At 33.6% G+C, this 239,863-nt stretch overlaps 2 protein-coding genes across 7 annotated transcripts; both read right to left on the reverse strand.

Moving 5' to 3' along the window:
- Window positions 1-9,502: 9,502 nt before the first annotated feature.
- On the reverse strand, window positions 9,503-119,962 carry LOC126881707 (annexin B9-like). 5 transcript variants are annotated; one of them, XM_050646122.1, is made up of 8 exons: window positions 119,810-119,962; window positions 119,557-119,602; window positions 77,591-78,016; window positions 60,090-60,266; window positions 54,294-54,498; window positions 14,319-14,576; window positions 13,398-13,648; window positions 9,503-12,190 (listed from the first exon to the last, which is right to left on the reverse strand). In XM_050646122.1, the coding sequence occupies exons 2-8, from the start codon at window positions 119,587-119,589 to the stop codon at window positions 12,134-12,136; spliced, it is 1,407 nt and encodes a 468-aa protein (XP_050502079.1). In that variant the 5' UTR covers window positions 119,590-119,602; window positions 119,810-119,962; the 3' UTR covers window positions 9,503-12,133. The 5 variants fall into 5 exon arrangements, with proteins under 5 accessions (XP_050502079.1, XP_050502080.1, XP_050502081.1 ...); XM_050646123.1 differs by having other exon boundaries at window positions 119,724-119,904; XM_050646124.1 differs by lacking the exon at window positions 77,591-78,016.
- Window positions 119,963-140,925: 20,963 nt separating this feature from the next.
- LOC126881709 (annexin B9-like) lies at window positions 140,926-208,088 on the reverse strand. Of its 2 annotated transcripts, none has more exons than XM_050646127.1 (7): window positions 207,884-208,088; window positions 180,534-180,704; window positions 156,964-157,168; window positions 154,873-154,952; window positions 148,371-148,590; window positions 143,828-144,039; window positions 140,926-141,083 (listed from the first exon to the last, which is right to left on the reverse strand). In XM_050646127.1, the coding sequence occupies exons 1-7, from the start codon at window positions 207,887-207,889 to the stop codon at window positions 141,033-141,035; spliced, it is 945 nt and encodes a 314-aa protein (XP_050502084.1). In that variant the 5' UTR covers window positions 207,890-208,088; the 3' UTR covers window positions 140,926-141,032. The 2 variants fall into 2 exon arrangements, with proteins under 2 accessions (XP_050502084.1, XP_050502083.1); XM_050646126.1 differs by having other exon boundaries at window positions 140,926-141,321.
- Window positions 208,089-239,863: the final 31,775 nt, after the last annotated feature.

The raw sequence follows: 239,863 nt of genomic DNA on the forward strand, positions 1-239,863 counted from the left end.
ATTGTTGTGATCGAATTTTTTTAATTTATAATTAGAATTATTAGTAAGTGTATAATAAGATTATATAAAGTTAGTAGTTGGTCATATTTTCGAATATTAATTGTATTACATATTACATTGTTTTATTTACACGGATTAGAATCTGGGAACAATTTATTATAAAATCTGGACACCGTTAAAAAGAAAAATATAATCGTTGAACATAAAATGTCCATCCGTTTCGCATGTAGGTATAAACATTGGCAAGGTACAAAATAAAAATTCTTAACAAAACAGCAACAGCAGGTGCAGAGCAGTATTTTTAGATTGAATAAATTTCATGTTATATTTCATTTGTATGTGGGATATGCCAGAGATAATTTGAAAAGAGATGCTTTTGTAAATTATTAGTCGACCGTAGACGAAGGCCAATTAGTCCGGGCTGTATGCTCGCTCCCGTTAGTGAAATTATTCCGATTCTTTTTTTTTTGCATAAACTTACTCAAAAAGAGATCCTTATAACAAATTCACAAGTACTCTGGGCTAATTAGCAAAATTCATGGAAAAGTTATTTACCAGCAATTTTATGGCTGGAATCGAATTATAAGATCCTATATATTAATAATATAGGTATGCAAAGTCCGCAGATAGTGTGCTACTTTTTTTATAAACAAAATGGCGCCGACAAATCGTATTTTTTTCAATTATTGCTCTATAACTCTGAAGATTTTAACTTTACAACTAAAACACCTTAATAAAAATTCACCGCAATTAAATTCTGCATAGGCATATGTTTTTCACGATTTGCTCCGACGAAAATTTTCCTCGGAAAATGCGGGTTTTTCTAACAAAAACTCTAATTTTCAAATAAAGTTTTAGGTAATTATTAATCAATAATTAAATAACTTAGTGACATCAAAGCTTTCTTGGTATAGATTGTAATTCCAGAAGCCGGTGAAAATTAAACGAATATTTTAGCAATAATTTAATTGTTAATTAACAAATTACGATCGCAATAATAACCAAAATAATCATGATACATTGATCAAACTTATAAATATTATAAAGATGAGATGCTTATTTAATATTTTATCGACAAAATATAAATTTTTCTTTTTTTTGCATAATCATTAAATTTTGAAAAAAAATAGTTATAATACGCTGGTCTAATTAGTAAAGTACAAAGAAAGGTTATTTACCAGCAATTTTATTGCTCGAATCGAATTATAAGATCCTATATATTATTAATATAGGTATGTAAAGTCCGCATATAGTGTGCTACTTTTTTATAAACAAAATGGCGCCGACAAATCGTATTTTTTTCAATTATTGCTCTATAACTCCGAAGATTATTTTAACTTTACACCAAAAACACTCAAATAAAAATTCACCCCAATTTAATTCTGCATAGAGGCATGTTTTTCCTGATTTGCTCCGACGAAAATTTTCCTCGGAAAATGTGGGTTTTCCCAACAAAATCTCGAATTTTCAAATAAATTTTTTGGGCCAGTAATTATTTATCAATAATTAAATAGCTTGGTGAAATAAAAGCTTTCTTGTTATAGATTATAAATTCAGAGGCCGGTGAAAATGAAACGAATATTTTAGCAACAATTCAATTATTAATTAACAATTAGTATGGTATAGTTAGACCCAAACCCAGACATCCAAAGTGAAAGTTATCCTCCAACACCAAATTGTTCTATATGGTCCACATTCTTCCTCTCCTTCAGGTGCCGTCCTCGTTCCGAATTTTGGCTATCATCAAGGCTATGCGTATTTTTGATACCGTAGATCTAAATAATTGGCAGCTGCTGCACTTGTACCAATCTCTTAAATTCTTCAACCATGAATGTTTTCTTCTGCCAATGGATCTTTTACCTATTATTTTTCCCTGAATAATTAATTGTAGTAGCTGGTACTTTTGTCCCCTCATTATATGTCCCAAGTATTGCAGTTTGCGCTTTTTAATAGTAAGCGCAAGTTCTTTTTCTTTCTGCATCCTTCGCAACACTTCCATGTTTGTCACTCTCTCTGTCCACGATATTCTCAGTATCCTGCGGTACATCCACATCTCGAATGCTTCTATTTTCCTTGTATCGATCTTTTTCAGTGTCCAAGCTTCCATTCCATAGAAAAGAACTGACAGCACGTAACATCTCATGAGGCGAATTTTAAGATTTAAACTTAGCTCTCTTCCGCATAAAACTGTTTTCATTTTGGTAAAAGTAGCTCTAGCTTTTTCTATTCTGATCTTGATTTCTTCAGAGTTGTCGTTGTTTTCATTAATAACAGTTCCCAGGTAATTATATTTTCTAACACGCTCAATTCTTTGATCATGTACGGTTATGTCAGAAAAATTTTGTGGAGATTTCGACACCATCATTATTTTTGTTTTTTTGATGTTAAGTGATAAACCGAACTTTTCGCTGCACTCTACTATTCTGTTTATCAGTGTTTGGAGATCTTCCGGGGTGTCTGCTATTAATACTGTGTCATCAGCGTATCTCAAATTGTTTATTAAAGTGCCATTTATTTTAACCCCTATATCTTGGTCAGCAAGGTCTTGGTCCACATAATGTTCAGAAAAAAGTCACACCGTTTTGAGCGTCCGGTTTGGGGGGGAGAGGGGGGAGAAATCTGCGAATTCGTAGTTTTTTAGGTTTTTCGTCAATATTTCTAAAACTAAGCGGTTTAGCATGAACAACCCTCTACACAAAATTGTTCTACATTAAATTTGAAATAAAAAAGGCCCTAATGCATAACCCTTCTAAAATGAACGGTTCCAAAGTTACGGAGGTAGTATAGTATAATTGGTCCAAAAAAAGGCCTAACCCAGACATCTAAAGTAAAAGTTTTCCTTCAACACCAAATTGTTCTATATGGTCCACATATTTTTCAGTAAAAAGTTACACCATTTTGAGCGTCCGGTTTGGGGGGGAGATGGGGGAGAAGTCGGTAAATTAGTAGTTTTTTTACGTTTTTCGTCAATATTTCTAAAACTCTGCTTTAGCGTAAGGAATGTTCTATAGAAAAATATTCTACATAAAATTCAAAACAAAAAAGGTTCATACATAATTGTTATAAAATCAACGGTTTCAGAGTTACGGAGGGTGAAAAGTGGAGTTTTTCGATACTTTTTATATTTACCGATTTCTCCCCCCTCTCCCTCCCAAAAGCCCGACGCTCAAAATGGTGTAACTTTTTTCTAAACATTATGTGGACCATAGAGAACAATTTGGTGTTGGAGGATAACTTTCACTTTGGATGTCTGGGTTTTTGGTATAGTTATATCATAAATATTACCCAAAAAATATAAAAAGTATCGAAAACCTCGACTTTTCACCCTCCGTAACTCTGGAACCGTTGATTTTATAACAATTATGTATAGAACATTTTTTCTTTTAAATTTCATGTAGAATATTTTTGTATATAATATTGTTTACGCTAAAGCATAGTTTTAGAAATATTGACGAAAAACCTAAAAAAACTACTAATTTACCGGCTTCTCTCCCATCTCCCTCCCAAACCGGGCGCTCAAAATGGTGTAACTTTTTACTGAACAATATGTGGACCATATAGAACATTTTGGTGTTGGAGGAAAGCTTTTACTTTGGATGTTTGGGTTAGGCCTTTTTTTGGACCAGTTATACTATACTGCCTCCGTAACTTTGGAACCATTCATTTTAGAAAGATTATGCATAGGGCCTTTTTTATTTCAAATTTAATGTAGAACAATTTTGTATAGAGGGTTGTTCATGCTAAACCGCATAGCTTTAGAAATATTGGCGAAAAACTTAAAAAACTACGAATTTACCGATTTCTCCCCCCTCTCCGCCCCAAACCCGACGCTCAAAATGGTGTGACTTTTTTCTGGACATTGTGTGGACCATATAGAACAATTTGGTGTTGAAGGATAACTTTCACTTTGTATGTCTGGGTTATGCCATCTTTTGGATCAACTATACTATACTAAATTTACAGTGGCAATAACAACCAAAATAATCATGAGACATTGATCAAACCTAGAAAGATTATAAAGGTGTGATGCCTATTAATTATTTTGTCGACAAAATATAAATTTTTCATTTTTTGCATAATCTTTAAATGTTTAAAAAAATTGTTATAAACAAATTAACATTTCTCAGAAATTGTTTATTATATTCTAATTTAAAAAAAAATACTTAAAATGCGTATTTCATAGGTCTTGAAAATGAATGCTTTAAAAAAATTTTCCAACCATTTGCAAAAAAGTTATGAAGCAGCAAAGTAAATATACGAAAGCTTCGTTGTTTATAATTTGTTTTAATTGTTTCAAAGCTTAAAAGTGAGTCTATGGTACAACCTAATTACTCACAAAGAATGTCAAAAATTAGTGCAATGGTTATATTTTAATCAAAGATTAAAAATACTTTTTTTTGTAATTTTTAGCGCAAACGGAGGCCTGATACAGAGTCGGAGCTAAAATGTTCACTCGAAGCGACTGACACGCAGCATGCATTATTTATTAAAAGTGTACATCACGCGGCCGGTCGTCGCTCAGAGTGAAAATTTTAGCTACCGTACTGTGTTACTCTACTTTCGCGCGTGTAAATTACAAAAAAATATATTTATAATCTTTAATTAAAATATAACCATTAAACTGATAATCGATTTTTTTTTGTAAATAATTAGCTTGTACTTTAAACTCACTTCTACGCTTTGAAAGAATTACAAAAAATTATAAACACAGTAGTAATCGTATGTTTACTTTGCTGTTTCATAACTTTTTTAAAAATGGTTGCAAAAAAGTTTTAAAGCATTCATTTTAAAGATATTTAAAATGCTCATTTTAGCTATCTTTTAAAATTATAATATAATAAAAACTTTCTGAGAAACGTTAATTTGTTTATAACTATTTTTTTTAAAACATTTAAAGATTGAATTATTATTATATAAAAAGAATTATTCAAAAAAAATAAAAAATTCATATTTTGTCAACAAAATATTAAATAGGCATCTCATCTTTATAAGATTTCAAAGCTTGATCAGTGTATCATAATTATTTTGGTTATTATTGCGACCGTAAGTTATTAATTAACAATTGAATTGTTGCTAAAATATTCGTTTAATTTTCATAAGCTTCTGGAACTATAATCTAAACCAAAAAGGCTTTTAAGTCACCAAATTATTTAATTATTGGTAGATAATTACTTATCTAAAACTTTATTTGAAAATTAAAGATTTTGTTGGGAAAACCCGCATTTTCCGAGGAAAATTTTCGTCGGAGCAGATCGGGAAAAACGCGTCTCTATGCAGAATTTAATCACGGTGAATTTTTATTTGAGTGTTTTTGTTGTAAAGTTAAAATCTTCGGAGTTATAGAGCAATAATTGAAAAAACACGATTTTCGTGCGCCATTTTGTTTATAAAAAAAGTAGCACACTATCTGAGGACTTTGCATACCTATATTATTAATATATAGGATCTTATAATTCGATTCCAGCAATAAAATTGCTGGTAAATAACTTTTCCCAAAAATGGCCTATTCTCCGATAATCAGCCCAGACTAAGGGTGCCAGGCGCTATCGCGGTCGGAAAATTAAACAATTTTTTTAAAAGAAAGTCACAAAAATAATTTTTTCACTTCAGACAAATTTTTTTTTTTTTGATTACTTGGGTCATTCTGAGCAAAAAAGGTCTCTTGTGATTTTTCTCTAGAATTGATTGTTGTCGGGTTATATGCGATTTAAAATTTGAAAAACGCGAAAATAACCATTTTTAAGCTTAAGAGGATCGGTACGTATTTTCGGCTGCAATGCTATTCAAATGGGGATTCATTTTTTCGAATCCTGAGAAAACTAATAAGTATTTTTGAAAAATTTAAACGCAGAATGAAAGATTACGTTATTAGCGAGGGCCGAAAGTCCCTGAGAACTTCTATAATGTTTATTTTAATAAGTTACAGGGGTGAAAAACTAAGAGAAAATTTAGTGTGATTTTTAATTTCAAATATATCATTCAAAATAAACTTTTTATTTATTCTAAGGGACTTTCGGCCCTCACAGCCTGTGGATTTGAAAAACTTTTGAGTAAGTTTGTGAAAAAAAAAACGTATCGGAATAATTTACCTAACGGGGGCGACCATACAGCCTGGACTAAATCCATTTTTGCAGTTTTGTAGATTTCGGGTTTAATGAGACCTAATCAAACAAATATATGGGGGGTTAACTGTATATTTTGCACTTCGGTTGTTAAGATGAAACCAAAGATATGAACGAATCTGCTGTTTTTAAACCATTAGTCTAGTAAATATTGTGTTTGCCAAAATAAACTGACGTTTTGACTAATTTGTGTAATGCATACGTATACAGGGTGTTTCATTAACAATTGGAAATATTTTAACTGTAGATTCCTGGGCTCAAAATATTAAAATTTAACCCAATTCACCTAGTGCAAAAATGCTTCCTAAGGGAGCTAGAGCTCTTTGAAGATGGCGTCTTGTAATTAGTTTGTTTTAAATGCCTTCAGAACGATGCTATTTAGAAAAACGAAAACTGGTACGTCTATTTATCTTTCAGAGATAAATGAATTCCATAAATTGGGAATTTATAGTACCGGTCATAGGCATCTGTTTTGGGTAGGGCAATGGTTATTTTATCGTTTAACTTTTTTGACTTGAACTTTTAAGCATTTTTGACACTAGATTATTAAATTTTGAGGTATATTAGTATTAAAAGGTATTCTTTCTTTAAGTCGGTAGAATACTCCGTTTTCTAGAAAAATCGATTTGAAAATTTGTAGTTTTTTGAGTTTGAAAAAAATTAAAACAAAACTATTTAGAAAAACGAAAACTGGTACGTTTATTTACCTTCCAGAGATGAATCTATTTCATCAATTGCTAATTTCTAGTACCGGTCAGATCCGTCCTTTTTGGGTAGGTCAATGGTTATTTTATCGCATTATTTTTTGTCTTTAATTTTTAAGCATTTTTGAAGATGCACTAAGATGATTATACAGAATACAGAGTGAGTTTTATGTATGGAAACCCTCAATTATCTCGAAAACGGCTTGCACGATTTTTATAGATTTTGGTGAGTAGGGGTTTTCTAACGAGGCCGATATTATAGTGATAATTACATTATTGTCAGATCTTTCGTTTTTCTGGAAATCTAATGAACTTTCTTATTTCAAATGGAACACCCTGTATATTTTTTGCGTTTTGGAGTCCTTAAGAAATACTTATTATTTTTCATGTTATACTCTATACCTAAATGCTATAGTTTCGGAGTTATTGCTACATTTATTAAAAAAAAAATTAGAAAATTATAAAAATCAATTTTTTCGGCCCGTGTAGACATTATTTTACGTTCTTTGGATCATTGGGAACAACAAAGGTCTTTTGTAATTTTTCTCTAAAGTTAACCGTTTTCGAGTTATAAACAATTTAAAGCTGAAAAAATCGAATAATGACGATTTGCAAGGTTCAAAAACACAAATAAAAAACATTATATTTGAAACTGCGGAGTACCCAAATTTAAGCTAAAGCCTTCTTCTAGGAGCTCGCTATAAAAAATTTTGGCACGTTTTATTCTAAAACATTGCTTTTTAATTGTTAATGAAGTGCATATATGAGAGGACGGGCGATAACAACTAAAAAAGTAAAAAATAATATTTTAGAATGAAACGAGCTCAAATTATTGGTAATTGATAAAATAAGGCTTGAACTTGAATTTGTGTACTTCGCAGTTTCAAAAATACTATTTTTGATTTGTGTTTTTGAACCTTGAAAATCGTCATTATTCGATTTTTTTCAGTTTTTAATTGTTTATAACTTCAAAACGATTAATTTTAGAGAAAAATTACAGAAAAACTTTTTTGTTCCCAATGGTCCAAAGAATGTAAAATAATGTCTACTCACTTTTTTATATAAATGTAGCAATAACTCCGAAATTATGGCCTTTAGGTATAGGTAATATAACATTAATAATAATCAGTATTTCTTAAGGACTTCAAAACGCAAAAAATATACAGTCCATTTGAAATAAGAAAGTTACTTAGATTTTCAAAAAACTAAAGATCTGACAACAATGTAATTATCACTTATAGTATCGCCCGCATTAGAAAACCCCTACCCACCAAAATCTATAAAAATCGAGCAAGCCGTTTCCGAGATAATTTAGGGTTTCCATACATAAAACTCACTCTGTATGTATGTACATTGGAGAAACGCGCCGAGCCAAAATGGATGCAAAATGTCCAAGATAAAGAGGCATTTAAGAAGGAAGAGGAGACCTATGTCCAAGGATGGATGTTTAGGGCTGATTAGATAGATAGTTCTTTCTATGGTATTCTCCTGTTAATATGTATACCATCACTATTTTATGCTTGTAAATTGTGAAATCTTAATATTGTTTAAGTGATGTTTTGGACGGCCTTGGTTTCGCTGATTTTTGTTCTCTATCAGTAGAACCATGTTTGAAGATTTTTTAGGCGATCAACTAATGATATCGTATGGCATTTTTGCCGGGGAGATCCTTTCGGACAGGTTCCGGCGCCATTTACATCTTTAACCCTGTTTCAAGTAACTAGTGTCGATGTACACACTAGCCCAGGGGGACCGACGCGACGGCTTAACGTACTCTCCGAGGCACGGTGAACAGCTCGGTATCATTTTTAGAAATGAAAATGAATTGTCTGTGCCGGGGCTCGAACCCGGGCGCTCTGGCTTATGAGACCAGTTGTCATGCCGCTGCCCTACGGCTATTCACATTTCAAGCCATAGGCATGTGACTCGTAGAGCTGTATTGTACCTATAATATACGAATAAGTGGTCCAAAGACAATTCCTTGTGACACAGAAGCTGTTATGGGGAAGAAATGAAAATGAATTGTCTGTGCCGGGGCTCGAACCCGGGCGCTCTGGCTTATGAGACCAGTTGTCATGCCGCTGCGCTACGGCTGTTCACATTTCAAGCCATAGGCATGTGACTCGTAGAGCTGTATTGTACCTATAATATACGAATAAGTGCTCCAAAGACAATTCCTTGTGACACAGAAGCTGTTATGGGGAAGCTTGTCGATCTGGACAGGCGAAATGTGAGATGCAACTTTTAGATCTCCCTCAGCCTTCTTTGCTGCAGCATTCGTTTGTTTGCAAATTTTAGAAACCACGAAGGTGTTACCAGAGGCTTAGTCACAATAAAGTTTTATTTTTAATATTATTTTAATCTTATTAAAGTAAAACTTTCGCTTGTTTTTCGCCACGACACCCGTATCACGTCTTTCTTTGTGAATCGATACTAGCAGCCCGATTTGTTTCAGTTTGTTCAAAGATAGTCATATATGCGCTCTCTGATGAGAACCTAACAAGGTTCGAAACCGGTTAAAGTGCTTATGGCACTCTCTGAACGAACTGAAATATAAAACGCTCTTGTATCGCTTCACAACGAAATGAATATTTATTTCTTGTCGATGTTGTTTCATTTAGTCTTATTCTGAAATCTTAATCTTACGTTGATTTTTATAACGACAAAAACTACAAATCATGCAATAATAATATATTTATTTTAAAAATGAGTAACAGAATATTCCATACATGGATTTTAAAATTTAAATGGTTAAAAATTTAAATGGCGTAAATTCAACATTAATTGCAAAATTTAAATGATAAAATAGTACACAGAAACAAAAAGACAATACTTAGTTTTTATGAGTAATATTAACACATGGTTAAATTAATATCTATTAGTAATTATCAATTCAAAAAAATCTCAAATCAGAAATAATACTTGTTTAGTCAATGTACTCAATTAGAAATCTCATAAAATTTAATACGAAATGTTTTCCTACCATCGTCTTAAAAGTATATATTAAAAGAATTACATATTTTTAGTGTGTAAACATGAAAGAACAAACACATATTTAAGCAAAAATCCCTCTAGGTTTTTTATATATAGGTATTCAGAAAGTAATAAAAAATGCTCATCCATAAGACCTCCCTTTCAATCACCTTCAAGAAGTTCTGTTTTTTCAATAACTGTAAAATCGTCGAAGTTTGATTCCGTAAGAACTCCAAAATATTAATTTACCGTTGGTATAAACATTTTGGCTCAAAAGTAACTGCACCTTTTTGAAGAATAAGGGTTAAGTTAAGTCAGATGGAACCAAAGTACCAAAGATTAAAGTTCGGGGCAATCTCTCACCCAAAAACCACTTCATAATCTTCTTCTTCTTTTCGTGTAGTCATGACTGTCTGTTTTTCAATGTGCCTCCAGTAAGTTGTCATTCCATCGTTTTCTTGGTCTTCCCACTGATCGTCTTCCTATTGGGGAACCGTCTCTCGCCGTCCTATTTGTTGTCTTTCGGCTTATGTGGTCATTCCGTTCTACTCTTCTGTTTTTTACCCAGTTATTAATGTTGTCTACCTTGCATCTCCGTCGTATATCTGCACTTCTATACTAAATTTACAATCAAGATGCAGTAGAAATAAACAAACCAAGACACGTTAAATGCTACTAGTTACTAGGAGCACTCCCGAATCATAATTTACAATGTATATACAGTGTAAATCCCAAATCATAACTTCCAAAGTTTATACATTGTAAATTATGATTTGGGAGTGCTCCTAGTAGCATTGAACGTGTCTTGGTTTATTTATTTCTGCTGCATCTTGATTGTAAATTTAGTATAGCTCTATCCCATAGTGTCTTACCATCGATTTTTCAAAGGGTTTTCATCTCTGCTGTTTCTATCATTCTTTTTGTACTTTCTGTATCAGGTCGTGTTTCTGCTGCGTATGTCATTATTGATCTGACGACTGTTGTGTAAATTCTGCCTTTCACTTCTTTTCCGATATTTTTATTTCTCCATATTGTTTCATTCAGGCAACCTGCGAGTCTGTTTGGTTTGCTTTGCTCTTTTGCTTCATAATCGACAGTACAAAAGTACCATCTCAGTATAGAAAAGCAGTATTAGTATGTCGGTGAGTATAGTAGTAACGTGATCATCATTAAATCTTCGCTTGTCCACTGCTGGACATAGATCTCCCTCATAATTTTCCATCTATTTCGATCTTGTGCTTCTTGAATCCAATTCCTATGACAACGTTTTAGATCATCAGTCCAACGTGTTGGTGGACGACCTCTGCTTTGGTAGGCATCATCTCTTGGTCTCTATTCCAGTATCCGCTTTGTCAGTAACGTGATATGAGGATTTAGTTGACCGAAGGCCCAGAAAAAGTCCTGGTGAAGACTCCAAAGAAAGACTTGAAAGTTCGACGTAGCACACAGAACTAAGTGATATAATTATTAGTTTTGTAATATGTCGTTAAAATTACTGATATTTCATCTAATAATCTCCTTAAAAGACGACGGTAAAAAAAAATTTGCCTTGTTAACAAAAACAAAAAGGCATTTTATTTATAATTATCTAGATCCTGAAAAATTAACTAGTTATTTATTTGGCAACATTAGGCACTTTAAAGCGTAAATAACCACACTGAGATTATAAGGCTCTACAGCCTCTAATAATGAAGCAACATTTAAACTATTTCTCTTATCTATAACATAATATTTTAAGGATGGGGAAGTTTGGTTTGAAAAATTAGAAATTTTCGATTTTTCATTATTTTAAATGAAAGTTTATAACTTCAAGAATACTCTCTGAAAATGTCAGATCAATCGGAGCATAATTACCGAAAATACCGCTTTGCCGCGGCTTGAGTGTAGTGAGAAAGGTTCAACAGCTGTTCCCCTAATGACATTTAACTAAAATTGGTTCTCCAATTATTTTTTAGATCCAAGTATCAAATGTTATTATTCCGATGTAAAAAACACACAAAAAACAAACTCGACTGTGACTGTGACTTAATAAGACAAATTCTTCTGAATTACTCGCAAATTAAATATCTGTTCCTGCTGTTATATTTGAAAAGACAAATCGCATGGAAGAGGCTTAACCTAAATGTTGCTTGTACACTAAAACCTCTTAATATAATCTAGAAATCATTAATAACTTTTTTCTTGATCTAAAATCCACAACCCTAACAATTTTTTAATCAGAAATGTGCTCTTTCGCTGTATCTTGAAAATTTGATAGTACGTAATAAGTGCAGTAATATAAAACATATATATTTGTATATATGAAAATAGTTTCAAGTTTTCTTTGGCATCTATTTAGTATTCTCCAATCAAGGCCAGTAGACATTTCTTGTAATCACCGGAAGCGTCTCCCTATAAAAAATATAGATTGTTATTAAAATACAGCTTTGATATTATTATATGTCACAAATAACATTAACACATACGCACACACACGTGCGCGCGTCTTCTCCCAGGTCTTCTTCTCCTACTCCTTCCAGGAATCAGCAGATCAGTGATTCTTCGTATTGAAGAATATATTCATTCCCTATATCCCTAGACTTCCCCGAATATATTCATTCTTAATTTTATTCTTCTTTGTCACTCCACTCATCCATCTAAGCATTATCCGCCTCATGCATTCGTTGTCTTTCTTTCTTTTTAACTGCCCAACATTCAGTTCCGTACATCACAGCTAGTCTTATGGCTCTTTTATAGAATTTTACCTTTATCTTCATTGTAATTTTTCTGTCACACAACACACCACTCGCTTCCTTTCACTTCATTAATCCAACCCTAATTCTACTGCATGCATCTCCTTCTAATTCCACAATACTCTCTAATACCGACCGTAGGTACTTAAAACTATTTTACCATTTTACTTGTAGTAACTCCATCTTTAAATGAATATTCCAAATACTCTGTCCTTTGTCCTACTAAGTTTTAAACCTTTTCCCTCAAGAGATTGTCTTCACTGTTCTAGTTTTTGTTCTAAACCGCTTTCATTATTTTTTACTAACACTAATCAGCATACAATCAGCACCAGGGAATGTTACCCCCTATTTTTGCTGATACCAGATCAAACACTAACGAGAACAAATAAAGACTAAGCGCCGAGCCTTGGTGCAATTCTCCTTTCACATGAAATTTATCAGTCTCATACATGTATCTCACAATCTTTACATATTCACCGGGGACTCCTTTCTTACTGAGTGCCCACCACACAGAATCTCTCGAGGAACTCTATCGTATGTTTTCTCAAGATCATTGAATATCATATGATCGTTATTTTTCTTTATTCTTGTATTTTTCCATCAACTGCTTTATAATGAAAATTGTCGTTGATCTGCCTTGCAAAGAGCCAAACTGGATATCGGATATTTCAGTTTCTTCACATATTGGTCTATCAGTCTCTCCCATATTTTGATGGTGTCACTAAGTAGGTTTATGGTCCCGTAGTCGGTACATTCTTATATCCTGTCTTGGATTGGCCCACATGTACACTATTATACTATAGTTTCATATATAACACATATTATTAAGCTACCTAATATTTTGTTATATTCCTCTAATACTGTACCTGTATAGCTTCCGCAAGAGATTCGCCATATTTGGCTTGATAAGCATTCTTAATATCCTCCATATCAACCTCACATCTTGTCACAATGGTGCGTACTAGCTTTTGATCATCTGTACCAGCACCCTTAACTGCATGATGGATTTGTCTAGCAAAGAATGTGGGTTGATGTTTGACAGCACGAACAATTGCCAAGAAACCTTCTTCGGAATCACCAGAAAACTCTCCTTTGATGGCCTCTTCAATATCATGACCTAAAAAAATTAATAGTTAGGCAAAACTCAAATATTTCCATATCGAAAAACTTAAAACCACAAATAGATAAACTTAAAATAACAGTCACAACCTTGACGAGACTGATACGTTTAATAACATAATATTCGAAAAAAGCATGTGTGTTTTATACAGTATTGCTAAGAGAAACCTTGATATTCTTGTATATACAATAACAATAATACCGAGATAACTGTGAAATAAAAAGAGATGAAACTTGTAGAGGTCGGAAATTTTCAATAGAAACCTATAAATTTACAGTATATTGACAGAATCCCACCTTTCGACGTATCATCCCCTTTGCAGAGAATTAGTAGAAACGACGAGGTTAATGAATTGAATGAATGGTATATTGTAAGATTTGTGAAAAGTCAAAGACTATCATGGCTGGGGCATGCACGGAGACAAAAGGATGCAAAAACAGCAAAGAAAATATTACAATGGAAGCTGAGAGGAAGACGAAAAGAAGGAAGGTTTTGAACGAGATGGAAAACAATAGAGGAGAAGGGCACAAGAAAGATCTGATTGGAAGGACATAGCCAGACGGGCAATGATCCATCCAGGGTTATGATGTCAAAAGACGAAGATGAAGAATAATAATTAATGTTACATACCAAATTTAATTTTTTATTCCAGGAGATAATAACTCACCTGACAATTTTTCGTACTCGTGGAAGATAAGTCCCAGCTGAGCGTAGTTTCTCTGGCACAAAATAGCATTGAACGCAGATTCATCAGTGCCCAGACGCAATTCACCTGCAGTCAGCAAAGCCTGAGCATCGGCTGCAGCTGAATTATGATCCACCATCATACTTTCGTCACGATTGGCTGTACACAGAGACACCATCATCCTTCTGAAGGTTCCGGAAGTGTCGCCCAATAGGTCTTCCTCCAGAGGGCGATAGTATACTAAAAAATTTAAAAATATGTTGAATATAAGTGTGGTCGATTATCTGTGACATACGAGAGAAATTAACATTAAAGCAAACCGAATAAGATGGGCGGACCACGTGCTAAGATCGAGTGACGAAAGACTTCTGAACGCCACATTCTGGTAAAGGCCCGATGGCAAAAGGTTCCCAGCAAACAGGTGTGAGCCCAGTTACGTGATGATTACGTTAAATTTACGGCAAATTTCAACGAATACGTAACTCGGTGATTTATGACGGGCAAAAAACGTATTTCAGTGCCAAATCATTCACCTATATATTAGTGCTTCCTTTATACATGTTTGACATTAGAATAATATAAAATCATAATGACGAATATAGTACATATTTTTTATAATAGGTGTGAATGTCGGTTACATCGCAAAGGTACGTTTATTTCACGTAATAATCACGAAACAGAAATAACTTCCTTTGGCTAATACTTGAGAAATATTTTGGAAAACAAAATTTTACAACGGCGCGGCGTTGGTTAAATACGTATCGCTTGAATTTTACTCACTGTATTTTATGGACTTCAAAAAATTAGATGTATTTCACGTAAAAGTAATGTAAATGAACCAATATTTAAACAAAAAGTTTATGATTTCGCTTTTAAAATCAGTTAGCATAACTATTTCAATCCAACCTTGATTTGAAGCTATTTTTGCTATTTTTTTCTTTAAAAATATCACAAGAGCTAAAATGATGTTGAGTTTAATTTTCAAATCGCGCGCGGTGATGACGTACTGCCAAGCCTTTCTCCTCCTTTACATACTATCACGTGACCACGGTACCTGACTAAATAGTTGGTTCGAAATTTATCGACTATTAGATACGTTTCGATAGGATTATTTTTTTATATTATTCTGGTATTGAAATAGATTTTTAGTAAGACTAATTAGTTAATAGTGGAAGAAATTTAAAAACAAAAAGAAAATACGTAATACTAATTTAAAGTAAGTAAAATAGTTTAACTGTAATTTAAAAATAATCGATTTTTATAACCGATGATCATAACCTCTAATAGGGTTTTTCATCGACTGTCATTTGTTTCGAGCTTCTGTCATGTGTCACATAATATTGATATATCTACGCCATACGTCTTTGGTTTGTATCATTGATATATACCAATAACGTATGACGTAGATATATTAATATTATGTGACACATGACAGAAGCTCGAAACAAATGACTGTGAATGAAAAGCCCTATATCAGCTTCTCACATTTCTCACAACAAAAAGTTAAACGTGAAAAGCTTTATTTCCCTCGTTTTATTTTAGGCGGGTTTATTTATAATAATGTCTTTCGTATTAACGTTTACCTCACTGCTAGAGGGTTGAAGTACCGATGATGCAATTAGAAAAAACAAGAAAGTGTCCTCCTCGAAATAAAAAGTGACCTGTGTTGTGTTTTGTGTTGGCAAATTTTTTAATGTGTCTTTAGGTCGGTACCATTTTTGGTTCATTATCTTGTATAATAATTATACAAGATAAATGTTTTAAAGTCTCTAAATTCTACTAAATAAATACATTGTTAGTACTTTATATGCTTGTTTTATTTATAACAAATGAGGATAATAATTACGTGATTCATAAGTTAATTAAGGTCGAATTATTTACGTGAACCGAGGACGTATCTTTCACGTGAATACTAATACATACATTCCCTAAAAGATACGTTAATCAACACGTATTTGCAACGTGAATTTCCCGAAACATTTTACTGCTATTTAAGGTAAATAACACGTCTATTGTAGACGAGTTATTCACGTAATTTAAAGACGTATTTTCAATGTGACATTCCAACCAAATTTTCACGTGAAATTCACGTAAGCAATTTACGTATATTGGTGACAAATGTACCCAAAATTCACGTAATTAACACGTCGGTCTGTTTGCTGGGTTAGTTGGTCGCCCAAGAAAGAGATGGAAGGACGCAGCAGCCAGTGATCTACGCAAAATGGGAGTACAGCAATGGGAAATGCCTGCTCAGGACCGACAACAATAGAGGGAAATAGTAAACGCGGCCAAGACTCACATAGAGTTGTAGAGACAAATGATGATGATATAAGAAATAAAAGACTAATAGAGAAAAAGATCACTGGCAAAATAAAATAAAATGAAGAATACACTCAATTTGAATTTATTTTAGAAATGTAGGCTTGTAAATATTAAATCTTAAATTTTAAGTTCTTTGTATACATTTTTTTAAATTTTAATTATCAGTATGAACACGAAACGAGCGTCTGTCGACGTCCACAGGGACAGATGGGTGGATCTAATCGACGGATTGGGGTGCGAAGATTGTGTTTATTTTCAATCGCAGTTAAGACATAAGAATAACATTAGAGTCCTTTGAACCAGTTTTAATAGGTTAGTTCTCAGGGGAAACGGATTAAACCATGAAGAAGAGGGAGATTAGATGTAACAGATTTTAGTTAGTGTGTGTCAATGTTCAGTAGATTTTCAGAACTGGACAAGAAAGTTGTGTCGTTTGGGATAATCAGAAAGACACGAAATTTAAGACGTATTATGACAAAGCCGGTCATATCGATAGTACATAGATGCGATTATTTCCAAAGGCATTTTCTTTTGTAAGAACACGTAAATTTTGGTAGCAATTACACAAACACTTTTACATTTCGTCAATTTATCAGTAATCCATAATAGTCCAGGGTGAATCTGTTTTGAGATGGACGTTGAGAGATGACTCAAATTTTTTTGCAGAAATTGCTTGAAAATAACTCAAATATTAATAATGAATAACCATTTTCAATTTCGTTGCCAAACGAAAATACAGCCGAACCATATTCTAGTCCAATCAGAGAGTGCTGCAAGCACCTCTACCGGTTTCGAAACTTATTAGTCTCTAATCAGGAGGCACATATGCTGCTCTCCCTGATCCAACCAAAACAAACCCCAGCGTGCAGTCCCGGATTGCAACAAACGAAATGGCATGGATGCCCTAGCGGCAACTGCTAGCAAAAGACTAAGTTTTCAATCCAATGGCATATAAAACAACAAGTTGTTTTATATGCCATTAGAGTGAAAACTTAGTCTTTTTTCAAATATTAATATTTGAGTTATCCTTCCACTCAAAATGGTCCGGAACATTGTTTAAATAATCAAAATGTCAAAATATGACGGAAAAATTCGAATTTTTTATTGGTTTTTTGATTATAACTTTAAAACTATTCATTTCTGAGAAAAGTTGTACTGAAATAAAAGTTGCGTAATTAAATTTACTACAATATAGAGTTGGTTGAAAATTTAAAAAATAGTCGCCCTTGTTGCAAAATAGCAATAATTGCGAAAGAAACCATACAAAAACAAATATTCGCATTTTACGTTTTTCAACCATTTATGCTACACTTAGGTAGGACCTTCATATTTTACCCAGAAAAACTTTATGATATAGTAAAACAACACTGTAAATTTCATTAAGATCGGTTCAATAGATTTTGCAAAATAAATTTTGCAATCCAGCTTTCGCAAAAAAAAATCATTTTTTTAAAATGTTGCAGGACTGAAAATAAAGCAGATAGCAAGTTGAATTTTTTTTGCTTATAGAAGTGTACTGTACCTTTCATTTGCAATTTGCAAAATTAAAATCGATTAATTACAACGGCGTCAGGAAATTTTTTAAATAAACATTAATTTTTGGTGCTACGCGCAGGACGGCGGTGTTCGATTCACACAAGTTGATTTCCACCAAAATTTCTTCCAATCTTTATCTAATATATTATTTTCTTACTCTATATTTTATAATTGTTTGTGAAATATTGTTTAAACAATTGTATATGTTTAAAAATAATAAACTTTAATTCTCTACGTTAAAATATATGAACAAAGAACGTTTTTGCTAAAAAAAGTGTTATTTCAAAGGATAGAGTATGTGTTTTTATTTTGCAATAAACAAATTTATTTATTTATATCGAAATGTAATAAAAATTAAAATGTATCAATCATTATCAAAGGTCATTGGAATGCCCAATCAGAGCAAACTACCCGCTGTCCTGCGCGTAGCACCAATAATTAATGTTTATTTAAAAAAAATTCTGACGCCGTGGTAGTTAATCGATTTTAATTTTGCAAATTGGAAATAAAAGGTACAGTACATTTCTATAAGCAAAAAAAATTTCAACTTGCTATCTGCTTTATTTTCAGTCATGTAACATTTTGAAAAAATGAATTTTTTTTGCGAAAACTGGATTGCAAAATTTATTTTGCAAAATCTATTAAACCGATCTTAATGAAATTTACAGTATTGTTTTACTGTATCATATAGTTTTTCTGGGTGAAATATGAAGGTCCTAAGTGTAGCATAAATGGTTGAAAAACGTAAAATGCGAATACTTGTTTTTGTATGGTTTTTTCGCAATTATTGCTATTTTGCAACAAGGATGACTATTTTTTAAATTTTTAACCAATTCTATATTGTAAGAAATTTAATTACGCAACTTTTATGTTAGGATAACTTTTCTCGGAAATAAATACTTTTTTTTAAAGTTATAGTTAAAAAACGAAGAAAAAAATCGAATTTTTCCTTCATTTTTTGACATTTTGATTATTTAAACAATGTTCCGGACCTTTTTGAGAGGGAGGATAACTCAAATATTATTATTTGAGTTATTTTCAAGCAATTTCTGCAAAAAAATTTGAGTCACCACTTAACGTCCAAATGTACTAATATTTTTACAGATGCGTCCTGGTCTATAATTTAGTTGTCTATTTTATTAATTAAAACTGTTAAGAGGATCGGTACGTTTTTTCGGCTGCAATGCTATTCAAATGGGGATTCATTTTTTTCGAATCCTGAGAAAACTAATCAGTATTTTTAAAAAATTTAAACGCAGAATGAAAGATTACGTTATTAGCGAGGGCAGAAAGTCCCTGAGAACTTCTATAATGTTTATTTTAATAAGTTACAGGGGTGAAAAACTAAGAGAAAATTTAGTGTTATTTCTAATTTCAAATATCTCATTAAAAATAAACTTTTTATTTATTCTAAGGAACTTTCGGCCCTCGGTAATAATTTAGTCTTTCATTCTGCGTTTAGATTTTTCAAAAATATTTATTGGTTTTTTCAGGATTCGAAAAAAATAAACACAATGTCCGAGGTAATATTTTCCAAATCTATCTTTGTCATACAACGCACTTAGTCGAATAGAATATTGTCAGTCAGACACTGACAATCAGTGACAATTTTAAATAATTATTTGACGTGAATCGGGAATATTTTTAGTTGTTAATTAAATAATCTTGATATATAGTGTATTTGATAAATAATTGATTTAAGAGGTGAACTTTATTATAAAAAGTTATTTATTGTGTATTATTTATGGAAGAAAGAAGAAGAGAATACCTTAAGATATATTCTGTGATCCAAGTATTTTTTTGTTAAAGATGTTCAAAATTGTAAGCGTTCCATAGTAACAATATATTATTAAAAAATCACTTTAACACTTTTCCTCTTTTCTCGATTGAATATTAGATTTTGTTGTAGGTACATATAAATTATTACAATCACTGAATACATAGCTAGTGAAAAAATTATCACATTTATTAACTGAATTAATAATTTGCAATTATACAAAAATAACAGTTACCTAAGAACATTCAAAAGCCATCTCTTTAAGCTAGTTATGACATTTTCAAGTAGAATGACATTCTAGTAATATGTCCATATCCATACCAGTGTGAATTTTACTACACGTAATTTGCCATGTAAAGACAGAAAAGGTAGGGATAGCCGTAAAATATTTGCGAATTATGTACCCATAGCCTTAAGCATAATACGGACTTTTATTATGTGTCTTTAACGAATCCTTCAGAAATTATAATTTTTTAACTATTTTCGGTTGTAACATAGTTTACTAATGGATTACAAAAAATCTGTTATTCAATAATTACTGTTATTATTAGCTACATAAGCCTTTCTATTACCATTAGGCCTTTATACTACCAAGAAATCCAGATGTGACATTAACAAACTTCTAAGCAGGTTCTCAGTATCATTTAAATTTTCCCTAAATCTACGGTTCTTCATAGGGCACCTTATTTGAGCCTACAACTATACTCTCTTTTATTTTAGTTTTACCGATTGTAGGGAATATAATATCAGCAACTACACATTGAAGCATCAACAAGAGGAGAAGTAAATAGTCGTGAGTCATTCAGTAGCTAATTGACCCGCTCATTTGACACATTTCTTGACCTTTAAGGACGACTATATTTATTTCATTATAAGTACAGTACAAGTTTTTAAAACTTTCTAACTACATACTACTACTACATGTCGGTTTATAACGTTCTCCGCCGTTTTTCAACTTCCAATCGCCACTTCGCTCGGTTGTTCCATAGGTCCTCTTTTATGTTTCTTTCTCTCAGCTCTTTGTCTATTCCTTTGCTCCAACTTTGTCTGTCCACCTCGTTTTCTCTATCCTTCTGGTTGCCATTTTAGTATTACCTTTGGTATTCGTTGTTCATCCATTCTTTGTATATGTCCGAACTAAATAAGTTGTTTGGTCGATAAGTCATCCATCCGTTCGTTGATAATCCTTTCTCTTCTAGGTCTTCCTGCTGCTCTTCTCCAAAAAACAATTTCCGTTGCTATCAGCGTTGCCAGTGTTCTTTTTTTTTTAGTGGCCATACCTCGCTGTTGTATGGAGTGATACTTTTCACTACAGTCTCATATATCCTCCTTTTGTTTTCTTTGCTGATTGATTGGTCCCTTTTTTTTTGTTAAGAATAGATATAATAAACATTTTATTTTCAAAGTGAATTTTTGCTAAATTAATCTTAATAAAAATTTTGGGATAAGGACAAGGGTCACACTTTTCTCATTCAAGGGTTTTTCTTTTTTCTTAATAATTATTGATTACCTATATACCCACCCCACAAGGTAAGGCAGGCATGTATGAAATTAAAAGGAAAGACAAGGTTACAAGTCTAATCTAGTCATTCTATAACTTAATTTTACAGTCATATAGGAAAAATAAAATAAAATCAAAAATACGTTTATCACTCGGTGCCAAAAGATACATAACATTATAGGGACCGTAAACGTTTAAACTTCTTAAATTTTTTGTAAGAATGTCCGACTGATATGTGTACTTCTTACAATTAAAAAATATATGATCCAAGTCCGCCGTTTCATTGCAAATATCACAAAGATTGTTATCAATTATTTTTATGTTGTATAAATGTGCCGGATAGCAAGCATGTCCAAATTTCATCCGAGATATGGTTGTTATGGAACTTCTCGGATAATCGTAATTTTTAAACCAGTAATTTTTTCGAATATCGGGTTCTAAAATAAAATAAAATATCTCAAAGTTCTCAAAATAAAATGGTTGTATTGTTTAGAGCATTTTTTATATAAATTATCCTTAGCAATATTTATGCTCTCATCTAATGTTAATAAGGGTGTTACATCTTCTCCCAACTGTATGCTTTCTTTAGCCGCTTTATCAACTTGTTCATTGAATGTGATACCTGAGTGTGCTTTCACCCACACAAAAATAAATTTTCTAGTTTTTTGCATTTGAGAGAGCAAAGTTTTTATTTTGGCTATGTAAGGATGACTTACATAGATGATTGGTCCCTTAAAATGCTGTTTCAACATTGTAATGGTTTTACTACCTGACCTATTTCTTTCTCTTATGGCTTGTCTAATGTTCCATCGTGGAAAATATTGATACCTAGATATTTGTAGTTATCGTGTTCATGTCGTCTAATATGAGAGCTTTTTGTTCTCCCCCAATGCACAAGTATCAGGGCCGAATTTAAGGGGGGCAGAGTGGGCAGCTGCCCGGGACCCCCACATTCCGGGGGCTCTCACAAAGCGCCAAACGGAAAAAAATCAACACATTATTCACATTGAATAATTTTTGTCAACCAATTAACTGTAATATTTCGTTACATGGAAGATTTCAGTCCTGTTAAAAGGTTTCTCATATTTTTTTCCAAATCACGGTCATAGAGCAGAAGATATATTTAATTCTCTAATGACATTCTTGCAAGAACATGATATCGATTTGAAAAACTACAGAGGACAGTCCTATGACAACGCGTCATTTATAAGTGAAAAATACAATGGTGTTCAGGCTAAAATTAGAGAACATAATATCTTGGCGTTGTGGATTCCGTGTGCCGTCCACTCTCTAAATTTAGTTGCAAAAGCTGCAGCTGAGTGTTGTCCTGCTGCCATAGCATTCTTTGGTTTCTTAAAAGAACTATATGAACTACAGTGGAACCCCGATAAATCGGCCCCCGATAACCCGGACCGATTTTTATCAGACAAACATTTCATCAATAAAAATGTATGCAATATAATATTTGGGAGTTAATGGGTATTTGTGTAATTTAAACTACATATACGATAGTAAAAATGACTCATGGCACACGACGTTCATTGTCGTTTTATCGGAAACAATAGTCACCTGTATTATTCTTTATTTATTTCAAACTGTCTTAGTATTTTTTAAAAAAGACTAAAAGACTATTAAAAAATTCTTTTTTAATCAATAGTCTTAGTCTTCACTGTTATTAAATAACATAACATCGTTGCGATTGAGACCGTATTGTGTGTATCCCTTACGCTCCCGAACGTAAATGATTTTAAATATTGAGTTAAAATTTTAGGATAATGTTAGTTTATACCTTAATAAGAAGTCAAATTTTTGCATAATTTTCAAAGTGACATTTGACAGGATTCAAGGACTAGCACAATTGTGTCATACAGTAGCACACAGATAACTAGCACAATTGTGATAATGAAACCAATTTGAGAAAAATGAAACCAAATTTATTGAATAAAGTTATTTGCAATGAAATTGAACGAAACAGTTTTGTTTGTTACTGAAACAAAGATAAACATCACACTTACTACACCTTATTATTGATCTACTTTGACAGGTTTCTAGACGACATATGTTAGGATTTTTTTGATTTTCATGAACAGGCCAATGATCAAACCCATCATACCTTTTGTCACGACAGGGCATTGAAGCGTACTTAACCCTTTTGATACTGGATTCTTCTGTGTTATCTTCATTGTCTCTTTCTGGTCTTCTGGTTTTTGTTCCACAGATCAAAAATTCACCCAAATTTAACCGAAATTGTAGCAGGTCCAAGATATCTTTTGTTTTGTATTTATTGTTTTTACAATCTTTTCGATATTCCATCCAGCTGTTAACGATGGATAAATCAAATAAGTGAAGGATAGTTTTAAAAGTCCATTTACGAGTTTTAAAAAAGGTTCTGTAACATTCAATCATTTGATCGCATACATCGACACCTCCCATCTTTTCATTATATATGTTAACAACTTTTGGACAAGTTACTTCGACATGTTTTTTTTTCTTGTTTGTCCCATCTCTTGACGTTTTGTAAAGGTTTTACTCCAAAAGCCGTGGAAGCCATAATTACGGATTTATTATCTTTCCACTTTGTCAAGCATACCTTTTTGTCACTTCTTACGTATTCTTCTGACTGACCTCTTTTCATTTCTTTGTCTTTTTTAAATACACATCCCTTTGTCCTGTTTGGCATAATTGTCCCCGTTCCTTCTATTTTCAGTTCAAGCAATTTATCAAATAATGACAAAGTCGAAAAATATCTATCAAAGAAGACGCAACTTTCCGGAGGCAAGGTTTCTACTAGGCGAAGAACGACCGACGGTCCTAAACCGAGTTCTTTATTTTTCAGCGGAGTCAGAGAGCCTTGGTAAATTTCAAAATCAAGTACTGTGCCACAAGATGTCGTCAAAACAAAATTTTTTAGGCCAACAGGTCTCGGCTTATTTTTTACAAATTGTCGTATTGGACATCGGCCCATAAAGGGTATCATTTGTTCATCAATTGAAAATGACGTCCCACGTAGTCTCTGAATTTCTAGACATCTTTTTCTTACTCTATCTATCATCGGCTGAATTTTCCAAAGGCGATTTTGTTGTTTTATCTCTTCAGTTACCGATAAATTATCTACAAGGTGAAAGTTTGTGCGTAATTTGTAAAATCTGTCTCAATTCATTACATCAGCTATGATTGGTAGTCGGTACTTTACACTCCAGTAAAGGTGTATTCTGGGAAACTTAAAACATCCCATGACCGCATGCATACCAAAAAATTGTTTGATTTCTTCGGGAGAAATATCTGGTTTTATTTCCATGCCAGTCTCTTGCAAATAGTATTGCGAAGTTAGTTTTGCTCCCATTTCAAAAAAATCATCATCTAAATATCGACTGAAATAACCAAATGGACTCAAAACGTCGTTGATATCATCAGTCCCATTGGATTCTTCCGAAATATTCTTGCTGGCGAATGAATCTTTGGTCCATTTTATGCCTACGGAAGGTACATTTTTGCTCGTAGAAGGTTCAGGATTTTCCTCTTCGATGTTATTTTCCTCATCAGACTCTTCATCAGCGATGTTTGGCTCAAAATAATCATCATCATAGTCGCTTTCAATCTCGAAATCGGACCCACATTCATCTATCAGTTCATAAATTTTATCCGGATTAGCCGTAAGTTCGTCCAAGTTAACCTTTCTTGTATCTCCTGCAACAAAAAACTTAGCTGGTTCTGTCTGTTTTTTTTTTCGATTTTTACTGTGTTAACTCCCGAACCCCACAATTGTGATCTAGCGCCAAAAGTAACTCATAAGAACATAACCTTTAATACATTTAATCATTTTTGTACGAAACTTAGTGAAACTAAACCTATTTAAAGCAATAATACCCTTCAAACATGTTTTAAACTGATTCTTAGTAATACTTACTATTTTTTGCCATTGCAGTACACACAAGTCTAAATTATTACGAAATACGTCCGTTCATACTCTAATCACGTCAAAGAATGAGAAGGGAGACGAACGGTACTTATTCAGCGTGACTACTCGCACCTAGCACAGTCACGTCGTGCGGGAGCGATTGGTGAAAATTTGATTTTAAGCCTAATTTAGATTAGACTCACACAATTGTAACATCATGGAGCGTAAGGGATAGTACAGTCGTATTGTTCACTTCCGTTCTGTAGTCGTTCGTAAATCTATTCAGATTTTGTGTTTGCGTGTTTTTTGTCAACGTAATGGCAACAAAACGTAAAAATGTTGTAGTGACAATGGAAAAGAAACTAGAAGCCTTAGCTAGAATTGATAAAGGCGTAATTGATACGTAATTTAGATGTGTACTGTGCATATATATTTTATGTTATGTCAATTATAACAGAGTTTATCTGTAAGTATACTGTATTTTATTAATTTTTACCATTTTCTCTGGCTAACCCGGAGTTTCGATAACCCGGATCGGCCGCGGTCCCGATTAATCCGAGTTAACGAGGTTCCACTGTATATATGTATTTTTCACTTCCTCTACATATACATAGATAGGTACACCTTGTTATTCGAATGTTTGAAAGTTGGGTCTCGAGAGCAACGTCGACCGTGGCAGAAATATTATTGTTCCTAAAAAAGAGTAAATACTAATAGATGGTCATCTAGATAAGTGATGCCACAAAAGCGCTAGTTAAAGGTTAAATCAGATTTAAGGAGCATTATCCAAAATTTCAGAAGACGATAAGCAACAATTTAAAACTTGTAGCGATGCACATGCTTTGTATAATCGAATGTGTTTACTGGAAACGGGAATATTTTCAATATTTTGGAATAAAATCTTATTGAGGATTAACAGCAAAAGACGTATTCTCCAAAATCCAAATATTGGCCTTAATTCAGGAGTGGCGGCACTTAAATCACTTAAAGAATTTATATTCTTTTAAGGAATATTCGACTGACTCCACTGGATTATGGAACATCTTCATAGACTGAAATGAAAACATCAGAGAAATTTAGGACTCACAATTTTATCGCTATTATAGATCACTTAATTTCCTCTTAAGTCACAGGCTTCTGCATATGAATCCATTCATTGAAACTTTGGATTTTTACATCATTTGAAAAATTTAACTCCGAATGGAATTGAAGCTCGCTCACTGAAGCTTACCAACATTTACATCAATGATTTAGAGGAAAACCTAGGTGTCGAACAATTTGTAGAATTTTTAAATTCATTTAAAGAAGAAATCGGCTCATCAAATAATAAAAGAACTTCAAATGTACCGACTGCTAAAAGAAAAGAATGTGAATGATGCGTTTCCAAACGTTGAGGTGACACTTTGTTTATATTTAATTCTGATGCTAACTAACTGCAGTGGAGAGAGATCATTCTCAAAACTTAAGTTAATTAAAAATCGACTTCGGTCAACGATGGGCCAAGAGCGTTTGAATCATCTCTCTATAATGAGTATTGAACACGATATGTTAAAGCAACGAGACATGTCCGACATAATCAAGGAATTTTCAATTAAAAAGCCTAGAAAAGCACGTGGACTTTAAACATACATCTTACTATGTTTATTTTTAATATTTTACTGTAACAAGATATAGGCTCTTGCATTTTTTATTATTTAAAAATATATTTATAAAAGTAAATCAATATATTTTTTTTATTTTTAAAAGGGAAAACCATGTAGTTGGCTGTATACCACAGTTATAACAACAATTTTTTATTGGTAGGAGGTAGGGCCCCACACCAATTCTGCCCAGGGGCCCCCACTGCCTTAAATCCGGCTCTGATAAGTATTCGGTTTTCTTTTTATTCACTTCTAGGCCCTATATTTCATATTATCATATCAATTAATTTTCGGGCCATATAGTTTAAATTGCCATAATCTTGATCCACCATTACTTGAACGTCTGCAAATTTCAGCGTATATACCACAGTGTTGGTGAGTGGTAACCTCATTGTTCTACATTTTGTGGGAAACAGGCAACATCCTCGCTTTAATCCTTTTCATGTTACAAACCCTGTTGTTATAAACATTTCCATATATTCTACTCATAGATCTGATTACAGCCATTCCTCGGTAATTTTCACAATTGTTTTTATCACCCTTTTTATGCATAGTACTGAGATGTGATGTTTTCCATTCCATAGGAGTTTCGCTTGCTTTTCCTAACTTTGTTTCTCTATTTTTTATAATTAATGTTTCCAAATGTACACATTTCCTTTTCTGGTATATTCTGATATTTTATTTGACTTAACGTGAAGTAAAACATTCCCTGGTGTAGTTGGTATAATAGTTTAATACAAAATTAAAATTTAAAAAAATCCACAAGGATTACGTTCAAAACGTTTTCGGACTTATCAGTCAGTCCATCATCAGTAAACTCCCTGTCTTTGCAAAATAGCCACAATACCAAACACTGGTTCGGTTAAATGTTCTAACTACATAGCAAAAATTATAAAATAGTTTGACTTAAAGTGGATGCCAATGGATTACTTTCAGCAAGATGATACTCTACTGCTCTACGTTAACATCTTTTTTTTTTGTTACTAGGTCTGCATTGAACCACGTTTAGTGTGTCAATGATTTATAAGAATGTAAATTATCACAGAATGTCACATCCTTATAAATCATTGACAGACTAAATGTGGTTCAATGCAGACCTAATAACAAAAAATATGTTAACGTAGAGTAGTAGAGCATCATATTGCTGGAAGTAATCCATTGGCATGCACTTTAAGCCAAACTATTTTATAATTGTTGATATGTAGTTAGACCATTTAACCTAACCAGTCTTTGGCATTATGGCTATTTTGCAAGATATATGGATTTTTGGATTTTTTTTAAATTTTAATTTTTTATTAAAATATTATACCAATTACACCAGGGAGTGTTTTACTTCACGTTAAGTCATTTAACTAGATGGTATACATACAGCCCACTTTCAGGAATTATCCCGTTTTATTTATGATATTTTATTATCCTACTTTTTGTGCCTTATTTGTTTTTTGTCTTATTTGTTTTAATAAACTATATTTCTATGCAATATCAATTGTACAATAAAATTTATAACCATTTCCATTATTTATTATCTTTCGACAAATATTGCGTTTTGTGTTTATTGCAGAGACATTGTAATCCAAAGCAAATATATCTTATCTTAAATTTATTACCTATTTACAATTAAGGGTATTTGTGCAAGGTAAATATTTATTATGCAAAAAATATCAAAATTCTGTGAAAACCTAATAGCATAACAATTTAACAAAAATTAGAAGATGAATCAGCTGGAATAGTGATAAATGGAGTTCTTGTTCACATCAGAGAGGCTGAGGATACAGCTACAAAAGCCAACAACTTGGGAGAGAATCTTTGATAAAGTATATATAGTTAGTATAGTAGAAAAAAAGAAAATATAAATAACATTCGTTATGCCGACGATGCAGTCATTATGGCTGAAAGTGAGACAGACCTGCAGACGCTACTAAACACAATTTGTGATCCTGGGGAACAGTTTGGTTTAACTATAAACATAAATAAAACAAAAAACCATGGTTACTAGCAAGAGGGGTAATGTCATAACAAGGATCCGGATAAAAATGAAGATATTGAACAACTGGATAAAATGAAATACTTAGGGGTCTGGATTACGGAAGATCTAAATACAAAAGCAGAAATTCGATCAAGAATAGAGCAATCAAGAGTAGTATTTTTTAAGATTTCTGAGTAACCAAAGACTCAATCTGCAAATCCGATATCGGATGGTAAAATGTTATATCCACTCTATTCTTCTTTATGATGCCGAAACTTGGACTGTTAATGTTGACTTGATGAGAAAGCTGGAAGCTATTGAGATGTGGCTTTTTAGGAGAATTTTGAAAATACCATGGACCGATCATATTACGAACGAAATCGTGTTGCACAGAATGGTAAGACAGAGAACTTTTGACCACCATGAAAAGGAGAAAATCAGCATATTTATGGCACATACTTATAAATGAAAAGTACTAGTTGTTACAGCTAATTATGGTAAAATCGAAGGAAGAATGGCTCCTGGTAAACTAAAAATATCCTGGGTTAAACACACAGCCGCTTTTAAGAAAAGCAGAAGATAGAGACGAATTTGAAATGGTTATAGCCAATCTTCATTAGTAGATACGGCACTAGAAGAAGATGGTTAATGCACGGTTTAAGTAATAATCAGCAAAACCCAAAGGATGGTCGTTTCAAAAAATTAAAAACAATTTTTAATGGACAGGTCATTGAATGGGTTTAGCGGTACAAATATCTTGAAACTATTGTCAATCAGACTCACCAACATTCAGAAGAAATTTGTTCACGCAATAAACAAATTTCACATGCGTTCATAAAAATGAAAAAACTGTTAACAGCAGTTATCTAGCATTTCCCGTATCTTTCTATGACTCCAAGAATTAGAATGGTCAGATGTTATATGTTTTCCATACTTCTATACAGTGTGGAAATTTGGGCACTAAATAAGGAACTCCTTAAAAAGATAGAGGCTATTCGTGGAAATGCGGATCTACACGCGCGTTCTGTGTCTCCTAGACCAGGGGTTCTCAATCTGTGGTATATACCACTGCTGGTATATACAGAGAGAGGCTGTAAAGTGGAATAAATTCAATATCTCAAATACTAATTGTTTTTTTGGAAAATGCTCAGACCCGTCGATTAGTATTTCAAATTGTCCTTTTTTACATTCAATAAAAATGTATACAGGGTGTCCCAATTTAGAGATATGACGTCATCGTCGATTTTCTTAAATGGCAACACTGTCATTTTGATAGCTAATTTGATAGGGTTTGTAAAGTTATACATAACTGCAAAATATCAAATTTTTATTCTCTACCATTTACAAGATAATAGAAAATAACAAAGTTATATCTGTAATTTGGAATATATTCAATAATTAAAATACTAACTGTTTTTTTGAAAAATGCTCAGACCCGTCGATTAGTATATCAAATTGTCATTTTTGACATATAATAATAATGTATACAGGGTGTCCCAATTTAGAGATATGACGTCATCGTTGATTTTCTTAAATGGCAACACTATCATTTTGATAGCTATTTTGATAGCGTGTGTAAAGTTATACACATCTGAAAAATTTCAAAATTTTATTCCCTACCATTTACAAGATAATAAAAAATAACAAAGTTATGAAGAACAAGAAGTAATCAAATAATAATTGAATTTATTTATTTCAATTAAGCAAATGCTCATAACGTTGCCCATTGACAATATGACAATAATTGAGGGCAACATTATGAGTTTTTGCTTAATTTATTGAAATAATTAAATTCAATTATTAGTTGATTACTTCTTTTTCATAACTTTGTTATTTTTTATTATCATCTAAATGGTAGAGAATACAAATTTGAAATTTTGCAGTTGTGTATAACTTTACACACCCTATCAAAATAGCTATCAAAATGACAGTGTTGCCATTTAAGAAAATCAACGATGACGTCATATCTCTAAATTGGGACACCCTGTATACATTATTATTATATGTCAAAAAGGACAATTTGATATACTAATCGACGGGTCTGAGCATTTTTCAAAAAAACAGTTAGTATTTTAATTATTGAATATATTCCAAATTACAGATATAACTTTGTTATTTTCTATTATCTTGTAAATGGTAGAGAATAAAAATTTGATATTTTGCAGTTATGTATAACTTTACAAACCCTATCAAATTAGCTATCAAAATGACAGTGTTGCCATTTAAGAAAATCGACGATGACGTCATATCTCTAAATTGGGACACCCTGTATACATTATTATTGAATGTCAAAAAGGACAATTTGAAATACTAATCGACGGGTCTGAGCATTTTCCAAAAAAACAATTAGTATTTGAGATATTGAATTTATTCCACTTTACAGACTCTCTCTGTATATATATCATTATTTGGGGTGGTACACAAAACACAGCCAAAATTCAGCATATTTGTAGTTAGTTAGATTACCTAGCTCGACAGGTATTTCAGTTAGGTTGTACCAAGAATAATTTTAAAAGAATTTTGTGGTACATGACTCAAATACATTGAAAACCACTGTCCTAGACGGATAGAGACACAAATCAGGCAGTGTTGGAAAGACTGAATATTGCACCTGAATTTAATTTGCTATAAAGAAGAGAATACTTGAGTTTCCTGGCCACTTTTTTAGAAGCACAAGATCCTACAGCTTAATCTTATTTAAGTTCCTAGAGCTCATAATCCAAGGAAAAATCATTGACCGTAGAAGAATTTCTTGGCTGTGAAACCTTCGTGAATGGTTCGGAATGGCATCGGTCGAATTATTGCAGGACTGCAAGTCTCTTTCATAATATATAATTTGTTATGCCAATGCTTCATCTACTTTAACTGTATACCAGGGGCCACCAATTATATTTCCTGAGGGTCCGTTTCGAAAACCTAGGACACTTCCGGGGTACGGAGTTAACACTAGCTGTCTGGTTGTTCCAATTCGGTAAACAAATCAGAAGGGTGCAGTGAGAAATTTTTAGGCAGAAATTGTTTTTTTCTACGAGCGTGCAAAAATGTCTACTTTCGCGCACGCATTTTAGTTTAGAAAGTTTTACTTTTCCGCACGCGTGTTACTTTTCCGCACGCGGTTTACTTTTCCGCAAGCGTATCCACCGTCATGGAAACCAAGATCGTCGTCATGCTAACTAATTATATTGAAAGTTTGGTTTTGACAACATTGTCAAAGAATTAAGTCAACTTTTTAACAATTATTATTATCAAATACAAAATATGTAATTTTAATTATATTTATTTATTATTTACAATGTTTATATTGAACGTACAACTGAATCCTACGCTTTTTTCTTCAAATATGCTGTTAACTTAAAATGATCGCCTATATTGACATTTTTTTCAATTTTTAATACTGACTTGAGCATGGAATAGCGGGACCGCAAAGTATTTGGTTTGCAGATTTTGGATAGACTAATAAAATAAGCCAAAAACACTTTTTCTTTTAAGCTATTTACACTTTTTTCTTTACACCAACTCATAAAAATATTGTATTCTTTCTTGTACCTGTTTGCTGATTTTTCCGGTAACAAATTACGATAATTGACAACGTCGAGGATAGATGGAGGTAGTTCTTCGTCACTTGATGCCATCTAAATCACTTAATTATTTTTTAATTCGTAAGTAAAGATAAATTTTAAAGTGTGTGACGTGCTTCTTGACAATAATTGCTTTGTTTGACATCGTTGCTATGCCTTTAAAATATTAAAACCTGTATATAACAGGTATTTAGGCACCGCATTGAATTAATTCGGTGTTATTAGATCGTCGTCATGCTAACCAATTATATAGAAAGTTTGGTTTTGACAACCTTGTCAAAGATTTAATTTGAGTATGTATTTTTATATTAATTCAATTAATTGATTAAGATTTGGTCATTTTTAAATGCTCGTAGAAAAAATATTGTTCCTAACTCTTGCAGAAAGTCTCTTTTCCGCACTCGACTGCTTGCCGAACTCCGCTTCGCTTCGTTCGGCAAACTGCAATCGCGTGCGGAAAAGTATGACTTTCTGCACTTGTTAGGAAAATAACTATTAACACTTTTTTAATAAATCCAAAACATCACATTTTTTGCTCCCGAAAATATGTTTTTAGCATTTTTGGGTCATCTTACGTCTGTTTTAGACTATACCTTTTTTTGTTAACAGAAAATGATATAACAAAAATTTACATGAAATTATTGTGTACAACATTAAGACAAGAAGTTTTGTGTATTACATTGTCACTTCTTCCTATTAGAATATGTTATGTGATTCTGCACATTACATGCTAGAAAGGTACTTTGTTATATTTTTGTGATGGTACATGTACTGTTAACCTCAATTTTCTTCTTCTTATTTTCTTTTAAGAACATTTTAACCTCATTTTCCTCAACATTTAACCTATTTAATCTTTGATATTTTATATTACAAAGATATGTTATATGATGGATAAGAAAACTCTATAATTATCAGCTGCTTCCAGTGCAACATTTTTTAAAAGAAAAGTTGAACCAATGTGACAGTGTAACGAAAATAACCTAACTGCGCATGCCTGTGTACTAAAAATTGTTATCAAATAGGACATGTTCTAATTTGTATAACATTTTCTGTTAACAGATTTTGTTTCCTGTTTTACATTGTGACAGAACTTTGTATACCATTTTCTTATATAATTTTATGTTATAGTCTAAAACAGACTTTAAACAAAAAAGATTTTCTGTCATTTTTCTCAAAACTTGATAGATTTCAAGTTTTAAGCGATTTATAAACTGAAAAATGCGAAAATAAGCATTTTCGAAGCTTGAAAATTCATGTGTACATTATTATTTTTGCGGTTGTCAAGTGCCTAAATTGAAGTTAAAACATTCAATTTCAAGATTCTGATGAGTTATCGGGGTTTATTTCAATTTCGACTATTTGTTTTTATTGCCGTATTTAATTAGCACATTGGCAATAATTAATTGAATAAATAAATAAATCATTAAGAAAAAATATGTTAATAATAAATTATAAAATTTTAATAAATGTGAAGTATTTGTTGGGCATTTTTTGCATAAGTACGTATAATATGTATAATAAGTGCGACAGAGACGCATCATAAATTGCGATGTGCGGCGACTTAAAAGTCGAGTGGACTCGCATAATTAATAATTAAAGAAACAACGGTCTATATTGAAGTAAGTCCCGATTACTCGTTAGAATCTTGAAGTTGAATTTAGGTACTTTGCAACCTGAAAACTAATAATTTACATATGAGTTTTCAAACCTCGAAAATGCGTTGGTATTTTCACATTTTTCAGATTTTAATTATCGCTTATAACTCGAAAACCATAAACTCTTGAAAAAAATGACACAAGACCTTTTTTTTTTAAATACAATTTTCGGGGCTATAAAGTAATTTTGAATTTGTATAAAAATATTGTTTTACCCGGCATCCCGGGCCCCTTCTAATTTGTTTAACCTTTCCGTGGCCGTGCGGGCATCTTAGGTACCCCAGATGCGGTTTTGTCTTTATAAATTTTCAAAATATTTTTATTTATTTTTATCCCTCCAGGTAATCTTAGAAAATATATTACTAAGTCGTTTTTTTTATAAAAATTATCAAATATAATTTAAATTTTATACTAAATTTGAAATTAACTCCTCGGGGCACACAGAGCCAGAAACCCCTGCCAGAGACATTCAACAATATACAAGTCGAAGATGCAGCTTTTGTGCCAGGGCACTTGATAGAAAGACTAAAATATCATGTAGTACATGCAGAAAACCCATTTGCACCATACATCGAGAAGAAAGTAAAACATTTTTATGCCCTGACTGTAAAAATGATGAATTAGATCAAATTGTAATTACAGGTAAAACTAAAAAAACGTAAATCTTTTTAATAATAAAAACCAATTATTTCAGTTACTACTGCTTTATTATACAGGGTAGCGAGAAAGTATGGAAACACGGTAATTTCTCGGAAACAGCGATTGCTATAAATGTTGGTGGGTAAGGGTATTCTAATACGGCCGATATTATAGTGGTAATTACATTGTTGTCAAATCTTCCGTTTTTCTGGAAATCTAATGAACTTTCTTATTTTAAATAAAACACCCTGTATGATTTTTTGCGTTTTGAAGTCCTTAAATACTCATTATTTTTCATGTTATGTTACCTATACCTAAATGCCATAATTTTGGAGTTATTGCTACATTTATTAAAAAAAAAAATTTTAACAAATTATACAAATTTATTTTTTTGGACCGGGTAGATATTATTTTGGGATCTTTGGGTCATTGGGAACAAAAAAGGTCTTTTGTAAGTTTCCTCAAAAGTTAATCGTTTCCGAGTTATAAACATATTAAAACTGAAAAAAAATCGAAAAATTACGATTTTCTGGGTTCAAAAACATAAGTAAAAAATATTATTTTTGAAACAATGTAGTGCCTAAATTCAAGTTCAAACCTTATTTTATCATATGCCGATAAGTGATTTTTTCTTATTTTATTCTAAAACATTATTTTTTAGTTGTTAATGCAGCCCGATAGCCCGTCCTCGCATATGAGCATTATTAACAATTAAAAAAAAAACAATCTTTTAGAATAAAATATGCCAAAAATTCTTATAGAGATCTGGTAGAAAAAGGTTTGACCTTGAATTTAGGTACTTCGTAATTTTAAAAATGATTTTTTTACTTGTGTTTTTGAACCTTGAAAATCGTCATTTTTCGATTATTTTCAGTTTTAAATTGTTTATAACTCGGAAACGATTAGCTTTTGAGGAAAATTACAAAAGACCTTTTTTGTCCTCAATGATCCAAAGAACCTAAAATAATGTCTACCTGGGCCGAAAAAATTGATATTTATAACTTGTTAAAATTTTTGTTTTTTAATAAATGTCGCAATAACTCCGAAATTATGTCATTTAGGTATAGGGAACATAACATGAAAAATAATCAGTATTTCTTGATGACTTCAAATGGCAAAAAACATGTAGGGTGTTCCATTTAAAATAAGAAAGTTCATTAGATTTCCAGAAAAACGGAAGATTTGACAACAATTTAATTACCAGTATACTATCGGTCGCATTAGGACACCCCCACCGACCAAAATTTATAAAAATCGTTCGAGCGGTTTCCGAGAAATCACCGTGTTTCCATACTTTCTCGCTACCCTGTATAACTTTCCAAACAATAATGTAAAATTTAAAAAATATAATATTAAAGTATTTTAGTGGGGTACCATAGTTGCCCCGCATGGCCTGCAGCGTAAGTTTTTATAGCACGGTCCCGGAAAGGTTAAGGGGACATTTTTGAACCGGAATCCACAAAAAAAAAACGAATCAGAAAATTTGTCATTCATTACAAAATTAAATTATCAGTGAGAAAAATGACATTTTTTATTATGTACAACCTGTCTGAAGTTTAGAGTGAGTTTGGTGCAACTGATTCTCATTGGAGAGCTGGGATATTCATCTGTTAGCTGAGATCTGTACCGATTTTTAATAAACTTCATTCTTGATAAAGCGGTTTCGCACACATAAGTTGAGACAAACATAATGTACAAATTTAATGACGGTCCGCACAAAAGTAGCTCACGGTCCGGATGAGGACCGCGGTCCGCTAATTGGTGACCCCTGCTGTATACAATCCGAGTTTATGATAAATATAATTGCCTTCCAGTTCCAAGTTTCTATATTCTTTGTCTATCAAGACCTGCTCTCCCAACATTGTTTATCTCTTATTGTCAAGTTATTCTGAGGTGCTTTCTTTTTCTTCTTTTTATTGGATTCCAGCTTGTTACGTTTTGGTATTCCACCTTCAGCCATTCTGTACTGAAACATTTTCTTTAAATTGTGCCATACGCTAAGAAGAAAACAACATAGTATAGAAAACTTGAGGAACTTGATGCATTATCGGAACTGAACTATCATTATTACACATTCCCATTGGAATTGAAGATTATAAAAGCGTATTCAAACTTATAGCTATTCATATTTATTTATTGTGGTTCTATATACATATTAAGGTACGTATCCATACGTGGGTGCTCCGTGTATCAGCTCCACATGGATGGGGGCGATCGGCCCCCTCCTCTCAAACCATTATATATAAAGATTATAAAAATATTAATTTATTTTTCATAGAAATTTAGCCAGTCGGGCCCCCCCTCTTGACGATGCTGGATCCTGCTGGATGCGCCACTGACATAGTGGATACGTTGGTGCTCGCCGCTCACCCTCTTTGATTCAACCGGTTTGTGGTATATATGTAGGGGAGCGCATGCCGTACCTATTTGAGCAGCTACACCGAGCACGGAGCACCCACGTATGGATACGTACCTTTACATTTTGGGTGTATTAAAATGTATGACCCAAAACAGTGATATTTACATAAGTTTATAATCTATTACCAAAGGGGAGGGATTAGTTAACAAAAAAGTAAATATTTACTAAAAAAACACACATGTTATCAAGACAAATATTTATTACAGCTTTCACTATATATTCATATCTACATCAATTCAAAAGAACTGACAACATAATTCTATAGTTAAAAATTTAACTTAAAGCTTACCATGAGCAACATTGTACATTACAAAATACATAAAAAGATTACAAAGAAATATATTTAAAATATTTGAGATTCGACAGATACATATAAACAACACATAAAGTCATTTTTATTGTGTATTAGAGTCATTTAATTTTTTAACATTAAAATATGTATTAAACTATACAGTACAAACATTTATAAAAATATGTATAAAACTATGGAAAGCAAATTTATGACAGGATATATTGGAACATTTAGTTAATACATACATTATTAGACAAAGCCATAAGAGGGAGAAATAGGTTAGGTAGAAAAGCCATCACAATGTTAAACAGCATTTTATGGGACCAATCCATCAGCAAAGAAAATAAAAAGAGGATATATGAGACACTAGTGAAAAGTATCACTCTATTTAAAAAGCTGTGCATCATGGCCACTAAAATAACGAACCCTGGCAACGATGAGAACGGAAATGGATTTTTGGAGAAGAGCAGCAGGAAGATCTAGAAGAAAAATGATCACCAACGAACGCATTAGAAAAATAACAGAAGGAAAGAGAAACGAGGTAGACGAGAAAAAGTTTGAGCGAAGGAATTAACAAAGAGCTGAGAGAAAGAGACATAGAAGAGGCGGAAAACGTTATAAACTGACATGTAGTAGTAGTAGTTAATACATACGGTATTTAACTACCAATTAGACAGAAAATAATCGATTCGTATAAAGCACTATACATAGATTGGTATCAGTTTGTTGGATAGTATGACGGATTTTTTTTAAGTTGCTATGTGTTAACGGCTTTGGACAGATCGGACAGAAAGATATGTCAAATCCGGACGACAGGAAAGAATAAACGTCACTGGATTATTTCATTCTCACTCTGAAATATTCGCGGTTAAAAAGTCTTTCATATTCATTGGACGATAGATAGTAAAATAGAGCTAGAGAGAATAGGGGGTGAGTCGCACTAGTCTTTGCAGACAAAATCAATAAATATGGTTACCTATAATTCTGTGGACTCGCTTTTTTTATCTATGAAGAGATTATATTTACGTATAAAAGTGTTAAGCAATATTAATTACTAGTTTACGTATTAATAAGTGGCTAGAGGAATTGTTTTCTTCAGTCTCGTTCAAAATAAATTTTAACATATATATCATAGCAGATAGCTACACAAATAAACTTAAAATGGTTTAATACAGTATAAAACAGAAATTTTGAATTGACAAAAAATCTAGCGGACAAACATTTTGATATTCAGAACAGTTTCGCCAACAAACAGAATTTTTACTGAATACGTCACTCAAAGGTAGTGTATAATTTGAACCAACATATTATCGCACCCTCAGTAATATAGAGGCACAATTCAAAAAAGTCGATTTTTGGGAAATCGCGTTTAAAGATTCTGGTTTCCAAAATTATAGCTATTTTTTCAAATAACATGCTTATTATTTAAGTTATAAATGTGAAATTCGGCAGATTTGTTATTTGATAATTGCACTATAAATAGCGATGAGAAAAAAAAATGAATATAAATAAATTCCATTAATTACATGTAATTGAAAAAAACACTTTCTCAAGTAAGTTCCAAAAACATAACAGAAATAAGGAACTGTTTAAGTTTGATCCCTTATATTATTAATGCCCTGTCACTGTTTATGCAAAATAACGATCTATTATGAATTAGACCCATTTATTTACTATATTTTGCATGATATAACGGCTCAACTAAAAACTATTCTATAAAATACAGAATGTTAAAACACAAACTAACCAGGATTTTCGTCATAGAAAGACATGTTACTGATTGCTCCCTTGTAGCAGTAAAAACCAGAGGTGGCCGGGGAGAGTGAGAGAGAGGCATAAATATATTTATCCAACCATTCATGTTCTTTTTCTCCCTCTGTCAATGCTAACCGGTAGAGATTTTCATTTTGTGCCCATATCATTCAAAGTCAAAATTAACACAAATTTTGAGTTGAGCCCTTATATTACTGAGGGTGCGATATATTTCAGCGATTTTAAAATAAACTAACAGTTTAAGAACAAACCAGTAACATATACACTAAGATCTCGTATTTTGTAGATATTATTAAAATTTGAGTTTTAAACGTTCAAAAATTACATATTTTTACGGGTACTTTTAAGTCCCCTTATTTATATTTTATAAATTATAAAAAAAATCAATTTTTGTTTTTTACGTAAAAACATTCCTTAGTATCATAGAAGTACTGTCCTAAAATGTTATTAAAAAATTCGAAATTGAAACAAAGTTGTAGCTGAATTTATAACGGTACCTGCCTGAGATAAAACTTTTTTGTACACAACAACACGCGCGATACCTGACCTATGCAGCTGCAACTTGATAGTTTAGAAAAACGAGCACGTGTTTTGTATTATTGAAATTTATCAAAAGTTATTGTTTTGAAAATCGGACCAAATACCTGGATCTTGTGGTCATTTAAAAGGCAACCGAACTAAAGGGATGCATCGAAATAGGCATAGTATTAGTAAAAATAAGGTTTGACTGACCATTTACAGCTTTTATTGGACAGTGTGGCACCCAATAGGCACGAGGAATCACTGATTACAGAGGGAAAAAATGAATAGTATCAAATCTGTTTGTTGGTTTAAAGTAAAAACTACATAAAATTTCTAAAGATTAACAATAATAATGGAAAAACTTCAGTAAAAAATTATACGTGCAGATTATTAGTATTCGCCAATGAGTGCCAGTAAACACTTTTTGTAATGTCCGGAGCAGTCGCCCTGAAAAAAAGGACAAATGTTAGGAATACACAACTAATAATAAAACAAACGTATATTTATATAATTGAAAAAATTTTAACATCGAAGTAAAAAACTTCTTGCATATTAGCAAAATTCTTGTATTTGGTATAAATAAGCATTTAATTGAAATTAAATTAAAAATCCAAATGGATTACAATATTTGTTCAAAACGTTTTCGGACTTATCACTCCATCTCCAGTGAACCTAAAAAGTAAGTAATCCCACTTAGTTAAGAAAAACGTGGGTTGAAATTTTTACTGTTAAATAAAAAATGAAGTTAAGATTACTTGCTTTGGAGTCCTTGCGCTAATAACCGCAAAACCAAACAGTGGTTGAATTTCAATTGTTGTTTACATACTTCCTGTTCTTGTTTAACCTACTCATGGCAAAATTATGAACAAAGTAATATCTCTTAGTCTCGGATATAGAATGGGCAACAAAAGAATTGATATGGTGTATTACGCAGATGATGCAGAAATTATTGTCGAATCAGAAGATGACCTTCAGAAACAACTCTTTCAGTTTTTTTCCAATAAGCCGGCAACAAAATATGAACATTTCTACCAACAAATCTAAATGTATGACAATAGCAAAAAATCCGTTCAGATGTAAGTTAGTAGTTGAGAACAACCCCATAGAACAGGTGATGCAATTCAGATATCTGGGCATAGATATATTAAGCACCCATGACCCAGTAAAGGACCTGAGGAGTCAGATCAACAGAGCATCTGCATTGTCAGGATGTCTGCGGGAGATAGTCTGGTCAAATCCGTATATGTGCACAGATAGTAAAATTAGAATCTACAAAACTTGCATACGACCGATCATGACATATGGCATAGAAGTGCGCAAAGACACCAACAAAACGAAACAGATTATATCTATATCATATAGATAATTAGACTCTGAAGCCCCAGAAGTTTTACTGAAGAAGTTTTAGTTTTACTGCCTACAAGAACAGACTTAGTACCACCATGTAACTGTAAAAATTGCTCTAAGAACTTATGCAGATGTAAAAAAGCTGAGATTCTCTGTATATCTCGATTCAGATGCATGAAACAAAAAGTTTGTAAAAATAGTATTAATAAATAATATCAACTTACTTTTTAGTTCTATTTCTGAAATATTAGTTTTTAATGTTTTTGAAGTTATACTTCTTTACCGGCGATAGAGGGTGATTTTTTTATATGTTAAAACCTATCAGCCCGGCGCATGCGCATTATAACTTTGTTCTGATTGGATGTTCAAATGACATGTCAAAAATTATCCGATATGGCAGCTGTGGTTTGGAGGTAAAGGTAAAGGTAAACAAATGTATAATATATTAGTTTTATTGTTGTGAGGACAGAAACAAAAAAGTTTATAATATTGTAGTGACTTTTAAATAGTTTTTAAAAGCAACAGGTACGTAATAATTGTTAATGTATCATGGGTATAAACCTACCTATTTGATCTGCCAAAATACATAGTATGTAATACTTTTATTTATATAATTTGATTAACATCAAAATTTCTATCAATATTCACCTAATATATTGTTTTTTACCCTATGTTTTGTTGTATTTTTTCAATTCTAAATCATTTCAATTCAAAATTAAAATAATTTGATCAATTTTCAAAATATCAAAATATCAAGTTTAATCCGTTTAGTTAGTCGATCTTCGTAAATAATGACACATAGTGTCTGTGGCTAAGCGGAGAAGGCGAATGAATTCCAATACCAACCGCTCTTATCAGCGCTGGTTCGAGTCCCAATAGAAACTTTCTTTTTTGTTTTTTTTTTAATATATTTTATGATTGTAAGTATATTTATTATATAATTGTATTTTCAGAAAATACGTATTTAGTTAAAACAATTTTCGACAATTAATGTTCAGACATCATTTGTGGCTTGTTTAATGTGTTTGTGTGTGTTTTATTCTTTTATTATTTTAATTTTTGGCACTGTTCTAATAAAAATGTTTGAGAAGTAGTTAGTATAAATTAGTTTAATATTTAAACAAAATATAAATAAAAAGTATATTAATATCGTTTAAATCCTATAATAGAAGTATAACTTCTTACGTGCGTACAAAGTACACACACATTCTTTTTTTTTTCTCATTTAGTACAAAAAATAGAAGACAAAGTAAATAGAATGAAAGGTGATACGAGGTACAGTATGATGATTTAATTATAAGAATTATATGATAAAATTTGATTAGGATCTTCAAAAGTGAAAAATGAAGATAATGTATATATACATAGAAATTATAATTTGCATCGAGAAGTTAGCGCGTGAACCTTCACGCGGTGAGCCGATCTTGCGCCTCAAAGCGCACTATTAAAATATCGATATCTTGGCCAAAAATAAACTTACAAACATTTTCGTAAGCTCAAAATGTTCCTTTTGAGTTCTTCTATCATTATTGTTAATTAAAGTATAAATGTTTATAGCTTAAATTTGCTTGAAACCCTTATAAACAAATTAATGTACAATTTGTTTAAGAAAATTATAACTTCAAATGGGTATAACTTTAAAACAAATGAAGATCAAGTAATAAACAAACTCTGTTTGGAAGCCTATTAATGAAGCTTTAAAATGAGACCTTCAAAGGCATTTGCACGCGTAAACGCCGAGTTACGATCAATAAAGCTTCGAAAAATACTTATTTTGCAATTTGCAATTTGCATTGCGCACTAATTTTATAATATCTTGAGTTCCAATTGTTGGATTTAAGTTTAGTAAACGTTTTTTCTTCGTTTTTTATTGACGAACAAATTTTATTTGAGACATTATTTTTTATCTCTTTTAGTTTATGAACCAGAGCCTTATAAACAATTTATAAACAATTAAATTGTTTATAACAATTTTTTAACCACTCGGATCGAAATCCACCATCGAAATTCGTAATCAGCCGCCAAAAATCCATAAGAAACCGTTGAGTTTGTCCATCAGAAGTGAAAAGGACACGGTGACCTCTATTTGGCGCCTAGACTATACTTGAAATATCAATTTACTAGGGAAAAGAGAGGTTCCCAGAAAGCTCTCTCTTGTTAATATCGGCCAATTTATTACTTTCGAACATATAAACGACAACTGAAATTCAACCATTGTTTTGTTTTGCGGTAATTAGTGTAAGTACTTCAAAGTAGGGTAATCTTGACCACATTTTTTAAATGCCTGTCAAAATTTCAGCCCACGTTTTTCTTAACTAAGTGGGATTACTTACTTTTTGGGTTCACTAACGATGGACTGAAAAGTCCGAAAACGTCCTGAACATTCTAATCTAATCCATTTAGATTTTTAATTACAACAGATGGTTTTTACTCCGATTTAACTAAATGATACTCTTTTTTCACTTATATAATATCACCAATTATCCAGTAATAATTATTTAGTTTTATCTTTATAACTTACCTTAATAGCATCAGCTAAAGATTCACCGTATTTGGCCTGGTATTCGCTCTTAATTTCAACCATGTCAATTTCAGACCTCGTTACTACCAGTCGAATCAACTGTCTATCGTTGGTTCCTAGCCCTTTCATGCTCTTATTCAAATATTTAGCAAAGAACGCCGCTTGGTTCTTTATGGACCTGATAATGGCTAAAAGAGCATCTTCCGAGTCTCCAGAGAACTCATTTTTGACAGCTTTCTCGATGTCGTGGCCGGTGATCTTCTGGTACTCTTGGAAAACGAGCTGGAGCTGAGCGTAGTTTCTTTGGCATAAAACCATGTTGAAGGTGGATTCGTCTGTGCCCAAACGAAGCTCTCCGGCTTGGAGTAGAGCCTGGGCGTCTTGTAAAGCTCTTTGAGGATCGGTGACGTTGCTTTCGTCTCTGGAGGCGTTACAGAGAGAGACCATCAAGCGCTTGAATGTGCCAGCGGTGTCGCCTTTGAGATCGCTTTCTAACGATCTGTAATATACTGGAAAGAACACAAAAAGTAGTGGTCACTAAAAGCACTAACACAAAAAAACACTAAAAATTAGCACGGGGAGGACCAAAGTAAGTTACAAAATACTAAACAATTCTCTTAAGTATTTGTCCAATTACACACAATAAATAACAGCTATAGTTTTTTATTAAACATTGATGAGAATTACCACATGGAACATCAGATCACTCAACACTAGAGATCAAGAAATCACCCAAGTATTAAAAGAGAAACAAATAGATATATGCGCTCTACAGGAAACAAAAGAGAAAGGAAAAGGACAATCAAGATTAGGCGAATATATACTAATCTACAGTGTAGTCGCAAAAGAAAACAGGGCCAAAGAAGGTGTAGCATTACTAATACATTAAAAATACCAAAATCACATCAAATAGTGTCAATATATATCGGAAAGAATTGTCACAGCAAAAATTAGAATGGAAAAGGAAGACCTGAACATCATTGGAGTATACGGCCCAGAAAATAACAAGCCTCAAACAACAAGGGAAATCTTTTATGACGAATTAAAACAAGTAGTAGATCAAGTTAGAGGGAAGATGATAATACTGGGGGATTTTAACGCTCGAATAGGTAACCAAGTAATATCCGGAATTAAGCACAAACACAATGAAAATGTTAAAAACGAAAATGGAGAACTGATGATAAACTTCTGCACGAATAACGAACTTAGAATAAAGAACACATTTTTTGACCACAAAAATCAACACAAATATACATTCAATATCACCCGTGGACAAAGATCTATGATAGATTATGTTGTAACCAACAGATATATCCATCAAAAATAATCGATGAAGATGCCTCAACTCAGCAGATGTAGGTAGCGACCATAGCCTAGTATTATGTAAAATAGGAATCATTATGAAGTATTTCACACCCAAGAGGGCAGCACCAACACAAACAAAAATCAAAGTCGAAGGACTACATACGGAATCCATGGACTACTTATACAGGAAAAGAATATCAGAGAAGATTGCTGAGAATGGAATATTAGAAAACGATAACATCGATGAAAGCTGTCAAAAACTCAAAGATAACATAATCAACTCTGCAACAGAATCACTTGGAGAGAGAAAAGTAACGAATACTCACATATTAAAGAAGAAAACTCCGTGGTTTAGAGAGGAAGTTAAGATAAAATGTGAAGAGAAGAAGAAAGCCTTTTTACAATACAGAACAAAACAAACACAACAGGCATACAACCACTACAAACGAATCAGAAATGAAACGAATACTTTAGTGGGGCAAATAAAAAGGGAGCACTGGCAGAGTTTCTCAAAATAGATGGAACACGACTTCTACGGAACACAAAAATAAGTATGGAGAATGATCAGAGGGCAAAGAAAGGAGATGAACGAATTAATAAAAGCGATACACATTCAGAAGGAAACATGGGCAGACTACTTCCGATCTCTATTTGCTCAAGGCGACGATAATGAACCACCAACACCTGAAGTCACGACAAACGAAGAAATAAACATCGAGGAGGTAGAGGTAAAGGAAGCATTAAGAAAATTAAAAAATATAAAACCTCCAGGAGAGGACAGAATATCGAACGAACTCCTAAAGTACAGAGGACAATATCTAATTAAACAACTATTAAAACTAATACAAAAAATAATAAAACAAAACAGAATACCACAAGAATGGAGATCAAGCATCCTAATACCTCTCTTCAAAAAAGGAGACACATCGGACCCGGAGAATTACAGAGGAATTAACTTATTGAACACAACATTAAAATTAACAACCAAAGTGATAACAAACAAATTTAATGAAATTATAACATTAGCAGAAGAACAACAAGGTTTTAGGTCGGGAAGGTCATGCACTGACGCTATATTTATAATGAGGCACGTTCAAGAGAGATCGTTGGAATACAACAAACCGGCATATTTATGTTTCGTGGAACTTAAGAAAGCATTTGACAGGGTCACATTAAAGGACGTTATCCATTTGTTATACTCGAGGGAGGTACCTCTAGGAATAATTAAAACGATCGAAAACATCTACCAGAACAACACAATAAAAGCAAAAGTGGAAGATAAACTAACTGACCCAATTACAGCCGGCAATGGGATAAGTCAGGGGGATTCCTTGAGTCCTTTATTGTTCAACCTGATCATGGACGAAATAATAAAAATAAGAACTAAAAAAGAACTAATAAAATTAAGAACTAAAAAAGGATACCAAATGGGAGAAAAACAACTTAAAATAATCTGATATGCGGACGATGCAATACTCATCTCTCAAAATGAAGATGATTTACAACGTATGCTGCACCAGTTCAACATAATCGCCAGAAAATTTAACATGTTAATTTCCCCACAAAAGACAAAATGCATGGTTATAACAGCAGACCAAATAAGATGTAAATTGGAGCTGGAAGGTCAGATAATAGAACAAGTGATGGAGTTTAAATACCTAGGCATCACACTATCTAGCTACGGAAGGTTCGAAACAGAAGTGGAAGATCAAGTGAATAGAGCAAACAGAGCCGCAGAATGCCTGAATGACACGATATGGAGAAATAAAAATATCGGAAAAGAAATGAAAGACAAAATTTACAAAACAGCCATCAGACCAATAATGACATACGCGGCAGAAATACAACCCGACACAGAGAGGACAAAAAGATTGCTCGAAACAGCAGAGATGAAAACCCTTCGAAAAATCGATGGTAAGACTCTATGGGACAGAGCTAGAAGTACAGATATACGACGGAGATGCAAGGTGGATAACATTAATAACTGGGTAAGAAACAGAAGAATAGAATGGAATGACCACATAAGCCGAATGACAACAAATAGAGTAGTAAGGACAGCGAGAGACAGTTCCCCAATAGGAAGACGATCAGTGGGAAGACCACGAAAACGATGGAACGACAACTTACTACAGGCACATTGAAAAAAAAGATAGAGTCGCGTCTATACAAAAAGAAGAAGAAGAATAAGTTTTTTAGGATTTACTTTAAATGGAGATTCGTATAAAAAAACCCTGAAAAATATTTGTAATTTGTGTACTATAGGTACTGATATCTTCCTATATCTGAATCCTATCCCTCGCTTCACACAGTTCACACGCTAAGAATTTGAACGTGCGATGGTTGGAACGCACGATAACATTCCAATAGTGGCTCGAGCAATCCTATGGTACCTTTCTCATCACACGGTGGTTGGAACGTTCGGCGAAGTCGCCGTGTAATAAGAAATGTACCGTAGGATTGCTCGAGCCACTATTGGAAAGTCGATGCGATGCGATGTCACCTTTCCTTTTTAATATAATCCTGGAGAAAGTAGTAAGAACAGCACAAATTAGAACAGAATTACTGACAGTAAATGGACCAAAATTACCACTAGCATACGCAGATGACATTGACATTGTGGGAAACACAGTCACCAATGTGAAGGGAACTTTCAATAAATTGGAGGTAGAGGCAAAGAAAACTGGTTTAAGGGTAAATGAAGAGAAAACCAAATACATGTGCATCAACAGACAAAAGGGACGAGATAGAATAGGGCAAAATGTTACGATAGATCCATATAAATTTGAAAGAATGGAGAGATTTAAATACCTCGGAGCAACAATCACTGCAGATAACGATATCACGGAAGGGATTAAAGGGAGAATTCAGGCAGCAAACAGATGTATGTATAGCCTCCACAATACTATTAAATCTAAGAACCTAACACGAGCATCAAAGATCAGAATATATAAAACAGTGATTAGACCGGTGCTAATGTATGGGTGTAAGACGTGGACTCTGATCAAAGCAATTGAAAGAAAACTTAGATGTTTTGAGAGAAAAATCCTCAGAAGAATCTTTGGACCTTATCACGACCCTAATAGCGACCAATACCGAATGAGAACAAATGCTGAGGTCAAGCAGCTGTATAGGGCGAGTGACATAGTCCAAAAAATTAAATCTCAGCGTCTAAGATGGGCTGGCCATGTCCATAGACTCCCTAATAACCGCCTTACCAAACTGATCTGGGAGGAAGCCCCCACCGAAAGAAGGCCCTTAGGACGCTCAAGAATGCGATGGAGAGACAATATATGGTCAGATCTAAGAACAATGGGGCTACCCACTGACCCAACTATCATGGACGAGCGTTCGAGATGGACGCGAGTTGTGCAGTCAGCCAAGACCCACCTAGGGTTGTAGTGATACCAGAAGAAGAAGAAGAAAAATTTTGGCTGATCCCAAGTCGTCTGTTTTAATGACAATGCCATCTGCATATCGGAGATAATTTAGTCTACTTCCATCGATATTAACACCCTTTCAGTCCTGCTATAATCGTTTAAATGCGTACTCCATGAATGTTATGAATAGTTTTGGCGATAAAGTATCTTCCTGCCTCACTCCTCTGCCAATTATTATCTTCTCAGTTACGCAATGAAAGTTTACAGTTGTTGTCGCATTTTCGTATATATTTCGAATAATATTGGCGTACCTGTAATCTATTCTGTATTCAGTCATTGCTTTTATAGCGACTGTTTCCACTTTGTCAAACGCTTTGTGGAAGTCAACAAAAGTAAGAAAAAGTAGTCTATTATATTGGATAGACATTTTGATTAGAGTTTTAGGCCACTGCAAACTCTGATAACGAGATATACAGATAGACATAGGCGTAACGGGGTGGGGGTGTTCAAACCATCGCACGTTCAAATTCTTAGTGTGTGAATACTAAACTAAAATGATCTCGAGATTACATCCCGAGACGAGAAAACATGATCCCGAGATTACGAAAGGCTATTCAAAGCATTTCTTCTTCTTCTTCTTCTTCCTTCTTGTATGTAGGCTTTAAAGCCTGTTTCTTCTTCAATATTAGCCTCCTAAATTGTTTAAATTATCGCACCATCTTTTTCTTGGTCTGCCAATACTTCTTCGTCCATTTGGTGACTTATCTCGTGCTATTCGTACTATCCTATCCTCTGCCATTCTACTAATGTGTTCATTCCACTCCTGTTTCCGTTTTGTCACCCATCCATTCATGTCTTCTACATTGCATGATCTTGTTATTCTCTTCTCTCCCTATCCAACAGACTTTTCCCTGATATTTGTCGGAGTATTTTCATCTCTGTTGCTTCTAATAGTCGTCTCGTTTTAGATGTGTCAGGTCTTGTCTCCGCCGTGTATGTCAATATGGGTCTAATTGCTGCTTTATAGATTCTTGCTTTTGTGTCTTGTCTTAGGTGTTTGTTCTTCCAGATTGTATCATTAAGAGATCCCGTCGCTTTACTTGCTTTTAAGTTTTGTTGTACTTCCTCTTCAACATCTCCGTAACTGGTTATATCTATTCCCAGATATCTAAACCTTGCTTCCTGCTTTATTATTTTCCCATCAATTTCGATTTTACATCGTAGTGGGTATTTACATGTTGTCATACATTTGGTTTTTTTCTGTTGATATTATCATATTGTATTTCTTGGCTGTTGTATTGAAGATGTGTGTTAATCTTTGGAGATCGTCTTCTGTCTCGGCGATTAATGCAGCGTCGCGTCGTCTGCGTAACATAATATTTGGATTTCTTTGTTCCCCATTCTGTAACCATGACCTTTACGTACTGCTTCTATTATTTCGTCCAGTAGTCCAGGAACCGAAGCATTTCACCTCGCAATTTTTACAGAATGGATCGATTTGCTTGAAAATTTGAGAATAAGTAGTGGATAGTTCAAGGATCAAAATCTATATGATGCCGAAAGGCGCTTTTACCATGGGGTCGGTTGCCACCCCATCTTAAAGGTGGAAATTTTTTTATTATATTTTGACAGCAAAAGTTGATAAAAACATTCATTCTAAGCAAAAAATGTTCTATACATTTTTTTGATAAAATTAATACTTTTCGATTTATTCGCTATCGAAAGTGTTAGTTTTATATAGAAAAAATCAATGTTTTTCGATATATACTCATTTCCCAATCACTCAATTTTTGCCGTAGAAAAAATTTTTTCAAACCAAGTTTTTGGGAATGAAATAACCTACAATTTCATATTAAAACATTTTTTCGTATATCTGATGCTAATCTTTCTATTTTGAAGAAAATGGCATTTTTTATCAAACTACAAAAAGTCGTTATTCGCTTTTAACTCTAGTTTTTTAAAAACTAATCATTCTAAGCCAGTCAATCTTTTAAAATCTATTAATAATACATAAATAAAGAAGAATTAATAAGGCCAATGACTAAAAGCAAAGCTAACTTATATTATTATGCTTCCAATTAGATTTCTTTTTTTTTTGTTTTGAAAAAAAATATATTGATTTTTTAACTGTAACCTTTTTACTTTTTATCTTAGAAAGTTTGTTAAAAAATAATTTGGTAGGTTTTTACAAGGTCTATAAGACTGTTAATACCAAATCCTTTTAAAATCCTCAGTCGCAAAAAGTGGTGACTTTGAAAGGGTTGGTAAAGGTGATTTTTGCATGTAATTACAAGTTTTAATTGTCAATAGCTCACTCAATTTCTACCGTAGGGAAAATTTTTGCAAACCAGATTCTTAGGAATTAAATAAGCTACAATTTTTGTATTAAATATTTTTTTGTATCTCTGATGATAATCTTTCTATTCTGAAGAAAAGGGAATTTTTTACCAAACTTCAAAAATTCGATATTTGCTTTTGACTCCATTTTTTTTAAAACTAATCATTCTAAACCAGTTAAACTTCTAGAACCTATTAATAATACATAAGTAAAGAAGACGAAATAAGGTCAATGACTAATTTTAATCAGGGTGGTGATTATGGGTTTGCTTTCGATCACTTTTTCGCTGAAAAATATAGGGTCTGACATTCTTTTCATTATAAGCCACCTAATTTTTGAGCTAAAGACTTTTTTTTATTTTTGAAGATAGATATTTTTAAATACTTCAAATTAGTTTAAACAAGTGATCCTCGAAAAATGCACAGTTTTCCCGTCTTTTGACTTTGAAACTACAGTATTTAGCATTTGCACAAGAAGACATAACATATAATAAAGTATAGCTCGATTACTATTGGTCTTAAAGAAAATTTAAAAACACGGTTTTGTTGATTTTTTCAAAAGGTACATTTTTTTTAAGCAAAGTGGTTTTGATAAAACAAAAACTTTTTGAGTTATTTGCAGAAAACTGATTAAAAACATTAATTGTTTTAATATAAAACTAACACTTTCGATAGCGAATAAATAGAAAACTATTAATTTTATCAAAAAAATGTATAGAACATTTTTTGCTTAGAATGAATGTTTTTACCAACTTTTGCGGTCAAAATATAATAAAAAATTTTCACCCCTGACATGGGGTGGCAACCACCCCCATGGTAAAAGCGCCTTTTGGCATCATATAGATTTTGATCCTTGGACTATCCACTACTTATTCTCAAATTTTCAAGCAAATCGATCCATTCTGTAAAAATTGCGAGGTTTTGTCCTATTTTAAGCTTCATTACTTGGACTACAGTATTATATTAAAGAGCAGTGGGCTTAACGAGTCACCTCGTCTGACTCCGCTTTGTACTGGTATAAACTGCGTTAGTTTTCGATTTATCTTTGCCTGTATTCGATTATGAAAGTAGATGTTTTCGATGGTTTGTATAATATTAATTGGTATGTTTCTTCTATACAGTAAATGTAAGACGTCTTCGACTTGGATGTGATCGAAAGCCTTTGTCAGGTCTATAAAACATAGATATTATGCTGGTTTATTGTATTCAATGGCCTTTTCTGTGATTTGTCTCAGTACAAATACCGCGTCTACGCAGGATCTTCCGGATCTGAATCCTTGTTGTTCATCTGATAAAGTTGTTAGTTTATTGATTTTGTTGATTAGGACTTTTGTGGTTAGCTTAAGTGCGGTGTTCAGTAGATTTATACCTCTATAATTGTTGGGGTCTTCTTTGTCTCCTTTCTTGAACATTGGTATCATTATGCTGTTTCTCCATGCGTCTGGTAACTTGCAGTGCAATATTAGTTTTTGCCATCTCTAGGGTTATACTTTCTCCTCCGTATTTTAGAAGCTCGTTGGTTATTCCGTCTGACCCTGGTGACTTTCTATTTTTGAGTGAATTTATGGCTATCAAAGCATTTCAAGAGCAGAAATTGAGACTGCTGTTCAATCTACTTTTGAAAGAGTAAATGCCCATCGAAAATGATGGGCAACAATTTGAACATTTAGGTCGTCATACTAAGTACAGTCGGAAAAATGAAAGAATACCCATGAACGATCACATCAATCACTTATTTTGTATTTACTGTCTTTTTCTATAAATAGCAAACGTTTGTTATAGAAAAAGACAGAAAATACAAAATAAGTGATTGATGTGATCGTTCATGGGTATTCTTTCATTTTTCCGACTGTAGTTGTTTTTATTTTTTTGTTATATTGTATAGTGTTGTGTGTTTTATTGTTGTTTAAATTTATTATATAAATTGACATATGGAAAATGTTTCTTTGTTTTTTCCATAGCACACTACTTGTTTCTATATATTTCCACTTTGATTTTCTTAACTTCATTAACCGGTGACAGTAACAGTTATGTTTAATATTTACACGTTTCTTAATATATCTTGAGATAGAAAAAAGGTATCAACATGCGGTTTTCGGCATTCGGTTGCTAATGTGGTCTTATTTTGTAATACAGGATTAAAAATGCATGCTTTTACTTACTATTACAAAAAAATATACAAAAAAAACTTGATTTCTGAAAATAATTAAATAGCGCCTCCTAGCTGGCTTATTAATTTTAGGCTCTTTCGAAATTATAACTCTTACATTGACGAAAAAGAGTTGTTTTCAACGAGACCAACTTTGCAAAAATCGATTTAGCAGAACCGGACTTACAGCCATTTTTTCATAACAAGGTTCCCACTCACCCTCCGTGACCCGTCAAAATAGCCCGGTCAAAACAGCCCCGTCAAAAAAGCCCCGTCAAAATAGCCCGAACACAAAATAGCCTCGACAAAATAGCCCGCAAACAAAATAGCCCCGACAAAATAGATCGCACACAAAATAGCCCCGGTCAAAACAGCCACGGCTAAAATAGCCTCGGCTAAAACAGCCTCTTATAAACAATTACATAATTATTTATACAAGGTGTCCAAAAACTTTTTTTTTAATTTAAATTATTGGACAAAAAGGAAGAATGTATTTAATTTATTTAATTTAAATGCATTTTACTGTTGCCCGAAAACAGAAAAAAATGTTTATATCATAAATTAACATTGATTTTCGCTTAACTTAAATGTTCAAACTTCCAAGAGGCAGGAAAGACAGGACTCGAGTTCTCTGAAAAGACAATTTTTATTTAATGTGGTTAAGATAAACATCTGAATAGAGGATAATTACCATTTCCGAAAAAATGTATTTTTAAGGAATTATTTCATGATGAATTCTGAAGGGAGCTTTTTTTTCGGGGCTATTTTGTCGGGGCTATTTTGTCGGGGCTATTTTGTCGCCGGGCTATTATTCCGCGGCTATTTTGTCTGCAGGCTATTTTGTCGGAGCTATTTTGTGTGCGGGATATTATGTCGGGGCTATTTTGTCGGAGCTTTTTTGACGGGGCTATTTTGACGGGGTACCCTCACCCTCACCTCTTATTTGCAAAGGTAGACTTAAACTTGTGAAATCAAATATGCGCAGAATTTTATGAAGAATACGATGATCGGATTTCCAGTGCCCTTTCATTGGGCAAATTTTGTAAAATTTAGATTTTTTATTTTTGATATTTAATTACGCCCTCTAGCGGTGGACTTACAATTATGAAATTAATTTACAGGCTTTTCCCGAGGCAACTTTTGTTATAATTTTTTTTTCAAAGCTGTACTATAAACTGTTTCTGGGATATGGCCGAGAGCCATTCTTATTGGGACACCCGGTACATAAAGGAACTGTTTAAAATAACTTTTCCAATCACATTCCGTTTCCTATATTGATAATTTTTTCCTATTTACACAAAAGATTTCTGTATCCGACTAGATAATAAAACCAATTATTAATCTTTTTTTATGTACAAAACCAACAAATCACTCAAATTAAAAAAGTGCATGCAAGAACTTACATTTGTGGTACGCTTCCCTGATGACCATAATTTCCCTGTTGGACATGGTACACATGACCTCGATGAGGACGTCTTCATCAGTTCCAACACCGCTCATAGCATCGTGCAATTCTTTGGCGTAGTATTCGGGAAGAGGAGTCATCATAGCCACGATGCAGTTTTCGAAGTTTCCGCTGAGTTCACTCTTCAAGTCCTTGATCAAATCCTAGAAAGCATGGATGTTATAAAAGATGTTAATAACGAAAAAAATACAAAATTAATAGTCAGAAAATTATATTTAGGCCAGGAACTGAAGCTTTTCACCTCGCAATTTTTACAGAATAGATAGATTTGCTTGAAAATTTGAAAATAAGTAGTAGATAGACCAAGGATCAAAATCTATATGATGCGGAAAGGCGCTTTTACCATGGGGGTGTTTGTCACCCCATCTCGGGGTAGGAATTTTTTATTATATTTTGACCGCAAAAGTTGATAGAAACATTCATTCTAAGCAAAAAATATTCTATACATTTTTTTGATAAAATTAACAGTTTTCGATTTATTTGCCATCGAAAATGTTAATTTAAATGTTAATAAAAGGTACACTCATTTACGATTCACTCAATTTTTGCCGTAGAAAAAATTTTTCAAACCAAATTCTTGAGAATTGAATAACCTACAATTTTATATTGAAACATTTTTTCGTATCTCTGATGCTAATCTTTATATTCTGAAGAAAATGGCATTTTTTACCAAGCTACAAAAAAATCGTTATTCGCTTTTAACTCCTGTTTTTAAAAACTAATCATTCTAAGCCAGTCAAACATCTAGAATCTATTAATAATAAATAAATAAATAAGAACGAATAAGGCCAATTACTAAAAACACCGCTAACTTACATTATTATGCTTCCTATTGGATTTCTCCTTTTTTTTTTTTTTAAATATATTGATTTTTTAACCCTAACATTTTTAATTCTGATCAGTTTGGTAAAAAAGAATTTTGTAGGTTTTTATAAGGTCTATAAGGCTATTAATTTAATTCTTGTTAAAATCTTCAGTCACAAAAAGAGGTGACTTTGAAAGGGTTGGTAAAGGTGGTTTTTGCATGTTATTACAAGTTTTAATTGTCGATAGCTCACTCAATTTTTGCCGTAGAAATAGCTATTTGTATAACAAGGGAGGAAAGTGCTACTTTTCCTCCCGAGGATGAAGTTTACTGCCCGACGCGTAGCGGAGGGCAGTAATCATTCAAGGGAGGAAAAGGCACTTTACTCCCATGTTATACATATGGTTTTTCCACCTTCCTCAAATAACAGGTCATTTTTCATTTTTACTTAATTTATTTATGTAACTAACCAACAAAATTTATTAAAACTAAAACTAACAAGTAGTTACAAAAATACCTGTCAACTGTCAAATATAAGTCAAGTTATTAATGTAAACATTGTTAAATCAGAATAACAATTTACTGTTTTTTACCATTCTGCAAAATACGTTTTTTAAATAAACGTTAAAATGTATACATACTTACGTAATAGAAAATAGATATTGTACAGGGCGTCAATAAGTTATATTTCATGAATGAAATACCATGACGTCACTTTTACTTTTCCTCCCTAGGGAGGAAAAGTACAACTTTGCTCCCTACAATCAGGTCCGGAAAAGTATACTTTCGGTAGAGGTAGGTGGAAAAAATTTTTGCACACCAGGTTTTTGGAAATTAAATCGGCTACAATTTCATATTTGAATATTTTTTCGTATCTCTGATGCTAATCTTGCTATTCTGAAGAAAAGGCATTTTTTTCCAAACTACAAAAATTCGTTATTTGCTTTTAACTCCATTTTTTTAAAAACTATTCATTTTAAGCCGGTCAAACTTCTAGAACCTATTAATAATACATAAATAAAAAAGACCAAATAAGGTCAATGACTAATTTTAATTAGGGTGGTGATTAGGGGGTTGCTTCCAATCATTTTTTCGCTGAAAAAAATAGGGACTGACATTCTTTTCATTATAAGTTACTTACTTTTTGAGCTAGAGACTTTTTTGAATTCTGGAGATAGAATTTTTAATACTTTAAATTAATTTGAACAAGTTGTGCTCGAAAAATGCATAGTTTTCTCGTCTTTTGACTTTGAAACTACAATATTTAGCATTTGACGAAGAATAGCCAACATATAATTAAGTATAGCTAGATTACTATTGGTCTTAAAGAAAATCTAAAAACACGTTTTTGTTTATTTTTTCAAAAGGTACATTTGTGTTTAAGTAAAGTTGTTTTGATAAAACGAAAACTTTTGGAATTATTAGCAGAAAACTTATTAAAAACATTGATTTTTTCGATATAAAACCAACACTTTCGATAGCGAATAAATCAAAAACTATCAATTTTATTAAAAACATATATAGAATGTTTTTTGCTAAGAATGAACGATTTTACCAACTTTTGTGATTAAAATATAATAAAACATTTCCACCCCTGAGATGGGGTGGCAACCACCCCCATGGTAAAAGCGCCTTTCGGCATGATATAGATTTTGATTCTTGGACTATCCACTACTTATTCTCAACTTTTCAAGCAAATCGATCCATTCTGTAAAAATTGCGAGGTTTTGTCCTATTTTAAGCTTCATTACCTACTTGGACTAATTTTAGAAACGTACAACTTAAAAATCCTGTGAGATTCGTAACCTGCCATGTTGCTTATCTCTGTTTCTATCGATCATCATTAATTTGGTTTTTATTATTTCCACACCACTGCGATGCCGTCTGGGTTTTGTTATGGTATTTCCACCATTATCTTTGATGCTCTGTGTCTGCGGATTTAATTCTCTCGCCAAGATATTAACTTTTGAGAAAAGTTCTCTATATATTTATTTTCAAACCACATATTCCGTACTCACCGTGCTTAACTTATTCATAATTTATTCCATTTCTTTTGCTGAAGACGCCAATATAACTATATTAGCATATCGTAGGTTTTTGATTTTTCATCCTCCCTATTGTTGCTCCACCTTGCCATTCCTCAAAAACTTGACACTGTATATATTGAATATAATGGGGCCGAACTCCATATTTCAATTACATTAGCTATACTATTTAAATACAGTTCTTGTAATAAATAGATTAGATGTTCTGGAGTACCCATTTCTATAAACATATGCCACATTTTATCTCATATTATTTAGTCATTTAGCCACTTAGTCGGTATTCTCGATTTAATTGCAGATTCTAAGCATTACTTAAATCCTCTCAAGTCTTTGAGTGTCTCGGCTGTCATTATATCTTCCCCTTCTGCTTTTCTAAATTTTACCTTTTTTATCCCCGCCCCAATTTCTGATTTTCAGTAGGTTCTTTTTCATAACTTATTTTCTCTGTATTATTGTCTGTGACATTGTTATATAGATTATAGATATGTAATAGTATTTCGCAATATTGTTTCCACACCACTGCGATGTCGTCTGGGTTTTGTTATGGTATTTCCACCATTATCTTTGATGATCTGTGTCTGCGGTTTTAATTCTCTCGCTAGATATTAACTTTTGAGAAAAGTTCTCTATATTTTTTGCGGATGGCATGTTCTTCTAGTTCTTATTTTCTTATTTTACTTAGTATACTATGTATGCATGATACAATAACAGAAATTTCACCTTGTATTATTCATAATGGACCCGAATAATACATTTTATTTGAGATGAAGTTATAAAGTAGCTTCTAAGCACATAAAAATATACAGGGTGATCCATTAAAACTAAAGATCATGGACTATGCTGTACTTGCGTAAATCACCCTGTAAATTTAAATCTATGTTTGTAAAGGGCCCATTTAATTTAAATGTTGACCTGTTCCAGCATTTTTTTATAATTTTTAAAATAAGGACACAAACAATTTTATTCCATAAGTGGATTCCATAGTTAACAATTTCAAAATTTCATCCTGTATTGTTCATAATTCACCCTACATGATATAGTTAGTTGAAATCAGGTTGTTAAGCAGCTTTTAAAAATATAAAAATATACAGGGTGTTCTATTAAAAATAAAGCTTATGGACTCTGTTTGACTTTTATGAATCACCCTGTAAATTTAAATTTGTGTTTAAAAAGTGCAGATATTTATTTAAAAATCGAAGAGTATCAGCGTTTTTTATAATTTTTCGAAACAAGAACAGAAATCATTTTATTCTACAAGCGCCTTCCACACTGTAGACGTATGTTGATTAATAATAAAAAAATTATGTTTCTGATTGATTTTTATTATTAGAATATGTTCTCAATAATTATATTTAATCATACTAAAGAAAACAGCACTTCTATGAACTTTCACAACTGATATTAAAAGCTAAAATCTCCAAATCATAATGGCAATGCATTCGAAATTTAAAGGATCTACTCACAACGTGACGTCATGCGCGACCTGAACGAAATTAGGAACGCTCCATATCATATCTTGGGTTATTGTATCATGCTATGTATGTGTATATAAATGTTTATAGCATGTATAAATATAGTTATTTTCCTAACAAGTGCAGAAAGTCATTCTTTTCCGCACGAGACTGCAGTTTGCCGAACGACGCGAAGCGGGAGTTCGGCAAGAAGTCGAGTGCGGAAAAGAGACTTTCTGCAAGAGTTAGGAACAATATTTTTTCTAAGAGTCTTTAAAAAATTACCAAATCTTAATCAATTAATTTAATTAATATTAAAATACATAGACAAATTAATTCTTTGACAAGGTTGTCAAAACCAAACTTTCAATATAATTAGTTAGCATGACGACGATCTTGGTTTCCATGACGATGATTCAAAACAACTGTTATTGTCTACCGATTTGACTTTCAAATATTGTCAAAATAATTTTATTTCATCGAATTGTCGCGTTAAATTTCGTTAAAACAGGAACACAATAAGATATATTTGAAATAAATTAGTAAATAATATCTAAATATTATTTTATTGCATGTATTATAATTACTTTAAGGCCATATCACAGAATATATATCACAGAATATATATGGTTATTTATTCTGTGGCCATGTTAACATATCTAAATTAACACGCGTGCGGAAAAGTAAAAACCGCATGCGGAAAAGTAACACGTGTGCGGAAAAGTAACACGCGTGCGGAAAAGTGAAACTTTCTAAACTAAAATGCGTGCGCGAAAGTATACATTTTTGCACGCTCGTAGAAAAAATATATATTATTATGCGCACAGGAAGTGATTCAGGATTTTTTAAATGTGTTTACCTCGACTACAAAGAGCGATTATTATCATTAGGATATGAACCCGGATATTTTTGGGAAAGTGGTTTCCCTCTATGTTGACTCTTATAAAACCTGCATCGATATAATTATTACAACATTCTTACAACATTGTAAAACAAATTACCGAAACACAAAAAGAGTTTAACCCAGAAACTCATACAGCATTATAGGTTTTGAAAAAGCTTTCGATCCGGTCGATAGAATAGATGAGTTATGGAAAAAGAGAAACTTTTTTTTGCTGATATCAGCTAATAATCCAAAAGTCTAAAGGTGAGCTATAAAGAGCGTTGTACAACATTAAGTATCTAGTGTTTTTCAATATACAAATATTGATAAAAAACATAGCGTGAAAGAGAAACATGGCGTTTGAAGTAAATACTCTGGAATCCGTTCACAATACAAAGAAGAAGAAGAATCTATGCACAATACCATGATTGAAATCACATTTTTCTTTATCATATACATCTTTACTTAAATCTTCATAATATTAACTAACCATCCCATGCAATATTTAACCACTATTTGCTAAAACTACAAAAAAATAAGCATACTTTACCTTTCCGTACATAGTTTTAAACGCAGCAGCAATATGTAGTCTCTGTTCATTGGTTCTTCTTGCCAAGCAATTGATAATGGCCTTCTCATCGGTTCCGAAACCTTTCATCGCTGTTCTAAGAACTTGAGCATCATCATTGGGGTTGAATGGTTGGGCAGGTCTGACGGTGGGAGTCCTCTACAAAACAAAAATAAAGTAATATTTAAAAGGAAAAATTGCAGTGGTTGGCTATATACCATAGTTTTAATAAACTTATTATGAAGTAAAAACTTCCTGTGTAAAATGGTATAAATTCATTAAAAGTTTAAAAAAGAGAGAGCGTGGCACCTACGGAGTGCCAACAGAAGTGAATACTTCTTACAGATTCCCTGAACATACAGATCCCTGCTCGAAAAAAGTGGAAGTGATCCAACGAGTGTAACAACCAACTATTGGTAACGTTGGAACATCATTTTTCGAGCGGAGATCTGTACGTTCCCTTAAAAATAAAATCTTTCAACATCGACCTATGTCATAATAATTATAAAATTAGAACTTTAATTATGTAATTTAAGGGTCATTTGACAACGTCATTTGGCTAGTTTCAAATACTAAATAGACGTTTTTCACTGAGGATGGTTCGATAGGACTGAAATTTTTCTGAAACTTTATATCCATGTTGGATATTTTTAAAATTCCTAATAAATTTATACCATTTTACATAAGAACTTTACACTTCATAGTTTTTTTTATAGTAAACTAGGTAATATGTTAAATATAACAAACAGGGGCGTCATTTCAAATTTTGATTGAGGGGGCAAACACAAAAAGCAAAATTCGCTGTTGCCGAATTTTTCTTTTTTTTTTCGAAGCTGCTATATTACCAGCGATAGGTATGATTTCATTCAGAGATGGGTATTTATACAAAAAAAATAGTATTTGCCGCTCACCGGAATATCAAAATGATTTAATCGATGCGTATTCTTCAAGACTGCTGAAAAATATTATCAGAAATGCAAATCAAGTTAAATACTTCGCTATAATGGCTGATGAAACCAAAGATATGGCACAATCGGAACGGCTTGCAATTTCAATCCGTTATGTTGCTGCTGAGGGCACAAAAATTAATGAACCTACTATAGGGCTGCACCATCTTAAGGACTGTAGTGTTCACTGTAGTTTTCTACAGTTCAAACTCTATCGATTCATACCAACACTGCTATTATCGCCATGAGCTTTTCGTAAAAATACAACAGAGGATGAATAAACCAGTACTGAATTTGGAAAGAACTGTAACAAGATGGTTCTACTGGTTGAATGCAGTATCGAAAATTCGAAAGACATGCCAGACCATTTTGGCTCTTCTAGATGAAGGAAGAAAGGACAGGGCAGAGAGTATCGGAATAAAAGCGCAGATAATGCAAAAAAGCTTAAAATTTCTGCTTTATGCTATGGAGAAAATAGGCCTCACTCTGACTACACATACCGAGAGGTTTTAGAAAAGGTTAAATCTTTGACAGACAGTAGTGGCGTTGTACCTAGTTTTAGTTTTAATGTCTACAACTGGCCATAAATATACTGAAACAAAGGCCATATACTTCGAAGTTATCGACAGCATTCTCGTGGAATACAATAGTCACTTCTCAGAAAATGAAGGTTTGTTCACAGTAACGGATGCCTCTAAGAAAGAAAATCAAGCGTTCACGGCGGAAGAGAACTGAAAGCCATTAATAGAAAACTACAAACATTTTCTAAATGTATAACTTCTACATCTGCAACTGCCTATAGCCAGGAATCATTTACAGACATGCGATGGAGACTCCGTTTTGTCATTACTCGAATCTCTCAGAATGCTTATAGTGGCATACTCAGAAGTGGTAAAACTGCTGCATATTTTTGCTACACTGCCTATCACCACAGCTGGAAATGACACATTTTTCTCTGTGCTAAAAAGAGTAAAAGGGTAGATACCTGCGGAAGTTCTACTGGTGATGAAAGATTGTCCTCACTTATATTGATGGCGGATGAAAGAGAAGAAATGAAAAAAATACTACTAGACCAAGTGGTGGATGATTTTTGCTGCGAGGAAACTACGACGGTACCCATTACTACACTAACGTGGTGTTGAAATGCACTGTAGTTATTTTATTATAAAGTAATAAGTTATATATTATAAAGTTTAATTTCCTAATTATTACAAATAAATCATTATGTACAGTATTTCTCATGATCATCTTTCAGTGCGTCACAGTTTTTCGATTTCTTTCTAACGCATTAAATTGTATGTGACAGAAAAAAAGGCACGTCGGTGATTACATTTCGTCGGTGAAATTTTTATAACATTTATTCTAGTTATTCTAGTTGTCGATAGATGGCGCCATAATAAAAAAATATTTTTTTTTAATTAGATAATAATATTACAAATATAATCTGTATAATTTATAAGACTATACAAATCAAAGAAAATACCATTTTATAAATGCAAGAAACACATTTGATTTGTTTTTATTCCAAATTGAAAATAAAATGTGACAACTGTCAGATTTAACTAAAATGTCATGTTAGAATAAATGTCATAAATGTGTATTATCACGGACTTACCCTTTTTCCTATCATTTGTTACGCACTGAAAAATGATCATGAAAAGGACAATAGTAACAAAATTGATGTATTTTTTGTAAATTCCAATGGGTAAATTCCAGAGGGCAAATGCCCCCTCCTGCCCCTATCAAATGACGCCCCCGATAACAAATATATAAATTTTTGCACCATTGCTTCTTAGACCAGGGCGCATCTGTAAAAATATTAGTACATTTGGACGTTGAGAGGTGACTCAAATTTTATTGCAGAAATTGCTTGAAAATAACTTAAATAATAATAATATTTGAGTTATCCTCCCTCTAAAAAAGGTCCGGAACATTGTTTAAATAATCAAAATGTCAAAAAATGGAGGAAAAAATCCATTTTTTTCTTCGTTTTTTGATTATAACTTTAAAAGTATTCATAACACAAAAGTTGAGTAATTAAATTTCCTATAATATAGCATTGGGTAAAAATTTTTTAAATTGTCACCCTTTTTAAAATTGTCACAATTAACCGATTTTAATTTGGAAATTGCAAATGAAAGGTACAGTATTCCTCTATATGCAAAAAAATTCACCTTGCTATGTGCATTATTTTCAGTCCTGCAACATTTTGAAAAAATGCATTTTTTGCGAAAGCTGGATTGCAAAATTTATTTTGCAAATTCTATTAAAACGATCTTAACGGAATTTACAGTATGGTTTTAATATATCATAAAGTTTTTCTGAGTGAAATTTGAAGGTCCTAAGGGTAGCAGAAATGGTTGAAAAACGTAAAATGCGAATACTTGTTTTTTATGTTTTTTTCGTAATTATTGCTATTTTGCAACAAGGGTGACACTTTTTAAAATTTATAACCAATCCTATATCGTAGGAAATTTAATTACGCAACTCTTATGTTAGTGCAACTTTTCTCGGAAATGAATAGTTTTTAAGTTATAATCAAAAAACAAAGAAAAAAATCGAATTTTCCTCCATTTTTTGACATTTTGATTATTTAAACAATGTTCCGGACCTTTTTGAGTGGGAGGATAACTCAATTATTATTAATATGAGTTAATTTCAAGCAATTTCTGCAAAAAAAATATGAGTCACCTCTCAAAGTCCATCTCAAAACAGATGCGCCCTGGACTATCTGTTGGAACATACTACCAAACAACACAAAACTAAAACACAATAGGGAACTGCATTTACTATATAATATATAAATTTTGTATTCTTTTATGTGAAATATTTCAGCTATTTGCATTGCGGTAGGCACATTATTGACTTAAATTAGCGATAAGATCTTATATTATTTATTGCAATACGTACTAAAAACAAGAATGTTGATAACCTAAAAATGGTTTGAAAGTATCTACTTCTACATAGTATATCCAGTTTGCTTTTTATGTGCAATCATTTAAAGCATAACCTTATTGTTAGTACTTGAAGCAAAAAGTAGCACAAAACAAAAATTATATATTTGTAGCTTCTGAGAAATTTTTACAAAGACTACTGTAAAAATAGTATCTTTGCAGCTGAGCATGACTTAATCGTGCTAAACACATTTTACAAACTACCACCTAGACGCCTGTATACGTGGAAATCACCTAGAGACAACGGAGAAGACGTTATTATTAGAAATCAAATACACTATATGCTTGTTAACAAAAGATATCGAAATAGTTTCAACAGTGTTAAAACCTACCCAGGTGCTGATATTCAATCTGACCACAATCCTTTAGTGGGCGTGTATAGTACCAAGTTAAAGAAAATAAGCGGAAAAACTGTAAAAAAACATAACATGACAAAACTGACATTAAATGGAAAATTTAAAGAAATCGATAATACAACGGAAAGCATAGAAAATAAGATATAATCCCTTAATAAAACGATAGACGACATTAAAGACAATTTTATGAAGAACGAAGAAGGTAAGAATAAGACATGGATGGAGATTCTGCAACTAATGGAAGAAAGAAGGAAAAACAAGAACGATAACTCCATGTATAAAACATTACAGCGAGAGATACAGAGAAAGATCAGAGAAGCTAAACAGAAAGAACTGGAGAAAAAATGCCAAGAAATCGAAATTCTTCAAAGTAAATACGACGACTTCAACGTGCATAAGAAGGTAAGAGAAATTACAGGCAAATGTAAAAACAGAAGAATAAGTAAACTTGTTAATGACAATGGAGAGATAATCGTGGACAAAGAGAGTATCAATGATACCTGGAAAAATTACATACGAAATTTATTTTTTGATGAGAGGGAGAACCAGTCCCCAATACCTACTGAAACAGGACCACCCATACTAGTGGCAGAAATAAGAACAGCCATAATATCACTAAAAGAAGGTAGAGCTCCAGGACCAGACGGAGTACAATCTGAATTTTTTAAACTTCTTGATGATGAATCTTTAAGAATACTATGTAAAATCTTCAATAATATCTATGACACAGGCAATATCCCAAAAGATTGGCTAGTTTCAGAATTTATTACCTTACCAAAGAAACAGGGAGCAAAAAAGTGCGGAGAATATAGGCTAATAAGTCTAATGAGCCATACATTAAAACTTTTTCTTAAAATTATACATCGTAGAATATACAAGCTATGCGAAGAGAGAATACAAGACACACAGTTTGGATTCATGAAAAGCGTAGGTACACGAGATGCACTGTTTAGTCTACAGGTATTATTTCAAAGATGCAGAGATATGACTTGCGATATTTACACCTGCTTTGTGGACTACCAAAAAGCATTTGATACAGTTCAACACCGAAAAATGATGGATGTTCTAACAAAAGCCCAAATGGATGATAAAGATCGGCGTATAATACAAAATTTATACTGGAACCAATCAGCCACAATAAGAACGAATCTTGCGAGGTGAACCAACGGAAGCGATCCAGATTCTACGAGGGTTAGACAAGGTTGTATACTTTCACCTATATTATTTAATCTATTTTCAGAGGAAATATTTAGTGAAGCCTTGGAAAATTGCGAACATGGAATACTTCTAAATGGAGAACGCCTAAACAACATCCCCTATGTAGACGACACCGTTATTTTTGCAGACAGTTTTAACAGTTTACAGCAATTAATAAACAAAGTAAATGAAGTAAGTGAAAGATTTGGACTTCAAGTAAAAATAACAAAAACTAAATTTATGATCATCAGCAAAAATAAAATTAGAGACGCCCAACTACTTATCAATAATACTCCAGTGGACCGAGTAAAACAGTATAACTATCTTGGAACAATAGTAAATGAACAATGGGATCACTCACAGAAAATAAAATGTAGAAGAGAGAAAGCTAGGAGTACATTCAATAACATGGCCAAACTCTTTAAAAGCCACAACCTTAACCTGGAGATAAAAATAAGGCTCCTACGATGTTATATCTTCTCAATATTGTATTACGGAGTTGAATCCTGGACACTAACTGAAGCAATGGAGAAAAAACTTGAAGCCTTCGAGATGTGGCTATACAGGCGAATCCTAAGGATATCATGGACGGACAAGATGACCAACGAGACCGTATTACGAAGAGTGGGCAAAGAAAGAGAGGTGATGTATACCATTAAAAGGAGAAAGTTAGAATATCTCGGACACATAATGAGAAACGGCACCAATTACAGATTACTGAAGGTAATCCTTCAAGGTAAAGTATTCGGAAATCGAGGAATTGGGAGAAGAAGAATATCACGGTTAAAGAACCTGAGGAAATGGTTCTCCACAACAACAACTAATCTATTTAAAGCATCAGTTAATAAAATAATTATAGCCAGAATGATCGCCAATATTCGAAACGAATAGGCACTAAAAGAAGAAGACTGTAAAAATGAACATGTGAGGATTTTCATATTTCTTTTTATTTACACACAGTTTTTATATGTATTTCCACACTTTAAACAAATCAACAGCTAGCTCGTTGTGTCTCCGCACTCCCACCAACCACTACTGTCGATGCGAGCTGGAATTGAATAACCGGCCGAGAATATAATAAAATACCATACAGAGCAACGAGATCTAAGTTCGATCCGGAGTATTGAGATCCGAAGTATTGATCTGAAAAAAAGTTAACCTTCCGTAATGTACCTCACTTTGACTAAGTACCTATTAATAGGCCGCTCCATGATCTATGTATTTAATAAAGATCTTCCTTCACTTTACGCATCGGAACATCGCTAACATTTATTTCTGTTCATCGGCAACAGCATAGAGGACCGCAGTCCGTCTGTTTCACTTAAGAGGATTCTTCTTTTTATTTTACGTATTGGTTATCATCAATCAGCCAATCGCGTCCAATGCTGGACACAGGCTTCATAAAGTTCTTTACAGTGTTCTCTACGCTGGGCCGCTAGCAGCTAATTTGTCGATACTCTTTTTACGTCGTTGGTCCATCTAGTCGGTGGTCGTCCTTGGCTTTTTTATAGTTTCTGGGTCGTTTCTTCGTTCTAGCCTAAGTTCTCTCTCTGTTCTAGCTAAGTGCCCAGCCCAATTCCACAAAAGCGTCGTGATTATTTCGATGACACCTTGAGCTCTTGATCTTTGCCTGATTTGTTGGTTTGTTATATGGTCTCCAAGGCCCACGTCCAGCATTGCGCGTTCAATGGCTTGTTGTGTAACTCTTGAGTTTATTTGCGTCAGTGTTACATAAGTTTGTACGAGCAACACGCTTTGGTTATAAAGCTTTCTTGAGGCACATGGGAATTGCAATTTTTACGTATTATAAGTAAGGAAATTTTATTTTGTTTGTTATTTTATAAAAAAACAGTTTAGTTATTTTCCTTCTGAAAACTGCTAGGAAATCAACAGTGCAGACAAACATCAGAATTAAGGATTAAAATATATTATACATATATTAAAACATACCATAGTGTGTTTATTATTTTTCTAGTGGCCAACTTTAAACAAATACTTTACTAAAATAATCTTAGTTATGCCAAAAAAGGAAATTTATGAAACAATTGGAAAATTGGAAACAATGGACAAAATACTTTACCATTTTTGCTGCTTCTTTTAGCGAACAGAACTATGCAGTAACTAGTAGTTATCAAAAGTGAATTTTAGATAAACAGAAACAAACAACCGCTTCCTGCTACTTTGATTAATTTTCGATAACGGTTGGTTCTTAACAGATTTCCAGTAAATCATAATAATATACAGGATGTTGCACGTTAACTTATAATGAAATACCTAAAACATGCAAACAATTCGGTAATATCAGTTGTCGGTGTCCTCCTCCTCCTAAGTGCCTTCTCTATTAAGGTTGGCGATCAATATGGCAAATTTGTCGCTGTTTTGGGCTTGATGAATTAAGCCATTCCCTGTTGTGTGGGTCCCATCTCTGATGTTACCCCTTTTACCTTCGATTTTGTCTTCTAATATTACCTGGAGCCGCTCAAATTCCCTATGGCGCATTATGTACACTGGATATGACGTCTTTCTAATTTTGATTGTATTGACAGATGAGGACGTGTGTTAATTATTTCCAGTAATTCTTCATTCGTAATTCTGCTGATCCAGCTTATTCTTAGCATTCGGCGGTACATCGACATTTCTAATGAATTCAGTTTGTTGACGTCACACTGTTTTAAGGTCCAGGTCTCACAGCCATATTACTCCAGGCTGTGGGTGAAAAATAGGTCGATTTCAGGATATAATTCAGGAATTTTTGAAACCTATCAGGTGTTGTAAAGGACGATGCCAGGAATAACTTTTACTAAAATGTGACCAAAAATATTGTGAGCTTTTTTTGTTATTGCGATTTTCATTTGTTAAATTTGCAATTTTTAAGATTTTTAATTTTGCAGCTTAGGATATTGATTCTAGGGAAAAACTTTTTAATAGAAAATTGTAGTAAATTAAAAAACCTACAATTTGAGCTATGGTAAGTTTAATTTCGTTTATTGGTTATTGCAACACAGCCTGTGAAAGGTCCAAAATGGCCGTTTTTTACAATTGCGTTATTTATTGTACAAATAATTTTTTAATTTTTTAAAGCTTTAAAATAAAGATCTTTCAATTCCAAACATAAAAAAAATTGTAAGGCCGGATTAACGAATTGGTTGCTTAGATATAAATTGTTTATCCTAAGAGGTCAAATGTCGAAGGCTATAACTTTTTGAAAAAAAATCGTAGAGAGTTGGTGAAACATCCAATATCCTTCTAAAGAGTTATATTTTCATATTCTGGTGTAAATAAATGCGTAAATCATTTTTAAACTTCTAATTTTTAGGTTTGAAAATAAGGGGGCAAATTTCGTTATAAACATTTAGAGCTGAAGCGGCCCTGTACATCCTATGAGTTTGTAACTTACAGATTATTGTTGCTGAAGACGAAAGGAAGATTTTTAAAGAAATAAAAACTTTCTACAACCAACTGAAGCCGAGATAATTGTTTCTTTTTTCTTAAACCGTAGTGCCTTTATTTACAACAATTAAGAAACTATTTTACAGTCATTGACTAAAGAAAGACTTATATTATCTTAAATTAAAAATAATTATAAAATACAGTCACATTTAATTATTAAAAATTATTTTTAAAATCGGTGCTTTTGCGAGCGTCCGAATTTTGCAAATCGCCCGGCTCGCTTCAAATCCGCGCGCTCGGAAAATTTTTACGTAACTTGTATTAAATTTTGATCGAAAACAATTTAATAATATTACCATTATAATATACAGTCTATTTACCACTGTATTTGTTTTTCTTGATAAACTTTTATATGTGAAATCTCATTTCTGAAGAAATAATATTACAAAAATGATACATATATATGAAATATATAACTATATTTTTAATTTTTTCATTGTTATATAAATATAATAATAATAATGTGACTTCTTATTATACAATATAAAACTTTTTCTTCTTGTAGTGACTATCCGTTTTGGATGTTGGCGACCATCATGGCAATCTGTACTTGCACACTAACTCGGTACTGCAAGGTACTTTTCTAGCAAGGTAATCCTTCGCCTTCCTGGTTCTCAGTTTCCAAATGGGGTTTGCCAAATTGCCATGATGTTTGCCAACATCCAAAACGGATAGTCACTACAAGAAGAAAAAGTTTTATATTGTATAATAAGAAGTAACATTATTATTATTATTATATTTATTATAACAATGCAAAAATTAAAAATATAGTTATATGTATCATTTTTGTAATATTATTTCTTCAGAAATGAGATTTCACATATGAAAGTTTATCAAGAAAAAAAAAATACAGTGATAAATACACTGTATATTGTAATGGTAATATTATTAAATTGTTTTCGGTCAAAATTTAATACAAGTTACGTAAAAATTTTCCGAGAGCGCGGATTTGAAGCGAGCCAGGCGATTTGCAAAATTCGGCCGCTCGCAAAAGCACCGATTTTAAAAATCATTTTTAATAATTAAATGTAAATATAGTTTATAATAATTTTTATTTTAAGATAATATAAGTCTTTCTTTAGTCAATGACTGTAAAATAATTTCTTAATTTTTATAAATAAAGGCACTACGATTTAAGAAAAAATAAACAATTATCTCGGCTTCAGTTGGTTGTAAATTTTTTTAAATTTTTTATAAATCTTCGTTTCGTCTTTAGCAACAATAATCTGTAAGTTAGAAACGCATAGGATGTACAGGGCCGCTTCAGCTCTAAATGTTTATAACGAAATTTGCCCCCTTATTTTCAAACCCAAAAATTAGAGGCTTAAAAATGTTTTACGCATTTATTTACATCAGGATATGAAAACATAACTCTTTAGAAGATTTGATGTTACAACAACTCTCTACGATTTTTCTTCAAAAAGTTATAGCCTTCGACATTTGACCTCTTGGGATAAACAATTTATAATATCTAAGTAACAAATTCGTTAATCCGGCCTTGCAATTTTTTTATGTTTGGAATTGAAAGATCTTCATTTTAAAGCTTTAAAAAATAAAAAAAATAATTTGTACAATAAATAACGCAATTGTAAAAAACGGCCATTTTGGACCTTTCGCATGCTGTTTTGCAATAACCAATAAACGAAATTAAACTTACCATAGCTCAAATTGTAGGTTTTTTAATTTACTACAACTTTCTATTAAAAAGTTTTTCTCTAAAATCAATATCCTAAGCTGCAAAATTAAAAATCTTTAAAAATTGCAAATTTAACAAATGAAAATCGCAATTAAAAAAAAAGCTCACAATATTTTTGGTCACATTTTAGTAGAAGTTATTCCTGACATCGTCCTTTACAACACCTGATAGGTTTCAAAAATTCCTGAATTATATCACGTTTTTTCACCCACAGCCTGGGGTATATACATAGTAATAGAGACCACACATAACACTTTAATGTTCTCAATCTTATTGTGACTGATAGCTTGGGGTTAAAGAGCATTTTACGCATGTTCATGAAAACCAGATCTTGCTATTTCAATTCGTCTGCTAATTTCTTTTGAGCGGTCTAGCTGACTAAATTAGATATCAGTTGTGTGTGTAGAACAGACGATTTCCAGAACAGAAAAAAAAATGTTCACTTCGTGTGTTCTTTTTCCCGAAATACGGACTCGTCCTAAGCAGATTCCTTTTCTTTCTGCGTTGTTTGATTCCTGACATCGTCATTTATTAATCGTCGTTAATTCCAATACCTATTATACCACCTTTATTGCAAATAGAGAGAGTGTAAAAACTATGGAATAAATTCATTTTCTCTAAAATGGACGATTTTGGGGAAACCCGAAACAGGTCGATTTTTATTTTTAAATTATAATTTTTTGGCATATAAATCATGGTAGTGACGTCGTCCATCTCGGCGTGATGACGTAATCGATGATTTTTAAATGAATAGGGGTCGTGTGGTAGCTCATTTGAAAGGTTGTTCAATTCTCTATTTAATAATATAAACATTCATAATAAAACGGTGCGATATGCTCAACTAATAGTAAAAGGAAAGATCGAGGGAAAGAGAGCACTAGGAAGGAAAAGACTATCGTGGCTAAGGAACATCCTACAATGGACAGGACTGAATTTTCAACAGCGAAAGGACAGCTAAAGACAGACAAGAGTTTGCAATTGTAGTAGCCAACCTCCATTGAGGAGAGGGCACTTTAAGAAGAAGAATACATTACTTACTGGCAGAAAATATGATCATTACAAATCAAAAATACAAGAATAGTTAAAAAACAACCATAAACGCCAAAAACTTGTTTTTTTTTCCTTGGAGTTATATGACTACGGGCCCTTCAAGGCTCATTCGCCGATTCACCAATTTTGCTCCTTTATTTTACAATATACTTATTTTCCTATACCTATCTACTTAATTTTCTATCCTACTTAATTTATAAGGATTGACCACTGGTCAGTTATTAACTTGTTATTTCACCTATTACACACTCCGTTTTCTCAGACTTACTAGAGGTCCAAAGTGTCTGGTCTATTTAATCTTGTCATGTGAAATCTTGAGCAGATCCATGGCGACCAAATTTGGATAGCAAGACAAAATTCTGCAGGCTACCATTTGAGTTCCTACTCATGTACCAATACATCTTCCGGTAGATTTGTAGTTGTACAAAACAACATTCCTGGCTAAGAAATATAAGTGCTGTGCAGCTTTGCACATGGCACCCGAAGAAGAAGAAGAATCAAATTTATAGCAAAATATTTATTAAAATATAAATTTACAAAACTAATATTAATAATACTTTCAAAAAACAATCAATTTTTCTGCTTATACCGGGTGGTGAATCGTAAAACGAGCCATAGGAAACTCAATGTAAAATTCTAAACTGTTGAATTCTTGCTTCCCTAATTATTTTACATCAAAAGTCATAAGAGAATATTTGTAGAGAATCGAAATCTGTGTTAAAATCAAAAGTTAAAATTGTTCTACGATTTAAATGCATTCCAAAATTTTGAAAAATATGATACATTTGCCACAGTAGGTATGTGTGTAAAAGTTAGGCCACACGTTACTATTTAACTGACAGTGCTCACACCACTGACTGAATAAAAAATCTTTATTATTAATACTTTCTCCGCAACTGAGGGTATCTTATTAACTGTATTGTTTTTAAACAATAAATGATAAAATAAAAATATTGACAGTTCAAAAATGTGAAAATAACTTCATTGTGACACATTAATGCACTGTGTGTGGCCTAATTTTGGGCTGTTGAAAAATGTATTACATTTCTACAAAATTTTGGAATATCTTTAATTCGTAGAACAATTTTAACAGTTGTTTTCAATACAGATTTCAATCATCTACAAATAGTTTCTAATGTCTTTTGATGTAAAATAATTAGGGAAGCAGGAATTCAACAGTTTAGAATTTTACATTGAGTTTCCTATGGCCCGTTTTCCAATTCACCACCCGGTACCTATGTAGATGTATTATTTGTGTCGAACGCTCTTTACAATTTTATCAATCTGGCGATTTCCACTGCGCACACACTGATCTGTTTTAACCACAGTGTAATCCTTGCAGTTTTTGAATATTCGTGTGGCGTCATCTAGAGCCTTGTCTGCCTCTCTTACCAAAACGGAACTGTATGCCTAAAGCAAAAATAATACATTGGTCTCTATCCGCAGTCTGAAGACCTCGTTACTATTCTACCTTGAGAACGGAAGTGTTAATGGACAAAAGCAAGTGTATTAAGCTAACAGTGCCTTTTATGTTCTTTTTGTTGATGTTTAGATGATTAGATGCTAGATGGACTAAGACATATCTATAATTTTGTTTATCAGGTTGGCAATATATGGAAAAGTTTTTTGGACATCCCACTTTTGTAACTTGTTGGTTATTTCACTCGTAGATTACACAGCGGGCATTGGAGCCTCTCTCTTTACTGGTGTATAATACAGCACACTAACCTGTTGGTTGTGCGCTGTTGTGTGAAACTGTTTCTTTGTCTATCTTGATGAAGATAAACGATAAATTCGCCATTTTGGCTTCGATAACGATTTCCTAAACCTATATCTATACCTATAAGAGGAATACGACAAGGATGTGTACTATCCCCTTTACTTTTTAATATGTGCTCAGAAGAGATGTTTAAAGAGGTACTAGAAGACATCAATAAGGAATATCAATTAAAGGAACATTAGTGAATAATCTCAGATATGCAGACTATACAATACTCCTTGCCGACAGCAGAGAATGGCTTCAATTTTAGGTTGATCGCACTAGGCAGTACTGCGAAAGGCATAGAATCTCTGAACACAAAAAGCAGCAATAATTATCGCCAGTGATATTGAAAAAATCTGCGTTAAAGGAAAAGCTTTAGAGAAAGTACCCACATACAATGTAGTGGTTTGAGGGTAACCCTCAAACCACACGGACCACGCTGCAGCGCTACGCTGTGGATCCACAAAAGTAGGTTACCGTGGGTTCTTATGCGAGCGACTGTGGCCGGCTACAAACGCTCGTGTGGGGTGCGCCGGCCACTCTACATAAGAGCCCACGGTAAATCATCGTCAGCCACTCTGTGGATCCACAGAGTAGCGCTGCAGCGTGGTCCGTGTGGTTTGGCTCTTATTTGGGATGGAAGCTAAATGAACAATGGAACCGCAGCATTGAAATAAAACGACGCATTGAAAGGGCCAGAAGCTCTTTCAATAAGAAGAAAGCAGCATTATGCAATGGAAAACTGATAATATGTAGAAATTAAAAGTGGAGTACTGAGATGCAACGCATTCTCTATCCTTTTATATGGAGTTGAAGCCTAGGCAATTACGGACACACTTGAAAAAAATACTTGCTAACTTTTAGGTCTAACAAACCTAACTAATTTTTCATTGTGATACACATTTTATAATGTGAATCTATGTAGTACAATATCTGTTTGTATTGATGTGAAGTGTTAAAGTTTGCCACTTCAAGAAATGTATGGTGGCTTGGTTAGAATTTTTACAGTTTGAACACGCTTTTCTTCCAGAGACAACAACAATATAACTGTATGATTATTAATAATTGTTAGTAGAAATAATGAACATAATAACCCTCGAGACAACGTACTCAAAATTTAAGCGAAAAATAGAAGAAATATATCAACAACATCTTAAGGTACGTATAGATATGCGCGCCGCGTGTGCGGTACGCGTTCGTGGCGAGTTCGTCAGATTAGTATGCGTTAGAACCTGTTTTCAAGTGGCACACAAACGGTGCGCAACCGATCCAACTTCTGTCGGCGCCAAGAACGCACGGCGTACACACGGCGCGTATATCTATACATACCTTTAGATGAATCCTAGTTCTTAGGTCTACACCTATGTAAAACTATAATAAACCAATTAAAAAAATAATGACGAAATCTAAAGGTTGATTCAGACTAACAGTCACGGTACGATCAGCTCACAGTCAAATTAGCGTCAAGTGAATCGGCAACCCATGCATACACATAGTCCAGGCAGACCACCGTCATGCGTCAGTCTAACGTGTGTCCCAAAAGTTTTGGCATAAAATATGTATCGGATTTTTTTAAGAAAACACTTTAAACACTAACTAGTTACCATAAATTACCACTCAATACTTAACTAAACAATACTATTGAATTATGTGAAGTGGATCATTATGCTCTATTTCTTCGAATATTGTTCATACTCTACTAGTCGGATCGATTTCTCTCAGTTTTTCGTAAATTCGCCGCCTTAACTGTTCTTCGAGCGAGAAGTAATCAACAATATCAGATATGCTAACGACACAGCCATTCTTGCAGAAAATTTAGAAGATCTCCAGACATTAATAAATCTAGTCAGTGAAACAAGTTAAGGTAGAGGCCTAAAAATCAATATTTCAAAGACAAAGTGGATGGCAGTTGGAAAGATAAATAATGTAGATCAATGTGTGCTTTCTCTTGATGGAGAGGAGATAGAACGGGTAAACCATTTTAAATACCTTGGCAGTTGGTTAAATGTAAATTGCGATTGTGATGAAGAGATAATAACCAGGATTGAAATATCACGTAAGGCTTTTATGACCTGGAAACCAGTTTTATGTAACCGAAGCCTGTCGATGAAGATTCACAAGAAGGTCCTAAAATGTTACGTGTGGTCTATATTATTGTATGGTTGTGAGACATGGACGTTAAAAACCACAATGCTAAATAAATTAGAAGAATTCGAATTGTGGTGCTATCTACGAATCCTAAAGATATCGTGGGTTTCGCACACTTCCAATGAAAATGTTCTCCAAATGATGAATTCAGGACGTCTGCTCATAAACATCATAAAGAGGAGAAAAACAGAATGTTTCGGCCATATAACTAGAGGGCCTAAATACCATCTACTTCGCCTTATAACACAAGGAAAAGTGGAGGGAGAGATGGATTGGTCGAAAGAAACTTTCATGGTTGCGTAATATTAAACAATGGTGTGGTTCCATGGTAGAAGAATTATTTCGCGCAGCAGCCGATAGAGAGCGGTTTCAGGAGCTTGTAAACATGATGACGGCCAACGTCTGAATACGGACTCGGCACCTGAAGAAGAAGAATTGTTCTTCATTTTGGGCAACCCACGTTCCAGGATAAACTTTCCTAGACAGTAACGCCCAAAAATCCTCTATTAGGCGAGCCCGCGGCTAGTTTGGAGGATTATCGTTTTTGGGAACAAAGGGTATGTGGTGTTGTCGAAGCCAGTTTTGCGTATCCCTTAAGTAATGGCATCAACGGCAACATCTTGGTATACAGAGGAGGTGCGGTCGAGAGTATTTGGTGCACTTATGTCTCGATATTTAAAACCATTCCTCCTTAATTCCAACGCTATTGTAACCTTAGAAGATCTGTATTGACGATCCAATATCCGAGTTAACATTCCAACCTGGTTTTTTGCTCTTATCGTCAATCTCTCTGACCTCTGTGCAGCAAATGCACGTGGTCTTCTACTTTTTGGTAGATTCAGACATGGTATTCCTTGCTCGCACTCCGTTCAGCGTGAAATGTTTTCATTCTCAAATATTCGAGAGATTCCAGCTTTGGGTACCCGCCCAACCAACTTGTAGATACTTTTTCTTATTTCTTGTTTACACGACACTTTAAAGCGGAAACTTTAATAATTTTCAACTGATAGCAGATAAACTAAACAAACTTTTGTTTCCAAAGGCAACTTTTTTAATTCCTCCGTTGTGGCGTTGAGCTAGGCAAACGGAGCGTTTAGTTAGTGGTCATCTAGGATTGCAAATCTCCTCGTCTTGTACGACTCTCGTCCCTTGCGATCGGTAGCGCACGAGAAAGTTAGAGTGAGAAGCACGTTTCCAGTCATGAAGGTAAGATTATTTTATTTGCTTCCTTCGATTTTTGTTGATTTTTACGCTAAATTACCTTTTAGTTTTATTTTAAGATCGGTGAATGTTATGTTCATTGATTGTAGTGCTAGTAGCTTTGTGGAAATATATTGTTTGTAATACAAGATTCTGAAAACATCGAACTTCTGTCTCTAGGTGTTTATTATAAAATTCGTTGGCGAAGTAGAAAAATACCGTCAATTGTATACATAATGCTCATTGTATACAAATTATACTAAAAATATAGCAATACCGTAATTTTCACAGATCGAAATAGTCGTTTTGGTTGATATATAAAAAATGCGTTCTTCCTGGTTGGAAAATGTGAGCAAACTGAATCGATTAGTGTGCGGAGAACAATCGCTTTGTGCTGCAGGGTTCGTACAAGATGAGCAAGACGCGCGAACTTCGGGACGTGTCTTCGATCGGCCCATGTGAGGACGGCCTGAGTGTACTGTGTCCGTGCGTGGGAGTTACCTCATTGTAAAATCACAGAAGCTATCTTGACTGTACCGTATGTAACGTGAACGTGTATGTAACGTGACGGCTGGTTTAAATCAACCTTTAAATTGGCACAGAAATTGTATACCCATAATGTCTATAATTGATCCCGTAAGCAACGTACAAACACCACACTTATTAAGCAAGACAAGACAAGCACATCGTCGCAAATATCCCAATTTAATGAACATATTTTACCTGGGTCCTGCGAGGAGCTGCATAACTTTGAGGAGCACTGTGCTGTGTATACGAAAACCCTCCGTAAGGTCCCTGAGATCCTTGATGGCCATGTCCACCGGGAGGAGCACCAGGAGCACTAGAATAGGGCTGCTGCGGACCTGAGGGATACGTGTTCGGAGGATACGAAGCCCCACCGCCGCCCGAATGATATCCCCCACTCGATGGCGGGTATCCTCCGCTAGACTGGGGTGGGGGATAGCCCCCGGGAACGGCGGGGGGATAGCCTGGCATGCTGGGAGGGTAAGTGGGCATTTGCATGGGTTGGGGCATTTGCATGGGCATGTTAGAGGGATAACCGAAAGCGTTAGGATTGAGTGGTGGGTAGGAAGGTGCTCCTCCTTGAGGGTGTTGGGGGTATGGGCTGGGTGCTCCCGGTGCTGATCCCTGAGAAAGGTTAAATAGTAAATTTAGTTTTGAATGTTATAAAAACCCAGTTAATAAAATAAAAGCTTGTCGTTTTCAACCAAGGGACTTTAAAATAGTAAAAATACAAAACAAATAGCTATTACAAATTTTGTTGTACTTCCTATCTTCGGTGGAGGGGAGTACACATTAAACATGGCGTGATAAGAAATGGTACACGACAATTAGACCGAAATCATTAGACCGAAAGCAGTAGACCGAACTCATTGGAACGAAAAGCACTTTATCGAAACCTCACTAGACCGAACAGCATTAGACCGAACAGCATTAGACCGAACAGCATTAGACCGAAATGGTACATAAATTAAAAAAGATTGCAGTAAATTATGCTAAGATTTTGTATATCAGTCTTTTTGTTTATTGTATTTTTGAAGTTATACTTCTTTACGGGCGTAATGACGGTGAAATTTTATATGGGAAAACCTAGCGACCGGGCGCATGCGCATTATAACTTTGTTCTGATTGGATGTTCAAATGACATGACAAAAATTATCCAATATGGCAGCTGTGGCACAGCTGTGGGACTGTGCATGGTTTGGTTATAATGTATGCTTGTTGCGTTTTAAAATTTGTAGGAAGAGAAACAACAAACAAAAAGTTAGTTAATGGTTATACTGCCTTTTTAAATAGTTTTCATATTATAGTTTTGGACTTATTTACATAGAAGAGATGATTGTTGCATGCCAATGTGAAAGCTCATCAAACTGTGCCTAGTATGAGTGCCGCAGATCTCGCTTATTCAAAGCTAAAGAATCTTTCACTGGTAAGTGTTTTATAAATAGTTGATCAAATTTTGTTATGATATTTGAACATAGCCACTTTGCACGACGCAAGTGATTGCGAAATTTATTAGTCGTTATACGGGCTCCGATACCTACCTTGAACCTACCAAAATACATAAGTAGTATGTAATACTTTTATTTACATAATTTGATTACCATCAAAATTTCTATCAATATTCATCTAATATATTGTCTTCTTATTCTATGTTTTGTTGTATTTTTTCAATTCTAAATCATTTCAATTCAAAATCAAAATAATTTGATTTACATAAGTTAAAAATGTCAAAAGGTTAATCTGTTTAGTTAGACGATCTTCGCACATAATGACAAGCTGTCTCTGTGGCGAAGTTTTAATGCGGCTGAATCCCAATACAACGCAAATACCAGCCGCGTAGTAAGTTGGTTCGAATCCCAATAGAAACTTTTATTTTTTTATTTTTTTTTATACATTTTATGATTGTAAGTATATTTATTATATAATTTTATTTTCAGAAAATACGTATTTAGTTAAAAATTTTTCCGACAATTAATGTTCAGAAATCATTTGTGGCATTTTTAATGTGTTTTTTGGCACTGTTTTAATAAAAATGTTTGAGAAGTAGTAAGTATAAATTAATTTAATATTTAAATAAAATATAAATAAAAAGTATATTAATTTCGTTTATAATCATATAATCATATAATAGAAGTATAACTTCTTACGTGCGTACAAAGTACACACACATTCTTTTTTTGTATTATTTTATATATAGACTGTGTAAATTGTTACTGTGTACAGTCTGTTATGAAATAATTTTCATCCGTTAAACAAATTAGTGAAGGTAAAAATAAATTAAGGGTAGAGTGACGTAAACACCATTTTTACTGTTTGTAATAACTAGCCAAATAATATTTAGTAAAAATTACATTTGTATTATCTCTTTTACTGCGACAAGTAAAAGATAAAGAAAAAAATAAACAAAAAACAACCTCTAAACTCGCCACTACTTTGTGCTGCCAGTCTTAAGCCTGGATAAAGGGTGAAGGGAGGTTGATGCTACCCTTGCTCAGATTACAATCATGATTGATCACCCTGTATTATGTACCTAATGCTTTTCGGTCTCCTACTGTTCGGTCTAGTGAGGTTTCGGTAAAGTGCTTTTCGGTCTACTGCTTTCGGTCTAATGATTTCGGCTTCTTTACAGTAAATCATAAGAAATAGGTAAAAATAGCATTTAATGTGAACATAGCTACTACATAGGTAGAGAAACCAACTCGCCACTAGATCATTCAAAAGAAAATAAAAGGTGCATTCAGATAGCAAGAGCAGGATTATAAATATACGAAAAATGAGGTGTCATCCAAAGCTGACTATCCATACGACTCACAATTTTGACTGGGCATTTCTCTTCTATTATCTAATATCTAATTACAGCTTAAACTTAAGTAAAACATTCAAAAAAGAAAACTTAGATCGGAAAAAAATATCGTGGTTGTTTATTATAACAGAATGGACAAATACTAGCACTAAAAAGTACCTTATACATAATATATAGACCTCAATGGAAACGAATTTACTATAATGATCACTATCCTCAACAGAGATAGGAATCTACACCATCGGCAGTAAACGAGGCTCTGAGAGGCACACCAACAAGAGCTATGGAGGCTCTACTGGACCTCCCTCTGACAATTTTTTTAGTGACATTATTGGGTGTGAATCTTTGTTTTGAGTTTCTTCTTCTTCTTATACTTGTAGATCTGTCGATCTGTTAATTCCGACGTTGAAGTATTTCTTGAGAGGTAGACAGCCAGCTAGCTCTCCATCTTTTTGGTTGTCTTCCTGGTGGACGCTTGCCAGCTGGTTTTCCTTCTAGCGCAATTCATGGTAGTCTGTGCTCCTTCATTCTATTTACATGACCTCTTGGTCCTTGCCTGCCCGATCTTACTACATCTTGCACGTCACAATGTTCACTGATGATGTTGTTTCGTATTCTATGCCTTCTTGTCCTCCCTGCTATTGCTCTTAGTGTCTTCATTTCGGCTGTTCGTAACAAGGTTTTTGGTTTTATTGGTGTCTTCTCTTGATTCAATACCATAGGTCATAACAGGTCTGATACAAGTTTTATAAATTCTAACTTTGCTAATGTTGAATGGGTTACATATGTGAGTTCATTTTAAATGAAGTAAAGAAAGACAGACGTACTCACAATCATTTATTTTCACTACGACAACAAACAAATACATACGGTTGCACACCCATGAGCAAACAAGTACTCATAAGCCCGCACACGCATGTAAATGCATGAGGTTTATGAATATTTGTTAAAATTTGATCTACTTACATGCCGTTGCAAGGGATGATTTGTAAGGTCATCAGTAACATGATTTCAAGTCCATATTATGCTAGCAGGATAACTAGGTAAAGGACTGGGTAAGCGGACATGCTTAGGAGGTTAACACACATTATATCGGGATAGTTCTTGAAGGTAGAAATTATAGAAGAAAAAAAAGGAAGATAATAATATATTACACTGTGTGTTAACCTACGAAGCTTGTCCGCCTACCCAGTCATTTACCTAGTTATCCTGCTAGCATAATCTGGACTTGAAATCATGTTACTGATGACCTTACAAATCATCCCTTCCAACGGCATGTAAGTAGATCAAATTTTAACAAATATTCATAAACCTCATGCATTTACATGCGTGTGCGGGCTTATGGGTACTTGTTTGCTCATGGGTGTGCAAGCGTATGTATTTGTTTGTTGTTCTAAAATGTCAACATTTACATATAGTTCAGTGCGCATCTGTTTTGAGATGGACGTTGAGAGGTGACTCAAATTTTTTTGCAGAAATTGCTTGAAAATAACTCAAATAATAATATTTGAGTTATCCTCCCTCTCAAAAAGGTCCGGAACATTGTTTAAATAATCAAAATGTCAAAATATGAAGGAAAAATTCGATTTTTTTATTGGTTTTTTGATTATAACTTTAAAACTATTCACTTTTGAGAAAAGTTGTATTGACATAAAAGTTGCGTAATTAAATTTCCTACAATATAGAATTGGTTAAAAATTTAAAAAAATGGTCACCCTTGTTTCAAAATAGCAATAATTGCGAAAAAAAAAAACATACAAAAACAAGTATTCGCATTTTACGTTTTTCAACCATTTATGCTACACTTAGGACGTTTATATTTTACCCAGAAAAACTTAATGATATATTAAAACAACACTGAAAATTTCATTAAGATCGGTTTAATAGATATTGCAAAATAAATTTTTCAATTTAGCTTTCGCAAAAAAAATTCATTTTTTTTTAATGTTGCAGGACTGAAAATAAAGCAGATAGCAAGTTGAATTATTTTTTTGCTTATAGAAGTGTACTGTACCTTTCATTTGCAATTTGCATAATTAAAATCGGTTAATTACCACAACGCCAGGAAATTTTTTTAAATAAATATTAATTTTTGGTGCTACGCGCAGGACAGCGGTGTTCGATTCACACAAGTTGATTTCCACCAAAATTTCTTCCAATCTTTATCCAATATATTATTTTCTTATTCTATATTTTGTTGTATTTTAATATTTTAATTCCACAAAAATCAAACTAATTTTATTATTGTTTGTGAAATATTGTTTAAACAATTGCATATGTTTAAAAATAATAAACTTTTATTCTCTAAGTTAAAATATATGAACAAAGAAAGTTTTTGCTAAAAAAAAGTGTTATTTCAAAGGATAGAGTATGTGTTTTTATTTTGCAATAAACAAATTTATTTATTTATATCGAAATGTAATAAAAATTAAAATGTATCAATCATTATCAAAGGTCATTGGAATGCCCAATCAGAGCAAACTATCCGCTGTCCTGCGCGTAGCACCAATAATTAATGTTTATTTAAAAAAAATCCTGACGCCGTGGTAGTTAATCGATTTTAATTTTGCAAATTGTAAATGAGAGGTACAGTACACTTTTATACGCAAAAAAAATTCAACTTGCTATCTGCTTTATTTTCAGTCCTGTAACATTTTGAAAAAATGAATTTTTTTTGCGAAAGCTGGATTGCAAAATTTATTTTGCAAAATCTAGTGAATCGATCTTAATTAAATTTACAGTATTATTTTACTGTATCATATCGTTTTTCTGGGTGAAATATGAAGGTCCTAAGTGTAGCATAAATGGTTGAAAAACGTAAAATGCGAATACTTGTTTTTGTATGTTTTTTCGCAATTATTGCTATTTTGCAACAAGGGTGACTATTTTTTAAATTTTTAACCAATTCTATATTGTAGGAAATTTAATTATGCAACTTTTATGTCAGTACAACTTTTCTCGGAAATGAATATTTTTAAAGTTATAATCAAAAAACGAAGAAAAAAATTGAATTATTCCTTCATTTTTTGACATTTTGATTATTTAAACAATGTTCCGGACGTTTTTGAGACGGAGGATAACTCAAATATTATTATTTGAGTTATTTTGAAGCAATTTCTGCAAAAAAATTTGAGTCACCTCTCAACGTCCAAATGTACTAATATTTTTACAGGTGCGCACTGGTCTAACACTTTTCAAAATTTTGGCTTTCTATCAGCATCTGCCGTACAACCAGACACTGTTCTAACTCTGGTTTTCTTTAACTGTAGCATTTAATCACTTGTAACGCTGACCTGAAGATGATCTGTATATTGTAGAGATCGAAACCGGTCGTCGTAGTGAAAATAAATGATTGTGAGTACGTCTGTCTTTCTTTACTTCATCTAACTTTGCTGTCCATTCTCATATATGGGTTATTCAAGACCACATCTCTCAAACATCCGGACAAGACAGCGGCCTTGTTTATTTGTCCTCTTAGGTCTCTGGCTGGATCCTGATAACTGATAAATCTACACCTAGATGGGTACTGGTTTAGCTCTTCTATGGGTTGTACTGTTGAACTGTCTTTTGAGTTTATTCCTCCTATTTAAAAAAATGAGCCATAGATGATTTTCTCTAGAACTTTCCTCTCGAACAATTCTCTTCTAACATTAGGAAGAAGTAGACCTAATCTGGCATGAAAATAGCAAGTGTGGTCATCTTTGGAGGAACTTCGTCAAAACAATGGTTTTTTTAAAACAAAATATATATTCAACTGTGATTCAAATCCAGAAAACCGGGAAAATCACATCTAACTTCCTCTGAAACCTCAAAGCTCTAATCCAATATATAGTCACCATAATAATAGATGTTATATTCATATTATTTTATAAATACATTATAATATAGGTAATTGGTCTGACCTTCCAATTGACCAACAATAGATATGTATTGACTTTATTTTTAAATAGTGAATGTTTTCGGTCTATAAATAAAACTGAATCCATTTTACTCGGAACTTTCACGGCGTTTTCAGGACAGAATATAAAAATTATGAGGCTCCGAGTATCTCTCAGAAACTGGGATAACAACCGGACAGTTAGATAAACACAATGATAGACGAAAAAAATCAATATTCTAGATACTGGGACGAACAAAGGACATATCAGTTTTATGTCATTATTGATCTGTTTCTAATTCATTTTAAATTTATGTTTGTAATGTTCTATATTTAGATTGTTGAATAGGTTAGTATGTAGTTGTTTAACTTATGAGTGATAGTAAATGAATGGAATTTAGATTTGGAACAAAAATTGGCCATTGATTGTATATACGAGCTACAAACTCTACAATTATTATATTCAGACAAACTAAAATACATGCATAATTCAGATAGTCGACAATACAATGTAATTAGTTAATTACTAATAATTAAATCTCGGATTATAGACAAAATAATTTTTTGCACTTCTGCACTTTGCATTTTTTTGCATATTCCGCCTATTTGTGCTTTTTTTTAACTTGTATGCTACTACCCATGATATTATTCATATTACTAAATTTTTCTATAATAAAATTTTGGGCCAATAATAAAATATCTATAGTTTGTTTACACTAGACTCTGTTTTTAAACCAGGAGGAGTAATTCAAATTTACCGCGCCGTAATGCTTGTTTGTAATTGGTCCAACCTCAGGCAAGTTTACTCCACTGTTATGCAATTTTGACACTAATGACATTTATGAAAATATGTTAGGCATTTCATAGGTTAATTAAGTTATATCAGTGATTTATTGTTTTCAGCGTTATTCTTTTCATTTTTAGTTTTTTAGTCTGCTTTTATATAGAAAACAGTTGTTTAGAACAGGGTAAAAGCTCAAGTTGGCATTATGTCACTTTTGTTTCTTGTGATACCCTGTAAGTACTCACAATTTTGCATGAAAATTGATTCAGGTTCAACGAAATCTGAGGTGAAAACCTTCAGTAACTGCACCATTATGAAAAAAATCAATTTTAAAAATAACTAAACTTTTGGTGTGTTTCACTGTTATTTATAAATCATACAAATATCAAAAAGTTCAGTGATCATTTGATAAACCTTGGCCGTATTGTAGTTAGAGGTCGTTATGTTGACCTTCTTCGTAGATTTTACAAATTCGTTACAGAAATTTAACATGATTAGTAAATTACACCGGTTTTTCTTGCCACAAAACAAAAATTTCGATAACTGTGTGGTTAGATTTCATAGCATGGCGTTGATTAGATATCTAATGAGGAAAGAAAAAGTACAAATGGATGCATAGTTATTTAAAATACAGAAAGCAAAACGTATTTAGAACTATTTTTACGCACTTTTACAAAACTTAGAAATAGACATAACGAAATCTTATACAGTAAAAAAGGAATCAAACGATTGAAGATATATGTAGGGACATTGACAAAAACATAGCACAGCAGATGCAATATTAAAACAAATGCGTCAACTAAACACTTTACCAGGGCATTTAGGAAAAAATTAGGTAATCGATTTTTAAATACAGTAGCTTTTGACTTGCAACTTTTTGCATTGTGTTCAGGATGATGTCAGGAGAAAAATATGTAGGAAAAAAATGGGTTTAAATGCTTAATTGCATTTACAGTGCACAAAACGAACCCAAAAGAGCATATACATGTCAAAATAAGTATATTAAGGGCAGATTTTGTTACTCAGGGGTTTCTGGGATCGCTTAACATGAATACGTCATCAGAACCACCCCCGGAATACCTGGTTCCCAGGGTCACTACTGAGGCACGTCATCTTCTGGGGATTTTCGGCATTAAATTGTCTGTCCGATTGAAAACGACTAAGTACCTTTTAACGCCTTTTTCAGTAGCCCAAAGATGTGAAAATCTCACAGCAATAAATCGGGACTGCTTGGATGCTCTAATATTCTCGATCTCTTTTATTGTAGCTTCTATTTCAATACTTTAGTAACCTGACACCGTGCATTTTCGTGCAGAAAAGTGGCAGTACGTGAGAGCTTTCCTGGACGTCTTCGTCTTATTGCTTGATGGAGCTTGTTCAAAGTTTCATTATACAGGTTTGCGTTGATATGAACTATGAACTTCTTCTTCTTTTGCCCTTTAATTCGTCCAATTCTGAACATAGGCTTCCCCCAGTTTCCTCCATTCGCTTCTGTTTAGTGCTTTCTGTTTCCAGTGCGTTCCTCCTATCTTTTTAATGTCGTCTCCCCATCTCATCTGAGGTCGTCCTCTTGCTCTCTTTCCTGTCCATGGTCTCCATTGTTGTATCGTGCTATTCCACCTATTGTCCGTTTGTCTAGCGTTATGACCTGCGAAGCTCCATTTTAGCCTGGTTATATGTTGACCTGCGTCTTTGACTTTTGTTCTATTTCTGACCCAGTTGTTTTGCTTTTTGTCTGTCAATTTTACTCCTAACATTGCTCTCTCCATGGCTCTTTGTGTCTTTATTATTTTATCCATGTTTGCCTTGGTCAACGTCCATGTTTGGCATGCGTATGTGAGAATTGGGAGTTTGCACTGGTCAAACACTCTTGTTTTTAAGTATTGTTGTATTTTTTTATTCTTTAGGACCCATTTTAATTTTCCAAATCCTGCCCAGGCTAATCTGACCCTTCTTTTTACCTCCGCTGTTTGGTTTTCCTTATTTATTTTTATAATCTGTCCCAAATATATATAATCATTAACCGCTTCTATTGTGGTGTCGTTTAGTATTACGTTTCTATTGTCTTGTGTGTTTGTCATTGTTTTTGTTTTGGCAAAATTCATTTTTAGACCTATTTGTTCGGATTCATTTGCTAGTTCGGTTAGCATGGTTTGTATTTCTTCAAAACTTGATGCTATGACTACTACATCGTCTGCATATCTTAGGTGGTTTAGTTTCTTTCCATTTATGTTTATTCCCATGTTTGTGCACTAGGTAGGAACTCTGAACTAGGTGATGTAAACTATATGAGCAAGGGTCCTTTATGGTTCAAAAAAAATTGTTTCTTTTTACCACACGCTGATTACGTTTGGACGGATTCTTAAGAACAAACGCCATTTTAAGGGAATGAGTACGTACTTTCAGCTGCAATGCTATTCAAATGAGGACTCATTTATTTCGAATCCTGAGAAAACTAATAAGTATTTTTGAAAAATTTAAACGCAGAATGAAAGATTACGTTCTTACCGAGGGCCGAATGTCCCTGAAAACTTCTATAATGTTTATTTTAATAAATTACAGGGGTGAAAAACTAAGAGAAAATGTAGTGTGATTTTTAATTTCAAATATCTCATTCAAAAGAAACGTTTTACTTATTGGGACCGTGCAAGTTTGGCAAAGCGACCTCTATTTCTACGCTCTGTACTTTTATTCGCACTTTTAATTATATTGGCCAATTATATTAGTCCTGGTTGCCGGATAATTGTCAAGGCCATAGTCCAAAAAAATAATAAGAAGAAAAAATAAGATGCAGGTTATGTTATGCAAACGTAAACAATTGTATGTAGTAAATAACATTAGTTATTAAAATGCAGTACTGCAAGCAAAATACAATTAATTAATTTTACCTTTATATAATAATTGCATATCATATTAATATTGTGGAGCAATATATAATTTTTCTGCTTCAATGACAGAAGGTATGAAATATACGTCAATTTGACAATTTCAATTGACAATATGAATTATTTAAGATAGTTGCAATATGTCTCCGCGACTCGCGCACGGTCGTTTCTCGTTTCCCTTCCAAGTACTTGCACACCGCGAATTCTAAGGGACTTTCGGCCCTCGATAATAATTTAGTCTTTAATTCTGCGTTTAAATTTTTTAAAAATATTTATTAGTTTTTCAGGATTAAAAAAAATGGACACCATGCCCGTGGTGATATTTTCCAAATCGAACATTCGCTATCTTTGTCATACAACGCACTGGGTCAAATAGACTATGATGACAAGACAGTGACAGTTTTAAATATTTGACATGGCATCGGGAATATTTTGAATTGTTGATTAAATAATATTCATAGTGTATTTGATAAATAATTGATTTAAGACGTGAACTTAATAAAAATATATTTATTGTTTATTATTTATGGAAGATCCAAGCAGAGCATACATCAGGATATATTCTGTGATCCAAGTTTTTTTGTTAAAGATGTTTAAAATTGTAGGCGTTCCATAGTAACAATATAATATTAAAAAATCACTTAAACACTTTTCCTCTTTTCTCGATTGAGTATTAATTTTTGTTGTACATATAAATTATTACAATCACTGAATAGATAGGTAGTGAACAAATTATCAGATTTATTAACTGAATTAATAATTTGCAATTATACAATAGATAACAGTTATCCAAGAACATTCAAAAGCCATCTCTTATTAAAAGTCAATCAAAAGCCATCTCTAAAGTTAATGATGACATTGTCAAGTATTCTTGTTCTCATGATCATTTTTCAGTGCGTCACAATTTTTCGATTTCTTTCTAATGCATTAAGTTAGATGAGACGGAAAAAGCGGTAGCTCCGTGATTAAACACAAAAATAATGCAGCATTACAATGGTTATAATACATAAGATGTCTATTCCTAACCTACCTTTGATTCGTTGATATTTAGAATGCGCGTTTTTTCTAGTCAATCAAATACACGTATTACGAACATTTGACAAAAACTTCGTCCATTTTGGCCATTTTTTAGAGGTGTCAAAGAGTCAAGTGACGGTTATTATTCAGGTCAGTATTTTGTGTACCTGTCATTTTGAAATTTCGAATTCGACTTCACTTGTGTTTCACAACGTCTTTGTGCATTATCTTGTGTTTTGGTTTAGAATTTAGTTCGTTAAAAGTTAGTCATTGGCGTGAGGAGACTAGAGACATTCGATTTGTACCGAAGAGTGCTAAATATCTCATGAGTAGATAGAATAGCCAACGTGGAGGTGATGAGACTTACGCATAAGGAACGAGAACTAATAAATAAGAAGAAAACTGAGATATATGGGACATGTGATGAGAGATGTATATCTAATACTCCAGGTCATTATGCAAGAAAAAGATCCATAGTAAGGAGACGTAACTCATGGCTGAAGAACCTTAGGAACTGGTTTGGATGTAATAACAGTGAATTATTTAGAGCCGCTGTTTCAGAAATAAAGATCTCTCTGATGATTGCTAACTTTTGAAGCGGAGACAGCACCTAGAGAAGAAGATAAAACACAGTTTATGGATAGTTTTGTGTCATTTTTTAATGTTTCCATATTTATAAATTTAATTAACAATATTGTTTACTTTTTAATTTTATTCCCCTTCATAAAAAATACCTACATGTTAACATATTGTGTAAAAATCAAATCTACTAAATTATTAATTAGTTTAATTCCACAAGCTTTTCACCTATGGCTAAGTACGATTGTGGCATCTGTCAGATTCGTCAATAATTACATGAAATAAGTCTCGACACACCCAATACAGTATATGACGTCATAATTAATGACGCACTGAAAAATGATCATGAGAACAAGAATAGAATGACATTCTAGTAATGTTTACATATCCATACCAGTGTGAATTTTACTACAAGTAATTTGCCGTGTAAAGACAGAAAAAGTAGGAATAGCCGTAAAATATTTGCGAATTACGTACGGATAGCCTTGGGTCAAAATACTTAAAATCATAGTCAAATACAAATGACAGGAACTGATCAGTGTGACGTTTACAAACATAACTAACATTGCAGGATATTCTTGTTCTCATTAATTATGACGTCATCTACTGTATTGGCTGTGTCGAGACTTATTTCATGTAATTATTGACGAATCTGACAGATGCCACAATCGTACTTAGCCATAGGTGAAAAGCTTGTGGAATTAGTAATTTAGTAGATTTGATTTTTACACAATATGTTAACATGTAGGTATTTTTTATAAAGGGGAATAGAATTAAAAAGTAAACAATATTGTTAATTAAATTTATAAATATGGAAACATTAAAAAATGACACAAAACTATCCATAAACTGTGTTTTTATCTTCTTCTCTAGGTGCTGTCTTCTCTTCAAAAGTTAGCAATCATCAGAGAGATCTTTATTTCTGAAACAGCGGCTCTAAATAATTCATTGTTATTACATCCAAACCAGTTCCTAAGGTTCTTCAGCCATGAGTTACGTCTCCTTACTATGGATCTTTTTCTTGCATAATGACCTGGAGTATTAGATATACATCTCTCATCACATGTCCCATATATCTCAGTTTTCTTCTTATTTGTTAGTTCTCGTTCCTTATGCGTAAGTCTCATTACCTCCACGTTGGCTATTCTATCTACTCATGAGATATTTAGCACTCTTCGGTACATCTCGAATGTCTCTAGACTTCTCACGTCAATGACTAACTTTTAACGAACTAAATTCTAAACCAAAACACAAAATAATGCACAAAGACGTTGTGAAACACAAGTGAAGTCGAATTCGGAATTTCAAAATGACAGGTACACAAAATACCATGGAATGGCCCCGTCCCATTCCAACAGTGAAGCGAGATAGGCGCCAACATACAAGAGAGAGGTTCTAGCACTTCTAGAGAGACATGAGAGAGACAGAGAATTTTCAGGTAAAATTTGCTACAACTACAACGCACCTGACTAGCACTGTCCGATTATCTTCCCTCCTTTACCTGATTATCTTCTATCTCATCCTGGCGCCATTAACTTCGTTTTATGGCGATTCCATCAGTGTTGACAGTTCGTTGCAAAATACTGACCTGAATAATAACCGTCACTTGACTCTTTGACACTTCTAAAAAATGGCCAAAATGGACGAAGTTTTCGTCAAATGTTCGTAATACGTGTATTTGATTGGCTAGAAAAATTTGCTGGAAAAATTAGATTGGCGCATTCTAAATATCAACGAATCAAACGTAGGTTAGGAATAGACATCTTATGTATATAACCATTGTAATGATGCATTATTTTTGTGTTTAATCACGGAGCTACCGCTTTTTCCGTCTCATCTAACTTAATGCATTAGTAGTGTGACCAACTAGCCCGAAAAATCCGGGACATGGCCCGAATTACGAAGTCGTGTCCCGGCGTCCCGGAAAAGGCTTCCGGGCCATCCGAATTTTCAAATTTTGGTTAAATTCTATTTTGAAATTTTGAATACTTTATTCTTCTAATAATTCACATGAAATTGAATTGATGGGACGAAAAAAAAGTCTACAATTTCTAGAGTGTAACATTAATACCACATCCAAAACGCATGCATTTTATATCGTGGTATTATAGTTTTACGAAAACTCAAACCCTGGACGTTTTCCCGTTTCTATATTTTAATTATCGTCTTCTGAAAAGACGATTCAAAAACATGAATATGTAATAATGATAATTATATTTTTATATTAAATTAAGGTTCTATTTACATGTAAATCCAACATCAGTTGATTTTCTTTTTAATTTTCCCTTTTTCGAGAACGATTTACAGATTGGAAGTCAAAACGTCAAAAACTACCAAAAATGTAATTATTATTACAACCCATTCCATCAAAAAAAAAAATTGTCGACATAAAAATGTTAAATGATCAATAAAATGACGATATTATTAAAGTTCTATATTTAAAAAAAAAATGGCCCGATTTTCATTGAAAAGTCCCGGATTTCAGGTATTTTTTAAGCCTTGTCCCGAATTCGACTGAATTGGAGTTGGTCACACTATGCATTAGAGAGAAATCGAAAAACTGTGACGCACTGAAAAATGATCATGAGAACAAGAATATCAATTAAATGATTATAATTGTTTCCAAGCCTAACCTGACCAAATTATTGAACAATATCAAGCGATCATATTTTTTAATCAACACCTCTTTTTCTTCTTCTTCTAGTTCCATGACCGTTATCTATCGTTTGATATCATGTTGGTTATCATATTCGCTATCGTGACTTTATTGACAGTAGCTCTGAATAACGATGTAGTCGATTTTCCGTACCCTCGCCTTAGAATTAGATCATTCAGCCAGGATCTTCTTCTACCAGGACCACGTTTACCTTGGATCTTTCCCTGAATGATCAGATAAAAGATCATATTTTTCATGGTTTCTGATAATGTGACCGAAGTATTCCAGATTCCAGCTTAATGAATACAAGTACAGATATATAGTAAAAATCAATAATTTGTAATGTAGTTAAAAGGATAGATATTAGTATCTAATGCAGCATTGACACAAAAACAATAAAAATATGAACAAAGAAGATTGCATTACTTTTTGTTGTTCTGAAGCTATTTTCTTGTGGCATTTTTACAATTTTAACTATTTATAATAGGAAATAAGCCACAATATTATTAAAAAATGATTTTTATTAACGTTTCGACGCCCAAATCAGGTGCCGTTGTCAAAATATAACATTTTTGTTTATGTTAGTAGTATTTTGTATTTTGACAACGGCACCCGATTTGGGCGTCGAAACGTTAATAAAAATCATTTTTTAATAATTTTGGGGCTTATTTCCCATTACTTTTTGTATTAAGTAAAAACTCTCATTTGTTCCGAAAACATTAAGAAACCAATAAATAAACGTTATACCAATATGCTTAGAGATTGCTTCTAAAACATTCAACTAAATAACAGTGTACACAATACAAAACACCCAGCATATTGTGTTTTGTGTTTATCGACAAACTAAAACGCTAATAAAATATTATTTACCTCATGATTATTATACTAAAAATAACTCAGATATAGTTACTGCAAGGCAGAAATATGCACATTGCAGTCTTTAGTAGAAGTCAAGCATTATACAGGGTGTTAGTAAATAAGTATGAAAAATTATGAAGTAAGGGCTTATTCTACATACAAAATTAATGCCGATTTGATTTATAAACATATGTCCGCAAATGCTTAGTTTCCGAGGTACGGGGTGTTAAAATTTTTATTTCAAACTGCCCAATTTATTTATTGCTCTAAGACTAGTTGAGCTATGAAAATGAAATTTGGTGAGTTTTAGGAGGTAGTTATTACGCATTTATTGACATACAATTAAGTATTTTGTATTCATCATTGGCGCGCCTACGGGTAATGGTCTGAATTTTTTTAAAGAAAAAAATAGTACGCCACTGAGATATTTCGAATTAAAAATTATTTTTAAATTACACGTCTAATTTATGATTAAAAACCTTTCTTGCCTTTTTTGCATATGGTGCACCGTTTTTATGCAGAAAAATAAAACATCTTGACGCGTATTTCTCATTTTTTGAATACATTGTCAAGAAATATCCAATAATAATACTAAACTGGAACAATAACAGAAAATATTACTAATAAGGTTTTAACTAGGTGCAGAGCTACAACAAATGTTAAAAAAGACCTCCTTTAGAGGTTATAGAAGAATTCTATATTCATCCTTGGCGCGCATACGGGTAATGGCCTGACTTTTTTTAAGAGAAAAATAGTACGCCACTGATATATGTCAAATTAAAAACCATTTTTAAATTTCTAGTCTAATTTACGACAAAAAATCTTTCTTGCCTTTTTTTCATATGCGGCGCCGTTTTTATGTAAAAAAATAAAACATCTTAACGTTTACAAAGTATTTGAACTAAGTTTCTATGCATACGGAAACTACCTCAAATACTTTGTAAGTGTTAAGATGTTTTATTTTTTTGTATAAAAACGGCGCCTCTTATGAAAAAAAGGTAAGAAAGATTTTTTGTCGTAAATTGAACGAGGAATTCAAAAATAATTTTTAGTTTGGCATATCTCAGTGACGTACTATTTTTTTCTTCAAAAAATTCAGACCATTGCCCGTACGCGCGCCAATGATGAATATAAAATTCTTCTGTTACCTGTAAAGGAGATAATTTTAAACATTTTTTGCAGCTTTGCACCTAGTTGAAATCTTATTAGTAATATTTTCTGTTATTGTTGTAGTTTAGTATTATTATATTGAATAGTTCTTGATGATGTATTAAGAAATGAAAAATACGCGCCAAGATGTTTTATTTTTCTGCATAGAAACGGTGCATTATATGAAAAAAAAAAGCAAGAAAAGTTTTTTATGAAAAATTAAACTTGGAATTTAAAAATAATTTTTAATTTGAAATATCCCAGTGGCGTACTATTTTTTTCTTTAAAAAAATTCAGACTATTACCCGTATGCCCACCAATGATGAATACAAAATTCTTAATTGTATGTCAAAAAATGCGCAATAGCTACCTCCTAAAACACACCAAATTTTATTTTCATACCTCAACTGGTTTTAGAGCAATAAATAAATTGGCAGTTTGAAATAAAAATTTCAACACCCCGTATCTCGCAAACGAAGCATTTGCGGACATATTTTAAAGCACACCGGCATTATTTTTTCATGTAGAATTAGCCCTTAAAATTTTTCATACTTATTTACTAACACCCTGTATATTGTGCAAACTTCCATCAGTAGAGTATGTTTTATTCGATTTCAACGATTGGTGGCTTTAAGTTCAAAAAAAGTATCTTAAATAATAGTTCACAGTGCATCGTCCTTTTTGGAAGATGATTACAAAATCTTAAAAATGGTCTTAAGGTGATACAGTAGCGATCAACAGGTAGCCAAAACGCGTTCCAAGATTGCGGCTGTAATTTTGAATATTTTTTCGAGATATTTGGCACACGTATTCGTAATATAATAAAGAATGGAGGTACAGAGCCCAATTTGAAAAATATATTAATATGTGGAAATTACTCTGTAATTAAATACAATATTAAAAAACGAGCCTGTACCGCCATTAAGAAGAACAAAAAAATACACTTTCTTCAAATAAACTTTTTTATCCGATGCCTAGATTTTGTGTCATTTTGGAACTACTAATGAAATAAAAAATTTTATTAGTTCCAAAATGACACAAAATCTAGGCATCGGATAAAAAAGGTGTTTTGAAGAAAGTGTATTTTTTTGTTCTTCTTAATGGCGCACATAGGGGTATTGTACACTTCTGAGCGGCCAAAAGTCCATTTTCTAGAATTCAACACAGGAAAAAAAAAAGATATTCTCAGGTAGCTAAATGTTCAATTAATCGTGTAATATAGTTTATTCTACCTTATTTCGAATTTGACCGCCTGGCGCCAGTCTAAACTTGATCGTTCATTTGAGTGCATGTGTGATAGTTTGTGTTGTTCGCTGCGTAACCGCGTATTTGACAATTATTTTTCGAGTAGTGTGCAAACAGATTAAAGCGAAAGTTATGGATTGTGATGAAGCAGGTAATTTTGTATGCTTTCTATATTTTTTAAGTAATAAAAGGTTTGGAATCTATTTTGTATACATTTTACAATAAGTGTTGTTTTCTAGTCATTTTTTTAAATCAAATTTTTATATTTCAGTAATTTTGTTATATTTCCCGACATTTCCCGGCATTAATTTTAGCATTTTCGAATAGCCCGTGTTTTAGTCTTAACAACATATCTAAAATTGGTTCCAGTTTTTTCCAATATTTGACGCTATAGCACAATGAAGATGACTATAGCATAACTATAAACATTTTTAATGTCTTATATTTTGTTACATTTTCTCATTTTTTTGTTATAGGGCCCTCAGGAGTTCGAGTTATAACTCGAAAACACTTGTTTGAGGTTACGATGCAAGAAAATTTAACCAATATTAATGAAAAATTAGAGTATTTGGAAAAATACGTTCTAAAATTAGGCCCATTTTCGAACGAAGATCTGAAGAAAATTAAACACGATTTGTCACGTTTTAAGTCAGAAGTAAAAAGAAGATGGACTGACGCTCACTATATACAAGATAGTTTTATGAAAAACAATAAAACATGGCTAGAGGGGACGTTTTTTGTTTTACCGCAAGCTACAACGGCAACAGGACGACCGCTTAGATCTTTTTCTGATTTAAGTGAAAGAAGTAAAAGAAGAAAAACAAAAAATTTACGCGAAAGCACCGAGTTAGAAGTGCTCATTTTCGCTACACAATCAAAACTAGGGGAAAAGGGAAAAAGAGATGCCGCATTAGTGTTAAAAGAAATTAATACGACACCAAAACGTGCTACAGAATACAAAAAGGCATATAACCTAACAAAAGAAAAACCTTCGACTTCTCAATTGTCTCCAGTACAAGCCTTGTCTATGTTTGTGGAAGCTGACTTGTCTAGAAGACAATACGAAGTGATACGGAGTACTAATAAAAAATTTTATCCTTGCTACAGCATACTACAGAAATCAAAACAAGAGTGTTACCCAGACAAAGAATCTTACCGAGTAACAGAAACAAGTGCCGAAATAAACCTGCAGAGTTTAATAGACCATACAAGTACAAGATTATTAACGTATGTGGAAGAAATATTGTTATCGACGCTGCTGAAAGAAGAAGAAAGAGGCGCATTACTGTTAATATGTAAGTGGGGCTGTAATGGAGCACAACAAGCTCAATATAAACAAAAATTTGAATGCGATTCCAATTCCGATACGAATTTATTTCAGAGTTCTTTGGTGCCTTTGCAGCTTATTTGCTCCACTAATAATAAAATTCTATGGCAGAATCCAACACCTTCCTCACCACGTTATTGTCGCCCAATCAGACTACGATTTGTCAAAGAAACCAAAGATGTAACAAATGAAGAAATAAGCTACGTCAAAAATGCCGCAAAGAATTTGAAAAATACTGAAGTGAAGTTGGAAGAAAAAACTTATTCGGTAAAGCACTCTATGATGCTAACCGTGATAGATGGAAAGGTGTGTAACGCTGCCACTAACACTACATCTACAATGAAATGTTATATATGTGGTTTGACATCCAAGGATTTTAATTGTTTAGAAAAAAAGGGAACGGTTAAATCGGAGACACTTGAGTTTGGATTGTCCATTCTACATGCTAGAATTCGTTTTTTAGAATCTGTTCTGCATCTCGCGTATAAACTACCTGTAAAAAAGTGGCAACTAAGAGCTGAGAATGACAAAGCAGCAGTAAAACAGAAGAAGCATGATATACAGGAAGAATTCAGGATCAAGATGGGCCTGATTGTAGACGTTCCAAAACAGAATTTCGGAAACACAAATGATGGCAACACCAGTCGAAGGTTTTTTGCAGATCATGAATTATCTGCTGAAATTACCGGTATTGATGTGAATTTTATATTCCGCCTAAAAGTGATTTTAGAAGTATTATCAAGTGGACATAAGATCAATTCAGAAAAATTTTCTATTTATGCTAAGGAAACTGCAGAGCTGTATGTTAAACTCTACCCATGGCATCCAATGACACCAACTTTACATAAAATTCTAATGCATGGATCGGAAGTAATAGAAAAAGCTCTGTTACCGATTGGTCAGTTGTCCGAAGAAGCTGCGGAAGCACGAAATAAATATATTCGAATGTATCGTCAAAATTTTGCGCGAAAATTCAGTAGAGAAGCCTGCAATATGGATATTCTAAATAGGCTACTTCTTAGTTCCGATCCAATAATTACAGGAATGAGACCAATTAGAAGAAAAACAACCAAACCCTTCATGAAGGAAACAATAGCTTTGTTACTTTCCGCTGAAGTTGACACCGTATCTGACGATGAATCGTCATCAGATACGATGATGATGACAGGATATTCATCAGACGAAGAACCAAGGTCTTCTTCTAGTTAGTTTTTTAAATCTATCTAAAATTGGTGCATAAAAAGTTAATTTGAATAACAATATTATTTTAGAAATATCTATCTAGAATTTTTTTCTGTTCAGCTGATAAAATTTTGTAAAAATTCATTATATTGAAAGTTTATTTTTATAATGTATAATTAAGTATTAAAGCATTGTATAAAGCTTAAAAGATTTATAATTGCTGTCTACAAAAGGTTTTACTTATTTCAAATGGATAATAAGGGCAATAAACGCAAAAATTGATATTTGCATTTTATTTTGATTATTTGCAAGATATTAAAAAAGTTTTGCTTTTTTCTACCTATTTAGAAAATAGTTTAGTTTAGTAAAAAAGTTTTGTCCGTCCAGATCGCTCAAATACCCGTATGTGTGGCGGTACAGGCTCGTTTTTTTAATATTGTATTTAATTACAGTAGAGTAATTTCCACATATTAATATATTTTTCAAATTGGGCTCTGTACCGCCATTCTTTATCATATTACGAATACGTGTGCCAAATATCTCGAAAAAATATTCAAAATTACAGCCGCAATCTTGGAACGCGTTTTCGCTACCTGTTGATCGCTACTGTTTCCTCTTAACTGCATCGTTTGAGCGAGTCTACCACTTATCTGAAAAATTTTAGAGTGCAGCTAGAACGCGTTTCCGCGTCCCGCGTCATTAACATATTTACGTGGTCGGGCTAACGAAACGCGGCTGTAAATTTGTCGGACAAGAGATCGACAATCTTTATTAATTAAATATAAGTACTTTCAATTGAAAATTAAGAGTTTTCTAATAACAAAACTACCGCTCTAGAGTGACATCTTGCGGGTGTCGGACTCTACAATTTTGTTACTACAAAACTCTTAATTTTCAATTTGAAGTACTTAATATATTTAATTAATAAAGATTGTCGATCTCTTGTCCGACCGCGTCCTAACCAGGCCCGGACTGCGCCGCCGGCCCACCGGCCCGCGGGCCGGTGCGCCTTTTGCCTTGGTTAGTATCTATATCCATTAAAAAAATTAAACGCCGAAAAAAAATTTTTTTTAACCTTTACACAAAAATGATGCAGCAGCTATCATTCCCCTAAAAAATGTTTTTACTTGCTTCTGATTTCGCCGTTTGGCACCGAAGGCGCGCCATGAACCTACATAATAAAGCCAGTGGGTACAATAAAATACCAGATATCAGATAATCAAATAGCTTAGATACGATACGCGGCGCCCTCTAAGACCATTTTTACTATTCGGGCGCCTTTCGTAGGTTCAATATCCGCTGTTTCTATTGTAATAAATATCTTAGATGCGACGCGCGGAGCCCTCGAAGACTATGTTTGTGATTCGGGCGCCTTTCGTGGGTATCAATTTCCGCCGTTTCTATTATAAAAATAGCTTAGATGCAACGAGCGGCGCCCTCGAAGACCATTTTTACGATTGGTGCACCTTTCGTGGGTATCAATTTCCACTGTTTATCAAATAACGGATATTTATACCTATGGAAGGCGCCCGAATCGAAAAATGATCTTCGAGGGCGCTGCGCGTCACATCTAAGCTATTTGATTATCTGATACCTGATACAAAGAGTGTTGCATCCCACAATTGGACTAAAATATACAGGTGTGGTTTTCAGTGCTCCAAAACTACATTATACATGAAGGATTGTTGTGTCCCAAACTCGTAAATAATGAAGCCAGTGGGTACAATAAAATACAACTTGTATCAGAATCAGGTATCAGATAATCAAATAGCTTAGATGCGACGCGCAGCGCCCTCAAATACCATTTTACGATGCAGACGTCTTTCGTAGGGTCAATATCCGCTGTTTCTAAATATTATAATAAGTAGCTTAGATGCGACGCCCTCGAAGACTATTTTTTTGATTCGGGCGTCTTTCGTGGGTATCAATTTCCGCTGTTTCTATTATAAAAAATAGCTTAGATGCAACGAGCGGCGCCCTCGAAGACCATTTTTTCGATTGGGGCACCTTTCGTGGGTACCAATTTCCTCTGTTTATCAAAAAACGGATATTTATACGCGAAAGCACTACGTGTCGCATCTAAGCTATTTGGTTATCTGATACCTGATCTCTCGATCAACTCCTTCACATCCTCGCATACAGGACCAATCAAGCCAAGAGCATCAACAAAAGCTTCCTGATGTGAAAATTTTTTTAGATCGCTATCTTCATCTTTCCCTTCCTTCCTTTTGCTTGTTAGTTCAGAACTCGCATACATACTTATGGAAGCTAAGCGATTGTTCTTCCAAACCACTCCAGCTTATGACACTGTTTAGAAGTGATGTTGAAACCAGCGAGAGGTCCAGAAAGGATTCATTATTACTTCTTACGAACGTAGGTGGCTTACCGTCATTTAGCACGGTAAGCGCCATGGCGTGGATCCATTCTAATAGGTATTCCCCTCTCGAAGCGGGACGTTTGGTGAAACATAACAATTGTGCGCCAGTCGGTCTAAAACTTATGCCTTAACATACCTATTAACATTCTTAACAGAGTGTCTGGTGATTCCAATACCTTTTGTTCCCTTTACTACAATGAATACCTTATCATCTCATTCATAGCTTGTTCCAGTTGCACCATCACTGGTGACTCGCTCCATTATCCCTTCGTTTTGTTGTTTTCCTTTTTCCTGCATGATTAAATACTTATCCATATAGTTTCCACGAGTAGTGGCGAATTATACTGTCTGGCGAGGTAGTGCGCCCTTGCCAACGATAAGGCTTGAATTACAAAGTAGTTTCACCAATTCTCCGAGAGCTCCGTTTGCGACCGTCTGACGTTAGGCCATTCAGCCGTGTGTGGTTGCGGATTTTTTATCGAGGTTTACTCTTATGCTATATGGAATTTAGTAAAAAATTTGAAAAAATTCAAAAGGTGACTTCTATTGAACACAAATCATCATGATTTTTGTTAAATGTTTTTGAACCAATAGATTCTTTTGTATACCCCATTCCACGAATTTACGTCTGTTTTGGATTATCGCGACAACGAATATTTTACTGTGCAAAATATGAAGAACGAAAGTAAATTGCAAATTATATTGTTGTTTATTGGAGTAATTATTAGAGCAAAATACTTTCGTAGTTCTTATAGTGCACACTAAAATATTCGTTGTCGCGATAATCCAAAACAGACGTATATTCGTGGAATACACCATAGTAGCAAGTGAAAATAACTCACACTTTTCGAAAATTGTTTTGGAGTCTTCAGAGAGTATCAAAGAGTGTAGCAGAGTAAAACGGATACTGGGAAACTGAAGCTATATATCTTAATATAATTTACTATTCTCAATAAAAATAGTAAATTTTTTTATGGGTTTAAATTAAAATTAGTAATATTGATTTATTTTACATGCATTAGGATTTCAAAAAAGTTTGATGTCAAAGCTTAAGAGGGAGGTCTGGCGCCATTGTTTACATATTAGGTTGGCGCCTTTTTTAGAATTTGGGCTGGCGCCTTTTTTATGATTTGGGTTGGCGCCTTTTTTATGAGCCAGTCCGGCCCTGGTCCTAACGTAGTTAATGACGCTGAACCTGCACTCTGGAATTTTTCAGAAAGTGGTACACTCTCTCAAACGAAGTAGTTAAAATCATTTTTAAGACTTTTTAAATCATGTTCCAAAAAGGACGATGTACTTTGGACTATAAGGTATAATGTTACTCAAAGAATAGACCAGGACAGGGCATTTAACACTAAAAACACCGAAATTATTCGATTTTTAAAAAAATACAGCACCTAATAGAGACTTACAACTTTTTGCATTGTATTCATGATAATGCCAGGAAAAAAGTCTACTAGGTTTGAGTGTTATTGGCAATAACCAGATTTTTTGGAGGTTTTTGGAGTCGCTGAATACGAATACGCTATCAGAACCAACACCCGGAAAACCTGGTGCCTAGGATCACGCCATCTTCTGGAGTTTCGAGCGAGATCGGCGCGAATTTGATGCAAACACATCACACGGGTGTTTTAGAGGTTACTGAACACGAATACGCCATCAGAACTGATCTCCGGAGCACCTAGTGCCCACGGTCACCACTAAGGCACGTCCAATTCAGGAGTTTCGAAGGTTTTTGGCCTTGGACGCATGCAAATTGATTTCTAGGTAGTTTTTGGAGTCGCTGAATACGAATACGTGATCAGAACCGACCCCCGGACCATCTGGTATGCAAGGTCACTGCTAAAGCTTGTTGTCTTCTGGAGTCAAGAGTATTTTTTATATTAACCGACCCCCCGGAGCACCGGGGGGTAGGTTCTGATGGCGTATTCTTGTTCAGCGACCTTAAAAACCGCCGAGTAATCTGTTTACATCAATTTAGTGTCGAAAACTCTCGAAACTTCAGATGACGTGCCTTAGCAGTGAACGTGGTCACCATGTGCTCCGGTGGTCGGTTTGATGGGGTATTCGTCTTCAGCGACCCCAAAAACCCCCGAGTAACAAAATCTGGCCCTTACTACACTTATTTTGACATGTTTTTGGATGCCATTTATGCACTTTGAAATGCAACTATGCATTTTCACCCATTTTTCTATAGTAGACTTTTTTCCTGATATCATCTTGAACACTACGCAAAAAGTTACAAGTCTGTAGGTGCTGTATTTAAAAATAGATTTATTTTGTGCTAAATGCCCAGGTCTAGAAACTTTTTTAATTATTTAGTATTTTTAATTACTTTATAACAAATTGCATGGCAGGCATGACCTACCCAATTAGTATAAATGGAGATTACAATGTAATAAACGGAAAACGCGATAAAAGGGCGGACAAGGACGAAAACTTTTTTATTAATTATAGGTTATCATTTAATCTATGATAATATGAACCCTAGACATGGTATATCATATAGGGCCCCAAAAATTCACGCTAATAGCAATTTTGATAAAAAACATAGTTTTTAATTAAAAATTGCACGTTTTCAATCGATTCGTGAATTAGATCACATGGGATTATTATGTGTATCTAAAATGCCAGGTTGCACCAACAGATCTTAAGCTTAAGTCGAGAATATCATAAGAATCAATATAATATAATTATTATAATATATTACAATAAGAATACCATATTATAATAATAGATATAATTGATAATAAGGTAAGAATCTAAAATTATGGTGCAACGTAAGTAATACTCAAAGATGTCCTATCTATAAGTAGAGCTTAGCTAAGCTGGAGCTTAAGATCTGTTGGTGCAACCAGGCATAAAGCTATTAAAGAATATAAATATCTCGGATCTAAAATATCTAAAGAAGCCACTACCAAAAGAGAAATCGAAAACAGAACGCAGCAGGGCAAAAAGGCAGTAAACATTCCAAGCTCTCTACTATGATGGTCTAACGATATAAGACAAAAAATGAAATTGACAATATATCGTACCTTGGTAGAGCCTATTATGACTTATGGAGCAGAAGTTTGGCAGATCACGAAAAAAGATAGAAAAATAATAGAAGTAGTAGAAATGGATTATCTAAGGAGAGCGTGTGGTACATCCAAAAAAGATCGCATCAGGAATGAAGATATTAGAAGGAGGACAAATACTGTATATTCCAGTGTAGATAGAATTGAAACGAGACAACTAGTTTGGTATGGTCACGTGAAACGAGTGAATGAAGATAGATGGCCAAAGAAAGCTTTAAATTACATAACACAACAAAAAAGAAGAAGGGGAAGGCCTTCAGTTGCCTGGGAAGAAAATGTACGACACATCATGAGAGATAGAGCCATCAAAGAAAGCGAATGGATGGACAGAAAAAGATGGCGGTCGAAATGCGAGAAGCGGCAAAGGCTGTAGGAACCTTGCTTATATATAGATCTAAAGCTATTGGAGAATCTGGAATAACAACAAGAGGAACCATTATTGATAGGAGTGTACAAATACTAGCGTATGCAGATAATATTGATATCATAGCAAGAAGAAAGGCGGACCTGGTCCAATCGGTCACGTCATTGGAAACAGCAGCAAAAATAATGCGGCTACACGTTAACCCATTCAGCTCCGATGACGCGTACGCACGTCCAAATATGACTATAGATTAGTGCAGTGGACGCGTAAGCGCGTCCATAAGTATTCAAACGAAATTACTTCTGCCGGCACAGGAGCTGAGGTTGGAAATATTAAAGCGGGGCTGAAAGGGTTAATACTAGTAAAACAAAGTACCTCTATGAAGGTGACAAACAATAAGCAAGTAGCAAAACCCGAAGATCTAACGGTTGACACATACACATACTTTCGAATGAGAATGAGAGTTCATATTAGGCTCACGAATCAACCAAAGTAACACACTAACTGCACAAATCAACAGAGGTATATATCTAGCACATAGAGCATACTATGGATTAAAGAAACTTTTAACATCCAACATAGTCACAAAAAGAATGAAAATGTTGATATACAGATACAGAACTCTTATCAAGCCGTCCTCACTTACGCTTCAGAAACGTGGACGATGACAAACAGCGATGAAGAACGTTTATGCTGTTTTGAACCTAAAATCCTCGACATATTTATAAAGGCATGCAGGAGAACGGGTTATGGAGTAGATAGCTAGTAGATAGCTATAATTTTGAGCTTTACCGCCTTTATAGTGAACCTAGTATTGGTAGGTGTAGATAATAAACAGGTTGCGGTGCCTGGGCCACTTAGATAGAATGAGATGGAGCCGTCAAAACACATTTATCGAAGACCAGAAAAGGAGTGAGAAAAAGAGGCAGGCTCCGAGCACGATTTAAAGACCAGGTGGAAAACGAATTACGAGTGTTAAGAGTATGAAATTAGAAAACTAAGGCGAAGGATAGGAAGGAATGGAATCCCATTCTAAAACAGGCCCAGACTCACCAGGGGTAGAGCCAATGATGATGATTATGTGAATCGTACCATCTCTGGAAAGCAATAAAGTATCCACTTGATTGGTTGAATTTTGTAGACAGAGTAGTCCAATTTTCTTCTTTAAGACAGAGGTTGATCATCCCCTTAGGAAATATTAAAATCTAAGGTTTTAATGAATCGTAAATTGTGAAAACGATAATAAATAAAACAAAGACAACCAGTATTCGAATACATTGCCAATGACCTTCGTTGTTGTATCCAGAGTACCTAGTTCTATGAACTTAATTAAACACCGTCATGTTAGTATTAATTAATAAATTGGTCTACTAGGTAATTTTTCAATTGAGAACTTGCCTTACAACAATTCGATAACGTTTTGAAAGTTGCTAAGGATTACTAAAGTAAATTTATGAAGAAATATTGAAGAACAAGTTATTAGGGAAATATTGACAAAAATAGGGATATAGTCGATTCGCTAATCTGAGACGCAACTGTCCAGTGATGTTAGGAATTTTTTTTTGAAAGTTAGGTTGCTAGACCTGACTGGATTTTTACAACACAACCAAATATACCTGCTTAAAGCCAATATTATTAATATCTGGTAAACAAATACATATAATAACATAAACCTTACGCCAATCAATAATTATTTATTTACACCATTATAATGTATTGAGAGCAAATGAGAAAATTATTAAATTATTAAATAAATTTTATTGTACAAAATAAAAATATGTATTTTGAAGAAATAAATTGCACAAAATTTTATGAGTTTAGTAAACACTCCCACTATTTCCAATAGTTCTTCTTTTTTTAAAGAAAGATTAAGCTTATTTGAGCAGTTAATAGTGTGAATCTAGGAATTTTTGTTTTGTATGTTTCCTACTCTTAGTTGTTCGAACGCTAATCAAAAATGATCATTATCAAATATTTAATTACTGTCACAACTGTCAATGTCAACTTTGATTGGGTTGCTGAAAACATAATTAATGATTAGAATTATGAAATTAGTTAATCAATTATGTTAATAATTGTTATGTTAATTGATTAACTAATCTCATAATTATAATCAATTATGTTTTCAGCAACCCAACCAAAGTTGACATTGACAGTTGGTGACAGTAATTAAATATTTGATAGTGATCATTGCTGATTAGCGTTCGAACAACCGGCCCTGAATGTGTCAAAATGAATCTCAGCTGAGCGAATTTAGGGCCGGTTGTTCGAACGCTAATCAAAAATGATCATTATCAAACATTTAATTACTGTCACAACTGTCAATGTCAACTTTGATTGGGTTGCTAAAAACATAATTATTGATTACAATAATAATTTTTTTAATCAATTATAGTAATAATTGTTATGTTAATTGATTAACTAATCTCATAATTGTAATCAATTATGTTTTCAGCAACCCAACCAAAGTTGACATTGACAGTTGGTGATAGTAATTAAATATTTGATAGTGATCATTGTTAATTAGAGTTCGAACAACCGGCCCTTAGTTTACCAGCTAACCTAACACAAGCAATCAAGAACATATTATACAGGTCAAATGAAGTATATTAGGTATATAAAAATCGGAAACAAGATAGTTACCAACTTCAAAACAACAAAAGGACTAGGTACTATAGGTACCAACTTCAAAACAACGAAAGGACTACTACACGCTACAGGGATATCCAAAGTGACCAATTCTATTTAAAAGATTTTTAGAACACGCATTAACAGAAGTCAAAATGTATGGGAATACCGATAAGAGCCGATTATCTCCACTCCACACATTGTGTTTCGCAGACGACCAGGTGGTAATGGCTCAAGATGAGGAAGATATCAGTTACATAGCTACAAAGCTAAAAGAGGAATACATAAATAAAGAGGAATTGTAGGATAAAAATGGAAGAAACCATATTAAAAAAAAGAATGTGCGTGTACTTTGTACGCACGTAAGAAGTTATACTTCTATTATTATGATTTCAACGAAATTAATATACTTAACAGGTTATTTGTATTTTATTTAAATATTAAATTAACTTTCTTTACCTACCACTTTTAAATTTTTTTTATTAAAACGATACCAAAAATATAAAAAAAAATATGAATCGTCCGGGATTTGAACCCGGGACCTCTTGAACTCCGGTCACACGCTCTACCACTGAGCTATATCCCTTTTGCTTTGACAGGCTACAAGATTTCTCATACATACTGACAAATTTAATACAAAAATATTTTAAATATACTTACTATTATTATAAAATATCTTATTCCCGAGGAAGACAAATCCAAAGACACAAAAATTATAAAAAATAATACATTTACTAAAAACACTAATATATTTTTTCACACCTTTTCTTGAACTGATATATTTATACATAACTTGAAAGATTCAGCAACTAAACGGCATACTGTCTGTGTGCGCATGCGCGCAGTATTATGAAATTTTACTCTCAATCGCGCCTAAAGAAGTATAAGTTCATAAATGAACATCAATGTATATCTTTCGTGGAGGATCTAACAATATTAGCAAAATCAAAGAAAGAATTTGTGAAAAAGATAGAAAAAGAAGCAAATAGGTTTGGGCTAAAGATAAATAAAAGAAAACGAAATACATGATAATGAAGGATACACAGCAAGACAATGAAGAGTTTTTAAAAATACAAGGGAGGAAGATTATACAGTGATGAGCGCGCTAATAACCGGCAAAATAGCACAAAAGATAGAAAACGTATTAAGTTATGAGATAAAAAGAAATGCAGGCAAATGTCAAGGCAAAGGTGACTTGATGAATACGATAAAAAAGAGAAAAATTGAATATTTGGGGCATACAATGAGAGGCAGCAGATATTGTATACTGCAGTTAATACTCAACAGAAACATTGATGGAAAAAGAGGAATTGGTAGAAAGAATTATTCATGCCTCCGAAACATTTGTCAATGGAGTGGCTTATCAGCAGATGAATTATTGTTACATGCCTTGCAAGAACCAGAATGATATCAGCAAATTGTCATGGAAACTACCCACTCCACGCCTAAAATTTGGGTACAGTATTCAAAGAAGAAGAAGTTATTAAGTAAGTACCTAAGCCTGTTATTAAGTAAGTACCGTTATGTTTAAAGTGACCTGAAAGATGACTAACTTTGTACAGCCAAAACCAGACAAGTGCCGCAAAAAGTTTTTTATACAGAGTGGGCCAAAGAAAACAGTCCACCTCGATATTTGGCAGTATTTATTAGATTTTAAGGAAATGAAAGGAAATGAACAGGTCGATTTTTGATCTAAATCTAAGGGGGACACATTTTTACGGTACATACATTTGTCATTTATCAACCCCCTCCCTTCCACTTCCCCCTCCCCTTATTTTTAAATAGGGAATAGAGGTCGTGTGCTAGCTCATTTAAAAGGTTATTCAATTCTCTATTCAGTAATATAAACATTTACATAGTTATTTATACAGGGTGTCCAAGAAAAAATCATCATCATCATTCTCTTTGCCTTATCCCTATGCGGGGTCGGCTTCCCTAATTGCATTTCTCCACACAATTCTATCTTGGGTCATATCAATGTTAATCCCCTTTACCAACATGTCCTGCCTTATCGCCTCCCCCCAGGTCTTCTTTGGTCTTCCTCTCCTACTCCTTCCAGGAATCTGCACTTCAGCTATTCTTCGTATTGGGTGATTAACGTCTCGACGTTGAACATGACCAAACCATCTTAACCTATGCTCTCTCATTTTGGCATCAATTGGTGCCACACCTAGACTTCCCCTAATATACTCATTTCTAATTTTATCCTTCTTTGTCACTCCACTCATCCATCTAAGCATTCTCATTTCCGCCACATGCATTCGTTGTTCCTCTTTCTTTTTCACTGCCCAACATTCAGTTCCGTACATCATAGCCGGTCTTATGGCTGTTTTATAGAATTTTCCCTTCAGCTTCATTGGAATTTTTCTGTCACACAACACACCACTCGCTTCTTTCCACTTCATCCATCCAGCCCTAATTCTACTGCATGCATCTCCATCTATTTCTCCATTAGTCTGTAATACCGATCTTAGGTACTTAAAACTATTGCTTTTCACAATCATTTCACCATCCAAAGATACCATTTTAAAAAGAAAAAAGAAGTTGGTGTCTAAGAAAAAATATTTTAATTAAATTAATTGACACAAAAAGAAGAATGTATGTAATTTATTTTTATTTAATTCAAAATACATTCTACTGCTGTCACAAAACAGAAAACAATGTTTTTTAATAAATAAACTTTGCTTTTCGCTTAATTTCAATGTTCAAGCTGCCACCCATCTGCCTCTTGGTAGGTTGAATATTGAATTTAAGTGAAAAACAATATTTATTTGTCAAATAAACATTTTTCTCTGTTTTCTGTCAGTAATAGAATGTATTTTGAGTTAAATAAATTGCATACATTCTTCTTTTTGTGTCAATTAATTTAATTCAAGATAATTTTTCTTGAACACCCTGTATAAATAACTATGTCAATGTGAATATTACTGAATAGAGAATTGAATAACCTTTCAAATGAGCTAGCACACGACCCTTATTCCCTATTTAAAAATAAGGGGTGGGGGAAATGGAAGGGAGGGGTTGACAAATGACAGACGTATGTACCGCAAAAATGTGTCCCCCTTAGATCAAAAATCGACCTGTTTCTTCATTTCCTAAAATCTAATAAATACTGCCAAATATCGAGGTGGACTGTTTTCTTTGGCCCACTCTGTATAGGTACTTATGTACTGTATATATTTTTTTTAATTTGCACTTCACCTTACAATTTTTTAGAGTGTTTCATTTGAACTGTTATTTGTTTCCTTTATAGGCCTTGGGCCCGCATATACAATTATTATTTATGACCACACCGTTGAAACTTTTTGTACTTGTTATTTTTGTGGAGTCGGACAAATTTTGAGCTTGGCGCATTATGGTAGTGGGGCGTTTGTCTGTCAAGCGGTGACGAAGTTGTCAATTTTATGCAAGAAAAAAATTTATTACCACATTGGTCATTCTATTTTAATCACTGGATTTTATCATATAAACAACGAAAACAATTTTGTCGGACAAAAATATTGGGGCATATGACGCGTCGGACACGCTAAATATGTCAAATTTATGAAAATAATAAATTTATTACCACATGGATAATTTTAACGGTATCTACCATAAAACATTTTTACAATAATGTGGTAACCTTGTCGGACAATTTTCACGGGGCATATGCGCAGTCGGACGCGCCGAAGATGTCAATTTCCTGAAATTTTTTTATTTACAACCATTTTTCCGACAACATTAGTAGGTTATAAGTAATTATATTCTTAATCAAAAAATCAAAGTGTCGGACAAAAATATTGGGACAACTCGACAGTCGGACAAAAAATTTAATTTTTATTAGTAAAGTATACTTTCAAATTATGCTGGGTTCGTGCATCCCTTATCATTACAACCATTTTTCCGACAAAAGTAGTAGGCTACAAGTAATTATATTCTTAAACAAAAAATGTAATTGTCTGACAAAAATGTTGGGGCAAACGAACAGAAAACTTAATTCTTTTAGGCTATCGACGAGGAGGTATTATCAAAAAAAAATTTTAAAACAGTGTTTCTCGGTTACTTTTGAATCGAATTAGCTGAAAATTGGTACACACACTAAGTAAAGCATTTAAAAGGGTATGACGTAGATCGGAACCCAAAATTTTCTTAAAAAATTTTCCGACAAGAGGGAAAATTTTAGAAAAATTGTGATCTGATAATTTGTGTACATACTCCTTGAACAACAACAAACGTCGTTCTGTATTTTTTCTTGAATTAAAAAAAAAATTTCAGCACATGTATCAGGTTATAAGTAGTTATATTCCAAATCAAAAAATCTAAGTGCCCGACATAAATAGTGGGGCACATCCAAAGTCGGACAAAAAATTTAATTTTTATTAATTAACTATACTTTTAAACAATTCTGGGTTCGTGCATCCCTTATCTTTACCACCATTTTTCCGACAAAAGTAGTAGGATACAAGTAATTATACTCTTAAACAAAAAATGTAATTGTCTGACAAAAATGTTGGGGCAAACGAACAGGAAACTTAATTCTTTTAGGCTATGGACGAGGAGGTACTATCCAAAAATATTTTAAAACAGATTTTCTCGGTTATTTTTGAATCGATTTAGCTGAATATTGGTACACACACTAAGTAAAACATTTAAAAGTGTATGACGTAGAGCTGTACCCAAAATTTTCCCAAAAAAATTTCGGACAAGAGGGAAAATTTTAGAAAAATTGTGATCTGATATTTGCGTACATACTCCTTGAACAACGACAAACATCGTTCTGTAGTTTTTTTTTCCAATTAAAAAAAATTTCCGACACAAGTATCAGGTTATAAGTAGTTACATTCTAAATCAAAAAATCTAAGTGTCCGACAAAAATATTGGGTCAAATCCAAAGTCGGACAAAAAATTTAATTTTTATTAATAAACTGTCTTTTAAACAATACGGGGTTCGTGCAACCCTTACCTTTAAAACCATTTTTCCGACAACATTAGTAGGTTATAAGTAATTATATTCTTAATCAAAAAATCAAAGTGTCGGACAAAAATATTGGGGCAACTCGACAGTCGGACAAAAAATTTAATTTTTATTAGTAAAGTATACTTTCAAATTATGCTGGGTTCGTGCATCCCTTATCTTTACAACCATTTTTCCGACAACAGTAGTAGGTTACAAGTAATTATATTCTTAAACAAAAAATGTAATTGTCTGACAAAAATGTTGGGGCAAACGAACAGAAAACTTAATTCTTTTAGGCTATCGACGAGGAGGTATTATCAAAAAAAAATTTAAAACAGTGTTTCTCGGTTACTTTTGAATCGATTTAGCTGAAAATTGGTACACACGCTAAGTAAAGCATTTAAAAGGGTATGACGTAGATCGGAACCCAAAATTTTCTTAAAAAATTTTCCGACAAGAGAGAAAATTTTAGAAAAATTGTGATCTGATAATTTGTGTACATACTCCTTGAACAACGACAAACATCGTTCTGTATTTTTTTCTCGAAATAAAAAAATTTTCAGCACATGTATCAGGTTATAAGTAGTTATATTCCAAATCAAAAAATCTAAGTGTCCGACAAAAATATTGGGGCAAATCCAAAGTCAGACAAAAAATTTAATTTTTATTGATAAACTATACTTTTAAAGTATGCTGGGTTCGTGTATCCCTTATCTTTACAACCATTTTTCCGACAAAGGTAGTAAGTTACAAGTAATTATATTCTTAAACAAAAAATGTAATTGTTTGACAAAAATCTTGGGGCAAACGAACAGAAAACTTAATTCTTTTAGGTTATCGACGAGAAAGTAATATCAAAAAATTTTAAAAGAGTTTTCTCGGTTATTTTTGAATCGATTTAGCTCAAAATTGGTACACACACTAAGTAAAATATTTAAAAGGGTATGACGTAGAGCTGTACCCAAAATTTTTTAAAAAAATTTTCCGACAAGAGGGAAAATTTTAGAAAAATTTTGATCTGATATTTGCTTACATACTCCTTGAACAACGACAAACATCGTTCTGTAGTTTTTTTTCCAATTAAAAAAAATTTCCGACACAAGTATCAGGTTATAAGTAGTTATATTCTAAATCAAAAAATCTAAGTGTCCGACAAAAACATTGGGTCAAATCCAAAGTCGGACAAAAAATTTAATTTTTATTAATAAACTGTCTTTTAACAATACTGGGTTCGTGCAACCCTTACCTTTAAAACCATTTTTCCGACAACATTAGTAGGTTTGAAGTAATTATATTTTTAATCAAAAAATCAAAGTGTCGGACAAAAATATTGGGGCAACTCGACAGTCGGACAAAAAATTTAATTTTTATTAGTAAAGTATACTTTCAAATTATGCTGGGTTCGTGCATCCCTTATCTTTACAATCATTTTTCCGACAAAAGTAGTAGGTTACAAGTCATTATATTCTTAATCAAAAAATGTAATTGTCTGACAAAAATGTTGGGGCAAACGAACAGAAAACTTAATTCTTTTAGGCTATCGACGAGGAGGTATTATCAAAAAAAAATTATAACAGTGTTTCTCGGTTACTTTTGAATCGATTTAGCTGAAAATTAGTACACACGCTAAGTAAAGCATTTAAAAGGGTATGACGTAGATCGGAACCCAAAATTTTCTTAAAAAATTTTCCGACAGGGGGGAAAATTTTAGAAAAATTTTGATCTGATAATTTGTGTACATACTCCTTGAACAACGACAAACATCGTTCTGTATTTTTTTCTCGAATTAAAAAAAAATTTCAGCACATGTATCAGGTTATAAGTAGTTATATTCCAAATCAAAAAATCTAAGTGTCCGACAAAAATATTGGGGCAAATCCAAAGTCAGACAAAAAATTTAATTTTTATTGATAAACTATACTTTTAAACTATGCTGGGTTCGTGTATCCCTTATCTTTACAACCATTTTTCCGACAAAGGTAGTAAGTTACAAGTAATTATATTCTTAAACAAAAAATGTAATTGTTTGACAAAAATCTTGGGGCAAACGAACAGAAAACTTAATTGTTTTAGGCTATCGACGAGAAAGTAATATCAAAAAATTTTAAAAGAGTTTTCTCGGTTATTTTTGAATCGATTTAGCTCAAAATTGGTACACACACTAAGTAAAATATTTAAAAGGGTATGACGTAGAGCTGTACCCACATATTCTAAATAAAAAAATCTAAGTGTCGGACAAAAATATTGGGTCAAATCCAAAGTCGGACAAAAAAATTTAATTTTTATTAATAAATTATACTTTTAAACTCTGCTGGGTTCGTGCATCCCTTATCTTTAAAACCAATTTTCCGACAAAGGCAGTAAGTTACAAGTAATTATATTCTTGAACAAAAAATTTAATTGTCTGACAAAAATGTTGGGACAAACGAACAGAAAGCTTAAGTCTTTTAGGCTATCGAGGAGGAGGTATTATCAAAAAAAAATTTAAAACAGTGTTTCTCGGTTTCTTTTGAATCGATTTAGCTATAAATTGGTACATGCGCTATGTAAAACACTTAAAAGGGCATGACGGTGAGTTTTACCCAAAATTTTCCAAAAAGATTTTCCGACAAGAGGGAAAATTTCGGAAAATTTTTCTAAAATTTTGGAATGTTCTCTACGTTACGTCCTTATAAACATTATAAGGAGTATTTCTACAAATTTTCAGTTTGATCTATGTAGATCTAACCGAGAAAAATAGTTTATAGTTCGCTTTGGTCTCCTTGATGCTTATTATTTTTTTATATCCCAGAGAACGGCTGTTCCCGTACATGCGACACTATATTATACAAGAAATATTCGATTTTCTAAATGTGACTGAATTGAAAAAATTGAGCCAAATCCAATCTTAAAATATAGGAAGAGAGAAATATGTCAACCATCCATTTTGGTACAAGGGTGTGGATGTTACGGCCATTCCCATTTAGGGTCTGTTTTTCGTTCTCGTCCCCAAATCTCCCAAAAATTTCGAAAATTTAAGTCCGATTTTCAACGCATGTTTAATTTTGAAAATTCTTCTCTTCTTCTTCTTCTTTTTATATAGACATTACTCTGTCTGTTTTTCAATGTGCCTCCAGTAAGTTGTCATTCCATCTTTTTCGTGGTCTTCCCCCTGATCGTCTCCCTATTGGGGAACCGTCTCTGTCCGTTCTTACTACTCTATTTGTTGTCATTCGGCTTATGTGGTCGTTCCATTCTACCCTTCTGCTTTTCATCCAGTTATTAATGTTGTCCACCTTGCATCCCCTTCATATATCTACATTTCTAGCTATATCCCACAGCGTCTTACCATTGATTTTTCGCAATGTTTTCATCTCTGCTGTTTCTATAGCTTTTTTTGTCCTTTCTGTATCAGGTTGTGTTTCTGCCGCGTATGTCATTATTGGTTTGATGACTCTTTTGTAAATTCTGCCTTTCACTTCTTTTCTGATGTTTTTATTTCTCCATATTGTTTCATTCAGGCAACCTGCGGCTCTGTTTGCTTTATTCATCTGATCTTCCACTTTTGTTTCGAGCTTTCCGTAGTTGCATAGTTTGATGCCTAGATATTTAAACTCCATGACTTGTTCTATTATTTGACCCTCCAGCTCTAATTTGCACCTTATTAGATCTACTGTTGTAACCATGCATTTTGTCTTTTTTGGGGAAATTAAAATGTTAAATTTTCTAGCGGTTTATTAAATTCGTGCAGCATACGTTGAAAATCATCTTCACTTTGAGAGATTAGTATTGCGTCGTCTGCATAGCAGATTATTTTAAGTGGTTTTTCTCCCACTTGGTATCCTTTTTTTGTTATTTTATAATACTTTTAATAATATACTTTTTTAATACTTTTTTTATTATTTCGTCCATGATCAGGTTGAACAACAGAGGACTCAGGGAATCTCTCTGTCTTATCCCATTGCCATTTTGAAAATTGTATATATCATTCAAAAGTTACCGATCTCAGAAATTTTACTCAATTTCTATTTAAAAAGGGGAAAATGTTTTGTATGTTTGTGTGTATGTTTGTGGAAAAGTTATACCGATCTGAATTTCTTTTCTATGTTTTAAGAGGGGGTCAGGGCCGATTCAGAACCGGTATAGCTTGTGACTTTCGACCGCCCATAAGCCAGCTATAGGACTTGGTAGGTACAAAACGGCATATTTTTTGGGGGTATAAATCTTAGGTTTAAGAAGAGACAGGAAAACCAAAAGTACACCAAATTAATAGCGTTGAGTTAAGCTTTCCAATAGTGCTTAAGTGGTTAAGATCAGAGATACACACGGCTCAGTACAGCTGAAAAACCGAAAAACCAAACTTTGAAAATTTTGGTTTTTAGACAATTACTCAAAATTTCAACCTACAAATTGCGCCAACAAATAAGGAGGACTCCAGATGCGTCTATCGGTGTATACCTCTAGCTGGAAAAATTCGAATTTTTAAGTTATAGCCTTCATAAGTGTGATCAAATCTATTTCCTATAGGAAAACCGGTTTTTCAAGCTCAATAGTCCTATAATACCTTCGGTTATCCTACTTGACCTTGGATGCATCAGACACTACTTCTCAATACGTTTCAAACTCATATTTAGTGATCAAATTCGGTAATACCGATTAGAAGGTATCTAGTTCCAAAAGTATAATCCATTTGATCATTATCGCCGAAATGGTTTATGTAGTTGTAGTGGTTGCGACGCTAAATTTAGATAGATTTATATAAAAATAGAGCAATACGAGTTCATTTACCGGCCATTAAAATAATTTTTTATTCTATTTCGAATAGAAAAAAACTCTAGTGTACATTCGATGGACACTAAATCATTTGAGAGATAATCATAGAAGGCGACCATATATATTTTAACGTGGAATCGAGAAACAATACATTCAATTTCATTTAATTTATATACAGGTAAAATTTCGTAAATAATGGGCCATAGCTTAACGTCAGGTTCCTGAGGTAAAAATAGACCGATTTAAGCTTAGTTAGTTAGCTTAGATTTAAACTTATCTTAGTACAAATTTTATAATAACCGAGATACAGGATATCAAAGTTAAAATTTTTTTTATATATTATTGAATATTTCCTGACAGGTATGAGATAACAACATGAAATTTGGTATGTGGGGGTTTTTGGATCGAGAAAACTAAATTCCCTATAGTATTTTTACTACAAAAACGTTATTACGTAGGTCAAAATTTTTGACGTAAGAGAACTGTCAAAACATTAGAATGTGACTTTTCATTATTGCCGTGTTTATAATAAACATAGCAATAATGAAAAGTCACATTCTAATGTTTTGACAGTTCTCTTACGTCAAAAATTTTGGCCTACGTAATAACGTTTTTGTAGTAAAAATACTATATAGTATTTTTACTACAAAAACGTTATTACGTAGGTCAAAATTTTTGACGTAAGAGAACTGTCAAAACATTAGAATGTGACTTTTCATTATTGCTATGTTTATTAGTATAGTGAGAAGCTAGGCATCATTACTTGTCAGATATATTTTTCTCTGTTATTGTTTATTGAACAAATAATATCCATAATTCTTTATTTTAATTATTGATGTCAGTTGGATTTCAATACTTGCCGAGATATATTAATTAACAACAATATTATTATAATGTATAATCAATAAAATAAACAATTTAACTATGTGTTCACAGGTACTTGTTATTATTATTTATATTACTAACTTAACATAAAAATACTAGATCTAAATATATTTATTATTATATTTTTGAAATAAAAATACTTTTTATTCGTATATTTTATATTTAATTCGTATTAAATACTACTCAGAACATCCATCTGTCATTTTTAGCCTTAAAATATATTATCATTATTAAATCATTATTAAATGATCTCTTTTATTGATTATACACTAAGTCAGTATAATGTTGTTGTTTTTTTACCTTCTCTACAAAAACACCCTGTAATCATTTAAGATTTTTTACCTCAGAATCCCACAGCATTACCAAAAGCTTAGAATAGTAAATAAGTGAATAATTTTCCAAATGTTTAGGTATTATTTAAGAATACACTACTCAATTGGATTTTTAAAATGAAGAAAATAATCACATTTTCAAAATTTCTTTTTTCACTTTTCAGTATATGTAAAACGTAATAAGTTTGTTTAGTCCACAATATTATGAGAAAAGAAAACAAACTCACATGCACATGCAATGCAATGTTTGTTTACGATGATCACAGCTGAGTCTGAGAACATAACATAATTGACCGCAACCAGCAACACAGAATTGTCATTTTCGTTGAATGTATCAGTAGCGTAGGAATGTGTAAAATATTTAACTAAAATTATTATTTTTTGGGATATTGAACTTAAATAATTGGTTTAGAAAATTTATATTATTGATAATAATAAATGGTTTTGGTTATTTAATTAATATAATTATAAAATTCTCAATGCAATCGCGATTACGTTTTTCTTATTAAAATACCATGTGGACGCTTATACAAGATCGGGCAGTTCCGTGTTGGTGTCGCATTTTAGCTGTGCTAGAGAAATTCAATTCTAGAGTTGATGTTATGGAATATCATTATGTATTTTCGTTAACATTAACAAATATTTTGGGATATGAATAATATATTTCCGCAATTGATGAAATCCGATTGACATCATTAATTAGAATAAAGAACTAGAGATATTATTTGTACAGTAAACAAAAACAAATAAAAATATCTCTGACAAGTAATGACATTAACCTGGCCATGATGAAAAGTCACATTCTAATGTTTTGACAGTTCTCTTACGTCAAAAATTTTGACCTACGTAATAACGTTTTTGTAGTAAAAATACTATACCAAAAATTATGTATTGCCCAGAGGGCGCCACATACGCCTTTCAGCACTCATTTATTACGTTCAATTTTTTTTATACCTCACTCTGTATAATTTTGACATTAAAATTTTTATTTTCCTATTATTTTTACTTAAAAAAGGTATACTTCTTTGATCTCCCTAAACTCAACCGTTTTCGAGATAAACGCATTTTAAATCTGCGATACACCATCATTTTTAGCATAATATTAGCATAATATATAGCAGTTCTCAAATTTATGTCATTGCATCGCAAATTCCATTTGAAGAAATTTGCGATACATTTTTGGATAATTTTATGGTTTTAAGTTATTTTTCGGGTGTAACTACAATGATATTATGCTAAAAATGATGGTGTATCGCAGATTTAAAATGCGTTTATCTCGAAAACGGTTGAGTTTAGGGAGATGAAAGAAGTATACCTTTTTTAAGTAAAACTAATAGGACAATAAAAATTTTAATGTCAAAATTATACAGAGTGAGGGATAAAAAAATTGAACGTAATAAATGAGTGCTGAAAGGCGTATGTGGCGCCCTCTGGGCAATGCATAATTTTTGGTAGGGAATTTAGTTTCCTCGACCCAAGAAACCCCCACATACCAAATTTCATGTTGTTATCTCATACCTGTCAGGAAATATTCGATAATAAATAAAAAAAAAAGTTTAACTTTGACACCCTGTATCTCCAAAACGCCCCATTATTTTTGTCCGACAAGTGATCCAATATGCATTACACATGTAAAAGAACAGCACAAAATAAAAATGACATCTGTGGTAATAAATAAAAAATTTTCAGGAAATTGACATCTTCGGCGCGTCCGACTGTGCATATGCCCCGTGAAAATTGTCCGACAAGGTTACCACATTATTGTAAAAATGTTTTATGGTATATTCTGATAAAATTAGCAATGTGGTAATAAATTTTTTAGTTTCATAAATTTGACATATTTAGCGTGTCCGACGCGTCGTATGCCCCAATATTTTTGTCCGACAAAATTATTTTCGCTGTTTATACGATAAAAACCATTGATTAAAATAAAATGACCAATGTGGTTATAAATTTTTTTCTTGCATAAAATTGACAACTTCGTGACCGCTTGACAGACAAACGCCCCACTGCCATGATGCGCTAAGCTCGAAATTTGTCCGACTCCACCCAAATAACAAGTACAAAAAGTTTCAACGGTGTGGTCATAAATAATAATTTTATATGGGGGCCTAAGAACTATTAATATTTTTCAGTTATTAAATCTTTTTTAAATTCAGGCGATTTTTCATTCCAAATTAATAAGTTTAAAACATAGATTTCTCAAGATTATGTTTCTAATTAAATCAATCAATACCTAGGTATCGGATTAATCGGATATTCTAGTCTAATTATTTAATTATTACAATTAAAGGGAAAAACGTTTACTTATGTCTCAAAATGAGATGAGGTTTAAATAAACAAAACGTGAACAAAAACTATACCTACAAATAAAAACTCAATTTTTCATGGAATATTCTCTAAATAGTAGCTAACTTAACAAAGTATGACAACACTTTCTCTTTGGCTCACCTGTTGATATGGATTATACCCAGGATAACTCATCTTGATGCACAACCTGAAAATTAAGATTTAATTGAATATACAAAAATAAAACAACTCCTTATCAGTGCACACAAAACATTGAAATGATCACACCAAATAAATAAGTTGCCGGTCAAAACAGATTTTAGCCACACCTTTTATCAATGTATAAACAAACGTTAAGAGAATATACTACAATACAGTGTATTCTTTAAACAACGAATAATTTAATTTTACGTACTTCACAACTAACACAAGCACAATCCAATTCTATTTTAAAATTTGATGATAACAGTATAATCCTTCTATTTAAGATGAGTAATCTCTACTACGTCAACAACGACAACAACTGACAAGACAAAAGCGTATTTCAAACGTCAAGAAGAATTTCTGTAGAGGTGGGAATTTGTGTGAAATTGTTATATTGTTTCATTAAACAATTTTTGAAGTTATACTTCTTTAGGCGCGATTGGGAGTAAATTTTTATTATTCTGCGCGCATACGCACACAGACAGTATCGACTTCGTTGCTGAATCTTTTAAGTTATGTATGTATCAGTTCAAAAAAAGGTGTGGAAAGAATATATTATTGTGTTTAGTAAATATATTTATTATAATTTTGTGTCTTTGGATTTGTCTTCCTCAGGAGTAAGATAATACGTATTATTAAAACATTTTTATATTTTTTACTTCACTTCGTCTATTTGTTACCGTGAATTGTCATAATGTCCGAGAAACCGTGAAAATAATACCGTCGTAGTGTATTGGTAGAGCATTCGACTACGGATCGAAATGTCCCGGGTTCAAATGCGGACAATTGATGTCTTTTTAATTTTTGGATTTTTGGAAAGTGGTAAGTATTAAAATTAGTTTAATATTTAAATAAAATAAAAATAAACTGTTTAAAGTATTTTATTTCGTTGAAATCATATAATAGAAGTATAAGTTCTTCCGTGCGTACAAAGTACACACACACACATTCTTTTTTTCTGTAGCATCCCGAAAACTAAACTTTCTGTATGATTTATTAAATCGAAAGTTCCACTTTACACAAATATACCGAAAGCAACCATTTTTGGGATGTTTCCTTCAGTTCTGGTACCATTTATTTTTTACTTTTGCAATAATTTTGAGTACTTACCTATCTACGTACATAGGTACTTAATCAGCCTTAACAGTCAACTTGTATTTTTATTACGAAAGTGCTTAGTCTCAAGGTGTGTAAAGCTAACTCTCCACTTGAGATAATATCTCGATAGAAAATCTCGAGGTTAGTCTCAAGGTGTTGTCCATTTGAGATCACTTGCGGTCTCGTGATCTGCATGGGAGACTCACTAGTGACTTTAGTCTCGAGATCAAGACAATTCCGTTGAACACACTAATAACCGGCAAAATAACGCAAAAGATGGAAAACATAATACATTGTGAAACAAAAAGAAATGAAACTAATAGAGGTGGAAATGATCGTTATAAACGTATAAATTAACATTACATTGCATAGTTTCCCAACTTTAGACGTATCAGAGGAGTATGACAGCTGTCACTGTGACAGTAGAATTTTATAAAATACTCCTGTTCATTATAGTAGGGGAGCGAAGTATGCTAAATGTGCAGTCACTCAAGCGCTTTGGGGACCTATTGGGTTGTGAAGAGTAGGTCCTAAAACCAAAAAAAGTTAAGTAAAGTTTTCCATTTTAGTGGGGACTTTCCATTTTTAATTTAATTTTCCATTTCCAACAATCGTTTTTTCCTATTATAGCTTCATCTCTCCATAATTTGAAAAAAAGAATCCAAATCTGGTATAAAAATTTGGGGTTCCTATTTAAGATTTTAAAGTAACCCTCCACCCCACCTCCGTGATGGGGTAGTGTTTGGTACCATTCGATAGATTTTTCAATAATATTGATTAACTTTATTTTGCAGTTTTTCGATCTAATGTTTATTTTGCGAAATATCGCGGGATTTGTATCATTCGATAGATTTTTGAAAAATATTGAACACATATTTTTTTGTTTTTCGATCTAACGTTCATTTCGCGAATTATTCGCTTTTTTGTGAAACTTTTTAACTCGCCCATTTCCTTACGCCCCGCTCAAATCGTCAGATTTTTTAAATATACACTGTTTTGCATGTCCTTAACTTACCTTATCTTAATTTGACAATTTCGAGTATTTTTAAGGATATGTTTTTTTCGGGCCCCCCTTAACGAACTCCTCTGTGTTAAGACCCAATATATGATAGAGGTACATCTGCAGGGCACCAAGTTTCTCTCCATATGATAATCTGACGCGCTCGAGTAACTGCAAAAATCCTCGCTTAGGCTCCCCTACCATTACATTCTTATCACATGTCCGGCCCATTGCAATCTTTGTATTCTAATGAAGTCTGATAGGGGTGTTTCTAATGAAGAAGGCCAGGCCTTCCTAAGAGGAAAATTGATTCATCCCAGATATCTATCAAAAATACACCAGGTATCAAAAGGATTGGGCTCTGGTGGGACTCTTTCCATCTTTTCGAGCCCTAGGTGACTTCGTATACAGGTGTATCTCCCAAAAATTTTCGTACACTTCTGGCCGTCGAAAGTAGTACAGCTTTTTGCATGGTCTTATAAAGATGTTCATTTAGACCTAGCTTTTTTATGTTTTCGAGGAGGTTCTTCGGAATGACTCCAGTAGTAGACATAATAATCGGTATTGTCTGGTTACTTTGCAATCTCCATTGTCTTCATATTATTATTACTATTACATTTTTGTTAGGGGCCCGAAAATTATGTAGTGCCCGGGCCGGATTTGAAGTAAAACAGGCTCTGCCGAAAATAGTGAAAATTTGTCTTTTTTTGACTTTAATTCATTAATAACTATGATAATACTAATTAAGTCCAAAAAATTTACTGCAGGAAACATATAAATCCTCGTTATAGAGGTCCTAAACCAACTCAAAATTCTTAGGATTTTTTGTGGCTAAATCCCAGATAAACATAATGCTTAAAAAAGGATCATGATTTCCTATTGATAATGAATAATAAAGATAAATTCACAAGCAGATGTTTGAAAGGAACAGAATCTTCCAACTCTACACTGTGATGACCTACCAAGAATCACGTGTTTACAACTGTACAGCTCTGTTGGCCGACCAGTAGGAATTCCCCACTTATTTGGTTTCACTTTTGAACATTGTAATAATTAGTCACTTTATAGTAGGGGTAAGAGGCGCAATACGATGATTAAGAGGATATTAAATTGAGAAATATTGCACAATGACTACTGAATAATAATTATTATTAACAGGAAGGTGTATATTTGGTACTGTAATGGTCGGGAAAAAGAGGTACTAAATCACAAAATACTTTGAAATCCTTTATAAAAGGTATATTTGTTAAAATCCCTATACAGGGCTACATCATAAAACAAACAGAACTAGTTTTCAATCGGTTGACCGACCAACTACAGGAAAAAATTTTTTCCTCGTGGATTTTTTTACAAAATACTTCGTTTGTTTCTGATCTTTTACACTCACCGTCAAAATTAACCGCCCCCTTGTATTTCTAAGACTGTAACCGCCCCCTAAGTAAGACCAAAATTAGCTATTCACCACCAATGGTCAGTATCTCAAAAAATAAGCGCGATTTTGGCGATGTGTATCGTCGATATTAAAAGTTGCACCATTTTTTTTCTATAGAACATATTCCAGAACATATTCCAGAACATATTCCTAAAACTTTCCAGAAAACTTCTTTGTACTCTATATTGTAACATAAATGTAATCATAAAGCTAAATTTCAAATTTCGTGACTCAACTTGTGCGATTAAACTTTACAATTCAGGAATCTGCACCTTTTACTTTAAAAAATTCACAACTTTTATTAGAATAAGACTGAAAGCTTGAAATAGGTTTCATTGTCTTCAGAAAGGTGAAAAATATATACTATAAATATTTCAGAAAAAAATATTAAAATGGAACAGAGTTGTAGCGAGTTAAAAGCAAAATCGTGATTTTATTTTTTTTATTTATAGGGTAAAATTGCGTTTTTAACAGTGTTCCCCTACTTAAAATTCAAAATAAATCTCATTTTCATTTTCAGCACTATCAAAAACATAAAGTAAGACCAAAATTAGCCATTCACCACCCATGGTCAGTATCTCGAAAAATAAACGTTATTTTGGGGATGTATAACGTTGATATTAAAAGTTGCACCATTTTTTTTATACAAACCATTTTGATCTAAAACTTTCCAGAAAACTTCTTTGTACTCTATATTTTAACATAAATGTGATTAAACACAGCTAAATTTCAAATTTCGTAACTCAACTTTTGCGATTAAACTTTGCAAATCAGAAATCTGCACCTTTTACTTTAAGAAATTCATAACTTTTATTAGAAAGACTAAAAGCTTGAAACAGATCGCATTGTCTTCAGAAAGGTGAGAAATATACACTATACAATAAATTTCAGAAAAAATATTAAAATGGAACAGAGTTGTAGCGAGTTAAACGCAACAAAGGTGATTTCTTTTTTTTTTAATTTTTATTATAATGGAATTATAGTACCACTCTAGCCTCTTCCCTTAGTAGTCTCCTGTACGACGTAGGTTTCAACCTTATGGCCGAATCATATCCAGTTTGCCTACATTTATGGAAAAACAATCTAATTCAGGCACTGAATTCGTTTGTAGCTCATGCATTGTGACATAATGCTCTCCCTGCGCCTCTATTTCTGTGGTGTGTCCATTATTATTTCTTCCTCGTTGAGCTTGCCATGCTCATCTATTTCTGCGCAATCTAGTTTTATTACAATACATCCTCGTAACATGTCTTTCATATTACATACATTTCTTCATCTACATTTACTTTGTTTATATGGTATATTCTGGAATTTTCTGCTCGGACAAGTGATTCTTCATCATTAGCACATGTTATTGTCCTAATTCTATCATCTGATTCTGTTCTTTGTGCAATTCCTGACAGTATCCATCCTAACTTTGTGTTTTGAATGAGTAGCCCGTTATTTATTCAATGCATACCATCCATCAATATGTCACCGTATACTTTTACACCTAATAAGTCTATCTTCCCTACTTTTTGGACAGTGGTCTGCTAATAAGACGTTTCTTTCATTTTATTCTTTTAATTTAAAAAATTCTCTCAAAAAATATTAGATATTATTAGGTAACGATTTTCGAAAGTAATAAAAGTGTTCGATTATGTTAAAATGGTAATTCAGTTAAGTGAATTGGATAGCTAATAATTTGTTAAGGCCATTGGTACATAATTTCGCAAATATTTTACGGGTATCCCTACTTCTTCTGTCTTTACACGGCAAAGTACGTGTAGTAAAATTCACACTGGTATGGATATGTAAACATTACTAGAATGTCATTCTACTTGAAAATGTCATCATTAATTTAAAGAGATGGCTTTTGAATGTTCTTGGATAACTGTTATTTTTATAATTGCAAATTATTAATTCAGTTAATAAATGTGATAATTTTTCACTAACTATGTATCCAGTGATTGTAATAATTTATATTTATATGTACAACAAAAACTAATACTCAATCGAAAAAAGAGGAAAAGTGTTAAAGTGATTTTTTAATAATATATTGTTACTATGGAACGCTTACAATTTTGAACATCTTTAACAACAAAATACTTGGATCACAGAATATATTATCCTGATGTATTCTCTGCTTGGATCTTCCACAAATAATACACAATAAATAACTTTTTATTAAGTTCACGTCTTAAACAATGAACTGTCAATACGGATGGAATGGCCCTGTCCCATTCAAATAGTGAAGTGAGATTGCCACCAACATACAAGAGAGAGGTTCTAGAGAGAGCGACAGACAAGGTGATGGAAATTTTGACAGGCCGTGTAATTTGAGTTGCCTATATAAATGAAGCATAATAAAGAATTAAATTCGAAAGAAATATTAAATTTCTTAATTAATTTGTAATAATATTATTAATATAATATAAATTTAATTCTTAAATATTAAATTTTATTAAAAATTAAATTGTGGCCCAGTGTCCGAGAGTTATTGCACTGTGTGTGGCCTAACTTAACTTTGGCATGAAAACTGAATAACACTTTTTACAAAATTTTGGAATATGTTTAATTCGTAGAACAATATTAACAGTTGTTTTTAATATAGATTTCAATCCTCTACAAATAGTCTCTCATGTCTTTTGATGTAAAATATTTATTACTACAACCTTCAACTACCGTCTACCACTATCAATTTGTTTGTTTACGAAAGATGGCGATTATCTTCCCTCTTTCCCTGGCTATTTCTCTCATTCTGACCGCATTAAATCCCTTCATTTGTATTTAAATACCTCAGAACTCTCTTTTTCATTAAAAGAAGTACTGGTTTTAGTCTTTGTTTTTGGTATATTCTATTTTGTAGGTTTTAGAACTGCGCCATGATATATTTAATAAATATAAGTAATTTTATTGTGTATCACTTAATGACAATGACAAAAAGACAGATTAAAACCAGTACTTCTTTTAATGAAGAAGAGAGTTCTGACGTATTTAAATACAAAAAAGTATTTAAATTTGGAAATACTGCCCCATCAGCCCATACCAAGTTAAAAAAATATGAGGTCCATTTCCCCGATTTAAGTTGATATAGGCAACTCAAATTACACGGCCTGCCAAAATTTCCATCACCTTGTGTGTCTCTCTCTAGGACCTCTCTCTTGTATCGTGGCTGCATTAATTTTCTTCGTGCCTATTCCATCTGTATTGACAGTTCATTCGTCTTAAATCAATTTTATTTATCAAATACACAATATTATTTCATCAACAACTCAAAATACTCCCGATGCCATGTCAAATATTTAAAATTGTCACTGATTGTCACGTCTGACTGACAGTATGCTGAAAATATAGGGCTTTTCATCGATTGTCATTTGTTTCGAGCTTCTGTCATGTGTCACATATTAGGGAGTTTTTGTGCACACAAATACGTAAACGTAACCCATCTTTTTGACACATACGCTTGCGCATTAATGGTTGAACTCCCGTATCTCGATGCGTATTACCTAAAGTAGCGCTCTGATACGTACGTTCAGACGCATCCCTATCGAGACGAAAGTCACCGAATGCACACGAGGATCTTGCCCGATTGGCGATTACCTACCAATGGCTACCAAATGAACATTTCATCAGCGTACTACCCGTTTATAAATATTTAAGGTTATATTGGTTATTGGTGTCTAATTGAGTAAAATTATTCTGTGTTTGTAATTGGAAATTGGAACTTCATAATAGATTTAAAATTTTATTGTTTTCAAGTTGTCTATTAATAAAGCAAAACAAACAAATCTTGTATTAATTTAAGAAATACTGTGATCACCACAATTAATAACTTGATAAATAAATGACCTAATTTCTGTAAAATTTTCAAATAAATATGAACAAACTATTTACATTATACTGGAATTCTGATGTAGGTACAATAATTTACAACTAAAAAGTAGGTATAAACAAAAATAAAAAAATTTTAACCTAAGGAAAAATAATATTTTTATATTTAAATAGAAGCAATAAAAACCATACAATTTCATCATTCATTTATCTTTTTTTACATTTGTATATTAATTGTATATTGTGTGAACATTGTTTTATTTTTTTAATGTCAACGGAATTTAAAAATTACTTTACGATTTGCTTTACGTTACGTTAAGGCAGTCACAAAAACTACCTATTTTAACGTTCATCCTCTACGACACGTTAGTGGCTTTACGTATACGGAGATGCGTACGTTACGTAGCAACAAAAACTCCCTAATATTACCCTAATATTATATCTATGTCATACGTCTCTGGTTATTGTTATATACCAATAACGTATGACGTAGATATATTAATATTATGTGACATATGACAGAAGCTCGAAACAAATGACTGTGAATGAAAAGCCCTATTCTATTCGACTGAGTGCGTTGTATGACGAAACATAGATTTGGAAATATTACCACGGACATTGTGTTCATTTTTTTCGAATCCTGAAAAAACCAATAATATAAATATTTTTGAAAAATTTAAACGCAGAATGAAAGAATATATTATTACCGAGGGCAGAAAGTCCCTTAGAGAAGGTTATTTTGAATAAGATATTTTAAATTAAATATCACACTAAATTTTCTTAGTTTTTCACTTCTGTAACTTATTAAAATAAACATTATAGAAGTTCTCAGGGACTTTCGGCTCTCGGTAAGAACGTAATCTTTCATTCTGCGTTTAAATTTTTCAAAAATACTTATTAGTTTTCTCAGAATTCGAAAAAAATGAATCCCCGTTTGAATAGCATTGCAGCCGAAAATACGTACCCATCCTCTTAAGCTAACCGATAAAATATGAAAAATTAAAACCGAACTAAAAAACCTAGTACAAGAAAGTGAAATAAGGATATTCATCGATCAACTGCCGTATTAGGTTTAGTTGTTATTAGTGAATTCCGAGTAGATAAAGTGATTTTAACGAAAATAAATACTTTAAAAACCAAGTAGCGAATACTGTTTTTGTGAATACTAATAAGTGTAAGAAACATCAAGTGAAACTATTATTAATCTATTTTGAAGTTGCAAAAACTCTCAGTAATTAAAAATCCAAATAAATAAGTACTTCCGACAGTGACATTTCAAACAGTCTTATTAGATAAACTAAGAGAATAAATAATCAGTAAACAATCTGCAGACTTAAATATATATATATATATATATATATATATATATATATATATATATATATATATATATATATATATATATATATATATATCATATGTATATGTATTAAGAGAAATCAGAGATGGAACACGAACACTGGCCAACAAAATAAACAATGAAATAAAAAATCTTGAAGAAAAACATAATAAAGTGCTAAGTAGATGTATGGATAGCGCTTATCTAAAAGGAACCAAGCGCCAAATTGCCATTTCTGACTTAATTACATTAACTGGCCGATAATATTAAACTTTGTTTATCTAAAAAGTCCCAAGCACCAACTAAACGTCAGAGACCTCTTTTGGCAAAGGTTACCAAGTTGCGTGTTATGAATTATAGGACTCTATTTATCTCTAAACGGATCCAAGCGACGAAAGTTTTATCATGTCGCATGTCGCTTGGATTCCTTTTGACATTCTTCATTTCAATCATTTGGTTTTCTTTTGATTAACGTGTTTTCGTAGAGTCCTTCTGATAATCCTCTTTAAGAAGTGCTGAAATATATAAGATGATTAAAGAAGCTGATGAGTCTGATTTGACTCTACAGACCAAGAACAAGATGATGAACAAGAAGACGAACCACAACACCACACTCGTCTAACAGGTGGACTAAAGAAAGGGGGATTTGCAAAATATCCCGGACAGTCTTTTAAATCCAGAAAAAAAAAATTAAAAGACGGTAACAAAAAACACTACACACTGAAAGGAATATTGAAGGAACAAAAACATATATCGACTTTCAGTGTAAATGTACATTAAAATGTAATGAACGCTTAATGAATGTTGACAGGTTATTAAAAAAAGGTTATAATTGAATGGTACGAACAACTTATTAATGCTCTGTTATTTAATAAAAGGATCCAAGTAAACAGTAGTTTTATATAAAAGATCCAAATCCTAAAATTAGTATTTAAACAGATTCATATACATTATTTAGATTTTATCAAAAAAGAACCAAGCGCCATTTCATACTACAAAAAAGAGAAAAACTATTGTAGCGTGATTAGTGTAATTACTTCTAATTACAATAAAACTAGCGGTTCGTAATTTATATACGACTTTATTTATATAAGTTACAGACGAATTTATCTTATACACTAAACTTATTCACAAAATATGCCCGTATTTATACCCAGTTGTTATTCTGGAACAATCGACTCCCATCTCGAGCTATCGGCTTGTTCCGCCTACGTGACGTACCTTCCAGAATTCTCCGGCGAGGCCTAGCACATCCGATTACGTCATTCTCGAGGTGTTTACTGTTATGCGGGGATCGGCCAAGATTTCTCTTCCGCTACACTGCTCCCCTCTTAAGATCTGAGCGTCTCGATCAGCAACTCTAAATGAAGGCCCAGGATGGCGGAATCTACACGACTCTCCAGCTCTGCATACACCCTTCAAGAAGAAATAACAGTCTACTGTCTTTGGAGGGTACGACATATTCGGGTTCATGCAACACACAGTGATTTGTACACCAGTTCCTCTGAAGACCACTTCAAGCATGCTTCTCACAATCTTCCAATCCAGATTTTCTACTGCATGGCCTATTTTTGGTAAAGCCAAATTTTTAATGTCATAATTACACACGATTTTCTTCAAATTAGTTAGAGCACGCCATATGTTCTCGTAGCTTGGCGTGTCCGTATAAGACTTTCTAGTCACCATATACAGCAAAGATCGAGGACCATCTTCCAATCGCAGTACTCTTCCAATTTTAGGCTGCTGATTTCTTAACTCGTCCAGGCGGCCGAACTTTCTATTGAATACGGACGATATTCCTTTAGTCATCTCGAGGTCTTGGGCAACACAGTGGGCCAGAGAGACGTTTTCTGGAACACCAAACAGATCTTGCTGAACTTCTGTGGTCACGCCGAATCTAGCACTCTTTCTCGCTGCGTAATTTGACATAAATTGATTAAAACTTGGCTGTGCGACATCTTTCATCTCCTGTTGGAGGACTCGTGCTTCTTCTGTTTCATTTGAGCCAGCATATGGTGCAAGACGATTTATGTGAATAACTTTTGGTTTACCGTTTGGCAACTTCTTAATTCTATATATTACGTCATTTATTTTCTTCTTAACTTCATATGGACCTTCCCATTGTCTTTGCAGTTTAGGACATAAGCCTCGACGACGTTGCGGATTATAAAGCCAGACAAGATCACCTACTTCGAAGCTTTCATTCTTGCATCGAGAATCATATTGATCTTTCATTCTGTCACTGGCTATCTGGATGTGTTGTCGGGCAAGTTCATGAATGTTGTTCATTCGTAATTTCAGGCGGTCAACGTAGTCTTCGCCTGCAACATGTTCCTCGGAAGGTCCGCAGCCAAACTCTAGGTCGCAGGGCAAACGAACTTCACGACCCAACATCAGGCAGGTTGGTGTTTGACCTGTAGTTTCATTCACGGCCGAGCGGTAGGCCATCAGGAATAAATGAATGTGTTGGTCCCAATCTCGCTGATGTTCAGATACAACTTTGGACAAGTGTTTACCCATCGTTCGGTTCATCCTCTCGACCATTCCATCTGATTGAGGATGCAGGGGTGTTGTTCTGGTCTTATTGGCACCAATCAATTTACAAACGTTTTGGAAAAGAGCTGACTCAAAGTTTCGCCCTTGGTCGGAGTGGATCTCCAAGGGAACACCAAATCGGCTGAAGAATTCTTTAACAAGTACCTCTGCAACGGTAGCAGCTTCTTGATTCGGTAATGCATAGGCCTCGGTCCATTTCGTAAAATAGTCCATGGCTACCAGAATGTATTTATTTCCAGCATCGGTTTCTGGAAATGGACCTGCAATGTCGATTGCTACTCTTTCCATAGAACTTCCAACATTGTACTGTCTCATGGGTGCTCTCTTTTTACCAACTGGACCATTACCGGATGCACACAGTTCACATTTCCGGCACCATCTTCTTACATCATCTTTACAGTTCACCCAATAGAACCGTTCTCGAACCTTTTGCAGAGTCTTCGTAATACCAAAGTGTCCACCTGATGTACCGTCATGCAACTGACGCAATACTTCTGACACTTTACTTTTAGGTACAATCAACTGAAGCTTAGATTCTGTACCATCATCGTTCTCAAAGGTTCTGTACAGAAGATCATCTTTTAGTATCAGGCAATTCCATTGGCTCCAGTAGGCCTTGACTTCCGGACTACATGCACTAATGTCTTGCCAACTAGGTCTCTCACCTCGACGCATCCAATCCAATACTCTTTTTATACATGGATCGTCTTCTTGGGCTTCTTGTAACTGTTGTGGCTGCCATTGCTCATTAACGACGGTGGTTCGTCTCACGGGGCAAAATCGTTCCTCTAATTTGGCACAGTGATTACAATTTGCACTGCATGGTCGTCTCGAAAGGGCATCAGCATTTGAATGAACTCTTCCGGCCCTGTGTTCTATCTCATAATCATATTCTTGAAGTCGTTCTAACCATCTTGCCATCTGGCCCTCTGGATTACGGAATTGTATGAGCCATTTTAGAGCAGCGTGATCTGTTCGAAGAAGGAACTTTCTGCCGTACAAGTATTTATGGAAATGTTCGCAAGCCTTCACTACACCCAGCAGTTCTCTTCTGGTAACGCAATAGTTTCTTTCTGGTTTCGACAGGACTTTGCTGAAATAAGCGATGACTGTTTCCTGTCCATCCTGGATTTGTGAGAGAACAGCTCCTATGGCACTGTTGCTAGCATCGGTATCCAAAACAAATTTTCCTGCCTGTCCCGGGTAGCTTAATATCGGTGCACTGATCAGAGCCCTTTGTAGTTGTTCGAAAGCTTTTTGACACTCCTCACTCCATGTATATTCTTTGCCCTCCTCCGTCAACTTTGTTAGGGGCTTGGAGATATTGGCAAATCCTTTGACAAATCGTCGGTAATATGTACATAGGCCAAGGAAACTTCTAATTTCATGTTTATCTTTTGGTACTGGCCAATCTTTAATTGCATCAATCTTTTCAGGATCAGCTGTTACACCATTACTCGATACAATATGTCCTAAGTACTTAACTTCTCGTCGAAACATGTAACATTTCTTCGGACTTAACTTCAAGTTCGCTGCCCTCAATCGTTGAAAGACGTCTATTAGATTCTTGGCATGTTCATCAAAGGACCTTCCAACCACAATTACATCATCCAAGTAAACCAGGCATGTTTTCCATGTTAGACCTCTTAAAACTGCCTCCATTAATCTTTCAAATGTGGCAGGGGCATTATATAAACCAAACGGCATAGCCGTAAACTGCCAAAGCCCTGATCCTATCGAAAATGCGGTTTTCTCCCGATCGGCTGGCTCCATGTCTACTTGCCAATATCCACTTTTTAAATCGAGTGTGGAAAACCAACGAGAACCGGAGAGAGTATCCAATGTATCGTCTATTCTGGGCAAAGGATAACTATCTTTTTTTGTTACCGCATTGAGCTGGCGGTAGTCGATACAAAAACGCGTTGAACCATCTTTCTTCTTTACCAGAACTACTGGTGATGTCCATGGACTGTTCGATGGTTCAATTACCCCTTGTTTGTCCATATCCTTGATAATCTCTTCGGCTTCATCTCTTTTCGCAAATGGAAGTCGTCTAGGCCGTTGTCTGATTGGCTGAGCGTCTCCGGTATTTATTTTATGCGTTACTATGCTTGTTTTTCCCTTATCCTTCGTGTCAATAGCAAAAACATCTTGATACTTTATCAGCATAGATGTCACTTTTTCCGTTCGTTCATGATCAAGATCTTGGCATCTTTCAATGATCATCTCAACAAGCTCCTTTGGATACTTCGCCTTCGATGATTTCTCATTGGTATTCACAGAGCAAATTGAAGCCACGGGAACACACTGCCCGATCAAAGCTCCTCTACTTAACTTGATAGCAGTTTCCCTTAAATTCATAACTCTTACAGGGATCACATCTCGAACTTTTACCAAAGTTTTCGCCGTTAGGAACTCGACATTATCCACATCTTCGACCATCCTTAAACTTCCCTCTCGGCAGTGTCCATCAAGCATGGTCATCAGAATTTTCTCACTATTACCGGGTATGGTTACGTCGCATGTAGTAAGTAAGCGGATGACATCTTCTTTGTCGTCGTGAAAGGGCAACTCTTCACCATTGATCTTGAGAACTCCATTTTGAACATCCAATATTGCCCCCACTTTCCTTAGTACGTCCATCCCCAATATGAATTCGTCGGAGATCTCGGCAATTAATACTTGATGTTCAACTGTGGTCTGGCCAATGGATACTGACATATTAGCCTCGCCATATGTATTAATTAGCTCACCAGTCGCTGTTCTAAGCTTTACTGTTGCAGGTGATAATTTATTATGGTCTCGTACTACATCTGGACGTGCGATAGTTCTCGTTGCACCTGTATCCACCAAAAATGATCTACATCTATTACTGATACGACCTTCGATGTATAAGTTGTGGATTCCACCGGAGGACGTAAGGTTGACAGTTACTATGGGGGCTCTAGTTCTCGAGGTCGGCAGTTGCCCCTTGGTGTCGACCCGCTCTAGTTTTCCGACGGCTGTACGATCTTCTTACAATTACGACGAATGTGGCCTACGTCTCCACAATTCCAACATCTAGGCTCGCGTCTCTTTGGCATCTGATTACTTAATACTCTCCGTATCATTTCCTCCAGACGTTCATCGTTGTGTTCGTCACTTTCTTCAATGGTTCTTACTCTATGGCCTCGTGAAGTTTGACTAGCCGTTTCGTGTTCCAATGCAATAGCAAGTGCTTCATCTAAAACTTTCGGTCTTGCTAGTCGTAAAGCTTTCTGTAGTTCATTATCTTTCAGCCCATTGACGAAGGTATCTACTGCAATTTCTTCTAAAACGCTGTCTGGCACCTCTGGATAAGCCAACCGCACCACACGAGCCACATCTGCTTCAAATTCTTGCAGATTCTCACTTGCTCGTTGACTTCTACTTCGCAGTTGTGCTTTGTATACTTGTTGTAGATGGGCATCTCCATAGCGTTTTTCTAGACGAGTGAACAAGGTCTGGTAACAATTTTCTTGACCCTTGGGAATTGACCTTAATATATCTGCAGCATCACCTCGTAAAGCAGCAGTCAAGGAAACAGCCTTTTCTTGTTCGGTCCAATGATTGGCGGTCGCAATAGCTTCAAACTGTCTAAGATATATGGACCAAGAGGACTTTCCATCAAATGGTGGTAATTTGAATCTCATATTATGCGACGTTTCGTCTCTCGGTAGTTCATCTTTCACTAAAGGATCTAACGTTGCTGCATTAACTGATAGTTGTACTTTTGTATCGGTTATCCTGCTCTCTAGCTGTTTGATCTTTTCTTCTACGGTCTCTACACTTTTCTGCATCTTATCGAATGTTCTAGAAACTTCTTCAAATTTCTCATTGTTCTGTTTACAAACTTCTTCTAGTTTTTCGTTGTTTTGCCTACAGACCTCTTTAATTATTTGAGAAGTCTCATTGAATCTTTTAGCAACATTTTCGAATTTCTCGTCGCTTTTTCTACTAACTTCTTCAAGTTTTTCGTCGCTTTTTCTAGAAGTTTCATCGATCTTTTGAGAAACACTTTCAAATTTCTCGTTGTTCTGTCTAGAAGTTTCATCGATCTTTTGAGAAACACTTTCAAATTTCTCGTTGCTTATCTTAGAAGTATCATCAATCGTTTCAGAAACAGTTTTTAATTTCGATAAGATTGCTTGTTCTGCTGACTGGAAGTGGAACGTCTCTGGATCATCTCCGTTCTTCGTTAGGACTTCCTCGAGTCGTGCTTGTAGAACTATCTTGAGCCCACTGCTGTCCAGATCCCGTTCCTCGAGCTGTTCACGGAGCTGTTTTACTGTAAATTCTCGTAGCAACATCTTTGGTCGGCACACACGTACTTTCCAAAATGTCTTTTAAAAGTCTTTCCGAATACCGAACAATCAACGCACTTTAACTATTCCCGACGAATAAAGTCCAAAAGTCTTTTAAAGTCTTTCCGAATACCGAACAATTAACGCACTCCGGTTATTCCCGACGAATAAAGTTCAAAAGTCTTTTAAAGTCTCTCTGTAATTCACTTATTTATATCGCACTAAGTTAACCGAACACCGACACCAACTGTAGCGTGATTAGTGTAATTACTTCTAATTACAATAAAACTAGCGGTTCGTAATTTATATACGACTTTATTTATATAAGTTACAGACGAATTTATCTTATACACTAAACTTATTCACAAAATATGCCCGTATTTATACCCAGTTGTTATTCTGGAACAATCGACTCCCATCTCGAGCTATCGGCTTGTTCCGCCTACGTGACGTACCTTCCAGAATTCTCCGGCGAGGCCTAGCACATCCGATTACGTCATTCTCGAGGTGTTTACTGTTATACGGGGATCGGCCAAGATTTCTCTTCCGCTACACTATTTTATTATATTTTTTTATAGAAGACAAATATCTAAACTCAATCTTTCCCCTAAAAAAATTGAGAAACTTAAAAAATGATAAAATGCCGATTTTTAAAACTGATAAATCTTTAATCTTAATTTACTCAAAACTGCAAAATGGCTGTTGGTACCTTTTTGATAAGCGCTATCCGTATATACAGTTAGACAGGCAAATTAGAAAAAAATAATATATTGATAATATGGAATAGAAAAAACTGAAAACGGAGATATAATTGCGGAAATCCTTGACTTGTTTAATGAGGTGCTTAAAGTTGAAGTGTCAATTTATGAAATAAACAATATTTATCATCAAACAAAAATAGGGACTAAAAATGCAGTCAAAGTTGAATTTCTATCTTATCTCAAGAAAAATATAATACTAAAAAACTGTAATAAATTACGCAACACCAATAGGTATTTATATATATTACGACCTATGCTACGAGGATAGACAAGATCAAAAACTTCTTAATACATATCTTAAACTAGCAAGAGAAAAGAAAATTTATGCCAAAATTAGTGGCAGACAATGTGGTATTAGTGGCAATCATAAATAATGAAAAATATTCGGCCAAATACTTGAGAAATATAGAAAAGGATGAAAATAAAGATGATGTTCAATCAGAAAAACCTAAACACAGTGTACCAGAAACACCAACACTAAACATTTTTTCGAAGACAGCTTCTCACAATTTGCCTTAACTACGCCCAAAAATTCACCATAACAGAAAAAGAGGTTACCCAACAACAAAAACTTAACATGATAACTACACTGACTGAAAAACTAACAAATGAATCAGATACTGATAAAGGGTAAATAAAAAAATACGAGATCGGAAAAGAAAAATATTACAGAACATAAAGAATTACTAAGAGGAGTGGAAATGAACAAAAACGAAGATAAACATAAAGAAGGAAAGAAGCCAAAATCAAGACAAAACTCTTTTTCAGGTACCAAAGAAAGAGTTAATATTCGGAAACAAAACAGTAAATCCTAACATTTTGTAAAGCAGATATTAATTTTTAGACAGACTCATTTCATTAATCAAAAAAATATACAAAAGAAATAAAGAAAAAAGATGTGAGATTAAGAGGAATATCTGGATGACTGATGGTTTAGTAAAATCGATTAATAAAAAAATGAACTATACAGAAAATTTATGAACAAGCCAGATGACCTAACATTAAAAAAGAATGCATTATGTATTGTTAATATTTGATATTTGAATAATGTAATTGCTGAGCACAACCTCTGGTTCATCAGGGAATTTCTTCTTTTTTGTTTATTTACTAACTATTTATTTGTTATATGTGAGACATAATGAAAAGTAAATAAACATTATCATTATTATTAATTGTATCTCCTGTTCTGGTAAGTCTTTGGTTATTTTCGGTAGTACCAAAGCCTCTGTTTTCATTTAAAAGTTGCTCTGAAAATGTGTTTTATTGATTAGCATCTGCAAATCTCAAATCGTTTGTATAATCCTCCCTTTCTTGTCGTTTTCCCATTACTGAGGATCGTGATTTCTTCCAAAATTCCTAAAATTTTTTTTCCATTGGTCTCTATCTTCAGCTGCTCTAAGAGCTTCGCAGAATGAGTTTCCAGCTGAATGCTTTATTTGGTCAGACCATCTAGTTGGTGATCGTCCTCTTGATCTTCTACCCGGAACGTTTCCAGAAACAATTAATCTCTCCAAACTATCGTCACCTCTGCGAATCACGTGACCGAAGAATTGCAGGATTCGTTGCAGACATATTGTGGACAGCCCTTTTTAAACCTCGAGTTGGTTTGGAACGGAAACGTTTGTCCTATGAACTGTCTAAAGTATCTCTGTAGCAAAGTACTGAGTACTGTAGTATCTCAAAGTGCAAGTCTCTGAAATATTGAGAATATAAGGGCATTCACCAGTCTCATCTTGATATCTTGAGAGATAGATCTGCCTTTTCAAACTTTAGTTAGACGACGCATTGCATTTTTTGCCATACCAATACGTCTCCGAATTTCTGCTTTACAGTTGCCATCGTTACTTATACTAATCCCGAGATAGACAAGCTGTTTACTATCTGGTATTCCTGTAACATGTTAGTCAGTTGAATAGTGTCGAATCTGTCGACCACCATTATTTTTGTCTTAGCTTTATTGATTTTCAGACCAACTTTATTGCTTTCGTACTCAACTCTTGGCAGGAGATCAAACATTTCTTGCTCATTTGCTGCTATAAGTGTAGTGCCATCAGCAAATCTTAAATTGGAGATTTTCCTACCAGCTACTGTTACTCCACCGGCCCATCCTTCTAAAAGCATCCTCATGACATGTTCACCATAAATCTTGAATAAGTCAGGGGACAACACGCATCCTTGTCTAACTTCTCTCTCGGTCTTGAATTGGTTTGAGAACTTCTGATCTAGTCGTACTGTTGCTAAATTGGACTGGTACAGATTTTTAACAAGTGTCACCAGGTTATTGGTGTGCCCATTTCTATTAAAATGAACCACATATCTATCCAGCTTACACAATTAAATGCCTTTTGGTAGTCAACGAAGCATATAATCATAGGTACTTGAAATTCTCTAGACTTTTCAATGATCCGCCGATGTTTTATACACCTGTTCCATTATAATTTCTTAAAAATGTCTTCTACCGTAAGGGTGAATAGTTTAGGAGAAATGGTATCTCCTTAATTACAACACTACCCGTTGTAGTTTTATGGAATTGGTTTTTGTACTTTCATCCAGTTTTATTTGCATGGTGGATTTTCATATACAGTGAGGACGTTTGCATAAATTCATTATCTCGAGAATGGGCAAATTTGAAGAGAAATCCTCAGACAGGTTGATTTTTATTTTTAAATTAGGACTTTTTGGCATAGGTATATATAATTGACGTCATCCATCTGGGCGTGATGACGTAATCGATGATTTTTTTAAATGAGAGTAGGGTTTGGGGGTTGTGTGATAGCTCATTTGGAAGGTTATTTAATTCTCTATTCAGTAATATAAACATTAACATAATTATTTATATAGGGTGTAAAAAATTGTTTTTTATTAAATTAATTAATTTACACAAAAAGAATAATATAAAAAATAATTTAATTCAAAATACATTCTACTGCTGTCATAAAAACAGGTGATAATGTGTATTTCACAAATAAACATTGCTTTTCGCTTAAATTCAATGCTCAAACTGCTAAGAGATAGGTGGGTGGCAGTTTTAAGATTGAATTTAAGCGAAAAACAATGTTTATTTTTTAAATAAACATTTCTTTCTGTTTTCTGACAGCACTCGAATGTATTTTGAAATAAATGAATTACATACATTCTTCTTTTTGTCTCAATTAATTTAATTCAAAAAAAAATTGCACACACCGTATAAATAAATATGTTAACGTTTATATTACTGAATAGAGAATTAAATAACCTTTCAAATGAGCTATCACACGACCCCTACTCTTATTTAAAAATACGTCATCAGGCCTAGATGGATGACGTCACTAGTATTACTATATAGACTTTTTGGCATATATATATATATATATATATATATATATATATAAATATATATATATATACAGAACTGGATTCGAAATCCGATGTATTTATCGACCGTGCAAGTATATTCTATAACACTATAAAACAGTGTTGAAATTATCGGGAATTGCGGTCTGTGGCTTTGATTGAAACTACATTTAATTCTGTTGAATTCGATATTTCGATGAGTATTTATGTGCAGCAGCACACCATTCCATAACAACAGGACACCAATTTAATTTGTCAGATATCAAGATCTTAGATTCAGAAAGCAATTATAAGAAAAGATTGTTCCTCTAGATGTACCACATAAACAGTAATAAACGTTCAATTAATTACAAATCAGACACAAGTAGATTAAGCGAAATTTACTGCAATGTTTTAAAATTCGAAAAATAGCAGAATATTAAACAGATGGCTCGATATTGGAACTTTTGACCCTTAACACATGTGAGAAAAGATACCTGACTCAGTGCCGCCCTCGACGTTCTCGTGAAACGACATGCATAGCTTTAAGTTAAATTGCCTTATATAACATACCTACAACAATTCGTAAGTTATATCATTGTAATATTATGTTTGTACCTAACTGTTAGTTAATTTTGTAGTTTGTTCCTGATGAAGATGAAAAATTAATAAATACTCATCGAAATATCGAATTCAACAGAATTAAATGTAGTTTCAATCAAAGCCACAGACCGCAATTCCCGATAATTTCAACACTGTTTTATAGTGTTATAGAATATATATATATATATATATATATATATATATATATATATATATATATATATATATATATATATATATATATATATATATATATATATATATATATATATATATATATATATATATATATATATAACCTCAATTACAGTGAGATTTTCTCCTCACTCACTTTTTACATTTATTTATATATATATATATATATATATATATAATGCCAAAAAGTCCTAATTTGAAAATCGACCTGTCTGAGGATTCTCTTCAAATTTGCCCATTCTCGAGATAATGAATTTATGCAAACTCAAACGTCCTCAATGTATAAGGAGTATTTTATAAAATTCTCCTCTCATAGTGGCAGTTGTCAGACTCCTCCGATACGTCTAAAGGTGGGAAAATATGTAATGTAATGTTAATTTATCCGTTTATATCGAAAATTTCCACCTCTACTAGTTTCATCTCTTTTTACTGCACAATGTATTATGTTTTCCCTCTTTTGCGTTATTTTGCCGATTATTAGCACGGTCATCACTGTATATATTTTTAATTACATTAATATATGTTGAATATATACGTGCGTTTTCTAGAGATTCAAGCACAGCCCATAATTCGAGGGAGTTGAATGCTTTTTGAAAATCCACAAACGCCGTATCGATAGAAACGTTATACTCGATACATTTTTCTATTAGTGTTCTTACGGTGTGTAAGTGGTCTAAGGTACTAAAATATTTTCTGAATCCAGCCTGCTCGATAGGTTGGTAGAAGTCGAGCTTATTTGTTAGTCGGTTGGTTATGATTTTGGTAATTTATACATATTATGTGATAGTAAGGATATTGGTCCGTATTTCTCGATGTCACTTTTGTCTTCTTTCTTTTCTAGTAGGATGACTTCGGAATTGTACCAAGATATTGGGATCATAGGAAACAAAAAACAATTCGTTGTAAGACATATATTTATAAGTTACAAGTAGGATTTATAAGTTACAAAAGTTTGTTCTTATTATTACATAAAAATATTAACAATTCTCTGGTATAAAGAAATTTATCCAACAATAGACAACAATGTCTTTTTAACATCAGATGATACCTCCTCCTAAAAACAAAAATTCAATAAAAAGGAACTGCCATTTACATAATATCAAAGAGAAAAACATTGAATCGCTAGCTAGCAGTAAAACAACTATACAAACTTAAAACAAATTAGACAAAATGCGAGTAAAAATGGACAAACACTACTAAGAAGTTTACAAAGTGTACAAAACACAACACACACATTAAACTTAACCAACAACGGCTAATAAGGCTTTTTTGTAGTCGCCAGATGTGTCATCCTGAAAGAAAAGATAGTATATAGAAAAGTACATTAAGCTGAAGTAGGTATATAAATTTAAAGTCACATTAACTGACGTGTAGAAGAAATTAATAAAAAGATTTGCAGTAAGTATGCTTAAAGCTTGCATATCAAAAATAAAAATAGTTAAGTAAGGACAAAATATGAAATGTGTCAATTTTATTGGTTCTTATAGGGATTTTTTCTTATACGAGGATCATTCGTAAAAAAGGTTCCCTATGTCGCTGGCAACACTGCCTTACACATCAACTCTCCCTCTCTCTTCTTCTTCTTAAAGTGTCTTCTTCTCCAATACTGAAGGTTGGATATAACTACAGCAAATTGCTCTCTATCTTCGCGGTTTTTAGTATGGAATGTGTGTCAATGTATGATTTTTATTCCTTTTTCAATATTTTCGAGGACATTTTGAAAGATCTTTTCGGAATGCATATTAAATAAAAGTGGAGAAAGTACACAGCCCTGACGAACTCCTTTTTTTATTGCCATTTCTGATGTTAGACGATTGTCTATTTTGACTAACGCCATTTGATCACAATATAGGTTTTTAATAAGGGCCACATTGTTATGGCCTGTACCATGTTACGTTAGGGTTTCTATGAGTTCTGTGTGTTTTATTCGATCAGTGGCGGCCTAGCAGCTTACGAATATGGAGGTTCCGGTAGCTGTTACCGCCAAGGTCATTCGTAAAAAAAGGTTCCCTATGCCGCTGAGAAAGAGAGAAACATGCTGGGAAAAATCTGGCAACACCGCCTTACACATCAACTCTCCCTTTCTCTTACCCCACCCGTTTCGCCTCTCTACATGCTCAGTGTCGGACTAGCAGCCTTTGAAAATGGAGGTCCCAGTCGCTGTAAACGCCAATGTGAAATTCATGCTGCGATCCTTTTTTTAAATGCAAAATGGATTTCACCTATTGACACTCCTTGTCAGTTAATCGAAGTTTGTGGGAAAAAGTGATTATCTGTTCAGCATGTTCGCAAATGATGTAGAGAATTCAGCGAAGTGAGTTACATAACAGGAGATGGAAGGATCAATGTTATGTATTACCATCATAGATTAAGTACCAAACATAGAGATGAGAAGAACATGAGATGCGGATGCAGTTGAAAAGATAGCCATGGCTAAATGGGCTTGGGCCGGACATGTTGTCAGATTGACGGACAAGAAATATTCTGGAATAGCGACCAAGACATGAGGCACGTCGAAGCAGAGGACAACCACCGACTAGATGAACAGATGATATAAAAAAATTTACGGGAGGCATACGTTCAGCAGTGGACAAATATAGGCGTTGTCTTTTCTTTTGGCATGGGTTTTCTGATTGATGATGAAAGTAGGTTCAGGACAAAATTAGATGGACCATTTTAGTTTTGTGGACCACGACTCGTCTCCACTGTTAACTTAAAAGTTAGAATAGCGCCTAGCCGGAGCCTAATAGTAGAGGATCCGATATAAGGTCGATTTACACCGATCTGTTTAATGGATAAAAATTATTGGATATGCAATTTAGCATGTTAACAATTACAAAAAACAAGAGTTCCCCGATCTAATCTTGTTCTAACTATAATTAATTAATAATTAAAAAATTATATTTTGTTTATGAATTTAAAAAAAAATCGACCTGGGCAGAGATTATATCAGATTTTTTGGATTATTCTAAACAAAAAAGGTCTTTTGTAATTTTTCTCTAAAGTTGATCGTTTTCGTGTTATAAACAATTTAAACATTTTCCAAAAAAAAAAACAATTTAAAACTGAAAAATAAACGAAAGATGATAATTTTCAAGGCTCAAAAACACAAAAGTAAAAAATATCATTTTTGTAATCATCAAGTACACAAATTCAAGTTCAAACCTTTCTCTATCAGGTCTTGATAAGAATTTTAGCCATGTTTTATCTAAAACATATTTTTTTAATTGTTAATGAGGAGGGTTTCTTATGGGGAGGCAGGCATTCACAACTAAAAAACAATGTTTCAGAATGAAATGGGTCCTAAAGACTTATCAAGAACTGATAGAATAAGGTTTGAACTTGAATTTAGGTACTTCATAATTTCAAAAAGCCTCGAAAATTGTCATCTTTCGTTCTTTTTTCAGTTTTAAATTGTTTATAACTAGAAAACGATCAACTTTACAGAAAAATTACGAAAAACCTTTTTTGTTTAGAATGACCTAAAAAATCTGAACCGGGTAGAATTTTTTTTTATTTATAACAAAATGTCATTTTTTAATTATTAATTAATTATAGTTAGAACAAGATTAGATCGGGCATCTCTTGTTTTTTGTAATTGTTAACATGCTAAATTACATATCCAATAATTTTTATCCATTAAACAGATCGGTGCAAATCGACCTGATATCGTATCTTAGACTATAAGGCAAGTACATCAGAACGATGACCGGGTAACACAACCGTTGCCCAATTCAAAATTTACGCTTACTTTATATTAAGATCATTATAATAAAAATAAATATATCTGATACTAACCGCTATCCTATCAGCCAAGGTTTTACTGTAGATTTCTTCATAGCATTGTTTGATTTCTTCCAGATCGATTTCAGATCTCGAAACAACAATTCTGATCAAAGTTCTATCGTCAGTACCGACGCCTGCCATTGAATCATGCAGCCTGGTTACCAAATATGCAACTTGATCTCTTACGCTCTGGATAAGGTGTAACATGGCTTGTTTAGCATTTCCTGCAAAATATAATTAATAATAGTTATTTAACTAACAAGTGTATTAATAAGGGCGATTAACAACTGAGATATTTTAACGCGTGAGCGCGTTAATTTTCGAGATTGTTAATCGCCATTTTAATTCACGAGTTCGTTACAAAACTTTTCCGTCGACCGTACTTTTCAGAAATATAGCTATTTGTATAACAAGGGAGGAAAATGCTACTTTTCCTCCCGAGAATGAAGTTTACTGCCCGACGCGTAGCGGAGGGCAGTAATTATTCAAGGGAAGAAAAGGCACTTTACTCCCATGTTATACACATGGTTTTTCCACCTTTCTCAAATTAATAACAAGTCATTTTTCATTTTTACTTAATTTATTTATGTAACTAACCAACAAAATTTATTAAAACTAAAACTAACAAGTAGGTACAATATAACTGTCAACTGTCAAATATAAGTCAAATTATTAATGTAAACATTGTTAAATCAAAATAACAATTTACTGTTTTTTACCATTCTGCAAAATACTGAGTGTTTTATAAATAAACGTTAAAATGTATAGATACTTACGTAATAGAAAATAGATATTGTACAGGGCGTCAATAAGTTATATTTCATGAATGACGCCACTTGTACTTTTCCTCCCTACAATCAGGTCCGGAAAAGTATACTTTCGGTAGAGATAGGTGGAAAAAGATATATCCATCTTTTGATTTCAAATACACAGAATTTTAAACAATAAAGTAAATAATGACATACAATGACAGATAGTACTAATAGCGGCTACTTGATTTTAAATTTTTTAGTGGGAATATAAATAGGTATATGTTTGGTTGCCTACACCATAGGTCACTGCTAATCACAGAGCGTTTAATTAATTTATGCAAGCAGTGTATGTTGTGTTGCCTATAATGAAATCGTTCATTAATAGAAAATCATTCATTAATAGGGGTCATTAATCAATGATTTTGAGGGTGTTAAAATTAATCATAAATGAACGGTCGACGGAAAAATATCTTAAACAATAAAAACGTAATAAAATAAAACTTTTTTTAACATCAATTTGAGAAAACGAAAACTTAAAATACATTTTTCGACGGTAGAAGGCTGCTAATTTTTTTTTGTATTTGACAAATGACAGGGGGCACATTTGACAATTAATACACATGCCATTGTTGCCAGACAGGTAAATTGTCATTGTATAGCGGGTGTACCAATCAAACTGTGATTTTTTTCTTAAAAAAATTCTGTGTTCGCGTGATCCTGTGGAATATTCTAGCATTTATAAAATACTGAAATTAAAACCAAAAATCCACAGGAATAAAATTCCTGCAGCTGGCTGTACGAGTATTTAAAATTCTCTAAATAAGGGTTATATTAAATCACAAAAACGTATTCGGATTAAAAAAATGTATCATCAATGTTATTAAAAGCCAATACATTTTGGTGGCCCAAGCTATTTGATGGCCTTTAGTAACACTGATGATGGATTTTTTAGTCCGAAAACGTTCTGTGATTTAATGTAACCCTTATTTAGGGAATTTTAAATATACCTTTTACAAAGGATCTCGTATTTTTGAAATTAAAATCCAACTAGAGCCTCATGTTTTCTTAAGATTCTGTTTTTTTATTCATTCGCTTATGTTGGATATTAAAAAACTTTAACAACTAGCCTTGTTTTTCGTCAATACAGGGTGTTTTTAAATAAGTATGGTACACTTTAAGGGGTAATTCTGAATAAAAAATAATGACGGTTTGCTTTATAAACGTATGTCCGCAAATGCTTCGTTTTCCGAGATAGGGGATGTTGAAATTTTTCTTACAAACTGACGATTTATGTATTGCTCTAAAACCGATATGCAAACTAAGATATGCAAATGCAATTTGATGGGTTTTAAGAGGTAGTTATTGTGCATTTTTTTGATATAAAATTAGGAATTTAATATTCACCATTGGTGCGCATACGGGTAATATGACCCTTATGTGCGCCAATGGTGAACAAAAAATTCTTAATTGTATGTCAAAAATGCACAGTAATTACCTCTTAAACCCCGCCAAGTTTAATTTGCATATGTCAACCGGTTTTGGAGCAATAAATTAAATTAATATTTATTGGCGGAAAACTCCATTTTACAATTAAAATTAAAAGTCAAAATTAAACATTGAACACAAGTTAACTTACATTACTTACAATTAAACTAACGACATCAAAAAATTAAAATCAAATTAAAATAATTCACATGAAATAGTCCTTTTAAAAGCATTTAGTGTGACTCCCATAAAGTCTATATTTGGAAACTCATTTACACTAGAAACAATTCTATTTAAAGGCATATTTTCTGCATGACGTGTATTGCACGATCTAGCGGATAGCAAGGGACATCTTCTCAAATTCCTAGCTTGAACATAAAAATCTATTCGACCCAGAATGCTAGGTGCAACAATAATACCATTTAACACCTTAAATACGAAATTAAGGTCAAAGTATCGCCTGCGATCCTCTAGACGGTGCAAATGAAACATCTGCATGACCTGACTGGAATTCAATTGCATTCCTCTAGTACCTAATCTATACCGCAGATATCTAACGAATTTATTTTGAATCGATTCAATTCGATATTTGTGATTCTCATAACTTGGACTCCAAATCACTGAACAATACTCTAGTAATGAACGAACATAACTCAAAAACAATCTCACAATTACAAACAAATTATTAAAATCATATGACATTCTGATGACTAACCCTAATGTCCAATTAGCACGCGCAATAATGGCATCATAATGGTCCACGAAACTTAGCTTACTATCCAGCAACACACCTAAATCCTTAATTACCTGAACCCTAGATAAATCCACATCTCCTATCTTGTATTTAAAATCACTGGTGGTCTTATTACGTGAAAAAATAATATATGAGCATTTCGAAGCATTCAATCTAAGATTATTTTCCTGGCACCAATGTACTAAAGAATCCAAGTCTCTCTGCAAACCCTCACAATCAGATTCTGACCTAATGCATTTAAATATCTTCAAGTCGTCTGCAAATATCAGATATTCAGATTTAAAGTTCCTACCAATATCATTTACCAACAACAGAAAAAGCTTAGGACCCAAATGGGAACCCTGCGGAACCCCTGACACGGCTTCAAATCCATTAGAAACACATCCTGCTGATCTTACTTGCAATGTTCTTCCTTGCAAATACGAAGTAAACTTCGTAACTTCGAAGTAAACTAAAGCTAATAAAGAACCAGTGATACCAAAGTTTCTCAGCTTTGTAATTAAGACATTATGATCTAGTAGGTCAAAGGCCTTACTGAAATCGGTGTATATAGAGTGCACCTCATCCATTGCTGTACCTATACTATCGACATACAAAAAGAGGTTAGTGAGAGTAGAACGTCCGCCTACAAATCCATGTTGGTTGTCCGTAATAATGTTCCTAAAACAATTATCCAAACTTGGCAAAACCATTTTTTCAAATACTTTAGATAAGGCTGACTGAATACAAACTGGCCGATAATTTTTGATATCACTATGATCTCCTGCCTTGAAAATAGGACACACAAAGGAATGTTTCCATCTGTTCGGGAAAATTCCCGTCTGGAGAGATTTATTAAGAACATATACTAATGGTTCACACAAGGACACTGCACTTTCTCTTAGGAACAAATTCGGTATCAAATCAGGGCCAGCCCCTTTATTGACATTTAATGACAACAACATATTCAGTAAATTGTCAAAAGTGACTTCGAGGTTACTAATTTCCACCTCCAGCTGTTGTGAGAAAATTTCATTACTCTCCAGGTTATCCAGAGATTTACCATTAAAAGTGCTGTATACAGTACCAAAATGTTTCGCCAACAACTCTGTTATTTTTTGTTTGTCATTCTCATTTTCCTCACCTAGAAACATAGAGCCAGGGAGAGCACCATGTCCGTTGGTTTTATTTTTGATGAACTTCCAAAATTCCAAAATCGTCAGCTTTTAAGAAAAACTTCAACACCCCCTATCTCTGAAACGAAGTATTTGCGGACATACGTTTATAAAGCACTGTCATTATTTTTTCATGCAGAATTACCCCTTAAAATTTGCCATACTTATTTAAAAACACCCTGTATTCATGAAAACAAGTTGTTAAAGTACTTAACTTTTTTATTATCCAACATAAGTGAATGAATCAAAAAAGAGAATGTTAAGAAAACATGAGGCTATAGTCGGGTTTTAATTTCAGTATTTTATAAATGCTAGAATATTCAACAGGGTGACGCGAACTTTGAGAAAAAATCACTTTTTAAGGTGGTGCGTTAATTTTTTGGAGGTGTAGTATTGAATTATTATTTTACCTGAAAACTCGTTTTCAATGGCTTTTTCAATGGGATGCCCAACAATTTCTTCATATTTGTCGAATATCAAATTCAATTGTGGTTTATTTCTTTGACAGAATACAGCATTAAATACTGACTCTTCGGTTCCAGCAAAGAGAAGTTCTCCAGCTTGTAACAATGATTGAGCATCTTTAAAGGCACTTTCTTCGTCTAGGACGCCGGATTCGTCTCTGCAACCCTACGATATTAAGGTATGTCAATTTAAAATATTATCAATAATGAACACCTAAAAGGCAAAAGGCGATATTAAGCGATCTTAATAGTGTGGTCTAAATAAGTGTAATAAAAATGGCAACATTGTCGCGGTCGCTACATCGATGTCAAAACAAACCTTCATTTTCTTGTGAGATCGCACATACCAAGGATGTGTCACCCGTTCACCCTCACGACCTATCATCGCGGTTTACAGCGATGTCGATACCAAAATAAAATAGTTTCTTTTATATCGCGATCAAGCTGCTGATCGCGTGGTAAATTAAAGTTTATTGGTGGTTTTTACACCACGTGACATTCGCCGGATATACGGCTGGTGTATTTATTCATTTCTTGTTGTAATCAGGTTGCGACAAGTTTTGGTTATATGGAAACCGCAAAGAAGACTGAAAGGTAGGTATGTTCGGTATGTTATGCAGGTCATCGATGTAAACCTCGACCGCGATCGCGACCTACACCGCGTTCATCCATGTATCTTCGGCATGTTCGTACCCTAAGTTTGCTCTTGTGAAATGAAGTGTTATTTGACAATGTCATTCTTAACTTAATTCCATTGAGCTAATCTGGGCTCAAATGAAGAGATAGGTCGCGACAGACAATACCACATTTAAATTCAGAAACTGCTTTCTGGCTAAATCCCGTATCTCCATCTTTTACAATATATAAGCACAAGAGACGACGAATATAGAAGAAGGAAAATAAAGGACATTTAGGCCACTACCCTCTTTTCGTCTAGGAAAAGGACCAAAAGACAGTTTCAGGTACTTAAATCTGAGTAAGATGAAAAAGATAAAGGCAGTTTTTGTTTTCATTTGATTCAGAGTTGGACCACCATCTCCAGATAGCTATTTCTGCATCCCATGCGCCCTCGGTGGAGCTATGCAGTCACAACTCTGAAACAAAATCGACAAACCCTGCCTATTTAAGGGAAAACATCGCGATGCAATGGATTCATCTTTTGACACGCAAACAGCGACATCTCTCGTAATACGAGGAAGACGAAAAAGCCCCAGATGCAAAGGTTACTACTTTTATACAATTGGAATAATTGAAATAAAAATAATAAACAATTATTTAAATTTAAGACTTTTTCGTTAAGAAACTGCTTTCTGGCTGCATCCCGTATCTCCGGCTTTATTTGCCTTCTTCTATATTCGTCGTCTCTTGTGCTTAGCTTATATATTGTAAAAGTTGGAGATACGGGATGCAGCCAGAAAGCAGTTTCTTAACGAAAAAGTCTTGGATTTAAATTATTTTTTTTTTATTAGAAAAAAGAAGTCGCATCCACCAAAAGGTTATTAGCGACGGAACAAAATATAAATAACAAAAGTAAACAACTACAGGTTGTACAGAATGTTTATGGATTTTAGATAATTAACTATATTGTCGCAGGAATAGTTTTGACCTAGAGCCTGTGGTAGAGCGTTTGGGATCTTGTAGCGCTGTCTTTCTTGGTCATATTTACTACAAACTATTAAAAAGTGTTCGACTGTTAATCGGACGTTACACTGATCGCATATAGGTGGATTACTCTTTGTGAAAAGGTAAGAGTGCGTTAACCTGGTATGTCCTAGACGTAAACGCGCAACCGCAATTTGTTCTCGTCTATTGCGCGACGATGGAAACCACTGAGACACATTATTCTTTATTTTATTTAACTTAGAATTAGATTGAGACCACTCATTTCGCCACAAACACAACACTTTATTTTTAAAATAAGCTTTTAAGTCACTGGAAACACACTTGTCTATCGGCTCCGAAAAATCACTTAAAATTGCCTCTCGTGCAGTCCTGTCAGCTTCTTCATTTCCTGTTATTCCGACGTGTGAGGGAACCCATACAAATTGAACGCTTCTTCCATGTTCATGAGCTTGGGAAAGACCATGGAAAAATCCATCAATGTTCCATTGAAGTATCGAGTTGAATGTTGTTAACAGATTCGGAGTTAGATGATACTGAGCAATTATCTACAGAAGAGTCACTGTCTAAGTCAGAAATCTCTTTCCCTAAATGGTTAAGAAGTTTCTTTTGAAGTTTTGTAAATTTAGTTTTTGTAGATCTATCATTTGCATATTGATAGCTGCTTTGTAAAAGATAGAGTAAACCAGGCATATCAGTTGTAAATTCTTTAACGACGCTAATAGTGTCAGGGGAGCCTTGGACATTATCAATCAGTAAGGACAATTGGTGGTAATTTAAAACGAATGGTGGGGTATGATTATCAATAAAATTTTCAAGAGTTTCCCGTGTCGATGGGACTTTAGATGAGCGCGGTTTTTTTGGTTTAGAAGATTTGAGTTTTGCAAACAGATTTTGTGATGAAATTGCTGAGTCTGAAGGAGGAGTATCGATCTCACCAATACTGCGTTTTATGGAAGAACTTGCGTTTTCGCAAGTGCTATTAGAGTTTTCACTTAGATGTTGTGGCTTTATTACCTTTGGAAGTACTGGAGCAGACTCATTGATAATGACAGAAGTCGAGCTTGAAGTTTTGATTGCAAGATTGGTTGAAATGGTTGTTTCGGAAAGTTGTGGTGATGTATCAGTTTTATTGGAGTTTTCTGCAGTTGTATCTAATGGAAGAGGTGCTGATAGATTGGAGGATATTGCTTTAGGAGTTTGTGAAAACGGTATTGCCGCTGAATGTGGATGACTGAAAGTGTTGCTATGAGTAGGAGTATTAGTAATTTCTTGGTCATGGAGATTTGTAGGTGTAGGTGATATGCTCGGATTTGATAATGCATAACTTGATGACTGCTGAGTGTTTGGTAACTTGTGTAATATACTTGTTGGATCTGTTTGATTTGGTACTTCATTGTTTGAATCAATATGAGTTGATTCCGTTACTGAACTGTTATTGCATTGGGATGATATGTGTCCTGTATTTTTGCAAATAAAGCAGGTGAGTGTACCTTGTGACAAAAATATGCGGTAAGGTGTTTGGTCGAAATTTATTAGAATAGAATCTGGAATTGGTGATGTTATAGGGCTTACATAAACTTGCCTCCGAAAGCTCAATATGTGACTATATTCGGGAAGAGTTGAGCTAATTTTCAGAAATGTTATTGGGGAAATAAGCTTTAAACCAATTTTCTGTAATTCTTCAACTAATACTTGATGAGGAATTGACGGGCAGACACCAGACAAGACTAGTCTTTCTGCTGGAGAGACAAGTCTCCGTGCTGTTACAACTTCGCCGAGTACTTCTATAGAGCCATGTTGTTGCATGAAATTATCTACGACGGTTTTGTTTGCTAAATACATGCAGATTCTATTATGAGATAATCTAGATGAAAAAATAATATTTTGGGTTGATTATTGTGCCCAACGGAATTAAATAATCCTGCAGTTTAGCATTATCGATACAACTAAATACAATTGCTTGGGTCTTACTCGGAAAAGAATTTGAAGCGGCTGATGCATAACTGTTTGTGATATTCGAACGTTGATTTACTGGACTGGTTAGATCGGAAGGTGTGTTTACATTGTGTGAGGTCATTTTAAGCTGCGGTGGCGAAAGCTTCAGTCCGGCTCTGGTAAGTGACAAACCAACCGCATGCTAGCTAACCTCACAAAATGATTGAACGGTGGTGTATATTTATTATTTGACGTTTTCTTTTCACAATAATAAAGTAATAATTACGTATAGATGACTTACGTAGTAGTATCTAGTAGATAAACACTTTAATTTTCGATTTAAATTATTATTTATTATTTTTATTTCAATTATTCTAATTGTATAAAAGTAGTAGCATCTGGGGCGTTTTCGTCTTCCTCGTATTACGAAATAAATAGGCAGGGTTTGTCGATTTTGTTTCAGAGTTGTGACTGCATAGCTCCACCGAGGACGCATGGGATGCAGAAATAGCTATCTGGAGATGGTGGTCCAACTCTGAATCAAATGAAAACAAAAACTGCCTTTATCTCTATCTCTACCACATTTAAAATTGAAGCTGCTTGTCAACTACTAAATAACTAATCATGAAAAATTTCATCTCACAACTGGCAAAAAGCTACAAAACATGTCATAGACACTTACAGAAGTGATCCCCATGAAATTTGAGTGGGGTATAGTTAATGGATAAGATGTCATGGAGCGAACAGCATAGCTGAAGTGGAATTGGGCGGTCCATGTGGTCAGAATGAAGGACGGGAGGTGACCCAAAAAATTACAGAGTGGAGTCCACGAGCAGACAAAAGAAGAAGAGTAGACAGATCACCTACACGATAGACAGAAGACGTCAAAAGGGTCGCTGGGAATTGGCTGTAAAAAGCTCAAGACTCAAGACCGAACTGGAAGAAATTCTTCTTCGTGTCGTCTTCTAACGAAGGTTGGCGACCACTATCGTTTGCAACGTGTAATACTTGTTCAACACTGAGGTTAGTCCAATCTGTGATATTCCTCAGCCAAGATTTCTTCTTTTCCCCAGCCTTTTTTCCATCTATGCACGATGACGTGTAGCAGGGAGTATTTATCGTTTCGAAGTATGTTGTCCAGATACGATGTTTTTTATTTTAATTGTGTTTATAAGCTTTCTGCAACGTCCAATTCGTCTTAACACTTCTTCGTTTGAGACTTTTGCAGTCCAAGGAATTTTCAGAATACGCCTATATAGCCACAGTTCGAATGCCTCCAATTTTTTTTTACGGTTTGGGCTTTCAGAGTCCAAGCTTCTACCCCGTATAGTAGTTGCAAGCAAACATAACATTCGATGAACCTTAATTTGATGGCCATACTCAATTTCTGATTTGTTAACATTGACTTGTATTTTATAAATCCTTTTCGAGCTATTTCTATTCTGACCTTTATCTCCTCATCTTGATCTAACTGTGAGTTTATAATTGCTCCGAGGTATTTATACTTGTCGACCCTCGCTAGTGGTTTACCCTCCAATGTCAGATGTATGTTGTCGATAGGGTTTTTTGAGATCACCATGTATTTGGTTTTATCGATATTCATTGTTAGTCCCATCTTTTTGCTTTCTCTCTTAATGATTTCTAGGAGAATTTGTAAATCTTCTATATTCTCTGCCATGATTGCGGTATCGTCTGCAAATATTATGTTATTAATGATGCTCCCTCCAATCCTTACATCTTCAGTTCTTTCCCATAGTGCCTCCTGAGGTATTGGAAGTACCTACACGTTAAAATAATTGTGGCGACAGCACGCGGAAGAAATTAGGAGAGGTCTATGTTCAACTCGACAAATGGAATGGCGGTATTTCTATCGCAGGAAAGAAGATCTCAAATCTCAGATATACAGATGATACAACATTAATAACTACATCCGAAGAAGAAATGTCCAGCCTGCTGTAGCTAGTGGAAGCCGAAAGCAATAGATGTGGTCTCGAGAACAATAAACAAAAAACAAAAATTATGATAGTAGATTATTCAAATTCACTTCAGACAACAGGAGCCTTAGACCAGTTTGAAGTGGTTAACGAGTTCAATGATCTAGGATCCTACATCAGTAATACAGGATCTTGTGAAACAGAAATACGTAGGAGAATAGGCATGGCCAAAAAAGCTATGAGTCGATTATTTATCGAAAATCTGGAAAGATCGCTCCTTGTCGAAGAACACCAAAATAAGATTAGTACGTGCCTTAATTTTTCCCATATTTAATTACGGATCCGAAACATGGACAATGAAATCGGACGACAGAAAAAGGATTGACGCCTTTGAAATGTGGTGCTGGAGAAGAATGCTTCGGATCTCATGGACGGAACACAGAACAAATCACTCAATCCTCAAAGAGCTTAATATTCAGACTCGACTTTCCTCTATTTGCCTTTCCACCGTCTTAAAGTTTTTCGGCCATATTGCAAGATGATAATCTGGAGAGACTTATAATTTCGAGAAACGTTGAAGGGCGTAGAAGTAGAGGTCGCTCACCTACTCGATGGATGGATCAAGTACAGAGAGCAGGTGGAAAAACATTCTCTGAATCCATGAGGGAAGCTCAGGACAGAAGCAGATGAAAAGAGATAGTTGCTCGTATGATAGGGAATCACGACACTCAGCAATGAGGAAACGACTTAGGAGGAGGAGGAGGATGTTCAACTTTGGACGCAGAAGGCTAGATGACGTCTACAACCGGACTATTACAAATTGATCAAGCAAAGTTAGGTTAGCCAAGCTGATAGCCAATATCCAAAACGGATAGGCACCGTCAGAATAGCAGATAGTTATTGGATAAAAACCTATGTAAATGGCAATGCAACTCAGTTTGGTGTCAATTACTTACCGTGGATAATCCGACTAATAATCTTTTTAATGTTCCTGAGGTATCTCCTTTGATATCAGATTCCAATGAGCGTTGGTACACTAAAACAAAATGACATCCTTAGAAGAGTTAAAAATTATATTACGTGCATGTTTATTAAAATTAAAATGTTAGTTCATATTTTATCAAAAGGTCCTAATAATAAGACTAAAACACGAGCGACTGGCCAGATCATTCCCCTAATCTAAATTAATCATCTTTCGTAAATATGATATTGATTGTTAAGGTGTTACAGTAGCGATCAACAGGCAGCCAAAACGCGTTCCACGATTGCAGCTGTAATTTTGAATATTTTTTCGAGATATTTGGCACACGTATTCGTAATAAAATAAAGAATGGCGGTACAGAGCCCAATTTGAAAAATATATTAATATGTGGAAATTACTCCGTAATTAAATACAATATTAAAAAAACGAGCCTGTACCGCCATTACGAAGAACAAAAAATACACTTTCTTCAAATAAACTTTTTTATCCGATGCCTAGATTTTGTGTCATTTTGGAACTGCTAATGAAATAAAAAATTTTAGTAGTTCCAAAATGACACAAAATCTAGGCATCGGATATAAAAGTTTATTTGAAGAGAGTGTATTTTTTTGTTCTTCTTAATGGCGGTACAGGTTCGTTTTTTAAATATTGTATTTAATTACAGAATAATTTCCACATATTAATATATTTTTCAAATCGGGCTGTACCGCCATTCTTTATTATATTACGAATACGTGTGCCAAATATCTCAAAAAAATATTCAAAATTAGAGCCGCAATCTTGGAACTCGTTTTTGCTACCTGTTGATCGCTAGTGTTTCCTCTTAAGTTGACACGCCACGCTTAAATTCATTAAGGTATAGCGATACGCTTTAATTACTATTTTTGCTAATTTTATTTTCTTAATTTTGAATAACTTTTCTCAAAACGAAACAACATTAGTCATTTAAAATTCACGTGTAATACACAAACCATATGCCAACAAGGGCCGTTGATTTCGAGAAACGAAAATGTATCCCTAAACAGATTGTATAAAATTAATGTTTTTTTCAAGGAAACACTAATTGATTACGATGCCAGATTGCCACACTCTTCATGTCAACTTCTTAAAATACAAAAAGGTTCTCATCTTTTAAAAGACAGATGCAGTAATTTATGGCCCTTCTGGCCATTATCGCAAAACCGCAAACCAGTTGACATAATAGTTGGTGGTCCGGCAAGTCAGTCTCTACACAGCATGCGAACGATTCAGACACACCCTCGCTCTCGCTAACAATACCCTTTCGAGATATAAGCAAAACACCACGCTTGTTTATCCAAAACAAATAAATATATTACTGTTCGTTGTTACACTTATTTTTAATTAATTCCGTCAACACACACCACCGGAATAAAGGTAACAAACCTTACATGAATATGGCATGTAATCAGGCGAGAGGAAGATGCCATAGTCAGAAAAGATTTTGACCGAAGAGGGCCGATAGAACAACGATCAAGAGAAAGACCGAGACTTAGGTACCAAGACAACTAAGAGAATGATTTAAAATCTATTGGAATTAGAGCATGAAGAAGAGTTGCCAGAGACAGGGACGAATGGATGATTGATCTGAAGAAGGTTTGGCTCATAAAGAGCTGTGATGATAGATGTAATTATGAGGTACAGTACAGTTACAGGATGCATCTATTACAAATGGTGTTTTGTGCCGAATGATTAATAAATTGGTACCTGTGACATCTTATAGGTCAATCAATGTATTATGATTTAGAATCAAGTTACTTGGTATGTATTACATTTTAAACATGCTCGAACACTTGAAAAGCATTTTCTTCTTACGAAAAGCTATCTGGATCAATTGATAAATCGATGAGACTAAAAGAGAGAACATCCAATCCTGGACTGTGGCGATATTTGCTAAAAAATTAAATTAAAATGGAGATATATGCGACATGCTACTGTGAATATTTGTAGATTTACTTAAATAACTAGCGACAGATCGACACTTTTTAAAATAAAGAGTATAAGACAGAAAAATAGAAAAATAGAAAAAATAACTATATTTACTTACATCCTTCATAGGCCTGGGAAATTCTTATAATCTCATCGTTGTTGTGGACACTTAAAATTTCTACTATTGTACTTTCATCAGTTCCCAATCCGCTGATAGCTTTATGCAACTGTTTGGCTTGAAACTCGATGGGCTCTGTCATCAGAGCTACGATGGCATCTTCGAAATTTCCTCTAAGTTCACTTTTCAGTTCTTTGATGAGATCCTAAAAATAATTTAAATTTAAGTTAATGCGAGTGATTCTATGCAGAGAGATCAATGATGTCATGTCGTCAATGCTATGCTATGCAACAAATGTTTTTGGATGACCTACTCATGGATGATAATAATAATAGTACCCAAATGAATTTAAACAATGGCCGTCCGCAACGATTGGGGCTGCCACCCCTACTATTTAGTCTTTATATAGCAGACAAAAACACAGATGATGAACATAACCGCAGATTTAGTCAACATCGTGAAGGGTCGTAAGCTGAATTACTTGGGACATATGATAAGAAATCAAGGCAGATACGAGCTACTCCATTGCATTTTACAAGGTAAAATTGAAGGAAAAGGGCCCCAGGACGAAGAAGAATATCCTTGCTTGCTAACCTGAGAGCATGGTATAGAAAGACCTTAACACGACTATTCCGTATAGCAACCAACAAAGTCATCATAGCCAGAATGATCGCCAACGTTCGGAGCGGACAGGCACCCTAAGAAGAAGAAGATAGCAGACATGCCTGAAATAACATCAAAAAATTTCATATATGTAGATGACAGGGCGCTTGCTACGATCTATAAAGAATTGGACCTACTGAGCAAATTTTAACAAACGATCTGGTTACCGCCAGGAGATATTTCCCCCACTGGAAATTGCAGTCCAATGCCGCCAAGAATGAAGTATCGGGCTTTCATTTAAACAACAGAGTGGCCAACTACCTAGTAAAAATCCACTTTGAAGACAGACCCATCAGCCACACTAAACATCCACAGTACCTAGGTGTGACACTGGACAGAACACTAAGCTTTAAAGAAAATCTTACGAAAATGACTGCAAACAGTCACACTAAAGCAGAAAACAGTGTTGTGAAGATGTTTTAATTGAGTGCTTAGCAAAGTTCCATAGCAAAAAAGCAGAATTTATGTGGCGTTTCATAACCATGGATGCATAATTTCACACCCGAGACAAAAGAACAATCAAAACAATGAACGCAAAAAGAAGAAGCCAACTACTTGGTGCCAACTACACAGTAAAAATCCACTTTGAAGACAGACCCATCATCCACAATACATAGGTGTGACCCTTGATAGAGCTTTAAAGAAAATCTTACGAAGATGACTGCAAACAGTCACACTAGAGCAAAAACAGTGTTGTGAAAAGTGTTTAATTGAGTGCTTAACAAAGTCCCATAGCAAAAAAGCAGAATTTTTGTGCCGTTTCATAACCATGGATGCATAATTTCACACCCGAGAACAAAGAACAATCAAAACAAACAACGCAAAAAGGAGAAGTCCTGACGTGGGTGTTTTACCGTCGAAATACTGGAGAAGCGTTTGGTTTAACAATAAACATAAAGAAAACAATAACCATGGTTATCAGTAAGAGGGGTAAAGTGGTAACAAGGGTACAGACAAAAAATGGAGATATTAAACAAGTGGACAAAATGAAATACTTAGGAGTCTGGATTAGGGAAGATCCAAATCCGAAATCAGAAACTCTATCAAGAATAGAACAAGGCAAGAGCTGCCTTTTTAAAGATAAGGAAATTTCTGAGTAATCAAAGACTCAACCTGCAAATCCGTTATCGGATGGTAAAATGTTATATCCCTATATTCTTCTTCATTGTACCGAAGCTTGGACTGTTAATGTTGACTTAATGAGAAAGCTGGAAGCTTTTGAGATGTGGCATTTTTAGGAGAAATTTGAAAATACTATAGACCGACTATATTACGAACGAAATGGTGTTCATAGAATGGGAAGAGACAGAGAACTTTTTACCACCATTAAAAGGAGAAAAATAGCATATTTGGGGTACATACTTAGAAATGATAAGTACGAGTTGTTACAGCTGATTATGAAGGAAAAAGGGGTCCTGGCAGACGACAAATATTCTGGCTGAAAAACATTCGCGACTGGACCGGGTTAAACACACAGAGGCTTTTAAGAAAAGCAGAAGACAAAGACGAATTTGCAATGGTGAGAACCAACCTTAATTAGTGGAGTTCGTACTAGAAGAAGAAGTGGAATAATTTTTATTGACTAAAAAAGGACAACATCTCAACGGTGACTGTTATGAGAACTTATGGCAACATTTGACTGAATAAGTCAAGTAAAACCGGTATTTGATTAAGAAAAAAGTTGTTTTATCAAGGCAGTGCACAAACTCACAGATCCGTTATTCCAATAGCCAATAATTCATAAATTAAACGAGAGATGTCGCCGATTTGCGTCTTAAAGGTGAAATTATTGCATTCGCGGTAATTTCTCTTAAATAAGGCAGTCTGTTGGTGTTTGGTTCAGAGTTGTGACTGCATAGCTCCACCGATGACGCCTGAGAGGCAGAAATATCTATCTGGAGATGGTGGTCCAACTCTGAATCAAATAAAAACAAAAACTGCCTTTCCCCCCTTTTCCATAAATTAAAGTTTGAATTGCTACTCGGCCACGTTATGAGAGGGAATAAATATGCGTTGCTACAATACAAACCATAATGCAGGGAAAAATACAGGGAAAACGAAGTATTGGAAGAAGACGCATATCCTGGCTCAACAATGTGAGAAATTGGTATAATTGCAGTTCCATCGACTTGCTCAGAGCTGCAATCTCAAAAGTGAAAATAGCTGTGATGATTACCAACCTCCTTAGAGGAGACGGTTAGAGTTGCACACGTTTGACTTGAATGTTTGGAATTGACTTAAGTTTGACTTAATTTCAAGTCAAACTCAGGTCAATCCTTCTAACAAATAATTCAAGTCAAGTCAAGCTGGTCAATAGCTACAGGTTTGAAAGAGTTTGAAAAATAATTTATTTAGCAGATATACTTTTTTGTCGAGATATAAATGTTAGTTGGCGATTAAGATAACAAAATTAAAAATACAATGAGTCCCATATAAAAATAACTTGCTACAGGTAGCGATTAAGTCAAAAGAGTCGTAAATTTCTTGAAAATGATTCATTTACGCGTAAGATTGCTTGCTGGCAAGTTTCGTTTTATCGGCAATCGGTGTTTATGCATTCTGTCAACGATATCACTTTTTTCTATTTTTATTTGAGTGTTTTTTACAACAAAAAATTCGTTGGATGGTTTTTTTATCATACAAAGTATAATTTAATCTACCTGAATAAAAATTTATGAAGGAACAGCAACACATTATATTTTTGACGAGTGGCTTTAATGAATTTTTTGTGACTTTGCACCAGATGTCGTTTTAAAGAATTAGTTCCACTATTTGTCATTTTATAAAGCTGTTCTTTATTTTTACATAATATGCACTTTGCAATTTTTATCGCTTTGCAATCGCCGCAACCATGGGCGCCCATACATATGGGCAGGGGGGGCATGGGCCCCCGTGGTTTTTCGGGTGTTTTAAATTATATATGGTTATCCAAAGTATACAAAATATAACGTGCAACATCTTCACGTCTGCCCCCCCCCCCCCCATCCTGAAAATTTTCATATGGGCGCCCGTGGCCGCAACATCAAACAAATAGTATAGTATAGTTGATCCAAAAGATGGCATAACCCAGACATCCAAAGTGAAAGTTATCCTTCAACACCAAATTGTTCTATATGGTCCACACAATGTCCAGAAAAAAGTCACACCATTTTGAGCGTCGGGTTTGGGGGAGAGAGGGGGGAGAAATCGGTAAATTCGTAGTTTTTTAAGTTTTTCGCCAATATTTCTAAAACTATGCGGATTATCATGAACAACTTTCTATACCAAATTGTTCTACATTAAATTTGAAATAAAAAAGGCTCTATGCATAATCTTTCTAAAATGAATGATTCCAAAGTTACGGAGGTAGTATAGTATAACTGGTCCAAAAAAGGCCTAACCCAAACATCCAAAGTAAAAGTTTTCCTCCAACACCAAAATGTTCTATATGGTCCACATATTGTTCAGTAAAAAGTTACACCATTTTGAGCGTCGGGTTTGGGGGGAGAGGGGGGCGAAATCGGTAAATATAAAAAGTATCGAAAACCTCCACTTTTCACCCTCCGTAACTCTGGAACCGTTGATTTTGTAACAATTATGTATAGAACCTTTTTTGGTTTAAAATTTTATGTAGAACATTTTTCCATAGAACATTCCGTACGTTAAAGCATAGTTTTAAAAATATTGACGAAAAACCTAAAAAAACTACTAATTTACCGACTCTCCCCCCCAAACCGGACGCTCAAAATGGTGTAACTTTTTACTGAACAATATGTGGACCATATAGAACATTTTGGTGTTGAAGGAAATTTTACTTTGGATGTCTGGGTTAGACCTTTTTTGGACCCATTATCTACCTCCGTAACTTTGGAACCGTTCATTTTAGAAGGGTTATGCATAGGGCCTTTTTTATTTCAAATTTATTGTAGAACAATTTTGTGTAGCAGGTTGTTCACGCTAAACCGCTTAGTTTTAGAAATATTGACGAAAAACGTAAAAAACTACGAATTTGCAGATTTCTCCCCCCTCTCCCCCCAAACCCGACGCTCAAAATGGTGTGACTTTTTTCTGAACAGTATGTGGACCATATAGAACAATTTGGTGTTGGAGGATAACTTTCACTTTGGATGTCTGGGTTTGGGTCTAACTATACCATACTAAAATCAGTATATTTATTTTTCGTAGTTAATTCTGCTTCGTCTACAGATTATTCTCTTGATTTTTGCAGTGGGAATACCTTCAAAATCAGTCTCAATTTGTTCTTGTACGCGTTCTGAGCCGAAAAAGGTTCAGTTTCAGATATTATCGCACAAAGCACACACTTCAAACGAACGTAATAAACAAGCCAAGCATCTGCTTCTAACTATGGACTATAACTAATTTGTGGAGTAGCAGAGTACAGATTCAGACCTATCCAAATAAGTCAAAACAAAAGGCTTTCAATTAGAATAATTGGAAATAAACACGTTGCGCAATATGATATTCAATCTTCAAACTTTTTGAAGAAGTTTGATTTCAAGTCAAACTTTTTTACAAAAAAAGTTTGGTTTTCAAGTCAAGTCAAAGTGTGTTGAGTAAAATCAAACTAGTTTGACTTGATGCATCTCTAGAGACGGTACCTAAAGAAGAAGAAGACACTGTATTTGCTAGGTTTAGCTCCTCGGATTATTTTCTGTTCGCAAACTTGAAAGAATGGCTCAGCGGTCAAAAATTTTCCAATCGCGAAGAAGTGACGTCGACAGTAAAGGGCTATTTTGAGAGGTAAGACAGTTGTTACTATAACAAGGTTGTCGAACTTAGTGAACATTGCTGTGAAAAGTATGTAGAGCTGACACGAAATTATTTTGAAAAATAAATACATTGTTTCTCAAAATTTTTGTATTTTCAGTTGGGTCGGGTACCTACTTCTGGGACCACCACGTATTAAACTCTTATAGCACAAAGTGTGACAACATAGAACAGTGTTATGAGCTATGTGAGAAATTTTCATATTGCCCCCGTAGTATTATTAAATTTAGATTGACGTTGATACCTTTTATCAAAATTGTCGTTTTAAGATGTTAATTACGTGCCATAAAGATATTGCAGATGTATTTTTATACACATTAGCACCGTGATAATGTGTTGTTATCTCAGTTGTGGCTTGTATATCATTATTTATCTTCACAGTAAGTTATTTGTTACAAGCCGTTATCTTCAGACTCAGACCATAACGTTTCGTTAATAGTGTGAATAAAAATTACTTAATGTTGATTAAATTTTTAGAAGTTTAGCCTAACAATCATGCCCAAACTGACAAATTTACCAGAGTGAAGATTCACATTTTTTTATAACTCTTGCCGAAGATGGTTGAAAGAACTGTTCATTTCAGACGTGTTCTGATGAAGCTTCAAGTATTTATTAGACTGTTTAATAAGTTTTGCGGTTTGATAAGACTGTAAGACCAACACAATTATTGTATGGTTTGAAATACACTTTATTATTCAGTATAGTCTCCCTGAATATCAATAAACTTGTTCCAGCGAGATTCCAATTTATGAATTCCATCTCTGAAGGGAGAATCTGTAAGACCTGCAAAATACGCTTCCACAGCTGTTATAACCTCACCGTTTGATGAAAACCGCATTTCCACAGCTGTTATAACCTCACCATTTGATGAAAACCGCATTTCTACGCAGGAATTTGTTTAGGTATTAAAACAGATCGAATTCGCTAGGGGCCAAATCTGGTGAATACGGTGGATATTCCAACAATTCGAACTTTAATTCATGAATTTAGGTCCATGTCACCAGCCCCCCCTTTTTCAATTTGAGGGTCAAAAAAAAGCTCATTCGTTTGTATTGCGTTAGTACTGGATTGTATCACCCTTCATTCGTTTGTACTGCCCCCACCCTTTTAAATCTGCCTGGAGGGGCTGGTGACATGCCATCCCCCCCTTTTTCGATTTGAGGGTCAAAAAAAAGCTCATTGGTTTGTATTGCGTTAGTACTGGATTGTATCACCCTTCATTCGTTTGTACTGCCCCCACCCTTTTAAATCTGCCTGGAGGGGCTGGTGACATGCCATCCCCCCTTTTTCGATCTGGGGGTCCGGGATGGGTATGTTCGTTTGTACTGCGTTAGTATCGGATTGTATCGCCCTTATTTTGTTTGTACTGCCCCCACCCGTCTAGATTGGCCTGGGGGGGCCAGTGACATGCTACCCTGTACTCTGCACTTTTTGCCTTCTAAATGTCGAAAATAGGCTATTTCGTTTGTACTGCGTTAGTACTGGATTGTATCACCCTTCATTCGTTTGTACTGCCTCCACCCTTTTAAATCTGCCTGGAGGGGCTGGTGACATGCCATCCCCGCCTTTTTCGATGTGGGGGTCCGGGATGGGTATGTTCGTTTGTACTACGTTAGTATCGGATTGTATCGCCCTTATTTTGTTTGTACCGCCCCCACCCGTCTAGATTGGCCTGGGGGGCCAGTGACATGCTACCCCTCTACTATGCATTCTTTGCCATCTGAATGTCAAAAATAGGCTATTTCGTTTGTACTGCGTTAGTACTGGATTGTACCGCCCTTATTTTGTTTGTACTACCCCTACCCTTCTACATTTAAAACAGAGAAGGATTAGTGCTAGGAGTAAGGACACAAAATCAGCCAAACATTGCACATAGTAACACCGTGGGTGTAAAATTTGGTAAATTCGTCAAAAATGAAACGAATTAAATTTTGAAACTGAAAAACAGGCTTACAAGCCACTCTCCACTCTCCATGGGGAATGGAAATTTACCCCCTCAGATGGATCTCGGAGTAGTAGCGATTTGAAAAATGGTACATGTATTTGTTGGAGATATTTTGAACACCATTTTCAATCAGAAATCAGAGCAGCGACCTTGTCTTTTCCTACTAGGAAGAAATTTATCCATCCCCTCAATAAATTTTACAGTTTCAGACGCTATCGATATGATTATCAAAGATCTTATGCGGCGTATTCCGAAATGCACTCTTCGTTGTACAATTTCAACCTCTCTGGATAACTGATTAAATGAAACATACATACGGCAGAATTCATTGGAATCGAAAATTATTAAAAGTATGTATTTGGAACATTAAATGAAAAGTTCCCACAATCAATATCTTTCTTACCATCTAATGTCAGACACCAGATAACAATAATTGCAGCTGCTATGTTCTGGCAATTTGTTTTCTAGAAAGGTTTGTATTGTTCATTTATGACTGCAATAAGATTCAGAATTTCCGTATTATTTCATTATTTGTAAAATAAATATAGTGTCAAAAACTTGCTTATACATTTGACGCACTGTCCGTCAACGTGTTAATTGACTCTACAGATTCAGTGCCAAAACGAGACATTTTTATAGAAAAATATTTGCAAGTATATTAAATGCCAAACTGACCTATTAAATAAACAATGACATTGCAATTTTCGATTTCTACTATGGAATTATCGCTGTATAGACCAGGGCGGATCTGTTTTGAGGTGGATGTGAGAGGTGGCATTCCGATTTTTGCAGATAAAATTAGGTGACAACTTCAGTAATTATAATTGACTTACGCTCCTTCTCAAATATGTTTGGAACATTATTAAAAAAATTTAAATATTTAAAAATTTCGAAAAACATCGATTTTTTTCAACTTTCATTGCTTGTAACTTAAAAACAATTCATTTTGGAACAAAGTCATAGGGAAATAAAATAAAGATAATTGAATTTTGTATGATATACGACACGACTGCTATAAAATATCTTAAATGATTATCCTTTCTGCAAAATAGCAATAAATACAAAATAAGAGGGCAAAATAAGCCTCTTTTTATTCAATGTTTTTCAACCACTTTGGTTGCACTTAGAACCTTCGTATTTTACTTAGAAAGTTCTTACAACATACTCAATCCGTCCACCAAATTTTATTAAAATCGACATAATAGATTTTGCATAATAATTTTGCAATCTAAATTTTTTTAGAAAAGTTCAAATTTTTTAAAAACTTTCTGAACAAAAAGTAGACCTGTTAGAAGTTTGCTAATTTTTTTACATATCGAGAGGTACTTTACCAATCCAATACACTTTACAAAATTAAAATCGGATTATTTAAGCGGCCTCAGCACTGTTTTAAGGATATAAACAATTTTTTTGCTTATAAACAAATATAGTGAGGACGTTTGAGTTGGAATAAATTCATTTTCTCGAGAATGGGCAACTCTGGAGATAAATCCCTAAACAGGTCGATTTTTATATTTAAATTATAATTTTTGGGATATCTATCATACTACTAACGTCATCCATCTGGGTGTGATGACGTAATCTAGGATTTTTTTAAACGAAAATGTGGGTCGTGTGCTAGCTTATTTGAAACATTATTCAATTCTCTATTTATTACATAATTATTTATACAGGGTGCCCAAATTTTTTTTTAATTAATTGAGACAAACAGAAGAAAGTATTTAATTTAGTTAATTCGAGATACATTTTACTGTTGTCCTAAAACAGAAAAAAATGTTTATTTGATAAATAACAGAAAAATGAATTTATTCGTATTTATTAACTCAAACGTCCTCACTGTATTTGTTTATAAGCCAAAAAATTGTGTATAACTTTAAAACATTAAATTAATAAACCGATTAAATAAACCAACTTAAGTTCTGTAAAGTGTATTAGATAGGTAGGGCGTATCTTTATATGCAAAAAAATGAGCAAACTTCTAAATAATGGTCTACTTTTTGTTCAGAAAGTTTATAAAAAATTTTAACTTTTTAAAAAAAATTTAGATTGCAAAATTATTATGCAAAACCTATTAAGTGTATTATATAGTCGTATATCATAAAAAATTCAATTATCTTTATTTTATTTCCCTACGACTTTGTTCCAAAATGAATGGTTTTAAAAACGATTGAAAAGTTTTCAACAGAGAGGTTGAAATTGTACAACGAAGAGTGCATTTCGGAATGCGCCGCATGAGATCTTTCATTTTCATATCGATAGCGTGTAAAACTGTAAAATTTATTGAGGGGATGGATAAATTTCTTCCTGGGAGGAAAAGGCAAGGTCGCTCCTCTGATTTCTGATCGAAAATGGTGTTCAAAATATCTCCAACAAATACATGTACCATTTTTCAAATCGGTAGCGTAGAACTACTCCGAGATCCATCTGAGGGTGTAATTTTCCATTCCCCATGGAGAGTGGCTTGCAAGCCTGTTTTTCAGTTTCAAAATGTAATTCGTTACATTTTTGACGAATTTACCAAATTTTACACCCGCGGTGTTACTATAATAGTTTTGGCTAATTTTGTGTCCTTACTCCTAGCATTAATCCTCCCCTGTTTTAAATGTAGAAGGGTAGCATGTCACTGGCCCCCCAGGTCAATCTAGACGGGTGGGGGCGGTACAAACAAAATAAGGGCGATACAATCCGATACTAACGCAGTACAAACGAACATACCAATCCCGGACCACCATATCGAAAAAGGGGGGATGGCATGTCACCAACCCCTCCAGACAGATTTAAAAGGGTGGAGGCAGTACAAACGAGTGAAGAGTGATACAATCCAGTACTAACGCAGTACAAACGAAATGGCCTATTTTCGACGTCCAGAAGGCAAAGAGTGCAGAGTAGAGGGTAGCATGTCGCTGGCCCCCCCCAGGCCAATCTAGACGGGTCGGGGCGGTACAAACAAAATAAGGGCAATACAATCCGATACTAACGCAGCACAAACGAACATACCCATCCCGGACCCCGTGATCGAAAAAAGGGATCCCCCTCCAGTCAGATTTAAAAGGGTGGGGCAGTACAAATGGATGAAGGGTGATACAATCCAGTACTAACGCAGTACAAACGAAATAGCCTACTTTCGACGTCAGATGGCAAAAAGTGCAGATTAGAGGGGTAGCATGTCACTGCCCCCCCCCCAGGCCAATCTAGACGGGTGGGGGCAGTACAAACAAAATAAGGGCGATACAATCCGATACTAACGTAGTACAAACAAACATACCCATTCCGGACCCCCATATCAAAAAAGGTGGGGATGGCATGTCACCAGCCCTTCCAGGCAGATTTAAAAGGGTGGAGGCAGTACAAAAGAATGAAGGATGATACAATCCAGTACTAACGCAGTACAAACGAAATAGCCTATTTTCGACTTTCAGAAGGCAAAAAGGCAAAAAGTGCAGAGTAGAGGGTAGCATGTCACTGGCCCCCCCAGGCCAATCTAGACGGGTGGGGCAGTACAAACAAAATAAGGACGATACAATCCGATACTAACGCAGTACAAACGAACATACCCATCCCGGACCTTCAGATCGAAAAAGGGGGGGATGGCATGTCACCAGCCCCTCCAGGCAGATTTAAAAGGGTGGGGGCAGTACAAACGAATGAAGGGTGATACAATCCAGTACTAACGCAATACAAACGAATGAACCTTTTTTGACCCTCAAATCGAAAAAAAGGGGGGGATGGCATGTCACCAGCCCCTCCAGGCAGATTTAAAAGGGTGGGGGCAGTACAAACGAATGAAGGGTGATACAATCCAGTACTAACGCAATACAAACGAATGAGCTTTTTTTTGACCCTCAAATTGAAAAAGGGGAGGGCTGGTGACATGGACCTCATGAATTTTGCCCATTGTCAAAATTGTTATACGGCACGGTACATTGTCCTGATGAAAAATGATGTTTTTCTTCTGCAAACCACATCTTTTTTCACGTTCTTTTCTTTAACTGGTCTAAAAGGTTACAATAATATTCAGAATTTAATGTTTTACCAATTTGCAAGTAATCCACAAACAAGATTCCTTTTGGATCTCAAAAACTGATGTTATCACCTTCTTGGCCGGTTTCTGGACACGAACTCGTTTCGGAGCCGAAAAGCCAGCTCATCACTCTTTAGTCTCTTGTTTTAATTCAGGATCATGGTGATAGACCTAAGTTTAATCCATGGTGATGAATCGACGCACAAAATCCACTTTATCCCTTCGAAAATGCTCTAGATGTTGCTGAGAAAGTCGCATTCGAATGTGTTTTTGTTCCGTTGTTAGCGAATGCGGCACCCATTGTGAACACAGCTTTCTGAGACCCAATACTTCAGTCATAATAATATAGCTTATACTGCCCAATGAGATGCCTAGGGCTTCTACTAAATCTCTTTCAGTCTCTCGACGATTTTCAAATACAATATTCTGTATTTTTTCCACGATTTCTGGTATTATTGCTGTTTTTGGACGTCCTTGAAGTGGATCGTCTTCAACGCTTGCACACCCACGTTTAAATTCAGCTACCCTTTTTTCTACTGTACTAATTGAAGGCTAAGAGTCCTTATACTCGTACACTTTCAACATCCGTTCATTTTCCTTTGCTTTTAAAACCTTCCATAAATAAAAATTCAGTCACTGCACAATACTTGATTTTTCCATTGTAAAACATACTATACCTAAGTCGTGGACTTCTAGACGACATGATGAATCAGGTACTCGAAAAGGAAGCAGTTTAAAAGAAGATGGTGCAACACTGAAACATCACAAGAAAACTAAAATATCTGATTGAAGTAAAACTTCACATACACTCATATTTATGAAAAGTATCCCAACATGCTAGTAGCAACGCCCTCTTTTATCGAACTGTAAAACTTATTGAACAGTCTATTAAATATATTTAACCGTCATGAGCAAATGTTGGGGAAACAAGAACAAAAATTCGTAATAGATATGACAACTAAATCCAAACGTCGGATATTATTGCATTATTTATATTGCATTAAGTTTAATTTTTTATTGAATTTCCTAACTAGTCATTAAACAAATGTTTTCTGCATTAATCATAATTTGTACCAGACAATGAATAATTAAGTAAATTTGCGATGTAATGTATAAATACTTATTAAAAACTAATATCTACAATAATTTATGTTTGGTTAATTATGCATACAGATAAGAGTTATGGTTAATTACCACAAATTTCAATATCTAATTTTTTTTTGAAAACTCGCTACTTTTTGAGTTATTCGTGATTAAAAATTTGCCATTTTCAATGAAAGATGGCACCTTTCGAGCGGTTTTTTGCGAATAATGTTGTTCTGAAGCTATTTTCTTGTGGCATTTTTATAATCAACTATTTTCAATGGGAAATAAGCCACAATTTTACCAAAAAAATGATTTTATTAACGTTTCAACGCCCAAGTTTTTTGCGAATAACTTAATAAACGTGCATCTAACGGAAAAAGTGTAAAAAATATTAATAAATCAAAAATGAATAACCATTTTCAATTTCGTTGCAACACGAAACTACAGCCACATCATTATTCCAGTTCAATCAGAGAGTGCAGCAAGCACCTCTACGTGTTTCGAAACTTATTAGTCTCTCATCAGGAGGCACATATGCTGCTCTCTCTGATCCGACTAGGACAAACCCCGGCGTGCAGTGACGGATTGCAATGAACGAAATGGCAGGGAACGAAAAAGCAATTTAAAAAAACTAAGTTTTCAATCTAATAGCATATAAAACAACTCCCAAAAATGCCACTCTACATCCTACCAGATTGAAAACAATTGAAACCTTCTCTGGTTACACCTCCGAGGCTTCTACAATTTGCAAGCCATAACGGATGCTGAGACTAAGGAAGATGAGGGAATTTTACAATTTATAATTCACGTCCCATCTGCTCAGCGCGGTAAAGTTCCAACGAGAATGGTTCCCTTCGTACTCCGATTAATAAATCACTTTTTTGCAGTTTATTATCAAAGTTATCAAAGGTGGTGGTTTATAAGGGTTAAATTCTTCAGCCAATCAACAATAATGTCTTACAGAATAAAAATACCTCTATTTAACTTCATCAAACGGTATTAAAGCCTAAAAGTACTTTGATTTACGTTACAACTAGTTTTATTTAATTTTGGCAATAAGGGGTAGTTTTCACACCTAAAAAATAATAAGCTTATATCGGCATAGGTTAGACTTTGAATTAGAAGATGCCTAAGGAAAGCCTATTCTCAAAATTTCATCGAAATCGATGCATTAGGATAGAAATCGGAGGCGATATCCTATTTTTGCTCTCGTTGATTCGAGTACACAGGGTGTTTCATTAATACATAATTGAAAATATTTTAACTGTAGATTCTTTTTGCTCGAAATAATAAGGTTTAACCCAAATCACCTAGTCCGAAAATGCTTCTTAAGGGAGCTAGAGCTCTTTGAAGATGGCGTCTTTTAATTGGTTTTTTTTAGAACGCTACTATTTAGAAAAAGGAAAACTGGGGCTAGATTCCGTGCACTGTAGATATCTACAGTCGCTTTCTATCGATGTCAATTGTCGTGAAAATATTTGAATTTTTAGCTTTAATTGAATTATTTTCTAGTTTTGCTAGGTTATACTCTAATTGATGCTGAAGTGACACTTAGTAAAACAAGAAAATATTTGAATTACAACTAAAAATTCAAATATTTTTACGACAATTGACATCGATAGAAAGCTACTGTAGATATCTACAGTGCATGGAATCTAGGCACTGGTACGTCTATTTATCTTCCAGAAATAAATCGATTCCATAAATTGCGAATTTCTAGTACCGGTAGTAGGCATCCCCTTTGAGTAGGGCAACGGTTATTTTATCGCATAACTTTTTTGTCTTTAAATTTTTAGGAATTTTTGAAAGTGGATTATTAAATTGTGAGGTATTCTAGTAGTAGAAGATACTCTTGCTTTAAGTCGGTAGGATACACCGTTTTCTAGATAAATCGATTTGAAAATTTTTCGTTTTTTGAATTTGAACAAAATTTTAAAAAATTATTCCAAAAAATCTGTGTACATATTTTACCGATTTCAAGCAAGAGTATCTGTTAGTACTAGAATACCTCATAATTTAAAAATATAGTGTCAAAAATACTTAAAAATTAAAAACACAAAAAATAATGTCATAAAATAACCGTTGACTACCCAAAACGGAAACATATGACCGGTACTAGAAATTCGCAATTATTGATGAAATCCATTCACCTCTGCAAGATAAATAAACGTACCAGTTTTCGTTTTTCTAAATAGTTTTTTTTCTAAAGGCAAGGCAAAGTTTTCAATCCTAAATAGCGACATTAATAATATTGAAAAATATTAAAAATGTTACTAAAAGATTTTTAAATTGAAAACTTATTGGTCCATTTTTTATTTAAAAATCTTTTAGTAACATTTTTAATATTTTTCAATATTATTAATGTCGCTATTTAGGATTGAAAACTTTGCCTTTCAATTGCTGATGACGCTAGTCACCTAATCCATTCACGTCAGTTGCGGTGTGGGGGATAAACTCTCGATGTTGGTCACTTAGAGTATAGAGCAGCAGGCCTACGTCTCTCCGATGAGACTCCAATAAGAGTCGAAAATCGTCGATTCAGAGTGCTGAAGTGCGCTCCGTATTTTAAGTGAAAAATAATATTGTTTTGCCTTCGCATTGCAACCGAATAAAAATGTTGTTCTGAAGCTATTTCCTTGTGGCATTTTTATAATTACGTATTTTTTATGGGAAATAAGCCACAATTTTACTAAAAAATGAATTTATTAACGTTTCGAAGCCCAAATCGGGTTTCGTTGTCAAAATACAAAATACTATTAAAATAAAACAAACATGTTGTTGCTAAGTAAAAAAATTCTTCTAATAATTTATTTAATCTGACTCATTTATATTGGCAATTCAGACGTATATTATACATTTTAAAGTAGAAGACTTTAAAATGATATCGAATTACTTTTAGTCTACAAATAATTTATCAAAATTCATACCAAAAACAAAGAAATATACATTTAAATAAATTTAATATTCTTTTAGAACAAAATAGTTTACATGCTTTTGATAACCTAAATAGAAATAATGACATATTAGCGACAGTTGTCAATCTATCAAATAGAAATTTAAATGCAACTGAAAATTTAGTATTGTCAAAAGGTTTAAACTATGCTGTTACTCATCCATCTATTCCAAAATTAGACATAATTAGCTCAGTGGAAAAAATATCCCAGTGTTTACCAAATCATGAAAAAGAACAATATAGGGTACTATGTAAACTTGAATTGGAAAAATCTAATAAAATTGAACAGAACATCAGCAAAGAGGAAATGAAAGCTTTAAAAACTTTAAAAAATGATGACTCCATAACAATCCTACCAGCAGATAAAGGAAATGCAACTGTAATATTGGATAAAACACAATATGAGGACAAAATTACAGATCTAATTACAAATGGACCTTATACCAAATTAACGAAGGATCCAACGAAGACACTGGAAAACAAAATTTATAAAACTTTATTCAAATTTAAAAATGATCTAACGTACTATCAAAGAAAATTAATGACACCTCATTACAGTAAGACACCACATTTTTATGGAGTACCGAAAATTCATAAAGCGAATATTCCACTTAGACCCATTTGTAGTACCATCAATTCTCCTTGTAGTGAGCTCTCAAAATTTTTATTAAATATTATAAAACCATTTGCAAATAATAATGACACATTTATAAAAAATACACAACATTTTTTAAACAAATTAACAAATATTGAATTTAATCCAAATAATATTTTAGTAAGTTTTGACATAAACAGTTTATTTACAAATGTGTCATTAGATAAAACTTTAAACATAATTAAAACGAAGTTAGAAAATGATAATACATTGACAACTAAGACAAAACTAAATGTATCAGCTATAATGGAGTTATTGACATTATGTACTAATAATACCTATTTTCAACTAAATAATGAATTCTATAAACAAAATTTTGGTCTAGCAATGGGCTCTCCTTTATCTCCATTATTGCCTAATATATTTATGGAGGATTTCGAAACTAATATCATTTCTAAACAAAATTTAAAACCCACAGTATGGTGGAGATATGTAGATGATGTGTTTTCAATATGGCCTCATAGATCAGAATTGTTGGATACATTCCTGAATATTATAAACGATCAAGAAGAGACAATAAAATTTACAATGGAAAAGGAATACAATAACACTTTGCCTTTCCTCGATGTTTTAGTCTCAAAGAAGGATACTGGATATGAGACTCAAGTGTATAGAAAACCAACACACACCAACAGATATCTCAATTACAAATCAAATCACAACATCAACGTTAAAAAGGGAATCATTAAATCCTTATATGATAGAGCCAAAATTACTTGTTCTAACGAAAATTCATTTTTAGAAGAAAAACAATTGTTAACATCTGTTTTATTAAAAAATGATTATCCTTTATCGTTTATAAATTAGGAATTGACAAGATTAGATCGAATGGAACAGAACAACTTAGAACGGGATCCTACAACATTCACAAGAAATAATACGAGGAAAATAACAATACCATATATAAAAGGACTATCCGAGAAACTTAAAACGATAGGAAATAAATTCAACATTTCAACAACATTCAAAACAACAAACACATTGAGATCTATTCTATCTAAAACTAAACCTAACAATGAACAAGAAAGAACAAAGAATTGCATTTATAGAATACCTTGTGAATGCGAACAATTTCATTTAGGTGAAACATCAAGACCATTAAACGTTAGAATAAGTGAACATCAGTCTTATATTAAAAACAGAGAATTTGATAGATCTCAGATATGTCAACACGCATGGGATAATGAACATAGAGTTCAGTGGAGAGATTCAAGTATAGTCCTGAAAGAATCAGATAGTAAAAAGAGAAAAATCAAAGAAGCGGCTCTAATTATGCTAAATGAAACCAATTGTGTCGCAAATTCCTCGGTAGAATGCAGTAGGATGTGGTTACCCATACTGAAAGAGGAAGTCAATAGAAAGAAAATACCACGATTAGTACGTAAATAACATATCGAGTTAATACAAATTTTATATTTTAGTATTACTTATTGTATATCTATGTAATATTAATATTATTTATAATTTAAACATATTAAAGTCAGAATTTGGTATTAGTTTTTTGAAGGTAGATTAAATGTAAGACCAAATACTTACGATGTCGGGATAGTATCACGAGGTTTTTTCCTGGTTTTCCCTCGTGATTTACTATGGAATCTCTAACGCGAGAATTTTACTGTCATCGTTGCATTTGGTTGTCTTTTTAAAGACAGATCACATGCTATGATTTTTTTGCGACGGATATTCTTGAGTTGGGATTGATTTCATGTAATCGAATGAACTATCTTTTAGTAAAGTCGTCCCAGGAACGCAACTCATAAATATTGGCGATATCATTTTAAAGTCTTCTACTTTAAAATGTATAATATACGTCTGAATTGCCAATATAAATGAGTCAGATTAAATAAATTATTAGAAGAATTTTTTTACTTAGCAACAACATGTTTGTTTTATTTTAATAGTATTTTGTATTTTGACAACGAAACCCGATTTGGGCTTCGAAACGTTAATAAATTCATTTTTTAGTAAAATTGTGGCTTATTTCCCATAAAAAATACGTAACGAATAAAAATGATATACATTTTTAGTTTTTTTATATTTTCAAATTCAAAAAACGCAAAATTTTCAAATAGATTTTTCTAGAAAATGGTGTATCCTACCGACTTAAAGCACGAGTAGGTACCTTTTAGTACTAGAATACCTCACAATTTAATAATCCAGTGTGAAATATGCTTAAAAGTTAAATGACGCATAATTGCATAAGACGTTATGCAAACAAGACGCCTATGACAGGTACTAGAACTGCGCAATTTATGGAATTGATCGAACCCTAGAAGATAAATAGGCGTACCAGTTTTCGTTTTTCTAAATAGATGCGTTCTGGAGGTATTAAAAAAACTAGTTACAAAAAGGCCATCTTCAAAGAGCTCTAGCTCAGGAAGAGCATTTTCGGACTAAGTGATTTGGGTTAAACCGTAATATTTTGAGTCCAGGAATCTACATTTAAAATATTTCCATTATTAATGAAACACCTTTATAGATGTATGTAGATATTATTAGTTGAATAGAAAAAAACATAGGTATAGGTATAATCTATACCAGAATCGCCGAAATGGAAAATTCAGCACATAAATAAGTTGTAATAATAAAACTAAGCTTTCTTCAGCTTTTTAACGTTTAAATAATAAAAATATGCATTTGTTACGTATTTATAATATTTCCAATGGTAACAATATTCGTTAATACCCTCCTAAATTGTTACACGCCTGCACCTTGTGTCTGACCGGAAACAGACATTTAACGTTATAAGTGAAGCTTTTAGCAGACCGTCAATAAAACTTATGCGCAAGGGGACAGACACATATAATTGGGGACACAACGTTGTAATTGATGTAATATAATGTTTGCTAACATATTGATTAAATAATGAAAATATTAATAGACAGACGACCTAATAATAACAGAAGAAGCAGGGCCGGACTGGCTCATGGAAAAGGCGCCAACCCACATCCTAAAAAAGGCGCCAACCTAAACTATAAACAAAGGCGCCAGACCCCCCTCCTAAGCTTTTACATCAAACTTTTTATGTCAAGTAAATCAATATTACTTGTGAATTTTTTTAAATGTAATTTAAATTTAAATCCATAAAGTAATTTACTATTTTTATTGGGAATAGTAAATTATATTAAGATGCCACAAACATATAGCTTCAGTTTTCAAGTATTCCTTTTACTCCGTTACGCTCTTTGGTTTTGAAAAGTGCTAATAATTTTTCAACTGCTTTTACAGAATAATCTACTGGTTCAAAAACATTTGACAAAAATCATGATGATTGGTGTTAATGATGAATGGTCTAGCGGTCTAGCGTCAGACGGCCGCAAACGGAGCCCTCGGAGAACTGATGAAACCCTTTGTAATTCAAGCCTTAGTGTGGACAAGGGCGCACTGCCTTGCCGGATAGTATAATTCGCTCCTACTTGTGGGAACTATATGGATAAGTATTTAATCACGCAGGAAATAAAACAAAACGAAGAGACAATGGAGCGAGTCACCAGTGGTGGTGCAGCTGGAACAAACTATGAATGTGCAAAAGAAAGTACTCAGAGAAGAGGAAAAGAGGAAGGAGGAGACAATAATCTTCGGAGAAGGGGGTCTTCGGTTAGAAGATCGTCGGTCAGGAGTAGGGACCTGACCAAGACGGATCTTCCAAGGAGGCAAACTTGAAAGGAGCTCCTCATTTGGGGAAAAAGATCTAGAGAGAAGGAGGAGGGCTCCGACATAAGGCTATGATAAGAGCAATGGAGAAACTTACCAGAGTTACAAATAATTTAGTGAAACTAATGTCCGAAAATACAGACAGGAAGGTCGAGATCAAGAATGCGGTAAACACCTTAAGAGAGTCACCGAAGACATGGAGGGCACTTTCAGACAAGTCACCCTCGGCAGCATTGAGAAACGAGATAGAATAGTGGAAAAATCCGGCGAGGAATGAACGACTAAGGAGACGGCAAGCGTGTCCACACAGATGGACATCGAAAGTTGATTTACAACGAATGCTGCACCAATTTTTAACATAGCCGTCAGAAAATTTAACATGTTAATTTCCCCAAAAAGACAAAACGCATGGTTACAACAGCAAATCCAATAAGATGTAAATTGAAGCTGGATGGTCAGATAGTGGAACAAGTGATGGAGTTTAAATATCTAGGCATCACACTATCTAGCTACGGAAGACTCGAAACAGAAATGAAAGTTCAAGTAAATAGAGCAAGCAGAGCCGCAGGTTGCCTGAATGACACAATATGGAGAAATAAAAATATCGGAAAAGAAATGAAAGGCAGAATTTACAAAACAGTCATCAGACCAATTATGACATACGCGGCAGAAACACGACTCGACACAGAGAGGACAAAAAGTTTGCTCGAAACAGCCGAGATGAAAACCCTTCGAAAAATCGATGGTAAGACTCTATGGGACAGAGCTAGAAGTACAGATATACGGCAGAGATATAAGGTGGATAACATTGATAACTGGGTAAGAAACAAGAATAGAATAGAGTTACCACATAAGCCGAATGACAACAAATAGAGTAGTAAGGACAGCGAGACACGGTTCCCAAATAGGAAGACGATCAGTTGGAGGACCACGAAAACGATGGAACGACAACTTACTAGAGGCACATTGAAAAAACAGACAGGGTCATGTCTATACAAAAAGAAGAAGAAAAATCCTATGGTGGCTAAATTAAACTCATGTGTTAAACTTTAAAATTCACAGCTATTATTTTTTATACAGGTATATCGTATTGAGAACAAAAAGCAGCGTACTAGAAAAACATTGTTAGAATTTGGCTCCACGGTTTTGGTTACACTATACTAATTGGCGCTAACTATTTTAACACAAAACCTAAAGTGTAAGGGCGCTGCTGGTACTCACCGTTATTTATTTTTTTTTATGGATAGATACTAACTAAGGCAAAAGGCGCACCGGCCCAAGGGCCGGTGGGCCGGCGGGCCAGTCCGGGCCTGAGAAGAAGTTATTATAGAAGAAGTTATATTATAGTCGAAGCAGCAATCGTAAAAATGACAAGACAGATAAGATAATAAAAGAAGGCCTTTAGATAAACTAAACTATCTGGGATCCAACGGAACGTCGTCAAGGCGGAAAGGCCAAGAGGAATAAAAAATATGTAATAGGAAAAGATAAAAACTAAACACGGGAATCAACGCAACGCGAAATAGTGTTATTTCCCTCAGAATTTATGATTTACGATCTTTGGACAATTGCAAATTTGTATTGTAATCAAACAACATCAGTTTTAGTAGACGACTTGGAATCACAGGCTCTTAATATTAAAAGAGGAGTACGACACGGATGCCTCTTGCTTTTCAACGTTTACTCCGAAAGAATTTTCAGAGATGCATTCACTTTCTGAAAAACAAGAAGGAATACTTGTGAACGGTGAAGTCATCAATAATTTGCGATATGCGGACGATACAGCACTCCTAGCTTCTACTCCTTAAGAAGATCTGCAAACATTACTTCATAGTGTCGTTGAAAGCTGTGGGAAAGCAGGTCTGGATCTGAATATACGAAAAATCAAAATGCTCGTAATAAGTAAACAACAGAATATAAAACTATCTATATATAAATAATACCAAACTTGAGCAAGTTGATCAAATTTTCTTACCTTGGATATCAGTTAAATTGTAACGCAGAGAGTCACGGCGAAATTAGATCCAGAATTGAGCAGACCAGCGCCGCTTTTAGAAGGATGTCCAAAGTATTATGTAACCGAGACCTAAAATTGGTATTGAGTATCCCCCTACGTCGCTGCTACGTGTTCTCGGTCTTACTTGATGGTATCAAGTCTTGGACGCTGAACAAACTTGAGGCTTTCGAAATGTGATGCTATTAAGAATTTTAAAAGTTTCTTGGGCGGAAAAGATTCGAAACTGCACAATACTAGAACGTCTCAGTAAGACTACTAAAATTATAAAAAAGTATCAAGAAGAGGACTCTGCAGTACTTCGGACATGTAATGAGAGGTCCCAAATACAGGTTGCTACAAAATATTATGCAAAAGAAAATAGCAGGCAAACGCAGTCCAGGACGAAGGACTTCATGGTTGAAGAACTTATGAGATTGGTATGGTATTGATACAAGCACGCTATTTATGGTGGCAGTAAATAAAATTAAGATAGTTATGATGGTAACCAACGTTCTGAACGGACATGGTATACATTAAATAGTAATGGATACATAATACATCCCTACCTAACTCCTCTCCTGATTTCAATTTCTGAACAGGGTTCATTATCTATCACAATTTGTGCTCTTTGATTCCAGTAAAGGTTTGGTATTATTCGTAAATCCCCTTTGTCTATGATTTGTGTCTTGAGAATTTGGACTAATTTTTCATGTCTTCTTACTTTGTCAAATGTAGACCTTTGTCGATGTGGTCGGGACCAGCTAAGGCGATGGTCTCCAATACACCCCGTAATTAGAATTTGTTTTAGAATTACTCTTTTCTAACAATTTTCGGTTGTAAGATAGTTTTTGTCCCTCAAAGTTGAATAAAAGTAATGAAAATGAACAATTTTCCCACGGGGGGAAACGTTCACGAGGACATAACTTCGCCCTGATGTTCTTCTTTTGCCCGATTTTCCATCGCCCGCATCACACATCAGCTTCAGTCTCTTGCATTCATGCGACCACCACGTCCTCCTCTTCCTAACCAGTTATTCTTCTTCACTTTATTCTTTTTCGCTAAAAATGCACCTTTATTATTGATGCCGGTGCAACCAGATCCTTGTTTCTAACCCGATTTCTGAATGGGAAACTACAGCCAGCAAAATCAAACATAGTTCTTGAAACAGCTTCAGGTCACACTATTCCAATTCATGGTAGAGATAACGGCAACCATATAGATTGGTAACCTTCTTGTAGCTGATATTACAGATAAATGTATAAAAATAAAGAACTTATCCTAAAATTGGAAGAATCGATACCTCAAGTAAGAGTTATAGTGAGCGATGAGACGGATATTCCTCAAAATTCTGAAAGTATCGTCCTGGTGAGGTTTGTGTGAGCAGTTGTAATCACTGACAAACCAACGAGAGAAGGCAAGAAGAAGGACTGAGCAATAATATAATCAATCGGTCTCCCAGTCCCCTTCATTCTCAATCTTTCGTCTCCTCTTGATCCGTGATAAATAAATAAACTTTATCTTCTGCCAGTGTTGCTCCATCATCCTCGTCACATAACCGTACCACAGCAATTGCTTAAGTTTTAAAAGTATCATCTTGTACAAACTAGTCTTGTCCTATAAGGTTATCAGTTCCTTATTTGGTAGACGGTTGATGGTTGACGTTGCTCGGCATTTGAGGTACTTCTTCTTACCAAATCTGACTGAGTTGAGTTAACATTTCCCCAAATAATTCAAACACAAAACAATTCGTATTAAACCATACAATCAAACGGCAGTCTCCCATCTTGAATATCAGAATAAGTTGGTTACAATATTAAATGGATAACGTACCTTGCCATACATTGTTTTGAATGTAATCGCTATTTCACGTCTTTGTTCATTACTCCTTTTTGTGATAATTTCTATTACAGCTTCTTCGTCCGTTCCGAAACCCTTGAATGCTTGTTTTAGAGCCTTTGCATCTTCTTCGGCATTGAAATCTGGATAAGGAACCACTGTTGGCTAAAAAATAATTACAAAAGTCATAACACATAATCATTATATAATTACTACTATTAAAAATGGTCTATAATAATCGAATCTTAAGAGGCTGTGTGAGCTATGCCCACTCTATCTTCTAGAGTTCTAATTCTAGAAATACAATCCAGATTTGCCAAAAAATTCTTCTATCACGTTCCAGAAGACGATGTACGTTATGTAACTGATGAAAGAGGGTGAAACTCGAGTTTTCGGCGTCCATAACATAACTGAAACATATCAACTAGAAGATAAAAAACTCCTACGGAAAATCATTGCGAGATCCCAAAATAAAAAAATGTCGTCCTCTTTCGCAAAAGTACCGTTCGAAGTGCCCTAAAAACGGATATCTACCCACAGAATAATTAGAAAGAATCACAATTTAACCCTATTGGCAACATCAAAAATCTGTCAAATTACTACCTAAGATGTCCTGTCCGAAAAGTGCCCCCAACTATTCCCAACAAACTTAGCTCACCTACAACGAAACTGTCACCTCCTTATGACTTCTCATCGGACCTCAATGATACACTTAATGTCGATGATTCTCTTTAACTTCCTCTTAAAAAAAAAGGATGGTTTCGCCAGATACTGTACCAAAGTAACACTCAAATATCTGTTCAGCCCTATCCCCTAGTAGTCCGTTCTTTAACGGTAAAATATTGCAAAACCTCTAAATTTTAAAGAACCGCTTGGATTGACATGATAGGCATACACATAGCTAACAAGTCAAAGAAAAAAAGTGATGTGCCGATATGTGCTTTTTCTCTGGGGGTGCTTTTCACCCCCTCTTGGGGGTGAAAAAATATTCGTCCAAAGAAAGTCAGGAAATGGATAAACTGGCTAATTTTAAGTAACTTTTGTTCTATAGAGTTTTTTCACTGAGTCAATACTTTTCGAGTTATTTGTCAGTGAATATGTTCATTTTTTCAACAAAATAACCACGCTTTTAGACGGTTTTTCGCAAATAACTCAAATAGTAAGTATTTTGTCGAAAAAACATTCTTAGCAAAAATATAGCCTGTAAAAAGTTTTAAAAAATGGTGTATACATTACGTCTCTACACCTAGTAGAAGCAGAGATATAGCTAATGAAAAATAGGTTCATATTCGTCAAACTCCAAATGGAATACTTTAACGTGAAATAACCAAAAATGAAGCACATTTCGGGGAAAACTCATTACAATTTTTTTAAAGTGTTTAAAAAAAGCTTCATTTTTGTGTTATAAAAAAAATTTTTAGCATCAGAAGTAAACAAGTTACGCTCAAAATAAAGTTAGTCCCTTTTTTTTTGGTAAAAAATCGGGAAAATCACCTCCTAATTAGTATCTCAAATGAGCTTAATCGTTACGATTTTACAAGTTTCTTGAGTCGTGTATGTATTGTTTATATGATCTGTAAGTTTCATCGGTTCAAAGTCCTTATTTTTGAAAGGGCTGTAGTTAAAAGGGGTTGAACTAGTCACTGATCACGAATGTATGCAAATTTAGAAACACCAAATCTTAATCAATTTTTGTCCTACAGAAAAACAAAAGAATACAGGATATTCAGAAAAGCAATGCTATTTTTTTTTGAGATTTTTGGTATCTCTAACAATTTTTAAGTTATTTTGAAAAAAAGCATATTTTTCATAATTAAAATTTTTGAAAATTTTACTTTGAAACCAAATTTTTTCAAAAATAAGCACTTTGAATCGATGAAACTTACAGATCATATAAACACAACATAAGTAAAATAATTTGTGGAGCGGTAACGACTAATTTCATTTAAGTTGCTAATTGGGGGTGGTCTTCCAGATTTTTTTTTGCCAAAACAAAAGGGACCAACTTTATTTTGAGCTTAACTTGCTTACATTTGATATTAGACTTTTTATAAAAACAGAAATAAAGCTTTTTCTAAACACTTTAAAAAAGTTATAATGGGTTTTCCCCAAAGTGCTTAATTTTTTGGATATTTCACGTCGAAATATTCTATTTGAAATTTGGCGAATATGAACCTATTTTTTATTGGCTATAACTCTGGTTCTACGAGGTCCAGAGACCTCGCGAGTGCACCATTTTTTAAACTTTTTTACAGGCTATATTCTTGCTAAGAATGTTTTTTTTGCAAAATACTTACTTTTTGAGTTATTTGCGAAAAACCGTCTAAAATGTGGTTATTTTGTTGAAAAATTAACGTATTCACTCGAAAATAACTCGAAAAGTGTTGACTTGGCGAAAAAGCTCTATAGAACAAAACTTACTTAGTCAGTTTATCCATTTCCAGACTTATTTTAGACATATATTTTTTCACTCCCAAGAGGGGGGAAAGTCACCCCCAGGGCAAAAGCACACATCGGCACAATATCACTTTTTTCTTTAACATGTAAGCTATGCGTATGCCAAATTTCATCAATTCAAGCGGTTCTTTAAAATTTAGAACAAAAACCGTGAAAGAATGTACTAAAAGAGGAAAGTCCCAGATACAGAATCCATTATTAAAAATAATAATAGATAATTATTTAAATCTGAAACTTTTTTTATTAGAACCACCTTCTGAACATCTTAAATCTCTGCCTTTTACAATTTATTAGACATAGAGACGACGAATATACAAAGCGAAAAGGATTCTACAATATGCAATTACATTCCGGTTTCATTCGTCTAAGAAAAGGTACGAAAAAAGGTTCTTAGTACTCACAATCTGAGTAAAGATAGAAGTGAATTGAAAGACAATTTATGTTTCATTTCGATTCAGAGGCAAGGCACAATCTACAGACAGCTGTTTCTGTTTACAACGTCTTCAGTGTAGCTGCGTCCCCGCCTCTGAATCAAAACGAAACGAAATTGTCTATTTTTTTCCTACCTGTTTAATCTCAAACATTCAATTTTCATATTCGATATTAAACAGTATATATTTATCACCACTAACGCAATTTGATATTATATTTACACATGTGCGGGCTACTAATTTCGTTAACTAATTGCAAATCATAAACAATATTTTTGGGCAATTGCATATTAAATTGATGACTAAATAAAAACCTTTGTTTGATAGTCGCGTGGGCTATGATCCAATTCATCTTGCCGCTAATAATGTGAATACATTAGAATCATTCATTCGAGTCAATTCAAAGAGTCAATGCTTTAAAAACATTCTTTCGAATCAATTCAACCAGTCAAGATGTGATTTTAAATACATTCCTTAGAGTCAATTTGAAGAGACAACATGTAGGCTCATATGATTACCAATTCAACCGTCATACGAATCGGGCAGTAAAGCTACGTCATTAAGTAGACATTTAAGGTCTACCGGGTATAGAGTATAGTTATAGAAATAAAGTTTCATCTTTAATTTGGTGTTTCGCTATTGGCGATAGAGTCTAGAGCTGAGCCGAAAATTCTACAGTGCCTTTTCCTTGTCCTGGTTCGTCTTGGGCACCTTGATTTTTGGAAGGATTTATAAACCAAAGAATTTGGCACTAAAAACACCGTGATAAATTGATTTTTAAATACAGCACCTAGAGACTTGCAACTGTTTGCATGGTGTTCAGGATGATGTCAGGAAAAAACTCTACTATAGAAAAATAGGTGGAAATGCATAATTGTCAAAATAAGCCTATTAAGGTCCAGATTTTGTTTCTCGGTGGTCTTTGGGGTCGCTGAACACAACTACGTCATCAGAACCGACCACCGAAGCACCTGGTGCACGGGTTCACTGCTAAGACACGTCATCAGGAGGTTCGAGGGCTATCGGCACTAAATTGATGCAAACAGATTACTTAAAGGGTTTTGGAATCCCTGAACACGAATACTCCATCAGAACCGATCCCCGGAGCACCTGGTGCCCAGTGTCACTGCTAAAGCTTGTCATCTTCTGGAGTTTGGGGGTATTCGGCATTAAATTAATGCAAATGCATTACTACGGCAGTTTTAGAGATTGCTGAAAGCGAATACGCCGTCAGAACCGACACCCGGAGCCCCTGGTGTCTAGCGTCACGTCATCTTCTGGAGTTTCGGCACTAAATTGATCACAGAAAGGGTTTTTGGGGTTACTGAACACGAATACGGCATCATAACTGACACCCAGAGCACCTAGTGCTCTCGGTAACTACTAAGGCACGTCATATTCTGGAGTTTCGGCAGTAAATTGATCACAGGAAGGGTTTTTGGGGTTACTGAACACGAATACGGCATCATAACTGACACCCAGAGCACCTGGTGCTCTCGGTCACTACTAAGGCACGTCATCTTCTGGAGTTTCGGCAGTAAATTGATCACAGGAAGGGTTTTTGGGGTTACTGAACACGAATACGGCATCATAACTGACACCCAGAGTACCTGGTGCTCTCGGTCACTACTAAGGCACGTCATCTTCTGGAGTTTCGGCAGTAAATTGATCACAGGAAGGGTATTTGGGGTTTCTGAACACGAATACGACGTCATAACTGACACCCAGAGCACCTGGTTCTCTCGGTCACTACTAAGGCACGTCATCTTCTGGAGTTTCGGCAGTAAATTGATCACAGGAAGGGTTTTTGGGGTTACTGAACACGAATACGGCATCATAACTGACACCCAGTGTACCTGGTGCTCTCGGTCACTACTAAGGCACGTTATCTTCTGGAGTTTCGGCAGTAAATTGATCATAGGAAGGGTTTTTGGGGTTACTGAACACGAATACGACATCATAAGTGACACCCAGAGCACCTGGTGCTCTCGGTCACTGCTAAGGCACGTCATCGTCTGGAGTTTCGAAGGTTTTCAGCCTTGAATGCATGCAAACAGATTACTGATCGGTTTTTGGGGTCATTGAATACGAATAAGCCATCAGAACCGGGCACCTGGTGCCCGGGTTTACTGCTAAGACATGTTGTCTTCTGGAGTTTAGAGGGTTTTTGGGGACCAAGTGCACCGGGGGTCGGTTGTGATGGCGTATATTTGTTCAGCAACCCCAAAACCCCTTGAGTAATCTGTTTGCATCAATTTAGTGCCGAAAACCCTCAAAACCTCAGACGACGTGCTTTAGAAGTGAACCTGGGCACCAGGTGCTCCGGTGATCGCTTCTGGCAGCTTATTCGTGTTCAGCGACACCAAAAACCACGATAACAAAATCTGGCACTTAATACACTTATTTTTACACTTTTGGATGCATTTTTTATTATATATACACCGTTTTTAGGCGTCAACGCCCTTCGATAGGCATCTATGAAGGAGTAACACCAAGCCGCAAGCCTTTATCCCTTGCCGTACCGCTCCTCCATAGGCCGATCAGACACCAGTTTATTCCAGTTCCAGACCAAGTCGTAGATTCTATATAGAATTTTAACTACTTCGGGCTGGGGCTCGAACCACCGATTAGTCCAGAGAAATAAGGTTTTTGTCAGGACACTTGAGCAGCCAGGTTGCAAAAGGATTTTTTTGGGTACTATATACCTAATACATTATAAATACAAAAATGCCCGTCACAGTTCGGACGAGAAACTTAGTTATTAACGAATAAGGGACAAAATGGCAGTTTTTTCGTTTAAATCGCTACAGGTAAAAATAGGGTAATTAAATATCTTATTTATAATATTCTTCTTTTTGTAGATGAGCCAAGGTTTAAAATGGCACTTTGTGAATTTTCGTCCGATCCTTTTTTGTTTCGGAAAGTGCAAAATAAGACTAAAATTTCAAAAATAAAAAATGTGCTATAACTTTTGCGAAAATGGCCTTAAGACTTTCATATTGCACGAAAAGTTGAGTCAAACATTCCACATAATGCACAAAAAATTTTAAGACGATTCATCAATTAGTTTAAATTTTATTCAATTTGTTTATCGCAAAGAGCTTTTTTTCGCAATGTTATTGTTCAGAAAATAATAATGACAGCAATTTTGTGGAAACCACATGCAAGAATAATAGTTATATTTTTAAAGTATTGAAAAAAATCATTAAAAAGTCGCTTTTATCACTCCGAAAAAAGTTTAGTAAAATAGAGTCATTTTGGCTTCTAAAAACAATTTGAATAACTTTGTTAATATTGACTATAGAGTAAATCTAATTTAGGATTTCAAAAGCTGGTATTTCTATACGAATTTTCAGAAAAAAAACTTTTTGCCTAGGTTAATTAGGTTCAAAGTTAGCCACTTTTATTATTTAATTCGCAGTTACTTCTATATACATCAAATTCTCCTGTAACAGTATTAGTTACCATACTACTCCGAAACAGCTTGGCCGATTTTTATAAAATTTTACTATCCTGTAGGACGTTGAAGAGGTTTTAATCTATTTTTTATACCCATAAGTTATAAGGGAGGTTGCCCCCTGACATTTTTTTTTATTTTTTTGGACAAAATTATCTACCTTAATTTTATATGATGTAGAATTAAAAAATACATACAACCCTTAATTTTCACTCTTCTATCACCAACCCCTATTTGTTAATAGCCATCTATATATTTACATCTATAAAATTCTCCTATCACAGTGTTAGTTTCCATACTCCTCCGAGACCGCTTGACCGATTTTTATGAAATTATATATGTATATTCGGTAGGTCTTAGATTCGGTCGTAATCTATTTTTCATATCCCTGAGTGATAATGGGAGTTCCCCCTAACATTTTGTAATGTTAGGTGGGGTTGTGTGTACATAACGTATTCTATAAGACTACGAGTACATACAAATTAAAAAAATTATGATCAAAATCCATTAACAAGTTGCAGCGATATTAATCGCAGCATATGTTTGCAGAATCAGTTTCATTTTTTGAGTGCACGTATTTTAGTAATTCCCCTCCACCGACCACGAATTAATTCCGTTCGGACTCCATTTTTAAAGCTTTATTAACCACTCTGTTGAGGTTCAAAGTTTACTCAAACTTTTACACATAACCTATATATCTTCAACTTCAAAATGGCTCTAGTTAGGTTGCTTAATTGTTATAAACAAAGTAGCCGTCAATTAAATAAAAAAGTGGCTAACTTTGACCGTAATTAACCCTATGCGAAAAGTTTTTCTTTGAAAATTCGTATAAAAATACCAGTTATTCAAATTTCATTGTAGTTTTAGCCTACAGTCAATATTAACAAAGTTATTCAAATTGTTTATAAGTCAAAAATGACTCTATTTTAGTAAAATGTTTTCTGAGTGATAAAAATGACGTTTTAATTATTTTTTTAAATGCTTTGAAAATATGACTATTCTTCTTTCATGTTGTTTTCACAGAATTGCTGTATCATTATTATTTTCTGAACAATAACATTGCGAAAAAAAGCTCTTTGGGATAAACAAATTGAATAAAATTTAAACTAATTGAAGCATCGTCTTAAAATCTTTTGTGCATTGTATGGACTGTTTGACTCAACTTTTCATGCAATATGAAAGTCCTAATTCATTTTCGCAAAAGTTATAGTAAATTTTTTATTTTCAAAATTTTAGTTTAATTTTGCAATATAGTCTGGGCTGATTATCGGAGAATAGGTCATTTTTGGGAAAAGTTATTTACCAGCAATTTTGTTGCTGGAATCGAAGCTTATGATTATATACATTAATAATATAGGTATGCAAAGTCCGCAGATAGTGGGCTACTTTTTTTATAAACAAAATGGCGCCCGAAAATCGTGTTTTTTTCAATTATTGCTCTATAACTGCGAAGATTTTAACTTTACAACAAAAACACTTAAATAAAAATTCACCGCAATTAAATTCTGCATAAAGATATGTTTTTCCCGATCTGCTCCGATGAAAATTTTCCTCGGAAAATGCGGGTTTTCCCAACAAAATCTTTAATTTTCAAATAAAGTTTTAGATAAGTAATTATCTACCAATAATTAAATAATTTGGTGACTTAAAAGCCTTCTTGGTTTAGATTATAGTTCCAGAAGCTGGTGAAAATTGAACGAATATTTTAGCAACAATTCAATTGTTAATTAATAATTTACGGTCGCAATAATAACCAAAATAATTATGATACACTCATCAAACTTTGAAATCTTATAAAGATGAGATGCCTATTTAACATTTTGTCGACAAAATATAATTTTTTTTATTTTTTTGCATAATCTTTAAATGTTTTAAAAAAATAGTTATAAACAAATTAACGTTTCTCAGAAAGTTTTTATTATATTCTAATTTTAAAAAATAGTTAAAATGCGTATTTCAAATATCTTGAAAATGAACCATATTTTTGCAACCATTTGCAAAAAAGTTATGAAACAGCAAAATAAACATACGATTACTAGGTTGTTTATAATTTCTTTTTAATTCTTTCAAAGCGTAAAAGTGAGTTTAAAGTACAAGCTAATTATTTACAAAAAATGTCGCTTATTAGTTTAATGGTTATATTTTAATTAAAGATTATAAATATATTTTTTTGTAGTTTACACACGCGAAAGTAGACTAATACAGTACTGTAGCTAAAATTTTCACTCGAAGCGACGACCGCCCGCGCGACGTACACTTAATAAATAAAATTATAGTAATATGTATGCTGCGTGTCAGTCGTTTCGAGTGAACATTTTAGCTCCGGCTCTGTATCAAGCCTACTTTCGCGCTAAAAATTAAAAAAAGTATTTTTAATCTTTGATTAAAATATAACCATTGAACTAATCTGTGATATTCTTTGTGAGTAATTAGATTGTACCACAGACTCACTTTTAAGCTTTGAAACAATTAAAACAAATTATAAACAACGGAGCAATCGTATATTTACTTTGCTGTTTCATAACTTTTTTGCAAATGGTTGGAAACATTTTTTAAAGCATTCATTTTCAAAACCTTTGAAATACGCATTTTAAGTATTTTTTTAAAATTAGAATATAATAAACAATTTCTGAGAAATGTTAATTTGTTTTTTACTATTTTTTTTAAACATTTAAAGATTATGCAAAAAAATGAAATATTTATATTTTGTCGACAAAATATTAAATAGGCATCACATCTTTATAATCTTTCTAAGTTTGATCAATGTCTCATGATTATTTTGGTTGTTATTGATTCTGATAGATGGCGCTAAACGAGTAAGTCGTGTTTATGTCGAGATCCGAGAATTTTTGATTTATTTGTAATTAATTGCATTCTGTTAGTGGTTTTAAGTGTTAATCCCTGTACAAACGTGTGTGTGAGTAATAATATGCCGACCACAAGGAACAATCCTGAAATGGACAGCAAATCAATCGCTACACGTGTCGCGAAGCTTGAGGAATTCCTTCAAAAGGGCATAATGGATTTAAAATCGCAGATAACCAGCAGTAATCCAGGTACGCATTTTACCCAGATCAATGAATTCGAGAAAAATGCTTTGGAATTGATAGATTCTATTAAAGAGGAGCTAAATAAAGTTCAAAAAATGGTGCTACAGAACCAATCCGATATAGAGTACTTAAAACAAGACAAACGAAATAAATCTCTTGTTATAATGGGCGTTAGTGAAAAAGAGAAAGAAGACCTTCCTGACGTTGTGGCGAACTTAATTGGCAATAAATTAAAAATAAATATTTCACCAACCAGTTTTGATTGTTGTTATCGACTAGGAAAAAAGCGGAGCAATGATAGGAGACCAAGACCAATTGCTGTGGTATTTATAAACAAGTGGTTAAAAGAACATGTGTTCAATCAAAAGAAGAATCTTAAAGGCTGTGGTGTGGTGTTTAGTGAGATGTTATCACCCAGTGGTCAGGAATTACTTAAAAAAGTTCGATCAACTTTTGGGGTAAAGAATTGCTGGACATTTCAAGGTAAAATCTATGCTTTTCAAAATGGTTCTAGGAAACTCATATCATCTGAAAATGACCTTTCGACATAGTAATTTATAAATGCAATTAATTAAACATTAAATTTACATGGGACAATTGCTCGGAGCTTGACAAATCTCAATCTGATTTGTTTATCTATTTATCTATTTGTTTATGTATTTTTGTATCTATGCTGTATTTAAAATAGTATTTTTCTAATTTAATTGATACATTGGGCATTAGTTGCTAATTTTAAGTAGGTATTGTTACTGGCAGTTAAAGTTTGCTTTTTGTTTTATTTAGGTTCGTATACTTGTGTACATTTCAGAGATTTATTATTTACTACAATTAGTACAGGTAATTTGGGGAGATTTTTTGTTAATTATAATTTATAAGCAGCCACTGATACTATTTGTAAGAAATGTTATTTAAATATATAATATATGCATCCGATTTAAGCAAATCATGAATAATCTAAAATGTGCTCACATTAATTCTAGATCTTTAGTTGCTCATTTCAATGATGTAAAAAGGCTTGTTCTGGATAATGATTTGGACGTATTAGGTGTAAGTGAGACCTGGTTAAGTAGAGGTGTTTCTAATCATATTATTGATATTCCTGGTTATCAGTTTGTAAGAGTTGATAGAAATAGAAATACTACGGGTGGAGGTGTAGGAGTTTATTTAAAGAGTAATATAAATTATAACATTATACAATCAACAAATGAAATAGAACAGATATGGTTAAAACTTTCGTTTAAAAATGAAACATTAGCAATCGGTGTGTGCTATAATCCCAATGAAATATTTTATAAAACTTTTTTCGACTCTTTTGAAACAGTTGTATCTTCAATATTGCCCTTAGTAGATCATATACTGTGCTTGGGTGACTTTAATGTTGATCTATTAAACTTTAGCAATTATTCTACACAATTCGTTATTGATTTATTAAATGGTCTTGGGTTAAAACAGCTGGTAAATCAAGCAACAAGAATCACAAAATCTACATCCACCCTACTGGATTATGTGATCACATCAAGTGAGGATAAAATAATTTCAGTTGAAATAAAACATATTCCTGAAATAAGTGATCATGAAATGATAATGTTAAAGGTAAGTTGTGAGGTTAAAACCAATAAAACAAAATTTATTACTGGTCGTAACTTTAAAAACTTAAATTATAATCAATTTAAATCTGATCTGGAGTCCATACCATGGAGAAATATTTATGACCTCACAGATGTAGATAGTAAAGTAACTTTTTTGTCTGAAAATATTGTTACATTGCTTGATATTCATGTCCCAATTAGGACTTACAGGATTACAAAGAAATATGCTCCATGGCTGACTGATACGATTAGAGCTTTAATGCTGGATAGGGACAAAGCATTTTTAAGTTACAAAATTTCTAAAAATATTGCACATTGGAATAACTACAAAAAATTACGTAATTTAGTATCAGCAGTCACTATAAAAGAAAAAAAATCATTTTTTAAAAATATTCATGTTAGATCTGCCAAAGATATGTGGAGCAATTTAAAATATTTGATAAATGACGATAAGCATGAGAAAAGTTTTGATGTAAGTAGCAAATGGAATATAAATGACATTAATAAACACTTTATTGAAGTTATACCAAAAATGAAAGAGGACTTAGATACAAAAATGTTTTATCAAAACAATGTTAAAACTTATTTTAACAAATTGCTTAATTTTAAACCAGTCTCTGAAACTGATATTTTATATATAATAAATAAGATAAAGAGTAAAGCTGTTGGACATGATGGTATTAACATATTAACATTACAGTTGTGTATTCCCTATCTTCTTCCGTATATCACGCATATTATCAACTTTTGTTTAAAACATTCTGTTTTTCCTAATAACTGGAAACGTGCGCATGTTATTCCATTACCTAAAACTAAAATTCCTAATAGTTTAAATGATCTTAGACCTGTAAGTGTTCTGCCAACATTATCCAAAATTCTAGAAAAGGTAATTGTCCAATAATAAATATTCAGAATTCATATTCGATATTGAACAGAATTATTTTATCACCCAGTAGACCGCACGAATTTATTTATTTTATATTCACGCACGTAGATTAATTAGTTTAGATACAAATTGGTCAATTATCAACAATATAATTTGGAAATGTCACGAAACTGCTGACAAAAGTAGAATTATTTACCTTAATTAGATATACAAATCACGGGGGACTAGCGTCACCTATGACCCAATTTAAGCTTCTATAAAACTAGGCTCTTGGGCTTAGAAAGAGAGTTCTCATTCAGTCTTCAGCTAATCGCGTATCATTTATCAGTTACAGTGTTCGGCGGTTCTCCCGGGATTGAAATATATCCTTGTGTTCGTCTATATCAATAAACGTATTTATCGCTACTCACGTCTTTTACATCCTACGTAATTGTACATGGTCCTTATCGAGAAAAAAAGGAGGCCTACAAGTACAGTCCACACCAATCGAAATCAGTAGCAAATAGACGACACTAGGCCCGGGAGAACAGAACCAGAGCGAAGCAGAAGCCGTATCCAGAAAAATACAGGTCAGAAGCCGTATCCAGAAAAATAACGGTCAGAAGCCGTAACCAGAAAAATACAGGTCAGAAGCCGTATCCAGAAAAATACAGGCCAGAAGCCGTATCCAGAAAACTACAGGCCAGAAGCCGTATCCAGAAAAATACAGGTCAGAAGCCGTATCCAGAAAAATACAGGTCAGAAGCCGTAACCAGAAAACTACAGGCCAGAAGCCGTATCCAGAAAACTACAGGCCAGAAGCCGTACCCAGAAGAGTTACTGCAGATCCAGAAAGAAAACTGCAGGTCAGAGGGCATATCCAGGTGCGCATGCAGAGCCAGTCCAGAAACATAAAAACGAAAAAATAGTCATAATTAAGGAAGAGGATACACCTCCAGGTAGATGGCCACTAGCAAGGGTAATAGAAACACACCCTGGAGCGGAGGGATTAACCAGAGTAGTGTCAGTGAGAAAGGCAAACGGGAAAATAACAAAAAGGCCTATACATAAGCTGATAAAATTAGAAGAAGAGAAACAGGAAAAACCAAAGAATTCATCAGGATCAAGATGGAAGAAAATATTAATCGCAATAATGTTTTTAACACTATTGAAACCCATGAACGCAGAACTGTATAAAATATATAATCCGGAACCAGGGTTATTTACTGAAGACCTTGGAGAGGTTTACATAGATCGAGGAACATTCCGAATAAAAGTGCTAATCGAAAAAGGAAGAGTTCAAAAGGAGCATCAACTGATAGGAAGTATGATACAAGGCATACGGGATCTGTGCCAAGAGACAAAAATCGTAAATTGTAAGGAGATAATAGGGAAGTTAGAGGAAGGACAAAGGAAGGCGGAGTCAATAAGTGAAGCGTTGACAGTAGAAATAAAAGGAAGAGAAAAAAGAGGAATATTAGGCACAATATTAACCTCCATATTTGGAGTGAACGACGAAGCCTATAGTGACATTGAGACACTAGACAAAAACCAGAGAGAATTAATAAAGGGGTCACAGCATCAGGCAAAGATAATGTTAGAGACAATAACGTCAATAAACCACACGGAGATGAGGATAAATGAACAGATGAACAAGTTTAACAAAGCACTATTCACAGGCCTACAAGAAATATCAAAAGGACTCAATGAAGTAGAAGACAAAGCATTAAGACTAGAAACCGAATATAGCACGTTACGAATACAAACCATAGCATTACAAGTTACGGAGTTCATAAACGAATATATTCAATTTTACGAGGGAATATTAAACCTGCACTACAACCACGGCCATTTCGTTGATATAATAAAGCCGGGTCAAATAACCAAGTTAATAGAAAGAGCGGGGAAGATACTACCACAAGGAGTGGAAATACGACGACAACCCATTATAGAAACAGAGGTCAGCCATGACGACAAGTATATAAAGGTCATCGGCTACTTCATAGTGACAGGGAGAAATAATTACAGCATGCTCAAGATCACCGCGATACCACTTAAGGTCGAGGGGTCAGTGTTGCATTCGTTTGTCGCCCCAAGAAATCTACTGATTGTAGATTATAACACTCTCCACTACTTCGAATTGACCGCAGAAGATAAAGCAAGATGCTTACAGCTGGCACGGGCACAGATAGCGTGCTCTCCAACGGCCGTAATGAACATGGATACCAAACCAAACTGTATACTGGAAGAAATTTATGAGCGATCTAAGAATAGCACATGTCCAGTGGTTACCCGGGCAATACATCAAGCTCAGTGGAGTAAGATGGGTACACCCAACCTTTGGTTAATAATCACACCGATTCCGATACACCTGTCCATTATCTGTGATGGAAATCGGAACGAAAGAGTTCTGGAGCGAGTCTCATTTCTGAAACTCTCGCCCCGATGCATCGCCCAAACGAAAAACATTACATTACTCCCCACTAGCAGCGGGGTGGAGACAGCGATAACCAGCTACCTGAAGACTCCGATCACTCCTGTAGCGCAGTTGCTGACGATGCCAAGACATCTGTTAAATACGATTCAACCCACACACATTAACACACAAGGCGATGAATTCCGTACTATACTATTGGACGAAGAAAGTCTGGAGCAAGAAGTAGCGCATACGCCCTGGCGAAAGATACATGAGTCACATTGGACTTATTTAACGGCCACCGGGGTCATTACTTCGATTGTGGTGATTGGTCTGCTCATATTGTGGAGATACTGTCCTGGTATACGAAAATGTCGCTCAGGCAAAGCACTTAGGCAGACACCCGACCACGAGGTAACTTCTTTAGCTCGTAACCGGAAAGACGCCTCCCCGTCGACTTCCAAAGCCGACATCCCCCTCAACACTTTTTCATCTAGTAGTCCCAATTTTGATCTAAATATAGAGTCGGACGGTGAAAGCTAAGTTAACAGTTGGAAAAATATTGATTATTCTTAAACTACTTATTAATAAATTATGTATGTTGTCATATTGGAGATATGGTTGTTATATTTTATATTTATGTTATACTTGTAAACCTCGAACACTGATACTTGGGACAGCTTCCGGCGGGCAGTATGTCCAATAATAAATATTCAGAATTCATATTCGATATTGAACAGAATTATTTTATCACCCAGTAGACCGCACGAATTTATTTATTTTATATTCACGCACGTAGATTAATTAGTTTAGATACAAATTGGTCAATTATCAACAATATAATTTGGAAATGTCACGAAACTGCTGACAAAAGTAGAATTATTTACCTTAATTAGATATACAAATCACGGGGGACTAGCGTCACCTATGACCCAATTTAAGCTTCTATAAAACTAGGCTCTTGGGCTTAGAAAGAGAGTTCTCATTCAGTCTTCAGCTAATCGCGTATCATTTATCAGTTACAGTGTTCGGCGGTTCTCCCGGGATTGAAATATATCCTTGTGTTCGTCTATATCAATAAACGTATTTATCGCTACTCACGTCTTTTACATCCTACGTAATTACACAGTAATTGAAAATCAGTTAAGTACTCACTTAAATAAGAATAAAATGATTCCTTCTATACAGTCCGGTTTCAGGTCTGGGCATAGTTGTCTGTCTGCTTTAGTAAACATTACTGATGACATCTTCAAAGCTTATGATCAAAATAAAATATCAATTCTAATTCTTTTGGATTACTCGAAAGCCTTTGATACAATTAACCATGATTTATTATCCTATATTCTACAGTTCTCTGGGTTAGATGAAGGAGCAGTCGAGTTAATGAAATCTTATCTATCAAATAGATATCAAGCTGTAAAACTTCATCAAGAAATTTCTTCTTTTTTAGAACTTAACAATGGTGTTCCTCAAGGATCGATACTAGGTCCCATTTTATTCTCTGTGTATACATCAAATTTTCCTTCTGCTTTTTTGTCTTGCACTCAACACTACTATGCTGATGATACACAACTTTATATGTCATTTAATTTAGACGAGTGTGAACAAGCAGTTCATGCAATAAATTATGATTTATTAAATATGCAGATTTTTTCTCAAAATCATTGCCTAAAACTGAATGCGTCCAAAACTCAGGCTATTGTTTTTGGTAGATCCTCTCATCGAAAAATATTTTTAGAAACTTACTCAAATAAACTGCTTTTAGAAAATGGTAACTTAGTTTTTAGCAAAAAGGTAAAAAACCTGGGGGTTTGGTTGGATGAAGACTTAAGATTTACACACCATGTTAGTCTTTGTTTACAAAGAGCATACGGGGTACTTAAGCTTTTATACCAAAGTCGTAATATATTAAACAGTGCTACCAAATCCTTGTTGTGTGAATCTTTAATTTTATCAAAATTAAATTATTGCGATGTGCTTTATAACTCATGCCTTACTGAGACTGATTCTAGGAGAATACAGAAATTACAAAACTCCTGTTTGCGATTAATTTTTGGAATTAGAAAGTATCAAAGTATTAGCCATACTTTTACTTTAAATAAGTGGTTAAACATGAAAGACCGCAGAAAACTTCATGCTTTATGTTTCTACCATAAGATTCTTCGGGAAGGGGTACCTCCTTACCTATACAATAGAATAACTTATAGAACTGATGTCCATAACCTTAATCTAAGACATAGGAACACTCTCTCTTTACCACGTCACGTAACGCATTTTTTCAAACGCTCATTTTCTTTTTCAATTGCGAGTCATTTGAATAATTTTGATTATGATATTCGTACATTATCCGGACATAGTTTTAAGGAAAAAATGTTTAAATATTTGTTATCTGAGCAGTAATGCCAAGCCTACGATTTTTAGAGTACCTAATTTGCATACTATCTAGTAGTATCAGTATATGTAAGTATATTTATATACAAAATATAGTTTTTCGCCCTTCTATTAGGAAATGGGGGTTAGGTGGAAGAGCAGCTGTACATTGCTGTCCTTCAATGATGTACAAGCTGAACCTCGCCCTACAGACCAATTAATATTTTTGTTTTGTTGTATAATTTTTGGAATACTAATAAAGACATCCAGATTTAGCCATACGGCTCACACTCCCTCTAAGGGGAAAATTGACTCATCCCAGATACCTACGGTATCAAAAGGATTGAGCTCTGGTGGGACTCTTTCCGTGTTATCGAGCCCTAGGTGACTTGGTATGCAGGTGTATCTCCCAAAAATCTTCGTACACATCTGGCCGTTGCGAGTAGTACAGCTTTCTGCATGGTCTTGTAAAGATGTTCATTTAGACCCAGCCTTTTTATGCTTTCGAGGAGGTTCTTCGGAATGACTCCAGTAGTAGATATAACAATAGGTATCGTCTGGGTACTTTGCATTCTCCATTGCCTTCGTATTTGAATTTCTAGATCTCTGTACTTGGCGATCTTTTCAGTGAATTTACTACGTAGATTATTGTTGTTAGGTATCGCCACATCAATTAGTGTTGTTTGTCTTGTTAATTTATTAACTAGTAAGAGATCTGGTCTATTATGTGCCACTGTTTGGTCTGTGAGCACAGTGCGGTCCCAGTATAGCTTGTAGTTGCCATCCTCAAGCATACTCTCAGGGACGTATTGATAATACGGGAGATGGTCCGTTTGGAGAAGTCCCAGCTTGATAGCTATCTCTTGATGAAGGATTTTTCCCACTGCGTCATGCCGTTCCTTGTATTCAGTTGCAGCAAATGCCTGGCAGCCCCCTGTAAGATGTTGGATGGTTTCTTGGGCTTGACATCCATATCGGCATCTGTCGTTTTGAACCTGTGGGTCTTTGATGATATATTTCAGGTAGTTTCTGGTTGGTATAACCTGATCCTGAATGGCCAGTAATGAACCCTCCGTTTCAGGGAACATCTTTCCTGATGTCAACCAGTAGTTCGACGCTATATTGTCGACATAATCTTGGCTGACCTCATTGGGATGTCGCCCGTGCAAAGGTTTACCCATCCAGGCGCGCACTTTTTCGTCCTTAGTAGTTCTGCTTCCCTCAGTTTGATCGGTGTTGTGTCATCTACTGCGCAGATAGCGCGATGTAGAGTAGATGTCTCAGCCTGCATCTGAAAATAAGTTCTTAAATTAGCAATTTGTTTATCTAATTGCTCACCTATATCCATAAGTCCTCTTCCTCTTAAATACCGGGGTAATGTTGTTCGTTCTACTGCACTTTTAGGGTGGTGTTTTTGTGCCTTTGTGAGGTGTGTTCGTACTTTTCGCTGAAGATTTTCTATATCCGTTTTTGTCCACTTAACAATACCAAATGAATAGCTAAGCGCGGAACAAGCGTAGGTGTTTAGTGCCTTAAACAAATTTTTACTGTTAAGCTGTGAACGAAGCAGCTGTTTTACCCTTCTTATAAACTCAGTAGTTATCTCAGTTTTCATTTGCTTATGGTCAATTTTCCGCGCCTGCTTTACTCCAAGATATTTGTACATATCGTTGTCGCCCATGGCCTCGATGTTCTGGCCATTTTGCATATCGAATCCACCGGGCTGTACCTTTCCTCTGACTATATTCAAAACACGGCACTTGTCTAGACCGAACTGCATACTAATATCATTAGAAAATGTTTCTACAGTTTTTAGCATCTCTTCTAGGTGTTCTCGAGTGGAAGCCATTAATTTCAAATCATCCATATACAACAGATGATTGAGCTTCGCTACCACAGTATTATTGCTTTTAATGCTAAAACCTGAGTCAGTGGAGTTTAATAGCTGGGAAAGGGGGTTCAAAGCTAAACAGAACCACAATGGACTCAACGAGTCTCCTTGAAATAGGCCCCGGTTGATTGCGATATTTTCGGTTTCGATATTGTTTTCACCAGGTATTTGGAGGTGAATTTTAGTCTTCCAATCTCTCATTATATGCCTTAAAAAGGTCACTATGTTATCATCTACTTTGTATATTTTCAATATATCTATTAGCCATTCATGCGGTACTGAATCAAAGGCCTTTTTATAGTCAATAAAAGCAGTAAAAAGGTTCCTTTTTTTAGTGAATGCCTGGTTAGAAATGACTGAGTCGATGATAAGCTGTTCTTTGCAACCCATGGAACCCTTAGCGCATCCTTTCTGTTGAGGCTCTATGATATTGTTTAGAGCACAGTGTTGGTAGATACGCCGGGTTACACAGGATGTGACCAATTTATACAAAGTTGGAAGACAAGTAATTGGGCGGTACTTGGATGGATCTTGGGTGTTATTTTGATCCTTGGGTATTAAATAAGTAGTTCCCTGAGTTAGAAATAATGGTAATTCCTGCGGATTAGAAATAACATGATTAATTAATGTTGATAAGCACTCATGAATACTCCAAAACTTTTTAAGCCAGAAGTTCTGAACTCCGTCTGGTCCAGGAGATTTCCAGTTATGAAGCTCTTTGATGACATTTGAGACTTCTTCAGTCGTGAATGGTTCGTAGTTAGCAGTGACGTAGTGGTGACAGTTGTGCGTCGTATCTTCTATCCAGCCAGCATTGTTGTTAAAAGCAGCTGGTGTGGAAAGTTGATTTCCCCAAAACTCATGAATTTCTTCTTGGCTTGGGTAAGACTTGTCGACACTTTCTACGGTGGAATTGAGTTTTCGGTAGAACGCCTTCTCAGAGTTCTCAAAAAGTGCATTGTCACATTTTCGGCTGTTACTAACTTTATACCTTCTTAATCGTCCTGAATAGACGGAGAGTTTTTGTTTTAATGTATCCAGACACTGTTGGGCTGTGTTATTTTTTGGATCGTATCTCGAGTGTCTTGCAGTGCTCCGCATTATTTCTTTAGCTCTTTTAATGACTTTTCTACTTGTAACACCTCTTATATATTCTGTGACTTGACCAATATCCCTACGCAGTAATTCAATTTTTCCGAGAAGTCTTTTTCCCAGGGTGCAATTCTGTTACCAGTCCTTCCGTTATTAGTACCCCGTCGTGTTCTGATCTTAACGCCCATTACATTGGCAATTGCTGTAGCTGCACAGTAGATTAGCATATGCAGATATTCCAATGTGTGTGCTTCTACGACATAATTGGGTAGGACTTCAGTATTCACAATTTGTAACAGGGCACCTAGTTTCTTACAAGAGTTTATTCGTGGTAGCGGTGGTCTGCTAAGTGGATTTGTTCCATTAAACTCTTGTACGGCACGAGCCATTTCGTTCTCTAGACTATCGCGCAACTCGTTGTTTTCCTGCTGTGTATTGTCAGGTTGAGTTTCTGGTATGGGAATCTCAGGGATCTGCTCATCAAGGATTTCATTAGGGATTTGATCTAAAACTAGCTCTTGGTTATTAATCTCCCGTTCGACTTCGCTTTTGATCGTATTGCGTCTAGTCTCTGGGATAAGGTTGTTTCTTACGATTACCCGGTATTGATCTGATACTCTTTGCTCCGATACTTGAATATCTGGGTACTCCCTGCAAAATTCGGCATACAGCTGTTGTCTGTAGCCGATCGTTTCTTGACCGAGGTTTGTCACCTTATAATAGAAGCGGAAAATGCTTTCGTTAATGGACACAGTCCATTTCATGCGTTGCCTCGGTCGTCCCGCTTGAGTGAGCGCCGGCTGATGTTCCGGCGCAGCACCTTCAGCGAGTGGAGCTCTTGCTGTTGTTTGGCTCGCTTGTGGTTGTTGTTCTTGTTGTTGGGCTGTAGCTGTTTGTGTGACAGGGGCCCGCCTCCTCAACACCCTGCCACCGACGTCCCGCATGCTGTCACGTCCAGCGTCGGCTCCAGACGTGCCCTGGCGATCCCCAGGCAGCGGCCCTAAATATAAACTATTAGTCTCCATTCTCATGGGTGTGCATTTTATACCTACTGCCAGGTGTCAGTTTTTGTTCCACGGCAAGTATTCCTGCTACTCTCTGGGTATTGGCGCTACGAATACCCAGAAAGCATCCCCCATTCGCAGGGGGCCGCGCCTGATAGAAGAACTGACATAAAACTCCCACAGGATAAAGACATTTATTATTATTATTATTATTATTGCGACTGTAAATTGTTAATTAACAATTGAATTGTTGCTAAAATATTCGTTTAATTTTCACCGGCTTCTGCAATTATAATCTATAACAAGAACTCTTTTATTTCACCAAGTTATTTAATTATCGATAAATAATTACTTGCCCAAAAAATTTATTTGAAAATTCGAGATTTTGTTGGGAAAACCCACATTTTCCGAGGAAAATTTTCGTCGGAGCAAATCGGGAAAAACATGCCTTTATGTAGAATAAATTGGGGTGAATTTTTATTTAAGTGTTTTTGGTGTAAAGTTAAAATCTTCGGAGTTATAGATCAATAATTGAAAAAAACACGATTTGGGGGCGACATTTTTTTAATAAAAAAAGTAGCACACTATCTGCGGACTTTGCATACCTATATTATTAATATATAGGATCATAATATTCGATTCCAGCAATAAAATTGCTGGTAAATAACCTTTCTTTGTACTTAACTAATTAGACCAGCGTATTATAACTATTTTTTTCTTCAAAATTTAAAGATTATACAAAAAAACGAAAAATTTATATTTTGTTAATAAAATATTAAATAAGCATCTCATCTTTATAATTTTTATAAGTTTGATCAATGTATCATGATTATTTTGGTTATTATTGCGATCGTAAATTGTTAATTAACAATAGAATTGTTGCTAAAATATTCGTTTAATTTTCACCGGCTTCTGGAATTACAATCTATACCAAGAAAGCTTTGATGTCACTAAGTTATTTAATTATTGATTAATAATTACTTACCTAAAACTTTATTTGAAAATTAGAGTTTTCGTTGGGAAAACCCGCATTTTCCGAGGAAAATTTTCGTCGGAGCAAATCGGGAAAACATATCTCTATGCAGAATTTAATTGCGGTGAATTTTTATTTGAGTGTTTTTGTTGTAAAGTTAAAATCTTCGGAGTTATAGAGCAATAATTGAATGTCCATCTCCTTTGTGTGCGTTCGAGAATCTGTTGTGTTATTTATCGACTTTAAAACAAAAAAAAAAATTCAAAACTTTTTTAACTTTACAAAGAAACCATATAATTCAGCTCAACCAGGTAACTTTTTTAAAGATCTTTTGAGATTAACTTTCAATCTACTCAACTATTTATTACATTCAACAGATATTAACATAAATTAATGATTTTTTCATATTTGCCTTTTCTAACTTTTTCTAACTTTTTTAGTAAGTAATATCTCATACAATCTCATTGCTGCACAAATAATCATAACTTTATATTACTATAAATTTAATTTCATGTACAGTTACCTTTACACTTGACTTTAATTCTGAATTATCTATTAATGATTTTATTTTTTGACACTTTTAATATTAAAAATTTTTAGCAAATTTTACCTAATTACTATTGTTCAATTTAATTTCAATATGTCCAACAAAACAAATTAAAATATTTTCACAATCACACCACAACTAATACACAACTGACCAATTCTGGTTTAGGAAAATTGCACAACCAATCTTACATCTATTAGTTCTTGAACATCCAGAACAACATCTAATTATCCCAACTAAATTAAAATATACACTATTAATTAAAAATATAAAAATAACATCACTTTATATATAACTAACAATTTTTTTGGTTTCACGGTTTAATGTCGTGTTTCCTTACTAATCCCCTCAAGATCCTGCCAATTATTTTGGTTTTGTTTATGCATTACATTCAAATCTGTCCCTCTACCGTCTCTCCCTTTAGCATAATATAGAGAAAAAGTATGATATTGAATACTACTATATTCTTCCCTTATACCGGAAAGTAAGTGTATATTTTATACTTATACTTAACATACTTTTGTTGCGTGCCCATTTGAATGCGTGCATGTATGTGAGTGTGAGGGTTGTAAACCATATTTACGTACATGTTAGTATTTATATGTATGCATAAATATATATACTTTAATATTGGCTTGATCATTACCCTTTTGATTTCAACCAGACCACTTAACTAACTCTGGCTTTTTGTTATTTGTAGCATTTAATTTTACTTTTACCGTGACCTGAAGATGCTGTGAATATTGTAGACAGCGAAACCGGTCGTCAGTTGTAAAATAAATTGTTTGTGAGAACGTCTCTCTTTTCTTTACTACAATAGTATGGACTCACACATGCAACCCATTCATTTTTTGAAAAAAATACGATTTGTCGGCGCCATTTTGTTTATAAAAAAAGTAGCACACTATTTGCGGACTTTGCATACCTATATTATTAATATATAGGATCTTATAATTCGATTCCAGCAATAAAATTGCTGGTAAATAACTTTTCCATGAATTTTGCTAATTAGCCCAGAGTAATATACGACGTAACAAATAATCGAACCAAAATTAAAACACGATATTTTAAACCTTGGCTCATTTTTTTCATGGTTTTAATTATGGAACAGGTTAAAAATTTGGAACGGTCACACCATGAAAACGGCACATTTATTTTGTCCGACAGAACAGACTTAAACTCTCCGGACAGAGATTGAACTCTCATGCAAAAATCAGACTGCTATTTATCACCAAATGGGCGTTTTAATGAGTGGAACATGTAGAATATGTCAAATGACAGGAATTATGACAGGTGGTAAATAACAGTCTGATTTTTGCATGAAAGTTTAATCTCTGTTCGGAGAGTTTAAGTCTGTTCTGTCGAACAAAATAAATGTGCCGTTTTTGTGGTGTGACCGTTCCAAATTTTTAACCTGTTCCACAATTAAAACTGCCCCTGTTCCAGTGTTCCCATATATCAAAGTTTATCAGACTAGACACCCTTAAGCTATTAACAAACTTTCAGCTTGCTATTAATCAATTTTTTTTCATACCCGGGATCCAGACCTATATGTATTTCCTCCAATTTCTCTATAGTAGACTTTTTTCCTGACATCATCCTAAACACTATGCAAAAAGTTGCAAGTCTCTAGGTGCTGTATTTAAAAATCGAATAATTATTTTGTGTTAAATGCCCTGGAGACCTGGACCACTGGCGCCCATACAAAAATTTTCAGGGGGGGGGTCAGACGTGAAGATGTTGCACATTATATTCTGTATACTTTGGATAACCCGGATGCATCTAAACATTCCGTATATGTATTTGGAACCTAGGAGTTTTCTATTGGTTCGTTGCAGCACGCGGTAATATTTTAACCAATAGGCGGCGAGGTTCCAAACGCATATACGGAATGTTATTCGGTCCCAAATTCATATACGGAATGTTAAATATTCGTACACCGAAAAAGGTAAGTTTTTATTGGGGTCTGTTAAAAGGGGATTGATTTTAAAATACTTGTTACTGTATTATTAAATAAAAATAAAACAATTATAGTATTTGGAATGTGATTTGGTGCGAAATTCATATACGGTATGTTAAATATTCGTAGAACAAAAAGACGATTTTTATTAAAGCCAGTTAAAATGAGACTGGTTTTAATAGTATATTATGTAACGAGAATTTAACGATGGTCGTTATTTCGTATAGAGTACGAGCGTCATAATGATAATTAAATGCAAGTTGTGTACAAAAAAAAAATATATTCAAATTTATTAATTTTGTAACGCAAACAAATTCAGTAGTTTGTCAGTCTGACAGTTTGTTTTCATATTGAGAACTGTCAAAGCGTATGTATTTGACACTCCATTAGTTACTGCGCGTGTGCCACCTTTATCGCGAATGTCATATCGCGATTCTATTGGTTAAAAATATCTGTATCTTAATGAAAATCTCTATCATAATGGAGTTCATTATAATACAGGTAGTATCATAATTGTTATTAGGTCTGGATCCCGCGTATGAAAAAAAAGTTGATTAATAGCAAGCTGAAAATTTGTTAATAGCTTATGGGTGTCTAGTCGGATAAACTTTGATATATGGGAACACTAGAACAGGGGCAGTTTTAATTATGGAACAGGTTAAAAATTTGGAACGGTCACACCATGAAAACGGCACATTTATTTTGTCCGACAGAACAGACTTAAACTCTCCGGACAGAGATTGAACTCTCATGCAAAAATCAGACTGCTATTTATCACCAAATGGGCGTTTTAATGAGTGGAACATGTAGAATATGTCAAATGACAGGAATTATGACAGGTGGTAAATAACAGTCTGATTTTTGCATGAAAGTTTAATCTCTGTTCGGAGAGTTTAAGTCTGTTCTGTCGAACAAAATAAATGTGCCGTTTTTGTGGTGTGACCGTTCCAAATTTTTAACCTGTTCCACAATTAAAACTGCCCCTGTTCCAGTGTTCCCATATATCAAAGTTTATCCGACTAGACACCCTTAAGCTATTAACAAATTTTCAGCTTGCTATTAATCAACTTTTTTTTTCATACGCGGGATCCAGACCTATATATTGTAGTATGAGAATAGAAAAATTACTGTTAATGTATTATTAAAGATCCACAAGGAAAAAGGTTTTCCTGTAGTTGATTGTATACCATCCATATAATACAAAAAAACGAATAATTTATAAAAGGTATATGTTTAAAATCCCTAAAAAGGGCTACATCACAGAACTAGTTTTCGATTGGTTGACCAATCATTATCAATCAATTATCAGTGCTTTCCTAAAATGAATATAACCTGATAAAATGATGCGAAGGTTTTAAAATTTTGACTACGGTTAAAAAAAGTTGTGGGTTATACTCACGTGACCTTACCATGCTAACCACCAAAATATAATATTACAAATTTTATTTACATATATTAAATAAGTACAAATATTTTGGTGGTTAGCATGTAAGATCACGTGAGTATAACCTACAACCTTTTTTGACCATAGTCAAAATTTTAAAACCTTTGCACCATTTTATAAGGTTATATTCATTTTAGGAAAGCACTGATGATGATTGGTCAAACAATCGAAAACTAATTATGTGATGTAGCCCTTTTTAGGGATTTTAAATATAGACCTTTTATAAAGAACTATTCGTTTTTTTGTATTATATGGTATATAGCCAACTACAGGAAAACCTTATTCCTTGTGGATCTTTAATAATACATTAACAATCATTTTTCTATTCTCATACTATAATATATAAATTATGATGTCACTACCTGTATCATAATGAACTAGAAAAAAACGTGTATACAACTTGCATTTAATTATCATTATGACACTCGTACTCTATACGAAACTCGCTTCATAATGACCATCATTAAATGCTCGTTGCATATTATACTATTAATTAAAAACCAGTCTCATTTTAACTGGCTTTAATAAAAATCGTCTTTTTGTTCTACGAATATTTAACATACCGTATATGAATTTGGCACCAAATAACATTCCAAATACTATAATTGTTTTATTTTTATTTAATAATACAGTAACAAATATTTTAAAATCAATCTCCTTTTAACAGATTCTAATAAAAACTTATCTTTTTCGATGTACGAATATTTAACATTCTGTATATGCGTTTGGAACCTCGCCGCCTATTGGTTAAAATATGACCGCGTGCTGCAACGAACCAATAGAAAACTCCTAGGTTCCAAATACATATACGGAATGTTTAGATGCAACCCGGATATAGTTTACAGCACCCGAAAAGCTAGCCCCCCCTGCCCATGGGTATGGGCGCCCATGACCTGGACTATTAGTAACTAATGTTGAATTAGTTGAATGACTACCAAAACTTCAGCTTGACGGGCCCGTAAAACCAAACATCACAAAGAAAGTTTAAAATTTAAAATGTATGGTTAACACATTCATGATAAAATATGTAAATTTAATACGTGACAATCACGTGATCTATATATAACCAAAAACCGAGTCAAAGAAAAGAAAAAAATACTTAATTATTTGTTGACAGGAACATGCTAATTACCGGTACCATGGAAACGTTCTTTCATTGATACACTGGTCAATTGTATAGTAAATAAAGCACGTGTAGGTACAGGTAACGGCAAGAAATAAATCCAAAAAACAATTTGCCACATTATCCAAAAAACAATGCTTGCATTCCTAATATCCTATCCCCTTATGCCATGCCTTGACAATAATATCAGGGAACAACGACAAGAAAAATTTTATCACACATTCAGGTATAAGTTCACAAGCTCAGCAAAACTTTTTTATTTGCCGGTAAACAAAAATAGACTGCTTTTTTTATTTTTGTGTACATCGTACAACAGTTGACTGAATACAACACATTTAGCATATTCATATTATTGTAACACCTACATTAAAATTTTACTTACAATTTATTATATGATTATAGAAAGGAATATTTTTTGTATGTACCCATTTAACATTTCAGTTTTTTCTAGAATGTTAAGGACAACACAATGATTTTACGTAAAGATAATAAAGATATTATTGTTACTTTTATTTTATTGCATATTGCAAACAGAATACATGTATTTTTAATATAACATTCGCGAAATGACTGACGATAAAATATATCAAAAACGTTTAGTTCAGCTTGTTTTTTTACTTAATATTGTAAGTGTGAAGATTGTTTGAATAGTTTATTACACTATAAAATACTTACAGCCATTATTTTGAACACTTTTCAAGGTAATACTATTGTATAAGCGTGAACTTAACCGGCTTCCACTAAACTGTAATTTAAAGAATGGTAAAAATAAATGTAAAATGGTAATACCGAAACGTATTCTCTTGAATGATGACGGGTGACGGGAGAGAATTGAATACGGAGGAGGAGCGTAAATTCCCGTATTGTGTGTTGGAGCGTAACGGATTGCAATGTTGCCAAGTCAATTCCAAAACATTCCTTCGAGAACAGTTATTTTATTTCTAATATACTAACCAGTTACTCTATAAAAAAAAAACTAAAAAACATATACAAGTTGTCCCGAAACTCTCCTGACAAACGAAGAACGGAGATTCCTCAGATAATTTTAAGACAATTTAACCCAATTCACCTAGTCCGAAAATACCGGTCGTAGGTTCCGTTTTGGATAGGGTAACGGTTATTTTATTGTCTTATTCTTATTTTATTGTACTGACAGATAGGCATGAAACCGGAAGTATACTGCCCTCCTAAGACAAAAGGTCCTATCTGCAAAAATTCGGATTTTCAGGTTTTTGTCTCACTGGACTCTTAGTTTAAAACTTAACATATTTACTACGTCAAAAAGCAGTGGCGGCTCGTGATTTTTACAATAGGGGAGGCTATACCTAACTGTAAAATATCTAGACAAATTTGCACTAGCAAAAAAATGCGCCAAAAAATTTAATCTAAGGCCCCATTTTTTGACCATTTTTTATTTACATTTCATAATATCATCCTAATTCATAATTTCATGATATCATATCATTTTAAAAATAGTTAGTCTAATTGTAAAAGTTTAATACCAAAGTTTGTGTCGTTTATTTGTTAACAATTCCAAATGTTTTGCAGTTTTGCAGTCCATACATAATGAAGCTTCAAATGTTTTAAGATACTCAACTGAATTTTTTTAATTCTAAACGCGGCCTACTGCGAATTCAAAAACACGATAAATTACCGATATTTTGCTTTGAGTTAGAGATATCGGGAAAAGTTATTTGAGCAAGTTGTTCCAAATATTATTATAACCCCACATACCAAATTTCATAACGAAATTCGCACTTTTAGATTTTTCATTATTTTTAGTTAGGACCCTAAAATTCGTTGTCCCGAGACGCACGCAACCACGCAACGGAGCCGAGAAGCTACTCTGCCTCCCTTGGTATATCTCCGGGCAGCGTGTGATGGAACCGTAGATGCCACTGTTAGGAGACCGGGTCTCCTTAAACGCCTGCTGCGTTGCACGGAGCATTAGCAACGGAGACTGCTGGGCTTCTCGGCTCCGTTTATGCATCTCGGGATAACCCAGGGTCCTGCCTACAATAATATGTAATAAAACTGAGACGTGAACATGCGTTCTAATGCTAATGCTCCGTACGTATGGATAATTAGTGATAATATGGAATTTACACGTTGTATAATAGTGAGAGTGCTTGTTATTTTCGCGATTCATGATAAACAAAACAGTGTAGAGTGTGTAAAAAATTTATGGGGAGGCTGAGCCTCCCTTGTCTCCTCTGACGAGCCGCCACTTTTAAAAAGCCGTAACTGACAGGCAATGATTCAAAATTGCCATATTTATTTTGTCCTAACCAACAAAAGTTAATCAAATACCAAATAAAATTGTCCTAAAGTAATATTGCTAGACGAGTATGTCCGAAGTTGGCTGATATATGCAGATAGGACAATGTCTCTTAATATAGAATGACGTTTGCAACACGTGACTCAACAACATAACCTTAAACCCCAGTAAGGAATAACTTCTGACTGTGCAGTTTGACGTGTATCGGTGTGAATTATTGTTGGTATTGTTAGTTTTAAAAACAGTAAATTGAAAGAGGCAATATATTTGAAGAATTACAATGGATACTGAGTAAGTACATACTATTAAGCAATTACCTATTTTAGATATTTCTGAATGAAAAATGTGATAGAAGTTCATGTGTTTCTTTGCGCGAGAAAATACATAAATACTGTAACTTATTTTTAAACTGGCTGCGAGTGACTTTGTAGAATTAGTTTTTTAATATTTATTTAAATTTTAAATAAATATGTATTTGTTTATTTCAGATTTTATGTTCCATTTTTGTTTCAGAAATTGCAGAACTGCTAGTCGTTCCAAGAGAATGGTTCAGGCTGCATTAAATAAAAGCCTACAAGAAAAAATAAGTGTAATCAGACAGAAAACTAAAAAACCAAGGTGTTTAACGAAAGATAATGACTATATACCTGAAGAAGGTGAATCTGAAGAGACTAAGACTAGTGAAATAGAAGACGAGTCATTTTCAACGGATTTACACTTATTGAAGAACAATAAAGCGACTTTAAAAATCAACATAATATCAGACATAATAATAGTGAGGCCTGCAAACACCGAAAACAAGGAATATATGCAAAGGAAAGCAACGCAACAGATATTGTCTCGGCATTTTATGCCTTTCTGTTAGCTAATAGGGATGCCACAAATATCACAATCTGGTTAGACAACTGCTCCAGCCAGAACAAGAACTGGGCATTGATTAGTTTTTTAATAACCATTGTAAATTCGTCAGTAATAGCTGCCGAAAGTGTAATTTTGAAGTATTTTCAGCCAGGGCACACATTCATGGCGGCAGATTCGTTCCACCACCAAGTAGAAATGTCACTTAAAAGAATGACGAAAGTTTATGATTTCAATGATTTTATACAAGCAGTTTCAAATGCCAATTCTTCTAAAGTTAATGTACATTCAATGAAAATCGGAGACTTTTTTAAATTCACTGACTATATATCAAAACACAAGTTGAAAAATATAAACCCACGTGTTTATTTAAAGGATATTGTATCCTTGAAATTTGAGAGGGGTAAAAAAATTATATCGTATAAAACTAACTTCGAATCTTCATATACAGATTTTATAAATCTTTTTTTGAAAAAATATAGGCAGTGTCGAGGAATTACTATGGAGAGGAAGACAAATTTAATAACAAAGTTAAAGTCTCATATGCCCTCAAATCGTTTGCCTTTCTGGGAAGATTTGCCAGTCGGTTTGTGTGAAACACTAAACGAAGATTAAGGTGTTTTATATATTTTGTGATTTCTTTTTTACTAATAAATTAATTTTCTTAATATTTTAAATTTATTAATTTAATAGGTGATGCACTTAGTACCTATTAATTAATGTTTCTTTATAAATAGGACCCCTTCTACTAAGTTAATTAGTCCTAACTACCGACATATTCAAATATCTTTTTTTGTGATGATATAAGTGAAAATAATATTGTACTATTAAATCCAATAATTATCAACTAACTCAGGCAGAAAATCTTAAAAATCTTGTGATTATCAATTTTTTTTGGCAAGCAATTATTAAAAAAACCGCGATATCTCAAAACTGTAATTTTGCAGATAGGACCTCTTGTCTTAGGAGGGCAGTATAGGTACCTATAGGTATTTTTGTTCACGTCTTGCTAAGGCGCGTCAAATAATATATCGCTTGTGCTATTTCGATGACTTTAAAATAGTACTTCCGGTTGCAACTCTAAAACCGGAAGTCCAAGGTCATATTTCTCACCTTTAATGCCATCCTTCGGTTACAAGCTTACATTTGACACCTCATTCTGCCCTGCCTGGTACAATGACGGTGGAGTTTATTGCAGTCATTGAAGCTTTTTAGCTCAGAAATTTTTTACTATAAACCGATTTACATGAAATTTTGGAATTAAGCTTATCCTACCCTTAACTTCAAAAGTGATATTGACCCGAACTCCGTTTTCACCCTGGGGGTGGTTGCCACCCCTTTTCGGTGGTGGAATTTTTTTTTTCAAAATAACCTCAGATATCGATAGAATACCTAATTCTAAGCAAAAAATGTTGTATAAAATTTTTTCAAAAACCCAATACTTTTCAAGTTATTGGCAATTGAAAATTCGGAATTTCCTCACGATTTTCAACAGATTTTTGCAAATATCTCCAAATATATGCATTTAACGATAATATTAATAATATTATAATGAACAAAATTGTAGCAGGTAAAAAAATGAACAAACTGGTTTTTTAAAGAGTGTTCCAAGTATCAGTGCAATAGTAAGCGAGATATGTATTGAAGATCAAAGCCGTTTTTTATTTTGTGTGAAATTTAATCGATGTATTCAATGCCATCTAGCGGAGAGCGAATAAATTTTATGCACGCTATGAGAAAGAATTTTATAGTGCTTAAAATAAGCTTTAAAGTGAGCACTGTTAAAAGTCTTTTGTACGTAAAATGAGTAGTCCATTTTTTCACGGTTTTTGCTCTAAATTTTAAAGAACCGCTTGGATTGACATGAAATTTGGCATACGTATAGCTTACATGTCAAAGAAAATAAGTGATATAAGTGATATTGTGCCGATGTGTGCTTTTGCCCCGGGGGTGACTTTCACCCCCTCTTGTGGGTGAAAAATATATGTCCAAAATAAGTCCGGAAATGGGTAAACTGACTAATTTTAAGTAACTTTTGTTCTATAGAGCTTTTTCGCCAAGTCAACACTTTTCGAGTTATTTGCGAGTGAATATGTTCATTTTTCAACAAAATAACCACATTTTTAGACGGTTTTTCGCAAATAACTCAAAAAGTAAGTATTTTGTCGAAAAAACGATCTTAGCAAAAATATAGCCTATAAAAAAGTAAAAAAAAATGGTGTACACGTTAGGTCTCTGGATCTCGTAGAACCAGAGTTATAGCCAATGAAAAATAGATTCATATTCACCAAATTTCAAATAGAATATTTCGAAGTGAAATATCCAAAAAATTAACCACTTTTTGTGGAAAATCCATTATCATTTTTTTAAAGTGTTTAGAAAAAGCTTTATTTCTGTTCTTATAAAAAGTTTCTAGCATTAAATTTAAGCAAGTTACGCTCAAAATAAAGTTGGTCCCTTTTGTTTTTGCAAAAAAAAATCGGGAAGACCACCCCGTAATTAGCAACTTAAATGAAATTAATCGTTACCGCTCCACAAATTATTTTATTTATGTTGTGTTTATATGATCTGTAAGTTTCATCGATTTAAAATGCTTATTTTTGAACGAATTTGGTTTCAAAGTAAAATTTTTAAAAAATTAAATTTTGAAAAATATGCTTTTTTTCAAAATAACTTAAAAATTGTTAGAGATACCAAAAATCTGAAAAAACAAAAAAAATCAGATTTGTTTTTCTGAATATCATGTATTTTTTGTTTTTCTGTTAGACAAAAATTGATTGAGATTTGGTGTTTCTAAATTTGCATACATTCGTGATCAGTAACTCGTTCAACCCCTTTTAACTACGGCCCTTTCAATAATAAGGACTTTGAACCGATGAAACTTACAAATATAAACAATATATACAGGAGTCAAGAAACTTGTGAAGTCCTAACGATTAAGTTCATTTAAGATACTAATTAGGGGGTGATTTTCTCGATTTTTTTACCAAAACCAAAAGGGACTAACTTTATTTTGAGCGTAACTTGTTTAATTTTGACGCTAGAATTTTTTTTATAAAACAAAAATGAAGCTTTTTTTAAACACTTTAAATTAGTTGAAATGAGTTTTTCCCGAAATGTGCTTCGATTTTGGTTATTTCACTTTAAAATATTCCATTTGGAGTTTGACGAATATGAACCTATTTTTCATTAGCTATAACTCTGCTTCTGCTAGGCGTAGAGACGTGATATATTCACCATTTTTTAAAAAAAATTTACAGGCTATATTTTTGCTAGGAATGTTTTTTCGACAAAATACTAACTATTTGAGTTATTTGCGAAAAACCATCTAAAAGCGTGGTTATTTTGTTGAAAAAATGAACATATTCACTGCCAAATAACTCGAAAAATATTGACTTAGTGAAAAAACTCTATAGAACAAAAGTTACTTAAAATTAGCCAGTTTATCCATTTCCTGACTTTCTTTGGACGAATATTTTTTCACCCCCAAGAGGGGGTGAAAACGACCCCCAGGGCAAAAGCACACATCGGCACAATATCACTTTTTTTCTTTGACTTGTTAGCTATGTGTATGCCAAATTTCATGTCAATCCAAGCGGTTCTTTAAAATTTAGAGGTTTTGCAATATTTTACCGTTAAAGAACGGACTAGAGTGAGCTGTAATGAAAAAAGGAGGAACATCTAATGTTTTTTTTTAAATCAATGGATTTAAAAGTGTCATTTCCACCAAAATTAAAATTAATCGTATTCCGTCTAGAATCAACTTTAATATAAAGAGTTTGATGGATTTTAGCAGTTTCCCTGCTTTGGAACACATATTTTTTTAAAAAATCACGATTTTAAGAAAAAAAAATTTTCGAATTAAAAAAAACCACCTTCTTTTCATAATATCTCAAAAATAATGAAAAATACGTAAAAAAGTGTAATAATAAAAAAAATACACTTTTTTGGCAAAAATTTTGGTTTGCTTGTTTTTCCTATCACACAAAAATTGACGAAGATATGATTTATTAAAGAGCGCGCAGTCCTAAAAAATTCTAGAGAAAAGCTCTTCTAGCTACCACTAACATCAGGTGACTTAACCACTGTAGGACACGGGACTCCCTAGAGTGCACGATCTTGTGCAGTATGGATCCAATTTTTCGCCATCTTTCGTAGATTATCATGCCATTGTGTATATGATCTTCCTTTGTTTCATTTATCTGATCTTGTTCTTCATTTAATTAGCTTGCAAGTACACCTTGCATCTTTTATACTTGGAATGTGGCCAGCCCATCTCCATTTCAATCTGCAAGCTCACTCAACAACATCTGTAACTCTTCCACGCAACCAAGTGACGTCAATAACGTAGAGGAAACGTCAGTTTTTGGTTGAATATATACACGTGTTTGAACATTACGTAATACGTCGTATAAGCGTCTTTTGTAGGTGATTTTAAATACGTAAGATTAATGAATTAATGTCACAAAAATGGGAGGAGCTTAAACAGTTAATGCTTATAATGGGTGCGTTCGGACGACCACAGCGGCTGGACAGCTGAGCCAGCAGTAGCTGTCAGACGTCACCGCTGGAAGCCAGCCGCTGAGAGATTTACTAAGCTTTCCCTATCACGGCTGGATACAACCACTCAGCCGATTTCTGCTGACCGCCAGCCGCTATGGTCGTCCGAACGCACCCAATGTTAATGTTGTATATTGACATGACATTGACTCCAAACTTCATTTCTAGACTCGGCGGTCACAAGCACTTAAGTCATTTTTTTATGAAAAATACATAATCTCGCAAACTAACCAAATTTGTGTAATACACCAACTGGAATAAACACCTAAGTCATATACCGCTTATATATCAAAGTATTTGATCGTGCTCTTTATAACTCTTTATTTTTATTTCATAAAGGTGGCTGTAATAAACACTTAACTCGACTTAAGTACTTTTACTCAGTCATACGAAATATAGCGAGTTCGATGTGAAACGGCGTTCTAAACCACTTATGTAGATATCGGTATTTATGCTCGTCAAATTTGTTTCTAAAATATTATATTGTTAGTGACATAAGTATTAAATACATGCAGAGTCAGTGTATTTCGTGATGATATTGATATCCACAGTCGGTTCTTCCTCTTTTGTTTATACAAGACACTTGAGTTTTGGGGTGAATCTTCGTTTTAAAACCATTTTCAATTATTAGTTCCGATAAAGTTGACGGCCTGATCTGGTGATAGTTTTATTAGTCTGAAATTTATTTCTGTTAAATAATGAAATGGATTTAAATAGTAAATTTACAAGTCTTAGAGGTAGACAGATATTGGAGCTAGTTTCACAAACACTAGTTTCGGATACACCTGAACCTGGTATGTATTATTTTTGTGGACAATATTTTTTTCATCTATGGTACGTAAATAGTGTGCAATAAATTCTTAAAAAATTGAAAACTTCTAGATGTGTTTCATTGGTTTAGAAATGTTAAAGTAAAGGGAAAACGATGTACCTATAATTAAAAACCGTTTAAAAGATGAAGTTGATTTTGGTTACAATAATATTAATTTAATTGGATTACGGACATTATTCTTAGAATTTACATACCAAAGATAAGAGGGGTGCTTTTACGCTTCTACCAATTTCTATCATTTGAATGTATGACTTGCATTTAAATAAATGGTTGTGAAATGTTTTAAAAAATTCAGTAGATGATTTTATAAAGAAAAATATTATAAATCCTTTAAATTTACTATCAGATTTAAAAAAATGTGTCTAACTATTGACTGGTGAGACTGGTGAATGCCCTTGTATTCTCGATATTTCTATACGGAGCAGAGACTTGGACTCTTCGCGCATGCGAGCGCCAAAAAATTGATGCCTTTGAGATGTGACTGGACAGCTCATAGGACAAACGTTTCCATTCTAAAGCAACTCAATATTAAAAAAGGCTGTCCACAATATGTCTGCAACGAATTCTGCAATTCTTTGGTCACGTGGTTCGAAGAGGTAACGACAGTTTGGAGAGATTAATTGTTTCTGGAAACGTTCCGGGGAGAAGATCAAGAGGACGATCACCAACTAGATGGTCTGACCAAATAAAGCATTCAGCTGGAAACTCATTCTGTGAAGCTCTTAGAGCAGATGAAGATAGAGACCAATGGAGAAACATTGTTAGGAATATTGGAAGAAATCACGATCCTCATAAATGGGGAAACGACAGGAGAGAGAGAGAGAGAGAGAGAGAGAGAGAGAGAGAGAGAGAGAGAGAGAGAGAGAGAGAGAGAGAGAGAGAGAGAGAGATCTAACTATTAGAAAATCCCTGGTGCAAGCGTAAATGACACATATTTTAATTTGTTTTTGATACCTACTTAATTGAGTTTTAGTTTCTTATAGTTAATCAGGAAGACTTAGTAGCAGAACCTGAGCCAAACACATCGGGTATCCAGAAATCCTATATTCCAGAAAAAAAACTTGAAATAAGTGATTACTCAACTGACGATTCTGTTACTGACCCTATATTTGTACCTGAAAGTCCTAATGGTGTCGTAGGGCATACACAATTGGAAGTTAATGACGTGCATAATCCTCCTGAGATTCTTTCTTCTTCCGATGATATTACACAACTAGTTACAGTTACAGAAAACAGAAAGAGAAAACGGGAAAGAAACACTAAATACGGCTATACAAGTTTATCATTCACATGACTGGATGCAACTGATTCGTACAAGCAGTAATAAATTTAAGTTTGTTGAAATGCAACAGGCTGATTTCTTTGATTTTGCTGCTTTGCTTAAAGGTCCTCTTATTATTCGAAAAAGAGATTGCGGTGGTAATAATTTTAAGTGGTTTGACGTTAAATGGCTTTCTTACGGAAGCGATTTCGGTAGTATTAATTATAAAACATCCCTTTAGCAAAATGAGCCGTTCAAAACTATTTCCTTCAAAAGAACAACAAGACAAACAAGAAATTTTATATTGCAGCCGATTACGGACCAACAGTTGGCAATAAGTGAAGAGAAAAAGCGAGATTTAATTTCTTTGCTACCTTTAATACCGGAATAGTTTCAACACTTTTACGAAAATCTAAAGACTGCTGCCGATGTTAGAGACGTAGATCCGGACTTGGACAGAGACCAGAGTGACTTATAATAATGTTTATTTAATAAATATTTTGTATATTGAAGACTTAATAAAAATTGTTACTCATAGTACCTTTCTTGAATTGTAAATATTTAGGTTCCCTAAATAGTATCTGCCTTAACCACTTAAGTCAAATTTTCCAGTTGAACATAATAACTTAAGTCAGTTATTTTATTGTTTAATGAAAATGCATTAATATGGATAGCACAGTTGAAAGGCTCATAAATAATATCATACAAATACATTATAAAAGAAAATATGTGCCTACCAGAAACTTTAAACCTTCCCCTGTAAAATTTTTCTTATTTTCAATTTAAGACTTAAGTGTTTATTCCTACCGGTTCCAGATTTATTGTTTACGTGCTTTGTGTGGTAAAATAAGACTTTTGGTGTTTATTTTCTGTTAAGGCCATGGGTACATAATTCGCAAATATTTTACGGCTATCCCTATTTTTTCTGTCTTTACACGGCAAATTACGTGTACTAAAATTCACACTGGTATGGATATGTAAACATTACTAGAATGTCATTCTACTTGAAAATGTCATCATTAACTTTAGAGATGGCTTTTGATTGACTTTTAACAAGAGATGGCTTTTGAATGTTCTTGGATAACTGTTATTTATTGTATAATTGCAAATAATTAATTCAGTTAATAAATGTGATAATTCTTTCACTAACTATCTATTCAGTGATTGTAATAATTTATATGTACAACAAAAACTAATACTCAATCGAGAAAAGAGGAAAAGTGTTAAAGTGATTTTTTAATAATATATTGTTACTATGGAACGCTTACAATTTTGAACATCTTTAACAACAAAATACTTGGATCACAGAATATATCTTGATGTATTCTCTGTTTCTATCTTCCATAAATAATACACAATAACTTTTTATTAAGTTCACGTCTTAAATCAATTATTTATCAAATACACTATATATCAATATTATTTAATCAACAACTCAAAAATATTCCCGATGCCACGTCAAATATTTAAAATTGTCACTGATTGTCACGGTCTGACTGACAATATGCTGACAATATCCTATTCGACTGAATGCGTTGTAAGACAAAGATAGATTTGGAAAATATTACCACGGACATGGTGTCCATTTTTTTCGAATCCTGAAAAAACTAATAAATACTTTTAAAAAATTTAAACGCAGAATGAAAGACTAAATTATTACCGAGGGCCGAAAGTGCCTTAGAATAATAGACCAGGGCGGATCTGTAAAAATATTAGTACATTTGGACGTTGAGAGGTGACTCAAATTTTTTTGCAGAAATTGCTTGAAAATAACTCAAATAATAATATTTGAGTTATCCTCCCTCTCAAAAAGGTCCGGAACATTGTTTAAATAATCAAAATGTCAAAAAATTAAGCAAAAATTCGATTTTTTTCTTCGTTTTTTGATTATAACTTTAAAAGTAGTCATTTCCACGAAAAGTTGTACTGACATAAAAGTTGTATAATTAAATTTCCTACAATTCAGAATTGGCTAAAAACTTAAAAAATAGTCACCCTTGATGCAAAATAGCAATAATTGCGAAAAAACTGTACAAAAACAAGTATTCGCATTTTACGTTTTTTCAACCATTTATGCTACACTTAGGACCTTCATATTTCACCCAGAAAAACTTTATGATACACTAAAACAATACTGTAAATTTCATTAAGATCGGTTTAATAGATTTTGCAAAATAAATTTTGAAATCCAGCTTTCGCAAAAAAAAATCGTTGTTTCAAAATGTTACAGGACTGAAAATAAAGCATATAGCAAGTTGAAAGTAGTTTGCTCTGATTGGGCATTTCAATTACCTTTGATAATGATTGATACATTTTAATTTTTATTACATTTCGATATAAATAAATAAATTTGTTTATTGCAAAATAAAATCACATACTCTATTCTTTGAAATAACACGTTCTTTAGTAAAAACTTTCTTTGTTCATATATTTTAACTTAGAGAATAAAAGTTTATTATTTTTAAACATATGCAATTGTTTAAACAATATTTCACAAACAATAATAAAATTAGTTTGATTTTTGTGGAATTAAAATCTTAAAATACAACAAAATATAGAGTAAGAAAATAATATATTAGATAAAGATTAGAAGAAATTTTCGTGGAAATCAACTTGTGTGAATCGAACACCGCTGTCCTGCGCGTAGCACCAAAAATAATTGTTTATTTAAAAAATTTCCTGAAGCCGTGGTAATTATTCGATTTTAATTTTGCAAATTGCAAATGAAAGGTACAGTACACTTCTATAAGCAAAAAAAATCACCTTACTATCTGCTTTATTTTCAGTCCTGCAACATTTAAAAAAAATGAATTTTTTTTGCGAAAGCTGGATTGCAACATTTATTTTGCAAAATCTATTAAACCGATCTTAATGAAATTTACAGTGTTGTTTTACTATATCATAAAGTTTTCTGGGTAAAATATGAAGGTCCTAAGTGTAGCAGAAATGGTTGAAAAACGTAAAATGCGAATACTTGTTTTTGTATGGTTTTTTTGCAAGTATTGCTATTTTGCAACAAGGGTGACTATTTTTTAAATTTTTAACCAATTCTTTATTGTAGGAAATTTAATTACGCAACTTTTATGTTAGTAAAACTTTTTTCAGAAATGAACAGTTTTAAAGTTATATTCAAAAAACCAATAAAAAAATCGAATTTTTCCTTCATATTTTGACATTTTGATTATTTAAACAATGTTCCGGACCATTTTGAGTGGGAGGATAACTCAAATATTATTATTTGAGTTATTTTCAAGCAATTTCTGCAAAAAAATTTGAGTCACCTCTCAACGTCCATCTCAAAACAGATGAGCCCTGGACTATAAATAAAAGGTTTATTTGAATGAGATATTTGAATTAGAAATCACACTCAATTTTCTCTTCTTTTTCACCCCTGTAATATATTAAAATAAACATTATAGAAGTTCTCAGGAACTTTCGGCCCTCACTAATAACGTAATCTTTCATTCTGCGTTTAAATTTTTCAAAAATACTTATTAGTTTTCTCAGGATTCGAAAAAAAATGAATCCCCATTTGAATAGCATTGCAGCCGAAAATACGTGAACTAATTATGTCAAAATCAATGGGAAAATACCCAGTAGCTGGCTGTATGCCATAATTAAAAAATCATACAGAAGTAAAAACTTCGTTTGTACAATGGTATAAAAAAGTTTATTAAAAACTATTAAAAGTCATCCAAAACGATTCGCAAAACGTTTTCGATCTAGATCAGATCATCTTCTAGCAACCTTATGAAATTGGTAACATCGAGAAATATGGTTTACATGATAACTATACAATATTTATAGCGACTCCAAGTCGATGTTAAAAGATTAAATGTGTTAGGAGTGCTCAAAGGGCAACATGGTTCCCTGCTCGATAAAAACTCGTGGTTCTTGCCAGTTCAATGGACACAGACCCTTTTACTTCTGTATGATTAATCATTATGTGTTGTTCACGATTCTTTTTGATTTAATGGACAGCGTTTCGATAAATTAAGATATTATGCTGGATAATTTGTTAATAAATTATTTATTAGTTTATATTATGTTGTTTCAGTTTTGACACAGTAAGTATACCTATATAAAAAGTGAAAATTCTATAATGTTGTATTGAGGATATTGTAATTTGATTGTAAATCTATGCATTTTTTTTATAAAGTCTTCCATTTGGTTTTACTTTTAGCCTATATGCTAAATTTAAAACAGTTAAATGAAAAATTGCAATACCAAGAATGCCCATAGGAATAATTATTATTGTGTATTTTTAAAACGATAAAATGAAATATAATCTAAAAAAAAACGACAAAAACTACGTTTTGGAGGTGTTTATTCTGCTCAATATTGCGAGATAAGAAGTAAGAACGTACGTAAAGCGACAATGCAGTCAAAATTAAACAACGCAAACCAACGAAAAATGAATAAATTTCTAGAATTGAATAAGACAAATTATACTATTTGATGTGAGACACAAATAATCGCAAATGAGTAATAATATTATTGCCAATAGAACTAATATAATAATATTATACCAATAATACAAGACAGCAGAAATAGCAACAAGTAGATAAGTACAGTAAGGATAACGAAACAGGTACAGATAGAATCCAAATAATTTAAGAAAAAGAACGTGTAAGCAAAAGTATGCGTATAATACCAGATTGAATAAAAATAATCACTTAAAATCATATAGCACAATAAATAATAATAACCAATGTTGTATTATTAAACAATGATTGATAAATATAATAATAGAAAAATCAAAATGTTTATATAATCAAATATTATGTAAATTAATATTATATTATGTAATGTAATCAAATAAAATTGTTAAACAGTATGAACACACTTAATTATGTAAATTAATTAGATGTAATTGAAATATGAATAGATTTTTCGAAGGACCGTTTAATTGATATTAAGATATTAATGAAGTAAAACAAAGGATGAAATAAAAATATTAATTAATTAAAATGAAAATCCTGGCTCGATAGTAACCAAATGAAGCGTCTAATGTCTTCTGATTGATGAGTAATGGTCGCTGTATTTAATTAATTAGGTAGTAAAGACAATGGACTGTTTAGATTTGTAGAGATAGGATATATGTGCACTTAATATAGCAAACATGAATAAATGTGTGTGTTTGTACGCAAATGTGTGAAGAAATGTATCTGGCCATATTCATAAATTGTATCAATGTTAGAGAAAATATCGCACCTACCTCTAAAATGGGTGTAATTGGCCGGTATCTCCAGGAGTGGACAGCATCTTCGTGACGGGACGACCACCCAGGTGGGGAACTAGGCAAATGTGTCTCGTTCGACGTAGAATTTCGTACTGACTTTTTGTCGTCTTTTGCGGGGCCGAGGTAACAGCCCTTAGCTTGGGTCATAAATTTTTGACGCATGTGGTGCTTTGAAAGGCATTAGTGTCAAAGATGCCTTTGTGTTAAAAGTAAAAGTGCGTTCTCTGAATATCAGCTCAAAATATGATATAGCCAGTCATTTTGTAGGGCGGCGTTGGAAAATACAAAATATAGGGTGAATATCAAATAAGATTATAGGTTTTAAAAGAAATTAATCGTATTACATAATTAACTAGTCATAGAGCAAATATAAAACACTAATATTGAAACGCATGGCATACTTTCCCAAACATCTAGCTAAAACGTGATAAAAATGATGTCAGTTATGGTGGCACATATTCACGTGACTTTCGACGTCGCAAAAACGTGATAAACTGACGTGCTTTGGTGATAATTATGACGTCTTTTCAACGTTTTGTAAACGTTATTTGGTTGCCTGGGCTGATTCTGTTTCGTAGGTCTTCGTTTGTGATATTGTCTTTGATTGTTACCTTTATCATTGAACGCTCCATCCTTCTTTGTGCTATTCTTAGATTTGAAGCATTATTTATTGTTAGGGAGAGTGTATCCGCACAGTATGTCATTACTGGCAGAACACACCCACCCACTCTTCTATGCACTCATCGAAGACTTTTCGCTTCAGATTATCCGGTATGTTGCAGTCTTTAAATAAATTTTGAAGAGCTTCATATGCTGCCATCCATAGTTAACCTATTTGGTTGACCTTGCCTATTTAAATTTCGTGTCCAAGGTATATGTATTATTGTGTTTCAATTTATCAATCAAAGATAGAATAACATTTTTAATTTTTTTAATATAACGCGGGCACATAAATTTGATACACCCTGTATATTGATTTGTAAATATTTATTAGAAGTTAGCTTTCAACGCAAAATGGTTTCTCCTTAATGAATTTTTCCATGAAGAATATTAAAAACATTTTTGTAAATAAAAGTGAAGTGAAAGTTATTTAGGATTAGTATTTTAAACCGATTGTTTATTACGGGAAATATAGAAGCCATAGGTAATTAGTTCTTAGAAAATTAAGCTAAAGAAAGTTTGGAATTTTAAATATGTTTGTTTAATGATAGGAATATTTAGGTAATTTCCGAAAAGTCATAAGTTTTGAGTAGAAGTATTGTTTGATAGAATGACTGGATTTTTTCGAATGAAACAGAGGAAGAGTGGAGAGAGAAATGTTTCTGATTGGCTTGGCAATTTGGAATGGGGGAAGTTTTGTATGAATGTTGAGACAGTTTGTAAAAGAAAAGATTATTGTGTTACGGGCATTCGAGAAGAGCAGTCAAAAGTTTTCGTGAGTAGTTCAGAAGCAAGTACTAGTGGTTGTTTTTGATAGTGAGAGTAGCTGAAAGTGGAACGAGAGACAAATCAAATCGAGAAGAAATACCTCCTTGATTCTGTAAAGTCCAAGAGAGTAAGTTACAAGAATTATCGTTATTAAAATTATTTGTGACACCAAGTAAAAAAGATACTTGGGTCTCAGGAGATTATTGTTGAGAGAAAGAGAGGAGAGAGTTTTGGAGTTTATTGAACGAGTACTGGCAAAAAGAGGCCTGGCTTGAGTTTTGGAGAAATAGTTGCTGGTATCCTGCTGGATTGTTTGCTGAGAACGGAGAGGGCTTTGATTGGGAGCCTAACATAATCAACAAGGAGGAGCTGTTTGGGTCAAGAGGAGACATCATTGTGTGTGAATCAAAAAGGTCAGTCAACCTATGTGATAGATTTTCTTTATAATCAGAAGTTAATTTTTTTTACGTAAAAGCATATGCATTTAAGATTCCAACATTTCAAAAATTTAATAGGAAGTATAAGTAATTTGCGAATACCAAATTTGTTTGTTTAGCTTGTTTTATTAATGGTATCAAGAACAAAGCGATAAATATTTGTTTGAATTAGATTAATTTATATGCTAAAAGTTTATTTTGGACAGTTATGCCCACAGAATTTAATTGATAAATTTACAGAACATTGCTTTTGATAATAAAGGTAATTGTATGTTTTTATTTATGATTTTTCTATTTATTTCCTTTTCCTATTTTAACCCGATAAGGATCAACTGATCAACAAGAGATACTGAAACCACGAGAGAAGATAAGTATAATATAAGATAATTTAGACATTTTTTTATATTATAAAAAGGCACCCTGAGATTCTTTCTTAATTTTTATGTATGATTTGCGTTAATTAAATAATTGATCAAGTAAATAATAATTAATATAAAAGTAATAGAAAGCAGATCATAACAGTATTTATTATTAACAAGTTCTACTTCGTCTTTCTGATTTTTGAAATTGTTACTGGGCACGAGGTTCGTCATGTACTTTGTTTTAGAGATATGTATTTATTTTTAAACCAATTTCTTTGCAGGCTCTTTCCAGTTCTTCTAACATGGTGCTGATTTGGCCTAGGTCATCTCCTATTAAAACTATGGCATCAGCATAACTCAGTTCGTGCAGTTATCCCTTTATGACCCCAATCAGGGGTTTTAAAAGCACGTTTTTGATCAGTTATAAAAGTTTTGGTGATAGTGGATCACCTTATCTGACAGCTCTTTAAATTTTTATTTCGTTAGTGTTTTCGTGCAACTTTACTAAGCTTTCCGCATTTGTATAAATATTGTACACTAATCTGGAATAATGGCTATCAATGCGACTTTCCTTTAATGTTTCAAGTAAACTATCTAGTTTTACCTAGTCAAACGCTTTGTGGAAATCTATAATATATGCGAGTACGGGTCGAACACATGTGTTACAAATGCGGACTTTGCTTTCGGTACGCTTATATATTTATTCCGCCAGACTATATCCCTCAGGAAACCAGATATTCTCGCTGCTTACCTTGCCTGCTGTTTTGTTTCTTGCCACAGATGCCTGTCGCTTGATATTTTCACACAGAAAGAAGGCCTTTAGGACGTCCACGAATGCGATGGAGAGACAATATATGGTCAGATTTAAGAACAATGGGGCTACCCACTGACTCAACTATCATGGACTACCTTTCGAGATTGAAGCGAGTTGTGCAGTCAGCCAAGACCCACTCCGGGTTGTAGTTCTACCAGAAGAAGAAGAAGAAGAAGAAGAAGAAGAAGAACAAGAAGAAGAAGAAGAAGAAGAAGAAGAAGATATTTCCACACCCAAGTATCTACAATCAGTTACCTGTTCGATTAGTATATGGTCGTCCACTACTAATTTACATCTCTATTCTTTACTTGTTCTTCTTCTTCTTTTATATAGGCAGTAGGTACTGCCTGTTTTTCTTCAACGGTGCCTTTTATTCTGCCCCTAAATTGTCATTCCTTTTCCTTACTGCTCCTTGATTCACACAACCTGCTTATATGTTGATTCCACTCTTATTTTCTGTTCTCGTTTTCGTTGGTCTCCAGATGTCTTTGTGTCTTGCTTGTATCTGGTCTTGTTTCGGCCGTGTAAGTCATAACTGGCCTAATACCTAACTTAATAACTTTACTTTTTTATATTTATATTTTCTTTTATACAGGGTGTAACAAAAATACAGGTCATAAATTAAATCACATATTCTGGGACCAAAAATTGTTCGATTGAACCTAACTTACCTTAGTACAAATGTGCACCTAAAAAAAGTTACAGCCCTTTGAAGTTACAAAATAAAAATCGATTTTTTTCAATATATCGAAAACTTTTTGAGGTTTCTTATTGAAAACGGACATGTGACATTCTTATGATAGGAACATCTTAAAAAAAAATTATAATGAAATTTGTGCACCCCATAAAAATGTTATGGGGGTTTTGTTCCTTAAACCCCCCAAACTTTTGTGTACGTTCCAATTAAATTATCATTGTGGCACAATTAGTTAAACACAATATTTTTAAAACTTTTTTGCGTCTTAGTACTTTTTCGAAAAGTTAGTTTTTTTTTAGATATTTTGAATATTTTGTCAAATCCACCACATATTTGTGTACTGTTAAGTACGATTTTAGAGACTTGGTAATAATATGAAAATTTATTTATAAATTACAGTTTGAGGTATACTTCGAACCATATTAAAAAAGAAGCCACAACTCGATAAAAGGTGCTTATCTGAAAAATACTAAGAGGCAAAAAAGTTTTAAAAACAATGTGTTTAAGTAATGGTACAGCAATAATAGTTTAAATGGAACGTAGATAAAAGTTTAGGGGGGTTTAAGGGAACAAAACCCTCATAAAATTTTTATGGGCTGCACAAATTCCACTATAATTTCTTTTTAGGATGTTTATGCCATAAGAATGCCACATGTCCATTTTCATTAAAAACTCTCTAATAGTTTTCGATATATGAAAAAAAAATCGATTTTCATTTTGTAACTTCAAAGGGCTGTAACTTTTTTTGTGTGCATATTCGTACTAAAGTAAGTTAGGTTGAATCGAAATATTTTTGGTCCCAGAATATGTGATTTAATTTATGACCTGTACATGTATGTATGTATGTATATTTGTGACCTGTATGTATTTTTGTTACACCCTGTATTTTGTCTCTGTTTCATTATAGTTTTGGTTTCAATGCTAATTTTCTCTTCGTTCTTTATTTTTGAACAATGTTTCTTTTGGCTTTCTCGGATAGCTTGTGTAATGCATTCATCGAGAACATTTATATTTTCATTAGGAGGTGTCCTTATATTTGATTTTAATTTGGTGTTAATGCATTGTTGGTATTTTGACGTCACTGGCTTGTGTCTATGTCCATTTTCTCTCAATAATCGATGTCTTTCCTTGTCTAGATTATATTTTAACTTTAGCGCGTACCATTCGATGATCACTACCTGCATATAATTTGTTTAGAACAGTCACATCTTGGACGATTTCTCGTTTGTTGCTAATTATATGGTCTATTTCATTTTAGATTTTGATCCGGACTTCGCCAAGTCCATCTACTTCGTTGTCTGGTACCACTTTCTTTTATTTGCTTAGGAAGTCGTCTGTCATACAATCTTTGGACATGTATGTATATATCGGTTTTAGAACGTCTTTCGACGTTGTCCGATACCCAACTTCCACGTCCTTCTATCATCCCATTGGCCATCTCTAAGATCCCTTGTACTCATTGCTCTGGTTACCCCTTCTTTCCATGTCTTTTTGGGTCTTCCTCGTTTTTTGCGGTTTGGTGGTACCCACTGCATCATCTTTTTGGGCAATCTTGTGTCTTCCATTCTTTGAACATGACCATACAATACTACCACATAAGTTATCTGCAGGGCCCCCGCTACCATATGTGCAAAGTGTGCAATGCACACGGGCGCCATCCTGTAGGGGCGCCAAAACCCGGGGTCAAAAATTGCAAAAAACCAAAAATTAATTTTAAAATAAAAGTTGAGAAATTAAATAGGATTAGATATAAATACACACGAAATTTTATTAGTATATCATCCAATTACTGTCGATTCACATTTGCGAGAACATCTCGGAAGTCAGGTATTTTAATTTATTTTGTTATGAATTTATTCTATTTGTTTCATGTTGATATTTTAGTCTACAAATAATCGTCCATTTACTCACGGTTTTTGCTGTGAATTTTAAAGAACCGCTTATATTGACATGATATTTGTCATATACATAGCTAACAAGAAAAGGAGTGATATTGTGCCGATGTGTGTGTGTTTTTGTCCTGGGGGCAAAAGGGGTATTCTCAGGGGAATACGACCGAGAATACCTGGGGGTATTCTTGGGGATGAAAAAGCATACGTTCAAAATAAGTCCGGAATTCGACAAACTGACTAATTCTAAGCAACTTTTGTTCTATAAGTAGAGATTTTCACTAAGTCAATACTTTTCGAGTTATTTGCTAGTGAATATGTTCATTTTTCAACGGAAAACCCGTTTTTAGAGGGTTTTTCGCAAATAACTCAAAAACTAATTATTTTATCGAAAAATATACTCTTAGCAAAAATATAGCTTAAAAAAAAGTGAAAAAAATAATTTATATATGAAGTCTGCAAACCCAGTAGAAGCAGAGTTGTTGCTAATGAAAAGTAGGTTCTTATTCGTCAAATTCCAAATCTAATATTTCAACGCGAAATAACCAAAAAATTAAGGATTTTTTCAGGGAAAGAAGATTACAACTTCTTTAAAGTGTTTATAAACTTTATTTTTGATTTAAAACAAAATTCTAGCAACAAGGACATGCAACAAGCAACCTTTTTTGGTAAAAAAAATCATAAAAATCACCCCCTAATTAGCATTCCAATTGAAATTAATCGTTACCGCTTTACCATTTACTTTTATAATATGTATTATTTATATAATCTCTAAGTTTCATCGGTTTAAAGGGCTCATTTTTGAAAAAAATTGGAAAAAAAGGGAAACATTTTTTAATCTTTAAAAAATTCCTTTTTTTCCTAATAACTTAAAAATTAATGGTGATACCAAAAAATCTCAAGCAGTAAAAAATGTAGGTTTTGCTTTTATGAATATTTTGGATTTTTGTTTCCTGTAAGACAAAAATTGGTTAAGATATGGCTGCTCAAAGTTTGCATACACTCGTGATTAGTGACCCGTTCAAGCCCTTTTAAGTACAGCCTTTTTAAAAATAATCACTTTAAACCGATGAAACTTAAGATCATATAAACCATACATACGTAAAGTAACTTGTGGTGAAGCAGTAACGATTAATTTCATTTGGGATGCTAATTAAGGGGTGATTTTCACGATTTTTTTTTTACCAAAAAAAAGGTAAAACATTATTTTGAGCGTAACTTACTTTTGATGTTAAAAATAAACAAAAATATAGCTTGTTTTAAACATTTAAAAAAAGTTATAATAAGTTTTCCCTGAGAAGTGCTTGATTTTTTTGGTTATTTCACGTTGAAATATTCGATTTGGAATTTGACGAATAAGAACTTCCTTTTCATTAGCTACAATTCTGCTTCTGAGTCTGGAGATTTCATATATATAGGAACTTACACTAATTTTTTCACTTTTTTATAAGCTATATTTTTAGTTAAAATACTTTTTCAGTTATTTGCGAAAATCCTTCTAAAAACATGTTTTTTATGAAAATGAACATATTTATTCGCAAATAACTTGAAGTAGTATTGAAAAGTATGGACTGGAAGTAAGAAATCTTTATAGTTGTTTAAAATTAGTCATTTTATCCAATTCCCGACTTTTTTGAATGTATATTTTTTCACTCCCGAGAAGGGGTGTAACTCATATTCAGGACAAAAGCACACATCGGCACAGTATCACTTTTTTCTTTGACATGTTAGCTATGTGTATGCCAAATGTCATGTCGATCCAAGCGGTTCTTAAAATTCGGAGGTTTTACAATATTTTATCTTGAGTGAATGGACTATAAATATGACTTCTACAGTTCAGTTTTTTGTTTTATTTCAAGCACCTACCTACCTTCAAAAATAAATAAAAAACATGATTCAAAATGCCTTAAGGGGCGCCAAAATACTTTTTTGCACACAGGCGTTAATAACCCTTACGGGGGCCCTGGTTATCTGCGTTCAATTCCTTCAATACTAGTTGTTGAGACTCTTGTATTGGACGAATCACCGACAACTGTATTTCAGATTAATTTTTAAACACCCTGTACCTACATCTTAAGTTATTTCTGTAAAGAATTAAATTCGTCCCGTCAACATCGATCCTCAAAATTTCTTTAAAGTAATAATGATTTTTACGGACTTTTTAGAGACTTGGCAACAACAAACGAAACACATGCGTTAGGAAGCTCTCAGACCAAATGCAACACATACAATAAAATTCATACGTAAAATGTTGCACAGTTCATAATAGCGTACATCTGTTTATACTCAACAGAGATAACGTCCCATAACACATTTTATCATTATGTAGAATACAGGAGCGTGCCAATTTTGGAACTTCCGAATATCAATCAGTATTTGAAATGTCTTCAAGCGAAAAAGATGTTATTGTAGCTTGGCAATTTTTAAGAAGATGTCAGAGAAAAGAGAGAAAAATGCGTCGATGACGCACCCACTGAATGCATTTAACATTATTCATAGTCCAGCAATTGTTTTACATGAACAGACATGAACATTTTTTCTAGGAGTGTTTTTTTTTATAAAATTACTTACTTTTTGAGTTATTTGCAAGAAACCGTATAAAAATGTGTTTTTTTTTTAATGAACATATTTACTCTCAAAAACTCGACACGTTTTAACTTAGTGAAAAAATGCTATAGAACAAAAATTGCTTAAAATTACGTAGTTTATCCATTTCCGGCCTTATTTTGAACGTATAATTTTCACCCTCGGGAAGGGATGAAACTTGCCCCACATGCTACCTACTTACATATGTCTATGAGAGATTTTCATGTTATTTTAAAGGGTTCTTTACAAATTTATAGGTTTTGCAATATTTTACCGTCAACATTAACTTTAAAAATATCACAAATTTTTATTTATATAAAAATTGTTTTTTTATATATTATTAAAGAAAGAAATATGAAAATAAACATGGAGAAAACAAAGATAATGGTCATGGGAAATGAGGATAAACAAGTAAATATAGAGATAAATAACCAGAAATTATAACAAGTAACAACATATAAATACCTGGGTGTGAAAATATAAAATGGAGGAAGATCAGAAGAAGAAGTCAACGAAAGGATAACCATGCCGTTCAGAATCTACTACAGCTTAAACAGAGCATTCATTGGAAAAAAGGAGTAAGCAGCAGGATGAGGCAAGGATGAGGCAAGATGAGGACAATGATAGAGGTATATAAAACGATCTTCAGGCCAATCCTTACCTATGGTAATGACATCTGGGTGCTAACACAATCATCGAAAAGTAGAATAAACTCAATGGCCATGAAGTACCCAAGAAAAGTAAAAGGAATTACAAGACGCGATAGAATAAGAAACAGCATTGTAAAGGGTCGTTTAAACACAGCGATAAATCAAACAACTTATCAAGGTCAATCGAGTTGTTGCAACTTATCATTGTGTGTAAGCGGTGCATCGCACAACTTATCAAAGTTGGAGTTGGGTTGAAGGTGGTATCGCATTGAATCGCAGCGTCTAAACAGTGTTTCAACTTGTCATCACAACTAGTTGCTGTGACTTATCGTTGTGTTTAAACGACGCTTAAGAGAAGAACACAACTTGGACTGAAGCGAAGCGAAGGGCTAAGAATAAACAAGAGTGGAGACGATTTGTATATGATATAGATACATGAAATTTATTTTTTAAACACCTTGCACCGTTAAGTAGAAAGATTTAGATTATGTTATTATGAACATATAAAATTATTTACTACTTGGACTAAAGAAAAATGGGATCTGTGTAACAATTTAATAAATTTAAATTATACTAGAAAATAACATGTTTTTTCTCTCTGATTCTGGCCTTGATTTAGAACTAGAACCTTTAGCCACGTAATTGGATAACTTATCACTAACTCAGATGTAATGTGTAGTGTGTGTGTTGAGTAAGTGTCTTGTTACTTTGCAAAGTCGACGTCATTGTCTTTGCAAAGAGACGCTAATTGTATCCGAACGTCTGCGGTCCAACATAGTTAGAATCTCTAAAAAAATGATTTGTCAAAAAACTGTAAATAGGTATTAATCTGTAAACATTAGATAGATAAGTCAACAAGCACGTTTATCCTTTTAAGACTTTTTTACGTTTATTTTGTAAGTAAACAAATCATTGTAAAAAATTGTATTAAATAAACGTATTATTATCTCAAAACTTAAATAAATTTATCCTATTATCCCTAATAATTATATTCTACGCCCTAATTCCAAACACACACATTTGCACATCTGGGCACTCTTTACTGCCCTTTTCTTGAGAATCCGATCGCCGTTGCATCGGAATTCTAGGAATTTTAGTTTAAGTGCGTTCAAGGGATGCCTGTTAACCGTTGAAACATATTAGACCAGACTATGTCATCGTCCCCGTGAGGTAAATTATTCCGATTCGTATTTTTGTACAAACCTACTCAAAAACAGGTCCTTATAACAAATCCACAGGGTGGCGGGAAGTGGCGCGGTCGGAAAATTGTTTAAATAATTTTTTAAAACAAATTCAAAAAATCAATTTTTTCACTTCGTAGGTATAATTTTTTTAGACTCTTTGGGTCATTATAAGCAAAAAAAGTCGGTTGTATTTTTCTCTAAAATTGATTGTTGTCGAGTTATACGCGATTTAAAAGTTAAAAAACGAGAGAAAATGGCCATTTTTAAGGCTTAATAACTCGGTTAATAGTACATTGTGTACCTAGTAGGAAAAGCTTAACATTCCCGGACGATGTAAAGATTGCTGTCGAGGCGCAAGCCGAGACAAGGGAATACAGAGTCCGGGAATGTTGCTTTTCCTGCAAGGAAAATACTATCCTGCATACTATTTTTTCGAAAATCTAACATTTAAATTATATTAAAATAAATATGTTAAAATTTTCAAATAGACATATTCTGACTCAAATATTCTTGATGTCACCAAGTACATGTTTTGTAACTATAGAAACAAAAATATTGAATTGTCAAATTTGACGTATTTGCGTATTTTTGACAGTACTTATAATACATTTGTTCTGAATCTGCTGTAAGGAAAAAATATTTTTCTATGGATGTTATACAATGTGCAACTTCTCTCACTACTTACATACATTCAAAACGAACAATTTCTTATGCAGTGAGAAAAGTCGGCCATTGCAGTGGGAAATATTTTTTCTCACGGGTTCTCGTACGGTTTTCCATATCGTCGTCTTAATACTATAACTTGATAACACGAAATTAGTAGTTTTGAGATAAACGAGTTTAAAGATTTTAAAGATATTTGTGCTGCTACCATGATGTTGGTAAAATACGGAATTCACTCTGCGGCTCTCAAATACTGTTCCTTAACTTTTTGGCAACTGATCTATTTGGGAATACGGTGCAAATTTGTTTTCCAATATGGAAAAAACCATGAAAAATTAAAGTTATCAACTTTTAGCATTACCATAATGTTAACATTTGGTAATGTCGCATGTTGTGTCAAGTTGCATATAAGTGAACTTTTTAACACAACTAATATTTTATACATTATTTTGTTGAAAATTAGCCCCCTGCCATGGGGGTTACCAGATCTGCTAACAATTCTCGAATTCTTGCATTAAAATGAACCGAATAAACAGATAGCAATTATGTGGTAAGCTCAATGGTTTCAGAAAAACATGTGCTACAACTAGATAACTCGAGTTATCTAGTTATAGCATTCAGTGTATGTCGTATTCACGATTATTTCGATTAAATAATAGCTTGATAACTTATCTTTGTCAACTTTTAGCACTGAATGTTAGAGGCATTTGAGTTTTATCAACTTTCGTCAATCATAAATAAATACTTAACCCGTTTGGAGGAGCTATTAAGTTTTTACACAATATGGAGGCAAATAAAATACATCTTGTGAACTAGTTATCTCAAAAACATCAATTTTGGAGTTATTAAGTTATAGTACTAAGGCGACGATATATGATCGCCGTTTCCATGGTAACATGCGCAATACAAGCACAAGTTAATATTGTCAAATAAAATGTGTTGGAGCAAAACTTACCAGGAATTACCTTTCAAAACTGTTCGAAAATAACTGTTAATTAGAATTTTAAATAAATACTGTTGTACAATATACTATTCCTTATGTATAGTAAGGAATAGCTATTTGTATAACAAGGGAGGAAAGTGCTACTTTTCCTCCCGAGAATGAAGTTTACTGCCCGACGCGTAGCGGAGGGCAGTAATCATTCAAGGGGGGAAAAGGCACTTTACTCCCATGTTATACATATGGTTTTTCCACCTTCCTCAAATAACAAGTCATTTTTTCATTTTTACTTAATTTATTTATGTAACTAACCAACAAAATTTATTAAAACTAAAACTAACAAGTAGGTACAATATAACTGTCAACTGTCAAATATAAGTCAAATTATTAATGTAAACATTGTTAAATCAAAATAACAATTTACTGTTTTTTACCATTCTGCAAACTACTGGGTGTTTTATAAATAAACGTTAAAATGTATAGATACTTAAGTAATAAAAAAAGATATTGCACAGAGCGTTCAATAAGTTATATTTCATGAATGAAATACTATGACGCCACTTTTACTTTTCCTCCCTATTGAGGAAAAATATTTTCCTCCCTAGGGAGGAAAAGTACAACTTTGCTCCCTACAATCAGGTCCGGAAAAGTATACTTTCGGTAGAGGTGGGTGGAAAATAACATTTTCGTACAGTTATTTTTCATTTCCAGGCAATGGCTAAGTATAAGGAAATATCGAACGTTTCTTTCAAAAATATCTAAATTCCTGACCGATTTTCGGAAAAAATTATTATTATGAAAGTTAGAAAGTGAAAAAATAAAAGTTTAAAGTCCCCTTACATGATCCTGAAAAAATTTGTGTCATTAATTTATTACTAAGTTGTTATTTTTAATTATTAACAATGAGCGCTGAAAGCGTATTTAGGCGGCTGTCAATGTGAGTGCGAAAAATATGCACCATTCCGGCAGTCCAATGGTGCATCTTACTCGTACCCACATTGATGGCCGCCTCAATACGCTGTTAGCGCTCATTGTTAATAATTAAAAATAACAGCTTTTTAATACATTAATGTCACAAATTTCTTCATGATCATGTAAGGGGGCTTTAAACTTTGATTTAGTCACTTTCTGACTTTCATAATAATAATTTTTAACAGAGTTAAAGCCTTGAAAATAACTATTTTCGTTTTTTTCAAATTTTAAATCTCGTATAACTCGACAACAATTAATTCTAGAGAAAAATCATAAGAGATTTTTTGCTCATAATGTCCCAAAGAATCTAAAAAAATTGGTACGAAGTGAAAAAATTGATTTTTTAAATTTGTTTAAAAAAATTGTTTAAACAATTATCCGACCGCGGCACCTCCCGGCACCGTGTATTTGTTATAAGGACCTTTTTTTTAAGTAAAAACGTTTGTGCAAAAAAAGACGGATCAAAATAATTTACCTAACGGGGGCGACGATACAGTCTGGACTATATGGGATGTTGCGTGTTACATATATCGATCGGATATCGCTTTTGGTATGAGAGCTTCCTTAATGTCATTATCGTGTGAAAGATGCTGGTTCATGAATTCTTGGTATTATTTTTATTTTTAGTCATTTTTTAGTAGATCGGTTCTAACAAGTGGACCAGCATAAGTATACAATATCTCTTGTGCATATTTTGCGTAAAAACATGAGTAACCTACTTTTTTTAATCAATAAAACATTAATGATGTCTTTCAGTGAATCGAAGCTATAAAAATAGGAAACAACATGACGTTAACGAACTGGTTGGTGGTTTCGGATCGGATATTAGTCATCAATGTTAAAAGTTCAAGTTCACCGACTCAAAGAAAAATATACCAGATAAAATCAAATCGTTGATTTTAATTTTAGTCCCGATTGTGAGCCCGCTACGGCTACCGCATGAAAAGTTTTCCGATTCGGTTCTTTGCAGTGACAGATCTACAGGGAGGGAAAAAGGGGAAATTTCCCTCCCCTAGAAGGTCCAACATTAAAGAAAAACATTGTTGAAACAAAAATATTAGCTGACATGAAACTGAAACCACAGACAAATAAATTCAACCCAATAAACACGCTAATTAGAAAAATTAAGGGAATTTAATGCATATTAATTAAGTATTATTAATTTGATGTCTTTTATGTAGTTTGGGTATGCCTTCTTATGTCTTTTGTTTGGTGTTTCATGAAAGTTCCCCGCCTAAGGCAAATTTCCCCTCCCAAGCCAAATTTCTAGAATCGCCACGCCACTGGTTCTTTACGGAATCCTGTTCAAAAATGCCCCCTTTTAGACTAAGAGCTAGAGCCAAATAATCATCGCCATAAGTAATATGGAGTGTGTCCTGTGAAATGCGTCCATTAGATATTAATAATTATGATCCCTTTCAGGCTGACACCTCAGTGGATACAGGAAGTAGCGATAAGGGGTGAAAGGGAAAAATTAGTGCAGTCACTAAAGGTTTTCACCTCCGATTTAGTTGAACTTCCATCTTTGATTTGCATGAAAATTGATGAGTTAGAGCATACCTACCTCAAGAAACAAAAGTGACATGGTGCTAACTTGCGTTTTTACCCCCTTTTCAGGGGTGAAAATTATTTCATTAAAAGTGTTCGGAGTTAACTACCTATTCAATTAGTGTTGTTACGTGGACTAAGAGGAATATAGATGTTATAGTCAAAGCCCGAATTTCAGGCACTCCTACGTTTGACTAGGCAATCCTCAGGTCTGACTGACGGTCTTAGCCAAAGCCCGAAATAAATTACAGTTTCGGCCTTTGACTAGTCAAACCTAGGAGAGACTAAGTTGGTCAGGCAAAGCTCGAAATTTAATTTTATGAAATCGGGGTTTGACTAGTCAAACCCCGATCAGCTATTAAAATGTCGAAATTTGTCATATTCGGTTTAATAAAACGTCATTCTTTAATTTTAATGTTTATTATTTTTATATTGTTGTACTTAAAATAAAAAAAAAATAGTGTTTATTCTCACATGTTGAGGCATTATGGCATTTAGATTTGCACAAAACGTTAGACCTTTTACACTTATATAATTTTGAAGAGCATTTCTTATTGCAGTAGCATTTTATAAAGCCTTGTCCTCCAAATTGAGAATCTTTTGTACTTATTTCTCTTAAGGGCCAATTTCTCATATCGAGTTCAACTCCAGTTTAACCTGAACTTCTAGTAAACGTCAGTTTAAAGTCAAAATCGTCTTTCTCAATTCCCGTTCAACCGATGGCAGTTTAAACTTGAACGATGCTTGAACGGTGGAATTCGGCCGTTCAAAGATTTCAGAACTCAGTTCAGATGATTTCATGGACTACGCATGCGTTGTATTAACACGAAACGCCAGGCGCGGATCCAAGGGGGGGTCAATGGGGTCAATTGCCCCCTCCTTGAGACTTCGCCTGGTGTCACCTTTTTTTAAGAAAGAGATAAATACGATTGAAAATAAATAGTAAGTTTTGTGTCCTGTTGACAACTGAATAATGGAATGAAACATAAAACAGAATTCCTTCTCCAAAGTACGTGTTCTTGGTCTTACTGTATGGTGTCGAGTCTTGGACTGTAAATAAAATCGATCTACTTACCTAAATCGCCTTGAGGCTTTCGAAATGTGGTTCTATAGAAGAATTTTAAAAGTATCTTGGGTAAAGAAGATTTGAAACTCCACAATACTAGAAGGTCTCAGCAAGACTACTGAGATTATAGAAGGCATCAAAAAGAGAAAAGTGGAGTATTTTGGACATGTAATGAGAAGTTTCAAATATAGGTTGTAACAAAATATTATGCAATTGAAAATAGAAGGCAAACGCAGTCCAGGACGAAAAAGCACTTCGTGGTTGATTTAGGGTGGCAGTGAATAAAATTAAGACAGCTATGATAGTAACCAACCTTCTGAAAAGACATGGTACATGAAGAAAAATAAAGTAACAGCCCATACCGAAAAAGAATCCTGCGTACGCGAGTGACGAGAAATTTTTTATTTCATTGCCCCCTCCTTGCAAGGTTGCTGGATCCGCCGTTGCGAAACGCTGTCATAATATAAATATATCCTATTTTATTATATTAAGCCTAACGATAAACGATAACATTATTTGTGTTTTTATAATATTTATTTATAATTATTAAAATGACTATTTGACTATAAATACTTAAATTTAACTTTATTCAAAAACAGCATAAAAAAGATAGTTCAAAATGGCGACAGTTTTTACCTTTTGCCATCTATTGGCATTTCTCGAAAGCAGTAGAACGAGCACTGACATGAACGCGCAATGAGAAATGCATTCCAAACAGAACCGGAGATCACCCGTGAACCCGGTTCAACTGAACCATAGATTAACGCAGGTATGAGAAATCGACCCTTAGAGACAGCTTAACGTCTGGAACATCTTCGAAATTAAGTAAATTCTCTTTGCATTCTCTTATTTGATTTCTTGAAAAAAGTGTGTTTATTTTTCCTTATTTCGTACATTCGTACCAACTCTATATAAACCATCAATTGTTTTATCGTCAACTGTGAAAGAAAATATTGCAATCGAAGAAAAAACTAAGGATCACCATAATACTAACGAAGCCCCTGGACCGTCGTCACTAGGAGATGAAGAAAATTGTCAAACAATTCAGATTACTTCTTCAGATGTGGTTTGATGTATTTGCCAAAAAGAGAGCTCTGACGCACATACGTGCATAATTTGTAGTCAGGTGGTACATGTTGTATCCGCTGAAAGCACAGTTGTTGCATACTATGAAGGTTTTGAAAGAAAACTTACATAGATGCATTGTGCACACACAGAAAAGATTAAAATAAATAAAGGAAAGGCGACTGAAGGTCTTTATGCCCAGGCTAATGCTATGGAACAATTAAGTGAAAAAAAAATTCCTCTAATTTCGATCGGAAAAACTGTAACAATACCGATCCCTAGCTTTGATACAGCCAAAGGAGATGCTCGAAATAATTTGGGTATCATACAAGATAAAACAATTGACGGTTTATATAGAGTTGGTATGAAATACGGAACAATAAACACACTTTTTTCAAGAAATAAAATAATAGAATGCAAAGGGAATTTTCTTAATGTCGAACATGTTTCAGACGTTAAGCTGTCTCTAAGAGAAATTAGTACAAAAGATTCTAAATTTGGATTACAAGGATTTATAAAATGCTACTGCAATAAGAAATGCTCTTCAAAATTATGCAAGTATAAAGATCTAACGTATTGTGCATATTGTGTAACTCTAAATGCCATAATGTCTCAACATATGAGAATAAACACTATTTTTTTTATTTTAATTACGACAATATAAAAATAATACATATTAAAATTAAAAAAATGACGTTTTATTAAACCTAATCTAATAAATTACGACATTTTAAGCTAGATCGGGGTTTGACTAGTCAAACCCCGATTTCATAAAATTAAATTTCGACCATTGCATGACCAACTTAGTCCCTCCTAGGTTTGACTAGTCAAAGGCCGAAACTATAATTTATTTCGGGCTTTGACTAAGACCGTCAGTCAGACCTGAGGATTGCCTAGTCAAACCTAGGAGTGCCTAAAATACGGGCTTTGACTATAACATAGACACTCTTAGGAGAAAAATAAGAATATTTCTTAGAATGTCATAAACATCATCCTTATCCTTATAGTGTAGGTATCTGGGATGAGTAAATTTACTTTCCATTAAGACGGCGAGGGGAGAGGGGAAATCTTGATTTTTTTATAGCTAAAAAAAATTCAAAGTACAATATAGAACAATTTCTGAAGAAAACTTTGAGAAGATAGACAATAATTATTTCGTAAGTTTCATCTGTGATGGCTCTTAATATCTCATGCTTTTTGCTACATATTCATTAAATTCATATCAGCAAGGACATAAACAAAGAACAGAAAGCAAACGGGGCCTCAACATCTTTATTGACCTTATAATATTGAATAATTATACTGAACAGAATACCTTCATTA

This window comes from Diabrotica virgifera, chromosome 3 (genome assembly GCF_917563875.1).
Source record: "Diabrotica virgifera virgifera chromosome 3, PGI_DIABVI_V3a".
NCBI classification, from domain to species: Eukaryota; Metazoa; Arthropoda; class Insecta; order Coleoptera; family Chrysomelidae; genus Diabrotica; species Diabrotica virgifera.

Bases quoted from the DNA above. Each gene is read 5' to 3' on its own strand.
- LOC126881707 (XM_050646122.1), bottom strand. From the start codon at position 119,589: ATGAGTTATCCTGGGTATAATCCATATCAACAG. The intron at 54,499-60,089 runs GTAAAGTATGCT...CATGCTTTCTAG, and splicing joins TTAAAACTATGTACGGAAAG to GATTTGATCAAGGACTTGAA. The intron at 12,191-13,397 runs GTACAGTATTAG...TATTTTTTATAG, and splicing joins CTCTTGCGGAAGCTATACAG to GGAGACGCTTCCGGTGATTA.
- LOC126881709 (XM_050646127.1), bottom strand. The intron at 148,591-154,872 runs GTAAGTAATTGA...TTAATATCGTAG, and splicing joins TATTAGTCGGATTATCCACG to GGTTGCAGAGACGAATCCGG. The intron at 141,084-143,827 runs GTTAGTATCAGA...TTTTGTTTTTAG, and splicing joins CCTTGGCTGATAGGATAGCG to GAGGAGGTATCATCTGATGT.